This window comes from Schistocerca nitens, chromosome 2 (assembly GCF_023898315.1).
Source record: "Schistocerca nitens isolate TAMUIC-IGC-003100 chromosome 2, iqSchNite1.1, whole genome shotgun sequence".
Classification (NCBI taxonomy): domain Eukaryota; kingdom Metazoa; phylum Arthropoda; class Insecta; order Orthoptera; family Acrididae; genus Schistocerca; species Schistocerca nitens.
The window spans coordinates 952,092,013-952,380,370 of record NC_064615.1 but is presented as its reverse complement, the minus strand read 5'-3'; the positions used below and the strand labels follow the sequence as shown (position 1 = coordinate 952,380,370).

Sequence of the window (288,358 nt, the reverse complement as noted above, 5' to 3'; positions counted from 1 at the left end):
ATTTTCTTTTGTCAATTGTATTCGATGGGAATGTAAAGGTGCATTGTCCACTGAATTGCATTTACACATTAAGTGTGTTATCCAGCACATGAATATTAATCATTATGTTACGTGTGACTAAAGATCTTGCGAATTCATCCACCTCCTTAATGAGTCTTTCTATGTGTTCCGTACTCCCACATGTGTTCACTCCAGAATAATGTTCTCGAAACGTATCCTTTCATTCTGAGGGTATTTAAAGTTAGGGTGAAGTAGCTTGCCTTTAGCAATGCTTACAAATATATTAAGTAAGAATTTAAAGCATAAACTTAAGTCTGTGCGGCTGTGGAACTTCGAGACAAGTGCAGGTGGAGATGGAATTATCGAGATAATTTCTTCTACCACACAACCTCACGGTTTTTCAGCTTCACGTAGGACATAGATGGAAAATTTGCACAGCACAGATTGTGTCTATAACATACAATTTACTTATATATACAGTCAGTAGATGCATGACGGCTACAGTGAGAATTCGAATTTCAATTTTCTCTTGGTTTAGACTGGTTGCACCCCTTTTTATTCCGTTGCGCTTTGCGAAACTCCTTGGCACTCTGAAACTTTAATCAGATTATTCAGATTGCACTTATTTACATGTGCGTCAGACTTGCTGTAAAAAGGGGCTACAATTCAGGCCATATAGCCATAGTCATAATTTCTTATGAACTCCCAGATTTCCATATGTGAGTCTCAGTATTCAGCCCTGTGACTTTAAACACAATAAAATTTCCTCATTTGAGGAATTCACCACAATTAAGACACTTCTTTTACGAACCGCATAGTCTGTTTTATGCCACAGTCCACTGTGACATTATGAGTAACTGCCAGTACTTCGACAGGTGAACACCCCGCTATATTCAAGGGACAAAACGAGAGAACTCTGTGCAAGGAAGTTCGAATCTTCGTCAGGAGGGGCTATGATGCCGAAGAATCATAGTACGGCATATGCAGAAAGACAACCACACACCGCACAACCAACGTCAAAAGCTATCGATTGTGAATATTAACTATCTATCAACCAGCAAGTAACGTTTAACTATGTGTCTCTGTTGTTTGATCAGGAAGAGAGAACAGGATTCCGAACGAAATTTCAGCAGAAACCGCTCTCTCTATGTATAAGGTCACTTGTTAATTTAATCTCAATTGCTTCCTTAATAGCCTTTTCCAGTCACTGTAAGAGCATACCAGAATCTTCATATTGTTATATTCCATAGGAAGGACTAGTGCCAAGGCAATTTTCTGAAATATCCGATTTACTCAGCTACAGTATGGGAGTCGCCTATGCGCTGTAAAATGGTCCTCTACGGTTCTGATGTTCTGACTAGTGCAAGGCAGGACACGGCTGTAAGAGATACGGTAGACACCCGCCTTATGCAGACTGAGAGTACTCTCTGTCGACACTAAAACAGAGGTTCCCAATCGGTGGTTAATTACACCCAGAGGCGTAAAACGAAAAGCTCTTAACGATGAAAACATAACAGGCTGAATGAAGAATTAGTGACTACTCGAAGTGCCGGCCGAAGTGGCCGCGCGGTTCTGGCGCTGCAGTCTGGAACCGCGAGACCGCTACGGTCGCGGGTTCGAATCCTGCCTCGGGCATGGATGTGTGTGATGTCCCTAGGTTCGTTAGGTTTAACTAGTTCTAAGTTCTAGGGGACTAATGACCTCAGCAGTTGAGTCCCATAGTGCTCAGAGCCATTTTTTTGACTACTCGAAATTAATTCGTTGAAAATAATCTCTATTATCAAAATTTCTGTAGACCGTAACATATAACACAACACCATTATCATCATTCGTTTGATATTCAATGCTGGAAAAAAGCCTTTTCCAGTTATTTCCATGCACTGCGATATTCAGCAATATGAATCAGTATAGCTAGTGCTGTTCCTCAGATGTCACTTACCTGCCTTCCGTAAGCTTCTCTTCTCAAGCTTGTCTTTTTTCTTGGAACCCAGAAGAAACTTCATTTGGCCATCAGTCTTCCTGAGTACTGCCCAGCCCAACTCTACTTTTTTCATCACTCTTATAGCTACGTCTCCCATTTTAATCTGTTCTAATCCATTTATTTGATTTCCCGTCACTCCCAGTAATTTGCAACATGCATCTCTCCCCTAGCCGACAAGTCACTCTTAAAAATTTTGAATAGCAGTCGACCTAAAAGATCATGTCTCACTATCACGAATAGAAACTGTGGTACGTACTGTTAGTTAACGTTCAGTTTCATGCATTAAAAGCTTCAGTTTGTAAATTCATTCAGATTATTGGCAACATTAAGGTACAGTTTTACTCTTCTGTTTATTGCTTTCGCTGCCCGCCCAGTGGTAGTAGTTATGTCGACATGAGGAATAAATTCTAGTAGCAACTATTTCTTCAACTTTTGCAAAATGATCTGGGTTCCAAGGCCAATTTCACTGGATGAAGGAATATTTTCAGGTAATGAAATTTGAGCCAAAGTACAATTTTTTGGCCTTGTAAAGGCAACACACAATGAACAGATTCTCATTCAACATAATCAGCACTTGATTAACTTCTCATGGTTGGGATTCACAGTCATATAATATTTCTTAAAAGACATAATAGTCGCCGTTGACTGTATGAAATATTTGTTATTACGATTGCAATTTTGACCTTGGGGCCATTTTCAAATAATACTGCAAAAGTTACATACTCTCAGAATATAAGACTAACTGACATCAGCAGTTGTCGTCAAATGTACTCATGTCAGTTAGTCTTATATTCTGAGAGTATGTAACTTTTGCAGTATTATTTGAAAATGGCCCCAAGGTCAAAATTGCAATCGTAATAACAAATATTTCATACAGTCAACGGCGACTATGATATCTTTTAAGAAATAATCAGCATTATTTTAGCGCTCTGTCGTCAGTAGCTATTATTATTGGAAGTTCTCTTAAGAATACCGATTCCTCTCGCCAAAACTTTCAGGGAAATGAAAGCAAAGGTGAAGAAGTGAAAGAACTTGGTACGCAACTTCTGATGGGCAGTTGCGGACACCAAACCAATCATAAAATAATTTTTTTTTTTTTTTTGTTTAATGAAATACGTAGAAAACATCTGACCTGCAGTTTTCGAACATTAACTGTTATAAATAATTTGTCACTTCAAAAATAGGAGTGTTAATTTCTTTACAGTCTTATGTTTAGCTAGCTTTGTTTGGTCTATTGGATATCATCTGATCTCGCCCATGTATAATGGTTTTTGGAAATTAGTGTTAAAGAGCCTATGGGACAAACAGCTGAGATCATCGGTCCCTAAGCTTACACACTACGCCCCTCACTAACTAAGGACAACAGACACACCCATGCCCAAGGGAGGACTCGAACCTTCGACGGGGAGAGCCGCGGGGACCAAGCAAGGCGCCCTAGGCTGTACGGCTACCCCGCGTGGCGGTATAATTGTCTCGCAAGGGTTGGGAAGCACAGCACTAAAAGGACTCTAATCTTAGATGGTGGTCGAAAATCGCACTTTTCGGCGTGTTTCCGCAGAATCTGTTCGATCATGTTGGTCATACTACCTGAATAAGGCAAAAGCGCCACAGACTTAAGTGCCACTTTTCATTCACTCAGTTTACACGGACACCTGGTCAGAAAAACAAGGGATATATTAAAGTTACTTGTTCAGATCTGTAACTCATGATGTTGTCACGTTTGGTTGTGTACTGGCCCTAGTTGTTCATGCTGTGTGTTATCTTCCTGCATGCGCTGTGTTATAGTTATTGACTGCAGTAGTATTGCCTACTGAGAATTTAAATTTCCTTGCACAACACGTTACGTTTATGCCTTGAAACTGACAGGGTGTTCACTTGCAGGGATATCAGCGGTTGTCGAGTGTTCTACCCTGCTGTATTCCCATAAGTTACTTGAAAATTTTATATGCCAGAAGAAACTAAATTTCTTGCAATTATGTCTCTATATATAAAGCACAGTATTTGTATGTCCGGGATCTCCTCCCAAACCCCAGGACCTACTTCAGCTAAATTTGGTACACTAAGAACGCACCATCCGAGTGTCAGCGCTGTGGGGTTTGTAACTTCCTAGCTCCAACAGGTGCTCCAATAAGAGGAAAATCATATTTTGCCAGCCACCAGCATATAGGCTGCCTTGCATGACAGGCTTATGTTGTAGGAATGGTATCGGTCGCATGATCGAGCCGCTTTTCTGGGCAGCCTACATATCAGAGGCAAGAAAAGGTTTTCCAGCCTCCCATATGTGTGCTACCAAGCCTGACAGGCGTATTGTGTTGGTGTAGCATCAGCCTAGAAGGAGGAACTGATAAAGAGAAAGGGACACAGGAAAGGATGGACAGAGAGGAGAAGCATAGGGACAGTAACAGGGGCAGGAGGAGGAGGACGACGACAGAGAGTGAGGGAGGAGAAGACAGAGTAAGGAAGAGGAGAAGAAGAGAAAGAGAGAATTGTGAGGAGGGATAGATAGAATAACAGACGAAGAGGTGGAAACAGAGAGATGGGAATAAATGTATGCAGTATTGTATGAAACCCATATATGGGCGAAGCCACAGGGAAAAGGCTAATTATCAATATGACAAGATTTTGCTGAAATTATACACGGATAAAAGATACAGACAGAAAGTAATAGAAAAAACGTTGATTCTGGAAGGGGAACAAAATAATCGGAGCGATCAAATAGTAAATGCCGCATCTACACTTTACAACTAGCTGCAACATCGTTCGCCGGCGAAAATTCCTTCGGTCACCGCAAGGGCAACTCCGCATAGCGAACTGCAGTGCACTTGGCAAGCCCTCATGTGTTTCAGACCACAGAGAATGAATGACCGCCTACAAAGAAACAGCTTCGCTGCACCTCTAAACAAACGTCTCCTAATGACCATCGTAAATACATTCACATATGGGAAAACAATGGTCACGAACAGTAACAGCTTCAGCTGCGGGGAAGTTTATTGCCGCCTGCTGCAGTCTTGTAGATCGTCCGGGTGAGAATTTTGTTGCAATTCAATGACCACCATTCGTCTATATCTGCATCGCGGCCAACAAGCTCCATGAACAAACTGCGCCTCATGTTTTTGTCATAGGTAACAAATAATATTGTCCAGCCTGACATGGTTCGTGTAAAAACCAGGAATTTCGTTTCATGACTCAAAAGAAATCTCTCAGGTATTTCTACTGTAACGCAGGTAAAGACATGATCGCCTGCGCGAAACTGCAATAGTGCTGCAAACAGTAGGACGGCTCTATCATCGCTTTCACCCATTTAGCTCGGGCGTGTCAATGCTGTTCTCTTCCCTCATGGCTCGTGACATGAATATTAACAAACCAATAGTGTATATTATGTACATTATGAGGGGCGTTTGAAAAGTCCCTGCAAAAATAAAAACTAATTACGTGTTTGGCGTAAACCTTTTTTATTTTTCGACATAGTCTCCTTTTAGACTTATACACTTCGTCCAATGCTGTTCTAATTTGTTGATGCCTTCCGAATAATAGGAATTGTCCAAGTCTGCAAAATAGCTATTAGTTGCTGCAGTCACCTCCTCATTTGAATAAAATCTTTGACCCGCCGGCCATTTTTTCAAATTGGGGAACAAATACTAGTCCGAGGGAGCCACGTCTGGAGAATAGGAGGGATGTGAAATGAGTTGGAAACCTATTTCCATTAATTTTGCGACCACAGCTGCTGAGGTGTGTGCTGGTGCATTGTCGTGAGAGAAAATGACTTTTAGCGGTCCAATCGCCGGGGTTTTTCTTGCAACTTGGTTTTCAAACGCTCCAATAACGATGAATAATATTCACCTGTAATAGTTTTACCCTTTTCCAGATAGTTGATGAGGACTATCCTTTGCGAATCCCAAAAGACAGTCGCCATAACCTTTACGGCCGAAGGGTCTTCGCCTTTTCTGGTGCAGATTCTCCCTTGGTAACCCATTGTTTAGATTGTTGTTTGGTCTCAGGAGTATAGTAATGTATCCATGTTTCATCCACAGTGGCGAAACGACGCTTAAAGTCCTGCGGATTCTTCTTGAACAGCTGCAAACCATCCTTGCAACACTTCACACGATTCCGTTTTTGGCCAAGCGTGAGCAATCGCGGGACCCATCTTGCGGATAGCTTTCTCATGTCCAAATTTTTATGTAAAATATTATGTACCTATTCATTAGAGATGCCCACAGCAATAGCAATTTCACGCACCTTCTTTCATCCATCACCATATCATGGATTTTATCAACGATTTCTGGAGTCGTAACCTCCACAGGGCGTCCAGAACGTTCAGCATCACTTGTGCCCATATGGCCACTCCGAAAATTTTTAAACCACTTATAAACTGTTCTAATCGAAGGTGCAGAGTCACCGTGATGTTTATTAAGCTTCTCTTTAATCTCCTGAGGTGTTGTGCCTTTCATAAAGTAATGTTTCATCACTACACGAAATTATTTTTCGTCCATTTTTTGACAACCACTCGACTTCCTTTATTCACATGAATGTCAAATACAAAGAAATAGACGAATATGGCTGAAACTTGGTGTGCGTTCTTTCCAAAGGTGCTACTAACTACACATGACCTCGATACGCGCCTGTGGTACCATCTCTCGGACTTTGCACGGACTTTTCAAACACCCCTCATATAACTTTACTGTTAACTGCTGTAAGGTCACCACTACGTGTTTCTGTACGGAATTTAGCCCCTATAAAAAGTCTACAAACTACCAAAACTATGTACCCGCAATCTGATATCCAACTTAAACTCGTATGCTAACCTCTGAGTAAACAGAACCTAATTTGAACTGAACTGTAACTGGTCTGCATACAGCTTGTCTTTATGTTAAATGCGCAACTGAAGCAAAACAATTATCTGGCGCTAATCAAAATTTCCAGCAACCTCTCGTCTTGATAATATTGTTGCAGATCTCTCGAAAGCACAACAGCAGGCAGCAGCTAAGACGGACTTTTATTTCCAAACAAAACTTCCAGACAATATTCAAACTATTGCATACCATATGGTACAGTGTGGTAATGCTTAATGATACACCTTCTTTAAACAATGGGACGGGGAGAAATGAGGAAATGATGTTCCAAGACAACGATTTTAGAATGAAGCATGTATTCAACAAGGGAGAGTAAAACTTCGCGTGGTCTTCACACCTGACTTTGGTCTGAACAATACTGAAAACAAAAATAAATTGAGCAATGATTTAAAAGGGTACAATATTAATAAATCACTTCCACAAAAACCAAACAGCTTAATTAGTTGATATTTTAATGCATAACTTAGGGAAGTGGGGTGGTCTTTCTCTAAGCTGGCCGGCCGCTGTGGCTGAGGGGTTCTATGCGCTTCAGTCCGGAACCTCGCGGCTGCTACGGTCGCAGGTTCGAATCCTGCTTCGGGCATGGGTGTGTGTGATGTCCTTAGGTTAGTTAGGTTTACATAGTTCTAAGTCTAGGTGACTGATGACCTCAGATGTCAAGTCCCATAGTGCTTAGACCCATTTTTTTCTCTCAGCTCCGAGCAAGTGAAAAAAGGTAACTAATTGGCAATAATCATTCCGACAAACTAGTTGCTCAGTGCTGTAGTCCTACCTCAAATTTCTTCCCTTCAAAAAATAACAACATTATTCAACATTCATATTCTTTTCGCCTTGCTGTCCTTTACAACAAATCTTTGTACATCTAACAGATACAATCACAAGGCAACACAGCACTACTGAATACGTCCACCACCTACCAAACTTCAACTAAGAATGTACCAGAGTGCGCAGAGGCAAAGACAGTGACACAACAAGACTAGATATTGTTTATCAATATCATAACTTGCTCCCTGACGTCAAAGAATTCGCAGTCAGCGAATTAATTTCGCAAATATTTCGTACATTTGAGGATCGCCAGTAGTCTCTGTTCTTTCAGACATGCAAGTAAGTTTTCAGAATCTGTCAGCAGAACAGGACCTTAATATGAACCTCGGCAGCGATGGAAGAACGAACCGAATAGGGGCAAGTGCAAGTTTCAATCACATCTCCGCATTAGCTTCCAGTGACGGTCGCCTGATTGGTGGGTGAGACTGCAGCCAAGCCTGGCCGTTCATTAGTGGAGACGTCGCTGTGTAATTCCAGCTCTCCTCCTTTCTCCACGCGCCTGTAATTAAAACGTTACCCCACAGAGACAAGGGGTGCAAACCGCAACGGCGCCAGTCCCCGCTCTGGTCCGCCTTCTACCCGCTCCCTAGACTGTCAATAATACTGGACAATAATAATATGCAATATATTGATGGTTGGCTCCGGAGAGCAAACTTAATGTCAGACCTCGACGGCGCAAACATGGCGAATACGGAGATCAACTGTTATTCGACTCTAGGGAGCTCGCAGAAAGAAAGACATGGAGAATAAATAGATGAAGGAATGGTGTAAGAAGAGAAAAAACTGCGGCCTGAAAATTTACTAAGGAACTATTGCGAATGTTTACATCTATAATTAATGAAAAGGAAACCCATTTGCGAGACGCTATTCCTGAAACTCAGCACCCCTCAATTGCATTACATTATTTGGATACAAGAAATACTTTTGAAGGCCTGAACTCTGTAAGTGCCATACCACCACCGTGATGGAAATATACGCAACTATTACAGAAATCTGGAAACATTTCATAAAGACAACGAAAGATGTATATACACATTTAACGCTGAAGCGGTGGTTACATTTGAATTACAAGAGATTTTTTTGCTCCTGAAAAACGTTCATGATACCGAAAGTATAAGGTTGTTGGTTCTAGGGTCGCCACCTTTGGCAACTCAAAAATCGACACACTTCCAACAACATGTAGCACGTTATAAATTAAATGTGCAATTCTTAGTAACGTTCATCTCACACCAAAACTAAACTGCAAATACGATACTTGAAGCTTCAAATATATAAACGTTAGCAACGTTCACCTTATAAATTGGTGAAAATCAATTGGCCTGGTGCTGGAACGTATAGGTGTACTTGTTATCGGATACAGCTGCCACTGGAAGTTTCCTCTCATGTAGAACATCAGATAAAACTCTGAGCAGCTCAATTCTTCCACAGACTTCACCCTACGTTCGTTCTGTTCATCAGTCTACAAGTTTCCTATCAGAGAAAATACTCGTTCTACGTGTGCGTTGCTCACAGGAATAGGAAAAACCGAGTTCACTATCTTTAATAAGTTTGGGGCTGCAGTTTTACTAGTGAAGTGAACCTAACATTGACCTGTTGATAAATCTGATGTTTTCAGTTTCAATAACACTTATTAACAATGTGACTTCATTGTACAATTCGTCACCGTTTACTTTATTATTACTACCATTTACAACATCCAGATGGCTATCAAAGGTCATATCATCTTTTATGTTTATGACAGTGAATTTCTCAAAAGGCGACATTTCGAAATTAAACCAATTTTTAGATAGTTGAAGCTTCACTGATAAACGTTAGCAGCATCTCTCCTAAATTTATCTTGGTCTGATTTGGTCAGTCTCTTATAATTTTGATTCACTTTAAAACGAAAAAGAAAAACAAATAACCTTTTAATCTACATTCAAGGTTTTTCTTAATGAATTATGAAATGCCATAAAGATACGTTGCGTTCTGAGCACAAGGGAATCAAGTTGGGATAGGATATCCTATGGGGAACCTTATATGAAGTATATGGTACCATGATTCTCTGTATTAGACGATAAACATATCACAGTATAGCAAATATTAAAATACAAATTCTGGTTCTCTGTATTGTATCAAGTAGCACTGTACAAGAGATATATATAGTCTAACACACCCGTCTAGTCAACTATGGCTCATTTGAATGCAACTAACAGGAATTTTTCATTAGTGGAAAAGTGTCTTATTGTAATCATTGCGAAACTAATTATTTCATTTGTGTCACTGTCAGACAATAATTGTGGAGAAATGTTAGTGTTAAAATCAGTTCAATGATTAAATGGAAAATTAATTGTAAAAATTCGATTATTTCATAAAACGTGATAATTAATGATTTGGGTTGATTTCTGGCTAACTGATTCATTGAAAGTTACGTTCGCTCTCAAGAGATTATGTCTGTATAAAAACTCAAAGTAAGATTCATTGCATTTAATTCTGTAATTAGCATAGCAGTAGAACTTTCCGTCCTAAACAAATTATTATTTCGATCATTTGTCAAACCGAGGTTATTATGTAAATTTTAAACCTCAGACTTTATTTCCACATTATGCAAAGTATTCCAAAATATGTTAACAGCAAAATTTCTGTTGTAATTAATGAGGTATTAATTATTTTGTGTCAAGTATTGTTAGTCACATATTTGAAGCAGAATTTCGATACTAAATTTTGAAATCAATTTTAGAAACCACATTTGTTGTAATCACTCATTTATTACCTTCAAAACTGTAACTGTAATTTCTTATGAAACATCCGAGTTTACTTGTAACTCAGGTAATCTGACTTTTGAACAGTACTTTTAAAGAACTTTTGTTGTTAAGAAATTGTATAAGCAGTGAGGCTAAGCGCAGTACAGTGGCAGTTGTTTTAGGTCAGCTTGAGTACATGATCTGTAAAATCAGTTTCTTTGAACTGTCCATTGTACGAATCTTCTGGAACAATATAGACTTTAACACAAAATGCATGTTGGTGTAAATTGCTCAATATCATTGGCTTTTCACATGGACTCCTGGGATTTCTACATTGAAGCAGTTAATGTTATTCAACCCCATTACCTTAAATTGGTGAAGAAAAGTCGTCGAAAGCAACACGATAAGTACATGCTCCAAGCCTTTCATTGAACTTAACACAGACACGTAATCTACCTCGTTAGCTAGAACCTGGTGATAAGAGTGTGTTAGAAAGTAAATTTCTGGTCGTTTTGCACTTCCGCTTTTATGAAGATTCATCTCCAGATACTGTAAATTACTGTTACGGGATTGGAAACACTGTTGAGCATGGAGAGAGACAGTCATTTGTTCGGAGCACAGTGGAAACATGTCCGTTATAACAGTTTGCACAGTTTGTTTCGTCGGCTTGTTAGCCCTGATTAAAGCAGATTTATGTTCATGAGTGATTCGTCTGGAGCTATGGAAGCTAACGCATAAGAATATCAGCCTTGTAGCTCAGGTTATCTAATAAGTACTTTCGAAATTTGATAAGTGAGAATAAACTAACGAGTTAAAAGCCAGAGTGATCATTTGAGGTTCAATATATAATACTATTTTTATATATTACTGTGTTTCATGACTAAAATAGAAAATGCATAGAATACTACATAGTACTTTCACAGTCTTTGTGTGATATATTTACACATTTTTCTTTTAATGCTGGTGCTGAGGAAGATGGTGGTACTGCAACAGCTGACAATGTCTGCGATCAAAATGGAGCAGAGAGTAGAGGAACAAGACGTTCTCGGCATCCTGACAAGTGGAAGAAGAGTATTAGGCAACGGCATTGAAACTGTGGGCAGGAGTAAATTACAAGGACGTGCGTAAGAATTCCAGCTTGAAGCCTTCCTGCTAACGCCCACTGGCCCCATGCTGCAAGCTGCTGCACTGTAATCAACTTAAAAACTTTGCTTCTGGAAACATAGTGATTATAGTAGATAAATGTGTACCCTCAGGGACTTATTCAGTCAGGTCCGATTATGTGGCCAGGGAACAGAGATTGTTCTGAAAATCCTAAAGGCGTTAGCTTCAAATATTTCATTCAGTACTGGAGTGAGATCTGTAAGGATGTGTAATAAGTATTTTTGAATGTCTTTCAAATTAGAGCCAAAGACTGGATACATGTGTGGGGACATCAGCGTTAGCAACACCACTGCCCAGAGAGGCTCTGCAGCAGAGTGGAGTATCTGCGAGGGACACGACAAAGGCATTTCAGTCTAAGACTGTAAGTAGGCTGTTTAGGTTTTTATGTTGGTAACATCAACTAGCGCTCTGTATGAAAATCATTGGCTGTGCTGTGTACAGTCTGTGGCTGGTGGGTATTGTTGAAATAGTCGCTATTGTAGTGTTGGGCAGTTGGATGTGAACAGCGCGTAGCGTTGCGCAGTGGAGGTGAGCCGCCAACAGTGGTGGATGTGGGGAAAGAGATGGCAGAGTTTTGAGAGCGGACGATCTGGACGTGTGTCCGTCAGAAAAACTAAATTTGTAAGACTGGATATCATGAACTGATATATATATATATATATATATATATATATATATATATATATATGATGACTTTTGAACACTATTAAGGTAAATACATTGTTTGTTCTTTGTCAAAATCTTTCATTTGCTAACTATGCCTATCAGTAGTTAGTGCCCTCAGTAGTTAAAATCCTTTATTTAGCTGGCAGTATTGGCGCTCGCTGTATTGCAGTAGTTCGAGTAATGAAGATTTTTGTGAGGTAAGTGATTCATGAAAGGTATAGGTTATTGTTAGTCAGGGCCATTCTTTTGTAGGGATTATTAAAAGTCAGATTGCGTTGCGCTAAAAATACTGTGTGTCAGTTTAGTGATGGTCAGAATAAGTAAAGAGAGAAATGTATGAGTACGTTCAGTTTTGCTGAGCTGTTTGAAAATCAAATAACGTAAGGGGTTTACCAGCACAGTAGTTCACTAATTTTTCTAAGGGGACGCTTCAAGACCTCACGTAATGTGGATGTACTGTGTTGCGCTCTGTCGTATCTACGTTCTTGGTAGTTCTCCCTATAACTAGCAGGGGAATCTACGATACATGCATATATAAAGATGAAGTTTTTAGTGTACTGTAAGGCTGGTGTAGGGCAAAGGTAGCCAACAAAATTGATGATGCTAAATTTGTTGAACATATAGGCCTTTCCCATCTTTACGAAGACATTACATTCGAGAGAAGAATTCAGAAAGTAATTACCTCCATCCTGATTCAACAATATAGAAGCGGTTGATGATTATGGAATTAATGGCTGACTTTAAGACGGTTACATTATGAAATAAGATCTCCTCTTACCGCTTGATGTTTAAGCAAACTTTGAACTTAATGTATCATTTGGCAATGTTGGCTTAAGAAAGAAACCTGGTCATTCCATGACACACATTTGTAACATCCAGCAGGGCCCTCTTTATACCAAACGTTGACTAATAGCAAAAGTGAAGAGAAAGGACATGGAAGATTTACTGCTGTATATTCCACCCGTCATCATTCTTTTCAAGAAAGTATTGTCTGACACTGCCACAACAGCTTCTCCGGCTTTGCAGGAGCAAGCAGACAAAAGGGCGTACTTTTTTCAATGTGGATTGCATAACTTCCTGTCTGGAAATACTCGTCTTTGTTAATCAGCGGAGATAGAAAATAAATGTATAATTATTTATATTCCAGAAATATATTTTATTTACTGTACTTTAATAAAACCTGAAAACTAGAATAAAGAGAAAGAGGCAAGTACAATACTTTCAGTACACCAATGAAGTCCCAAATTTTACTTTCCTATACAAGGTAAACTGTAATAGCACTTAAATTTAGATTTCTTTAATATGAGAATACATTATAAAGAATATCTATCATTCAAACATTTTAATATGGTGTAAACTTTTTCCTGTAATTAATTATTCAGCAAAACCTTTACGCCTATTTTTCTCAAAACTTTCTTATTATGACTTGATTCCCTTGTGCTCAGAAGGCCCTTATATACGGGATGTGTTTTCCGATTTTCTATTTCTAAAACGTATAATTATGTATGAACGACATATAGTTAAGTATGAACTGCAAATAAAGAAAGGGAAATGACCATTTATCTTACTCGTCCACGGCCTTTACGAAAGTCCATACTAAAAGGTTAATCCCTTTTTCTCCTTGAGAGAGACAGTCCAGTCGAATAGCTTTCCGGTGTCCTAGTAAACGCTTAAGAGCCGGCAGCAAGGACAGCCACTGTACAGGAGAATTCCATAAAACTGTTGAATATTCTTCTTAAACAAAGTGGAACATTTTTTTGAGTTCATGAGTTTTTTACTAGAAGATGAGGACTCGTTGTATACTTTCAATACTAGTCTCTAGACATCGAATTTAATCGTTTGGCATGCATTTTTGGCCATATTATGAATAACATGGCAATTTCATTTAGTTTTAGTTATATGAAGATTTAAAAAAAAGAAAAAAACTGAGTGATGTTTTCCAAAGTTTACTGCTGCATTGTCTGCACCGAAAATTGATATATTAGAACTTCCTCCCTGTTTTCATTTAAAATAAATTTAATTTTTCCGAAAATACCACCAGCTATTTCATTATTATCGTCGCAGTAGCTTATTACTTTCTCCTTCGCCCCACATGCAACTGAAAAATATTTTATCGACGCTGGAAAGCATTTAATATTACCTTTGGTAGAGATATCTATCGAAACTGAGAAAAACGTGCCATTTTTAAATTCATTTTCAGCTTCTACCGAAGCGGAGCCAACACATTTTGTACCAGCGTCTCACATTCTGTGATCCCACAATGAAGTTTCGGCCTTAGCTTGGATTTGTTTTGAAAATTGTACACCCCAACTCAATACCACAATCAGTAGAAATATAACTATGGTTATGCATAGCTCCATGCTAGGCAAGTGACAATTCGGTTGCTGAAACTTCATTGCCAACCGAAGTATGTTTAACACTAAAAAAAACTGCAATAAATTTACTTTTGGAAGTAAATGCAAGAGAAAGTTGATGTTTCTATCTCGATAAATGCTTTTTTTACGGGCCCAGTACCCTTATTTTTTACTGGTAAGGAAGCAAGATGCACTGTACACATTGCCGTTACGTAAGCAAGTTTTGAACTGTTTATCCTCCAACCATTCATTAAGCAATGAACATATTTTTTTTCAGTTTTTTCTTTCCGGTTTCATTCTGACTGCCATAACTGTTATCACTACACTGCTGTTTATATTTCCAAATGCTTTTTATTCCAGTCTCTGATCACAAATGAATTCTTTAGACGATTACCAGTTTCAGTGTGTAATGACCATCTTCAGATCTTTTTTACACCATGTCCTAAGGTGATACTGCCATACTGGCATCGTCAAAACATATAAATATACTCAGCATAGCATCGTCACATAGATTTATTATATTTATATGTTTTGACGATACCATTATGGCCGTATCACTTTAGGACATGGTGTAAAAAAGATCTGAAGATGATCATTACAGACTGAAACCGGTAATCGTCTAAAGAATTCATTTGTGATCAGAGACTGGAATAAAAAAGCATTTTACAGTATTAGATCACTGTTTGCATACGCGATTATGTCGTAGTTGGTGTTTATATCTCCACCTGATCAACTGAACATTTTAAATGTAGGTCTGACCTCGGAAAACCCTAAAATAACTATAATATTTATAACGTATTGTTCCTACGGAACACGTCAGTATTCCTTCAGTCGGTCACTCCATAAATACAACTCCTCTTCAACACCATTAAGAAAATGAGGTGGCGAAACTGCCGACTTTTAAATCCATCGTTTTGTTGCTCCGTCGTGTATTTTACACATACTGGTTTTGGTTAACAAATACAAGACGGTAAATTTAAGAATATGAAAATAAAAATTATGTAACACGATATAAAAAAGTAAAACTGTAGAAGTAAACCAAAAACGTAGAGACTTCAGGGTATCCCGCCATAGGGACACGGGACAACTACAGAAAAGTAGGGATGGCCCCCACAGAATGGGAACTTGTGGCATCCCTAATTGGCTCCAGCTATGATTTCCGTTGCGCTTCCCATAATCAGTCCCAGTGAATTTAACTCCTTTACTAACTGAAGCTTATCTGTTGTATTGTTCAGTTTCTTTTGATGACTTATACACTAGTATGATTTTCACGCCATAAGGCTGGCAAAACCACTATAGACTTCCAGTAATTCTAAAATGACCGTGCGTTCAACATGTTCCGAAGCTGTTTCCACTATACAACAAATCTCGCAAAATAAACACTCTGGCATACTGGACTGAGCTGACAAAGATGTAGAAAATTACCCAGAGACTGTGCTATACAGCCAGTCTACTCAATAAAAATCCACTTCAGTAGGTCCCTCCCGTAAAATATATTGAGCGACCTTCAATATTATTCATAAGCGATCAACAATATTGTGCAATACGAAATAGCGCACGTTCTACCGACAGTCTAGAGGCCGCTTTAGCAAGAAGATCGAGGGCACTAGGGGTAGATGGACGGGCAGACACTCAGCAGCAGGTTCTGCCGCCATGTGGAGAGGTGATGATGGGAGAGAAGTGCTTTCTCCGGGCAGCAAACACTGTGTTCCTGACAGCTGCCTGTCAGCTAATGCAAATATAGTGGCGCTTCATGCGGTCCCTCATCCGTCTCCTCTGCACCTCGCTGGACAAGCAAATTACGCTCTTACGCAAACGGCGTTGGCACAGCACCCTCACTCTTGCAGTTCCAGCTCAGCGCCACTAAACTCTCACAAGACTCTCCACGTTTTTATCTACGTCTACATATACGTGTATACTGTCTGGTGACGTAACAGGGCCTCCTCTTCTTAAATTTATATGACATAAAATTTTCAGTGAACGCCTTTCTTCATCGGCCACGCTGTCTTTTGCCTCCAAGGTAGAACAGGTCCTTCACTTCGAATACCAAGTGGTCCGAAACTGATACGATAAGTCTTTAACGAATCTCATTTCTGCTGCTCCCTATTACTTTCGCCTTCCTTTATGTTACTCTTAGTCCATATTCCGAGCTTAGTTGACTGCTCAGCGATTTATGCTATAAGCCCTGTCTATATACCTTCATTTAAATGGAGAATAGCTATTTCAATAGCGAAACATATTCTTTCACCCTGAATTTCAATCTCACGTTAGATGCTTGAGAGCATACTGTCATCCCACCTTGCGCAATATTTGAATATTTAATGGAATGTGATGCAGAAAGCTGTTTGTCTTCGGCTGAAAGCTATGAGAAAGGTGCAGAAAGTCGAAAAATGCTTTCCGCATGAACTGAATGAAAGGCAGCAAGCAAATCGAAAGACCACTTGTGAAATGCTGCTCCCCAGGTCCTAAAGAAAGTCGTTTCTCCATCGAATAGTGACAGGTGATGAAAATGGATGTATTTTGAGAATCCAAAGCGCCGTAAATCATGGGTGAATCCAGACAAACCATCGACATCCACTGCAAGGCCGCTTTGAAAAGAAAACAGTGCTCTGTGGCTCTGAGCACTATGGGACTCAACATCTTAGGTCATAAGTCCCCTAGAACTTAGAACTACTTAAACCTAACTAACCTAAGGACAGCACACAACACCCAGCCATCACGAGGCAGAGAAAATCCCTGACCCCGCCGGAAACAGTGCTCTGTGTTTGGTGGGATGAGAAGGGTGTCATCTGTTATGTGTTGCTAAAACCTGGTGAAAGCGCTAACACTGATCGCTACCAACAGCAAATGATCGACTTAAATCGGACATTACGTGAAAAACCACCGGAATATGAAAAAAGGCAATACAAAGTCATACTGATTCGTGATACTGCCCCATTACACACAGCAAAACTGGTCGGGGAAACGATCGACTCATGTAGTTGGGAAATACTAGGGCATGCGGCTTATGCTGCATGCTAGGCTTCGTCCGATTATCATCTGTTTGCATCACTGGGACACGCTCTCGCTGATCAACGCTTTAATTCGCATGAAAATATCTCGCTGACTGGTTTGCTTCGAAAGAAGAACTGTTTTTTTGGCGTGGCATTCGTAGCCTGCCGGAGAGGTACGAGAAATGTATAAATAGCAATTGAGATTATTTTGTATAAAATACTGCTCATCAGTTTCAAACAACAGACGTGTAATTATTGCAACCAAATTCCAGTTTCATACTTCTACATCTGCTACAGCGCCTCAAACATTTCATTTCGTAACACATCATATATAAGTGTGGACAACATAGTCAAACATCATAATAACAGCAGTGCCATTATGCTGATGAAGTATGAGAGGGGCTATGGCCTTTATATGTCCTTCATTGCTTATGCGACATACAGGTTGAGCAGCTGCTGAGAGAGACTGCATTACAGCCATATCTTGTTTTTAATCAAAGAACTTCTCTACTGAGCTTCCATTCACAAGGTTCAATTGTGCTTCTTGTTCAGCTATACTACAACTCAAAGACATGACGTCGTTTAAGGCTGTATACTACAAAACTCTGCAGAATTTCTTGACTTATTTACTTCAAATTTACACACACACACACACACACACACATACGCACACACAAAGAAATATGCAGCCGATATCTGTCTGGTCGTTTATTAGACTACTTGACTATTACGTAAAAACAAATGAAATGATCGTGTGGTATTGACGGCCGGGAGGTTGCATCCGGGGAAGTTCGGCCGCCGAGTTGCAAGTCTTATTTCAGGTGACGCCACATTGGGCGACTAGGACAACACATCACCCAGTTCCAACCCGGCCGGGAATCGAACCTGGGCCCGTGCATGATACGCAAACACGTTACCACTCAGCTAGGCAGGTGGACACCAAGTAAAAATATGAAGTAAATAGGTCAAGAATTTTTCGAGATTTTAGTAAACAACTTTAAACCACGTCATTATATATTCTGTATTAGTAATTTAATCATAGCTGATAAGCTAGAAATATAACTTTCCTATTTTCTATTTAAACTGGAAAAAATGAGAAAAAACAAAACATCTGAATGTCATGTATACAGTTTTTGTTTAAAATTGTATACAAGGAGAAGGAATGTATACACGAGAAACACTCTGTTAAATGGTTTACCGACTGCGTAACGAAAGCGAAACCACACATTTTCGCAGCACACTGCAGCATTTTCTTTCTCGCAGTATACACACTCTTCTATACAAGGACTGTAGTTTGCCACTATCCCACCAACGAATCGCTGCCTTTTACAATGAAGTGTATGTTATCGTTCCACTTTTATGTTTCTACAACTGTTAATTATGAATGAAATTACAATGAAATCCAGATCATTAGTTGCTTACAGGCGTTGAGAAATATCAACGGGGACTGTTGAAAATGTGTGCACCGACCGGGACTCGAACCCGGGATCTCCTGCTTACATGGCAGACGCACTATCCGACTGAGCCATCGAGAACACAGAGAATAGTGCGACTGCAGGGACTTATCTCTGGCGCGCTCCCCGTGAGTCCCACACTTCCAACTTACTGTCCACACACTACATTTGTAGTGCCCCTGCCCACTACACTCATTACTCGCGGCAGTCTTTCTACCGATTCCCGTAAGAGTTTGAGCAATGTAAGTGCACAGCGTATGAAGAGAACGACAGCTATTTCTTTTGGTCCAGAACAGAAGGGACCCAATGAACTATAGCGACTGGAGACGATACAAAAGAAAGTGAATGGTTGGCGATCTTTTCTGTTATCGAAACAAATTGGAACAGTGTATTAGTCTATATATTACAGAGGCATTTGCTGTGAGAGCCAAACATTGACTTAGTTTGAAAGTGAAAATTTGAATAAATTGAAACCACGCCACTTAAATCAATTATTAAGTGAGGATCTATTGTTGAAACCGAAAAACTGTCTGTCTGTGAACAAACCAGCAAAACCCATTCTGACATCCCTTTTAAATAGTTTTAATGAAATTTTAGCAGCAGCAAAGTGTGGAGAAGCCATAGTCTTGAGTCACTATAATTGCTCGACTAATTTTTTCACTCACGAAATTGTTCATCGCCATTTGTCAGCTTCCGAGGACAGCGAAGACGTCTGCAGTACGAGAAATCAGCAGTTACCTTTATCTGCCGCCATTGCTACAGTCGCAGGTGAGAGAGAAAAACGTACTGCATGTCTCTGGTGAATCTATTTTCATAGAAACACCACAGTAAGTGTGTATGTGATTGCAATAAGACACCACTGACAGCGTTCCAAAGAGTAATAGGTAGAATACATTAGAACAGTGTTAATCATTCCGAAAGTCAATATGAAAACTCAGTACTTTCCCTTAAGTGCGTCACAGGAGAATTTAAGATATTTCTCTAAATTGGATATATGGCATTACTACACAACTGAAATAGGAGGGTCTTGTATCCTTGAATAAGACGTATATGGCTCTGAGCACTATGGGACTTAACATCTGCGGTCATCAGTCCCCTAGAACTTAGAACTACTTAAACCTAACTAACCTAAGGATATCACACACATCCATGCCCGAGGCAGGATTCGAACCTGCGACCGTAGCGGTCACGCGGTTCCAGACAAACACCTAGAACCGCACGGCCACACCGGCCGGCAAGACGTATAATATCGGTCGTTATTGAGTACAATGTCCTTATAACATTGTTAGCTTTAGAGATTGGTTTATGTGAGACATAACTTTAATATATTTATGAAAGTTCACGCTTAGCATAGATGATTACGTGTACAGAAATAAAACCCTGGTAGGCATTTCACATGCAGTTTAAGTTGTAATTGATTACATACAGATTGTTTAATTGAGTTTCAATAAACATTACTGTAATTACATAATTGTGTCTGTCTCAGTTGCGCGTTGTGTGTGTGTGTGTGTGTGTGTGTGTGTGTGTTTCTGTGTGCGTGTGTGTGTGTGTGTGTGTGTGTGTGTGTGTGTGTGTGTGTGTGTGTGTGTGTGTATGAACTTAGATTTATTTTTATTTGCAAGCATAGACGTGAGACTCTACTCCGCATCAGTTCAGTGTACGCGTTTGTTCAGTTCTGATTTATTTCGGTAAAACTGTGGCAAGTGTGGAGATAGTCATTCGAGTCTTAGTTTATGAATTACAGCAGAGGAATCACGATACCGTAGTTGAGAACGTTGATAATTAGTCCATTAACCACATATTCATAGTGAAATAATAGTATTTCAGAGTAAGTCAGGCACCATCGCACTGGCGCAGTTAACGGTTTTAACTCCTCTCACTGGACTAATATTTTGTTGAGGTCTAACTGAATATAGCTGCAATTTGTAACAGATAGAATTTCTTCATAGGCAATCACATCTGCGAAAATCCTGAAATCACAGCTAATAATATGCGCTACTTCATTAAAGTACAACACGAGTGGCATTGGTTTTGTAACACTCCAAAGATACGACTGCTGTTGGTATCATATGGTATTATATTTTCAGATTTCTGAGTTCACAAAACATTTTCAGTAACACGAGGATCTAACGTAATCATAGGTACCTATGTTCTGATCTTGCTTTAAACAATAATTTGAAATTATTTTTTGAAACAGAAATTTAATTATTATTTTTAGTATAGATGAACTGAGTAACAGTGGTTGAGTCTCAAGCCCCCCCCCCCCCCCCCCCAGGACCACAGTCCACTGGTGGTAAGTACAGACCCCAGTGGAAACTGATGATTTAGCATTTCATTGAATACTGTTTTGTGTTAAAAAGGAAATATCAGTCGGAAACGGTCCTTTAACACGACACACGAAATACTGGTATTTAATGGTCATTAAAATACTCCTTTCATTTTGATGCAGCAGGTGGTGAAATTCGGCAGTTAATATTTAGAAAACAGTTAACAAACAGACAATGTTTCCACCACTGACGACCTCTAATTTTTATTGGACAATGGATGCTACTCTCGAAACGTTTCAAGAGAAGCGATTTATACAGTTAATAATTTAAGAAACATATAATGTACATGCAAGCCGTTACAGCTAAACTCCATACGAAACTTTATTCTGTAAACTTTGCCCGTTAAATATAATAATCAAGCATTTGCAGCACACACGGTACGTCTGTGTCCGTGTTGCCGTCCTGCTGGCACCGGAAAGCTGGAAATGAAAACAAACAGCAGACTGTGGAAGTTAATTCGGCTGCACTCTCAGCCGCCCCGTTTTAATCGCTTGGGCCAACTCACTGGCGTCCACCAGTGATCAATAATTATAAACGACTTGTGGAGGATAAGAGACACTCACAACAGCAGAGCCAATAGTTTCATTTTCTGACTGACACACGCTTCATTGTACTCGTAGATAGTAATAGAAAAATAAATGACGGCGGATTTCGCTTTCTCTGTTCCGTTCCCCTATGTACATAGCTTCCTCACTGTGTGAGCTAAATGTTCGAGGTCTTGATGAATTATGTTACGTTTGGCTCCTAAGTTGTTACTCTTATCAAAAACTAAGCGATATCCTACGTTTAGGAAATTTTACGATGTGTACTATTGAGAATCCAGTCATAACTGCCCTTACGCCATAATGATGCATTGTACTGCCGCAGAATGAAATTATCTTTGGTGGTAGATCACAGTCTAACATGTTCTGTTTCTATAATTATGTTAATATCTTGATGTAATAAAATACTATATAAACATTTATAAGCTCGCATACTTCCGTTTGACACTATGACAGTTGTTAAAAAATGTGCTCTTTATTTATCTCATCTTTTTGAAAAATCATGACTTGGCGCAATAGTTTCATGCCACATCTTTATCAAAACAAGCGTTTCCGGTCAAACATCATACCATCCTTACGAATTAAAAAGATCTTAATTACAGGTCATGAGATCAAACTTGGTCATTTGCATCTGGACCATCGCTATACACTAATTACATCAGTTTTATTAAATGCAGTAGGTATCAGACTTATTGATGAGACAATATGTTGTCAGGACGGAGCACAAGGCCAACTCAATTGGCATGTTGTCTCGTATCCAACCTTTGCATTCAAGAGATACAAGAGAATATGCTACATCAGCGTCCAAGAATTCCAAGACAATAAGCCACTTCAGCACACGCGAGATACAAGAGAATTTGCCACTTCAGTACCCAACACATATAAGAGAATACGCACCTTCAGTATACAAGAGAACATGCCACTTAAGTATCCAAATACAAATCCACATACAAATCGGGTACTTTCAAGTGTTCTGTAAGTTTAGATGCCTTTAAAGAACAATGGTGGTCTACATACAAACGATTATGTTTGGACGCAAGACCTGTAATTATAGTCGTTGCTGATAACTGGGAGTTGCCTGTTGCTTGAGCCAAACTGGTAATTTTGATAAAGTAGTAACATGAAGTTATTGTGCCAAATGACGACTTTCAAAAATATTTAAAAGCTCTAAATCATGGTCCTCTCAACATAATTTGTCATCTCTCCGTTGAGAGGACTCATCTGTCCCTTTTATCATGTCTTGTGACATTAAGAATATTTATCCCATAGCATCAGACATTATCTGCAATTGCCTCTTTTAGGTTCGATGAAAGTTTTTGTCTGGGATAAGCAATTTGCAAAAATTAATCTGTAACATAAGCTAATCAGCTTCATTCATGTGGAATCGTTGCTTCAATGCGTTTGTTTTGCATTGTAGACTAATGTAATAGAAGAAATTGCATAGCGTGGATAATTTGAAAGGTAGAAGGTTGAGTAATTGTGTGGGAGCGCAGTATGTAGGGAATAAGTAAATATAACTTGAGAAGTAAGTAATTAGGGAAAAACTAGTTGGGAATTCGTGTACTTCGATGGAAGTACACGAAGAGGACATTGTGTTGGTAGGAGAAGGGTGGGGTATGGAGGTGTCGAGTAGGTGTAACTAGCTAGAAGAAGGCACAGAAAAATACCAAGGCTAGAAATGCCGAGAGAAACTATTATGTTTTGAGTGTGCAACTTACTGAAGCTATGTAGAGTAGGTATGCGTTTGAAGTGTGGGTGGACTTATTTACGGCATGATTCCTTGCTTAGAAAAAAGTCTGGATATATGACTATTTGTCCGACAGTTTTTACAACATGTTTGGGCAAACCTAGAGTTGGATACGAGTTTCCATATGAGACACACGGTATCAAATCGTATGCCACATAGAAATGTAAGAACCGAGATTATTACTTTCCGTTACAGGCCAGTGAATCAAAGAGCAAACGCCATTACGTTTAGAGACTGCTAAGAAATGATGTGTGTTGAAGGAAATAAAGGAAGAAAAGGTAGAACTGGAATAAAAAACAAAGAATTTGCTGTATTTAGCTACTAACACTTGTATGGACGTATGATTTTATTACTTACTGTTATTTGTCTCAGAGAATTGTACTTGCTCATTGTAACCAACATGGAGCTTGATACTCACCTGCAAAGAAACAAAAACAATTCGTTACAACCATATAAAAACTTAATTATTCATATTAGTTAAATTCTCTGTTTTTGCACTGTAGCAGCCCAATAATGAATGTTAAGTCAGTGTTGAATTTCAAGGCTGGCGAAACAGCTTTCATAAGAGGACGAAAAGTTTTTTCCAGGTTAAAGGGCGAAGTCTATATAGAGTGTCATTGTCGGATATTCTGCCTTTGTCTGCGAAGGTGATGACACGTTCTTTAAAGTTTCAGTAGTAATGTTATCAAATTTACAATACACACATTAAATTGTTAACGAGTTCAATAAATACGTAGCTGTCTAGAGAAGTAAAGCAAAGAGATCAAGGCGGAGTTTGAGTTGGTGAAGCGCCTCCGAAGAAGCTATTGTATTGGCTACTGAACACATCTGGTTTAAGAGGTAGCAGTTTTTCAATTTTTGCACGTCGCTTAGCGTTACTTGTTCCCACGTTAATAACACATGGATAAACTTCTCCCTGACGCCACACAAATTGTGCAAGTCACCAAAATTTGAGTTCGTGGTGTGCCCTCGCCCTCCTGCAAAAACTGATTAACAAAACTGGTGTTCACCTGCTCTTTCTAAACTTCAATATTCGCGCAGGATTCGATATCCATAAAAGTCGTCTGAATAGATATTTGTGTTTCAAATACTGAAATTTATTCCTTAAATTTAACTTAACTGCAATAAATGTAGATGTATTACCTAAAGCGACATATGAAAATTTTTACGGGCTGAGACTTGGACCCGGATTTCTCTCTTATCACGAATGGCCACCCTGTCACTTACGCTATCCGAGAAAGCTCTCTGGATCGACTCAAACTTCCATATGTTATATTCCTATGTATTTTTTCTTCTCACAGCTTGTTAATTCATTTACTCACACTCACACCTCTTCATTCGCTGGCAGGTTTTAGATTGAAGACTACCATTGTCATTTTTGTCATAGGCTCTTCTTCATCTTATATGTATTTGATGACGAACTACAATTCCAAATATTGAAATTTATTCCGGAAATTCTACTTAACTATAACAGGTGTGGATGTATATTGTGTATTTAAACCTTGGACCTAGAAACGACGGAGAGACTTCGTCCCGCCATAGGCCTCAGTGGTCCACAACCCCACAACAACAAGCCACAACAGTCCACACCCACCCCGCCACCGTCCCACACCGAACCCAGGGTTGTTCTGCGGTTCGGCCCCCAGTGGACCCCCCCCCCCCCCCCACATCCCGCCGGGAACGTCTCATACCAGACGACTGTAACCCCAAATGTGTTTGTGTGGTAGAGTAATTATGGTGTACGCGTACGTGGAGACAGTGTTTGCACAGCAAACGAGGTGGAAAAAGGGGGACCATTCAAATATGGTTCAAATAGCTCTGAGCACTATGGGACTCAACTTCTGAGGTCATCAGTTCCCTAAAACTTAGAACTACGTGAACCTAACTAACCTAAGGTCATCACACACATCCATGCCCGAAGCAGGATTCGAACTTGCGACTGTAGCGGTCACGCGGTTCCAGACTGTAGCGCCTAGAACCGCTCGGCCACACTGGCCGGCTAAGGGGGCCACTCCGCATTCGCCTAGACAGATGGAAAACCGCCTTAAAAACCATCTACAGGCTGGCCGGCACACCGGACCTCGACTCTAATCCGCCGGGCTGATTCGTGCCGGGGACCGGCACGCCTTCCCGCTCGGGAAGCAGCGCGCTAGACCGCGCGGCTAGCCGGGCGGGAGGTTTGGATGTACTCCCTAAAGTGACATGTGAAAATTCGTGCCGGAAGTTTGAGTCGGTCTGGAGAGGCGTGCTCGGATAGCCTAAGTGGCAAGATGACCACTTGCGATAAGCGGGGAATCGAGCTTCTAGTCCGTTCCGACACAAATTTTCGTATGACGCTTTGTGTAGTATATCTATACCTGCTACAGTTCACCTGAATCATTTGAATAGATCAGACGTGTGAAACATTATCCATCTTTTGTTCTGTACAACATCCAGAGGGGAAAAAATTTAGTTTGCTATGCAAAACAATAGTGTGGCAAGTACACTCACAGTATGAAACTTCAGTTACCTCCTTCAAACAACACACTGTTCGCTATCTAGCGTGCATGGTCGTGTGACCCTCCACCGCTAAAGTTAAATTATGGCAGTGAAGAGAGGATATCCTAGTGCGTTGTATTGAATCAGCGCGGTACGATGTCTTCGTATAGAGACGTAAGAAAGAGGCAGAAAAGAGCTACTCGGCTTGGAATTGTCCATGATCGCGCCGTGAATGAAGCTGCGCGGTCTGCTGGGGTATCAACACGAACTATCCAATGTGTCCACGAGAAATGGTGTACCAGTCGCACCGTGTAATACGGCGTAACAACACGCATCGTAAGAAAGTGCTAAGCGACTGGGATCGGAGACGAGTGAAACACCTTGTTAATGACAGTCGGTTTCAGACTCGACAGGAACTGCTTCTGTCAGTGAACGTCGGTTCATCTCAACAGGCTTCCGAGCGAATATACTGAAGGGAACTTCATCGAGTGGGCATTTAGTCTGTCTTATGAAAAATTCTGAATTCCCCTAACTGGCGGATAACATTTGTCTGTGAGCGTTTGCTTTTTTAGTAAGGCTGCCAGAAAGGCAAAAAGAGGATAATCAGTTCTAAAGTATATTTCAGGCATAGTTTTCTCTTAGTTTGGCTTGGTTTGGTGGAACATTTTGTTAATACTTGCAGCATGAAATGATGTAGAAGCATCTGCGAATGTTGATTGGAGTAAAGCAGTTTGAGCGCGAATATGATCATGGAAGATTAATCTGATTGGCTGTTCGTTTTGATCAACCAATGAGAGTAAAGTCTTTCTCACGCTTTAGGTTAGGTTGGTTGGGTTGTTTGGGGGAGGAGACCAGACAGCGAGGTCATCGGTCTCATCGGATTAGGGAAGGACGTGGAAGGAAGTCGACCGTGCCCTTTCAAAGGAACCATCCCGGCATTTGCCTGGAGCGATTCAGGGAAATCATGGAAAACCTAAATCACAATGGCCTGATGCGGGATTGAACCGTCGTCCTCCCGAATGCGAGTCCAGTGTGCTAACCACTGCGCCACCTCGGTCGGTCCCCACATTTTGGAATGAGTTATATGCCCTGAAAGCTACGGCATTCAGGCAGTCCTGGACTAGCTGCCGGATGAGGTCGTGTTACACGTGTCCGAAAAAATTATTTGTAAAATGAAGAAAAGACATATCGCGTTCGGTGTGTATCACCGTGCAAGCAGATGCAGTTACAAACAGTTCTGTGAAGTTTGGGAGATTTTGGAGTGTCTGTTGTAGAGAAAACCGCGTGTGAAACTATTGGCCTTTGTAAATAATTCTGCGTGGCGTGTTCAGGATGCATTAACAGAACATTTTTGGCGAGCATCTTCTTTTGAAGAATCCACTGAAAAGGACCGAGTGTGAAACTCATTTCGTAGTAGAGTATTGACTGTATTACTCTCGTAATATATCGGTTTTGACTTAGTGCTTTTCTTGCTGTCTAGCGTGTGACATAAGCTGCATGAACTAGTGGTGGATGTGCTATCGACGTAAATGTGGGCTTGTTGACACCACAACTAAAAGACAATAAAAACATTAGTATCGACAAGCGGACAGTTTCAATGAAAGAATGAAGCATCCATTTTTACCCATTAGTACTAGAGATTTACAGGTTTATTTTGTTACCTGAGTTACTCGGACCTTGCAATCGTAAGTATGAACAATGGTTTTCTTTTACGCTGCTTTTAACATCGTCTACATAGTACCATCGAATGCAGAGCAACGGGTTGTGAACGAACGCTATACTGAGGTAGGTGGACATTATTTTTGCAGCTTGCTTCACATAGTAATATCGAACATTGTCAACCCGCCCTGCCGCAGCATGATACTACAGAAATATTATACGGTATATATTTTCACTCGTCGCCGCTAATTCTGCCGGGATGTCCCGATGCAGCTGAGACCAGGAAACCCTTTCCTTTCCTTTCATTCCTCCCCCCCCCCCCCCAACTTCAGTTTAAATGCAAAGTAATATTTTATTGTTGGTACAAATGGTTCAAATGGCTCTGATCACTATGGGACCTAACATCTGAGGTCATCAGTCCCATAGAACTTGCACTACTTGCCACTAAAATTGTTACATCAACAAGGAATGCAGATGATAAACGGGCATTCACAGGACAAATATATTATACTAGAGCTGACATGTGATTACATTTTCACACAATTGGGGTGCATAGATCCTGAGAACCCGGAACAATCACCTCTGGTCGTAATAATGGCCTTGATACACCTGGGCATTGTGTCAAACAGAGTTTGGATAGCGTGTACAGGTACAGCTGCCCATGCAGCTTCAACACGATACCACAGTTCATCAAGAGTAGTGACTGGCGTATTGTGACGAGCCAGTTGCTCGGCCACCATTGACCAGGCGTTTTCAATTGGTGAGAGATCAGGAGAATTTGCTGGCCAGGGCAGCAGTCGAACATTTTCTGTATCCAGAAAGGCCCGTACAGGACATGCAACATGTGGTCGTCCATTATCCTGCTGAAATGTAGGGTTTCGCAGGGATCGAATGAAGGGTAGAGCCACGGGTCGTAACACATCTGAAATGTAACGTCCACAGTTCAAAGTGCCGTCGATGCGAACAAGAGGTGAGCGAGACGTGTAACCAATGGCACCCCATACCATCACGCCGGGTAATACGCCAGTATGGCGATGACGAATACACGCTTCCAATGTGTGTTCACCGCGATGTCGCCAAACACGGATGCGACCATCATGATGCTGTAAACAGAACCTGGATTCATCCGAAAAAATGACGTTTTGCCATTGGTGTGCACCCAGGTTCGTCGTTGAGTACACCATTGCAGGCGCTCCTGTCTGTGAGGCAGCGTCAAGGGTAACCGCAGCCAAGCTCTCCGAGCTGATAGTCCACGCTGCTGCAGATGATTGTTGTCTTACAAACGTCCCCATCTGTTGACTCTGTGATCGAGACGTGGCTGCACGGTCCGTTACAGCCATGCGGATAAGATGCCTGTCATCTCGACTGCTAGTGATACGAGGCCGTTGGGATCCAGCACGGCGTTCCGTATTACCGTCCTGAACCCACCGATTCCATATTCTGCTAACAGTCATTGGATCCCGACCAACGCGAGCAGCAATGTCGCGATACGGAAAACCGCAATCGCGATAGGCTACAATCAGACATTTATCAAAATCGGAAACGTGATGGTACGCATGTCTCCTCCTTACACGAGGCATCACAACAACGTTTCACCAGGCAACGCCGGTCAACTGCTGTTTGTGTATGAGAAATCGGTTGGAAACTTTCCTCATGTTGGCACGTTGTAGGTGTCGCCTTGGCGCCAAGCTTGTGTGAATGCTCTGAAAAGGTAATCATTTGCATATCATAGCATCTTCTTCCTGTCGGTTAAATTTCGCGTCTGTAGCACGTCATCTTCGTGGTGTAGCAATGTTAATGGCCAGTAGTGTAGACGTACTTAAACCTAACTAACCTAAGGACAATGCCCGAGGCAGGATTCGAACCTGCGACCGTAGCGGTCGTGCGGTTCCAGACTGAAGCGCCTAGGATCGCTCGGCCACTCCGGCCGGCTTATTGTTGTACATGTTAATGAGGGATTCGTTGCAACTTACTTAATTTAGTGACCACCGTCTATATCGAAGACGTTAAGGATTTAAGATTCTGTCAAAGTATCCGACAGACATCTGCAACGAAGCTTAAGCCCGTCCTATGAAAAAGTGTTCCTACCTTGTGAAGTACGTGTTTTTGGAGTCATCTCTCGTTGGACTTGCTTCCTTGCTTTGACGAGCGTTACCACCTCTCAAAAGATTCAGCACATTTTTTACACCCTGTGTGCGTCACGACTACGACGCAACGTAACTGCAGGCCCGTTCCTGCCCGTGGAATTCCTTCCAGCTGGCTGCGGGCGCCGTCTCGGTGTAAACAACAACAACAACAACAACACGGCCAGCGGGGAACCGGACGGCGGCGCCGGCAGAGGCGGCCCGGTATGGCGATCACACGAGCGCCAGGACGGCGGCCTTGCTGCGCGCGTCGTAAATCAAGAGGCGGCGAGTGTGCGGCTGGAAGCCGTGACCTTGCGCCGCCTGTGGCGCCAGCGCGCCCTGCCGTGCCGTAACGCAGCGGTCACCTGCCGCAGCCGCTGCCATTGACGCGCCAAGGTCACCGGCGGCCGCAGCGGCACCACGTATCCGCTGCGCCTGCCAGCCACGACGTCGCGGCGCTCTTCGTACACACACTATTCGACTGAAGCTCAGCGGCCGAAGCATGCGGCTCACACCGTCTCTGCAACTTTTAAGTGATCTAGTCGAAAACTGCCGTCTTGCCCAAAACTGCTCTTTAGGCCAGTACCCGAACTGAAGCGGAAGACTCGACTGTTTCCTTCAAGGATTGGTGGCGGAGAACGCAACCAGCCCCAGATACCTTTAAAGAGATTTATAGTAACGCCATGACAGGTTTCGGGTTATCGTCTGACTGCTCCGCGAACCTTTTCATCTCAGTGTAGTACTCATCCTCAATTATATATATATATATATATGAAGACAGTAACAGTTCTCGAAAAAACAGAATACTGTTGATGACCGTGCAGTTTTTCCCTGGAATAAATGATGACTAACTGAAACCCTCAGCTGCCGACAGGTGTTGTTGATATACCTCGATGTGGACAGTTGAAAATGTGTGCCCCGACCGGGACTCGAACCCGGGATCTCCTGCTTACATGGCAGACGCTCTATCCATCTGAACCACCGAGGACACAGATGAATAGCGCGACTGCAGGGACTTACCCCTTGCACGCTTCCCGTGAGACTCACATTCCCAACTCTCCACAATTCTACATATGTAATGTACCGTATAGACATTTGTCCATCCACTCATTACTCATTACTCACAGGACTCGTGCAAGGGATAAGTCCCTGTAGTCGCGCTATTCATCTGTGTCCTCGGTGGCTCAGATGGATAGAGCGTCTGCCATGTAAGCAGGAGATCCCGGGTTCGAGTCCCGATCGGGGCACACATTTTCAGCTGTCCACATCGAGGTATATCAACAACACCTGTCGGCAGCTGAGGATTTCAGTTAGTCATCATTCATCCTCAATTCTTTGTTGGATGTTTCCCAGTCTCCGTCTTCCCGTGCAGTTTTGACCCTTCAGCCACTCTAGCACCGTGTAAGTTACCCTGATGTTTTAAAAAGTTTTCTATCATCATATCCCTTCTTCTTCTAATTGTCTTCCTTGTATTCCTTTTGTTATGACCAGACGAAGCTACCGGGTGATTCTAATTAAACTATCCCTACTTAACACGTTATAACACGGAAACTAATTACCGTACGAGGACCAAACATTAATGTCAAGGACATGGAGAAGAGAAATAATGCAGAATCACTTCAACTGAAACAACTGCTACTCTACATTATACCATTACATACCGGTACCATTACTGCTACAGAAGAGGGTCACAATAACGCCCATCACTGCCAGGAGAGTCTGAAAGCGCAGGATTGTATTCTACACAGCGGAACGAAGCATGTCCGTAGGTATGCTGGCTCCCTCTCTTGATATGCTGCGCTTCAGATCAGCACATGTGTGAATGTTCCCCTAAGCCCTGTCCTTCAGGTAGCCCCACAACCAGAAATCACAGGGAGTGATATCAGGTGATCGTGTCGGACAAGTATTTGGAAACGACCGGCTGATAATACGATCGTGTGTTTCGGAGAAGCGGGTGAACTTCACGAGAGGTGTGCGGTGGGGCCCCATCCTGCATGAAAACTGTTGAATTCAATGCGTGTCGCTCCTTTAGGGCGGGTATGACATCCTGGCGAAACATATTGCAGTAACGCTGGCCAGTCACACTGCACGTCTTTGGTCCTCGAGCGGCAGCCTGTTAAAAAAAGAATGGACCTATGATGAACGTAATCGTGAAGCCACACCATACGGTGACACGTTCAGCATACAGAGGAACCTCATGCACAGTGACCGGAGGAGAAGATCCCCACACTCGGCAATTATGTGTGCTCACCCCACCTGCAAGAGAAAAATGAGCTTCGTCTGTCTATGGGATAGTCCAGGGCCAGCCCCCGTCAACTTCAGTCCTTGCGAGAAAGTGGAGAGCGAAGTGAACACGTCGATCTGCATCCTGTGTTGCAAGCTGCTGTACGATACGGGTCTTGTACGGATACCGTTTGAGAACGGTTCGAAGTACCTTCCGTACAGTGGAGCACGGGATGATCAATTGTCGTGACAGCACGCGCACCGCCTGACGATCGAGAATTGCGCGCAGTGTTGTCTGCCACAGCAACAGCGATTTCATGAGTCACCTTTGGTGCAACCGGTCATCAGCCTCTTCCGGGAGCGATGCCCGGTTCTCCAGGTATTCGAACTTCTTCATAATGCTCCGCATAGCAAGTAGAGAACCTTTCGTAATCCTTTCAGCCACCCATATCCTCGAAGAGCAGCTGCAGCGTTACTGTTGTTTTGATAATAGAGCTTCACCAATAGTGCCCTGAACTTTTGTCCAAGCTCATGCTGACACTTCAACAAGCGCACTGCGACTGGTCAGGTGTGTGAGGCTATCAATCACGGTGACGGATCACGGCACCTGGTGGCCATAGTTTGAACTGGTCGGTGGCGCAGTGACACATGGAAATCATGCATCCCATACTCTGGACGTTAATGCTACCAAGTTTGGTACCGGTACAGTAAGTAATTTCCCTGCTATGTTGTTGTTGTGGTCTTCAGACTGGTTTGATGCAGCTCTCTATGCTACTCTATCCTGTGCAAGCTACTTCATCTCCCAGTACATACTTCAACCTACATCCTTCTGAATCTGTTTAGTGTATTCATCTCTTGGTCTCCCTCTACGATTTTTACCCTCCACGCTGCCCTCCAATGCTGAACTGGTGATCCCTTGATGCCTCAGAATATGTCTTACCAAGCGATCCCTTCTTCTAGTCAAGTTGTGCCACAAATTTCTCTTCTATCCAATTCTATTCAATACCTCACTAGTTATGTGATCTACCCATTTAATCTTCAGCATTCTTCTGGAGCACCACATTTCGAAACCTACAATTCTCTTCCTGTCCCAACTATTTATCATCCACGTTTCACTTCCATACATGGCTACACTCCATACAAATACTTTCAGAAACGACTTCCTGGACTTAGTACTATAGGTCTCTTTAATTTTCCTGTAGGTAGTATCTATCTTACCCTTGGTGATATACGCCTCTACATCCTTACATTTGTCCTCTAGCCATCCCTCTAGCCATCCCTGCTTAGCCATTTTGCACTTCCTGTCGATCTCATTTTTGAGACGTTTGTATTCCTTTTTGCCTGCTTCATTTACTGTACTTTTGTATTTTCCACTTTCATCAATTAAATTCAATATCTCTTATGTTCCCCAAGGATTTCTGTTAGCCCTCGTCTTTTTACCTACTTGATCCTCTGCTACCTTCACTATCTCTCAAAGCTACACATTCGTCTTCCATTTCTTTAGCCACTCTTGTCAATTTTTCCCTAATGCTCTCCCTCAAGCTCTCTACAATCTCTGGTTTAGTCAGTTTATCCAGATCCCATCTCCTCAAATTCCCACCTTTTTGCAGTTTCTTCAGTTTTAATCTACAGTTCATAACCATTAGATTGTGGTCAGAGTCTACATCTGCCACTGGAAGTGTCTTACAATTTAAAACCTGGTTCCTGAATCTCTGTCTTACCATTATATAATCCTGTGGTTCCCAACAGGTGGTCCGCGGACCCCCAGGGGTCTGCGAGTTATGCCAGAAGGGTCCGCTAGGTGCTATATTAAACCTATTCCTGCCTTACCCCTATTTGATTTTGTATTTATAGCCCTGTATTCACCTGACCAGAAATCTTGTTCCTCCAGCCACCGTGCCGGCCGCTGTGGCCGAGCGGTTCTCGGCGTTACAGTCTGGAACCGCGCGACCGCTACGGTCGCAGGTTCGAATCCTGCCCCGGGCATGGATGTGTGTGATGTCTTAGGTTAGTTAGGTTTAAGTAGTTCTAAGTTCTAGGGGACTGATGACCTCAGAAGTTACGTCCCGTAGTGCTCAGAGGCATTTGAGCCCCAGCCAACGAACTTCACTAATTCCCACTACATCTAACTTTAACCTATCCACTTCCCTTTTTAAATTTTCTAACCTGCCTGCCCGATTAAGGGGTCTGACATTCCACTCTCCGACCCGTAGAACGCCAGGTTTCTTTTTCCTGGTAACAACGTCCTCCTGAGTAGTCCCCGCCCGGAGATCCGAATCGGGGACTATTTTACCTCCAGGATATTTTACCCAAGAGGACGCCATCATTATTTAACCATACAGTAAAGCTGCATGGCCTCGGGAAAAATTACGGCTGTAGTTTCCCCTTGCTTTCAGCCATTCGCAGTACCAGCACAGCAAGGCCGTTTTGGTTATTGTTACAAGGCCAGATCAGTCAATCATCCAGACCGTTGCCCCTGCAACTACTGAAAAGGCTGCTGGCCCTCTTCAGGAACCACACGTTTGTCTGGCCTCTCAACAGATACCCCTCCGTTGTGGTTGCACCTACGGGTACGGCTATCTGTATCGCTGAGGCACGCAAGCCTCCCCACCAATGGCAAGGTCCATGGTTCATTCCCTGCCTGCCATAACGTGTTAAATAGGTAAAGTTTAATTATAACCAACCAGTACAATCCTCTGGCCACAACTGTGGGAGATGAGTCATAGCAACTGTAACGGATGAAATATTAGTTTACTTTGTTCCATGAACGAATAAAAACATTTACTAAACCTTAGAAACATCTTAGTCACAGGAGAGTGTAGAACATTTACAACTGTCATTGGCTATGAAAGTATCCCTTGATGTATACTCTTCTCTTTAAGTACAGCATTCAACCAAGTACATGTCCCACTGAGAGTTGGAGTAACACTACACTGGTAAATGATGTTGACTGCTGAACCTGAGGTAACAAACTGAGGCAAAGATTTTCCAAGCTCAGCTCTATATTGACCTCAGTACAATGGCGCTGCAAGGCTCAGATGTGAGGTGTGGTCTTCTGGGGCACCTCGCATACATCGTTGTGGACTGCAGCGAGACATCGCTAACATATGTGATATTGACGTCTGTTGTCGACTTTCGTGTAGCATCGTGGTCTCCGGATGACACCACACCTTTCCTCGCCGATTCTGCTGAGAACTTCCTCATACGTTATCAGTCAACATAATTTTCGACGCCGTTCGTTAGCAACACATCTCGAACGCTTCGATTCTCTTCTTTTCCGGTTTTCTGAGAGTCCATGATTCATTACCTTGCAATGCTGTGCCCCAGACGTACATTCTCATAAATTTCTCTCTCACATTAAGGCCACTGCTTGATACCAGTAGACTTATCTTGGCCATTTTCACTCCATTCAACAGGGCCTACAATTCTTCTGCACTTTCGCTGAGGACAGCAATGTGTGCAGCGAAACTTATCACTCATATGCTCACAAACATGAACGTTTTCTTTATTAGAGTCATTGCTTCTTCAATATACAGGGTGAGTCACCTAACGTTACCGCTGGATATATTTCGTAAATCACATCAAATACTGACGAATTGGTTAATACAAACCATAAAAAAATGCACGGAAGTATGATTTTTAACACAAACCTACGTTTTTTAAATGGAACCCCGTTAGTTTTGTTAGCAAATCTGAACATATAAACAAATACGTAATCAGTGCCGTTTGTTGCATTGTAAAATGTTAATTAAATCCGGAGATATTGTAACCTAAAGTTGACGCTTGAGTACCACTCCTCCGCTGTTCGATCGTGTGTATCGGAGAGCACCGAATTACGTAGGGATCCAAAGGGAACGGTGATGGACCTTAGGTACAGAAGAGACTGGAACAGCACATTACGTCCACATGCTAACACCTTTTTATTGGTCTTTTTCACTGACGCACATGTACATTATCATGAGGGGTGAGGTACACGTTCGACGGGCGTTTCATAGGACGTGGAGGACGCATAAATTGGCCAGCCCGTTCTCCTGATTTTACACCTCTGGACTTCTTTCTGTGGGGTACGTTAAAGGAGAATGTGTACCGTGATGTGCCTACAACCCCAGAGGATATGAAACAACGTATTGTGGCAGCCTGCGGCGACATTACACCAGATGCACTGCGACGTGTACGACATTCATTACGCCAGAGATTGCAATTGTGTGCAGCAAATGATGGCCACCACATTGAACATCTATTGGCTTGACATGTCGGGACACACTCTATTCCACTCCGTAATTGAAAACGGAAACCACGTGTGTACGTGTACCTCACCCCTCATGGTAATGTACATGTGCGTCAGTGAAAAAGACCAATAAAAAGGTGTTAGCATGTGGACGTAATGTGCTGTTCCAGTCTCTTCTGTACCTAAGGTCCATCACCGTTCCCATTGGATCCCTACGTTATTCGGTGCTCTCCGATACACACGATCGAACAGCGGAGGAGTGGTACTCAAGCGTCAACTTTAGGCTACAATATCTCCGGATGTAATTAACATTTTACAATGCAACAAACGGCACTGATTACGTATTTGTTTATATGTTCAGCTGTGCTAACAAACCTAACGGGGTTCCATTTAAAAAAACGTAGGTTTTGTTAAAAATCATACTTCCGTGCATTTTTTTATGGTTTGTATTAACCAATTACGCTAGCCCCTCTCCTCACGTTCGGTCTGTGGAATCGATTCGTCAGTATTTGATGTGGTTTACGAAATATATCCAGCGGTAACGTTAGGTGACTCACCCTGTATAGGGTGTATTGTTATTAATGGCGTAAACGCGTACAGTTGAAAGTACACGATACTAGAAGCAAAGAAGTCTAGAAGTCTCAGTAAACATGGGCACCAAAAAGCATACCTTAAGAACTATGAGCACTTGTTCAGTAGAAAAGATGTGTATCACCGTCAAGGAGATGAAGAAGTGCTCATAGCTCTTAAGCTACGCGTTTTATAGTCCGTGTTTGCTGATGCTCTTTTGCTTCTAGTGTCGTGGACTCTGAGCTGTATGTGTTTATGCCATTAATTATGAGATAACCGCTACAGACTGAACAGTAGGGGCAAAAGACTACATCCCTGTCTTAAATATTTTTTAGTCCGAGCAGTTCGTTGTTGGACTTGTAGCCTTATTGTTCTCTCTTGGTTCATGGACATACTTAAAGTTACCCGTCTTTCTCTATACATTACAACATTCTTTCTCAGAATTTTGAACACCTTATATGATTTTACATTACTGAACGTTTCTTCTAGGTCGATAAATCCTGAGTTTTCTTATCTTGCTTCCATTATACGAGGTGCATTCAAGTTCTAAGGCCTCCGATTTTTTTTCTCCGCACTGGAAAGAGATAGAAACATGCGCATTGTTTTAAAATGAGGCCGCGTTCATTGTCAATACATCCCAGAGGTGGCAGCACCGTACGGCAGATGGAATTTTACCGCCAGCGGCAAGAATGAGAACTGTTTTAAATACTTAAAATGGCGACGTTTTCCTTACTTGAACAGCGTGCAATCATTCGTTTTCTGAATTTGCGTGGTGTGAAACCAATTGAAACCAATTGAAATTCATCGACAGTTGAAGGAGACATGTGGTGATGGAGTTATGGATGTGTCGAAAGTGCGTTCGTGGGTGCGACAGTTTAATGAAGGCAGAACATCGTGTGACAACAAACCGAAACAACCTCGGGCTCGCACAAGCCGGTCTGACGACATGATCGAGAAAGTGGAGAGAATTGTTTTGGGGGATCGCCGAATGACTGTTGAACAGATCGCCTCCAGAGTTGGCATTTCTGTGGTTCTGTGCACACAATCCTGCATGACGACCTGAAAATGCGAAAAGTGTCATCCACGAATGCTGACGGACGACCACACGGCTGCCCGTTTGGCATGTTGCCAAGCAATGTTGACGCGCAACGACAGCATGAATGGGACTTTCTTTTCGTCGCTTGTGACAATGGATGAGATGTGGATGCCATTTTTCAATCCAGAAACAAAGCGCCAGTCAGCTCAATGGAAGCACACAGATTCACCACCACCAAAAAAATTTCGGGTAACTGCCAGTGCTGAAAAAATGATGGTGTCCATGTTCTGGGACAGTGAGGGCGTAATCCTTACCCATTGCGTTCCAAAGGGCACTATGATAACAGGTGCATCCTACGAAAATGTTTTGAAGAACAAATTCCTTCCTGTACTGCAACAAAAACGTCCGGGAAGGGCTGCGCGTGTGCTGTTTCACCAAGACAACGCACCCGCACATCGAGCTAACGTTACGCAACAGTTTCTTCGTGATAACAACTTTGAAGTGATTCCTCATGTTCCCTACTCACCTGACCTGGCTCCTAGTGACTTTTGGCTTTTTCCAACAATGAAAGACACTCTCCGTGGCCGCACATTCACCAGCCGTGCTGCTATTGCCTCAGCGATTTTCCAGTGGTCAAAACAGACTCCTAAAGAAGCCTTTGCCGCTGCCATGGAATCATGGCGTCCGCGTTGTGAAAAATGTGTACGTCTGCAGGGCGATTACGTCGAGAAGTAACGCCAGTTTCATCGATTTCGGGTGAGTAGTTAATTAGAAAAAAAAAATCGGAGGCCTTAGAACTTGAATGCACCTCGTAAACAGCGTTTCGTCTGATTGAGAGTTTACACGGTATGTACTGGGTCTGACAAAATGTTTAAGAGTAAACAGACCACTAAAGGACGTGCAATACACAAAAATTTCATAATATTCTTCACGTTAGTTCAAATGGCTCAAATGGCTCTGAGCACTATGCGACTCAACATCTGAGGTCATCAGTCGCCTAGAACTTAGAACTAATTAAACCTAACTAACCTAAGGACATCACACACATCCATGCCCGAGGCAGGATTCGAACCTGCGACCGTAGCGGTCACGCGGTTCCAGACTGAAGCGCCTTTAACCGCACGGCCACACCGGCCGGCTTTCACGTTAGTTGCAGCCTCAGACATGTGTTTTACGTGCGGTGTTATTGGTTACAATGCAAAGATATTTGCTAAGCAAAAAAATCACTCATTTCCCAATAAGTGAAGCTATCATCTATCTTGCGCCGAGTAAATAATGCTTGTGGAAGGTGCACTACGTTTTTAACATAAAGAATATTTTATCTATAAAAGTGAACTTTTTATTCAAGGACTACAAGGATAATTGTTTTACAGTTTTTTCTTCTTTCCGTTGAGTAACTGACAGTGGAATTATGACAAAACATAATTAATGAAGTAAATAACTTACGACTGACGTCATAAACACGTTACTTCCAGTACAAGTTTATGTGAATACAAATTTATATAACTACAAATTTATGGAAGTAGAATTACAGCTAATCATAAGAATGTTACCAAATGTCACACCTAGCGTACGCACAATAAGTAAAGAGCTCACCATGGCAAAAATTCGATGGGACTTATTACATGAAGCGCTACGTTCTTTGACGTAGACGGCGAGGAACTCTGTAGACACGAAGATGATGTACTATTTTTTAGTCTTCGTCTGATTGCGTAAATAATTCTTTACTTTCGATGACCAATTTCGACAGACTTTGCTGCCAACTTCTGGCCTTCAGACATTTTTGTTACCAAACGTGTTCCTTGTGAGTTGGAACCTCATGCTAAGCTGTCATGTTAGTAGATAAAATGTAACACACTGTACAGAGATATGTCAGTAAACTTTTACAATCAAAAAGCACCTTGTCCAATTGCCCAAGTCCGTATATGTAGCAATTAGCCGACCAGGGTGGCCGAGCGGTTCTAGGCGCTACAGTCTGGAACCCCGCGACCTCTACGGTCGCAGGTTCGAATCCTGCCTCGGGCATGGGTGTGTGTGATGTCCTTAGGTTAATTAGGTTTAAGTAGTTCGAAGTTCTAGGGAACTGATGACCTCAGAAGTTAAGTCCCATACTGCTCAGAGCCATTTTAACCATTTTTTGTAGCAATTACAGATGATTGTTAAGTCTTAAACATCGCAATACACAGTCAGTGCACATTAACACATCTATTTACGTTTGACTGACATGTTCTATTCATTGCTGACATGGTTATAAATCTACATCTACATCTACATCTACATTCACCTTTAAGTGCTTGGCAGAGGGTTCCTCGAACCACAATCATACTATCTCTCTACAATTCCACTCCCGAACAGCGCGTGGGAAAAACGAACACCTAAACCTTTCTGTTCGAGCTCTGATTTCTCTTATTTTATTTTGATGAACATTCCTACCTATGTAGGTTTGGCTCAACAAAATATTTTCGCATTCGGAAGAGAAAGTTGGTGACTGAAATTTCGTAAATAGATCTCGCCGAGACGAATAACGTCTTTGCTGTAATGACTTCCATCCTAATTCGCGTATCATATCTGCCACACTCTCTCCCCTACTACGTGATAATACAAAACGAGCTGCCCTTTTTTGCACCCTTTCCATATCCTCCACCTGGTAAGGATCCCACACCGCGCAGCAATATTCTAACACAGGACGAACGAGTGTAGTGCAAGCTGTCTCTTTAGTGGACTTGTTGCATCTTCTAAGTGTCCTGCCAATGAAACGCAACCTATGGCTCGCCTTCCCCACAATATTATCTATGTGGTCTTTCCAACTGAAGTTGTTCGTACTTTTAATACCCAGGTACTTAGTTGAATTGACAGCCTTGAGAATTTTACTATTTATCGAGTAATCGAATCCAACGGATTTCTTTTGGAACTCATGTGGATCACCTCACACTTTTCGTTATTTAGCGTCAACTGCCACCTGCCACACCATACAGCAATCTTTTCTAAATCGCTTTGCAACTGATACTGGTCTTCAGATGACCTTACTAGATGGTAAATTACAGCATCATCTGCGAACAACCTAAGAGAACTGCTCAGATTGTCACCCAGGTCATTTATATAGACCAGGAACAGCAGAGGTCCCAGGACGCTTCCCTGGGGAACACCTGATATCACTTCAGTTTTACTCGATGATTTGCCGTCTATTACTACGAACTGCGACCTTCCTGACAGGAAATCACGAATCCAGTCGCACAACTGGGACGATACCCCATAGGCCCGCAGCTTGATTAGAAGTCGCTTGTGAGGAACGGTGTCAAAAGCTTTCCGGAAATCTAGAAATATGGAATCAACTTGAGATCCCCTGTCGATAGCGGCCATTACTTCGTGCGGATAAAGAGCTATCTGCGTTGCACAAGAACGATGTTTTCTGAAACCATGCTGATTACGTATCAATAGATCGTTCCCTTCGAGGTGATTCATAATGTTTGAATACAGTATATGCTCCAAAACCCTACTGCAAACCGACGTCAATGATATAGGTCTGTAGTTAGGTGGATTACTCCTACTACCCTTCTTAAACACTGGTGCGACCTGCGCAATTTTCCAATCTGTAGGTACAGATCTATCGGTGAGCGAGCGGTTGTATAAGAGTGCTAAGTAGGGAGCTATTGTATCAGCGTAATCTGAAAGGAACCTAATCGGTATACAATCTGGACCTGAAGACTTGCCCGTATCAAGCGATTTGAGTTGCTTCGCAACCCCTAAGGTATCTACTTCTAAGAAACTCGTGCTAGCAGCTGTTCGTGTTTCAAATTCTGGAATATTCCATTCATCTTCCCTGGTGAAGGAATTTCGGAAAACTGCGTTCAATAACTCCGCTTTAGCGGCACAGTCGTCGGTAACAGTACCATCGGCACTGCGCAGCGAAGGTATTGACTGCGTCTTGCGCTTGTGTACTTTGCATACGACCAGAATTTCTTCGGATTTTCTACCAAATTTCGAGACAATGTTTCGTTGTGGAACCTATTAAAGGCATCTCGCATTGAAGTCCGTGCCAAATTTCGCGCGTCTGTAAATTTTAGCCAATCTTCGGGATTTCGCGTCTTCTAAACTTCGCATGCTTTTTCCGTTGCCTATGCAACAGAGTTCGGACCTGTTTTATGTACCACGGTGGATCAGTTCCATCTCTTACCAATTTATGAGGTATGAATCTCTCAATTGCTGTTGCTACTATATCTTTGAATTTGAGCCACATCTCGTCTACATTTGCATAGTCAGTTCGGAAGGAATGGAGATTGTCTCTTAGGAAGGCTTCTAGTGACACTTTATCCACTTTTTTAAGTAAAATTATTTTGCGTTTGTTTCTGGTGGATTTGGAAGAAACGGTATTGAGCCTAGCTGCAACGACCTTGTGATCACTAATCCCTGTATCAGTCATGATCATCTCTATCAGCTCTGGATTGTTTGTGGCTAAGAGGTCAAGTGTGTTTTCGCAACCATTTACAATTCGCGTGGGTTCGTGGACTAACTGCTCGAAATAATTTTCGGAGAAAGCATTTAGGACAATCTCGGAAGATGTTTTCTGCCTACCACTGGTTTTGAACAAGTATTTTTGCCAACATATCGAGGGAAGGTTGAAGTCCCCACCAACTATAACCGTATGAGTGGGGTATTTATTTGTTACGAGACTCAAATTTTCTCTGAAGTGTTCCGCAACCTTATCATCGGAGTCTGGGGGTCGGTAGAAGGAGCCAATCATTAACTTAGTTCGGCTGTTAAGTATAACCTCCACCCATACCAATTCGCACGGAGTATCTAATTCGACTTCACTACAAGATAAACCACTACTGACAGACACCCAACACTCCACCACCAATTCTGCCTAATCTTTCTTTCCTGAACACCGTCTGAGACTTCGTAAAAATTTCTGCAGAACTTATTTCAGGCTTTAGTCAGCTTTCTGTACCTATAACGATTTCAGCTTCTGTGCTCTCTATTAGCGCTTGAAGCTCAGGGACTTTCCCAGCACAACTACAACAATTTACAACTACAATTCCGACTGTTCCTTGATCCAAGCACGTCCTGTATTTGCCATGCACCCTTTGAGATTGCAGCCCACCCCGTACTTTCCCGAGGCCTTCTAACCTAAAAGACCGCCCAGTCCACGCCACACAGCCTCCGCTACCCGTGTAGCCGCCAGCTGAGTGTAATTATTCGATCTTGGTCATAGAAAGTTTTTTCTGCAAGCACGTCCAAACTTCTGACATTCCACGGCCCGACTCGTGGAATGTTACCCTTTCGTTGGTTACTGAATATTTTTCTCGTGGTTACTCACTCCTGGCAGTCTCACCATGCAGATGCGAAAGGGGAATCAATCCGGAATCGTTTACCAGGGGAGATATTTTGACGACAATTTTTCAGTTACGGAGGAAATGTCCTGTGGATACACATCATGTATCATTACAAGATTTCCATTGCCTTCTTCGGTCCTTATACTGTTGATTCTTTCGCCTTATAATGGCAGTTTCTCAGTCTCCCGCCCCTCACGGCAAGACGATAAATGGCAGTATCTCTCTCTCTCTCCCCCCCCCCCCTTTCAGGGAAAGAGGTTGCACTGAAATTCCCCCCTCTTAGACAAGGCTGCTGGTAGAACGAAGGTGACTAGTTATACCAGAAGTGTTCTGTAGCCATTGCTGATGATTCTCATTCGAAATTTAAGCAGTTATCGGGACGACAGTTGCTGGGATCGAATATGGGACCCATACCGGTTTTATTATTAATCAAGTAGACTACTTCGAGACCTCTTAACAGCAACTGATAAAACACTGATACACTTCATACGAGCTCTTAGTTGAGAATGGCGCATAAATCGTAATCGCGAACGCGAGATTGAAATACATCTGACAACAGACCAGGCAGAAGACCTCATTCCCAAAATACTGCAGAACTGTGGGCGCAGGTAAAAAGAGCACAAGTGGTTTGTTGGCTAAATGTCTTTTCCTAGTGTCGATGTTCAAAAAAGTTATAGTTGTTAGCTATTTTGATACTGAGACAGGTACAAGCTGAAATTAATGAGGAAAGAAAATTGACGATAGTGAGTTCAAGATTACGAATGAACACTGGAACGGATGTGTTATTCACGCTTTATAATGATTTGAGGTTAGCGTTCGAATGAAACTTTTTTTTTTTTAATTTGAAGCGTTTTGTTAATGAGTACCACTTTTCATTACGATTTAAGTTTCCAAGCACGGATTGTAAGAATAGCGCCGTTTTAATAGGACAGGGACAATGATCAATGTTAAAATAAATGTCCAAATATAAACTGATTTATTTCTTTTTATTTAAATTGTCTTTTTATATATATATCACCGGTTATCGTAAGATGAGTACTAAAAGATTATAATTAATATTAGTCTGGTTGGGAATTTGGTAAGCTAGACTGGATACCTGGTGAAACAGTTGCGCAGTAATGCAAGGTTAACTTCCTCAGATAGCTCACAGCTTTTAACCCACTTTTATGGTCTTGAATATCAGCATCGCTTTCAGAGCAAATTAATGCACAACATTACAGCGTAAGTTAGTGTAAGTTAGATTAAGTAGTGTGTAAGCCTAGGGACCGATGACCTCAGCAGTTTGGTCCCATAGTCTTTACCACAAATTTCCAATTTTTTTTCCACTTTACTGGAATTTCCTGCCAGAGGTTCATCCCGCAGGCGTTTGTTGTAATACACGTGCGTTTCTACAGCGAACAAACATAACTCTTCCCTATTTTCATTAATAGGAGCAATATTGGTCTCTTCAACACAGAGCCAAATGGTTAAGTTCAAATGAAACGTTTTTCGCAGTCTCTGTGCTTTATGGTTATGCCGACAGGTGTTGGCCGGCGCAGGTGACATTCAAAGAAGCTTATGAGGAAAACTGCGCAACAGATACACCTACGACACAAATAATACACGGAGTGGAAGACCGACATTGTACTCGGAGGCAGGCAGCAGGCAGCATGCGAGTTCCCCCCCTACCCCCACAGCCACCCCCGCAGCAGCGGTCCCTATCGCATGCCTGTAGTATTGTGCTCGGTTGGGAGACAGCCGATTCTGTTGCTGGTGGTGAAGAAATTGTCGCTGCCAGTGTTCGGCCGCTACTGAAGGAGAAGTGGTGGCGTACCGTTCCTGACCACCAGACGTTGTCCCGTTGCCCTCAATTAAATTTCAAGCCTCTCTGCTGTGTCTCTAGGAGTGTGGGCATGTGAAAATGTTAATGATGGTCCGTCCGTCGGATGGGGTCCTCGAACTTGGCAGCTCCCTTGGTGCTACTCGAGAGGGGTATGTTCCATCCTCTTCCTTCTCGCATCACCGTACGACACAAACGTGACACGACAAACACACACACACACACACACACACACATCCATTTTAGTCACTTATAACAAACGGACACACTTAAGACCTCCCAGCCGAAATAGCCGTAAGAGTTTTCCTTCATTCAGGTAAGGCTACCTTTATGCAAACTGCTTAGTAATGAGCGGTTCCTGCTTGCAAGCCCTGAACCAATCTTGGAGGAGAACGTACTCCTGGGGCGCGGGCTTGAAACCGTTTTTCTACGCGCAATTATTTGACGTCACTAGAGTGGCGTCACGAAGGTTCCTTAGAGGAAATTCCCAGATTCCTGCCGCGTCACTCTCAGGCGATGCTGCTTTTTGTCATGTGACGCTACTGAAAGCCGAAACCGTTCTAGCTTTGTGACGCCACTGGCCTTCCCCAACCACTGATTAGCGTTCTTCGACTGACACCTTGCGGCTGCATTTTAAACATGATAATTTCATTTCCGTCTCCGCTTGGTACCACAGCAAACATGTGAAAAAGCAATGTACACTGAGGTGACAAAAGTCATGGGATAGCGATATAATGTATACAGATGGTGGTGGTATCGCGTACATGAGGTATATAAGGACAGTGCACTGGCGGAGCTGTCGTTTGTACTAAGGTTGAAAGTAGGCTGTGTAGGTTTTTATGTTGGTAACGCCACGCTCTGTATGAAAATCACTGGCTGTGCTGTGTGCAGTCTGTGGCTGGTTGGCATTGCTGGAATAGTCGCTATTGTAGTGTTGGGCAGTTGGGTGTGAGCAGCGCATAGCGTTGCGCAGTTGGAGGTGAGCCGCCAGCAGTGGTGGATGTGGGGAGAGAGATGGCAGAATTTTGAGAACGGACGATCTGGACGTGTGTCCGTCAGAAAAACGAAATTTGTAAGACTGGATGTCATGAACTAATATATATATGATGACTTTTGAACATTATTTAGATCCATTAAATAATAATTATATGATATACTTTCTTATAAAAAATGGGAGGAGCACAGACAGACATTTCCCTTCACAGGAACTGCATACATAATCTTTCAACGATTTGGTAACTTTTTTGACAGAGTAAGATTTTGTGCTGCATCACTCTTGTGTTAAGATCTGACTTAGGTATCAGACATTTCCTATCTTTACTGTAATATTCTTTCTGCTTGAGCTTTACCATGTTTAGGTATAAGTTACTGCATTTGCTGCTGCTGTTTGCCAGGCATAGTTCTACTGAATTTTACTTTGTATTAACCCAGTTCTACTACTCATTTATTTTTCTTGTTGCCGCACATTGGCTCATATTAGTTATAATGTTGCATTTGTTTTGCTAATTGAGATAAACTACTGCTTGCTTTGCCAATTTGCATTTTTTTTGTCATTGCTGTTTATGTTAATTGTTTTGTACTGCTCCATTGCCTCGTCCCATAGTTTATGTATCTGAGCTCAGTAGATTTAAGTTAACTTAAGAGGGGGGGGGGGGATACCATATAAGAAACTAACTATAGAGAATAGGGAAAGAATGCATTGAGAAGTTATATGAAAAAGATTTGGGCCAAAATGAGTGGTGTACAATGAAGAATAATTATTTTGAAAGAGGATATGAACAAAACAGTAGGGTTTAGGGACAACAGGTATAGATAAGACTTTTTGGGAATAATGAAGAACTAAGGGAGATCTCCAAGAAGTAAAGAAAGTTTTGTTTGCAAATAAAATACTAAAAATACTGCAGTAAAACAAACCCTGTCCTTTCCTTTTGTGTTATCCCGCTATGTGTTTGTGTACCCTTGTGTATTTGTGTTTTTCCTGTCTTTATGTGTTTATCTGATGAGTCATGTTGTAGAATTTTTCTAATAATATGGTATTTGCTTTGTAAAGATGTTTAGACATTATTTATTCTGTTTTGTTTTAATCCTTATGTGTGAAGTTGATGTTTCGAAAGTTATTCTGATCTTCTATGTATTTACTTCTGTCATAATTCCTGTAAAACTGATGTATATGTTATTTCGATTCTTCTGTAAAGCCAGTATTACTACAAATGTTATCTGTATTGTTATGTTCTTTAATGATGTATTTTGTATCTTTGTAATTGTATTCTCATGTCGTAAATTTATAATTGTATAGACACCAGTTCTTCAAATTAAGTTTCATTTCACTGCACGCATTTCTGTTGGTCATAGTATATGCACAATATGTGAAAAAAAGGGGACTGTTAGTGCTCGCACATGTGTTGATAATTCATCATGGGACTGGTTAACAGAATTTCTGGTTCTAAGGACATACCAAAAAGTTTGTGACTGCACAAATGGTGGTTCATGGACTTGCTATATTGTCCACAAGACTCTTCGATGGTGTTTGTGCAACTGCACAGTCGCAACAGATGGCTGCTGGCCGTCTCTACAAGGACTGCAGTGGGTCTGCACCTTTGATGGCGCACCAATACCATACTCTCTACCAGGACAACAGTGGGTCTGCTCTGTGATGACCTACCTACCAATATTCTTCAAAACTTCGACTGACTCTGCTGTAGGTTTGCTCTGTTGTGGCCCATTACCTGTCTGCATGTGAAGAGTCAGCACTGTCTTTCCGTTGGAAGGACAGCACTGCTTCTTCAAGACTGCATGGAAATCCACTACTTCCGTGTGCATTTTCTCTTACTGGTCAGACTTTGAGAAAAAAACTGCAATTGCTACTGTGATGAATGATCAGGACTGTCTTTATGGACTGTGAGAAAATCTTTGCTTTTGACCAACAGTGTATCAATAAGTGTGTGCACTTGATATCTTTGTTATTGTAATTATGAAAATTTTTTTTTCAAATCAGTATTGGCCACTGCCCAAAACAATCTGCAAAATTTTTGTGGGGAGCATGGGGGCTATGTAAGTAGGCTGTTTAGGTTTTTATGCTGGTAACGTCACGTAACGCTCTGTATGAAAATCACTGGCTGTGCTGTGTGCAGTCTGTGGCTGGTTGGCATTGTTGGAATATTCGCTATTGTAGGGTTGTGCAGTTGGTGAGCTGCCAGCAGTGGTGGATGTGGGGAGAGAGATGGCAGAATTTTGAGAGCGGACGATCTGGACGTGTGTGCATCAGAAAAAGTAAATTTGTAAGACTGGATATCATGAACTGATATATATATATATATATATATATATATATATATATATATATATATATATATATATATATATATATATGATGACTTTTGAACACTATTAAGGTAAATACATTGTTCGAATTTCAAAATCTTTCATTTGCTAACTATGCCTATCAGTAGTTAGTGCCTTCAGTAGTTTGAATCTTTTATTTAGCTGAGAGTATAGGCGCTCGCTTTATTGCAGTAGTTCGAGTAACGAACATTTTTGTCAGGCAAGTGATCCACGAAATGTATAGGTTATTGTTAATCAGGGCCATTCTTTTGTAGAGATTATTGAAAGTCAGGTTGCGTTGCGCTAAAAATACTATGTGTCAGTTTAGTGATGATCAGAATAAGTAAAGAGAGATGTGTCCGAGTACGTTCAGTTTTGCTCAGCTGTTTGAAAATCAAACAACGAAAGAGGCTTACCAGCACAGTAACTCATAAATTTTTCTAAGGGGATGTTTCAACACCTCCAGTCGTCATCAATACACCAAGTAAGAGTCTTCGGCTCTTCTACTCAGCCTGCTGCAGAATTCGGACAGGGAGGATTAGTGTACCTTTTCTCCACCTTTTCTGGGCGCAGATTTCACTGGACGCAACATACAGGACACTACCGCTGCAGGTAGCACACGGGATAGTCAGTAAAAACAAAAGCCATTGTATATCTGTAAACAAACACACCGGGTGCGCATGGTCTTATTCAGGTTGATGTCGCGCTTGAGACCAGCTGTAGCTACCTTCCGGAGACGCGGTGCCTGCACTCCTGCGGCTCTCCCTGGCGGCCTCCGGAGCGCATAGCGCGGCGCCAGCTGGTCGCAGGATCCACCTCGCGGACGCGCGAAAGTTTACGTCACACGCGGCGCCTGCCTCCCCCCACCCCTCTCCCCCTCCCGCCAAGCAGCCACGGCGCCGGCGCCAAGCGATTGCCTTTCCTTCCTGCGGTAAGACAAGTCGGAGCACGCCACGCCGATGATCCGCCCCAGTCACTGGCTCACTCACTCCTCGTCCTCCGCTCCCGTCAGCATCGGCCGCCCAGGAAAACAAGTTTTTGCTGCCGGCGCTACGCGGCGCCGCTGGGCAGTCCCAACCTGTCGCCCGTCAAGGCGCCGCATCCGCTGTTGTCCCTGCAACTGTGTACGTGACGTCCGCCACGATATGCCCTTTAATTTCTCTTTACTGCGTCTGAAGCCTGTTTCACAGGAGTGACTCTCTGGTCAAAGTCCACAACTCGCTGTGGGTGCGCGTCACGTGCTTGCGTGTAAACAATTTGCCAGCCAACTCGCTAGTGGGAGAGCGCTGTCAGTGATCAGCTGACTGTGTCGAGTGCTGAGTTCTAAATACTCGAGGGTGTTGTAGAATGCGCATGCGCAGAAACAGTACACTGTATCGCCTTTTCGTAACATCGGAAGTTAACCCATTTCCCAATCACCCCAATCTAATCACAGTAATGGATTTAGGGCGTTTGTAATTTTCGAATGTGTGAATTCCTAAGGGACAAAACTGCATAGGTCATCGGTCCCTAGACTTACACACTACTTAAACTAACTTATGCTGTGAGCAACACATAAACCCATGCCCGAGGGAGGACTCGAACCACCGGTGGGAGGGGCCTCGCAATCCGTGACATGGCGCCTCAAACCGCTGGGCCACTCCGCGCGGCTTTGTAATTTTCATTTTGTTATTTGCACACTAAACGGTTGCACCAGGACCTGATATTTTGCTACTAGTGTTCTCTCACAAGACAGACGAAATATCAGAAAGCCAAAAGGTACCAGCATTTACACTACTGGCCATTAAAATAGCTACACCACGAAGATGACGTGCTACAGACGCGAAATTTCACCAACACGAAGAAGATGCTGTGATATGCAAATGGTTAGCTTTTCACAGCATTCACACAAGGTTGGTGCCGGTGGCGACACCTACAACGTGCTGACATGAGGAATATTTCCAACCGATTTCTCATACACAAACAGCAGTTGACGGGCGTTGCCTGGTGAAACGTTGTTCTGACGCCTCTTGTAAGGAGGAGAAATGCGTACCATCACGTTTCCGACTTTGATAAAGGTCGGATTGTAGCGTATAGCAATTGCGGTTTATCGTATCGCGACACTGCTGCTCGCGTTGGTCGGGATCCAATGACTGTCAGCAGAATATGGAATCGGACGGTTTACGTGGGTAATACGGAACGCCGTGCTGGATCCCAACAGCCTCATATCACTAGCAGTCGAGATGAAAGACATCTTATCCGCATGGCTGTAACGGATCGTGCAGCCACGTCTCGATCCCTGAGTCAACAGATGGGGACGTTTGCAAGACACAGCCATCTGCACGAACAGTTCTACGACGTTTGCAGCAGCATGGACTATCAGCTCGGAGACCATGGCTGCGGTTACCCTTGACGCTGCATCACAGAGAGGAGCGCCTGCAATGGTGTACTCAACGACGAACCTGGGTGCACCAATGGCAAAACGTAATTTTTTCCGATCAACCCAGGTTCTGTTTACAGCATCATGATGGTCGCATCCGTGTTTGGCGACATCGCGGTGAACGCACATTGGAAAAGTGTATTCCTCATCGCCATACTGGCTTATCACCCGGCGTGATGGTATGGGTTGCCATTGGTTACACGTCACGGTCACCTCTTGTTCGCATTGACAGCACACTGAACAGTGGACGTTACATTTCTGATGTGTTACGACGCGTGGCTCTACACTCCATTCGATCCCTGCGAAACCCTACATTTCAGCAGGATAATGTACGACCGCATGTTGCAGGTACTGTACAGGCCTTTCTGGATACAGAAAATGTTCGACTACTGCCCTGGACAGCACATTCTCCAGATCTCTCACCAATTGAAAACGTCTGGTCAATGGTGGCCGAGCAACTGGCTCGCCACTATACGCCAGTCACTACTCTTGATGTACTGTGGTATCGTGTTGAAGGTGCATGGGCAGCTGTACTTATACACGCCATCCCAGCTCTGTTTGACTCAATGCCCAGACGTATCAAGGCCGTTATTATGGCCAGAGGTGGTTGTTCTGGATACTGATTTCTCAGGATCTATGCACCCAAATTGGGTGAAAATGTAATCACATGTCAGTTCAAGTATAATATATTTGTCCAATGAATACCCGTTTATCATCTGCATTTCTTCGTGGTGTAGCAATTTTAATGGCCAATAGTGTATTATAAACATTGTGTGTAATTAATCTTTACACAAAATACTGAATATTCTTTTTCAAAAACTTTCTCCTCGTGTAACGTATCCTTCACAAATAGTATTAAACAGTTGAATAATACTGATTATTGGTTGGCTCGGTATTGCGCTTGTGAGCAGTGTCGTGAAACAAGCCTTAATTGTTGGTCCAATGCTTAATTTGAAATAATGAAAATGAATCTAAACCGCAAAAGACGCTAATTATTTATTCAGTGAAAAATATTGCCGACCGTGGGTGGCCGAGCGGTTCTAGGCGCTTCAGTCTGGAACCACGCGACTGCTTCGGTCGCAGGTTCGAATCATGCCTCGGGTATGGATGTGTGTGATGTCCTTAGGTTAGTTAGGTATAAGTAGTTCTAAGTTCTAGGGGACTGATACCTCAGATGTTAAGTCCCATAGTGCTCAGAGCCATTTGAACCATTTTTCTGAAAACTATTTAACTGGAAGTCAACACTAAAGTAAGTTATGAAAGTTACGTAACATGAATTGCAATTTCTGAGTTGAAATATCCTCAAAATAAAATACTGCTGAACTCGAAAGAAAATAAATGCTTAACGTTACCTTCGCTGTTTACTGTAAATTAATCTGCTTATTTAGCACAACACCTGAAAATTTTGACAACGTACTGATTGCCCATAAGTGAGCTCTACCCTGAAGTAACTTCCTCTTGCCGAGCATGCTATTTTGTGACTGGTGTGGTGACGTTCTTGAAAGAAAACTGAAATCAGCAAATGCAGCAGCTAAAGAAAAATAATCTACTCACTTCTATACTTTTCTCCGACTGGCAGCGTGGGAGGCAAGGTGCAATGCTCTCATAACAAAATATTTATAACTTCACTGTGGATGATGGAGGGGGGTTTTATTTTAAAGTAAAGCATTCACGAAAAACTAAATTCTGATTACTGTCGGAAAAAAGACTGTACAACACAAGAAGGTTTTAAAAATTACGAAATACAATCATTACAAAAATTAGAGAGATTTAAACCAGTAGCGCTACTCGTGACATAAGGAAAACAAAGAGATGGAATTGACACTAATCATGAATATTATTTGTTATTTAAGGGACAAAGATTCCCTTCAATTAATAGTTCTGACAAACATATTTCATACTTGCACGTGCATTGGTTACCTTAAAATATTCCTCCAAAAGCCTTCTCCATCCACACAACTTGTGTGTAAAGATATTTTGTCTTCTAGATAATTACTCCCAGATTCACAAATGTCAGACCTCCTCCTCTAAAACTCAACTGTTCGCTATTATGCCTTTAATAATAAAGCCCCAGCGCTGCATGGCTGTCTAGTGACCAAACGCACCACAGGTTAAACTGAACACAGAGTAAAGGACCGTAACCACTAATCGAGCAGTGCCCTCATGCATTTTCGTCCCAGTGTAGTACAGGTGAAATATACACATCAAAAAAAGTTTTGCGTCACCCCGGTTCTCAGAACTCCTGAAGCTAGACGTTGACCGTGGATATCGTATCACAGAAACAGTCCCTTTGACTGTTTAGAGATGTCACTGAACCCTCCCAAAGATGTAAACAACCATGCACGAGCAGCGCCTATTAGACGGAGGGGGTCCGACAGCAGATCAGTTCCAGTCATTCCGCCAGGATGGAGGTACACGGCTCGTGTTGTCTGTAACTCAACAGTTGCCTAGACGGTCAATGCCGCGGTTCGATCGCGTCCGCATTGTTACTTTGTGCCAGGAATTCCTCTCAACAAGGGAAGTGTACAGGCGTCTCGGAGTGAACCAAAGCGATGTTGTTCGGACATGGAGGAGACACAGAGGGACAGGAACTGTCGATGACACGCCTTGCTCAGGCCACCCAAGGGCTACTACTGCAGTGGATGACCTCTACCTACGGATTATGGCTCGGAGGAACCCTGACAGCAACGCTAGCATGCTGAGTAATGGTTTTCGTGCAGTCACAGGATGTTATGTTAAGACTGAAACTGCATGCAACAGGCTGTGCGCAATAGGTTGCATGATGCGCAACTTCATTCCCGACGTCCATGACGAGGTCCATCTTTGAAACCACGACACCATACAACGCGGTACATATCGGCCCAACAGCAAGCCGAATTGACCGCTCAGGTTTGCCATCAAGTTCTCGTCACCGATGAGTGTCGGAAATGCCTTCAACTAGACAATCGTCGGAGACGTGTTTGGAGTCAACCCGGTCAGGCTGAACGACTTAGACACACTGTCCAGCGAGTGCAGCAAGGTGGAGGTTCCGTGCTGTTTTGGGGTGGCATTATGTGGGGCCGACGTACGCCGTTGGTGGTCATGGAAGGCGTCGTAACAGCTTTACGATACGTCAATGCTATCGTCCGACCGATAGAGCAACCATATAGGTAGCCTATTGGCGACGCATTCGTCTTCATGGATGACAATTCGTTCCCCTTCGTGCAATTTTGTGAATGACTTCCTTCAGGATAACGACATCGCTCGACTGGAGTGGCCGGCGTGTTCTCCAAACATGAATCCTATCGAACATGCCTGGGATAGATTGAAAAGGGCTGTTGATGGACGATGTGACCCACCAACCCCTCTGATGGATCTACGCCGAATCGCCGTTGAGGAATGGGACAATCTGGACCAACTGTGCCTTGATGAACTCGTGGATATATGCCACGACGAATACTGGCATGCATCAATGCAAGAGGACGTGCTACTGGGTATCAGAGTACAGTTGTGTACAGCAATCTGGACCACCACCTCTAAAAGTCTCGCTGTATAGTGGTACAACATGCGATGTGGGGTTTTCATGAGCAATAAAAAGGGCGGAAGTGATGTTTATGTTGATCTCTATTCCAATTTTCTGTACAGGTTACGGAACCCTCGGAACCGAGGTGATGCAAAACTTTTTTTGATGTGTATATTCACAAAGGTTGTAAACATGTGAAAACTTTACATTGTCTCCACCAGTGTTCAAGCCGTCATAAATGCGAAGGGTAGACACACGCCATATCAATATCCACAAATACATGTTTGGATACTTTTAAGCATATAGTGTATCCGGGAACTGAAGCAGTATAGTTGACATTTGTCACACACTACAGCAGTGACAACTTCAGTAAGTGCAATTGTATTGGTCACAAATATAGCACATTTCCTGTTAATGGCGGTCTTTTAATCGCTGCCATTTGAGTTGTGTGAACTTGCAACAGTTGCAGGTTTGCCTTAAGCATGTGTCACCAACACCTATCACTCTACACCCGTCGTCGTTGTTCGTGTTACTGTAGGAATATATATGATATTCTGAGAGAATATACATACCAGACCTCCAATTTCTACAGTTCTAGTTATTTCACTGTTGCATGTGGCCATCCATACGAGAATTGATGTTGACTTAAATCATGCAGTAGGTGAACGTGTTACTGCCCGGTTGCGTAATACAAAACAGGGAAGCGTAATTGTCTACCGTCTATGCACTGTTGTGGCAGACAAATTTGCACATCGCTGTCGGCTACCGAACGCCAGTCAATAATAACCCCAAATATTTACGCTTCCAAAGCTCAAACTTGCGGTCCAACGGCTAATATTTGGTTGAGTCAATTTAATGTTCTGCATGTTGGTAGACGAGATCCTTTGATAACGCTGCCAGCTGGCTTATGAGCCATTTAAACGTTACTTACGTGAGTACTTTTCTTCCTTTCTTATTGCGACAATGATCTAGACGAACACGTCAGGCTTGATCTAACACACGCACAAGCTATGGCGATATCACGCCTCTACGAGTATTTAAGAATCAAGTAAAACGAGTAGAAAAGGTGAAATAAGCTCAAAATTCATATCAAAAAGTTCAGGATGTTCAATAAAGACTCGCACCAACTCCCTCAATCGCGTGCAGTGAGTACGACAGCCATCCATCGCCGTCTAGGAAACAACATGCTGGATTCCGCATGTATCTGCATGTCATTCTTCCCGGTCTCTCAGCTGAGTTTCAGCAGATGAATGGAACTGGGTGTGCATTTTTTGCATCTCTAAAAATACAGCTTGTCTGAGTTTCGGGAGATGCGTTACACGATGAAATTTTGTAATCGTCTAAACAAAAACACCTCTGTGACCCAAGGCGAATTGAAGACAGTTTTTTGTAGTGTGCTATGTCCCATCGATACCGTTTTCGTTGCCAGAAGGCCTTACAGAATAGCCACGACAGTAGCGAATTGCAAGAAGGAGAAAGCGACGGCAGTGACAGAGACAACGACGAATACGTGAACCGATATTATTAGCAATTAATCGATTCTCACAATCACACTACTTCCACGCATTCTGGAAATATCAGTTGGAAAAGTTGAAGCTCCTTTAAGGAGCTTTCGTACGTGTCCACAGTGAGCACACGCGGGACAGTGCACCTGCTTCCTTCGGAGCAAAAATAAGCGCTGTAGGAAACAGTGTGTTGAAGAAGAGGGTGGCATAGCATTAACACTGCAAGTGAAGCGTGGGTGTATTGCTATGACCCATAAATGGTACGGAGTAGTGAAGGAGTCGTACAAATGGGACCAACATGGCCAAATCCCCCTCTCCAAAAAGTGTTCGCACAGAAGAAGTCTGTGAATGAGGCCATGGTCATTACATTCTTCGATTATAAAGGCATGGTGTTAACGCACATTGTGACAAGAGTTAATACAATATGTGCAGCATGCTAGAGAGTTCCTGATCCAATTGATGAGTAATCACACTCCAGAGAAGCGAAAATAACTTATTGGGATATAGAAACTTTATCTGGATCATGTCATCCCTCGCGTTGCCCAAAGTGTGATAGAGGGTTTGACCGAAAAGTATTTCTATGGTACCCCACTCACCTTGCGGTCTAGACCTGGAACCATGTGGCTATTCCTCAACCACAGTGTCAGAATGGACCTTAAGGGGTGTCGTTTCGACGATGAAATTTTGACCGTGAAAGCTTAAAAGGTGATTCTGAAGTGCACGATAGAGAGTTGCTTTCACCTTTTGTTTCGAGAGCGAAAAAACAGGTGGGATAAGAGCAGCGCATTTGATGCGTAGCATATCGAAATTAACCAAGTTTGAATTTGTAAACGTCTGTAACCAAGATTTTAGAAAATATTTGCCTATCTTTACTAAATATCCATTATTAAGTACTTAAATTTGAATATTAATTTTATGAGTACTCTCGAGGCGACTGAGAGTTCAAAAATAATGTAACCATATACCTTAGGTATTCTCGATTTTTGTTGCTCAGTATTCTTGGTCAGCAGTCTTCTGATTACTTTGATACGGCCTGTCACGAATTCCTGTGTTGTGCCTCTGTCTTCGTATCAGAGTAGCACTTGCACGTCAGGTCTGCAATTATTTGCTGGATTTATTCCAATCTCTGTCTTCCCTTGTAATGTTCACGCCCCAGCTCCCTCTAGCACCATGGAAGTCATTCACTGATGATTTAACAGGTGTTCTATCATCGTATCCTTTCTTCTTGTCACTGTCTTCCGTATGTTACCCTCGTCGTCGATTCTGCTGAGAACTTTATTCCTTATCTTACCAGTCACCCTAATGTTCAACATCCTTCTATAGCACCACCTCTCAAACGCTTCGATCCTTTCGTGTTGCAGTTTTCCTACAGGCCACGATTTACTACCACACAATGCTGTGCTCCGAACCTAGATTCTCAGAAATTTCCATCTCATATTAAGAGCTGTGTTTAATACTAGTAGATCTTTTGGCAAGAAGTGTCCACTTTGCCTGTGCTAATCTGCATTTGTTGTCCTTGATTTGTATAGCACGTGTTATTTTGCTTCCAGTATAGCAAAATTCCTTGATTTTGTCTACTTCGTGCCCCTAATTTTGATGTTAAATTTATCGCTTATCTCATTTCTACCACACATCTTTGCTTTCGCCTTTCTTCGGTTTACTTTCAATTCATATTCTATAATTATTGTACTGTTCTTTCCATTCAATTTGTGCTCCAATTTTTCTTCACTTTCACAGAGTATAACAATGTCATCAACGAATCTTATCATTGGTATCTCTTCACTTTTGCAGCTTTATTTCCGTCATTGCTTCTTCACTCTATAGATTTTCTAGGGCCGAAAGACTACATCCCTGTCTTACACTTCGTTCTTGGTCTTTCATTCGTTCTTTTCCCTCTTGCTTCTTTCGTACATTGTCGTCTTTCCCTATATCTTATTCCTATTTTTCTCAGAATTTCGTACATCAAGCACCATTTTACACTGTCGCAAAACCTAGAAATCTGTCTTGATTTTCCTTGTCCTCCTTCCATTACCAATTCAACGGCAGAACTGCCTCTCTGGTGCCTTTACTTTTACGAAAGCGAAACTGATAGTCATCTGACAAATCCTCAGTTTTCTTTACCATAGGTGGTGAAGATTATTACTGTTATCAAGAGGGTATTACATTGAAAAATGGTTCAAATGGCTCATGTGGCTCTGAGCACTATGGGACTTAACATCTGAAGTCATCCTAAGGACATCACACACATCCACGCCCGAGGCAGGATTCGAACCTGCGACCGTAGCGGTCGCGCGGTTCCAGACTGAAGTGCCTAGAACCGTTCGGCCACATCGGCCGGCCTACTACTGTGAAGTTCACGGCTTTTATTTACAATAAACACGCCATGATGTCATTCCGATTTCTTATTGGTGGATATCCGCTACCCTATCAGAAACCACACCTTTTTTTGTTCATAACATGATAGCGCTAGCAACTGCAAAGAGGATTATTGGAGGGGACAGCAACAAGCTGCCTACTTGCTTGCTCACGAAAGCAAGGACGGATTAACCTCATCTTGCCATCCTGAGGGACGGAAACTGCAGTAGCCTCTTCATAATAATTTTCTCTGTTTATGTTTTCTAAAATACCTTCCACTGACGAAAAAATTCTCTAATGATCAACACATTCCTCGTACGAAATTACTTCTTTGTCTAGGTGAGCTTCAAACGCAGAAATTAATGGTTCAGAGTTTTTATGACCTGACCAAGAAGTTACAAGCAGAAGGGATTTGTTCTCACACAACGGAAGAGAAGCGTGACGCATGGAAAGTATGTCTTTTTCATTTCGGATTTTTCTAGACTGCGATGAATCTACTACAAGATTGTCTGTATAAAACATTGGTATATTCACATGTGGCCAACATTTCTGGTTGTTTCTTGAAAACAAATGTGCTGCTCAGACTGACTGCGATGTCTATTACTTGTGAATGCAATCGTCTCAGTATATTTTTCCCCTTTGAGTTAAAGCGTCCTTCTAGATCGCATTTCTTTTTCAAAATAGGACTGATCTGTGTCGTAAACGAAAGATTCACTAAAATTAGCGATCTTATGCTTTGCTTTTGAAATGAAATCACCCATCATTAATTATAACCAACCTGTATACTGATCTTGAGAAAAGCCGAGAAGCGTATGCATATGAGTAGGCATATCTTTGCTATATATTTTATCTAAGAAAGTAACTGACCTTTCTTACCTTCAGTTCTATCTGAGCCATGCTGGATCTGTTGTGTATGTGCCACGTGTACAAAGCAACGATGTGGAAGGTGCGAGGGTGGGTGGGTGGGTGAATTTTTTGTAGGGGTTAAAATAGCCTCCAAATCCATCCGAAGTTCGCCAGAAACTCCTTTATCGATTTACAAGGCGATTTCTGAAGAAGTGTCTCCAACAATCGTTCACAGCGGGGAAAAACAGTCGACATCGCGAACATTGTGGCAGCATGTAATTTCAGCGGCGGCCTAACAGGCATTATGGAAATTACGAACGTGCTCGAACTTGAGATCAGACCAGCCTGTTACAACTTCTGCACAAAAGCTCGCGAAAAGCGTATCGATCGAGCAGAGCAGTGGGTGACAAAAACTATCAAAGAGGCCCGCAGGGCCACAATGGCCACGAAGAAGCTGGAGGAGGACCTCCTTTTGGATCTGAAAGGATTGCTATATGGTCCAGGGATTGCTGATTGGAGGTGTGCTTAATTACACTACAAAACAAAGTAACCCAAAATTTTAAACGCGTTTTTCTCGAAACCGTGTTTCTTTTCAATTTGGAGAGGCAACGTAACTTCAGATAATTACGTACGATTTTGGTAGGAATTTGATGCTGCCATTATAAATTGAATTCTCTGTCAGCGTACACAGTCGTTTTGCGGTATCTTCAAAAGTCTATTCTCGGTGCACACTTTGTCTCGATCTTGTGGGCGAAGAAAATATTTGCTGTAACATTTACTTACATGGATATGGTGTCTGTTCTTTCGGACATGTCCTAACTCTTACGGGACTTGGTAAGAATGTGTTCCACGAGTAATGAGTGTGTTGGGTTGGGACACTACGAACGTAGTGTGTGGACATACAAGGTGAGAATGTGGGTCTCGCGGGAGGTGTGCGCGAGATACTCCCTGCAGTCGCACTATCCTCTGTGCTCTCGGTGGCTCAGATGGATGCCGGGCCGCGTGGAATTAGCCGAGCGGTCTGAGGTGCTGCAGTCACAGACTGTGTGGCTGGTCCCGGCGGAGGTTCGAGTCCTCCCTCGGGCATGGGTGTGTGTGTTTGTCTCTAAGATAATTTAGGTTAAGTAGTGTGTAAGCTTAGGGACTGATCTTAGCAGTTAAGTCCCATAAGATTTCAGACACATTTGAACATTTTTGAACATGGATGCCGGCACGGTAGCTCAGCGTGTTCGATCAGAGGGTTAGCTGCTCTCTGTAATAAAAAAACTGAGTTAATGGATAAACAACGAACTTAAACGGGTGTCTTACGACAGCCCCGAGCAGATGCAACGAACGAAATCGAAAAAAAAGATTAATAGAGCGTCTTCCATGCAAGCAGGAGATCCCGGGTTCGAGTCCCGGTCGGGGCATACATTTTCACCTGTCCTCGTTCATATATATAAACGCCCGTCAGCAGCTGCTGAAGGTATTAATATAATTCTAATTTTGCTGTAAGACGTCACCATTTTGTTGGAAAATAATATTTTTCAAATATCCTGTGTATACTGACACACAATATATTGAAAATGACTTACACAAAATTAGTTAGTTACAGATAAAAGTGGGAGAGCTTCGGGAATTTCCGCAGATGACGAATGTTCCGGCTGCAAGGGATCCTTCCACGTGGTGCAGCGGTTACCCGGAATGTCCGATGTGAACACAAAAATGATTTCTTAAAGACAAAAATGGAAGGACTATGTTATTGGATTTAGCATTACTTTTTATTTTATTTGAACAAAAATTACGAAAATCACCTAGTTTTCATGAGGTTAAAGACGTTTACCACCTTAGCGTAAGCGAGGACTCTGTATCCCTTAGCTGTAGCCTATACTACGTGACGCAGTACACGTATTCATGTGTGACGAAATACACGTACCCGTAGAGAGCAGGGACGCATTTGCGTAGCCGGCCGGAACGAAACCCACACGCCGCGTTCCTCGGCAGCTGGAATCACTGCAGAGAATAGCTGGCTGGCATCCGCTTACCTCACGGGCGCCGGTAAGTCACACCACTCCACGCCACGGCGCGACGGCCGTCCAAATGCCTGAAGCAGATAGCCTCGGCGTGGGCGAGCCGCTGGCAGCGCCACCGCTGGCCCTGCTAAAGCCGAACCTCGGACCCACCTGCCGCCGCTGGCCGGTCCACAGCTTCCATCGCCATACGCTGGTCAACAACGTCGTGAGGAGGGTTTCCTGTCGCCAATACGCCTATCCGTTTTTTTTCTTTATTGTCATTTTGCACCTCATGCAAGGTGGGCTGGCAGCGGAAAATTTTACTCCGCTCTTCGGCCACAAGCAGTACGATAAGACAGGAAACCAATGAAGACAGAAAAGTGACATAATGGTGGTTAAAAAACAGTAGATACAGTAATTAAGCCGGCCGTGGTGGCCGAGTGGTTCTAGGCGCTTCAGTCCGGAACCGCGCGACTGCTACGGTCGCAGGTTCGAATCCTGCCTCGGATATGGATGTGTGTGGTGTCCTGAGGTTAGTTAGTCTCAAATAGTTCTAAGTTGTAGGGGACTGATGACCTCAGATGTTAAGCCCCATAGTGCTCAGAGCCATCTGAAGCATTTTTTTGAACAATTATTAAAAAACAAAAACATGAAGCCGTTCACACTCGACGAAAAACAAGAAAACTGGCGGCACTGTGCACAAACACTGATGATTTGGACGACACACGTGAACGAAGGAGTGTGGGCAGCGAAAAATACTGAATCACAAACACGACGGCACACACACTAACCGATGGCGATGGTCTCCGGCGCGCGAATGTCCACTTAACGTGTGCGAGTCCGGGGACATGCCAAGACAGGAAGAAGGTGGTGGAGGAGGGAAAGGGGAGAGTAGAGATGCCAATGGCAGAGGAGATGGGGGAGGAATGAGGGTATGGGGGGTAGGGAAAGCCCAGGGGAGGAGGGGGGAGGAAGAGAGGAGGGAGGGAAGAGAGAGAGAAGGGAGAGAGGGTACCCAGAGGAAAAAAACACAGGATGTGGGGGGGGGGGAGGATCAAAGTTGATAGGATGGGTAGATGGAGGATGGCATCATCAGGGAGGGGGAGCTGTCGGAAGCCACCATGGGAAAGGGTAAGGAGAGTGAAGAGATGGAGAGCAGGTGGGATGTGGAAATTCAGGCGCGGCAGTGGACGGGGGTGGGAGAGGATGTGAGAGACAAGCGGGTGAGGGGGATCTAGTTTACGGGAGGTGTAGAGGATCCGTATCCGTTCGAGGAAAAGGAGGAGGTGGGGGAACGGAATAAGGTCGTACAGGATCCACGTGGGGGAGGGGAGATGGATGCGGTAGGCGAGGCGAAGAGCACGGCGTTCGAGGAATAGAAGGGATTTGTAAAAGGTAGGGGGGGGGGCGGAGATCCAGGCAGGATGGGCGTAACAGGGGATAGGGCGGATGAGGGATTTATAGGTGTGGAGTATGGTGGAGGGGTCCAGACCCCACGTACGGCCGGAAAGGAGCTTGAGGAGACGGAGTCGCGAGCGTGCCTTGGCTTGAATTGTCCGGGGAGATTGGGGGGGGGGGGGGTCCAGGAGAAGCGACGGTCAAGGGTGACGCCAGGGTACTTAAGGGTGGGGGTGGGGGTGGGGGTGAGGGAGATAGGGCGGCCATAGATGGTGACATAGAAGTCGAGGAGGTGGAAGGAAGGGGTGGTTTTGCCTACAATGATCGCCTGGGGTTTGGAAGGATTGACCTTAAGCAAGCACTGGTTGCACCAAGATGGGATTGGAGAAGGTGTTGAGGGCGCGGCCGAGGGCAAGGAAGGTGGTGTCATCGGTGTACTGGAGAAGGTGGATGCCTATCCGTTTAGCATATTCCCTTAAGTACTCGTTTTTCAACATCTTCGTAATAACTTTTGTACTCGTATTTACGCTTCTTTATATACAGGATTATCATTAAGGCGATTTCATAAACTCGCTGTAGCTACATTAATTGACATGCTGTCTCAAAACTCAACACTCGTACAGAAAAGCTCAAAAAGTTTTGTACTGTTGCAGCCTCGCTTCAGGTTTCTGCCACGAGAGCGCAGCAGTGAGCAGTTAGACAATATAGTGACGGGCGCCAAGGAACACCACCGCCTAGATAAGTGGTTCTCAACCTTTCTTAGCCCATCACCCCTGAGTGCAATTAGAAATTACGTCGTACCCTCCTTCTCTCCCCTCCCCCTGCTGTTACCTGCCCTCTCTCCCCACACACTAACTTTAGCATCTAACTAAACTGTAGAATGAAATACTTATCTTGAACACTTTCTTTTCAGTATTATGGAAAATGATTAACATTTACACTACTGGCCTTTAAAATTGCTACACCACGAAGATGACGTGCTACAGACGATAAATTTAACCAACAGGAAGAAGATGCTGTGATATGCAAATGATTAGCTTTTCAGAGCATTCACACAAGGTTGGCACCGGTTGCGACACCTACAACGTGCTGACATGAGGAAAGTTTCCGACCGATTTCTCATACACAAACAGCAGTTGACCGGCGTTGCCTGGTGAAACGTCTTTGTGATGCCTCGTGTAAGGAGGAGAAATGCGTACCATCACGTTTCCGACTTTGATAAAATTGTAACCTATCGCGACTGCAGTTTATCGTATCGCGACATTGCTGCTCGCGTTGGTCGAGATCCAATGACTGTTAGCAGAATATAAACGGTGGGTTCAGGAGGGTAATACGGAACGCCGTGCTGGATCCCAACGGCCTCGTATCACCAGCAGTCGAGATGACAGGCATCTTATCCGCATGGGTGCAACGGATCGTGCAACCACGTCTCGATCCCTGAGTCAACACATGGGGACGTTTACAAGACAACCATCTGCACGAACAGTTCGACGACGTTTGCAGCAGCGTGGACCATCAGCTCGGAGACCATGGCTGCGGTTACCCTTGACGCTGCATCACAGACTGGAGCGCTTGCGATGGTGTACTCAACGACGAAACTGGGTGCACGAATGGCAAAACGTAATTTTTTCGGATTAATCCAGGTTCTGTTTACAGCATCATGATGGTCGTATCCGTGTTTGGCGACATCGCGGTGAACGCACACTGTAAGCGTGCATTCGCCGGCCGCGGTGGCTAGCGGTTCTAGGCGCTCAGTCCGGAACCGCGCGACTGCTACGGTCGCAGGTTCGAATCCTGGCTCGGGCATGGATGTGTGTGATGTCCTTAGGTTAGTTAGGTTTAAGTAGTTCTAAGTTCTAGGGGACTGATGACCACAGATGGTTCAAATGGCTCTGAGCACTATGGGACTCAACTGCTGAGGTCATTAGTCCCCTAGAACTTAGAACTAGTTAAACCTAATTAACCTAAGGACATCACAAACATCCATGCCCGAGGCAGGATTCGAACCTGCGACCGTAGCGGTCTTGCGGGTCCAGACTGCAGCGCCTTTAACCGCACGGCCACTTCGGCCGGCGATGACCACAGATGTTAAGTCCCATAGTGCTCAGAGCCATTTTTGAAGCGTGCATTCGTCATCGCCATACTGGCGTATCACCCAGCGTGATGGTCACCTCTTGTTCGCATTGTCGCATTGGCGGCTCTACCATTCATTCGATCCCTGCGAAACCCTACATTTCAGCAGGATAATGCACGACCGCAAATTTCAGGTCTTGTACGGGTCTTTCTGGATACAGAAAATGTTCGACTGCTGCCCTGGACAGCACATTCTCCAGATCTCTCACGAATTGAAAACGTCTGGTCAATGGTGGCCGAGCACCTGGCTCGTCACAATACGCCAGTCACCACTCTTGATGAACTGTGGTATCGTGTTGAAGCTGCATGGGCGCTGTACCTGTTACACGCCATCGAAGCTCTGTGGACTTAATGCCCAGGCGTATCAAGGCCGTTATTACGGCGACAGGTGGTTTTTCCGTGTACTGGTTCCTCAGGATCTATGCACCCAAATTGCGTGAAAATGTAATCACATGTCATTTCTAGTATAATATATATGTCCAATGAATACCCGTTTATCATCTGCATTTCTTCTTGGTGTAGCAATTTTAATGGCCAGTAGTGTAGTTTTTGTGTGTGTGTGTGTGTGTGTGTGTGTGTGTGTGTGTGTGTGAGTTAGAATGAATTACGAAGGAATTAATGGTACATCGGAAGGGCTACTCACAACTTCTTCTCAAGTAGGAAAGCTAACTATTCACACTGAGGATAGACCTCTCCACTGCGGCACTTGCTTGATCGCACACTGGAACCCCATTTAAAACCAATCAAGTTAAAAAGTGTGCCCTGTACGTTCGTAAATCACTTGTGTGCTGCGCTCCTTACCTCCGAAATGGTAGAAACTGGAAGACTTCAGGCTGTTTTGTGACTGATCCCAGCCAGCTAATAGTAATAGAAAATGGCTCTGAGCACTATGCGAGTTAACTTCTGAGGTCATCAGTCGCCTAGAACTTAGAACTAATTAAACCTAAGGACATCACACACATCCATGCCCGAGGCAGGATTCGAACCTGCGACCGTAGCGGTCACGCGGTTCCAGACTGTAGCGCCTTTAACCGCACGGCCACACCGGCCGGCTAATAGTAATAGAAATAACAGTAATAATAATAATAATAATAATAACGTTCTATGTACAGCTCTGTAGTAGCCCCTAAGGAGTTCCTGCTATGTCGTGCTGTCAGTTAATTCACTTGTCTGTTTCGAAGCTAGTAATGAAGCAATTCCTGCACTACTGCAGGTACTGTCTAAGACTTGGAGAAGACGGTTTCTTGAGATATTTAGCATTTGTTACGTACATGTCTCACTTTTACCATCAGCGATGTACGGGAAAAATCACAACATGTGTGAGTGGTGGACGGGCCATGTTAGAAACTAGTAACCTCCACTGCATTAATGCTACTAATTGAGAAAAAGTAATTGTTGATAACGTAAAGTAATGAATATAGAGTCTTACAAAATTATGATAGTAGTAATGATTTTTTGAAAATAATTTAGTTTCGTGACTGAAACAGAATCGAATCGTTTAGTTTTTAGCCCATAGCAAACTTCATTTTACCCCTCAATGGGTAATTATCCCCAGATTGGGAGCCACTGACCTCGATGGAAAGACCGAACAGCTGCAGGAATTCGAAGTTGTGACGTCAGTGAGAAGAGGCGAAAGACAACAGCTATCTTGTGTTGTACCAACAACGTTTTGCAAACAAAAACTCGTTGTACTACGTGATTGTTATTTAAGTACACAGAAGTCACACAGTGGGTTACTAAGTTGTCTTTGTGTGAGTCACTAAACTTGTTCTTGATTTTCTACTGGTAACAGCAGACTGTGTGCATACAGCCAACCGTGTTGTGCACGCCCCAGCGTTATGTATCGAATGAAAATATTATTTGGGAATGTGTGAACGTTTTGCTAAACATCGACTGTAGGCTACATTTAAATATGCCACAGATGTCCCTGACAGTTCATACGCACGAAAATATTTGTCAGAGACGTCAGCAGCTTTGTTTACAGATTTCCTAGTCATGTTGCACATGCTACACATGAAATTAATCGTAATTATACGTTCTTAAATTCCACATAAACAGTTATACGTCTTTTCTCTGTTAAATAACTATACGTGTTTTCTCTGTTAACCAATGATTCAAGTATCACTTCAAAAATTGCTAATTTTAGGGAGCCACTTAAATCTTTTGGTGTTGCCTGCTTTATAGTACGATAGCCGCTTGTGTGGAGATATATCTCCATGGCCGTTGGCTATAACGTCACGATACTGTTCTTTGGTCTTCTATGTATCTGGTGTTGCAAGAAAGCGTACATTGTGCTTGATATGAATCCACATCAATCTGCAGTAACAATTCAACTACACTTCAGAACGAAGTACAACAATGATCCACCAACTGCCAACTCCTTTCTGCAATGGTATGCACGCTTCTAAGCATCAGAATGTCTCTTTAAGGGGAAATCAACGGGTCAGCCTGCAGTGAGTGATGAAACTGCTGACCGTACAAGGTCGAGTTTTGCACGTAATCCACAGAAGTCTATGAACAAAGCAAGCAGAGTTCAGAACATATCACAACCGATAGTTTCGAAAACGATAAGGAAAGGACCGAAACTGAATTCTTACCGCATGCAATTGCTGCAAGCCCTGACTCCCGATGACAAAGTCAGGCACTCGCGTAAATTAACGTGTGCTTCCCAATTACAAAGTGCTGCTCAGTTCTCCTGACATACCTATGTTCCTTTGTGAAATCCAGTTTTAACCCCCAGGGTACCTGTAAGTATAGGCACCAGGCCAGTTCTACCCCAAAGTACCGTCATCCAAAATGGCGGCGATGACGTCATCCAAGATGACGGCCATGACGTCATTCAAGATGGTGGCTTTTTGCGGGAAGTTTGACTTTTGGCGGGAACATAGGTCAATTGGGTAATCTTCACCAACCTAACCCCCCCCCCTCCCCTCCGCCAGAAAATGGCGAGATGTTCAAATTCCATCAGGATAATGCAACACACCACGGTTACCTCTACTAACCTAAGAAAATCGCGGGAAGATAGGTCACTTGGGCTACCTCCATTAAAAGTCACCCGACCGCCACCTCTTCCTAGGGATTGGTGGGAAAAGGACTCAGCCTGCACTAGGCTGGTGGAGATAGGAAGGAGTGCACTTTATTTATTTTGGAACAATTTATTTAGGGATGGCCTATATTTATCACAGTGATACAGAACACACGCTCTGACATGCAACACGGCATACAGACCTGCAAACTACTCCTAAATAACTCATGTATAATGCTCTACACACGCACTTGCTAATTGTAAACTGTCAAAATAACGCATTGCACAGCCTACATACATGCAAACCACTCGTAAATAATGCAATACGTTTACATCCAGAGAGCCAGACGACTCGTAAATTGTCAAAACAATAATCCATGAAAGAGACTGCAATCATGCTTGCTAAACGTCAACTGTTGAAATCATGCACCAGTCTTTATTTAAACAATTGAGACAGCACCACCATGCAGTGTGTGTGCCAGGAGGTCCGCACTCCAACTGACCTAGTACACACAACCACCAGCAGAGGGCTCTGTCGTCCAAGATGGCAGCCATGACGTCAGCTGATGACGCAAGTACCGTTATCCAAGATGATGGCAAACAGTGTGTTCACCATGAGGTCTACACCTAGAACACAGTACCACCACTCTAGACCTGGTACACAGCACCACCAGCAGAGAGCGCTGTCGTCTATCCATGGTGTAATCCAAGATGGTGGGGGGGGGGGGGAATGGCGGGAAACGACTCTGCCTGTGATGGACATAAATTTTTATTTTGCAGGCAATGTCTCCATCATGACATCTAGACTCCATCTGACCTAGGACACAATACTGCAACCAGAGGGTACTGTCATCCCTCCTGTGATGTAATCCCAGATGGTGGTCTGGAGGGTGAAAATAGCGTGAAAATGACTCAGCCTGCACTGGGCTGCTGGGAAAAGTAAGGAAGGTGTGAACTTTATTTATTTTGGAACAAGTTATTTATGGATGGAGTATATTTATCACACTGGTACAAAACACATGCAAAGTCAAGCTTACAGTGTTCTGTGATGGATTTGAAATTCGTGCGTAAATGCACCACCATAAACTCTGCCTCAGAAAATTGAAAGCACGAACTCTAATAGTTCTTCCACACATGGAACACCCTCTCCTTCAGCACAACAATGCCATACTACACACGAGCGCTATGACATTTACATCAATCCGACGCCTTGAATTCATTCCATAAAGTCTCTACTTGGACCCATCCGATTTTCTGCCATTTCCAAAACTTACAGAACACATTCAAGAACTTCTCTTTGATAGTGACGAAGCAGTGCGAGCAGAGGTGAGGTGGTGGTGCTGTCAAGCAGGTCAGGCTTTCTACAGTGACGGTATCAACCAACTGGTCTCTCACTGGAAGAAATGTGTTCATCACCAGGGTGACTATGTTGAGAAACAAATATGTACACATGAAGAATAAAGATGTACAATGTTAATCAACTCCATTTAATTTAAGAAGTTATAAGAATTTTCACATAAACCCTCATATAACATCTGGTTAATATAAGTAGAAAAACTTGCTCCTCATACGTGTTAATTCAAATTCCAAATCAGTTTCTCCACGTAACACCGCATCCACTGCTTTAGCCAGCTGTCAAAACATTACCTGGCTGCTGTTGGCAGTACGGTGGACACTCGGCAGTTTGAAATGCCTGCGTTACGAGCGCCGAGTGAAGTCAGCAGCGGAACCTATAAAACCCGTGTCCTTGGATCGCCGGTGCTGGCTGTCACCGTGACGGGGACGACATAAGCAATGATATGGCATCCCGCTCATGATTCCATCTACATGCCTTTATGGGAGCGACAGCAGCGGAATACCAATAGACCAGACCTTCTCGTGCCCCTCTAAAGAATTTGACATGTGGCAAACAACGCAAACTTTGTTAAAAAATTTCAGGCCTTAGATAACATGCGCCGAATGAAATCAGAATGGGAGACGGAGTAGAAAAGAGTGTAACAGCAATAACTGTTTGAGGTTGGAGGAGGACGGCAAACACGCAGGGGTGAGCGTCGGCAGAAATCTGTCCATATGAGAGCAATATTTTAAAACTGCCATTTTCAATACAGCTGGTCAGGTGAGTTTGAGACCGTATACTGCGCCAAGAATTAAATCTGGTAGGAAATCCACGAATTGTTAGCATCTGAAACGACTGATAAGCTACTTGTCAATGTTTTAAGGTACCTTGCTCACCTAAATTGTATACATAGTTTACTGTTGTAAGCAAAACATACCGGCCGCTGTGGCCGAGCGGTTCTAGGCGCTTTCGTCTGGAACCGCGCGACCGCTACGGTCGCAGGTTCGAATCCTGCCTCGGGCTTGCATGTGTGTGATGTCCTTATGTTTGTTAGGTTTAAGTAGTTCTAAGTTCTAGGGGACTGATGACCTCAGATGCTAAGTCCCATAGTGCTTAGAGCCATTTGAACCACTTGAAGCAAAACACACCTTTTTGTATCATCCGTATGAATATAAATTTCACCATTTTATTTCATTGATGAAAAGTTATCTTCTTCTTATGATTAATTCCAAGTAATCCAACACCTTATTCACAATGATTTGTTCGTGCACAAACAACATTAATGTAGCACTAAAAATTTAAAATCTGAAATTTAAAGAAATCTGCTTGATGTAGAAAACACTGTTCGATAGCGACAATAAGAAGCAATAAAAGAAAAAGATATAAATACTTCTCGTAGAGTAGAAACAAAAAATGGACTTAAAAACACTTATTCAACTTAGACGCCATCATAAAAGACATCAAAAACACTTTGCCTACAAAACTATACGTCTGGAAATGTTAAGATTTATTGCATTTTTTCCATACTTTCCATTATGTAATGTTGACTCACATGGTCAAAATGGCAAAAGATGTATTCTGAAAGCTACTATACCGTTCGTTGTTCAGGTAAAATGAAAAGCAGGGTTAGTATTCGACTAGATGAATGTAGGAAATATCCTAAAACCATCTGCATACTATATGGTAAACTCGCCTATTAACAGACAAGGACTGAACCAAGGATCACTTCCTGGAGACATCTACCTTATTTTGAAATTTTTCTCTTTCATTCTGCTCTTATGAAGTGATAAACCTAGCTCAATATACAGTTTGTAACTGGTATAAGTGCAGATATTTCTATTGGTGACCGAGGAAGCTGTACTGAGAAACATTACATCAGTATTTACGCCATTTACAGATTAACGGTTATAGTTATTTCAAACTGTATGTTTTAGGTTAGTTGGTACCTCCAAATACATGTTGCAAGAGCAAGCCATTAATGTTTATTTTCCCCTGGGCAGCAGGTCAGATGGTGAAGTTGTTAATGTGTGGACATGGAGCGTTTAGTCTATCCTGACAGGCGTAGTCAACTTAGTGGTGCAGCTGAGTCCACGTAGAAAACATCAGCTAGAAAACTATATGAGGCATTTGTGGAAAGATTGTTCAATACAGAGAAAAAACAACCAACACACTGACTTGTGTACACATTAAGGTACCACATATAAAATTATGTGCACTTTTACCCATTATACCCTGTAGGTGTAGATGTACAGACCTACAGTACAGCATGACCATGCCATTCGAAGTCCACTACAATAACTATGCTGTGTGAGAGTGAAGAAATTAGTCATTCATCTTTTTTGACGTCAGACAAATGGTAAACTACCGTTGTGCAATAGGGGCATCCTTCTGCACTGCAGCTGTACTTGGTGCGCTGGGAATTGTCGCTAGAGTCTGTGAGCCACTGTGTTGGAGAGGTCCTTTCTTGTAGCTACACAAAGCCTGTGCGGGTAAACTACAAAGAAAATACCCTTCTTCGGTTCTGTTCCGTAAAGGTGAGCATTCACCGTGGGTGCTACATATCACGGAAAACGCCCCCACCGCGCAATTTCCCATGAGGAACAAGATAATAATAATAGTAATAATAATAATAATAAAAGCAAGTTATGACTGCCAAGGCCGTAGTAATTCACATCGTGCTCTGCAGTATTAGAACTGTGGTTTAGTAGAATAGCACACAGTCATTGCCAGAACAAAGTGAGAATTTTGTAAAAGTAATAAGAAGTCCGTATCTCCATATTTCAGGAGGGGTCAAGTGTCCCCACATACCTCCCTTGCTTATAGCTATCCATGCAGGCTGTAACTTCTCTTTCATGTGGCTAGAGGTGTGTCTATTATGATAATCATAGTGAAAGGCGCCACACGACATGGAAGTAAAAGCAAATTCCAACCTGGCTTGTCGACGTCAGTAGTTCAATGTGTGAGTCCCAATAGCGGCAGAATATCCTAGTTTCCGAAATGGGAATTTCATCCCCTATGGGACACATTATGCCGAGAGGGGTGCGTATGTGGAACTACTGGTACTGGAAGTGATAATCTGGCACAGAATGCAACAGACAGCCATCTTGCCCGCATGGTCGTAATTATCACCGAAAGTAGGATCGTATATACACTGAAGAGCTAAAGACACTTGTACACCTGCTTAATATAGTGTAGGGCCCCAGCGAGCATGCAGAAGTGTCGCAACACGACGTGGCATGGACTGGACTAATGTCTGAAATGATGCTGGAGGGAACTGACACAATGAATCCTGCAGGACTGTCCAAAAATCCGGAGATTTCTTCTTAACAGCACGTTGCAAAGCTCATAGATATGCTCAATAATGTTCATGTCTGGGGAGTTTGGTGCCCAGCGGAAATGTTTAAACTCAGAAGAGTGTTCCTGGAGCCACTCTGTAGCAATTCTGGGAGTGTGGGGTGTCTCATTGTCCCACTGGAACTGCTCAAGTCCGTCGGAATGCACAATGGACATGGATGGATGCAGGTGGTCGGACAGGATGCTTACATACGTGTCATCTGTCAGAGTCGTATCTAGACGTATCAGGAGTACCATATAACTCCAACTGCACACGCACACACCATTACAGAGCCTTCACCAGCTTGAAAATTCCCCTGCTGACATGCAAGGACCATGGATTCATGAGGTTGTCTCCATATCCGTACACACCCATTCGCTCGATACAATTTGAAACGAGACTCGTCCGACCAGGTAACATGTTTCCAGTTATCCACAGTCCGTTGTTGGTATTGAAGGTCCCAGGTGAGGCGTAAAGCTTTGTGTTGTGCAGTCATCAACTGTACACGAGTGGGCATTCGGCTCCGAAAGCCCATTTCAAGGCAGCAATTTGTGGAAGGATTGCAACTCTGTCAGTTGAACGATTCTCTTCAATCGTCGTTGGTCCCGTTCTTGCAGGATCTTTTTCCGGCCGCAGCGATGTCGAAGATTTGATGTTTTACCGGATTCCTTTTATTCACGGTACACTCGTGAAACGGTCGCACGGGTAAATCCCCACTTCATCGTTATCTAAGAGATGCCTTGTCCCATCGCACATACGCCTACTATAACACCAGTTCAAACTCACTCACATCTTGATAACCTGCCATTGCAGGAGTAACCGTTCTGACAACTGCGCCAAACAGGGGACTAATGACCATAGATGTTAAGTCCCATAGTGCTCAGAGCCGTTTTTTTTGCGCCAGACACTTGTGTTATATAGGCGTTGCCGACCGCATGGCCGTATTCTGCCTGTTTACGTATCCGTGCATTTGAATATGCGTGCCGGCCGTTGTGGCCGAGTGGTTCTAGGCGCTTCAGTCTGGAACCACGCGACCGCTACTGTCGCAGGTTCGAATCCTGCCTCGGGCATGGATTTGTGTGATGTCCTTAGGTTAGTTAGGTTTAAGTAGTTCTCAGTTCTAGGGGACTGATGACATCAGATGTCGAGTCCCATAGTGCTCAGAGCAATTTGAATATGTGTGCCTATACCAGTTTCTTTGGCGCTTCAGAGAAGCTTCAAATGCCGATTATGATTTGGATGAGCATTTCTTTGTAGGGAGGAAGGAGCATGCTATCTTGGTTCCAGAGTCATCTTCAGGAAGTCTTGCTGTTCATGTTTTATTATTAGGTTGTTGCATAAGTTGGTTGGGTTTCTCTATAAGTTTAATAAACACAACAGATACACATAACTGAGACTTTAGACAACAATAATATACTCTAATTCACTGTTTAAAAAATACTGCCGACATTGGAGTAACTTTTAAGATTCTGTGACTGTAGAAATCACGTGGTTCAGAGGCGAAGAAGAATTTGTCGTGCCATCTTCGGAGCACATGTTCATCCGGAAAGTAAGTTCTTGAAGGTTGTTCGATAGAGAGCGGAAAAGGTGAAAACCTGAGTGGGCAAGATCAGGTGAATAAGGGAGTGCGGGATAACTTCGAGCCCAACTCCTGTTGTAGTGTTTTTTGTCACTCTAATAGAATGCGGGCAGGCGTTATCGTGGTGCAGCATCTCTTCACAAAGTCTTCCAGATCGTTGTTCTTGGACTGCGTCATGAAGACGTCTCAATTGTCGACATTAAATTTTAGCTGTGATTGTGGCACCTTGAGGGAGCAATTATTAGTACACCAAACCGTCATTGTTCCACCTGATGCATGACATTACCTTTTGCGGATGCGCACAGGTCTTTATACGGGAGTTGCTGCATTGTTTGGGCTCAACCATTCATTTAATTTCCTTTCGTTTGGATGAAGACAGTATTTCTTGTCACCAGTGACGACAGAGTGTAGGAATTGTCGATGTTGTTCACGAGCCAATTGATGACGAGCAAGCGGAAAGGGACATATGGCCACCATCTCATTTTTCTGTTTTTGGCTTACAAGGGGAGGCCGCCAATTGTGAAATTCAGATTCGATTCATACTGCGCATAATAAAAGCTCATGGCCAGAGGTGTAATGTGGCAAAGCATCAAGATGCATTTCTCAGCCGTTGTCGAGAAAATCGACAGTTAGAAGAAACCGTTGCGGTGAAATACTCTCTACGATTAGCAATGTCCTACAGCGTCGTGGCGCAGCGGTAAGCGCTCGGGTTCGTAATCCGAAGGTCGCCGGATCGAATCTCACGCCATGCGACATTTATTATTATTATTATTTTTTTGTAATTCATATATATATATATATATATATATATATATATATATATATATATATATATATATATATATAAATGAATTGCTTATGCATGTTGGTGAAGGCGGATCGCTCTCCAATTGTACCCCGCCTCCATTTTACCGTTTGTTTAACAGGGTGTACCAAAGCTCTCACGTCCGCACTGATTTTCGACGGTGTTATAAGTTGTGCTAGGGACCGCATCTACCTTCTTTCGAAGTTAGCAGGCAACTACGCTGTTATGCGGCGGCTCGTTTCGGCCCATTCAACCATCTGTCCTTCAAGTGTAACGAGCGATTAACGGAGTTTATATTTCATACCTGCCACAGCAAATTTGTGTTCGTGGGGTTTCTATTCTAACTCGAACGTTTGACTTACGCTATACGTATTCGTTTCGGAATATCGTTTCTACGTCTTCCGTTAACTATACGTGGTTAACATTATGAAGACAATTAATAACATTTGTGAAATACAACTTTGTCTGCGGAAAACATAATGATGTTCGAAGTCGCCAGTTTTTCCACGACAAACGACTTTCAACAACTTATTATATGCATAATTGTTGCAACCTGTTGCCGGGAATTTTTATATATATATATATATATATATATATATATATATATATATATGTGTGTGTGTGTGTGTGTGTGTGTGTGTGTTTATACACACATTTGAATTACAAAAAACAAATACAAAAAAAAAGTTGCATGGCGCGAGATTCGATCCACCGACCTTCGGATTACGAACCCGAGCGCTTACCGCTGCGCCACGACTCTGCAGAAAATTGTTAATCGTAGAGAGTATTTCACCGCAACGGTTTATTGTAACTGTCGATTTTCTCGACAACGGCTGAGAAGTGCATCTTGGTGCTTTGCCACATTACACCTCCGGCCATGAGCTTTTGTTATGCGCAGTATGAATCGAATCTAAATTTCACAATTGGCGGCCTCCCCTTGTTAGAGTATTCGGTACCCGGACACCACATTTCTGAACTTTCCCCATTGTATGTAAATGGAGCACGATGGTGGAATGATCACAGTTAAGCAGATCTGCCAGTCCTCGAGTACAGTGACGTGGATCATTATGGATTAATGCGTTTAAACGATCTCCATAAAACCGCGAAGGTCCTCCTGAACGTGGAGAGTCACTAATGTCAAAACGACCCTCCTTAAAACGAGGAAACCATTTCCTTCCCGTGCTCTGTCCAATGGCATTATCCCCATACACGGCGCAAATGTTTCTATCCGCCTCGGCTGCTGTCACACTCCACTGAACTGAAATCAGAAGAGTATGTCGGAAATGTTACGATTTCTCCACTTGGACCTCGACTTTCTAGCGCCCACTGCTCCACTCGCTGTCTCCAAATGGCAAAATTACTGTATGTAAACTCAAATAGCATCAGGATAGTACAAATAAGAAACGGCAATCGATAAATTAACCCATAGTTATCGGATTACCGACGTGCAAAACAAAAACGCTACGAACTCACGCACCAACCTAATATATACGAATCTGCTACTTGATGGAATAAGGACGGCAAATGGCGGACAATGCTGTTTTTAATTGGTCTGGAAAAGCTATTACCCACTGAGTTTACGAGCCGCCACGCAATATTTCAAACTGGGGGACGGAGTACTCGGACGGATAATGAGCGAGCGGTGGAAGCGAGGAAACAATGGGTCGGTCGGGACGGAGTCTACAGATCCTGTTGCCGAGCTAACACAAGACTTCAACCAAACTTTGTAAACGCCAGTTTTTGTCTTGTATTCGTTCTTAACACATGCAAATTATTTACTGCCTCATACCAAACTAAATGATAATATCTGAAGTTATCTCCGATCCCGAATGAAATTCCTTAAAGGTTAGTTAGATATTAAGAGAGCATTTTTTTTTATTTTGTTCTGGAAGAATATTTGCAACTTGTTGAGTTCAACAATAGGACTTATTTTCACTGAGAGATATGAGTAATACTGTGATGACTGTTTTCTGTTAATCAGAGTGTTCTGTACGTTCACTTTTTGTTGGTGGCTGCTACATGTGGTGGGGAGAACTGTTTATTCCTTAGGAATTACTTACACACGGAGCAGCGTACGAAGCTGGACATTCAACGCAGTCAGATCTCATACTTTTAGAACTGAATAATAATTTGTGTCTACTGACGCGCAAAACTTAAGGATGAACATAAGTTTCACAAGATGTGTCACTGCGGAGTAAGATAGCTCGATGAAACTTGGACATACATATATAGAACTGTTTCTTTATAGTACAGAAGATAACTGAAAGAAATGTGCAATGTGACGAACAGAAATTAGACTTTTATTCAACGGTAATAATTACACTGAACTCACAGCGATTCATGATGGTCACCTGGACATTACAAAAGGCGGGACATTGTACTTAATAGGTTGCGTGATCACCACGGTCGGCGATGCATGCTCTGCAATGTGCTCCATATGGGCCACAACGTTGGTAAATTCTTGTGGCAGGGCGTTCCGTTACTCCACCAGCGCGGTTAACAAAGCTGGATGGCCTTTGGTACATGTGGATGTGCTACAATATGTCGCCCCAACGGATCCCAGAAGTGCACTCTGGAATTTAAGTCGGGGGAACTGGTAAGCAAGTCCCTGCTAGTTCTGATCCGTACTACCTCTTCCCAAAATACAGATTTCTTTCACAGTATCGAAGATGAAGTAGTCCTCATAGGTCTTAAATAATGCATTTGAGAGCCAACATCTACCAGAGATTTGCTTAGAATGATGGTGCCTGTCGTATCCCTGAATATTGACCTTTCCTTCTGGGACACGCTATATATCCATGTATATAAAGGATGATTCAGCTGCGCCTACCGATGCTGTTTTATGCAACCCACGTTACATTTGTGTCAGGAATGATATCCTGACAGGCTACAGCCACATAATCCAAGTTCCCTCTCAGAGCTTTAGGTGACTGCTGGAAATGCAATCACACTTTGAAATATATCAGTGAAGATTGGCCACGAGTTACGAGAGTTATTAGGAAAGTAAGGAACGATCGCTCGCGAAATGGAAAATACAGTGAAAATCTGATGACGCTTTGCGCAGATGCGTTGGGCACTGTGTCTATTACGCCTGTCGATCGCATCATGTCGCTCTTTTCAGTTCTGAGCTCACAGTCAGAACGTAAAGATGGCTATAAATCAGCGCCTCCCGCCAAGCAACATTTCGCCTGAAGCTATGCAATCCACATTACATAACTGTCATGCAGTTCGTTCTACACGACAATTCTCGGCCGCATTCTGCAGGGGCAATGAAGATGCTCCTGCAGCGTTTTCGATGGGAAGTGTTTGATCATCCACAATACAGCCCGTAATTGGCCACCCCTGAGGTTATTCTCTGTTGGACTGAACCGCTGCCTAAGAAGATAATATTTTGACACAGACAACGAGCTGCAGTCCAGAGTAGAAAATTGTCGAAAAGCACAGTCCGCTGTCTTCTATAACGAGAGAATTGAAAAGCTGGTACTACGCTACGACAAATGTCTAGGTCTGAGCGGCGACTGTGTAGAGAAGTAGCTGGAAGGTGTAGCTAAAGTTGCAAATAAAACAGTTTTGATTTTCACTGTGGTTTCCATTTCGCGACCTATCTTTCCTTACTTTCCGAATAGCCCTCGTATACGGAATCTTTGGACCCAGATAACTTATTTCTGCCCCACTTGTTCAAGTGTCTCTAGACTTCCTTTGCGTAATTAGCGATACAGTCATACAAGTTTTGGATGTCTCTTTAAATTTATTCCTTTTATAGTGCTTAATCTTTCGTACGTGGTTCAGAAAGGTTGCCATATAAAGTGTATTTCACCATCATAAACAACGAAATTAACACGAGGTATCAAAATGGGAAGCATGGAAGCAACAACTTTCCGGTTATACGGCAACGAGAAGGTTAACATATGACTGGCTGCGTTAGCGTGCTAAAAAAGTTTCATAAATAAAATTTGTACAACAGGTGTAAGATATCTTAGTATAATTTGCCAGTTACTCTGCGACATTATGACAGTGTGCTTTACATCTCCAGAGCAAACTGGCCAACAACATTCTTCTGCCATGTAGGGTAGCCCAAAACGAAATCGGTAGAGTCAACTAAACCACCCTGTATGTTTATCTTTTCATTGGGTTATAAAACACGATAGTGCTTCTGCTGTCATACGAAATCGCATCCCACACCGTAACTCCAGGTGTAGTTTCATTGTGTCTAGCACGAAGACAGGTTGGTTGTAGGCTCTCGACGGGCTCCTTCTAACCAACACACGGCCATTACTGGGACCGAGGCAGAACCAGGTTCCATCAGCAAACACAACAGACTTCCACCCTGCCACCCAATGAACCCTCCCTTGACGCCACTGAATTCGCAAATAGTGGCAGTTGGGGATCAATGGAATGCACACACGCTGGCGGACGGGGCGGTCGATCGGTTCTAGGCGCTAGTCTGGAATCGCGCGACCGCTACGGTCGCAGGTTCGAATCCTGCCTCGGGCATGGGTGTGTGTGATGTACTTAGGTTAGTTATGTAGTGTCGGCAGACTTGCCAACACTACGTACACTAATTGAAAGAGGCGGTCAAGATGCACGCGCTAACTCACGAAGGATGGAGTGAGGTCTGAAACAGGATACGTAATGAATGTTATAAAGAAAAGTACGTAGCTCCTTGAATACTTAACTTTTAATCCCTCATTGTATACATCGTTCTTGATGAGACATCTGGAGATTGTGGCGATACAAGTGAGACTCTTTAGATACATACAATGTGACAAATGGCGCCTTGCTAGGTCGTAGCCATGGACTTAGCTGAAGGCTATTCTAACTGTCTCTCGGCAAATGAGAGAAAGGCTTCGTCAGTGTAGTCGCTAGCAAAGTCGTCGTACAACTGGGGCGAGTGCTAGTCCGTCTCTCGAGACCTGCCTTGTGGTGGCGCTCGGTCTGCGATCCTGACAGTGGCGACACGCGGGTCCGACATGTACTAATGGACCGCGGCCGATTTAAGCTGCCACCTAGCAAGTGTGGTGTCTGGCGGTGACACCACAAGTTAGGTTTAAGTAGTTCTAAGTTCTAGGGGACCAATGACCTCAGCAGTTAAGTCTCATAGTGCTCAGAGCCATTTGAGCCATTTTTTTGAATGCACGCTGCAGGGAGTCTGGCTCGGAGCTGTCGCTGAAGTAACCGAATTGTAAAATTTCGTTGTGCCACTATGGTGCCAGCTGCTGCTCATATTGTTGCAGCAGATGCAGTACGATGCGCCAGAATCGTAAACTGAATACTATGGTCTTCCCTCTCGGTAATGCCATGTGGCCTTCCGGAGCCTGGTCTTCTTGCGTCCGTACATTGTCGTGACCACCGCTGCCAGCAATCTTGTGCAGTGGCTACATTCCTGTTAAATCTTTCTGCAGTATCGCAGAAGGAACGTCCAGGTTCTTGTAGCCCTATTACACGACCTCATTAGAACTCTGAAGTGCCGATAATGGTGTGTTTGTCCCCTTAAAGGCATTCCCAGTCTCAAAGGTTACTAGTGCTCATGACTGTTACAGCGTGTATTCAAAGCAAACGCGATTTGTATACTCATACAGGCGTTACTCTTATGCAACTGACGCGAAATATGAACGCAAATCATATGTCGGATGTAGAGACACAACTTCCGTTTATGCCGCACAACTCATTATTGGTGTGTGATTTTTTTTTTCATGCTGCCACCGCCAAGGAGAGAGAAAGTTCTTTAGGCTTGCTATAATTTTCTGCATATAGTGGAAGTAGTTGCAGCTTGGTCAGCATGACTGATGCTCACAAAAGCTGATGCAGTACCTGTTTATACACGGAGGAAAATTATTCCCGCTTTACACAAAGAACAATTTTAGTTCTATATTGATAACTCCATTCTGTATACGAGGGTTGGACCTTTAATAGTGGCAGCACTGCCATAGAAACGCAACGCAATAGTGGCAGCACTTCCACAGAAACGCAAGGCAACGGAATGAAATAATATCGCTTATAGGACTTGTTGCTCATACACGACTGCCTTACTTCAGCTCAGACGAACTTTCCCTTCACACACCACTCGCATGCGCATTTGCGAGAACACAGCCCCGCGTAGCGGACTTAATAATGTAGTGCTCTCGCGTTTTTATAGAAACCAGAACAATTTTGTTGGATTAAAATTGAAAGTGCCACAGGACTTGCAGAACGACAGTATCATCAGGATTTTAAAGAGGCTTGCGGGATAGCTACATTGCTTGCAGATAAATGGCAAGATAGCTGGAAGTTTTAAAAGCGGGACATCAAAAAGTGAGAGAAATTCGTGAGCCAGGTCGTCCCTGTGTCGATGAAGTGTCCACTATTATCACGTTACGGACAGTGTCCGATGTCAAATGGTTTGTAAGCTGACCCGAGAGACAGGATTAGAGCACAAGATCGTGTTCCACATTCTGAACAAACATATGGGCGTGAGGAACATTGCATCACGATGGGTTCCTCATTATTTGACCGAGATGCGGAAATGGCTACCATACGACGTTGTTCTTTCCCACTCGCAACGTTAAGATCGTCAATGAGACGCTTTCTTATGCCGTATCATTACCCCGTATGAGACATGGGTCAAATCATATGGGCCAATCAAACAAATTCGTCACTGTCCCAGGTATTGCATTTCTCACGCACAACCGTAACAGGGTCATCGAACACACACTGTTCCACCAACGGCAGACCGTCAGTGCACACTATTGGTGATCAGTTTTAGAACGCTCTGAGGAAGAAGCGGTGATACTTTCTGGAGAGCCAACCCCCAGTTTTGTAAAGACAATACGCGGGTGCGTACAGCGCGAGTTGCGAATGTGTTCTTCGGTCGATGGCACTGGGAAGCGCTCTACCATCCACCACACTCGCATCATGTCTTCGACTTGATTTCCAAGATAAAGAAAGCACTTCGTGGCATACGCTTCAGAACTGTTCTATAGATTCATCGGACCATAGACCGCTCCATTCGAGCTATTCTGTTCAAAGTTTTCTACGAGTTCAACACTGCTGGCAAAAAAAAAGAGTCAGTTTCAATAGGTGATATACTGATTTCGTTATTTTGTGAGGCCGTAAGAGAGAAAAGGACTAGAAAGGATTTCTAATTACACTTAAAGTGCTCTCATTCTCAAAAAAACTATATGAATATAGTCTGGGTAATCTGCGCGCCGCGATTTACGCTGCCTCAAGACATAAACATAGTTCCCAACTTTAGTAACTGACTTATTATGTTAGTCTCTTAACGTAAAATAATACCTCATAATGAGTAGGTAATGACAGCACCTTTAATTTCTACATTTTGCCAATACACTACTGGACATTAAAATTGCTATACCAAGAACAAATGCAGATGATAAACGGGTATTCATTGGACAAATATATTATACTAGAACTGACATGTGATTACATTTTCACGCAATTTGGGTGCATAGATCCTGAGAAATCAGTACCCAGAACAATCACCTCTAGCCGTGATAACTGCCTTGATACGCCTGGGCGTTGAGACAAACAGATGTTTGGATGACGTGTAGAGGTACAGCTGCCCATGCAGCTTCAACACGATACCACAGATCATCAAGAGTAGTGACTGGCGTATTGTGACGAGCCAGTTGCTCGGCCACCGTTGACCAGACGCTTCCAATTGGAGAGAGATCTGGAGAATGTGCTGGCCAGGGCAGCAGTCGAACATTTTCTGTATTCAGAAAGGCCCGTACAGGACCTGCAACATGCGGTCGTGAATTATCCTGCTGAAATGTAGGGTTTCGCAGGGATCGAATGAAGGGTAGAGGCACGGGTCGTAACATATCTGAAATGTAACGTCCACTGTTCAAAGTGACGTCAATGCGAAAAAGAAGCGACCGAGACGTGTAACCAATGGCACCCCATACCATCACTCCGGGTGATACGCCAGTATGGCGATGACGAATACACGCTTCCAATGTGCGTTCACCGCGATGTCGCCAAACACGGATACGACCATCATGATGCTGTAAACAGAACCTGGATTCATCCGAAAATATGACGTTTTGCCATTCGTGCATCCAGGTTCGTCATTGAGTACACATTTGAAGGCGCTCCTGTCTGTGATGCAGCGTCAAGGGTAACCGCAGCCATGGTCTCCGAGCTGATGGTCCACGCTACTGCAAACGTCGTCGAACTGTTCGTGCAGATGGTTGTCTTGCAAACGTCCCCGTCTGTTGACTCAAGGGATCGAGACGTGGCTGCACGATCCGTTACAGCCATTCGGATAAGATGCCTGTCATCTCGACTGTTAGTGATACGAGGCCGTTGTGATCCAGCACAGCGTTCCGTATTACCCTCCTGAACCCACCGATTGCATATTCTGCTAACAGTCATTGGATCTCGACCAACGCGAGCAGCAATGTAGCGATACGATGAACCGCAATCGCGATAGGCTACAATCCAACCTCTATCAAAGTCGGAAACGTGATGGTACGCATTTCTCCTCCTTACACGAGGCATCACAACAACGTTTAACCAGGCAACGCCTGTCAACTGCTGTTTGTGTATGAGAAATCGGTTGGAAACTTTCCTCATGTCAGCACGTTGTAGGTGTCGCCACCGGCGCCAATCTTGTGTGGATGCTCTGAAAAGCTGATCATTTGCATATCACAACATCTTCTTCCTGTCGGTTAAATTTCGCGTCTGTAGCACGTCATCTTCGTGGTGTAGCAATTTTTATGGCCAGTAGTGTAACTACGCAAACATCGAAAATAAAATTTTTATTGCCTCCGGAAGCCGTTAAATAGGCAACCTGCACCTCAGACTGTGTGATCGTTTTTATCCATTTAGTAATATACGAAGGGCGTTTAATAAGTAATGGAACATATTTCTTTTCTGAAAGCAGGTTGGTTTTATTCAGTGTACCATATTATTCCCCATTCTTTTAGCTACAAAACCCTGTTTTTCAACCTAATCTCCGTTCAATGTGACGGCTTTACGCCACGACACTGGGAGGGCTGGTAGGCCAGCGTGGTATCGTTCTTCTGGTCGATATCGGAGCCAACGTCTTGTTGCATCAATAATCTACCCATCATCTACGTAACGATTCCAGCGAGTACCTCCTTCGTTGAGTCAAGCGGACGGAAGTCGGAAGGTGCAAGATCTCGGCTGTAGAATGCGTATAAGGAACAGTCCAATTACGTTTTGTGAGATTCTCTCGGGTGCGCTGACTTGTGTGAGTCTTTGCATTGTCATGGAGAAGGAGAAGATTGTTTGCAATTTTGTGGCGACCAGCACGCTCTCAAGTCGTTTCTTCAATTTCCTGATGGATCACAATACATTTCAGAGTTGATTGCTGCATCGTGAGGGTGGACATCGAACAGAATAACCCCTTCAGAGTTACAGAATACAGTCGCCATGACTTTACCGGCTGAGGGTGTGGTTTTGAACTTTCCCTTCGGAGGAGAGGTGGTGTGGCGCCACTACATGGATTGCTGTTGTTATTCCCGGTTCGAAATGTCCCATCGCCCGTGATGATGTTCGACAAAACATTTTCACGGTAACGCGCAAGCAGTTCTGCACAGATGATCCTCCGTTGCTCTTTATGGTTTTCTGTTAGGTTGTGAGGAACCAGCGGGCATTCGTCTTCGAGTACCCCAACTGGTGGACAGGTGTGTCGGCACTACCAACATAGACGTCCAGTTCGCAGCAAAATGTATGATTGTGATCCGTCAATCACCTGGAATGAGAGTGTCCGCACGTTCCAACATTGCAGCAATCACATCTGTGTGCGGAAGAACGGCAAGAGCGAACTTGTTGCGATGATGACAGACGCCTCGCCCAAAGATTCACCGTGCTTTTTTCACTGTCAGGTCTCCACAGACTACCTGCAAGCCCCCATGAATGCCGTTTTGTTGGCTACGTTTAGCGCCGTCACCTATCGGAACTTCATGAACCTATAAGAACTGAAACGGGAATATTGCACAATGTTCCACAGTAAATTCCGCACCCGCCAGGATTGCCGAGAGCGCTAACGCGCTGCTTCCTGGACCCGGGTAGGCGCGCCGGCCCCGGATCGAATCCGCCTGGCGGATAACGTCGAGGACCGGTGTGCCGGCCAGCCTGGATGCGGTTTTTAGGCAGTTTTCCACATCCCGCTAGTTGAATACCGGGCTGCTCCCCACGTTCCGCCTCAGTTACACGACTCGCCGATATCTGAACAAGTTCGCACTATTTCATGAATTACACTAGACACAGACAGCTGGGATACACTAATTCCATCCCGGGGGGTACGGGGTGGCGGCAGGAAGGGCATCCGGCCACCCCTTCATCCTAACCTTGCCAAATCCGTTCCTAACAATGGCGACCCTGCGTTAGTGCGGGACATGGCACCAGTGAAAGAAAGAAAGAAAGTTCCACAGTAAATTCCGCATTTTTACAACCGAAAATGGCTGAGAAAAAAATTTGTTGCGGTAGTTGCTGAACGCCCTGCGTAGGTTGTATCAGTTGCAAATACGAGTAAGTAGTGGCCAGCATTAAAGATCCAGCCCTCGTATTAGTCGGTTCACTTATCACAATGACAGTGGAATGTAAATCAGTGTACGGAACGGTGCTAGTCTGTTCGAACAGTAGTTTAGCAAGTACGTCAGAGCAGATTAGACATAAATTTTCGGCGCTATGTGCAAACGGCGCGGTTAATTTACTGCTGGAGAGGCAGAGCCTTGCTAATTAGCCGTCCTGTCGCCTTGCGTTCCGCTTCATTGGGTCCGTGCTGGCAGGTAGTCGTTGGACGTAATTTACCCGAGCGAGGCCTGCGCGAGAAGTAACACGCGTCTAGCGACTAAGAAACTCGGGTGCGCGCCTCGTCAAGGGCGCCACTCCGCTTTTTGCTGCACCAGCTGAGGAACGCCGAAATAGGAGGTACTTCATATTCTCGCACCCTGTACACGTTTTACTGCCTCACAGTATAACCTTCAAGAAATCAACAACATTTGTTCTTGTTAAGTATTCGACAATGTCGAGGTTGCCAGGGGCCAAACCTACATGATCTGCTCTGTTACAACTACAAATATTAGAACGAGCGAAGTCTAAAATTTAAGTGATAAGTGAACGAATTCGAAGACAGACCGTCTCTCTAGGTAGCACCAGCGAAGGCTGAAAAAAAAAAAGGATAGTGATTGTATATCATTCGGCAAAAGTCATCTGGCAGCAAGTATTTTTATCCAGAATTTGAACAGACACTACAACCAAGTAAGTCAGGTGACACCAGAAATCATCAGCTTTTATATTGTTCTTCAAAACTAGTGATGTATGTAAATAATGTTTTTACATGAATATTGTAAAACTTGATCATGAAATTTAAGTTATGCTGTGTTCTGAATGTGTAAAGCGTGGAAGTATGTTTATAGACTGGACGTCGCCATGACACAGAATTCGAAAGTAATGCTAACAGGTTTAGGCAGTCTAGCAAAGGACCTTCGCAGTACAACAAAAAGACTATGAGAGATGTCTTCCAACGTTCTTCCATTGACCGAGAGGGAAACGGCCGAGGGGAGAAGAAATAGGCCTGAGACAGCTAGCAAGTGCCCCTCGCTGTTGGAAGCGATGTGTGCTGGAGTAACTGCGAACCAGCCAGTGATCAGGATACACTCTCACGAACTGGAACATTAACACCACTGGAATGAGATTTTCACTCTGCAGCGGAGTGTGCGCTCATATGTAACTTCCTGACAGGAAGTTTCATAGCCGGCCAGTGTGGCCGAGCGGTTCTAGGCGCTTCAGTTTGGAACCGCGCGACCGCTGCGGTCGCAGGTTCGAATCCTGCCTAGGGCATGGATTCGTGTGATGTCCTTAGGTTTAAGTAGTTCTACGTTCTAGGGGACTGATGACCTCAGATGTTGAGTCCCATAGTGCTCAGAGCCATTTGGACCATTTTTGAAGTTTCATATCAGCGCACACTCCGCTACAGAGTGAAAATCTCATTCTGGAAACATCCCCCAGGCTGTGGCTAAGCCATGTCTCCGCAATATCCTTTCTTTCAGGAGTGCTAGTTCTGCAAGGTTCGCAGGAGAGCTTCTGTAAAGTTTGGAAGGTAGGAGACGAGGTACTGGCTGAAGGAAAGCTGTGAGGACGGGGCGTGAGTCGTCCTTGGGTAGCTCAGATGGTAGAGCACTTGTCCGCGACAGGCAAAGGTCCCGAGTTCGAGTCTCGGTCCGGCACAAAGTTTTAAATGGTTCAAATGGCTCTGAGCACTATGGGACTTAACTACTGAGGTCATCAGTCCCCTAGAACTTAGAACTACTTAAACCTAACTAACCTAAGGGCATCACACACATCCATGCCCGAGGCAGGATTCGAACCTGCGACCGTAGCGGTCACGCGGTTCCAAACTGACGCGCTTAGAACCGCACGGCCACACCAGCCGGCCACAAAGTTTTAATCTGCCAGGAAGTTTCATATCAGCGCACACTCCGCTGCAGAGTGAAAATCTCAAAAAATGGTTCAAATGGCTCTGAGCACTATGGGACTTAACTTCTGAGGTCATCGGTCCCCTAGAACTTAGAACTACTTAAACCTAACTAACCTAAGGACATCACACACAGCCATGCCCGAGGCAGGATTTGAACCTGCCACCGTATCGGTCGCGCGGTTACCAGACTGTAACGCCTAGAACCGCTCGGCCACTCCGGCCGGCTGAAAAATCTCATTCTGGAAACATCCCCCAGGCTGTGGCTAAGCCATGTCTCCGCAATATCCTTTCTTTCAGGAGCGCTACTTCCACAAGATTCGCAGGAGAGCTTCTGTAAAGTCTGGAAGGTAGGAGACGAGGTACTGGCAGAAGTAAAGCTGTGACGACGGGGCGTGAGTCGTGCTTGGGTAGCTCAGATGGTAGAGCAGTTGCCCGCGAAAGGCGAAGGTCTCGAGTTCGAGTCTCGGTCCGGCTCACAGTCTTAATCTGCCAGGAAGTTTCATTAACACCACTGCCACCGCTCACATCGACTGACTTCCACCTGATGGCGCTGCGGGCACATAACATGGTAAGGAAAGTATGGATACACTGATCAACCATAACATTATGACCACTGATCTACTGTCGATGTAAACCGGTCCTGACGATAGCAGCGTCACCTGGCGAGGAATGACTGCTAGTCAGACACACGCACGGTGCATGTACTATCAATGAGAGTGCTGGCCGTGTGCAGAATAGGGAAGGCGTGCGTTGTATCTGAGTTTGACCGAGGGAAGATTGTGCTGGCCAGGACGCTCGGCACAAACATTTCGGAGACTGCCCAACTTGTCGGGTGTTCGAGAAGTGCTGTGGTCTCTTCAACACGTGGCGAAACCAAGGTGACCCCACGTCCAGGCGTCGTGGGGTTGGGTGGTGACGCCTCATCACAGGTGTCGGACGTCATAGGCTGGGCAGACCGGTAAAATAGAACAGGCGGCGAACTGTAGCGAAACTGACATCAGACTTTAATGCAGGGCAGAGTAAAAGCTTGTGCGCTGAATACTCCTAAGGATGCATTAAACGTCTGGGGATGATAGAAAACATCATGGGGAACATACTTGTCAGGCATAAAATGTTGCTCACGCTTCCTGGTGTCCTGAGAGACGGTGCAAGGCGTCAGCACTCTGCAGCGCTCATGTGCAATGTGTGTTGCCTGTAAGCGTCATCTGCTCCAGGTGAAAGTGAGCAGGGTGAGCAAAAGATTCGGTTCTAAAATGTCTTACTCTTCCCAAAAATAACTCTTAGCAATTTTCTGGGTTAGGTAGAATGCAAATACAACAGACGCATTAGTAGACCCTGGAAGTTCGGTGAAAGCTCGTCGTCTTAGGGCCAGCGAATTCAATAAAAAGAAATCTTGCTTCGCTGGGAATCGACAGCGAGTACTTTGTCCCTCACGAAAGTTGTCCCCCATGATATGTTCTATCACTTCTAGACAGCTGATGTAAAGACTCTGAAACACCCTGCGGCTGTACCAGTCATAGCAGGCGAATGACAATTATATAACAGCAGATCAAAGTTATCACTGCAGTAAGGCGCTATTTACGTTTCTCTGTGTAATATACTACTATGGACCACGTTAAAATACAGACCAGTCGTCATAAAAGAAAGAGGAATTTGGAAGTGGAAACGAAAACGAATATTCTTTTTCTTTTTAATCTTATCACTTGATTAAGTCAAAAACTATACAGTGAAACGTTAAACAATTAAATACTAAACTTTAAATGCTACATTATGGGCACGTAATTCGAAAATTGGTCTGAATTGCTGTTTATGTTGATTACTTGTCATGAAATTTCCCCTGGTCGGTCTGCACCTAGAGGTCTGCTCATCCTAAACACTGGCCTTGGTAGACGTACATTTCCCCATAGATTTGGGACTTAATTCGGAACCGATCGCCGTATTTTCGAACTGCTACGCTTACGATAACTCAGTCATCCACCGTGGTATAACCGATCTGGCTGTGGGAGAGGGTGGTGGAAGGTAAAAACCAACGTATCAATGCGGCAGAACTCCAGAGAAGAAATAAATACGTGCGCATTGTCATCCAGATTATGTATGGACAAGAACTGTACACTGATCTTCGCTTCACAGTTAGGAGACGTCCATTAATTACGTGAGATTTTTTTTTTAATTTGAACCCCCTCTCTCCTCTTGGTGAAATGTAGTAGGGCAATCCTCCCCCTCCGCCCCCCCACCCCCACCGCCACCAGTGGGGTTTGCGCTGTAGACGGGTAAAAATACGCACAAAAGCATTTTTTTCATATGTTTTAACCATTGCTAAAACATTTTAATAAAACTTGGTTTGTTTACAAAGTGTATTAAACAGCGTTTTTAAAACCCTATTAAAACTACTTAATTTTAAGCATGCCAACCCTGAGAAGTATTCGGACGGACAGACAGACAGAGAAAGACGGACAAAATGGCTCCACGAAAACAGTATTAACTATTTTGACGGATCTCTAAAAAATTGACCTTTTGTTAATGCGTTATATATGTTATCGGCATTCCCCGAAATCTCGCATTACATAGAATGCCTAATTATAATGTTAATGTATGAAGAGACTGATGTTTTATACAATGGCTTGGCATTGTATACTTTGCCGGATTGTCTGCTGGCGAAGTATACTGTACGCCTACACTTAATCCCGCGATTTTTTTCCTGCCATCACTGTTGGCGGTGGCGTTCGGGTCTTTGTTTAATGGTTTTAAGGACAGAGAATTGTTGTACGACGTTCAACTATCACGCTACGCAAATCATCATAATAGCTCTCCAGTGTATAGCATCCGCCCGAAGTTCCACAGACGCTCTCCCATCATCCTTTCCAGTTTTTCTTGCATCATAAGAACGAATGCTGCTGAAAACTATGTTTACCTAACCGAAACCAGTTACCGAAAGTTAACCAACGATGTGAAAAACGCTATGACAACCATGAAGAAGGAACCAGGGGACTACTGGCTACTGAAACACTATGATGTAATGATGGTCGATAGTTATACTAGGTTGATCTATCCTGTTAAAGAAGGTACAAGTGGTATTCAGTTGTACGCCACGGACTCCCATATACTCCATAAGGCCCATTTCACTATTGGTCATGGAGGGGGTGACAGGATGCTGAAAGAACTGTCACCCAAGTATAAGAACATTGCCCTTCGTGATATCGAGCAGTAAATTCACCTTTGTGAGCCTTGCCAGAAGAAGCAAAAATGTGTCGTAGTCAAGCGAATGTTTTTTTTTTTTCGGAATTCAGTTCCTGTTGTCAGTTGATCTCATCGAGTTTTAGTCCCATTCTAATAGAGAGTACATGTTTATAATAGTCTACCAAGATCATCTCACAGTTCTCAGGGCACTGAAATCAAAGAGAGGGGAACTAGTAGCCTACAACCTCATCAACAAATATACGTAGCTTGGTACTCCAACGATTCTACAGTTCGATAACAACAGGAAATCTGCGAACAATGTGGTAAGGAGCCTAAAGGAGTACTGATCCACCTTGAAGATCGTCCATGGTAGGCCACGTCACGAAGTCAGAGTCGTATCTAAGGAGCAAATGAGGAAAATAAACTGCGTGCTTGGATGCAAGATGAAAAAATTAGCTGTTGGAGTGATAGACTGTGGTTCGTCCAACTTACGAAAATCAGAGCTATTCATTCTTGGATTTCCGGTTGCCTTACGAAGCTGTGTTCAGCTGGAAAGCTAGAGTAGGTCTCTCGATGTCGTCCCTGCCTAACGACATTTTACAGTAAGTAGAGATTGAGGAAGAGCTGGGAAAAATAATAGAGAGCGTACAAACAACACAATAGCAGAACACAAACGAAATGAATCAATGCAAGAGCCACAGCTCGCCGCAGAAGACACAGATGAAAAAGCAATCCATGGAGGAAACCCAGACAGTGATGAAGCCATGGTTGTCGAACAGCCTTCCATTTTTGTGGTTAACAAAAATCCTCCTTTTTCTGATGTCTGTTGGGTCTGCTCAAAAGAAACCAGCAGTGCTCATACATATTGAAAGTGTGGCCGAAATTTTCATGCCATCTGTGGACATTCTCCTAAAGACGATGACGGCGACGAAGTAGAGTGTTATAGATATACCATTTTGTGCAGTGTTTGCTTCATACTGAGAAATGTATCCAAAATAAAACGGAATCGAAATTGAGCCTTGAGATTCAGGCAAAAAAAGAGATCGTGGCAAAAAAATTTCTCCTGTGCCTTTGGATGCCACCGTGCGAGCTCCGATTCGCGACGTTGACAGAGCACGGGCAGTCTCACGCAATCTGTTGACAGTTGTTATAAACATGACGGAAGATGGCTTCTGCGAACTGGAGAAGGAATCTTGCCGTATGTCCAAAGAACTTAATGGGAATTGAAGACGTTCCTGACCACTAAATACCCCTTCTATCTGCAGCGCAGTTACTTCTTAGTTCACAGGAAGCGGCCAAAGATTCATCAGGTGTGTGTGCAACACGAAATTTCAAAATATGGGGTGCCCTAGTGTCAAAAAGAAAATTAAGTGCAACTCAAAATGTTAATGTAGCCTTCCCTGCTACAAGTAGATCATGACTGTTCGCCCGCATCTCGTGGTCGTGCGGTAGCGTTCTCGCTTCCCACGCCCGGGTTCCCGGGTTCGATTCCCGGCGTGGTCAGGGATTTTTTCTGCCTCGTGATGGCTGGGTGTTGTGTGATGTCCTTAGGTTAGTTAGGTTTAAGTAGTTCTAAGTTCTAGGGGACTGATGACCATAGCTGTTAAGTCCCATAGTGCTCAGAGCCATTTGAACCATGACTGTTCTGCTTTGCGTTTTACCGGTAAAAATATTCTGTTCGATTTCTTGTTTAAGTTGTGAAATGTTTGTCCTGATCAAACTGCCGAAATGTATTCTTTTTCTGTGAAGAAGAAAAGTGAGTACTTACTGTAAGACATACTTCAATCTCAGTTCCACTTTCATTGTTTTCCGCTAAGAATATCATGTGATTTATTTTCTAGTTTCGTTCTTTCACGTTCACTTGCGTATTAATTAATAATCTCTTCTCATTTTTGTGCCGTTTTAACACTTTCCGTGCCGGCCGCGGTGGTCTCGTGGTTTTAGGCGCGCAGTCCGGAACCGTGCGACTGCTACGGTCGCAGGTTGGAATCCTGCCTCGGGCATAGATGTGTGTGTTGTCCTTAGGTTAGTTAGGTTTAAGTAGTTCTAAGTTCTAGGGGACTGATGACCACAGCAGTTGAGTTCCATAGTGCTCAGAGCCATTTGAACCATTTTTTGAACACTTTCCGTAAAATGCCTAGGAATCGTATACAATGCCTAGGAAAAGGATGTAACATTTTCACAAAAAACCTATAAATTTTATAGTTTGTCTAAAACCATCAGCCATTCCATACAATACCCAGGTATTCTATGGAATATCGGAATTTCACACAACGTCGGTAACATAAACAGTAAATGTAAGTGAAGCTTTACTTACTTTGCAGTGAAAAATGATTCAAATGGCTCTGAGCACTATTGGACTTAACATCTGAGGTCATCAGTCCCCTAGAACTTAGAATTACTTTAACTAACCTAAGGACATCACACACATCCATGCCCGAGGCAGGATTCGAACCTGCGACCGTAGCGGTCGCGCGGCTCCAGACTGAAGCGCCTAGAACCGCTCGCCCACACCGGCCGGCTTGCAGTGAAAGATAACACTGTTTGTACCTTCCTTTGAAGCGTACAATTACGAAGCTTTCCAGTCTCTTGATTTATATGATCACTCAGAGTATTCTTGTTGGTGCAGTTCACCTTAGCTTCATTCCACAAGCGATTAAGAGCAAGAGCTCTCATGTGTTTTTCGACTTGTCCGCATGCGGCTGACATACGCTTTGCACTAAAGGTTTGGTACAAATTCATGTCGAACACTGTAACATCGGCTTTATATGCGTTGCAGAGTATTACGACCGACGTACTGACTGATACGCAGTGTTTTCGACCGGCACGGGAGGGAACTCCCAGAACGAAATCTGACACGTGTGCCGTTCTTGTGTCAAGTCGAGGAATCCAGGGCATACTTACGTGCAAAGCATTCAGTTCAATTAAAGGCCATAAAGGTTCGCGGGCACTGTAATACTGTCTAAGCTCGGGATTAACAGCTGTATAAAAGAAAATGTTATCCCTTATAACAACGTGCACTGTAGTGACAGAAGTCATGTGATACCTCCTTTTGCCCAGTGTAGTGAGGCATCTCGGCGTGGCATGGGCTCAATAAGTTGTTAGAAGTCCCCTGTAGAAATACTGACCCACGTTGTCTCTACAGCCGTCCAAAATTACGAAAGTGTTGTCGGTACAGGATTTTATCCACGGACGTTCGATGGGATTTATGTCGGGCGATCTGGGTGGCCGAATCATTAGCTCGAAGTGTCCAGAATGTTCTTCAAACCAACTGCAAACAACTGTGGCCCGGTGACATGGCGCATTTTTATCGATAAAAATTCCTTCGATGTTTGAGAACATGAACCCATGAACGGCTGCAAATGGTCTTCAATATCCGAACATAACCATTTCTAGTCAATGACCAGTTCAGTTGGACTATAGGACCCAATCCACTCCGTGTAAACACAGCCCACACACTTATGGAGCCAGCCAGCTGCTAGCACAGTGCCTTGTTGACAAGTTGGCTCCACGGCTTCATGGAGTCTGCGCCACACTCAAACCCTGCCATCAGCTCTTACCAACTGAAATCGGGACTCATCTGACCAGGATGTCGTCTAGAGTCCAACAAATACGGTCACGAGCCCAGGAGAGGCGCTGCAGGTTATGTCGTGCTGTTAGTAAAGGCAGACGCGTCGGTCGTCTGCTGCCATAGCCCATTAACGCCCGATTTCGCCGTAACGCCCCAACGGATACGTTCGTCGTACGTCCCACATTGATTTACGCTGTTATTTCACGCAGCGTTGCTTGTCTGTTAGCACCGACAACTCCACATAAACACCGGTGCTTTCGGTTGTTAAGTGAAGGCCATAGGCCACTGCATTGTCCGTAGTGAGAGGAAATGCCTGGAATTTGGTATTCTCGGCATATTCTAGACACTGTAGATCTCAGAATACTGAATTGCATAACGATTTCCGAAATGGAATATCCCATCCGTCTAGCTCCAGCTACCACTCCGCGTTCACCGTCTGTTAAATCCAGTTGTGTGGCCATAAACAGGTCGGAAACCTCGAGCACGAATGACAGCTCCGCTAATGCACGGTCCTTTCATACCTTATGTACGCGATACTGCACTTGCGGTCTAGATGTAGCGTCTTTGATTAGTAATCAAAGTGGGCTTGGTCCCGGTTTCGAAAGCCGCCACCGCTTAAATTTTGATTAATAATCTCCGTTGGCGGCCGACGATTTCCAGCTTAAGAAGTCACACACTCATTCTGCCAATAGCCTTGTCAAAGAGGGCGGAGGAACGGACAGAGATTCAGGGTACCCTCTTGTCCCTGGGGTGGGAAACTGCCGCTGAAGGCGGAAGATTAAGCAATGATCAACGGCATGAGGACGCAGAAGGCAATGGAAACCACTGAATTAAAGACACATAACGCGCATCCACAAGACGGTAACTGAAAAAGTGTCTTGATGATCCTTCCATTGACAAAAGATTCCGGAATAGTCACCCCTTCGGATCTCTGGGAGGGGACTGCCAAGGGGAGTTGACTACGAGAAAAAGGCTGGATAACTAATGAAAGGATAACGTTCTACGAGTGGGGAATGGAATGTCAGAAGCTTGAATGTGATAGGGACGCTTTAAAACCTGAACAGGAAGATTCAAAGGCTCAAGCTAGATATACACACATCAAAAAAGTTTTGCGTCACTCCAGTTCCCAGAACTGCTGAAGATAGACGTTGACTGTGGATATTGTACCAAAGACACGAACACTATGACTGTTAAGAGATGTCACTAAAATCGCCCAACCATGCATGAGCAGCGCCTATTAGACGGAGGGGGTCCGACAGTCAATCAGTTCCAGTCATTCCACCAGGAAAGAGGTACACAGCTCGTGTTGTCTGTAGTTCAATCATGCTTAGACGGTCAATACCGTGGTGCGATCGCGTCCGTATTGTTACTTTGTGCCAGGAAGGGCTCTGAACAAGTGTCCAGGCGTCTCGGAGTGAACCAAAGCAAAGTTGTTCGGACATGGAGGAGATACAGACAGGTAGGAACCGTCGACATGCCTCGCTTAGACTGCCCAATGGGTACTACTGCAGTGAATGACAGCTACCTACGGATTATGGCTCGGAGGAACCCTGGCAGCGACTCCACCATGTTGAATAATGCTTTTCATACAGCAACAACGCACGATGCACAGCTTCACTCCCGATGTCCATGGTGAGGTCCATCTTTGCAACCATGACATCATGCAGCGCGGTACAGATGGGCCCAACAACATGTCGAATCGACAGCTCAGATACAGGGTGTTTCAAAAATGACCGGTATATTTGAAACGGAAATAAAAACTAAACGAGCAGCGATAGAAATACACCGTTTGTTGCAATATGCTTGGGACAACAGTACATTTTCAGGCAGACAAACTTTCGAAATTACAGTAGTTACAATTTTCAACAACAGACGGCGCTGCGGTCTGGGAAACTCTATAGTACGATATTTTCCACATATCCACCATGCGTAGCAATAATATGGCGTAGTCTCTGAATGAAATTACCCGAAACCTTTGACAACGTGTCTGGCGGAATGGCTTCACATGCAGATGAGATGTACTGCTTCAGCTGTTCAATTGTTTCTGGATTCTGGCGGTACACCTGGTCTTTCAAGTGTCCCCACAGAAAGAAGTCACAGGGGTTCATGTCTGGCGAATAGGGAGGCCAATCCACGCCGCCTCCTGTATGTTTCGGATAGCCCAAAGCAATCACACGATCATCGAAATATTCATTCAGGAAATTAAAGTCGGCCGTGCGATGTGGCCGGGCACCATCTTGCATAAACCACGACGTGTTCGCAGTGTCGTCTAAGGCAGTTTGTACCGCCACAAATTCACGAAGAATGTCCAGATAGCGTGATGCAGTAATCGTTTCCGATCTGAAAAATGGGCCAATGATTCCTTTGGAAGAAATGGCGGCCCAGACCAGTACTTTTTGAGGATGCAGGGACGATGGGACTGCAACATGGGGCTTTTCGGTTCCCCATATGCGCCAGTTCTGTTTATTGACGAAGCCGTCCAGGTAAAAATAAGCTTCGTCAGTAAACCAAATGCTGCCCACATGCATATCGCCGTCATCAATCCTGTGCACTATATCGTTAGCGAATGTCTCTCGTGCAGCAATGGTAGCGGCGCTGAGGGGTTGCCGCGTTTGAATTTTGTATGGATAGAGGTGTAAACTCTGGCGCATGAGACGATGCGTGGACGTTGGCGTCATTTGGACCGCAGCTGCAACACGGCGAACGGAAACCCGAGGCCGCTGTTGGATCACCTGCTGCACTAGCTGCGCGTTGCCCTCTGTGGTTGCCGTACGCGGTCGCCCTACCTTTCCAGCACGTTCATCCGTCACGTTCCCAGTCCGTTGAAATTTTTCAAACAGATCCTTTATTGTATCGCTTTTCGGTCCTTTGGTTACATTAAACCTCCGTTGAAAACTTCGTCTTGTTGCAACAACACTGTGTTCTAGGCGGTGGAATTCCAACACCAGAAAAATCCTCTGTTCTAAGGAATAAACCATGTTGTCTACAGCACACTTGCACGTTGTGAACAGCACACGCTTACAGCAGAAAGACGACGTACAGAATGGCGCACCCACAGACTGCGTTGTCTTCTATATCTTTCACATCACTTGCAGCGCCATCTGTTGTTGAAAATCGTAGCTACTGTCATTTCGAAAGTTTCTCCGCCTGAAAATGTACTGTTGTCCCAAGCATATTGCAACAAACGGTGTATTTCTATCGCTGCTCGTTTAGTTTTTATTGCCGTTTCAAATATACCGGTAATTTTTGAAACACCCTGTAGGTATCACGTTCTCTTCACCGATGAGCGTCGCATATCCCTTCAACCAGACAATCGCCGAAGACTTGTTTGGAGGCTACTTGGTCAGAATGAACGCCTTAGACACACTGTCCAGCTAGTGCAGCAAGGAGCAGGTTACCTGCTGTTTTTTGGGTGGCATTATGTGGGGCCGACGTACGCCGCTGGTGGTCATGGAAGGCGCCGTATCGGCTGTACGATACGTGAATGCCATCCTCCAACCGATAACGCAACCATATCGGTAGCATATAAGCGAGGAATTCGTCTTCATGGACGACAATTCGCGCCCCCTTCGTGAACATCTTGTGAATGACTTCCTTCAGGATAACGACATCGCTCGACTAGTGGTTCAATAGGCTCTGAGCACTATGGGACTCAACTGCTGTGGTCATAAGTCCCCTAGAACTTAGAACTACTTAAACCTAACTAACCTAAGGACAGCACACAACACCCAGCCATCACGAGGCAGAGAAAATCCCTGACCCCGCCGGGAATCGAACCCGGGCGTGGGAAGCGAGAACGCTACCGCACGACCACGAGATGCGGGCTCTCGACTAGTGTGGCCAGCATGTTCTCCAGACACGAATCCTATCGGACATGGCTGGGATAGACTGAAAAGGGCTGTTTATGGCCGACGTGGCTCGCCAACCACTCCGAGGAATCTAGGCCGAATCGCCGTTGAGAAGTGAGACAATCTAAACCAACAGTGCTTGATGAACTTGTGGGGTGCTACGATGAATATAGGCAGGCATTAATGTAAGAGAACGTGCTACTGGGTATTAGAGGTACCGGTGTGTTCAGCAATCTGGACCGCCACCTCTGATGGTCTAAAAAATGGTTCAAATGGCCCTAAGCACTATGGGACTTAACATCTGAGGTCATCAGTCCCCTAGACTTAGAACTACCTAAAACTAAAACTAACCTAAGGACATCACACACCTCCATGCCCGAGCCAGGATTCGATCCTGCTACCGTAGCAGCAGCGTGGTTCCGGACTTAAGAGCCTAGAACCGCTCGGTCACAGTGGCCGGCTCTGAAGGTCTGGCTGTATAATGGTATAACATGCAAGGTGTGGTTTTTATGGGCAATAAAAAGAGCAGAAATGATGTTTATGTTGATCTCTATTCCAGTTTTTTGTACTGGTTTCGGAACTCTCGGAATCGACATGATGAAAAACTTTTTTCGATGTTTGTATTAGGGGTTACTGAAGTTAAATGGAAAGAAGACAAGGATCTCTGGTCAGTTGTGTATGGGTAATATCAACAGCAGCTGGAAATGGTACAAAGAGAGTACGATTTATTATTAAACGAGAGGTAGGGTGAAGACTGCGTTATTGTAAACAATTCAGTGATAGCGTTGTTCTTATCAGAATATGACAGCAAACCATCACCGACAATGATAGTTCAGGTATACATGCCGACGTCGCAAGATGGAAATGAAGGGACAGAGAAAGTATATGAGGAAAGGGTAGTACAGTACATAAAGGGAGATGAAAATCTAATAGTCATGGGCGACTGGAATGCAGTGTAGGGGAAAGAGTAGAAGAAAAGGTTACAGGAGAATATGGACTTGCGACAAGGAATGAGCGAGGAGAAAGACTAATCGAGTTCTGTAATAAAATTCGGCTAGTAACAGCGAATACTCTGTTCAAGATTCACAAGAGGAGGAGGTATACTCGGAAAAGATTTCAGTTATATTACATCATGGTCAGACAGAGATTCCGAAATCATGTATTGGATTGTAAGGCGTACCCAGGAGCAGATACAGACTCAGATCACAATTTAGTAGCGAGGAAGAGTAGGCTGAATTTTTAGAGATTAGTCAGAATAATCAATAAGCAAAGAAGTGCGATACGGAAGTACTAAGGAATGACGAGGTACGCTTGAATTTCTGTGAGGTTATAGAAACAGCAATAAGGAATAGCTCAGAAGGGAGTACAGCAGAAGAGGAATGGACATCTCTAAAAAGGGCAGTTACAGATTTGGAAAAGAGAACATACGCACAAAGAAGGTAAATGCTAAGAAACCATGGGTAGCAGAAGAAATACTTCAGCTGATCGATGAAAGAAGGAAGTACAAAAATGTTCAGGGAAATTCAGGAATACAGAAATACAAGCACCTGAGAAACGAAATGAATAGCAAGTAGAGGGAATCTAAGACGAAATGGCTACATGAAAAATGTGAAGAAATCGAAAAAGAAATGACTGTCGGAAGAACTGACTCAGCATAAAAGAAAGTCACAATAACCTTCGGCGCAACGGAAATTCCACTGCTAAATGCTGAGGAGAGAGCGGGTAGCTTGAGAGAGTACACTGAAGGCCTCTATGAGGGGGAAGATTTGTCTAATGTGATAGAAGAAGAAACAGGAGTCGATTTAGAAGATATGGGGGATCCAGAACTACAATCAGAATTTAAGCGAGCTTTGGAGTACTTGAGATCAAATAAGGCATTCCATCAGAATTTCTAAAATAATTGGGCGAAGTGGCAACAAAACGGCTATTCACGTTGGTGTGTAAAATGTATGAGTCTGCGTGACAAACCATCTGACTTTCGGAAAAATATCATCTACACAATTCCGAAGACTGCAAGAGCTGACAAGTGCGAGAATCATCGCACAATTAGCTTAACAGCTGATGCATTCAAATTGCTGACAAAAATAGCATACAGAGGAATGGAAAAGAAAACTGAGGATGTGCTAGATGACGATCAGTTTGCCTTCAGGAAAGGTGAAGGCACCATACAGACAGTTCTGACTTTGCGGTTGATAATGGAAGCAAGGCAAAAGCATAGGATTTGTCGACCTGGAAAACGCGTTCGAAAACAGAAGTGGTCCAAGATGTTCGAAATTCTGAGAAAAATTGGTGTTAGCTACAGGGATAGACGGGCAATATACAATATGTACAATTGCCAAGAGGGAATAATAAGAGTGGACGACCAAGAACGAATTTCTCGGATTAAAAAGGGTGTAACACAGGGATGTAGACTTTCACTCATACCGTTCAGTCTATACATCGACGAAAGAATTGAGGAAATAAAAGAAAGGTTCAAGAGTGGGAATAAAATTCAAGGTGAAAGGATATCAATGGTAAGATTCGCAACTGACATTGCTATCCCGAGTGAAAGTGAGCAAGAAGTACATGATCTGCTGAATGGAATGAACAGTATAATGAGTACAAAATACGGATTGAGAGTATATCGAAGAAATACGAAAGTAATGAGAACTAGCAGAAATTAGTACAGCGAGAAACTTAATATTACAACTGATGGCCACAAAGTAATGAAGTTAAGGAATTCTTCTATCTAGGGAGCAAAACAACCTATGACGGATGGAGCAAGGAGAACATTAAAAGCAGACTAGCACTGGCAAAAAGGGCATTCCTGGCCAGGAGAAGTCTACTAATTTCAAACTCAGACCTTAACTTGGGGAAGAAATTTTCTGAAATGGTACGTTTGTGTGGGAAAACCGAACAAAGGAGAACCAAAGCATTTGAGATGTGGTGCTACCGACGAATGTTGAAAATTAGGTGGACTGATGTGGTAAGGAATGAGAAGGTTCTGCGCAGAATCTAAGATGAAAGGAATATGTGGAAAACACTGACAAGGAGAAGAGACAGGATGATAGGACATTTGTTAAGACATGGGGGAATCACTTCCATGTTACCAGAGGGAGTTGTAGAGAGCAAAAACGGTAGAGGAAGACAGATATTGGAATACATGCAGCAAATAATTGTGGACGTAGGTTGCAAGTGTTACTCCGAGATGAAGAGGTCGGCATAGGAGAGGAATTCGTGGCGAGCTGCGTCAAATCAGTCAGTAGGCTGATGACAAAAAGAAAACCGCGATACTACTGTATATGGGCATATCACTATTCCAAGATATTTGTCTTTTCGGTGGACATTCCTTGAAATGAAATTTGTTGGTATTTTGCCGGACCCCTTCCCCGTTCTGAATTTGAGCTCACGTAATTAATGGACGTCCTCTCACAAAAAAAGGTGGCCCTCCGCATACGATGGTGTTTGTTCGCGCCCATATGAATCGCAACACCAGGCCGGGCTTACGCCAAGCCAACTGACGCACTTCTCGCACGGATGGAGAGAAAGTTCGGCAGGTCTGGGCAGTGACGAAACGGCAGGTGCGCGCCCGCCTGCTGCACAGTACCTTGCTGTGTGTGTGTGTGTGTGTGTGTGTGAAGCTTTATTCAGCAGACGGCCGGTGGACGCGAGTAGAGTCACGTGCCACGCAGGTGCGAACAGGGCGACCACGAACATGCGTGGCATGCGTCGCGCTGCGCAGCTACGCAACAGCAGGGCCAACGGGCAACTCTGTCCTGCCCTGCGAAATGAAATTTTTTGTCGCATACGGACTTCAGCCCACTCGTTCGCGAAAAAATCTGCTTTGATGTGTTGTCCACTTTTGTGAACGTCATCGCCTATGGACGAAATGGCATTTTCAAACGTAAAATTGATATCTCGTGCTATGTGCGTGGAGGAACTGTTTTGCACTTGCTACATGTAAGTGGTAGGATTCTAGTTTACGGCTACGAAAACAAACCCATGCAGTGACCACGCTTCCAAACATGAAACACGGCTTCTACCACAGATAGCACTGCTCAACCGCAGAACGCCAACGTCACAGCTCCCACAGAATTGTGTGCGTAAGCTTTGTTTTTAGGTGTAGTTGCTCCAATGCGACTCGTTTTCGGCCAGTCACGAATATTTTCTGAGGTGGCGTCTCGCACTGACATCTGTTGGCAGCGCCCAGCAACACTGAAGTATTCAAGCGCTGCTTATTTTACTTTACAAGTTCAGCAGGAAAAATATCGAGTAAGAAACAATTTCGTAGTTATATGAAGTATTTATTTCTATGCTGCTAATAAAATAGCAATAACCACCCTCGCCCTCGGTTTGTCTGTGAAGAATATATTTCATACCCACAAAATTTCTTGGTAAGGGATTATTTAGATATGGTAACTTCAATACTTAACTTTACTCCAATTTATTTAAGGTACAGATTGTATATTCCGTCCCTACATAAGAGGCCCAAATTGTGTAGTGGTATCTCTTCAGTGCTTCACTATACGTGAAATATATCTTCTCCTTCCAACATTTCTCTTATCAACTGCAATATGGTTTGCTAGTGCGTTATGGGGCTTGACGTGTCTGTATATATCCCTGTCTCCCCCAGTAATTCCCAACAAGCAACTCCTCAAGCTAAGGGTCAAATCGGGTAGACTGGTAGTATTTCCAAACTTCGACTTTCGAAGAAGTCGGAAACTTAGTTTTAAACCTACATCGAGTTTACAGTAAAGCAACCACCTTTCTTTTATTTTCGTGTTTATCTTCCTTGTCCGCCCAATCTGTAACTTTCATCGATTTAATGATTGCATGATAGTTTAGTTTTTTGTATGAAATTCCAAGCGTACTTTCGCCTTCCCTCGCTCCAGTATTGAAATGACAGTAAGCTTTTCTTTCGTCGCCGGCGCTCAGCTTTGGAAATCTAGGCAAGTAGATTCTAGTTAGTAATGGGCTTTGTGGTATTGTGAGTTCTAAGAAACGAAAAGCGGAACACAAAATTGTTGGAGAGAAAACAGGAAATGTAATGTACATTCGGATTCTGGGATGCAAACAGGCTGATCGGTTAAAATGATTGTGGCTAGAATATCGTATTTCCCCATAGAATATAAATGTTTAGGATCTATTTGGACTGTATGTACTAAAGCTGCACGTGTAGTGTTGTACTCGTGAACGTTATAAACGGCAGATTTAGTTTCATAGCTGTGTTGTATGCAACTTACTACTGTTGTAGTCGCATCCGTCATATCCATTCCTGAACAAAAAACAACAACCGATTAATTTTACTAAAATTACCACACGATCTACAATGAACAACACCAAATTAAGCTTCACACTCACTGAAACGAATTCCACTACAAACACAGCCGACACTCGAACAATTCTGGACGTGACTGAAAAACGAGAACCACGAGATTCATCTATTATTCAACAAAAACTAATCAAATGTTGTTTTTTTTCGTTAATCTGTGTTTTCCTGTATTGAAAATACTGTGATGATTCTATTTTATTTTCTATGCTGCAATAATTCTTTCGAATTCACCCTTGTGTTTCTGTACTAAACACAGAGGAGATATTTAGCTTTTATGAACTTCCAAACCAAAATACGCACTATTAATCTCTTACGCATTCATTGTAAACGATATGCCTTCTTATTAATGGCTGCAATGGAATGAGAGGTAGCTGAAGCTTGTGAAGAATTTCATGAGCGTAGTATTCTCCCATCGTCGAGATCGAAAAATAACTTCAGATTTGTTGTTTGGTACACGCATTGGAGTGTTCCTTTTTCCAATTTAATTACCTACCACGTATTTTTGAAAAATGTCATTTCCCCTCATGAAGCTCTAATTATTGAAACCAACACACTATTTCGCTGTCGATTAGCTAATTTCAATCTGTTCGGTGATTATCAGGCAATATTAGACAAATAATCACGCCATATACAATCATGATCATTAATTAAGGATAATTGCAGAATGTGGTGCCACACCACGTTGCCCTACAACAAAACTGGCGCTAATTGCATAGGCACATAGGGAACACACACGACACAGATCTGAAAGTCCACAGTATTGGTGATAAGTTGAGAAAACCGTCCCGAAACACATGTGCTACAAAACGCCACGGTTTCGTGCGCATGTACCCCGACATCAATATGGGATATGATCACCATGCACACGTACACAGGCCGCACAACGGGTTGGCATACTGTGGATCAGTTGGTCGAGCAGCTGCTGGGATACAGCCTCTTATTCTTGCACCAGTGCCTGTCGGAGCTCCTGAAGTGTCGTAGGGGTCTGAAGACGTGCAGTGATACGTCGAGCGAGAGCATCCCAGACGTGCTCGATGGGGTTTAGGTCTGGACAACAGGCAGGCCACTCCATTCGCCTGATATCTTCTGTTTCAAGGTACTCCTCCACGATAGCAGCTCTGTGAGGCCGTGCGTTATTATCCATCAGGAGGAAGGTGGGACCCACTGCACCCCTGAAAAGGCGGACATACTGGGGCAAAATGACGTCCCGATACCCCTGACCTGTTACAGTTCCTCTGTCAAAGACATGCAGGGGTGTACGTGCACCAATCACAATCCCAACCCACACCATCAAACTACGACCTCCATACAGGTCCCTTTGAAGGACATTAAGGTATGGTATCTGGTTCCTGGTTCACGCCAGATAAAAACTCGGCGAGAATCACTGTTCAGACTATACCTGGACTCGTCCGTGAACATAACCTGGGACCACTGTTCCAATGACATGTACTGTGTTCTTGACACCAGGATTTAGGGCTCTCCTGTGACCATGGGTCAGTGGAATGCACCTTGCAGGTCTCCAGACGAATAAACAATGTCAGTTCAGTCGTCTGGAGACTGTCTGGAGACAACTGTTCCAGTGGCTGCGGTAAGGTCCTGAGCAAGGCTACCTGCAGAACTCTGTGGCCGTCTGCGTGCACTGATGGTGAGATATCGGTCTTCTGTGGTGTTGTACACTGTGGACGTCCCGTACTATAGCGCCTGGACACGTTTCCTGTCTGCTGGAATCGTTGCCATAATCTTGTGATCACACTTTTTGGCACACGGAGGGCCCGTCCTACGACCTGCTGTGTTTGACCAGCCTCCAGTCGCCCTAGTATTCTACCCCTCATAACGTCATCAATATGTGTTCTCTGAGCCATTTTCAACACACAGCCACCATTAGCACATCTGAAAACGTCTGCACACTTACTCGCTGCACCGTACTCTGACATGCACCATGCACCAACACACCTCTGCGTATGTGGACTGCTACCAGCGCCACCGTGCGACGACCGCAGGTCAAATGCACCGCATGGTCATACCCCGAGGTGATTTAAACCCACAAACCGCCCACCAGAGCGTTGTTTCACCATTTGTCAGCATTATCCTTAATTCATGAGCATGAGTGTACTTTAAATATTCAATATGCAAAGGTTCACTGCACTGTGGGAAGATCAACGCGTGATAGGATTCCATATTCCCGTACAATCACATATAAGGTGAAACAGAACCCCAAGACAAATTTTCAAAAGTTGTTGAAACATATCTATTGAGTTCTCTGGCATAAGGGAGCCGACGGTCTCCGGCAGCTGATTACAGAGTTGTTGCATTTCCTTCGGTTGCTTGCCGCAATTAGTTACGTACCTTTTGTATCTGTATTGCACTGGAAATAGTTTACAACAGTGGAAATGTCGAAGGAATGCGATGTGTGTCTTGTTTATGTTCGTTCACGGCACCTGCTGTTGAGAAAACTACCCATTCTACTCTTCGCCTTCAAGCATGTCTTCAGTACTGCTGGGTTCTGTCTTGGGGTTATTTTTCCGGGAGCATTAGTTTTACGTTTCCAATAATACACAGCTGCATGGATAGGTTTACTGATGAGAAGTTGTCCGATATGCACCTCGTACATGGGGGTTCACTGAATTCTATGGGAGAGAGGCACAACGCCGGTGTGCTGGGCGGTTCCCGCACCGACGGCAACCATGTCGTGGTACGATGTTTTGTTGGGTTGTGTGGGATAGGAGACCAAACAGCGAGGTCATCGATCTCATCAGGTTAGGAAAGGATGGGGAAGGAGGTCGGCCGTGCCCTTTCAAAGGAAACATCCCGGTATTTGCCTGGAGCGATTTAGGGAAATCATGTGTTGTTGTTGTGGTCTTCAGTCCTGAGACTGGTTTGATGCAGCTCTCCATGCTACTCTATCCTGTGCAAGCTTCTTCATCTCCCAGTACCTACTGCAACCTACATCCTTCTGAATCTGCTTAGTGTATTGATCTCTTGGTCTCCCTCTACGATTTTTACCCTCCACGCTGCCCTCCAATGCTAAATTTGTGATCCCTTGATGCCTCAAAACATGTCCTACCAACCGATCCCTTCTTCTAGTCAAGTTGTGCCACAAACTTCTCTTCTCCCCAATCCTATTCAATACCTCCTCATTAGTTACGTGATCTACCCACCTTATCTTCAGCATTCTTCTGTAGCACCACATTTCGAAAGCTTCTATTCTCTTCTTGTCCAAACTGGTTATCGTCCATGTTTCACTTCCATACATGGCTACACTCCATACAAATACTTTCAGAAACGACTTCCTGACACTTAAATCTATACTCGATGTTAACAAATTTCTCTTCTTCAGAAACGATTTCCTTGCCATTGCCAGTCTACATTTTATATCCTCTCTACTTCCACCATCATCAGTTATTTTACTCCCTAAATAGCAAAAATCCTTTACTACTTTGTCTCATTTCCTAATCTAATCCCCTCAGCATCACCCGATTTAATTTGACTATATTCCATTATCCTCGTTTTGCTTTTGTTGATGTTCATCTTATATCCTCCTTTCAAGACACTGTCCATTCCGTTCAACTGCTCTTCCAAGTCCTTTGCTGTCTCTGACAGAATTACAATGTCATCGGCGAACCTCAAAGTTTTTACTTCTTCTCCATGAATTTTAATACCTACTCCGAATTTTTCTTTTGTTTCCTTTACTGCTTGCTCAATATACAGATTGAATAACATCGGGGAGAGGCTACAACCCTGTCTCACTCCTTTTCCAACCACTGCTTCCCTTTCATGCCCCTCGACTCTTATAACTGCCATCTGGTTTCTGTACAAATTGTAAATAGCCTTTCGCTCCCTGTATTTTACCCCTGCCACCTTCAGAATTTGAAAGAGAGTATTCCAGTTAACGTTGTCAAAAGCTTTCTCGAAGTCTACAAATGCTAGAAACGTAGGTTTGCCTTTTCTTAATCTTTCTTCTAAGATAAGTCGTAAGGTTAGTATTGCCTCACGTGTTCCAACATTTCTACGGAATCCAAACTGATCTTCCCCGAGGTCCGCTTCTACCAGTTTTTCCATTAGTCTGTAAAGAATTCGCGTTAGTATTTTGCAGCTGTGACTTATTAAACTGATAGTTCGGTAATTTTCACATCTGTCAACACCTGCTTTCTTTGGTATTGGAATTATTATATTCTTCTTGAAGTCTGTGGGTATTTCGCCTGTCTCATACATCTTGCTCACCAGATGGTAGAGTTTTGTCAGGACTGGCTCTCCCAAGGTCATCAGTAGTTCTAATGGAATGTTGTCTACTCCCGGGGCCTTGTTTCGACTCAGGTCTTTCAGTGCTCTTGTCGAACTCTTCACGCAGTATCTTATCTCCCATTTCATCTTCATCTACATCCTCTTCAATTTCCATAATACTGTCCTCAAGTACATCGCCCTTGTATAAACCCTCTATATACTCCTTCCACCTTTCTGCCTTCCCTTCTTTGCTTAGAACTGGGTTGCCATCTGAGCTCTTGATATTCATACAAGTGGTTCTGTTCTCTCCAAAGGTCTCTTTAATTTTCTTGTAGGCAGTATCTATCTTACCGCTAGTGAGACAAGCCTCTACATCCTTACATTTGTCCTCTAGCCATCCCTGCTTAGCCATTTTGCACTTACTGTCGATCTCATTTTTGAGACGTTTGTATTCCCTTTTGCCTGCTTCATTTACTGCATTTTTATATTTTCTCCTTTCATCAATTAAATTCAATATTTCTTCTGGTACCCAAGGATTTCTATTAGCCCTCGTCTTTTTACCTACTTGATCCTCTGCTGCCTTCACTACTTCATCCCTCAGAGCTACCCATTCTTCTTCTACTGTATTTCTTTCCCCCATTCCTGTCAATTGTTCCCTTATGCTCTCCCTGAAACTCTCTACAACCTCTGGTTCTTTCAGTTTATCCAGGTCCCATCACCTTAAATTCCCACCTTTTTGCAGTTTCTTCAGTTTCAATCTGCAGTTCATAACCAATAGATTGTGGTCAGAATCCATATCTGCCCCTGGAAATGTCTTACAATTTAAAACCTGGTTCCTAAATCTCTGTCTTACCATTATATAATCTATCTGATACCTATTAGTATCTCCAGGATTCTTCCAGGTATACAACCTAAATCAGGATGGCCGGGCGCTGGATTGAACCGTCGTCCTCTCGAATGCGAGTCCACTGTGCTACCCACTGTGCCATCTTGTTCGGTACGATGTTTTGTCTAAGGGTTGTTGCATTACTCTGTGTTGCTTGCTGTACAGTTGGTTATTGCATATCACAAGCTTCTTCAGTGCTGTGAAGATAAATTCACTGTAAAAAGGGAGAGCGCGCTAACAAACCGAAGAATAAATCATAATTACATCATTACTCTGTAACGAGATGCTGGAGACCGTGCGTCCCTTGTGCCAAAATACGAGATGTTTTAAATTGAATATAAGGGTTTTAAGGCTTTGTAGCACTTATTACATGCAACTTACAATTAAAAATTATACGTCAAATGAAAGAGCGACTTAAACAGTTTTTCTTATAAGCATTCATTGTGAGTGCCATTCGTCACGCATCGAGTCGACAGCCGTGTTCTTTTCAAACCTTGACCATGGAGCATGGAATAATTGTTTCAACAATGATGTTTCTAAAGTCGAGTAGATCAGTTGGTAACATACGCACTATCGTCTATGAACCCTCAATGGTAAAAATTGTTGTAGCCTCATTGCCACTGTAGAGTCTTGTACCACAGGAATCAAGAGAGAGGATGTTGTTTGGTGGCCAGTATCCCCTTTCTACAACACAGATGCACACATGTATTATCAACGTTCTTTATTTACTTAAACAGAGAGCTGCTACGTAACTTTAACAGCGTGTGTAGTGGTACAAGCTCTTCATTATTAGTCCATGTTAGCCTCACTGCTGGTGAAGTACAAGTCCCGCTATGCGATGAATGTCAGACGCCGACTTGGAGTGCCGGTTAGTATACCAGTAACTGATACTGACGTAGTGACTGAGACTGCGCTAGTAACTGAGACTGAGCCCTCCGGTTCGCGGTGGTGATCTAAATGTTTGCGGCCGAGAGGGTGTTGGCAACGCGTGCTTGCAAGTGTATCTTTGGTCTCTCTCCCGACAGGCGAGCTTGACCCATCGCCTACTATCGATCTTCTTACTACATCTTTGCCGACCGGTGTGCTGGCGACAGCTTACGCCAGTACAAAATTTGCAAGGCGTCAGATCGTGTGTGAATGTGGAGGTCAAACAAAACAAGCTCCGTCATCCGATCTCTTGCAGCCAATCCAGCAGTGAAGTACAACGTCGGTTAACCAGTCACGTACTGAGTTATACCAGGGAGGCGGCGCACCATGTTCCTTCCAAATAAAGGATTGTGGTTCAGCTGGGGAAAGAGCCATAGTTCTAACGCATCAAGATAAGAAACACCAGTTACAGTTGCTGCGCAGGATTAGCCGAGCGGTCTCAGGCGCTGCAGTCATGGACTGTGCGGCTGGTCCCGGTGGAGGTTCGAGTCCTCCCTCGGGCATGGGTGTGTGTGTGTTTGTCCTTAGGATAATTTAGGTTAAGTAGTGTGTAAGCTTAGGGACTGATGACCTTAGCAGTTAAGTCCCATAAGATTTCACACACCTTTTTGAACCAGTTACAGTTATTTCAACGAAAAAGAAAGGCGCACAAATTTTTCTCTGGCATATGACAAAAAAAAAAAAACATTCAGTTTAGCGGAGTCTCGTTGCAACCGTACCATCTAGTGTGGATTTGCTTACACCCAGAAGTGCACATTATGTTTGCTGACATTTACGCTTAGGAGAAATGTCGAGTCATCACTGAAGATGACACGATCCTTCGTCGTCATGCAGCAACATTTAGTCTGCAAAGTCGACACGTAAAGCGTAGTCTGTAGGCTTTAGAGCTTGTAAAAACTGCGAGCGATAACAAAAGACGATGACATTTGGTTTGTAGGACGCTCAACTGCACGGCTACCAGAGCCCGAACAAATTCCCAATATTTACACAGTCCAGTCTCGCCACTTTTACGAACAACGATGATATGATGAAGACAACACAAACACTCAGCCCCCGGGCGGAGAAAATCCCTTACCCGGCCGGGAATCGAACCTGATACCCCGTGAGCCAGAGGCAGCAAGTCTAGCCACTTGACCACGAGCTGCGAACACTGATAAGAAAGTAGTTGTGTCTCCTCCTTAAAAATCTCCACACATATTTGACTGGAATTGCTAATTCACGACTAACCTTACGAACTGATTTCTTGAGGCTACGTGTGAGAGACTCTTTCACTCACACATTCTTCAGTCACTCTTGATAATTCCATACTCTTCCCTTTACACGCAGGTATAAAAACAAAACTGCTCGAGTTCCTATTTCATTTCACGTATTATTTATAATTCTAAGTTGAATGTAACAAACGCTATAAACCACTAAAATCCATATATTCATTTGAAAATCGTTTACTCCTCAGTTATCACTAATATTGAAGGTTTGTCAGTGGAGCTCTGGTTAACCGTGTATATAGGTACCATATTAGCAAAGAAACAAGTGCAGCCCATGCGTGTTTAGTCACTGTACCGGCACATTAAAATATTTCATTCATCATACTCGTATATCTTGAAATGAAAACTCAGATGACGTGGTAAATGTTTTGAAATCAAGTAGGTATTTTATTCTAAGCCCACGCTTCGTGTGTATACATATTATTTTTAATTTTATTATTGAAGTAAAAAGTCTGTTTATTTAATGTGAGGACAGGAGATAAAAAAACTACTAATTATTTAAAAAAGCAATGACATTTTCTTGTATGCAAAGTAACTATGATATCTGCTCTAAATGCGCTGCTAAAGAAAAGCATCAAATAGTGTTCGGTGTGTTTTGTCGACAAACAGTTCGGGGAAAACTATTTCGTAACGGCAGAAGTGCAGTAGAGTCGAAAGAAACGCTTCAACCTACAGTCCGATAGCAGGAGCATCTCATCGCGTAACAGAGGGGCTACCCTTGGCAGGTCCAAGTTTGTAGCGTGATATAACAAAGTTCAAGATATAGCGGATCGTCCGCAACTTGTACTAATATTTACAAAACACGACTCTGTTACACCAGATAACGGAAAGAGCGGCTGTTGAAACACTATTATCTTTCTCAGTCTAGATAAGGCCGTACCGGTCTCCTTGCGACGCGGAGTGCGATATTTCAGTTACGTAACAAAGGCGGTTACCTCGCAGTACCTCCCCGAACTGCGCTGAGTAGCGATAACACCTTACCTCGATGTCGTTACGCGAAGGCCAGAGAATACCGAAAACCGAGACGATGCTGCATACACGGTGTTTTCGTGATGATGATAAGCTCTCAGGGACGATATACATGTGTTATTGTGTGAATCTGAAATGAGAAGTCTTGGTCCATAAAAGTCTGAACCGCAAGTTAAAAGGCGAAACGTAAGATACGAAAACCTACCAAGTCGTTGTTTGTACAATGTAACAAATTGATTCATTATGTTTGTAGTTTATACGCACTTCGAAATACTGAAGTTCTCAGGGATACAATATAGCGAGCGAAAGGCTATCTGCAACTTTTACACCAGACTCGAGTTTTAAGATGTGTTGAAGAACATGAAAGAGAAGCATTCGTTGAGGAGTAGTGAGACAAATGGTAACCTCTCCCTTACATTATTCAATCAGTTCAAAAAGCAAACTGTAAGAGAAATTTGGGAGAAAATTAACGTTTGGAGAGAAGAAATGGAAATTTTAAGAACTGCCAATGACAGTGTAACTTTGTCAGCGACGTCAAGGTCCTTGTAAGAACATCTGAACAGAATGGACAGTGTCTTTAAATGAGGTTATAACATGAATATAAAAAAGTAAAACGATGGTAATAGAATGTAATCGTATTAAGTAGGGCAATGCTGAGGGCATTAGATTAGGAAATGAGGCACTAAACGGAGTAGATGAGTTTGCTATTTAGGTAGCAAAGTAACTGATGATGGTCGAAGTAGAGAGACTATAAAAGAATGAAAAGCGTTTCAGAGAAAGAGAAATCTGTTAACACTGAATATAGATTTAAGTGTTAGGGTGTCTTTTCCGAAAGTATTTATTTGGAATGCAACCACATGTGGATGTTAAACGTTGTCGATAAATAGTTCAGATAGGGAGACAACAGGAGTTTCTGGAATGTGGTGTTGCAAACGAATGTTGAAATTTAGATTGGTGGACCGAATAGCTACTGAGGAGGTACTAAATCGTATTAGGGAAAGAAAGAAATTTTTTGCGCAACTTGAATAAAAGAAGGGATCAGCTGATGCAAGATTAGCTTGAGGCGTCACAGAATCTTGAATACAGCAATCAAGTTCGTATTTGTGGAAGTCGCAGTAGTTGTGCAGAGAACAAGAGGCTAGCTCAGGAAAGATCAGCCTGGAGAACCACATCAAACCAATCTTCGGGATACAACACAATACCGGAGCAGGACATCGAACTGTATAGACTCTCGATTTGGCTGAACCAGTGCTTACTTGCGTAAATGAAGAACAATCAGCACGCCATCAATTGCGCAGAAAATAAGTTTTGTGTCGGAAGTAATATAGCAACATCAGCTACATCGATAGTTCACAGCTTTCACTCACGCCTTAGGATCTGACATTTGTGTAGCCAGTGAGATTTGCAATGATTTATGCTTGATCCCCAGCGTGTTGCGTACGTACTCTGCTTAGATGAAGCCCTGAAGAAGGGATGCCCAATTCTTACAATTATTAGTCAGGTATGGGCCGTTGAGTGTGTGTACGCTACAGTCGCGAAGAGCAATCAACACACACATGCTGTCAGTTTGTGGCTGGGGACAGTCAATGATTGGTTAATAAATTCGTATTTGTCTAATCCCCAGTTACCTACACCGGTATACGCTGTGTTTCAGAGAGACTTAATTACGTGTTGTTGAATGATGTTTCAATTTATCTTCGCTTCAAATTTCGAATTAAACCTCAGCTCACTTATCACATCCAGCTCGTGAACACCAAAGCCCGATGTTCTCTTAAACATGTAAAGGAAGGTGAGTTTTTTGTGACTTACTCGATCACCTCATCTGATCTGAAGTAATTTCTCCTTCTGTCATCGCCTGAAAAGCCTTCAGTAAAAGACACGTGCTCTGAGTGAAGAGGGTCACCTGGTAATAATTTTTGTGGATGTGACTGTTTCGTGTGTGTGTGTGTGTGTGTGTGTGTGTGTGTGTGTGTGTGTGATTTATGAGCGCACAACAACAAGGTTGCCCGCACCCTGAGATACTGTTCCAACAACATCTGCGTTGTTGGAACGGGTACAACAGAAGATGCTGCGACGATGTCATGCTTAAGAGATGGGGCAAACCATTTTGAACAGCAGCTACGAATTCACTCTGTTCAGGTTTCATGGTTAAGTAAAACTGTTGTGACAAGGCATTTACTTGGATTTTCATCGCCGTAAGCAGACTAACGGCAAATACTGTAGTCAAATTTCTTATTTTCGTTACCAATTTTTAACTGAGTCTCTGGGATTACTATGTCAGATTTATGCACTTTCAGTTTTCCATCATCGCTTTAACTTTAATCATCATCGCGAAAACACACTGCAGAGAGTGGCGCCAAGAATATCGCTGAATTTTTACGCCCCAATATGATGGGTGGGCCGAACTAGGTAGAGTCACATGTTCTTATGCAATGAGAGATAACTAGCATTTTGGAGCAGAACCCTAAATATTGGTTTACGCTCAGGTGGTTGTAAACTGACGGTTGCACCTCTTTTCTTTACTCGCTCAACTCTCTTGATGACAGTTCACCTTTACGCCTGCTAATGGAAGGAAGACTTCAGAAAAATCAAGACACTATCATAAGGGTTTCTCGATTAAGAAAGAAAAAGATACACAGTTAAAGCGATACGATGTTTACCCCTTATAAAGACGGATGTAGAGTCTTGACAAAAAGACTTATCGCCAGTCGGCCGCCGCAGATGCTAAGTCTTGAGTCGTTCACTTAAGGTGGCCAATAATGTCGATCGCCCCTCAGAATTCTAAGTCCGGCGATATGCACGATCTGGCAGCACTGTAGACTGCAGAAATGTCTGCAGGAAGTATTGTCCTTTCCTCGAGTGGCCGTAAGGCTGTAACGGCTCGTGGCCTACTGGAAAACGACGCGCAATGTGGGCACGAAGTCGCGAGACCAGATGCATTCCATTCCCTTTTTCTTTTTTTTCTTTTTTAATCGCATTTAGGTTGACTGCGAAAGTAGTCCGTCTGATGGAGAAAAAAATACTTCCCTTCACTTTCTAACCCCCCTGTAATACCAGAAATCTCCACAGCAATTCCATCACACAGGTCGCGGCCGTGTAAAGACCCAAGTTTACGCGCGGCAGCTTCCTCGCCCCACAGCGGCCCCCGGCAGCCGGCTACCGGCAACACACCACTCGCCAGCTTTCGTCAGGCGTCGTGCGACCAGGTGAATGCGGCGCTATGATTGTGTTCACCAACTGTCATTTTCTAATCTGAAGTTCTTTTATTTTGCAGTTACATATTGGATTCTGCATGCTCGAATCCTCTGAACATTGTTCAAGAGTTGTAAAATAGAGCTGCAGGTGGAAAAAAGTTTAACATCTGTAACATATTGTTTTCTCTGGGTTCAACAGAGGTGTGAAGGCAGCAAGGCAGCCCAGAACACTTGCCCTGTGTGTGGAACGAGTGCTTTTGTTCAAAACACTTCAGCAAAGGATATTACCATTTCAAGAACCGTCGTTCGTTCTGTCATGACTCATTTTCTACATGATGCACCACGACGATTTAACCGCAGTACGCCATTTGCATTCACTAACAAGGTTCAGAAGTCGGATGCAGAAGTACAACAGGCTCTAACTAAAAGCAACAAAAATCAAAGGGGCGACTATTACGGCATTTTACCTTCAACGTCATCATTTCGCTCATTGAGAATTCTATGCAATATTGTAACTGGTGTCTGGTTATGACGTCTTTATGTTAATTCCTTAAGATGAAATTGATAGAAAAGACATCTCCTCTAGCAAAGGGCAGTGAGAACATAATATTTTGCTGCTGGTGACTCAATAAGGGTTCTGTGCACTACGAAGGCCTCCCCAGGCCGTGTCTACTGCAGCTGGTATTTGTTGCCAACAACTAAGAACTTTAATTAAGCTTACCATGGTAACCTCGCGACGAAAGTCTTTTTTAATAAAACAGAAAGTACTGTAACACAAACGTGCCCATAACAGCGTGAATGAATAAGATATTACTCAATCTGGTCTTCGAAATGGTCTGTGTTTATCTGCTGTCCTATGTCAAACTGAAACAGTATGCAAATTTAGTTTTCATAGTTATAATTTATTTATTTATTGATTTCGGATCTGATTGCCTGTAGCTCTCTGTCTGGAACGGGTTTAAAAAATCTGGACTTCAGCGAAACTGGAAATGTGACCCACTGCAGACCGCGCTTCGGAAGCAAACATGTTGTCTCAGTGCCACTGAAGTGCCGTTGTGATTCTCTCTTCCTTATCGTGCCAGTGGTGGCTAGAACTGATAAACTGCAACGTAAAACACGAGATTAGTTGCAATTTCCGCGTGGAATAACCTCCCTGCACGCAAAAGAATAAGGTGATAAGCCGTGGTCATAGCTTTAAAGTAAATAACTCAGATTATTCAATCAAACTGACAGGGATATATCATGTGAATTTGTCAGTATGTTTATGTGTCATCCAGAAAGTAACTCGGCAGTCACACCATAATACCAAAAGTATATTTCAATGAATTTCAATAATTCACCAAACGCCACACACAGGTCTGGAACGTCTCGAGTGGTTATAGTGCATACGTAATGAGAAGGTAACACGCCTTTTGATCATTACAGACTTCGAAAATGGTTTTCTTAAGAATTCTGTCATTGACACCGTCCCCGAAAGAGAAGAACACAAATGAAAAGGGCAGCTCAGCTTTCATTGCAAAACGTGAACATCCAAGGAGAGTCTTCATAAGCTACGAATGACATTCGGTTCCAAACCAAGAATTAGTTGAAAAGCGAGCTCAACAAACTGCGTAGAAATTGACGTCAGCGAATATGCGCAGTGTTAGTTCGATTCGAGCTGCTGCTAACATGAAAGGAGAAGCAGTTGTCATCAGGACAAGGAATAAGGAAAATGTCTGGACTAAGTCATCCTTAAGCAAAACTGTCATTAAACCTATAAATACTGAAAGAATGACAAGTATCTACTCACAATGACTACAGATTAACTACTGCTCATGTTTTGTCGGTGAAGGGGAAGAGCCTTCAAGTTGAAGAGGTTTTCAGCTTGCATTATGGTTGTGACAGAGAGATACTGAGAAAACAACACGTTGACCATGCTGAGCGTAGTGCCAATTTTCTGTGCAGCGCTTCACAGTCGGTGCGTCGTGCTATTAACTGAGTCACTGATTGTATCATTTACGAACGACGCCTCTATCCTGCCACAGTACTCAGATGAGAATTATCAGGTTGTAAAGCGACGGCACAGATTGGTAGGCAATTCTAGCACTTTCACAGAATAACTATATGTTGCTAATTCATGACGTTAAACTACCACTTCATATCATCGTAGTTCAGACTTGTTTTCTGCTCGTGAAAGAGCTGCTCAGCAGTGGATGAATCGCATCCACACCCTGGTACCCCACACATAACACAGACCCATAACACGCCAGTTAATCGCAGTGAAACGCCATATACTCGCATCTTTCCGGCTGCGTATTTTTTTTTTCTTTTCTCTTCTTTTGCAGTAGTCACCTCGTTTTATAAGCAATAAAAAGTTGTTACAGCTACTACAACATAATGCACACCAATCCCTCCCCGCCAAACCACAACAAAAACCGTGGATGTTTCTTAAAATATGACACTGTATGTAGTTTCATACGTAGATTATCGGATTCTTGTTGTCAGCTTTTTTGGGTGGTTATTCTTTAGTTTGATTTCGTAACGATCGTTTTTAATGAAAACCGAGGAGTAGGAAAAACATCTGACTTTAAACTTACGTTTGTAGTGGGATCTGAATGCATGGCTACAGTTGCAGCAGAACAGAGCTAGTGAGACATCGTCGAGAATGTGACCACTCTCTCATTGTTTTAGTACAGGCTAAGGCAGAAATTAGCTGTCATATTTATTTTATGTTTAGTTTAACAAATTACAACCTTTTTCAGGCATGTTTTGCTCATCATCAGGCGTTTATGCGTACTGATGATTGTTAGTTGAAGATAAATTGTCTAAGCATAGAAATATTTTGTTCACTGTTCGCCGCTGGAGTGGCGGGACTTCTACCTGTTGGTACCGGTATAGTGGGAGGCGGCTACACACCATGACAGAGAATGGCAGTCGCCACAGATATGTTTTGTGAGTCGGAGCAATAATCGGCTGTTTCTCGTTGTGGTACGCAACAGCTTAGAACAGATTATTTTACTGGATGAAACAATACTTACAGGAAACATAGTTTAGGACATAATGCTGTATAGGATTTTCACGATAATTCAGCGATGTGAAAACATTTTTTTCCTCAGTTACTACGAATATGGGGCGGTGGTCAGTTCACAAGACCGGCTCGTGACATTTTGCAAACAGCATTTCCCTCAGCGTTCAGGAATGTCTTTGTTGCCAGAACACTAACGGCTTGCGAGATGTTCTGCACAGGAATTTTCTTTATGACGAACTGGTTTCGACAGGTTTTACCTCTCTCTGCTGCACATGTTGAGAAAGCTTTTAGCGTTAATGGCACCATACTCTGGAAACAGGAGTATTATTGGAGGGTGCTACTGAAAGTTTTGACAATGGGGAGGTTAGAGAGCAGTATCTCAGGAAGGGCTTTGTCTGTGAAAATGGTTGACAGTCCATTATTTATGAATGGGGAGGACCACTGCCCCCCCCCCCATATACGAGGGCGGTTCAGAAAGTAACCTCCGATTGGTCATAGTGCGGGTTGTGGGGGGAGTAGCGACGCCATCTGTGCGTTCACGCACTCAACAGGTCAGTCGGCATCAAGCCGTGGTCGAGTGAACGTCGTACCTGCGCTAGTTTAGTTTTTGTGGCAGTTTGAAATGTGTGCTGCAATAGAAAACCCCGCCAAATGTGAAGTGCGTGCTGTCATAAGGTTTTTTACAGCCAAAGGATATTCTGCAGCAGCTATTCATCGTGAGCTTTGTGCCGTGTACGGACCAAGAGTTATGAGTGAAGGAGTTGTCCGTGAATGGGTACGTTTATTTAAAAGTGGACGAGAAAACGTTCATGATGAAGAGAGGAGTGGTAGACCATCATTGGTGACTGACGAACTCGTTCAGACAGTTGATGCAAAAGTTCGTGAAAATCGACGTTTCTCAATGTCGGAGTTGTCTACTGGTTTTCCACAGATTTCTAAGACTCTCTTGTACGAGATAGTGACAGCAAGATTGGGTTACCGTAAGTTCTGTGCACGATGGGTGCCCAAAATTCTTACCGACCACCACAAAACTCAAAGCATGGCCTCTGCATTAGACTTTCTGTCACGTTATGAGGACGAAGGAGAACCATTGTTAAACAGAATCGTGACCGGTGACGAAACCTGGATTAAGTACGTGAACCCTGAGACAAAAGAACAATCAAAGATGTGGGCACATTCAAATTCGCCTACCAAACCAAGAAAAGCCTCGCAAGATTTTTCTGCCAGAAAACTGATGGCAACGGTGTTGTGGGATGCCAAAGGGGTGTTGTTGGTTGAATTCATGGAACGTGGTACGACCATTAATCAAGACGTGTACTGTGAAACAATAAAAAAGTTACGACGGGCTATACAGAACAAACGCCGTGGTATGCTGACTTCCGGTATCGTTTTTTTGCACGATAACGCCCGTCCTCACTCTGCTCGCAGAACAACGGCCCTTCTTGAGTCCTTCAAGTGGGACGTTATCAACCATCCACCTTACAGCCCAGACCTGGCGCCAAGTGATTATCACCTCTTCATGCATTTGAAGAAATGCCTCGCGTCACAGCGGTTTGATGACAACGAAGAGCTCAAAGATGCGGTCACAGGCTGGCTCCAGGCACAAGCGGGTGATTTTTATGCAGAAGGAATTTCAAAGCTTGTGAAGAGATACGATAAGTGCCTCAATCGCTATGGAGACTATGTAGAAAAATAGTGCAAAGATGTAGTTGTAAGATGTATATATTAAAATATTTTTATTTAACTTGGTGTATTTTTTTAAATCAACCGGAGGTTACTTTCTGAACGGCCCTCGTATATATTTCAAAATTATGCTATTATTCTAGACCAGTGACAGTTTCTGTTTGGTCTCGTCCATCTGTACACATGAGGCCTTGTGCATATTTTTGTTTGGATCCTGCAAAATAGTCCATGTCACTCTTGTAAAATTAAAATCATAACAGGACTCTGCATGCTGTCTCAGGCGGCAGGTGCTTGGAATGGTACTCCAAGTGCCTTGTTATAGTTCCACCGGCGGCCCTCAGATGCCACGAGAGTCGGCAGCGCGTGCTGCAGCCCTGGGAGAAGCGGCAGTCATCAGCAGAGTGCCGAGTGCGCCGCACCACCACACCAGCATGTTGTCTCAGCCCCCTCCCCCCAAACTGTGTGTTAAATATACGATTACAAGTGTTGTGAATAGTAGTTTTTAACCTCCGCTGTGCTAGCACCCGGTAATTTACCAAGCATTTTTTGTGTTTTTTTATTTCCGACATATACGGCTGTAATTTACAGCTGAAGTGGTGTTACTCACTGCGTAATAGTTCTTAGAACACTGTTATTATCAGTAGCAGGTATGTGTAGTCTGATTTTTTAGATCACTACAGTTATTGTTTTAAAGTTTAAGGAGCTGTCTTGGCTATCGTGTTAGACTGAGTCACTTTCCTCCCAATTCACAAATGCATCCTACATAGAGTTACTATTTATTTTGAGTCCGCCTGCTACTAGTTTCAAGTCGTATTATAAATTTTTTCCCAGCAGAATAACACCATCTGTGTGACATCGTCAATTTTGAACAGTTTTGCGATTTTAGGCACTCATTGTGTAGCACTATGCATATGAATGTGTAATTGGGAGCAATCTCTACTTCAAGTTTCCACCAAAAATTAAGTACACTAACCTAACCTTTCACTCTGGCAGCTGCCATGGACTGTCTCCCACATTTCCTGGGTGATGGTGGTAGCGGATGGGTGATGGATAGGAATGGGGGGATAGTGTGGGGGAAGGTGTTTGTGTGTGTGTGTGTGGGGGGGGGAGAGAGTCAGGTTAGTGGAGGTGTCCCAGCTGCCTTATTTTCCACCAAAATTTTAATTTCCTGCTGTGACGTCAGTGCAACATTGCCACATCTATGGGCACCATCTCGGATCCACGATGTTGAATAAATTTGGCAACAATGCCAGCTGTCCCAGAAACCACCTAGCTCAAAAATGGTTCAAATGGCTCTGAGCACTATGGGACTTAACTTCTGAGGTCATCAGTCGCCTAGAACTTAGAACTAATTAAACCTAACTAACCTCAGGACATCACACACATCCATGCCCGAGGCAGAATTTGAACCTGCCACTGTAGCGGTCGCTCGGTTCCAGACTGCACCGCCTAGAACCAAACCACCAAGATCAATACTCTTAACATGTCTCGTACCAGTCTCACTGCAATTGCAAACCGATTTCGTTGTTGTTTTCTATGCGGTTTTTGGTCACAGGACAATTAACATCTAATTTCATTGTTGTTTTTATGTGGTTTTTGGCCTCAGGACAATTAAATCCCACTTTTCATTGTTTCTTTTTACGCGGTTTTCGGCCTCAGGGAATTAAAAACCTATTTTTCCAATCCAATGTGATACTACCCGCCTGTGGTGGGCTTACCTAAATAACAGTGCCACAACCGTTGAATGCCAAACTTGTGCGGTCACGCACATTTGCCAGTAAAGTAGGTTCAATGCCTAATGCACACCATATCTATTACACTGCTATTCATCTGCCATTTGTAGCCGAGCCCATTTACGTTATGACTCCCACTGTGCCATCTAGTGTGAAAATTTCCATTCAAATTTGATGACATTCTGAACAGCGGATCATCTTCTTTTTCAGCGTTTTGAAAGCAGAACTTTGATTATAATCACCCTCTATATCTCTTTTGCGTTCTAAATATTGAGCAGTGTGTTGACGCGAACGTATAGTTCTGTACAGTAAGCGTTACAGACGTACACACTGACATATATGACAAAAGACATGATACCTTCACTACATGTCCATGTCCCGATATATGAGACGGCAGGCCAAGTCTCCATGGATCTACATAGAGAGTATCACGCTGACAGACGATAAGAACAATGTATAATACTGTGGCATAACTTACACAGGGTGAACATTAATGAAACCAACAAATTGCAGCGACGGATTCCTAAATGGAAATGGAGGAAGAAAGGTCCTATGAACATGTGTCCGGAAATGCGTCACTGCCAATGGGAGATGGTGCTGACCAATGACAGTTCCTCTGACCGTGTGCCGCGTGTTCCTTGTGTCTTGGGACCGATGACCGTCGCAGTCTGGTCCCTTGAATCCCCCAAACCAACCAACCAACCTTGAGTGTTGAAGGCTGTGTGACTGATGGACAATAATGTATGTAGCAGAATGGTCCGGTACTCGTGTCGGGAACAAGCCGAGATGGTGTTTCTGTGCGGAGAAGCAGATGGAAACGGTCGAGAGAGAGCACGGCTAAACGAAAACAAGTACCGTTGCAGACACCAATCACATCAGAGAAATTTTAACTCCCACACGTTCGTCAGTCTGAAAGGACGCACGAGCACACAAACACCCAAAAAGTGCTTGAAATGTTGTGTAAAGTTGTTGGTGTCTGTGAGGGTACTTGTTTTGGCATAGCCGTGCTGCCCCTCTACCTTTTCCACCCGCTTGACCGTACACTAACACCATCTCAGCTTGTTCCTAAGATAAACACCAGACCATTCTGCTGCTTGCAGTACGCTGCGCCAATCACACAGCCTGCAACACACAAGGAGCTCTGACGTGCTCAGAGAAACTATCATTCGACAGCGCGTGATATGTGGCAACAATGCATTTCTGGACACATTGGACATGTGACATTTTTCTCCATTTCCAGTCGGGAATCCACCCTTACTGTTTCTCGGTTTTATTAATGTTTAACCTGTATAGACACTAGCATACTGACAATTCTGGTGAACCAAGTGAAAGTGGTAGTAAAGTCATTGTCGATATACACTTTCTCATAAAAAGCATCCTGACGTGTATTGTGGACACTGACATGGCGTGCGTCCATCCTTCACCATTATGACGGTTTGAACTCTGCTGGGGACTCTTTCAATGAGATGGAAGAATGGCATACCACTTTTTCTTAAGAGCCGAAACTGGAATAGCTTGTGACATTCGACGCTGAGGTCAGGTGGGAAGTCTACATTTTTAGCTCATCCCAAAGATGTTCTATCGGGTGCATGTCGTGTCCCTTGGCAGGCCAGTCAATTTAATGGACGTTATTGTCCACAAACCTTTGTCTCAGAGATGGTGTTTTGTGATAAGGTGCATTTTCTACGGTAGGCAGTACATAGTGCTATAAAATTTGTTCATATTCTTCTGAATATGTTAAGCGCAGTAAGAAAACCACGAAAAACAGCACCATAAAGTAATACGACCTCCTCAATTCACTGTTGGCACTGCACATGGTAACAGGTGACACCAAATCCAAACCTTCTAGTCGAAATGCCACAGGATATAGCGTCATTAATCACTCCAAATCACTAATTTCCATTCATCCATTGTTCAGTTACGTCGCTCTTTGCACTGCCTCCAGCGGCGCTTAACTTCGACTACAGAAACGTGTGGCTTATGAGGAGCCGCCCAACTCTTGTACCTCAGTCATTTCAATTCCCTATGCACTGGGGCTGTGGTAGAAGGACTGCTAGTAGTACTCTGAAAGCCACGAGTGATTCCTCCCTCTGAATTTACACAATTTTTTTTTCAAACAGCGTCCATAGCGCTCGACAGTCACTATTGATCTTGGTATAACAGTGGTTGTTCCTTCACATTTCCGTTTCATAGTCACATCCAAACAGTCGATTTGGGGAGCTATAAGAGGGGTGAAATGTCCCTGATGATTCTCTCACTGGATGACATCCAGTGACTAGTCTACGTTGGAAGTCACTGAGCTCTCTTGACCGACCCACTTTGCTGTTACTGCTTCTCTGCTAACAACGTAATACTCTCCTCCTATACTGACGGATCTACCTCTCACGACATCTAGTGGTCAATTCTACATTGGATAGAGCTGTCCAGATACTTTTGATCAGGTACTAACGGTGGTACTTAGTTTACGTTAACGACAGTGTGCTACAAGTGGATACTACCATACCCTGAATAACGACTAAAATAACCCAACACACATTATGGGAGGCATATATATCATGAAAATAGATACATACAGAGAATAAAGACACAAATCTAACGTATCAATACAGGCTCTCACACAATAGCACACAGATACTGCGAGATGAACAATGATTAAATCTCTCTCAGCTATTGCACCCATAAGGACCAGTTAAAAGTGTTAGAAAGGAATAAATTATAGAATAAATCTTGTCAGTTTGGAAAAAACTGCCGTGCTGCCCCTTTACCTTTTCCACCCGCTTGACCGTGCACTAACACCATCTCGGCTTGTTCCTAACATAAATACCAGACGATTCTACTGTTTGCAGTACGCTGCAACAATCACACAGCGTGCAACACCCAAGGAGCTCACAGCACGTGGTCTGAGAAAATTTCCAATTAATCTAGGTCATAGACATACTACATCAGGCACGGCGATACTTTCCTCACTAACACCAACAGAAAAAGGAAGAAGATTTTGGTTTAAGTTCTTGGGCAACGAAAAAGATCCACCCTACATTTATGTTATAGCCAATATACTGGAACAGTTCAAGAAGTTAGACTGTTTAACGAACTTCAAGATGCATTTTGTGAACAGTTACCTTGTTTTTTTTTTTTTTTTTTTTTTCATTGAAACAGTGGACGATGCCCGTGGGGCACTAGGTGAGCGCTTTCTCCGAGATAACTAAGTGGTTGAAAGACGGTACCAACACCGATCAACTATAAATATGGCTGGACTAGTATAGGTCACCTTACAGACACACACAACACGCATTTCACTGGAGGTGATGGTATGTTAGATGCTTTAAGGAGGAGGGAGAGAAGAAATATTAGGATACAAAATACCTGTGTAATAAACTGGTGATTTGGTGGTTGCTGCTGTGGTCTTCAGTACTTAGACTGGTTTGATTCAGCGCTCCTGCCAGTCTACGCTGTGCACGCCTCGTCATCTGTGACTAAGTATTGCAACCAGCAGTCATGTAGCCCTGCTTGCTGTATTCAGTCCTGGTCTCCCTATATTATTTTTTCCTTCCTCACCTCCTTCCACTACTAAACTGATAATTCTTTCACGTCTCAGAAGGTGTCCTATCAAATGACCCTTTATTTTAGGCAACTTATGCCATCTGTTTCTTTTTTCCCAAATTCGATTCAGTGCCTTCTTATTAGCTACTCCGTTTTGTGTTGGCTGCTTGTCGTCCAAGTTTCACAACCAAATACCTACAAAAAGTCTTCCTAGCACTTAAATTTATTGTACGAATGCGTGTGATGGAAGGACAGACATCATGCGGGATCTGCAGCTATAATACAGTATATGTAAATTGAAAGTGGGGGGAGTGGGGGGGGGGCGAGGTGGAGGGGGAGAAACGAAGGGTAAGGGAATAAATTACTGATGTCAACTGCATCGGGACGTTACGCGAAATTAGCGGCGACAAGTGGAAATGTATACCAAACCGGGATTCGAGCCCAGGGTCTCCTGCTCACTAGGCAGATGCGTAAGCTACTGCGTCATCCAGGACACTGTATTATCGTAACTACGCGGACTATCTCGGCATGACCGACCCACTGTCCCACCCAGCAGCACCTACCCGCAGATACTGTCCATTTCCTCCAGCGGGAATCTCAGAGTAGCAAGCCTGGAGGAATTGGACAGAGACTGCTCGTTAAGAATGTGAGTCGGCCGTGAGATGTTCGCCACTGATTGCACGTAATGTCCCGACGTAGCTGCCATCAGTAATCTCTTCCCTTTCCTCCCCCCTCCACTCCACCACCATCAATTTACATATAACTTAAATCTGTATTAGATGTTCCCAAATTCTTTTTTCTCAGAAATGCTTTTCTTGCTATCGCTAATCTACATTTTTATGTCCTCTCTACTTCTGCCATTATCGCTTATTTTGCTGCTCAAATAGCATAATGCATCAACTTTTTTAAAATCCTATTACATGAAGTTTCGTAACTGCTGCCGAATGACGTCGACTACTTGCCCGCATTGCGACAGAGAGCGTGCATGTAGTGTCACCATTAAGCACGCGTCTGCACACTATAGATGAGCAACATTCGATGAGGGCGTGAAAGTCGACAGACATAGCTGTCTTTGAGCATGCGCCTCCATGCCAGTTTTTTGGTATAAGTTAGCCACGTGAACAATCTCCAGTGCTAGATACTCACCTGAAAATGACAATGGTTGTCAGCCGGGTATCATTTGGCCGCAGTCCCGAAACTTCATGGAAAATTTTACACGCCGGGAAAACTTCAACAGTTCCTTTAATCCCAATTTCATAGAATAATTCCTTCAACATAATTCAATAAAATGTTTGTCATATCGATAAATTAAATTACTGTTTATGTTTTGCTAATTTTCGAGTTTGTGTCCAAGTGAGACACAAGTGACAAGTGTATATGAGTTACGTGATAAAACTCTACACTGATAAGATTTCCATGAATATCACGACACGGTTTGAAAATGTATTCTCATTATGAAATGCAAATACTCAATTTCTACTTTATGTGATGTTTGCAGATGTGTTGTTGTGCCTCTCCTGCACTGCAGTCATCTGTTTGTCTCTTTACTGTAAATGAAACAAACCACAGAAAGACGACCACAGGGCAGGATAAGCGGTACTACACACACGCAGACAAGAAATAAAATACCAATGTAAATATTTTCATTTGACAATGAGAATAGATTTTCTAAACGCGTTGTGCTATCCATGGAAAACGTAACTGGTGGAGTATTTTATTTTGTAAATCACGCTGCACGGAGTGGCCATGCGGTTAGAGGTGCCATGTCACTGACTGCGCGGTCCCTCCCGCCAGAGGTCTGAGTCCTCCCTCGGGCATGTGTGTGTGTGTGTGTGTGTGTGTGTGTGTGTGTGTGTGTGTGTTGTTCTTAGCATAGGTTAGTTTAAGTAGTGTGTAAGCCCTAGAGACCGATGACCTCTGCAGTTTGGTCCCTTAAGAACTCACACACATTTGAACATTTTTGTAAATCGTGAGTGACACAGTGTGAGGTAATGGGCGAGTTGTGGCACCCTGAAAATATTATAAGTTCGGAGTTGGCGTGGTCGCACTGGGGCCTCTCGGCGGACCGCGGCTCGTCGGTGGCAACGTGGTGCCGAACGTTAGCCGGGGTCCAGGCTGACCACGTGGCTGGGAATTCCTTGGTGATGCTGTGTCGATGACAGAGACTTGTATGCCGAGACTGTCAAAGGTGGCGGAATTTCGCAGACATTTCACAGTTCGTTTAGAAATTAATAGTACCCAGATGAATCATGATACTTCAAAAAGAAACTTGTACGTTGTCATTATTTGCACGACGATTCTGATGTTATGATCGGGTTTTCAATATCTTTATTAGTTTAAAGTTTAGTATCTGACGACAAATTATACAAGTAACACCCAGCAACGAATTTCCAAAATCTAAACGGTTCATCCGATTTTGTCGATCGATGTGTCCTTAGAAAGCTATTAGTGTAAACCTAAATTGGTATAAATTACAGGCACTTAACTTGAATAGTACATGTGTTAATGGAAGTCAAAGTGGCTGATTACTATCGATCGCGTCAGGCCATACGTACTCCATAGTTACACGACAAAGCGGTAACAGCATGCTTAGAAATATATTTATTCGTCTATGTCTTTGTTTATATCCAATATATACCATTCATGAAGAAATTGGTTAAATATTTACTGTGTTTTAGAAAGCAAAGAGACATTAGGCTACTGGCCTACCTTTTGTTGCTATTCCTTTGATATATGTTTACTTAACTTGTTTATGTATTTAATAATGTGTGTTAGAGCGTGTTTATGGTCCAGCTGTAGGAATATTTATTTAATTTAAAGTTATTTAAATGTAAATTCAGTATTTCGAATGTGTTTCAAAATGTTTGTGAGGGTGCATTGGCTTGGAGACAAGATGGGAGAGCCGGTCGGAGTGGCCGTGCGGTTCTAGGCGCTTCAGTCTGGAGCCGAGCGACCGCTCCGTTCGCAGGTTCGAATCCTGCCTCGGGCATGGATGTGTGTGATGTCCTTAGGTTAGTTAGGTTTAATTAGTTCTAAGTTATAGGTGACTGATGACCTCAGAAGTTGAGTCGCATAGTGTTCAGAGCCATTTGAACAAGATGGGAGCGCTATCGCCAATCGCAGCCCTCATTACTAAGGAAGGCGACTACTGAAGTGAATGGAGGGGCAGGTCTGAACAGTGCAGCGTGACGGACAGTCGCAGAGGACACGGGAGAGTTCTGGACAGTACGGGAGAGGACAGGAAAGAGTCCTGGACAGTACGGTGCGACGGACGCACGGTCGCCGGGAAGACTTGGAGAGTGGAGTAGTCTGCGTGTGGTGGCGGGAGATAGAAATATGTCGTAGTGCCGATTTATGCACTTGCGAGATTTCCATGGCTTCTGTAGTGAAGACGTAGTATGCGCTTAGAAGTGAAAATCTCGCGAGCTATGTTGTTGCCCATAACTAATTACATGAAGTACGAATCTCAGGTTTCCCTGTTATTCAACTTATATTTTATTTAATTGCTGGACCATCGACACCTATAAGTGTTTTACAGTAATAAAGGGCATTCTTAAAGGTACTTCTGCTTTAGTATCCATCATTTAAAGTCGTTAAAATAGTACCTACAGAATTTATTTAGTTGCAATCTTTCATTTATAAATTTCTACATAACATTCAAAATTCGCAATTGCCGAGTGATAGGAACCTTCGACCATTCGATTACTGTGTATATTCACATTGTATAAATAGACTCAGCAGTATTTGGCTTGTAATGCTGCAACTACGTATCCCAGCCCCTAGACAATGAAACCGGCCAAAACTTTTAATATTTCAACTTTGAGTCAGAGGGTACGTAGTTGAGGGCCACCACACTACATCATTTACTTTTGTGAAAGCCCATACACAGTTACAGATTTTCCAAAAGCATCGATTACGATGAATGAAATTAAGAGAAATCTGTACGTGGTAGAAGAAAATCCGATACTGAGATAAGAGTTCAGAGTCCCAAGAACGATAATATTAAGCTATTATTTACGAAAAAATTGGCCAAGTGTGTGCAGGACTCGCACACTGAGGGTTCTGTGCAAACGTCATTGATGATACTGGCACAGTATCTGTCTAGGGAATTCCAAGACCGTATCAAGATCTCTAAAGTAGTTCCTCAGATTAGCACATATATATAAAAAAGAGTTAGTAGGGGACTTCACTTCATACGTCTGGATATAGAATATTTCATAATATATTTTTCATTCATTTGCTAAAATATGACTACAGCTTACGTTTTAAGTTTTCATACAATAATGTTCATCTATTATGCTTTTGAAAGACGATGAATGCATTGTATGCAATGTACAAAAGAGCAACGCATCGGCGGAGCTGTCATTTGTACTCAGATGATTCACGTGAAAGGGTTTCCGAAGTGATTATGGCCGCAAGTTGCGAACTAACAGACTGAACACGGTAGTTGGAGCTACACGTATGGGACATTCCATTTCGGAAATAGTTAAGGAATTCAATATCCCGGAAGCCACAGCGTCAAGAATGTGTCGAGCATTACCTCTCACCACCGACTACATAGTCGCCGACGGCCTTCTCTTAAAGACCGTGAGCTATGGCGTTTGCGTAGAGTTTTCAGTGCTAACAGATAAGCAACACTGTGTGAAATAACCACAGAAACCAATGTGGAACGTATGACGAACGTATCCATTAGGACAGGTCTGAGGAATCTGGCGTTAATGGGCTGTGGCAGCAGATGACGGACAAGAGTGCCATTGCTAACAGCACGACATCGCATGCAGCACTTTTCCTGGCATCATGACCAAATTGGTTGGACCGTAGACGACTGGAAAACCGTGGCCTGGTCAGGTGAGCCCCTATTGCAGTTGGTAAGAGCTGATGGTAGTGTTCGAGTGAGGCGAAGACCCCCGAAGCCATGGACCAAAGTTGTCAACAAAGCACTATGCAAGCTGATGGTGGTCCCATAATTGCGTGGACTGTGTTTACATGGAATGGACCGGATACTCTGGTACAACTGAACTCATCATTGACTGTACATGACAATGTTCGGCTACCTGGATGCCATTTGCAGTCATTCGTGGACTTCATGTTCCTAAATAACGATTGAAATTTTGTGGATGCAATGCGCGATCTCTCACTGGGCCACAGTTGTTCTAATTGGTTTGACGAACATTCTGGAGCATTCGAGCGAATGATTTTGCCACCCAGACACCACAACATGAATACCATCGAACGTTTATGGGAAATAATCGAGAGATCAGTTCGTGCACAAAATCTTACAACACCTGAGAGGCACCCACATGCCTTGCTCATACTGTGGCATCAAGCAGTCAGGCCTGCAAGATGAGTGGTCTGCCAAGCGAGTGGATTCATTCTTATTTATCAAGTAACATGAACTCTCGTACTCACAATTAAGTTACAAATTATCCTCCTGTATGAATAATACGCAACGGAAACGCACATCTGACTATCAGTGATTTACAGAACTCTGACTGTTCACTACGCACTGGCAATACCAGATTTTGTTTTTGTCTTTTATTTAACGGCTTTTATCAACACGTGGCCACCGCACTGAATATGAATGGCGCACACATTATAAATTCGGGACATCATGACAACATACAATTCGAAGGAAAAGTCCACCAATCTTTTTCTTTTCACTATCTTATTTATTCCGATAAATTCTATAACCTAAACACACAAATTCTATAACCTACAACAATAACACATGAGAAATTCCGCCCAGTGGGCATGGCTTTACATTGGTGAGTCTCTATATTATGGTCTCGTACTTATTTAACGCTACAGTGCACTTTCTGGATAGGATGGTGGATCTTTTATTATATCTCACACTTCGACTCTCACAATCATCATCACGAAACTTTCCTCCAGATCGAGCGGTATAGAAGGAACAAGCATAACCCACTAATCTTTTGAAACTACCTTGCTACTCCCCCATGCAAACCACACATACCCAAATTACATGGCATACACCACAGTACAATATGAAATACTACACAGGGAATAGTCACAACATTATCACTTTCAGCTTTCCCACTTCAATTAATATTTATCCCAGTTTCACACGACACTGCCCCACTTTGTAATTCTACTTACCTACTATGAGCTCTGGAGATATATGCACGTCTTCCTGTGCAATGCAAGCCAAGTGGCGTTGCTGGATAGACGGTCGACTCACCTTGTTTCTCTCTCAGAGTTTGAATCTAGCGTCACACGGAATCATATCACGCAAAGTAATATTAAGAACGTATTCATCACACACGCGAGTCCTCAACTGATACCATGGACGAGTACTTCTATTTATCTTTTGTCTCATACACAGTTTGAGACTCACACAGTACTCACCACGTGGAAGTACTCGTCTCTAATTTCAAGTCCTGCACACGCCATTTCTTAAATATTTCAACTTACGGTACACACGCTATTTCTTAAATATTTCAACTTATTGTACACACGCTAGTACTTCAGCTTAACTTAAGCACACGGAAGTATTTCAACTTATTGCTACACGTGGTTTCATTGTGACCGTTGGTCACTTCCGAAGATTACTACAATCCCATTAATATTACCTGCCTGACATTTAATTCTCCCCACAAAAGTTCCTGAAATAGAGAAATTATTATTTCAAACTACTTTTAAATATTCCACATGCATACCATGTCTCCACTCTTATGTCTTTACAGAGCACAACTAAAACAGGTCTTAACAGCACAAGATCCAGCGGCAGAGTGCTGAAACATGGCCATTCTTGAGGTCCTCTCGCACCTCTGCTGAAGTGGGGGAGCACATTGCTACCGTATTGGTCAGCCACATTTCAGGCACTCAAAGCTCAGGTAAATTTCATGTCTTTGGTCCCACCAAAGGTGGCCAAAGGATCGTCTCAAAGATGATCATATATTCACATTCACTATCTGTGGTTAGCAGACGACCATACATTCATTCATTTCACAGATCTCACCAAACTAGATGTAGGGATTTATTTTGTGGGAGTGCACATGTGATCAATTAAATAAATAAATTGTCATTCTTTCCCACACTGGTATCCGGCTTCGCTGTATTAATTGAAATTGAGTTATTATTAGAAAAAAATGTGTTGTTCTGACAAAAATAATGAAGTATGTTGTACCTATTTTCAATGTTGGGCGGTACTGTACCCTTTCACACCAACTAACGTACTCTATAGCTTTCCACGAGTGGGTTTTCCAGTATCAAAATATGTGACGCAAATGGCTGACTGAACTGACTTAGAAGCTTAAAATTTTTACGCTGCCAAGGGACCAAAGACCTTAGAAGGGAAACTCTACACATCTCACCCCCCTCCCTCCCCCCCTAGACTTAGTGGTAAGATGGCTCAGTGGACACCCCGTCAAAAACTGAACACAAATCAAGCATGAAAATAGGAAGAGGGTGCGCTGAACTGTTAAAAAAGATGGAAAATAGAAATAATGAACGGCCCAAGCTCAATATGAGCAACATCAAACGAACTTGAAAAACTACGCCGTCGTGGTTATATGGTCACGTTGCTGGACTGTCACGGGGAAGATCTGTGTTGGAATCTCCTTCGTGCCTCACTTTTTCCTCAGAAAATTATGAACTGTGTGTCCGGTCATTGGTGCGTCTGTTCGCTGTATTCACATTTGTGTCCGCGTCATGGTTTAACGTCAGTCTGCAACAGCTAAGTGTAAGGAAGGGACTTCCAGAAGTCCGTAGCTCCTTTCTTGCTACACAAGTACCATATGACTCTTGCATTCAGTGATCGAAGTTCTGACTCTTGAATTCCTTTGTTGTAACATAGTCCACATCCGTTCATATGCTGTTTTCTTTTCTGTGAGAGGTCTATACGACATCTCGCCTGCCCTCCCTAGTCATCACATTTACTTACGACGGTAATATATTCTTACCACATCACTCATATTCTATAACCAATGTATAGTATGACAACTGCGAAGACTACAGAAGGAGAACAGACACGTTAGTCACCGGATGGACAGTTCATAATTTCGTGGAAAAAAAATAGGGGGGGGGGACACGAGTGTCCGTTCACTGTTTCTATTTTGCTTCTTTCTTCAGAGTTCAGTACAACTCCTTCCTGTTTTCATGCCTGATCTGTGTTCAGGTTTTGACGGGCAACCCACTGGACCATCTTACCACTAAATCGGAAAGGGGTGCGAGGGAGACTTTCGCTTGTTAGTATGTGACATGAATTTGAAGTTGATACGCCGATCTTTTCAACACAACAGCACACGAAGAGAGAAACGGACACACTGATGAAAAACGACAAAAATATTTTTCCTATTATACAATTATAAATTAACAACTTTCGAAATTTTTCCGTTAGTTGTACCGTGAAACCTTAACTCTTACCAAATTTCATGATTCCAGGTCAACGCAAAGGACCATACAGGTTTTAATGATTGAGTTTTCGAATATAAAAATATGTGACGTAAACGGCAGTATCTTTTGATTAAACTGACTTAGAAGCTTAAACGCTTTACGCTGGTAAGGGACAACAGACATTAATTTGTGACACAATTGGGAACTTGGTATATCAACCCATTTCTGAGAAAAAGTTGGACAGAGGGACAAACAGACAACAAAGCGATACTATAAGGGTTCCATTTTTACAGACTGAGGTACGGAACCCTAAAAGTAATTTTTCTTTGGCCTGTATCGTTATTATTTACTTCGTTTTATTCTCCATGGGTCTTAGAAGCACCCTCCCCCCACTCCAATCCCATCCAGCGCCATTCGTGATACCAAGGAAAGGTTTCGGGCAGTTGAAACTTAGGTTTTAAATATTTAAAATGATACGAACTTTACCATTGTTGTCTTCAGAAACATTTTTATGAAGTTGACAACGTTTACGTGATAGTTGTATTGAAAGAGTGCTTGAAGAAGTCGTGAGCGAATAAGATATAGATGAACGTGAAGTGGATGATGATGTGGAAGAAACTGGAAGTGATTCACCGCCTGAGAATGAAGATGAGCTCCAGCCCAACCTACAAGATACTAATGACACCAAATGTGATAAATTCATTGTCAAAAGGGGATTAGAGTAAGTTACGGAACCATCTCGAGAATATCGGCGTTCTGTACAAAATATACTACGGAAACGAACGGGGCTAAAACAATGAGGAAAGCCTGAGACTACGAAAGTGGCTATGCATCTCTTTTTTACATCTCATGCTATGAATCTAATAAAACTACATTCAAATGAAGATGCTTCAACACCGATGAAGATGAGTTGATATATAGGGCTCTTACGAGTCTAATAATGAGTTAAAATCGTGACATTACCATACTTGTCTAATATTTATGGTCTATGCTTCAAGGTCGACAATTTTTTGAACTGACTTAAATATTGAGGTTAATGATAAGAACACAAGAGAAATTCGTCATCAGACTGAGAAGTTTCCTCCAGTGACAGAAATCTTCGAAAGGTTGAATGCTTCATCTCCATTGTATTTCGTTCCCGGTCTACACAACACAGTGGATGAGATGTTTGTTGTCTTTGTTCCGTGTTGGCTGCCCATTCGAGGTATTTATAAAAGAAAAACCTGAAAAATACGGCATTCTAATTAGAATGCTGTCTGATTCTGAGACTAGGTATCTGATCAGCATAGACGTCTATATAGGAAAGTCTGGTATTAAACAGCATCTAAATGGACCAATGGATATTTTAAAGAGACTAATAAAACCCACTGACAAATCAGATCACGATGTTACCACGGATCAGTACTACAATTCAGTTGAGCTTGCAGAGACTCCATGGAATGATTTTCACCTCACACTTGTTGGCACCCTGCGTCGAACAGACAACACATACCTGAAGAGCTGAAGACTACAACTGGCCGCAGTGTACGCCCATCAGACTTTGCATATAATGACCCTCAGACACAGAAGCCACCAACTATTCTCGCATCAACTCTAGTCCGTGAGAAACCAAAGCGACTGCTGTTGATGCTTCCGACTTATCACTCAGAAAGGGTGACTAGTAAAAAAAAAAAGTTTTTTTGATAATTCTACAAAGGGAGGCGTGGCTCCATAGACCAGATGTCAAGACATTATAGCACGAGGAGAGGAACAAGAAGATGACCTATGTCCCTCTTCTAGACACCCATCGATATAGCAGCAATAAACACGTATTCAGTCTTCCTTTTCAGCTATTCGCCGGCCGGTGTGGCCGAGCGGTTCTAGGCGCTTCGGGTCTGGAACCGCGGGACCGCTCCTGTCGCAGGTTCGAATCCTGCCCCGGCATGGATGTCTGTGATGTCCTTAGGTTAGTTAGGTTTAAGTAGTTATAAGTTCTGGGGGACTGATGACCTCAGATGTTAAGTTCAAAAATGGTTCAAATGGCTCTGAGCACTATGCGGCTTAACTTCTGAGGTCATCAGTCGCCTAGAACTTAGAACTAATTAAACCTAACTAACCTAAGGACATCACACACATCCATGCCCGAGGCAGGAGTCGAACCTGCGACCGTAGCGGTCGCTCGGTTCCAGACTGTAGCGCCGATGACCGCACGGCCACTCCGGCCGGCAGATGTTAAGTCCCACAGTGCTCAGAGCTATGTTTCAGCTATTCAAATTGGAAAAATAATTTGCTAATTCGCAAAAGAATTTTCCTCACTAACTTAGGTCTTGCACTAATGGGGCCTCATGTAGACAAACAGACCCGAAATTTGTAAGGGGTTCAGAAGCCAGTAATAATGGCAATGAAAAGCACCACACAATGGAGACTTAGCTGCACTATGGAACCTTCACCATCAACAGCAGAACCAGGAACACGTGGGCGGTGCCACCTACGCTGCAAAGAAACTGCATCTAAAAAGATCAAGTACAACAAGATGGGAAAATAATCTTGTACCTGCTGTCAGTGCCGCAAACCCGTCATTGGAAAACACAGCAAGAAGACTGTGTTGTGTGAAAAATGTGTTTCAGAATGAGTCAGTAAATTCTGGTTGCTTCATGTAGTGGACTAAAATTAAATTTTTTTTTTTATTTTTATTTTTTTATAAGAGAACAAAATTGTGAACGTCACCGGAAAAATTACAGAAAGTGAATTTTATGATTTGTTAATTTTGAGCCTACTACAGTTCAACTTGTTATTATCCAGTATACAAAAATAATGTCTAAACAGTTCTAAGTGTTCTCAGTGGTAGCGAAGTAAATAAATTTTCATTATGACCGATTAAATTGCCACTTTCGTCCTGTCTGAACCCCCCACCCTCGTGCCCCCGTTGGTATTACAAGTAACAGAAGTTACCTTGGTAATGTTAGGGTCAAATAAATGGAGCTTCCCATTACGAATAGCCGACCTGGTTGAGACCCAGTGCGCAGCCCTGTTAGTTATATAAGGTGTTTGTCCCTCGGCACTGGCGCTCGTGGCCCAGTTGGGCGGCCAATTACGGCGCCGACGGCACCCCTGCCGCTCGGGCTCTCAATTAGCTGCTCCACTGTGCGGCCTGCACCAGCTGCCGCGCCCTAATGAAGGGCACTCTTCGCAGCGTGGCGCCTGTTTACCAACAGCAGGTCAGCCGGCGAGGTGCGGCGGCGCTGCCCGCTCTTCCTGGAAACTGCGAAATTGCCGGCGCGTTGCGGTGGCCGCCGCAAGGCCGGTGACGAATGACTGACTGCCTTCCCCCGTCCACTGTTCAGGGACGAGAGACGAACTAGCCTACATTCAGGACGTCTCTGACGAGGACTCCAAAACAAAAATATCGGTGTGCACTTGGAAGGCGTACAGCCCGGGATCTAGGATATTTCCAAACCGCGGCAAAGACTTGATAGTGGCGACCCGTCTCCCCCTCGAGCGTTTGAACAGGACGTCAAAAATTAGAAAAATCAATTTTTCAAAAACATGTTCATTTTGTAGCTCACATGTTTCTGAAGAGTTTGACACATAAAATATATACACTACTGGCCATTAAAATTGCTACAATAAGAAGAAATGCAGATGACAAACGGGTATTCATTGGACAAATTAGAAAAATCGATTTTTCAAAAACATGTTCATTTTGTAGCTCACATGTTTCTGAAGAGTTTGACACATAAAATATATACACTACTGGCCATTAAAATTGCTACAATAAGAAGAAATGCAGATGATAAACGGGTATTCATTGGACAAATACATTATACTAGAACTGACATGTGATTACATTTTCACGCAATTTGGGTGCATAGATTCTGAGAAATCGGTACACAGAACAACCAACTCTGGCCGTAATAACGGCCTTGATACGCCTGGGCATTGAGTCAAACAGAGCTTGGATGGCGTGTACAGGTACAACTGCCCACGCAGCTTCAACACGATACCACAGTTCGTCAAGAGTAGTGACTGGCGTATTGTGAGGAGTCAGTTGCTCGGCCACCATTGGACCAAGCGTTTCGAATTGGTGAGAGATCTGGAGAATGTGCTGGCCAGGGCAGCAGTCGAACATTTTCTGTATCCAGAAAGCCCCGTACAGGACCTACAACATGCGGTCGTGCATTATCCTGCTGAAATGTAGGGTTTCGCAGGGATCGAATGAAGGGTAGAGACACGGGTCGTAACACATCTGAAATGTAACGTCCACTGTTCAAAGTGCCGTCAATTCGAACAAGAGGTCACCGAGACATGTAACCAATGGCACCCTATACCATCACGCCGGGTGATACGCCAATATGGCGATGACGAATATGCGTTCACCGCGATGTCGCCAAACACGGATGCGACCATCATGATGCTGTAAACAGAACCTGGATTCATCCGAAAAAATGACGTTTTGCCATTCGTGCACCCAGGTTCGTCGTTGGGTACACCATCGCAGGCGTCAAGGGTAACCGCAGACATAAGGTGTGTGGCGGAGGGTACTTATTGTACCACTATCTGATCCCCCCTTCCCTGTTCCATTCACGAATTGTGCGTGGGAAGAACGACTGCTTGTAAGTCTCCGTATTTGCTCTAATTTCTCGGATCTTTTCGTTGTGGTCATTACGCGAGATATATGTGGGCGGTAGTAATATGTTGCCCATCTCTTCCCGGAATGTGCTCTCTCGTAATTTCGATAATAAACCTCTCCGTATTGCGTAACGCCTTTCTTGAAGTGTCCGCCACTGGAGCTTGTTCAGCATCTCCGTAACGCTCTCGCGCTGACTAAATGTCCCCATGACGAATCGCGCTGCTTTTCGCTGGATCATGTCTATCTCTTCTATTAATCCAACCTGGTAAGGGTCCCATACTGATGAGCAATACTCAAGAATCGGACGAACAAGCGTTTTGTAAGCTACTTCTTTCGTCGATGAGTCACATTTTCTTAGAATTCTTCCTATGAATCTCAACCTGGCGCCTGCTTTCCCCACTATTTGTTTTATGTGATCATTCCACTTCAGATCGCTCCGGATAGTAACTCCTAAGTATTTTACGGTCGTTACCGCTTCCAATGATTTACCACCTATGGCATAATCGTACTGGAATGGATTTCTGCCCCTATGTATGCGCATTATATTACATTTATCTACGTTTAGGGAAAGCTGCCAGCTGTCGCACCATTCATTAATCCTCTGCAGGTCTTCCTGGAGTACGTACGAGTCTTCTGATGTTGCTACTTTCTTGTAGACAACCGTGTCATCTGCAAACAGCCTCACGGAGCTACCGATGTTGTCAACTAAGTCATTTATGTATATTGTAAACAATAAAGGTCCTATCACGCTTCCTTGCGGTACTCCCGAAATTACCTCTACATCTGCAGATTTTGAACCGTTAAGAATGACATGTTGTGTTCTTTCTTCTAGGAAATCCTGAATCCAATCACAAACCTGGTCCGATATTCCGTAAGCTCGTATTTTTTTCACTAAACGTAAGTGCGGAACCGTATCAAATGCCTTCCTGAAGTCCAGGAATACGGCATCAATCTGCTCGCCAGTGTCTACGGCACTGTGAATTTCTTGGACAAATAGGGCGAGCTGAGTTTCACATGATCTCTGTTTGCGGAATCCATGTTGGTTATGATGAAGGAGATTTGTATTATCTAAGAACGTCATAATACGAGAACACAAAACATGTTCCATTATTCTACAACAGATTGACGTAAGCGAAATAGGCCTATAATTATTCGCATCTGATTTATGACCCTTCTTGAAAATGGGAACGACCTGCGCTTTCTTCCAGTCGCTAGGTACTTTACGTTCTTCCAGAGATCTACGATAAATTGCTGATAGAAAGGGGGCAAGTTCTTTAGCATAATCACTGTAGAATCTTAAGGGTATCTCGTCTGGTCCGGATGCTTTTCCGCTACTAAGTGATAGCAGTTGTTTTTCAATTCCGATATCGTTTATTTCAATATTTTCCATTTTGGCGTCCGTGCGACGGCTGAAGTCAGGGACCGTGTTACGATTTTCCGCAGTGAAACAGTTTCGGAAGACTGAATTCAGTATTTCTGCCTTTCTTCGGTCGTCCTCTGTTTCGGTGCCATCGTGGTCAACGAGTGACTGAATAGGGGATTTAGATCCGCTTACCGATTTTACATATGACCAAAACTTTTTAGGGTTCTTGTTTAGATTGTTTGCCAATGTTTTATGTTCGAATTCGTTGAATGCTTCTCTCATTGCTCTCTTTACGCTCTTTTTCGCTTCGTTCAGCTTTTCCTTATCAGCTATGATTCGACTACTCTTAAACCTATGATGAAGCTTTCTTTGTTTCCGCAGTACCTTTCGTACATGATTGTTATACCACGGTGGATCTTTCCCCTCGCTTTGGACCTTAGTCGGTACGAACTTATCTAAGGCGTACTGGACGATGTTTCTGAATTTTTTCCATTTTGTTCCACATCCTCTTCCTCAGAAATGAACGTTTGATGGTGGTCACTCAGATATTCTGCGATTTGTGCCCTATCACTCTTGTTAAGCAAATATATTTTCCTTCCTTTCTTGGCATTTCTTATTACACTTGTAGTCATTGATGCGACCACTGACTTATGATCACTGATACCCTCTTCTACATTCACGGAGTCGAAAAGTTCCGGTCTATTTGTTGCTATGAGGTCTAAAACGTTAGCTTCACGAGTTGGTTCTCTAACTATCTGCTCGAAGTAATTCTCGGACAAGGCAGTCAGGATAATGTCACAAGAGTCTCTGTCCCTGGCTCCAGTTCTGATTGTGTGACTATCCCATTCTATACCTGGTAGATTGAAGTCTCCCCCTATTACAATAGTATGATCACGAAACTTCTTCACGACGTTCTGCAGGTTCTCTCTGAGGCGCTCAACTACTACGGTTGCTGATGCAGGTGGTCTATAGAAGCATCCGACTATCATATCTGACCCACCTTTGATACTTAACTTAACCCAGATTATTTCACATTCGCATTCGCTAATAACTTCACTGGATATTATTGAATTCTTTACTGCTATAAATACTCCTCCACCATTGGCGTTTATCCTATCCTTGCGGTATATATTCCATTCTGTGTCTAGGATTTCGTTACTGTTCACTTCCGGTTTTAACCAACTTTCCGTTCCTAATACTATATGCGCACTATTTCCTTCAATAAGAGATACTAATTCAGGAACCTTGCCCTGGATACTCCTGCAGTTTACCAATATTACGTTAACTTTTCCTGTTTTTGGTCTCTGAGGACGGACGTTCTTTATCAACGATGATAATGTTCTCTCTGGTAAGCCGTCAGGTATTTTATCGTTTCGCCCAAGGGGGGGGGGGGTCCCTCTAACCTAAAAAAAACCCCGTGTGCACGCCACACGTACTCTGCTACCCTAGTAGCTGCTTCCGGTGTGTAGTGCACGCCTGACCTGTCTAGGGGGGCCCTACTGTTCTCCACCCAATAACGGAGGTCGATGAATTTGCAACCATTATAGTCGCAGAGTCGTCTGAGCCTCTGGTTTAGACCCTCCACACTGCTCCAAACAAGAGGACCGCGATCGACTCTGGGCACTATGCTGCAGATATTAAGCTCAGCTTGCACTCCGTGTGCGATGCTGGTTGTCTTCACCAAATCAGCCAGCCGCCGGAAGGAACCAAGGATGGCCTCAGAACCCAAGCGGCAGGCGTCATTCGTTCCGACATGTGCTACTATCTGCAGCCGGTCACACCCAGTGCGTTCAATAGCTGCCGGAAGGGCCTCCTCCACATTACGGACGAGACCCCCCGGCAAGCACACCGAGTGCACACTGGCATTCTTCCCCGACCTACCCGCTATTTTCCTGAGGGGCTCCATAACCCGCCTAACGTTGGAGCTCCCTATAACTAATAGGCCCGCCCTCTGTGACTGTCGGGACCTTGCCGGAGAATCGGCCACTGGCCCAACAGGCGAGGCATCCTGTGGTGGCTCGGAAACGATGTCATCACCACTAGGAAGCACCCCGTACCTGTTGGAAAGGGGTAAGGCAGCTGCCACGCGGCCAGATCCCACCTTCGCCTTTCGGCCAGGCACGCGCGAGCCCACCACTGTCCGCCATTCACCCTGGAGTGATGGCTGACCGGTAAGATGCTCACTGCCGGAAGACGCAGCGACATCAGGGGTTCCATGTGATTCCAAGGCCACCGAAGTAGGCATAGGTCTCACCACAGTTGCCCCAACGCCACTACGAGCCGACGCCTGCGCCTCGAGCTCGATGAGCCTAACAGACAAAGCCTCCACCTGCCCCCGAAGAGTGGCCAATTCTCCTTGCGTCCGCTCACAACAACCACAGTCCCTACACATGACTATGTTTACCCTACTCTATACGGTGACAAATTCCCAAGATAATCTTCTGATGAGCTACTCTGATAATCAAGAAACACTCACTGAAATACGAGACGCGAAAACTACGCTAGGTTTTCCCAGAAAAACTATATAAAGGCTAAGCGCAGCAAATAAGTACAAAAACGCTTTATACAAACAGTACTCGCTGCTGCTGGTGCTGCTGGTGCTGTTGCAAACGTCGTCGAACTGTTCGTGCAGATGGTTGTTGTCTTGCAAACGTCCCCATCTGTTGACTTAGGGATCGAGACGTGGCTGCACGATCCGTTACAGCTATGCGGATAAGATGCCAGTCATCTCGACTGCTAGTGATACGAGGGCGTTGGGGTCCAGCACGGCGTTCCGTATTACCGCCCTGAACCCACCGATTCCATATTCTGCTAACAGTCATTGGATCTCGACCAACGCGAGCATCAGTGTCGCGATACGATAAACCGCAATCGCGATAGGCTACAATCCGACCTTTATCAACGTCAGAAACGTGATGTTTCGCATTTCTCCTCCTTACGCGAGGCATCACAACAACGTTTCACCAGGCAACGCCGGTCAACTGCTGTTTTGTGTATGGGAAATCGGTTGGAAACTTTCCTTATGTCAGCACGTTGTAGGTGTCGCCACCGGTGCCAACCTTGTGTGAATGCTCTGAAAAGCTAATCATTTGCGTATCACAGCATCTTCTTCCTGTCGGTTACAATTCGTGTCTCTAGCACGTCATCTTCGTGGTGTAGCAATTTTAATGGCCATTAGTATATGTTCGAGGAGATGTAAGGCATGTTATTTGGTCTTAAAGTGCCAAAGTGCAGTGTCACCCATCCTCACACAGCATTCCTTTATCGCACCTCACTGTATTTCGCTCTGTGGAATTCAAACGTATATATTTTGTAATTGAAGCCATCAAAACTATGTTCGGGTCAATGGAAATTAAAACGTCCTACGGTGCCTCTCCTAATCCCAGTAGGCCGGTTTGACATCCTAACCTAAAAAAAAAAAAAAAAAATTACTTCTTCTGGGTGGGATTATTTGTGACCAGGAGAATAAGAAATCGGCAGAAAATTTGCACACTTTATTGACTATTAGCTAATAACTTTCTCTTTTGTATGACGTAAAATTAAATATAGGAAACATAAAACGAGTAAAGTCAAGAGACAAGCAAGGCAGTACACATTAGTTCAATCCTTAGGTCCCAGCATTTTTTCCTCTCTAATCTTGTTGCAGCTTTACACGACGTGCTTTCCTTTCTGCGAAAGAATCTATCACCTCATCAAAATTCGTCAAATGTTTTGCTATAAGAAAAATCAAAATGACGTTGCTTATTACTGAGAAAGCCATTAATACGAATAGTACCCAAGAGTGGTGTGGATTGTCGACGTGATTACGTCTTTTTTGTCACTGCCAGACAAAACGAAATAGGCCTTTCTAATATTGCAGCAATTATAACACACGCCAAATAAGCGAGACTGTTTTGGTTCAAATGGTCATTTTTATGTACTTCATTTACATAAATAACACGATAGAATATAATTCATGAAGTACCAGTATCAAATGCCTATTAGGGCTACTAAAAGCAAAAAGTTTGGTTCAAATGGTTCAAATGGCTCCAAGCACGATGGGACTTAACATCTGAGGCCATCAGTCCCCCAGACATAGAACTACTTAAACCTAACTAACCTAAGGACATCACACACATCCATGTCCAAGGCATGGTTCGAACCTGCGACTGTAGCAACAGCGCAGTTCCAGACTGAAGCGCCTAGAACCGCTCAGCCACAGTGGCCGGCGCAAAAAGTTTCATATTAGGAAATAGTTTCACATTTCATTCATATGCTCCTGTTTCTCAAGCATGAGATCGAAAAGTAGTAGTAGTACAAAATTTTTATACAGATTTGGAATCGTCATGTTCCTCCATATAATTTGTGTGATGTCCCTATTTCTTCTCCTGCCTCGTTCTAACTATTTTGCGATCACTAATTCTGCAGCTATTCCAACCAAAAAAACTATTGTCAAAACTTATTCTAAGGTTAACTTCGCTAATCCTGTCAGAATCACCAGTTCAGTTATCCCGCATTTATTCTCCGGTTAGGCATTCTTACGTGTTTGTGCAACTCGTTTTCTGCACTACTCCGAGAACAGAACCTAAGTGACTGGTAACTGGGGGCTGTAAAACTGGCCTTTATTAGTGTAGCTATTTGGCAAAAATTCTGTCAAAATTTCATTTTCTTAGATACACCGAGAAGACAATATGTAATCTTTCCTCCCTGTTATTCCTGTTAGTCATTTATTTCCATTCTGGTAATCTGTATTTATGAATTTTGTGCCGTGGTCGGCTCGCGCTGATGCCCTTTTACTTTTTTTTGGCATTTTATCACCATCGAGTGGCGTCTTATTGCTCCCTACCTGAACGAGTTGCTCACTTGCCTGTCAGTGGCAGCAGCAGCGTTTATCGATACTGGTACCGCTGTACCTTCTTTGGTGCGGCAGTTATACAGGGTGAGTCACGTAACATTACCGCTGGATATATTTCGTAAACCACATCAAATACTGACGAAACGATTCCACAGACCGAACGTGAGGAGAGGGGCTAGTGTAATTGTTTAATACAAACCATACAAAAATGCACGAAAGTATGTTTTTTAACACAAACCTACGTTTTTTAAAATGGAACCCCGTTAGTTTTGTTAGCACATCAGAACATACAAACAAATACGTAATCAGTGCCATTTGTTGCATTGTAAAATGTTAATTACATCCGGAGATATTGTAACCTAAAGTTGACGCTTGAGTACCACTCCTCCGCTGTTCGATCGTGTGTATCGGAGAGTACCGAATTACGTAGGGATCCAAAGGGAACGGTGATGGACCTTAGGTACGGAAGAGACTGGAACACCTTTTTATTGGTCTTTTTCACTGACGCACATGTACATTACCATGAGGGGTGAGGTACACGTACACACGTGGTTTCCGTTTTCAATTACGGAGTGGAATAGAGTGTGTCCCGACATGTCAGGCCAATAGATGTTAAATGTGGTGGCCATCATTTGCTGCACACAATTGCAATCTCTGGCGTAACGAATGTCGTACACGTCGCAGTACATCTGGTGTAATGTCGCCGCGGGCTGCCACAATACGTTGTTTCATATCCTCTGGGGTTGTAGGCACATCACGGTACACATTCTCCTTTAACATGCCCCACAGAAAGAAGTACGGAGGTGTAAGATCAGGAGAACGGGCTGGCCAATTTATGCGTCCTCCACGTCCTATGAAACGCCCGTCGAACATCCTGACAAGGGTCAGCCTAGTGTTAATTGCGGAATGTGCAGCTGCACCATCATGCTGATACCACATACGTCGACGCGTTTCCAGTGGGACATTTTCGAGCAACGTTGGCAGATCATTCTGTAGAAACGCGATGTATGTTGCAGTGCTCTTCGATTCACACGATCGAACAGCGGAGGAGTGGTAATCAAGCGTCAACTTTAGGTTACAATATATCCGGATGTAATTAACATTTTACAATGCAACAAACTGCACTGATTACGTATTTGCTTATATGTTCAGATGTGCTAACAAAACCAAAGGGGTTCCATTTAAAAAAAAACGTAGGTTTGTGTTAAAAAACATACTTCCGTGCATTTTTGTATGGTTTGTATTAAACAATTACACTAGCCCCTCTCCTCACGTTCGGTCTGTGGAATCGGTTCGTCAGTATTTGATGTGGTTTACGAAATATATCCAGCGGTAACGTTAGGTGACTCACCCTGTATTTCCGTGTCGTGGTGTTTGTGAGGCAGTTGGTTGGTTGCGACGGAGCAGTGAGGAAGTCTCCATGGCATGCGGTCAGGCTGGCGCAGCTGGCGGCGTGCACGCATGTTCAGAGTTGTGTGGCACTAGATGCGAGAGCTGCAAATTTCGTCGCCCACCGAACCTGCATACTGGACTTGAGTAATCAGCTAACCTGTTATGAAACCTCAACTGCTGTGACATCTCTTCGTTGATTGCTGGTTGTTGCTTCCTGCACTGTTCCCACAAGCAGCAACATGGTGGTGTGCTGGAGTTGGAAAAATTTTGCAGCCGTCTTCCTATATTGTGTTTAACTTCTGTAATGATTATAATTGATCAGTGAAGTGCACCAGCGGTATCCTCTGCCTTGTGGCTGTTAACGTTCCAGTTACCTGTCCTGGGCGTTAGCGTAGTTTTACGGCAGTGTGTTTTCCTCAACGTGTTGATGCTGTCCGGCACGGCATGTAGTTGGACAGCCTAATGTTGTTCTCTCTTTTTCTTTGAGTGGTTATTCTGCTTTGACTGTGTTTAGGTGCCAGTTTTTAAGACATAGTCCTGCTGAGATCCTCGTCAATGCTGATATTTTTGGTTGTCATGCCGTTGTTCAGGTGGAAGGGAATTGATTAGGTTGTTGGTTGGTTCTTCAGCCGTCCCTAGGTCATACTGCCACCTGATTATTTATGGTTACGCTTGGCTGCCTGTCTCACCTAAACGGCTGTTAGAGTTTCCTCCCTAGGCCGAACCTTGGAGCACTTCTGACCACCACTGTTCTGTTATTCATGATTATGATTTTCTTTTGTCACAAGTACTGTGCCAGGGCTTCAACCATGTATTAATTTTATCTGTTCTATGTTCAGTATATGGCCTTCAGCCAAATCTCATGTGAAGTACGAGGGCAGTTCAATAAGTAATGCAACACATTTTTTTCTGAAACAGGGGTTGTTTTATTCAGCATTGAAATACACCAGGTTATTCCCCAATCTTTTAGCTACACAACACTATTTTTCAACGTAATCTCCATTCAATGCTACAGCCTTACGCCACCTTGAAATGAGGGCCTGTATGCCTGCACGGTACCATTCCACTGGTCGATGTCGGAGCCAACGTCGTACTGCATCAATAACTTCTTCATCATCCGCGTAGTGCCTCCCACGGATTGCGTCCTTCATTGGGCCAAACATATGGAAATCCGACGGTGCGCGATCGGGGCTGTAGGGTGCATGAGGAAGAACAGTCCACTGAAGTTTTGTGAGCTCCTCTCGGGTGCGAAGACTTGTGTGAGGTCTTGCGTTGTAATGAAGAAGGAGAAGTTCGTTCAGATTTTTGTGCCTACGAACATGCTGAAGACGTTTCTTCAGTTTCTGAAGAGTAGCACAATACACTTCAGAGTTGATCGTTTGACCATGGGGAAGGACATCGAACAGAATAACCCCTTCAGCGTCCCAGAAGACTGTAACCATGACTTTACCGGCTGAGGGTATGGCTTTAAACTTTTTCTTGGTAGGGGAGTGGGTGTGGCGCCACTCCATTGATTGCCGTTTTGTTTCAGGTTCGAAGTGATGAACCCATGTTTCATCGCCTGTAACAATCTTTGACAAGAAATTGTCACCCTCAGCCACATGACGAGCAAGCAATTCCGCACAGATGGTTCTCCTTTGCTCTTTATGGTGTTCGGTTAGACAACGAGGGACCTTTGAATATCCCAACTGGTGAACAATTGTGACAGCACTACCAACAGAGATGTCGAGTTGAGCACTGAGTTGTTTGATGGTGATCCGTCGATCATCTCGAACGAGTGTGTTCGCACGCTCCGCCATTGCAGGAGTCACAGCTGTGCACGGCCGGCCCGCACGCGGGAGATCAGACAGTCTTGCTTGACCTTGCGGCGATGATGACACACGCTTTGCCCAACGACTCACCGTGCTTTTGTCCACTGCCAGATCACCGTAGACATTCTGCAAGCGCCTATGAATATCTGAGATGCCCTGGTTTTCCGCCAAAAGAACCTCGATCACTGCCCGTTGTTTGCAACGCACATCCGTTACAGACGCCATTTTAACAGCTCCGTACAGCGCTGCCACCTGTCGGAAGTCAATGAAACTATACGAGACGAAGTGGGAATGTTTGAAAATATTCCACAAGAAATTTCCGGTTTTTTCAACCAAAATTGGCCGAGAAAAAAAATGGGTTGCATTACTTATTGAACTGCCCTCGTATTATCAGATTAGGCCTTCAGCCATGTATTATTGAAAATTCTTGCTTGCTCTGTATTTAGGCCTCCAGCAGTGTTTGTTTTAAAATTTGTCTCTTTCAGCTGTAATGTGTAAATTCCTGTCCGAAAGGTTTCTCTTTAATTATCTTGAATTCTTAAAATGGCCTTCAGCTGTACAGTGTAAAAGCATATCTTAGGGTTTCTCAGGATGCTGAGAAAATGACCCACTAAATGAGTTCTGTTACTCGGGCAGCAAAATAGCTGACGATAGCCTATGTAAAGGGGATATAAAATGTCGACTAGTAATAGTAAAACAAGCATTTCCGAGAAAGAAGAATTTTTCACAACGTAATATACGAGGAGCGTTCAAGAAGTAATGCAACATATTTTTTTCTGGAAGCAGGTTGGTTTTATTCAGGATTCTAATACACATGTGATTCCCCATTCTTTGGACAACAGAGCTCTATTTTTCAACATAATCTCCGTTTAATGGGGTGGCCTTACACCACTTAGATGGAAGGGCCTGTATTCCCGCGTGGTACCACTCTACTGGTCGACGTCGGAGCCAACTTCTTGCTACGTCAGTAACCTCCCCATCATCCACATACTGCTTCCCACTGAGTGTATTCTTTGTTGGGCCAAACAGATGGTAGCAGCAGGTGCGAGATCCGGGTAGTAGAGTGGATGAAGAACAACAATCCAATGAAGTTTTGTGGGCTCCTCTCGGGTGCGCAGACTCGTATGAGGCCTTGCATTGTCATGGAGAAGTAGAAGTGTCTTTGCATTTTTGTCGCGATGACACGTTGAAGTCAAAAACAGCAGGAGTCAGAGGTGTATTCCGGTGACCAGAACGTGGAAGATCGGACAGGTTTGCTCGACCTCGTTGAGATGATGACAGACCCCTTGCCCAACGACTCAGCGTGCTTTTGTTCACTGCCAGCTCGGCGTAGCCACTCTGCAAGAGCATATGAATATCTGCTATGCCCTGGTTTTTCTCTAAAAGGAACTCAGTGAGATCTCTCTTCTTGGTACGCACCTCTCTTACAGACGCCACATATCGCAACTTAATGAAACTACAGAGGCTGAGGAGCGAATATTCCACGATGCCCCACAACAAGTTCTGCATTTTTTCAACCGAAATCGCCCGAGAAAATAAATGTGTCACGTCACTTATTGAACGTCCCTTGTAAATTAAAGTGTTAGGAAGTTTTTTCTGGAGGTATTTGCTAGAGTGTAGCCTTGTACGGAAGCGAAGCGTGGAAAATAAATAGAGTCAAGGAGAGTATGCAGGCTTTCGAAATGTAGTGCTACAGAAAAATGCTGAAGATTCGATGAGTAGCTCAAATAACTAATGAGGAGGCACTTATGGTGCAAGTTAACTAAAAGATGGAACCGATTTACGGGACACATACTGAGGCACGAAAGTATAATTAATTTGGTAATGGAGAGAAGTGTGTGTGTGGATGGGGTGATGGGGAGACGGGATTGTAAAGGGAGACATAGGCATGAATACAGTAAGCAGATTCAAATGGATGTAAGTTGTAGTACTTATTCACAGATAAATAGGCTTGCACAGGATAGAATAAGGTGCAGAACTGCGTCAAACCAGTCTTCAGACTGAAGACCACAATATAAATACGGGATGATTGTGCTAAACGGGATCAAATTGCAAGATAAGATTGCTGAGTGGGTATGGAGCAAAGAAGGTCGTATGGGCACATCATACCCGGCACCTCAAAAAGTAATACTTGGAGAAAGCTCGATTTAATGAAAATTCATACTTGAATAGTTCATACTTAAATAGGATAAGCTCCTTAGGTTGTCGGGTGATCTGCCGGATATCAGCGACGTATTTGCACGATATTTCAGTAACGTATATCGTAACCTTCATCGGGTCGCACCTGATAAAGGTTACGTGCTACGTTACCGAAATATCGCGCAAGCACGACGCAGATATCCGGCAGAACACCCGACAAGCTGTCATTAGATCGCCGCAAAAGCCTGAAGAGTTACAGTATAAGTTCCATTTAAATTTAAAGTAAGTACTGTTGGCTAGTAAATTTCATTACATTTTTCGTGCATGTTGGGGCACTTAACATACATTTTTCGATGACATAAACTAAAGATACCGTTTCTAATTCATCATGCCTGTACAGTATAATGCAGTACACGAAATGCTGTGGTGAAACCACTATCAGACAAGATGTTCAAAGCAGACCCCACGGGCCCCTAAGCAAGCGGGAACAGGACATAGCAGCGACTGATGTACACGTTCAGATATACCATCCTGCAACCGAATGGCGTCAATCAGAGTGAATGTGTTTTTCGCAGAGTCCGGGATGGACATCCATTACACGACTTCTTTCAGATGACCACAAAGGAAGAAGTTCAGAGAGTTTAGATCTGACGCCTGTGCGAACCATGCAGCTGGACCACATCGTCTGATCAATCGGCCTGGGTAAATGTTGTCGAGATGCCTTTGCATGGAAATGCAGAAGTAAGCAGGAGCACTGTCAAGTGATAGCCACATTCCCGTTTGTATCACAAAGGCAGCGTTTCCAACAGGGGAGGCAGATACGACTCGGCGGTGGGGCGTTGAGGGAAGATGACTGGTCCCATGAGATGGTAGCTAGTAATTTCCGCCTACACATTGAATTTGAAGCTGTGCTAATGCTACACTAGTAGACACGACAGTGTAGCTTGCCTGATGTGTTCTCTTATGTACTCTCAATCAGTGAAAGGAACAGCACCAAAGTTCTTTTGTCTTCCTTGTAATGCATTTCTGACGATATGTCCACCAGCGGAAAAATGCTCCTATCGGATCACAAAAAAGACGAATATGCTCCGTTTAAATTGAAAGCCTCTGAAAAGTGGGATATCGGATTCCTCATTCTACCTTCCTCAGCATCTTTAGAAATTTTCCCAAAACTTTTGGCATATGAGCGTAATCGAGCTATTTTTAACATGCAACTCACAACTCTCTCACACACACTCCCTTACTGTAAGTCGCTCGCACCCACAAGTCATCACTGCAAGTCGCATACCCACTCGTTCCCACTTGCCCAGTCCCACTCAGTCATTCAGTCAAAGTCACTGGCATTATCTCTAACTTTCACTGCCTCCTGTATCGCAGCCAAAGTCTCCGTTGTTTTTTCTTACTACCATTCTCTCCTCGCACTGTCACTGTATCCCTCTTACTATCTCCCTCTTACTGCAGCTATCTCACTGATTCCTTCCCACTGCTGCTGTCTCTTCTCTCTCTCTCCTAATCCCTCTCTCCCTCGTTGTCACTATCATAGACTGTCTCTCATTATCACTGGCTCTCACCCACTCCACTTCCTGATTTTCTTTATTCCTCTCTCACTGACACTCCTTCACGGTTTTCCTAACACTGTTATGTCACTGTCAAGTAATGTTGCCAACTTAGTGGATTTTCCACTAAAACTGGTGTTTTCTACCATCCTCTTACGGTCGAAATATTGTTTTCTAGTGGTTGGTGGATTTTGTAGTGGTTTAGTAAATACAGTTTCAGTTACTGAAAATGCGATCTCTCAAACACTAAGCTATTTATACAGGGTGTTACAAAAAGGTACGGCCAAACTTGCAGGAAACATTCCTCACACACAAATAAAGAAAAGATGTTATGTGGACCTGTGTCCGGAAACGCTTAACTTCCATGTTAGAGCTCATTTTAGTTTCGTCAGTATGTACGCTCAATGGAGCACATTATCATGATTTCATACGGGATACTCTACCTGTGCTGCTAGAACATGTGCCTTTACAAGTACTACACAACATGTGGTTCATGCACGATGGAGCTCCTGCACATTTCAGTCGAAGTGGTCGTACGCTTCTCAACAACAGATTCGGTGACTGATGGATTGGTAGAGGCGGACCAATTCCATGGCCTCCACGCTCTCCTGACCTCAACCCTCTTCACTTCCGTTTATGGGGGCATCTGAAAGCTCTTGTCTACGCAACCCCGGTACCAAATGTAGAGACTCTTCGTGCTCGTATTGTGGACGGCTGTGATACAATACGCCATTCTCCCGGGCTGCATCAGCGCATCAGGGATTCCATGCGACGGAGGGTGGATGCATGTATCCTCGCTAACAGAGGACATTTTGAACATTTCCTGTAACAAAGTCTTTGAAGTCACGCTGGTACGTTCTGTTGCTGTGTGTTTCCATTCCATGATTAATGTGATTTGAAGATAAGTAATAAAATGAGCTCTAACATGGAAAGTAAGCGTTTCCGGACACATGTCCACATAACATATTTTCTTTCTTTGTGTGTGAGGAATGTTTCCTGCAAGTTTGGCCGTACCTTTTTGTAACACCCTGTATGTTTCCATATATGTTATTTCTATTTTATTTTATTTCAGGAGTATTTAACTTTTACTGCGAAGACAACACTGACACATTACAGTGTGGCATCAAACGATATATCACACTCGATAGAATACATGCGGGGATTCCCTGTAGAATGAGCACTATTTGGTAGCTACCACCGAGTTACAGCTTATTTCACGAGCGAAGGCGATTTGGGCAGGTGCAGGGAGTCCAGCAGCCGGTTTCAAACCATGGCTGCTCATTTATTTCATTGTCGCTTCGAATAACCACTGAGCGCTTGTTGGCTGACGCAGGGTGCATCACGTCAGACGCGCAGAAAAGGTAACGCGACCTGTGTCGTTCGTTGTGTGCACAATACAAATGTGATTCTTAGTGTATGGTATTATTTCACGACTTCATACATGTACAACTATTCCGAAGCCATAATATGTGCAAAAGTTTCGGGATACTTGGCTTCAAGACCCACATTTAGAAGATTGGCTTCAAGTTACTGAAAGTACTACGGGTCAGGTAGCGAAGCGCAAATTTTGTGGTATAGTTTTAAGGAGTCACTATGGAGATATGAGGTCTCTTGGGACGTCAAAGAAGCATCTACAAAATAAGAAGGTGTGCAAACTTTATTTAATTTGATTTGTCATTCATTGATCGGTTTTACATGTTTGACCACGCTTTGACTAAGTACATTGTTGCAGGTTGTAACTATGCAGCCTAAAATTGCTATTAAGTCAGAGCCCATTGGGAATAAAGAAAGGAATTAGCAAGACTTGCATTGTTCACAGCCATGCATACTAGTATACGTGTAGTCGACCGTTTGGGAGAGCTAATTAATCATAGTCGTGAAAAAGATATCGAAAAAGTTCAGCTGCACCGAACTAAGTGCACCGCAGTTACAAAAAACGTGTTAGCACCGCATTTCACTCACGTTCTAAAACAAGATCATAAAGATCAACCATTTAGCTTATTAACTGATGAATCTACTGACATTGATGTACATAAATGCTTGGGATTGATTATAGTTCATTACAGTAAATTACACCAAAACATAGTACCCACATAACTTGACCTTGCTGAACTGCACGAGTGTAACGCTGAAGCTATTGTCTCTGTTAGAAAGAAGACACTTCAACGATTCGATTTGCGACTTGAAAATTTAATGGGCATTGGTACACATAATGCCTCTGTCATGGTTGGAGTAAATAACGAAATTGAAAGAAGAGGTACCACACCTGATTTTAGTACGTTGCTTGTGCCATTCCTTGCGACTGGATGGTTCAGCTGCTGCAAAAGAATTTCTACCGAGAAATTTGGAGTTTTTAGCTAAAGAGACATATCATTGGTTTAGTCGCTCCTCTTCCAGACAATCTCTCTATATGGAGCAATACAAAACCATTAACGAAGAACAGAAACCGTTAAAAATAGTTCAAGTGCGTGGACCAAGTTGGTTACCCAAAGAATCCGCTGTATCAAGGATATACACGCAATGGTCAGAGCTAAAAATACATTTTTCAGTAGCTAAAGTGCGCGAAAGGTGTCACATGGCAGAGTTATTGCACGCTATGTATGCAAACGAGATTAATTACGCATATTTTTCTATTTTTATATCCAATATTAATTGAAATAAACAGAGTCAATAAAAGGTTCGAATCGAAAGATACAGATACACCACACTCTTTGATGAGTTGACCAACCTGATTGATATGCTTGTCAGCAAAGTTACGTTACATGCAAATAAAGTTAATATTTTTAGTCAAAATATTCGTGATTACTTCGATCGAAGTTGTTATCTGGTATTCCGCTTTAAAAAGCAGTTACTTGAAATGAGAGGAAAAGGATTACCACTGGAAGACGAAGAAATGTTCCGTAATCGGTGCATAACATTTTTAGTAAGTCTGATTGAAGAAATAAAAAACAGGTTACCAGAAAATTTGACGTAGACGAAAAAAATTTCCGAAGTAAGTGTTGAACAAGCACTTAATCACAACAAAGAAAATCCAATTGATATAATGGCTCAGTTCAATAAAGGTGTAGAATTTATAGCAAGAGTGGATGATCAGTAGTGACAGATTCATGTGCCGAACTGGAACGGGACCAAAGATACAACAAAATCTTGCTATAAAGTATTGAATTTAAAAAATGCTCAAGGGGAATCCAGATTTGAGGAATTAGCGACTTTTGCGTTTACTCTCCTAATACTGCCTCATTCCAATGGCCGATGTTGAGAGACTATTTAGCAGTATGAATGTAATAAAAAACAAGCAGAGGAACAGAATGAAGTTTAATCTTTTAATTGCTATATTAAGAATACTCTCTGGTTTGAGGTTGGAAGGAAAATGGTGCAAGGAATACGAAATTCCGATAAACGTTGTAAAACAAATCGGTACCAAAGAATCATATCAATCTGAATCTGACACTGATGAAGATGATGATGATGTTGATGATGATGATGTAGACAAAAATGGTTCATCTGAAGAAGACGAATTCATTTAAATAATTAGCTGTTGTTATAGACCTTTCTGCATGTTTCTGACCTTGACTTGCTCATTTATTTATTGTACGTTGATTTAATGATTATGATTATTTTATCACTTAATAATAAAGGAAGCTAATTACTAATATACTTACCGTTTTCTTTCATAATAATTAAAAACCTTAGAGGAAATTTTAGCGATTATGAGGGTAGGGGCATTTTAGTTAGTGGTTTTATGATGTTTTTTTTTTTTTACTTGAAACTGGTGGGGAGCTCACTTTAACTCTTTGCAACACTGCTGTGAAGTATGTTTCACTGCTACTGTCTCTCTCTCTCTCTCTCTCTCTCTCTCTCTCTCTCTCTCTCTCTCTCTCTCTCTCAGACTGCCACTGTCTCCTTCGCTCATTCTGTATCACAACCACTGTCTACTATCTTTCAGTATTTATTACTTTTCCAAAAATGGTTCAAATGGCTCTGAGCACTATGGGACTTAACATCTATGGTCATCAGTCCCCTAGAACTTAGAACTACATAAACCTAACTAACCGAAGGACATCACACAACACCCAGCCATCACGAGGCAGAGAAAATCCCTGACCCCGCCGGGAATCGAACCCGGGAACCAGGGTGTGGGAAGCGAGGACGCTACCGCACGACCACGAGATGCGGGCATTACTTTTCCATCTGTTTCACATTGCCACCAACTCCTTCTTTCTCAGCATAAAAAAGCGCGAATATATTCGCATGGCAACATTTTCTGGAAAATTTTTAAAGGCTGAGGAACGTAGAAAGAGGCAGCTGGTGTCCCATTTCTCTGTCTGTGTCTTTTAAACAGGAGCATATTTATCTTTCCTACGCTCCGATAGGAGCGTTCTTCCGCTGGTTCCCTTGTTTACCCTGCGACAGAGGACTTGTCAGTCATACAAAAAGAACTTAATGTTAAAAAAAAGTGTGTGAATTCCTAAGGGACCAAAATGCTGAGGTCATCGGTCCCTAGGATTACACACTACTTAAACTAACTTATGCTAAGAACAACAACAACAACAACAACAACAACAACAACACACACACACACACACACACACTCACGCACACCCATGCCCGAGGGAGGACTCGAACTTCCGGCGGGGAAAGCCGCGCGGACCGTGACAAGGCGTCTACAACCGCGCGGCTAACTCGCGTGGCTACCCCGCGCGGCAGAACTTTATGCCTGACTAAAATTTTGATAGCTTACTTATGTGAAATTGCAATAACCCAAAATTGATTTTACGCCGCAGACATGATTTTATGTGCTTCACTACAGCAAAATGGGGTTCGCAGATCCCTTCTGATAATAGCGGACACACTTTACGGCATTTCTCTGCGCTACTTCGTTTACGCCTTACACCGGATTTTACGTGTAAAAGAAGGGTACCTTTGAACATATGTATTTCGGGAGGGCATAAAGACATCAAGAAAATGTTCAAAGTTGTTCGAGATTGGGATTTCAGGAATATATCGTACAAAATTGCGGCCATTTGATGTGCTTAGTCAACTTGAAATCCGTGACTCTGTTTTGGTACCCAAAAACCACGTTTATTGGGTGCTTCTGTGTAACGGACAATGTTTTTTGAAAACGGGAAGACGTACAGTACAATTATTGAACTACACTCCTGGAAATGGAAAAAAGAACACATTGACACCGGTGTGTCAGACCCACCATACTTGCTCCGGACACTGCGAGAGGGCTGTACAAGCAATGATCACACGCACGGCACAGCGGACACACCAGGAACCGCGGTGTTGGCCGTCGAATGGCGCTAGCTGCGCAGCATTTGTGCACCGCTGCCGTCAGTGTCAGCCAGTTTGCCGTGGCATACGGAGCTCCATCGCAGTCTTCAACACTGGTAGCATGCCGCGACAGCGTGGACGTGAACCTTATGTGCAGTTGACGGACTTTGAGCGAGGGCGTATAGTGGGCATGCGGGAGGCCGGGTGGACGTACCGCCGAATTGCTCAACACGTGGGGCGTGAGGTCTCCACAGTACATCGATGTTGTCGCCAGTGGTCGGCGGAAGGTGCACGTGCCCGTCGACCTGGGACCGGACCGCAGCGACGCACGGATGCACGCCAAGACCGTAGGATCATACGCAGTGCCGTAGGGGACCGCACCGCCACTTCCCAGCAAATTAGGGACACTGTTGCTCCTGGGGTATCGGCGAGGACCATTCGCAACCGTCTCCATGAAGCTGGGCTACGGTCCCGCACACCGTTAGGCCGTCTTCCGCTCACGCCCCAACATCGTGCAGCCCGCCTCCAGTGGTGTCGCGACAGGCGTGAATGGAGGGACGAATGGAGACGTGTCGTCTTCAGCGATGAGAGTCGCTTCTGCCTTGGTGCCAATGATGGTCGTATGCGTGTTTGGCGCCGTGCAGGTGAGCGCCACAATCAGGACTGCATACGACCGAGGCACACAGGGCCAACACCCGGCATCATGGTGTGGGGAGCGATCTCCTACACTGGCCGTACACCACTGGTGATCGTCGAGGGGACACTGAATAGTGCACGGTACATCCAAACCGTCATCGAACCCATCGTTCTACCATTTCTAGACCGGCAAGGGAACTTGCTGTTCCAACAGGACAATGCACGTCCGCATGTATCCCGTGCCACCCAACGTGCTCTAGAAGGTGTAAGTCAACTACCCTGGCCAGCAAGATCTCCGGATCTGTCCCCCATCGAGCATGTTTGGGACTGGATGAAGCGTCGTCTCACGCGGTCTGCACGTCCAGCACGAACGCTGGTCCAACTGAGGCGCCAGGTGGAAATGGCATGGCAAGCCGTTCCACAGGACTACATCCAGCATCTCTACGATCGTCTCCATGGGAGAATAGCAGCCTGCATTGCTGCGAAAGGTGGATATACACTGTACTAGTGCCGACATTGTGCATGCTCTGTTGCCTGTGTCTATGTGCCTGTGGTTCTGTCAGTGTGATCATGTGATGTATCTGACCCCAGGAATGTGTCAATAAAGTTTCCCCTTCCTGGGACAATGAATTCACGGTGTTCTTATTTCAATTTCCAGGAGTGTGTAATAGTAGTGGGCGGTAGTGTTATATACTGATCGACCAAGTGCAACAGGCATCCCACAAACTGACATCTGGCACGTGTACAATACAATGTGTGTACTATGCACGCTTGCGTTCTGGCGATTACACCAGTTGTTAACGTGCCAGCATTTCACGTCTGTAATGACTTATCTCGCGCTTACATTACCTGTGATCTCGCACTGTTAGTCATTTACATGTGTCACCTAGAGTTAGACAAATGTCTTCCTTAAATTTCATTACTTTACATTAATTATCATTTGGTGTTGCGATTTTTTTCTGTCAGTGTAGGTAGGGGCGATTTGTATTCGGTGCATTTAAATATTTTCGCGACTGCTGCGGCGTTATCTGTCAGTCTCGTACGCGGGCGCCTGTCTCGAAAGAGAGCGACATGGGCGTCGGCTGCGGCGTCGGCGCCGGCCGGCGCTAGGCGGAGCTGGACCCAGAGGCGCCAGTGGCTGAGAAACAATGCTATGCGGCGCTGCGCGGCGCGTTCCCATAAGAGGAGTCCGGGTGAGTCAGCGCCGGCCGCGCCAAACACGGCGCCCGCCTTGACCCTGCCCCGCGCGGTGCGGTGCGGCGCTGAGCGGCCAGGCGCCTATACATGGGCACGCCACTGCCACGCCGCCCCGCACCTGAAAATTCCACTCTCTGCAAGGGTCGAAACGCTGACAGGCCGTTCCGTGTGAAACCTGGCTGTGCGAACAACGGGATTCAATTCTCAGTGCCGATTGGTAACCGTGCCGACACCTATACTATCTGAAACTTCCCGGCAGATTAAAACTGTGTGCCGGACCGAGACTCGAACTCGGGACCTTTGCCTTTCGCGGGCAAGTGCTCTACCATCTGAGCTACCCAAGCACGACTCACGCCCCGTCCTCACAGCTTTACTTCTGCTAGTACCTCGTCTTCTACCTTCCAAACTTTACACTCTGCCGCGGAGTGAAAATCTCATTCTGGAAACATCCCCCTGGCTGTGGCTGAGCCATGTCTCCGCAATATCCTTTCTTTCAGGAGTGCTAGTTTTGCTAGGTCAACAGGAGAGCTTCTGCAAAGTTTGAAAGGTAGGAGGCGAGGTACTGGCAGAAGTAAAGCTGTGAGGACGGGGCGTGAGTCGTGCTTGGGTAGCTCAGATGGTAGAGCACTTGCCCGCGAAAGGCAAAGGTCCCGAGTTCGAGTCTCGGTACGGCACACAATTTCAATCTGCCAGGAAGTTTCATATCAGCGCACACTCCGCTGCAGAGTGATAATCTCATTCTATCGACACTATCTGATCAAATACATCCACGCACCCCACTGCAACGCGGAACTGACAACTACTTGTCACGCCAATATACACTGAGGAGACAAAGCTCATGGGATAGTGATATGCACATATATATGGCGGTAGTTCAAAAATGGTTCAAATGGCTCTGAGCGCTATGGGACTCAACTTCTGAGGTCTTCAGTCCCCTAGAACTTAGAACTAATTAAACATAACTAACCTAAGGACATCACACACATCCATGCCCGAGGCAGGATTCGAATCTGCGACCGTAGCGGTCACGCGGTTCCAGACTGTAGCTCCTAAATCGCTCGGCCAACCCGGCCGACTATGGCGGTAGTACTGCTTACACAGGGTGTAAGAGAACAGTGCACTTGCAGAGCTCACATCCACTGTTGTAATACACTACGGCCGCAAGACGGGAATTAACAGACTCGGAACGCGGAGTGGTATTTGGAGCCAGATGCATGGGACATACCATCTCGGAAATCGGTTGGGAACTCAATATTCTGTGATGTCAAGAGAGTGCTGAGAACACCAAAGTTCAGGCATTCCCTCCCAACACGGATAACGCGGCCGACAGAGTCCATTTAGCGACCGAGAGCAGCAGCGTTTGCATCGAGTTCTCAGCGCTAACAGATAAGGAACACTGCATGAAATAACCGGAGAAATCAATGTGGGACGTACGACGAACGTATCCGTTAGGACAGCGCGGCGTAATTTGGCTTTAACGGGCTATGGCAGCAGACGATCGACGTTGAGTGCCTTTGCTAACAGCACTACATCGCCTGCAGCGCCTCTCTTGGCCTCGTGACCACATTGGTTGGACCCTAGACGACTGGAAAACCTTGACCTGGTAAGATGAATTCCGATTTAAGTTGGTAAGAGCTGATGAGTGAGGCGCAGACCTCACGAAGCTATTGACCCATGTTTTCGACAAGGCACTGTGCAAACTGTTGGCGGCTCCATAATGGTGTGTGGTCTGTGTTTGTACGAAATGGACTGGGTCTTCTGGTCCAACTGGACCGACCACTCACTGGGAATGGTTACGTTCGGCTGCTTGCAAACGATTTGTAGCCATTCGTCGACTTCATGTTTCCAAAAACCGATGCGGCGTGTCACCGTACCACAGTTGTTCGCGTTTGGTTTCAAGAACATTCTGGACAATTTGAGCGAATGATTTGGACATCCAAATCACCCGACATGAATCCCATCGAACATTTATGGGACATAATCGAGAGGTGGGTTCGTGCACAAAATCCTGCAACGACAACACTTTCTCAATAGGGACGACTACAGCGACAGCATAGCTCAGTGTTTCTGCAGGGGACTTCAGCCGACGTGTTGAGTGTATGACACGTTGAGTTGCTGCTCTACGCAGCTCAAAACGATGTCCGACACGATATTAGAAGGTATCACGACATTTGTAACCTCAGTGTAAAAGGAGACGTGAGGTAGAACTGATCGGTCAGGAGGGCTCACAAGGGTTCTACGCCTACTCGTTGTCACCTGTTTCGTCGAAATTTATACTAAATGCAGGGATTAGCCAGAAAGTGACAAAAGTAGGCGCTCCAGATGGCAGAGCGTTTAAAAATGCAGCATATTTGGTGGGTGTCGGTCAAGGTATTAGCTATTTATGTTAAGAGTAGTTTCACGGCAGCGGTTGGCGCTGCAGGAAAAGAACACAACGGTAGTCCGAGGGTCTTGGGTTCGAGGCCCATGTACAACCCTTTTTGTAACTTTTATTTCCAGTTTTTATGTTCCATACTCTGCAAATAAACCGAAATAACGCTCAAAATATGATATTCATTAATATTTTCATAAAAGGCGCGAAAAGGATGGTAAAGGAAAATTTCAGGTTGCAAATAAATTTCCAGGAACTGGAAGGCGTAAACGACTATTTTGTATACTAAATTAGATACTTTTTCTTCAATTTCAAGATTTTGTTGACGGGGAACCAGCAACTTTATTAAATGTCCTAAAGCCTTTATTAACGACTCTCTCAATAGCTTCAGTATTTATATTAGTCGACTAGTTTCGAACCTTACAGGTTCAGTTTCAAACCTAGTTTAATGGGGATACAATAAAACAAGTACGTAGTTGACAGTGAATACCGAAGTGGAATTACAATACCAAGTTCAAAGGTAACAGAAATTAATTATCTGAATACAAACATACCTCCATTAAAAGTGACTGATCTTAAATAATGAACGTCAAAGCGGCAACACAAGCTTTATAAATGTTTGCAGAATGAGTGCCATAATCGACACATGCCTCTTACGAAGTCAAAATCGAACTGGAGGCTGACATAGGCAACAGCACCAGGAAACTTTCGATGGCGCTGGCTTCGCGCCTCACGTACAAGCGCACGTCCGCAGCCAATGGGTGTTTCGCGTTTTAAATATGTGTGCACCTAAGCACCTTTATTAAACTCGTGATGAATACAGTGATCGTCAACAACAAATGCAAAAAATTACACAAATACAAATACTAATGTCACGTGTACCTGTTACATATTGGAATATAAGAGAAGCATTTTATATTCAAGTATGCCTTCACGGCCGGTGGGCGTATGGAATTAAGGATAGGGGTCATCGCAGCGCCGCTATTATCCAGTCACATTTAACATAAAGCACAATGAAACAAATAAAAATACATTAAATGTAAGTTGGTAAGAGGCATGTCTGGATTGTGGCATTCGTTCTGGAAACATTTGTAAACCGTATGTTGCCACTTTGATGTTCATTATTAAGATCAGGCACTGTCAGTGCAGGTCTGTTTGTAATCAGATACGTTACATTTGTCATCTATGAACATTGTGTTGTAATTCTACATTTGAATTCACTGTTCACTGACAACTATGTATTGCTTTTTCTGTAGCCTCAGTAGGCCACGCTTGAAAATGAACCTGTAAGGTTCGAAACTAGTCGGCTAATAGAAATATTGCACCTGTTGACAGAATCGTTCACAAACGCTTTAAGAAATTAGATACATCTATTATTCTACAGTTGAGGATTTACACGTGCTGGGATGATATTCAGCGTAAAAATAAGAGGAGCAATAATTTTCTCGGCATCTTACAGGTGGTACATGAGCTGCATTTTTACAGTTACATGGCTGTTTTAAAATTTCTCTAGAAAATCCAAATTCTCGAAAAATTCACGTTACTCGGTCGAGAGCTAGCAAGCGGATGATCCCCATTACCGTTGCCAGCGTGTTCCCAACTGCTGATGGGCTGGTTTCACCTGCACTGTTAACCTATTATTCGCGTGCTGCTGCTGAGTGCTGCTCGAAGGTCAAAATGACAATAACGAAATACGAAGTCCTATGCGCATTACTTACAACCCCTTCTGGGAAAGTTATTTATGAGTCCTCGTGGACGGTGCAAATACTATCGTTATTTATTTGTTAGCAATCCCAAATTTTCTTTCCATCTCATGTCTTTTATAAAAATACTAATAAATACAATATATTGAGCGTTATTTTGATCCGCCAGGTTAGCCGAGAGCGCTAATGCGCTGCCTTCCGGACTCAGATAATCGCGGCAGCCCCGGATCGAATCCGCCCAGCGGATTAACGACGACGGCCGGTGTGCCGGCCAGCGTGGATGTGTGGTTTTTAGGCGGTTTTCCACATCCGGTTAGGTGAATACGAGGCTGGTCTCCACGTTTCGCCTAAGTTACACAGTTTGCAGATATCTGAACACATTCCCACTTTTCCATGGATTACGCTGGTCCCAAAGAGTTAAGGTACACTATTTCCGTCCCGGGGACGGGGGGTGGGGTATGGGGTGGCTGCAGGAAGGGCATCCGGCCATCCCTTAAACTAACCTTGCCAAATCCGATTAACCATGCCGACCCTGCGTAACCACGGAAAAAGGCACAAGCGACAGATAGATAGCGATAGAATTGAACGTTATTTCGGTTATTTGCAGTATAAGTAATGTAAAAATTCGAAATAAAAGATTAAAAATGTTTACCGCATATGGATTCGACCCAGCGATCCTCAGACTACCGTTCTGTACTCTTTCCGCTACGCCAACCACTGCCTGCAAACTGCGCTAATAAAACTGGTTAATGTCTCGCCCGACCCACGCTATAAATGGTATATTTTCTAAACGCTTAGCCATCTGGAGCTCCCACTTCTATCACTTTCATTTCCGGTCAAGCCCTGCATCTACCATAAATTTGGTCGGATTCAGTGACTGCGAATAGGCGCGCTTCCCCTTGTCAGTAATTTCGAACCGACTAGTCACTGGATGTCATCTGAACAACAAATCCACCATGGACGTTTCAGTCCTTCTGAGGGTGCCCTAGTCGACTACTGGAAATGTGTCTGTGAAACAGAAACGCGAAGGAACAACTACAGCCAAAAAGTAAGACCACGCAGACCTCATGGCTGACGGACAGGGACCTTCGGCCATGGAAGAGTGTGATTGTCAAAAATCGCCTTGAAATCAAAGGAAGCGACAACTCGTCAGTTGCTACCAGCAGACCAGCTAGCGCAGTCACTGTGCATAAAGAGATAAAGAGAATGAGGTACAACGGTTGGAGAAGCTCCTCATAAGCCACACATATCAGTACTCGCTGCTAAGTGGTGCGAAGAGCGAGGCCAGTGGACAGCTGACAGCCGGGAACGAGTGTTCTGGAGTGGTGAATGACGCTATAGCATGCGGCCATCCGATGGAAGGCTATGGATCTGGCTGATACCTGGAGAACGTTACCTGCCATTATGTGTAGTGCCAACGTGAAGCATAGAGGAGATGGTGATGCAAGGTATTAGGGTGTTTTTCGTTGTTAAGGTGGTGTTAGAAGAACGGAAAATACGGAAAGATATGGACATTTTACAGCATTGCGTGCTGCGTACAATAGAGCAACAGTTGGGATACGTACATTGTGTTATCAGCATGACCATTGCACCTTGTCATAAAGTAGCATCTTTGAGGCACTGGTTTTGGACAGTAACAATACTGAGATGGACTAAGGCAACGGAAAGCTTCGCTCCGGAGCCCTGCTTCAACCATCGCTACCTTCTCTAGTTTCGGCTTTTGAGGACGAGTGGGCTGCCATTTCTCCACACACACCTCAATGAAAGTATCCACAGCAGAGTTCAAGATGCTATCAAGGCGACAGATGGTTATACCCCCTATTTAATGTCCAGTAACAGGTCTTGGATACTTTTGATCTGTAGTAGGTCAGATGACGGGTGATATACACCACACATGACATATTGCGACCAACATCTAGATCAGCTGTCTAAGGGCGGCATCCATTAGTAGGCGACTTCTGGAGTAGCATCCAAGTGATCTCGTAGAAACTGTATTCAGTAAATATTTCTTTATTACAATGGTGAAATCTTGTGCAGCGTTTACTTGCAACAAAAATATGTGAAAGAAAGTAGCACTTTCTCCAACAGCCAAAGTTCTTTAATAACACAAAAAAAATTACAAAAAGATTTTTCCAGTCAGCGATTTTACAGGCTGGAGTTGTGGAAGGGACAATTTCTGACAAACACAGTCCAGTTTCCTAAGCTCACTGTCGTTGAATAAAATGCGAGGTTTGAAGAATTCATTGTGGCCTCGAAATAGGGCCTGTCAGTCTTAACTATATGAAGATGGTATCCGTTCTTTCGGACACGTCCGAAAGAACAGATACCATCGGTGACCATGCAGCTCTCTTGGAATGAAATGATAATAAAATCAAGACCCTAAGCTGTCGACAGGCGTTGACATACATCAACGGGGACAGCTGAAAATGTTTGCCCCGGCCATTGATCTCCTCCTTCTGTGCTGGATGCACACGCATTGCCCGAACTCTTACGGGACTCGGTAAAATTATTTGCCACGAGTAATGAGTGTAATGGGCAGGGGCACTACGAATGTAGTGTGTGGACATTAAGTTGAGAATGTGGGTCTCACGGGGAGCGTGCAAAGGATAAATCCCTGCAGTCGCACTATCCTCTGTGCCCACAGTGGCTCAGATGGATAGAGCGTCTGCCATGTAAGCAGGCGACCCCGGGTTCGAGTCCCGGTCGGGATAGACATTTTCAACTGTCTCCGTTGATGTATGTCAACGCCTGTCGACAGCTTAGGGTCTTGATTTAATTATCATTTAATTCTCTAAACGTTTTGAGGACACTGCCAATCATCTGTCTGTTTTCGAGACCGTTTATCACTTCAGTTGAACGCACCCCTGTACATATGCAGATCTAACTGATTGGTCTGCAGTGTAATTCCCGTTTCAAAGACAAATCCCATTATGTTATAAATGTCCAAGATTTCCACATTCTTTTACATAGGTCTCCATAGTGAGAATGAATATTTCGATCAGCATATGTGTGTGAAAGAACGTTTTCCGATTACAAAAAACTAAATAAGTCACGATTTCGTGGCAAACTGAGTGCGAAAATCTGTGAAATTGTCTGTCTGTGTGCGAACAGTTTGCTCCAGATAAAAATTATACCATGTCTTCAGCGTGCCAAAATTAATTAAATAATACAGCATATATGTTTTTTGTGAAATGTGTTATTGAGAAATTTGAAATATAAAGCCGAGTCGTATAGAATGCGACTGTATTGCCATTTAAATCTGGCACGTTTTTGAGGAATATGAAATATAAAAGCACGTCGTATGCAGTACGAGTGTACTGAAGTTAGAATCAGGCGTATTCGCAGCCTCCCCTTCTTATCCCTCCTCACTCTCCGACAGCGTGCCATCGCCGTGCGGGAAATGTGCAGCCAGGCTGAGTGCTACGGCACTCGTATCAGGGAACAGCTCGCGAGCCGAATTCTTGGCCGTGCCACCAATTCACATTGCCAGATGGTTTGTCTGCATCGAAAAATACGTTTACTATTTATCTTTCTGTTAAAGATCTTCCTAGGGCCCATTAGAAACTACCAAGTAACAGCCAAATGCAGACAGAGAACATTCTCCATACAATCAGTAGGAAGAAGAAACTCGGGATTGTGCTTTCCTCCATTTGTAAGGAAACTTGGCTGTATTAAAACTACGATCGATGTAACTGTGGCAAGAGGGCGAACTCTCCTGTCTTCTCCACCAGTCCTACTGGCTGCTGAGTGCAAGTGAATTGGAATACTCATGCCGGGTGACACTTCTGAGAGGAAGTCCTGCAGAGCCTTGGACTCTTGCTGGAATAAGTGGCTTTTAGCAGGGAGTATATACACACACCAAAAATTTTATCCTGTCTAGCAGAGTAATACCACGTGCTGTAGTCTGCGATACGCCGAGAAGTTCCTAAGTTGCTGTGACTGGCCATGTTGCACGTATGCATTATATGCAAACATGCGTTACTCTACCATCCACTGCTCTACATCTAGTGTTCTGAAAGTGTAAAGCGAGGAATATGACCAGAGGTTTCCCCAGTGTGTCTACCTAGGAGCTGTATAACAGCAATTTCAAAACGTTTGGCACTGGTCTGTCATCTTGTACGGGAGGGGGGAGTAAATGATAGGTAACGCCAGTGTCTCCTACTGTCCACTGCTTCATTCCGCGTGACCTGATATTTTATAGATCATTGAAAGGCCACTGATTTTTCACTTGTCTACCTACACGCCGCATAATATCTGTTTCAAGACGTTCAGTTTCTGCCGGTCACACTGTGCAACTGATAACGTGAGTGCATTGCAGTACCCACTGCTCGACCTCTAGTTTTCTGGCGCTACATAGCGTTGCCAATGACTGTTGACTGTCTCCACCATGTCTGCCTGCGCACCATACAATAGATATTTCAAAAAACATCTGGTTCCCCCTCTGTCGTCGTACACAAGACGGTGAACATGGATAACGCCAGTGTGGTGCACCGTTCACTGCTGCATCTTCCCTGGCCTGGAACTTTATAGTAAGATCAATGACTGCTGATTCCTAGACAGTGCCTACCTATGTACAAACTAACAGCTCTTTCTAAAACGTCCTATACCATTTTGTCACCCTGTGCAACATGGGGAAATAACAGATAAAATCAGTTCAAACACCATCCAGTGCTCTATATCTACTGTTGTGGCACTGCATAGTGATGGCAATGACAGTTTGTTACCCCTCCATGCCTTCCTATGTACGATATAATAGTTATTTCAAAAACATCTGGTTTAAGTCTGTCACCCTATAGAAGGGGTTATTAATTAGTACCAGAACACTGCACTGTCCACTGCTTCAGATCTGCTGACCCAGCACTGCATAGCGAGGCCATGATTGTTCCTTGTCCCACGTAGCCTATGCACCACATACATATTTCACCAACATTAGGTTCCACCCTGTGGAAGGGGGTAAACAAGAGATAATATGTGTTCGTTGCATCATCCACTGCTTCATCGCAACTGCCCTGGCACTGTATATTGAGGCCGTAACTGCTGGATCTCCCATCCTGGCTATCAACACACCACAACCTATGCACCACATACACATTTCTAAAACATGTGGTTCCCATCTGTCAGCCTGTAGAAGGTGTAAACAATAGAAAATGAGTGTTTGTCGCACTATCCACTGCTTCATTGATACTGACCTGGCACTGTGTATCCATGCCGATGACTGTTGGTTCTCCCACTATGCCCACGTACATACACACAGTCTATGCACCACATTCCCATTTCACAAACATGTGGTTCCCATCTGTCACCCTGCAGAAGGCGCTAAACAACAGATATGTGTGTTTGTCGCACCATCCACCGCTTCATTGCTACTGCCCTGGCGCTGTATATTGAGGCTGTAACTGCTCGTTCTCCTACCCTGCCTACCTATGTACCACATAGTCCATGCATCACAGACCTATTTCAAAAACATGTCTCAAACATCATACAGCCAGCCGATTGGCTGTATGAAACCTATGTTTGAGACTTTTATAGAGTTGCTGAGAAACAGCCATGGTTAAAACTGTCAAAAACATGTGGTTTCCATCTGTCATCCTGCAGAAGAGGTAAGCAATAGATAATGCGGGTTCGATGCACCATCCACTCCTTCATTGCTACTGACCTCGCACTATATATCGAGTCCAACAACTGCTGGTACTCACACTTTGACTACCTACACTATATGATCAAAAGTATCCGGACACCTGGCTGAAAATGATTTACAAGTTCGTGGAGCCCTTCATCGATAATGCTGGAATTCAGTATACTGCTGGCCCACCCTTAGCCTTGATGACAGCTTCCACTCTCGCAGGCATACGTTCAATAAGGTGCTGGAAGGTTTCTTGGGCGATTGCAGCCCATTTTTGTCGTTAAGGCCTTACACGAAGTCGGCGTTCCAAAATATCCCAAACGTGTCAGGACTCTGTGCAGGCCAGGGATGTTATTGCCGTGTAACCACTCCGCCACAGGCCGTGCATTATGAACAGGTGTTCGATCCTGTGGAAATATGCAATCGCCATCCCCGAATCCCCTTGAACAGTGGGAAGCAACTAGGTGCTTAGAACATCATTGTAGGCCTGTGCTGTGATAGTGCCACGCAAAAATAAAAAAAAAAAAACGGGGGGCAAGCCTCCTCCATAAAAAACACAACGTCATAACACAACCGCCACCGAATTTTACTGTTGGCACTATACAAGGTGACAGATGACGTTCACCGGGCATTAGTCATACCTACACCGTGCCATCGGATCGCCACACATTATCACTCTACACAACGTTTTTCCACTATTCGTTCAATCATCCAATGTTTACGCTCCTTACACCAAGCGAGGCGTCATTTGGCATTTAGTGGCGTGATGTGTGGCTTATGAACAGCCGCTCGACCATGAAATCCAAGTTTTCTCACCTCCCGCGAAACTGTCATAGTACTTGCAGTGGATCCTGATGCAGTTTGAATAGGTTCAACTGTCGGCGGTCTCTGTCAGTCAACACACGAGGTCGGCCTATGCTTTTTTGTGCTGTACTTGTCCCTTTACGTACCCACTTCACTATCTCATCGGAAACAGTGGACCTAGGGATGTTTACGAGTGTGGAAATCTCGAGTACAGACGTATGACGCAAGTGATTCACCTGACCACGTTCAAAGTCCGTGAGTTCCGCGGAGCGCTCCATTCTGCTCTCTCACAATGTCTAATGCCTACTGAGGTCGCTGATATGGAGTACCTGGCAGTAGGTGGCAGCACAGTGCACCAAATATGAGAAACGTATGTTTTTTGGGGGTGTCCGGATACTTTTGTTCACATAGTGTTGTTCTACATAATAGCTAATTTAAAAAGCATTTTTTTCCTATCACCAGTGTGTTACACGTAATTTCGAAAACAAATTTCAAGAATGAAACGTCTGTAACCAGTTTTACATTTTATCGTGGCAACTCTGACGTCATGGTAGCACCACGCCAGTACACAGTTCCCTGCCCGTTCTGGTCGTTAAAGGCAGTTTGGAGACACGGTGAGCTCCTGTCGCAGCCTGGTGTCACCTTCTTGCAGCGGCAGGTTCCGGCGGCGCACTTCCAATGCCGGCGCTGCCAGCGGACTGGGACAGACCGGTGGCCGCTTCCGTCGCCAGGAATGCAGCGATGTAACCCGTCCGGCAGGTGGACGGGCGACGGACAGGTGCGCAAGCGGCCCGACTCTGGGCAGACCCTCGTAAAATTTTATTCGCCAATCTGGCGACAGTTAGCTGCGGCAGGAAGGCGGCCGTTTGCATCGAAAAACCGCGCGTCCGCCGCCAGAGTGGCCTGCGCAATGCATGCAAACGTCTCTCATTACCCCGGGACGGAGTACGACGCCGTGGATCCAACTAGGGCTGCCAGGTCTCCCGTATTTCCCGGGTTTTTCACGTATTTTGACGTTGTTTTCAGTCGCTCATATTTAACTTAACAACATTCGTCGGGCAATTTATTACACCGTGCATCACTCTTTCGTTTACAATTCAATTCCAATTGCAACGTTGCCACTCCGATTCTGTGTAATCTTATGACCTGCTGTGCTTTTGCATTGTGCAGGCGCGTGCTAACCAGCGACCACCATTTCCGTGGTAATGTACTAGCTGCAATCGAAATGTTCCTCACAGAGATATAAACGTTAAGCCGGCCGGAGTGGCCGTGCGGTTCTAGGCGCTACAGTCTTGAACCGTGTGACCGCTACGGTCGCAGGTTCGAATCCTGCCTCGGGCATGGATGTGTGTGATGTCCTTAGGTTAGTTAGGTTTAAGTAGTTCTAAGTTCTGGGGGACTGATGACCTCAGATGTTACGTCCAATAGTGCTCAGAGCCATTTGAACCAGCCATACAAACGTTACTTTTCCTATTTTCTATCACAAATTGTTTTTAACTGTTTTAAATAGAATGGAACGAAGTTTTAACGATGATCAAATTTTGGAGATACTGTTTGTTAGTGAAGACTATTGATGCATTGGATACACCAGATACTTTTTTAAGATGCAGCCGAGCTTAGAGAAAATCAAACAGAAATGTCTGATCATGATACTAACACGGAAATAGAGGCAGGAGAAGACAGTGTTCGCGAAGAAAACCAGGAAACAGAAAGACAACTGGGCTATTTTTATGGAAAAAATGTTGTAAATAAGAATAGCAAGATGGAGCATCGAGGGTTTATAAAACAACTCGGCATGGTATTGGTAAAAGCAAGTATCAAAGGGTGGGAAATGAATTCCAGGAATTTGTCTAAGGACTCGCAGACTTCAATGGGAAAAGTTCTTTGCAAAAATTTTCAAAATGATAGGACTGGCGAATGTGCAGTGCTAGTCCAAGCGGGATCGATTCACGATGGCTCGTATGTCCACGCCTTAACGACACAAAAACTACCAAATTATGTTCTACACGTCAAAAAGACGTGAACAAAATGAGTTCCACTGACAAAAAGTTATGTCTTGACTGTGATGAACAATAATAACTCCTTACTTGATTCGTTCATGTATCTGCTGCCATTTTTATTGAAAGTGTTTGTTTATTTTTTCGTTATAATTTAGTTAATTACCATAACTATATCTCGAAACATGTTTCTGGACATTAACGAAGTAGATTTTCTCTGTTTTTTTTTTTTTTTAAAGTTAATTCCACACCGTTTGTGTAAGAGGCCCATATTAATGTAAGAGTTTCATATGTTACTGAGATCATATTTTCTTTTTTAATAAAGACTGATTTTTTAATAGACGCTTCAGTAAAACAGCAGTTTAGAGAAACACAGGAGTAAATAAATTTCGGATGCTTTTTGTTTTTGGGATCGAAAACTAACCCACGAAGTTACTAACATCAGTCTAAGTAGCGAGTGTAGATACGGGTTAAGAACATTTCTTCTGTATTTCATTGTAATATAATATTTTGTCATTGAGGCTCTTTTAAAGATTATCGAAATGTTCTGAGCGATAGTTCGAACCGTAATACACTGGCATCATAGCCTTGTTCCCAAGCAGTAATAAACCTACTAAGCGGCGCATTAGCGTCGCTGGCGACATTAAATTAGTTTTACAAGCATACAGTCAAATGCTTGTGTATGTAAGTGTTAGGTTCTAGAACTGCGACATGGAACAAAATTATTAAGTTGGTTAAGCTAGAGACCGGAACTTGAAGATACGGATTCGCCTCTAAATCTCTTTTGCTTCTATGTTTTTGCGGCGACTGGGTCGCTGGGTGTTCGTCTCTTCTCTCTTGTACGGTTATGGTACGTGTATTATAACTACACTAATGGCTATTAAAATTGCTGCTACAGACGCGAAATTTAACCGACAGGAAGAAAATGCTGTGATATGCAAATGATTAGCTTTTCAGAGCTTTCACACAAGGTTGGCGCCGGTGGCGACACCTACAACGTACTGACATGAGGACAGTTTCCAACCGATTTCCCATACACAAACAGCAGTTGACCGGCGTTGCCTGATGAAACGTTGTTGTGATGCCTCGTGTAAGGAGGAGAAATGCGTACCATCACGTTTCCGACTTTGATAAAGGTCGGATTGTCGCCTATCGCGATTGCGGTTTATCGTATCGCGACAGTGCTACTCGCGTTGGTCGAGATCCAATGACTGTTAGCAAAATATGGAATCGGTGGGTTCAGGAGGGTAATACGGAACGCCGTGCTGGATCCCAACGGCCTCGTATCTCTAGCAGTCGAGATGACAGGCATCTTATCCGCATGGCTGTAAGGGATCGTGCAGCCACGTCTCGATCCCTGAGTGAACAGAAGGGGACGTTTGAAAGACAACAACTATCTGCACGAACAGTTCGACGACGTTTGCAGCAGCATGGACTATCAGCTTGGAGACCATGGCTACGGTTACCCTTGACGCGCCTGCGATGGTGTACAGGAGCGCCTGCGATGGTGTACTCAACGACGAACCTGGGTGCACGAATGGCAAAACGTCATTTTTTCGGATGAATCCACGTCCTGTTTAGCCGGCCGAAGTGGCCGTGCGGTTAAAGGCGCTGCAGTCTGGAACCGCAAGACCGCTACGGTCGCAGGTTCGAATCCTGCCTCGGGCATGGATGTTTGTGATGTCCTTAGGTTAGTTAGGTTTAACTAGTTCTAAGTTCTAGGGGACTAATGACCTCAGCAGTTGAGTCCCATAGTGCTCAGAGCCATTTGAGCCAGGTCCTGTTTACAGAATCAAGATGGTCGCATCCGTGTTTGGCGACATCGCGGTGAACGCACATTGGAAGCGTGTATTCGTCATCGCCATATTGGCGTATCACCCGGCGTGATGGTATGGGGTGCCATTGGTTACACGTCTTGGTCATCTCTTGATCGCATTGACGGCACTTTGAGCAGTGGACGGTACATTTCAGATGTGTTACGACCCGTGGCTGTACCCTTCATTCGATTCCTGCGAAACCCTACATTTCTGCAGGATAATGCACGACTGCATGTTGCAGGTCCTGTACGGGTCTTCTGGATACAGAAAATGTTCGACTGCTGCCCTGGCCAGCACATTCTCCAGATCTCTCACCAACTGAAAACGTCTGGTCAATGGTGGCCGAGCAACTGGCTCGTCACAATACACCAGTCACTACTCTTGATGAACTGTGGTATCGTGCTGAAGCTGCATGGGCATCTGTACCTATAAACGCCATCCAAGCTCTATTTCACTCAATGCCCAGGCGTATCAAGGCCATTATTACGGCCAGAGGTGGTTGTTCTAGGTACTGATTTCTCAGGATCTATGCACCCAAACTGCATGAAAATGTAATCACATGTCAGTTCTAGTATAATATATTTGTCCAATGAATACCCGTTTATCATCTGCATTTCTTCTTGGTGTAGCAATTTTAATGGCCGGTAGTGTACAACGCTATTGGGCGGCGAAAGTGATGAGGTGTACCATAAAACCTAAGATTAGATTAATACTAGTTCCATGGATATTTCCATACGATATTTCGTAATGATGTGGAACGAGTCAAATTTTCCAATACATGACAATTAAGTTAATTTCACAACATAATTAAGTTAATATAACAACTTTTTTAATTTTTTTGTTTTTTTTACAAGTTTTTAATAATTGTTTTGTTTTTTTTATTTTTTTCTTCATTTATATCTAAACATTCCTCTATGGAGTAGAAGGAGTTGTCATTCAGAAATTCTTTTAATTTCTTCTTAAATACTTGTTGGTTATCTGTCAGACTTTTGATACTATTCGGTAAGTGACCAAAGACATAATTCACCCCTTTCCGTGCCAAAGTTAGATTTAATCTTGAATAGTGATGATCATCCTTTCTCCTAGTATTCTAGTTATGCACACTGCTATTACTTTTGAACTGGGTTTGGTTGTTAATAACAAATTTCATAAGAGAGTATATATACTGAGAAGCTACTGTGAATATCCCTAGATCCTTAAATAAATGTCTGCAGGATGATCTTGGGTGGAGTCCAGCTATCATTCTGATTACACGGTTTTGTGCAATAAATACTTTATTCTGCAGTGAGGAATTGCCCCAAAATATGATGCCATATGCAAGCAATGAGTGAAAATAGGCGTAGTAAGCTAATTTACTAAGATGTTTATAACCAAAATTTGCAATGACCCTTATTGCATAAGTAGCTGAACTAAAACGTTTCAGCAGATCATCAATGTATTTCTTCCAATTTTATCTCTCATCAATGGACATACCTAAAAATTTTGAATATTCTACCTTAGCTATATGCTTCTGATTAAGGTCTATATTTATTAAAGGCGTCATACCATTTACTGTACGGAACTGTATGTACTGTGTCTTATGAAAATTCAGTGAGTGTCTGTTTACAAGGAACCACTTAGTAATTTTCTGAAAGACATTATTGACAATTTCATCGGTTAATTCTTGCTTGTCAGGTGTGATTATTATATCTATCAGCAAAGAGAGAGAACTTTGCCTCTTCATGAATATAGAATGGCAAGTCATGAATATATATTAAGAACAACAAAGGACCCCCATTCTTGATAGTTCCCCAGTTTGAGGAATGCGCTGATCTTTGCATATTATGAGAACTGCTTATTTCAACTTTCTGCTCTCTTCCAGTTAGGTACGAATTAAACCATTTGTGCACTGTTCCACTCATGCCACAATACTTGAGCTTGTCTAGCAGAATTTCGTGATTTACACAATCAAAAGCCTTTGAGAGATCACAAAAAATCCCAATGGGTGGTGTTCGGTTATTCAGATCATTCAAAATTTGATTTGTGAAAGCATATATGGCATTTTCTGTTGCCGGCCGAAGTGGCCGTGCGGTTAAAGGCGCTGCAGTCTGGAACCGCAAGACCGCTACGGTCGCAGGTTCGAATCCTGCCTCGGGCATGGATGTTTGTGATGTCCTTAGGTTAGTTAGGTTTAACTAGTTCTAAGTTCTAGGGGACTAATATCCTCAGCAGTTGAGTCCCATAGTGCTCAGAGCCATTTGAACCATTTTCTGTTGGAAAACCTTTCTGGAAACCAAACTGACATTTTGTTAGTACTTCATTTTTACAGATATGTGAAGCTACTCTTGAATACATTACTTTCTCAAAAATTTGGATAAAGCTGTTAGAAGGGAGATTGGACGGTAATTGTTAACATCAGATCTATCCCCTTTTTTATGCAAAGGTATAACAATAGCATATTTCAGTCTATCAGGGAAAATGCCCTGTTCCAGAGAGCTATTACACAGGTGGCTGAGAATCTTACTTATCTGTTGAGAACAAGCTTTTAGTATTTTGCTGGAAATGCTATCAATTCCATGTGAGTTTTTGCTTTTAAGCAAGTTTATTATTTTCCTAATTTCAGAGGGAGAAGTGGGTGAGATTTCAATTGTATCAAATTGCATAGGTATGGCCTCTTCCATTAACTGCCTAGCATCTTCTAATGAAGACCTGGATCCAACTATACCCACAACATTTAGAAAATGATTAAAAATATTTTCAACTTCTGGCTTTTTGTTCGTAAAGTTTTCATTCATTTTGATGGTAATACTGTCTTCTTGTGCTCTTGGTTGACCTGTTTCTCTTTTAATAATATTCCGAATTGTTTTAATTTTATTATCAGAGTTGCTGATTTCAGACATGATACACATACTTCTGGATTTTTTAATAACTTTTCTTAATATAGCACAGTAGTTTTTATAATGTTTGATAGTTTCTGGGTCACTACTCTTTCTTGCTGTCAGATACATTCCCCTTTTCCGGTTACAAGATATTTTTATACCCTTAGTAAGCCATGGTTTGTTACATGGTTTCTTACGAGTATATTTAACTATTTTCTTGGGGAAGCAGTTTTCAAATGCATTTACAAAAGTGTCATGAAATAAATTATATTTTAAATTGGCATCAGGTTCACGGTACACCTCATCCCAGTCTAACTGCTGTAGGCTTTCCCTGAAATTTGCTATTGTTAAATCGTTGGAGGACTGTTTAGTACTGTTGAATGGAGCTATGTCATATATTGTAACTAGCTGTGCACCATGATCAGAAAGACCATTCTCAACAGGCTGAGCATTTATCTGGTTAAACTTATCTTGGTCTATAAAGAAGTTATCTATCAGTGAGCTGCTATCCTTTACCACCCGAGTAGGAAAATCAATAACTGGTGTCAAATTGAAAGAACCGAATACTTCAAGGTCATTTTTCCTATTAATCTCTTTCAGAGAATCTACATTGAAGTTCCCACAAATAATAATTTGCTTCCCCCTTTCTGACAGATAGCACAACAAGGAGTCCAAATTTTTCAGAAATAGATGAAAATTTCCCGATGGGGACCTATATACAGTTACAATTATAAATGTGGTTTTATTTAATTGAAGCTCACAGGCACATGGTTCTATTTGTTTCTCTACGCAAAACTTTTTTGTTTCTATACTTTTTACACACGGTCTAGTCACATGAGTGCAACCACTGCCTATATTCGACGTCAATGTGCAATAACCACTCACAGACGCCACGTAGCAGCACAGACTGTGGAGGGTATAGGCCAAAACCGGTGCCGAAGCAACTGTAATGCAGTTATGACAGGAGTGATCGACGGCTCCGGGGACGTGTACGGGTGATCAGATGTGCAACTGCTGAGCAAATGACCGACATGATGACTCAAGAGGCTACCAACAGTGTCTGCTCAACTACCGCTCAACGAACGTTGCTCTGCCTGGGCCTCTGCAGCAGGCGCCTGGTTCATGCGCCCACGCTGACTGCTCTTCATCGGCGATGAAGGCTGGGATTTGCATGCCAATGCTGCAAATGGGCGTCCACCGACTGGCGACAGGTGGTCTTTTCAGATGCATAACATTTTACCCTCTGTCGGGCAGATGGCTGCGGGCGTGTGCGACTTGTCTCCAACAGTCGTCGGAAGGACCCAGGACGGAGGAGGGAGCGCTATGATCTGGGAAATGTTTTCGTGGCATTCCCTGGATGGTCTCGTTATTCTGGAAGGCACAATGCAACACAAGTGTCCATCTATCTTTTGAGACAATATCCACAACTACATGCCGTTTGTTTTTCCTCAGCATAATGGCATCTACCAGTAGTACAATGCAACGTGTCACACAGCTCGCAGTCTACGTACGTCGTTCGAAGAGCAACTGGATGAGCTTACCATACTCCCCCGGCCACCAAACTCCCCGGCTTTAAAACCGATTTGGTAGTTGTAGACCACCTTCATCGGGCTGTTCGCTTCATGGATTCTTAACCGAGAAGCTAGCGCATCAAACCACGGCACTGGAGTCGGCTTGTCTCCACATCCCTGTCGGTACCTTCCAGGACTTAACTGACACTCTTCCTGCGTCTCTCGCAGCGTTCGGCGTGGCAAAAGGTGGTTATTCAGGCTTCTGTTCAAATGGTTCAAATGGCTCTAAGCACTATGGGACTTAACATCTGAGGTCATCAGTCCCCTAGACTTAGAACTACTTAAACCTAAGGACATCATGTTATACGGTGTAGGGTATAACACTACACTGTTGACGTTTTCTATAGAATTACCATTTTTACCTTTGATGAGTCCAGTGGAACTTTTATTTTGAAGCAATTAAAATTTATAAAAGACTTGAATGCTCAAGCAGGGTTACAAACATTTAGAGTTTAATTTACATTCAGAAAGAAACCTGACATCATCTTTCGGAATTTGAAAAATTCTTTACAGTGTAATTGAAATTTGTTACATTTTGCAGTTCAGATATAAAGACTTCAACAGAACCTCTGTTTGTCACATCAGTCTGCTTATTATTCATCACTGAAATAACTCTTTCTGTGTCGGCATTAGAACCAGAGATACTCAAAACATAACAGAGGATTCTTTCTTTCTTTTTTTTTTTAATTTTGTGTACTAAATCCTCGCTTGTTCAATAAAGTGTAAAAGTTTGTTTTGAATATCCGCAACGGGATCGAAATACCCAACAATTTTAGGGAACATTTTTCGAATTTTGAAATTCGAAGCATCTGTGGCAACTGAAAACATTTATGACTTACTTGCGTCTTTAAGAACGTTTACACCATCATCAACATTTTTTTTGTGGTAAAACATAGTGTGCTTCACTGTATGCAGTGTTATACCTACTTCTGCACCCAAAAACTTGTCACTAGTTGTTGTTGCTAAGCTTGTCTGTCAGTTGAAGAAGGTGGAGATTATGCATTTTTATTTCGCCTCCGGCTCTTTACTTTTACGAGCAAAAAAATTATAAATGTATAATTGCTACACTGTTTCAAAATCTGGTATCACGTTTTATTTCAGTTTAATATGGAAGCAGCCTGGATGAAATGAGTCAACAAAATATAACTTTATACAACGCTCTACCAAATAAATTACTAGTTAGCTGTGTGTTGTAGACGTTGTTCGCTCCATGTGCACTGGTGTATTCTTTCCCTCACAAGGTTGTGGTTTGGTTGTGGGGATGAAGGGACCAGACTACAAAGGCCATCAGTCCCCTCACAAGCAACAGTAGCCTTTATGTGTTATTGTTTTCATTGGACCAACCCGAAAATAGTTTCACTCTCATTTTGAGAGAAAAGCACGCACACACTATCCAGTCACATTAATTTGAACCCGTGACAGAAGCCTGCCGGTCGCTGTGTCCGAGCTGTTCAAGGCGCTTCAGTCCGGAACCGCGCTGCTGCTACGGTCGCAGGTTCGAATCCTGCCTCGGACATGGATGTGTGTGATGTCCTTAGGTTAGTTAGGTTTAAGTAGTTCTAAGTTCTAGGGGACTGATGACCATAGATGTTAAGTCCCATAGTGCTCAGAGCCATTTCAACTTAACTGTTAAGGTCATCAGTCGCTAAGCTTACACACTACTTAAATTATCCTAAGGACAAACTCACACACCCATGCCCGAGGGAAGACTCGAACCTCCGCCGGGACCAGCTGCACAGTCCCATGACTGCAGCGCCTGAGACCGCTCGGCTAATCCCACGCGGCTCAGGACACGCTGTGCGCGCGTAAGCAACATGGGATGAGGATGGTTCTGAGCACTATGCGACTTAACTTCTGAGGTCATCAGTCGCCTAGAACTTAGTACTAATTAAACCTAACTAACCTAAGGACATCACACACATCCATGCCCGAGGCAGAATTCGAACCTGCGACCGTAGCGGTCGCGCGGTTCCAGACTGTAGCGCCTAGAACCGCTCGGCCACTTCGGCCGGTTGGGATGAGTATTTGTTTCTCTTCTTCGTCAATCTGTTCATCTCACAGAAATACCTACAGTCAGCTTTCTCAACTGTTTGTTTTATGTTGTCCAACCACAGCGTCTCTACATTTTTTGGCCATACGTCTCCTTCTGCTACACGGATCTCAATATGTGAGCTGTTACCTTAACACTTCTTCTAGTGGTTTTACACACATCCCTTTCTCGCCGATTTTCTGGAGGATCCCCTCAGTTCTTACCGTATCTGCTCAGTCAATTTTCAGCTTCCTATTCTAACGCCGCGTCTGAAACGCTTCGATTCCGTTCCTCTCAGGTTTTCCCATCGTCCATGCTTCACTTCCGCACAATGCCGTGCTCCAGACATACACTTCCAGATATTCATTAATCCTCATGTTGGATTATCTTACCGTACTTTTCATGTGGGAGAAGCAGATATTCATTAATTATTCATTGAGTATTCTTTTTGGTAGTATAACCTGTTCAAAATTACTTTGCGACTGAAAGATGCGGAGGAAGTTGTGTGCTGAAACTCACGAGGTAGTTATGATATTAGAAATAAATAGGACATTTGATCAGAAAACGCAATAACAGGTTAATTAATAAACCTAGCTCTCTGTTTCTTCCAGTTAAACCAAACAAGCAACCGCTGAAGTTTTGACTCGCGAGTGCAACTTCATTCGTAACTCAAATCACCTCGTGTTGTAGTACTCCGACAGAGCTCCGCTTTGCAGCAGATGGAAATATGATCACATCTTAAGACTTCATTTCATAATGTATTCACTTCAATATAATAGCAAAAAAGTTTCCCGCATCTCGAAAATCCTGTGACATCGTCAGGAAAAGCGTTTTAGTAAATGTTTCGTATATCGTTGTAAAAATTTGCTTTCGCAGATAAAACATAAAAGGAAACGAAGTACAGCTCTTCCAGAAGACATAGATGACAGTTACCTGAATGAAACTTAAGACCGTGCGTGTGTTCTGTGCGTAATGTAGCAACAGCTCTCCTTGTCCTCACTAGTTCCTTACGAAATGTCAGTAATAATGTAATTCTGAACAGACTAGAGCAGACTTCTTGTAGCGCAAAGTGCTCGTTTATATCCTTCTTCCTTCGTCCGTCATGCTGTATTGTGCTTCCTAGGTAGATGAACTGCTTCGCTTCTTCTACTACTTATTCCCAAATTTAGCGTTAAATTTGTCGCTAATCTCATTTCAACCGCTACTCAATACCTTCACCTTTCTTTCCTTTACTTATATCTTTCACTCGATTCACTATATTTTTTGCTCGATGGAGTGGTAATCTATTAATCAGATCCTGTGATATCTTCAACACTGTCGCAGAGGATAGCAATCTCCTTAGCGAATCTGATCGCTAGTAATCGTTCACCGTGAGTTTTAATCTCAGCTCTGACCCTGCCTTGTACCTTCTTCGTTGCCTCTCCGATATGCAGGTTGAACAGTGGAAGAGGAAGACTTCAGCCTGTTAGCAAACTGCTCACCTTAGCCATGGGCAATGTTTCCTTTCTTCCAGCGTTGGTCTTCGTGAACTACAGCAGTGGTAGTATGGCGGTAGGCGTTATTTGAATCAGTGATGTGGATTCTATCACGTCTGGGGCCGAAGAATGGACAGGAGGCACTTGGTCGCTTTACGAATATAAAGGTGGATGTAAAACAGTTAACAGAGTAGAGACGGAACGACAACGGAACGTTCACGTAGAATGGATCTTACACTAATCATCTCATCGAACTAGAATAATTAATTCTGGTAATGCTCTTATGTGTATGAGAGGTAGAATTGTGAATTCAACACTGTGCGCACAAAAGCTAGGAGTATTGTAATGATTTATACTTGCTAATAAGTTTCAGAAGTGTACTGAAACTTGAACTTTTATTATTGAACACTTTCCCAGTCGGTAATAGCACATATTCGTAATAATGACTTTAAGTGCTGTTCTATTGGCTAGGGCACACAGCTGCTGTTAGAAGCGAATACGAACAACGGATGTTAGTTTTGCTACTAACTTAGCATTCCAAATGCCGACAATAGTGATCCTGTAATAATAATAGTTGTACTCTTACAATTGGACACAACTTCAGCGATACTGATGCCCCTAACCTATCCCAGTTATCCCACCGAGGAGAGGTGTTCTACAGTTTAACGTGGAACCCGAGCCATGTACTGTTTTTGGAGGTTCCTCACGCCGTTGATAAGTGAAGATTAGATTAAAGACACGCTGAAGTTTTCCGTGGTCCGAACAGGATTCAATCACGCGACTTCCTGGTCTCCATGCACGCACTTTGCTATCAGATAAACAAGCCGCACTAATTAAACTATCATAACATGCCTGGCTTACACTCATTTAATTCGAATCACTTGTCTCTGCATCATGCATTGTTATGTTTCTTTCTTGGTTCTTTTACATATATTAAAGTAGGCATACTTCCCTATACAAATTTACGCCGTTTTACGAGGATTTCAAACATCACGTACTCACCTTCTACCGCAGAACAATCTTGCGATGGTTGAATATTGTATTTTCATTGCCAAATGATGGATTGTGGTAATATCGAGCTACTGGCCACAATTTCGTCCTGTTGAGATACCGTGGCCAAAGAAATGGTGGAAATACGATAAACGGAGCATCTGATGAAGCGACATCGTCCGCGAAGTACTTTTCTTACTCCTTTTTAGTTTTAAGAGATTTCATTCGCACAGGTCGTGGTGAATCTCGTTTTGCTTTGGTCGAACCTTTGTTTCTGCGGTTATATCCTTTTCGATACTCAACTGAGAAACTATTGACTATGAACATCTATATTTGTCGAGTTCGTATGGTACTGAAATAATCCGCTAATACGATCGTTCGCTGACCCACCAGTTGTAGCTTACAAGTTGTACGAGATACACGTTTGTGCATAGGCTTGAACTGTTGAATTATACCTCCCCTACAAAGCAGTGGCCATTCATGACCAAAGCCGCCGCCCCCCCCCCACCCCACCCCATCCTCTGAACCCCGAGTACCGTCGTCCCCTCCGCTAAGACGCCATCTACGCAGCTAGAGGCCACAATACTTCGTGTTCAAGCTACCTGTGGCGCATACGAATTGAACTCTGCAGTATAGGAAAATAGCTGATCCTGATAATTTGTTCTTCGCACGCTCTGAAGCGCCCTTTCAGGTTAAGAGTAAAATTTGCAAGGAGGCACAGTGGTTCCATTAGCCGCCGATGAGCGCCATGTATCTCAACATTCGTTTACGACAGCAAGCATGTGTAACTGTTAACAGACTGGTCCCACTCAGGGTGAATGGGCTGCACAACAAGAATTAATGGCGCACACAAGGCGATGTCTCTACTGTCAGGGTTTCGGTGGTGTTGCCAAGTACGTAATGGACACAAGTGTGCTGCTATATGGTATAAATAAATTTTTGTTTTTGCTCAAATGGTTCTGAGCACTATCGGACTTAACATCTGAGGTCATCAGTCCCCTAGAACTTAGAACTACTTAAACCTAACTAACCTAAGGACATCACACACATCCATGCCCGAGGCAGGATTTGAACCTGCTACAGCAAGAGCAGCGCGGCTCCGGACTGAAGCGCCTAGAGCCGCTCGGCGACAGAGGCCGGCAATGTATTTTTTTTTTTTTTAGGATGCAAAGACAACTAAGGTCATAGCCGCCCATGTCAGGACCTTACAACACTAATATGAAAAAGGAGTTAAAAGCAATTACATGTTAAGTCCAGTCGATGGAAGGAAAGAGAGGTAAGAACAAGGAGTTCCTTTTGGAGAAAGGTCCACGAAATACGCCGTTGAGACAACGTAGGCCCCGAACTAAAGATTAAATTGCTATATTGCTATTACTGGTAAAAAGTAGAACGCGGTCGACAGCCCACGCGTTGTTCACTGAAAACACTGGTAACTGAGACGCCAAACATACATTGGAACGTAAGTGGTTAAAAAGTGGACATTCGGTCAGGAAATGGCAAACCGTCAAAGACTGGTAACACCTGAACACAAAGTGGTGAGGGATCACACCTTAACAACTGGCGACGGATAAAATGACAGTGCCCAATACGCAACATATCTACGAGATATGATCTCCTTGGGGCGAGAGGTCCGAGAGGAGGTCGGACAAGCCGCTGGGAGAGGTTTAATTGTCAGGAGCTCGTTCTCATGAAGGGAAGACCAGTGCTGATGCCAAAGTGACACCACCTGCTGACAGACTGCAACACGGAGATAATCGGAAGGAATGGAAGAACTGTAAGTAGGCTGTTTATGTTTTCTTATTGGCAACGTTACGTAGCGGTCTGTGTGAGAATCACTGGCTGTGCTGTGTGCAGTCTGTGGCTGGTTTGCATTGTTGTCTGCCATTGTAGTGTTGGGCAGCGGCAGCTGGATGTGAACAGCGCGTAGCGTTGCGCAGTTGGAGGTGAGCCGCCAGCAGTGGTGGATGTGGGGAGAGAGATGGCGGAGTTTGGAAATTTGTAAGATATACAATGATCTGTTATGTATATTATGAGTTTTCAACATTATTAAGGTAAATACATTGTTTGTTCTCTATTAAAATCTTTCATTTGCTATGCCTATCAGTAGTTAGTGCCTTCAGTAGTTTGAATCTTTTATTTAGCTGCCAGTAGTGGCGCTCGCTGTATTGCAGTAGCTTGAGTAGCGAAGATTTTTATGAGGTAAGTGAATTGTGAAAGGTATAGTTTAATGTTAGTCAGGGCCATTCTTTTGTAGGGAATTTTGAAAGTCAGATTGCGTTGCGCTAAAAAAATATTGTGTGTCAGTTTAAGCACAGTCATGTACAATTTTTCAAAAGGGGACGTTTCAGAACTAGCGGGCCGAGGTAGGAGGACTGCAGGCTTGGCAGCAGCGTCAGCAGCCTCGTTTCCCGTCAGACGTGACCAGGGACCCTCATAAACTCGACAATAGCTCCCTCAGGAGTGAGTAAGGGGAAGCTTTCTTGGACCAGTTGCACTAAGGGATGGACTGTGTACACCACACAGAGGCTCTGAAGGGCACTGAATCAGAGCAGATGACACAACTGAGAAGCCTGTGTCTTCTGATGTATTGCGTGGCCCGATATATGGCGGACAGGTCGGTTGTAAATACTGAGCAGTTTTGCGGATGCAGATGCCGAAAAGTCGGTGCCAGTGACGAGCACACGTAACACCACGACCAGTCCGAGAGCCGTCAACGTGTACAAAAGTTGGTTTTTTAGCAGAGTCATTTGGAGTCCAACAGTACCACCAGGACGCAAGGGCTACGCCAGATGAGGAACGCCATGGAGCCACCAGCCACAGCTGCGAGTTCAAGTCCCTGCCAGCGCACCTGCTTCCTACTCTAAGCCCGACCTTCCGACTTGGCGAGCAACCAAATTTAACAGGACTTCACGGCACGCAGTCTCAAGCACCATAGTGGCACTGCGACTGTATGGGCGGGTGGCTGGGGTAGGGGTCTTTTTGCCCGACGGCCAGCACCGTACGTTGTGTTCCATTGACACCCGCACATCGGCAGCATCGTTCACGATGATTCCAAAAGCGCAAGGGCGCGGCTAACGAAAAGTGGGAATGCGTGATCTGCTCTGAAGAGAGTAGATGCAATCTCAGTAGTGATTCTGGACTTAACGCCATATGGCGAGAGGTGGTACCACGTAATGCAACCAGGAAAATTGTCGACCATGATCGTTTTCGTGGTCCAAGTGCTGTTGGCGTACTGATCTCCAAATCTTGAACACGGTACACTCAGTGGTCAATGTTATTGTGACACTGTACTCCTTCCCAATGTTCGTCTTCTTATGGCTGCATTAGACCCTGAGTTTTATATGCGGATAACAATACACGAAAGCCATCGAACAGAGCAGATGGAGGAGCTCTTGTAACGAAAGGATATTTAGCGAATGGACTGTCCTGCACGTTTTCCTGACTTGAAATCCTTCGAGCACGTGTGTGGGTTGCGTTTGGGAGACGTACGGCAGCACATCCACATGTACCATGGCATCTAAAAGTTGGCAACCATACGGATGGAGGAATGTAACGCTCTACCACAAGAACTCCTCATCATCCTTATGTTGGGTTGTTTTTTGGAGAAGAGACCAAACAGCGAAGTCATCGGTCTCATCGGGTTAGGGAAGGACGGGGAAGGAAGTCGGCCGTGCCCTGTCAAAGGGACCATCGCGGCATTTGCCTGGAGCGATTTAGGGAAATCATGGAAAACCTAAATCAGGATGGCCCGACGCGGGAGTGAACCGTCGTCCTCCCGAATGCGAGTCCAGTGCATCACCCTTATGGCCAGCACGTTTCAGAGCAGGTACGGCCGTCCGTGATGATCATACACCCTATTAAAACCATGTCCTGTCTTTTGTCATGTACAGGGGTCCATCATTAGTCGCAGTGACTTTTATGTAATTAACATCTCTGAATAAAAGTGTATTTTCTGTTTGTCTCATTGCACATTTCTTTCAGTTACCATCTATGTACTGTAGCCATTCCTTCTATGTACAGCCCAAGTTTCATAGAGCTATGATACTTAGTAGTCACACGTCATGCGAAAATTACTTTAGTCCTTCAGTTTTGCACATGTCTGATACTACGGGAGGAGCGAGTTCCTCCACGTTTTCAGTGTAGAATGTAATGTTGCTATCGTATTTCTTTTTTTTTCGCCGCGCGGTCTGAGGCGCCTTGTCACGGTCCGTGCTGCTCACCCCGTCGGAGATTCGAGTCCTCCCTCGGGCATGGGTATGTGTGTTGTCCCTAGCGTAAGTTAGTTTAAATTGGAGTAAGTAGTGTGTAGGCTTAGGGACCGATGACCTCAGCAGTTTGGTCCCATAAGACCTTACCACAAATTTCCAAATTTCTTTTTTTTCCAGTTCTCTTCGGCTTATGTTGCGTCCTCCGGAAGATATGGAACACAGCTATACACGGAAGAGTGGCAAGCTACCTACAACTCAGGTGTACCATAGTTACGGTTATCCGCTTTCGAAGGCGCAGCAGGGCAAGGCTTACTTTATGCCTTCGTCATATGCCACTAAACTTGTTCCCAAGACGACGTCCAGTCGTCAAACGTGGATATAAGCAGACCCACGGCTCCACTCAGATAGTATCAGTGACGTTATCACAAAACTGTCACAAGGTATCATCACGAGTCAACCATAGGCGCCTTTAAGAAGAGCCCTAGTGGACATTGCACAAGTGATCACAGTTATCGTTCACTGGATTCAGGTTTAGACCAAAGTTAAAGACAGATCAGTGCAAGCGAACAATGAGTTATCTTTAAACATCATCTTCATATTACCCCGGTAGCTGAGTGGTCAGCGTGACGGATACCGTCCTACGGGCCCGGGTTTGATTCTCCGCTGGGTCGGAGATTTTCTCTGCTCAGGGACTTGGTGTTGTGTTGTCTTCATCATCATTTCATCCCCATCCGGCGCGCAGGTCTCCCAATGTGGAGTCTAATGTAATAAGACCTGCACCAAGGTGGCAGACCTGCCCCGCAAGGGGCCTCCCGGCCAATGACGCCAAAGGCTCATCTCATTTCCAAATTACAATGAGTTACCGTTACACATCATCTTCATATTACAGCTATGTATCTGTAAAATTTATATTTATAAATCATTATGAACCTGTCTTGCCGTCATTTTGCCATAATTGTTGCTTAACCCAAATTACCATAGGAAGATGCTGTATCGCTGTATGCAAGCAAGCCACCTCGTAACAGCAACCACTTTCCACGGTAAGGGCTTCTCCTCCTACCACATTTATTCGTCTGACGCCAAGTATGTTTGGTGAGTACAACAGCGTTGTTCACTAGACACACAGAATTATGAAAGGAAGGAAAATGGCAATTTAACGTTCTGTCGACTACTTCGTCCTTCACTTGCACGAGCCTTGTCATAGTGACCTCTCGCAGTTAGTTTTCCAAATACGACCGCCAAAATAAGGCACTGTGAAAAGGCAATTCCAATGTGCAGGTATACTGGGTGTTCCAAAATTCTCATTACGAACTTCCAGAAGGTAAAGTCGAATTGGAACCCATGTCATCATTTGAAAACATGTGGGTAACGCTACCACTTTTAGAAGCAATTGATTAAGCTTGACCCAGTACGTCACTGCTTTCCAGCATGAATTCAGTAATCGAGAGGTGAGTTCGTGCACTACATCCTGCACTGGCTACGCTTCCGCAATTATACGCAATTATGGACGGCTCAATATTTCTGCAGGGGACTTCCAACGACCTGTTGAGTCTATACCATGTCGAGTTGCTGCAATATACTGGGCAAAAGGAGGTTCGACACGGTATTAGCATGTATCCCACGACTTATGACCGCAGTGTATTATTGTTGCATGCCTGCACAATTCCACGTAGCCACAAAAGGCAGCAGCAGTAGCGCTGGATGCTGGGCTCCTCGAACTGTTGACGTCACAGCAGTCGTATGCATTTGAGCTTCCGTATCTGCTGGTGTTCGATCGGCACCAGCCAGAAGCAGCATCGAACCTGCAAATCGAGTGCTGCTACTGCTAGCAGAATGGTGTTGCCACTGCTTTTCGCTAATATGTACAATTTCACGGCAAGTGGTTCAAAGCATATGATTGTGGGGCTATTGCCAGACAGGAACTTTGACCAGAATTTGCAATGAAGTGGTACTGAAGTGCGCTACACGTGGCTGCAATTAGACTACTTGTTGATATGATAGAATACACTGAAAGAAAAATGACTGGCGAGTGTAGCCCAATGCACACGACAATTAACGTTGCAATGTTAAAACATGGAGCAGCAGTTCTGGACATGTATGGAGAGGTAATGCTCGAGTTAAGGGCTTCTAATGTGGCCATAAACATCATACATTCAAGCGTAGTGAATTTACGAGACCTGTATTGCGCATTAATGACTGAGTGGGGCAAATTATGTCGCCGGCGGCAGTGTGTTAGACTGGCATTCCGTGACTTTATTGCGGTTTTGCGCACCAACAAAATGAAGTTCGACTAGTCAGATTTGTGTATTAGGCTAATATGCGTATTCAACAGGTACCGTCGTCTATAAAAGCTGAAGCCGCACGTGTGAACACTGTAGCTGCTGAATACACTGAGGGGACGCCAACATATGTAGCCCGATAGGACTAAATACAATGCAATCCGAATTCGAGGCACATAGACATGCATAGACATGAACTGATTGGGCAGTACTATATATATATATATATATATATATATACTCCTGGAAATGGAAAAAAGAACACATTGACACCGGTGTGTCAGACCCACCATACTTGCTCCGGACACTGCGAGAGGGCTGTACAAGCAATGATCACACGCACGGCACAGCGGACACACCAGGAACCGCGGTGTTGGCCGTCGAATGGCGCTAGCTGCGCAGCATTTGTGCACCGCCGCCGTCAGTGTCAGCCAGTTTGCCGTGGCATACGGAGCTCCATCGCAGTCTTTAACACTGGTAGCATGCCGCGACAGCGTGGACGTGAACCGTATGTGCAGTTGACGGACTTTGAGCGAGGGCGTATAGTGGGCATGCGGGAGGCCGGGTGGACGTACCGCCGAATTGCTCAAGACGTGGGGCGTGAGGTCTCCACAGTACATCCATGTTGTCGCCAGTGGTCGGCGGAAGGTGCACGTGCCCGTCGACCTGGGACCGGACCGCAGCGACGCACGGATGCACGTCAAGACCGTAGGATCCTACGCAGTGCCGTAGGGGACCGCACCGCCACTTCCCAGCAAATTAGGGACACTGTTGCTCCTGGGGTATCGGCGAGGACCATTCGCAACCGTCTCCATGAAGCTGGGCTACGGTCCCGCACACCGTTAGGCCGTCTTCCGCTCACGCCCCAACATCGTGCAGCCCGCCTCCAGTGGTGTCGCGACAGGCGTGAATGGAGGGACGAATGGAGACGTGTCGTCTTCAGCGATGAGAGTCGCTTCTGCCTTGGTGCCAATGATGGTCGTATGCGTGTTTGGCGCCGTGCAGGTGAGCGCCACAATCAGGACTGCATACGACCGAGGCACACAGGGCCAACACCCGGCATCATGGTGTGGGGAGCGATCTCCTACACTGGCCGTACACCACTGGTGATCGTCGAGGGGACACTGAATAGTGCACGGTACATCCAAACCGTCATCGAACCCATCGTTCTACCATTCCTAGACCGGCAAGGGAACTTGCTGTTCCAACAGGACAATGCACGTCCGCATGTATCCCGTGCCACCCAACGTGCTCTAGAAGGTGTAAGTCAACTACCCTGGCCAGCAAGATCTCCGGATCTGTCCCCCATTGAGCATGTTTGGGACTGGATGAAGCGTCGTCTCACGCGGTCTGCACGTCCAGCACGAACTCTGGTCCAACTGAGGCGCCAGGTGGAAATGGCATGGCAAGCCGTTCCACAGGACTACATCCAGCATCTCTACGATCGTCTCCATGGGAGAATAGCAGCCTGCATTGCTGCGAAAGGTGGATATACACTGTACTAGTGCCGACATTGTGCATGCTCTGTTGCCTGTGTCTATGTGCCTGTGGTTCTGTCAGTGTGATGATGTGATGTATCTGACCCCAGGAATGTGTCAATAAAGTTTCCCCTTCCTGGGACAATTAATTCACGGTGTTCTTATTTCAATTGCCAGGAGTATATATATATATATATATATATATATATATATATATATATATATATATATGTGTGTGTGTGTGTGTGTTGTAAGTAGGCTGTTTAGGTTTTTTTATTGGTAACGCCACCTCAGTATGAAAATCACCAGCTGTGCCGTGTGCAGTCTGTGGCTGCTTTGCATTGTTGTAATACTCAACCATTGTAGTGTTAGGCAGCTGGCTGTGAACAGCGCGTAGCGTTGGGCAGTTGGAGGTGAGCCGCCAGCAGTGGTGGATGTGGGGAGAGAGATGGCGGAGCTTTGTAATTTGTCATGAACTGCTACATTTATAAATGATGATATAAAGGTAAATACATTGTTTGTTCTCTATTAAAATCTTTCATTTGCTAACTATGCCTATCAGTAGTTAGTGCCTTCAGTAGTTTGAATTTTTTATTTAGCTGCCAGTAGTGGCGCTCTCTGTATTGCAGTAGTTCGAGTAACCAAGATTTTTGTGAGGTAAGTGATTTGTGAAAGGTATAGTTTAATGTTAGTCAGGGCCATTCTCTTGTAGAGAATTTTGAAAGTCAGATTGCGTTGCGCTAACAAAAATATTGTGTGTTGAAAGTCAGATTGCGTTGCGCTAACAAAAATATTGTGTGTTGAAAGTCAGATTGCGTTGCGCTATAAATATTGTGTGTTAGGTTAAGCACAGTCTTGCAAAATGTTTGAAAGGGGACGTTTCAGTGTGTGTGTGTGTGTGTGTGTACACATGTGCAAAAATAATATATTATGTTCTTTTCTGCCGGCCGCGGTGGCCGAACGGTTCTAGGCGCTCAGTCCGGAACCGCGCGACTGCTACGGTCGCAGGTTCGAATCCTGCCTCGGGCATGGGTGTGTGTGATGTCCTTAGGTTAGTTAGGTTTGAGTAGTTCTAAGTTCTAGGGGACTGATGACCTCCGATGTTAAGTCCCATAGTGCTCAGAGCCATTTGAACCATGTTCTTCTCTGTCCTTTATCGTTATCATCAATACATATAAAATCTTATGGGTTTAGAGGAGGTACTTCATAAATGAAGATGAACAGCAGTATTTTGAAAAACATAAAAGAAGATACAGAACTCACAGTTTTATTGCTATCCATATTTACAACGTTTTTTTGCAAGAACAAAAATCATAACCAATTCCCAGTTTTTTAATTATTATCCATATTTGCAATATATTATGTGCAACATTTTTATTTCAACTTGTTTAAAAAATTTTCTTGGGGTAATTTTGTTTCTACAATAGGTATACCAGGATATATACAAAAAATAACGTTTGTACACACACACACACACACGAAGTGTGTTGATAAAAAAAGTATTTACACACATGTACATAGACAAATACCTACGACAAATGATTCATACGTCTACTATTCAGCATGCACTCATGCATATACCTCCGTCTCTATTTACGAACAATTAAATAAATACTTCGTCCACACACACACACACACACACACACACAGGCATTCAATCACATTCAGTTGAATAGAGTGAGAATGATAGGGTTCCAGTCCCATCATTGTCAGATGAATTGCTTGTCGTCATGACGTGACAATGCGACTTTCAGTTGCGATGTAGACTGTGCCACATGTTCTCAAGATCGAAAGACTATTTGACGCACCATATGCGGTTGATTAGGTGGTGCACCACATACGCCATCTAATAGACACACTTCCTAGTCCTCGATCGTTAGAGATACTCATGCCGCACGCTACACACCCCTAGCCCGCCTCTGGGTTACGCTTGTATCTGTACAATATGTGTATGTCTTAGGTCGTAGCCCTAAAAACTCCACAATCTGCGAACAATTTGCCTTGTCTTTCATCAGGCCGACAACTTTATTGTTTTGTGCAGTTATGCTATAAGGATTGTTGGTCGCATATCCAGATGTGTCGAATCCCTCGGGACTGTAAGTAAGTTCTTTATATGGATTGTTGCCATGCATTCAGTAGATAAAAACGTCTGTATCTGCATAAAATAAATTTGGATTATCAAAGCACTGATTAATGAACTTGTAACGAAAGAGGTACATATGGAGTTTGGAGAGTTCCAGCACACACGTATCATCATTGACAGGCTTCGTAGACCACATAGAAACTTTTGCCATCTCCAGAGTAACTAATACTTTATTGAATATTGTGGCCTGCATATTATAGGGGCCAGAAATATAATTTTGTGCACTATAATGCCTGTCTCAATGGTAAAGTAAAAGGATATTGCACTATTCTCTAACATTTCCACAGTTTTCCGAAAATTAAGTTGTTCATTAACTTAAAAAAAACCTTTTTCAAAATCACATGTCACGAGAGCCCTATTTTCGGTATTTAAATCATCATATTCCCTCAACCATGGGGTCTAGTAGGGGGGGGGGGGGGGGGGGGGGAAGACGGCACGGGTGAATTCTAACAAGTTTCATTCCCGAAGTGAGGCACTGCTGGATGTTACGGTAGTGAATAGTGTACCTATGCTTGTTGGACAGAGCGGTCATCAGCTTGGGAATGGAACCATTAAGTGGGGTTAAGTGCTCTGGACATAATGGCAAATCACTGTGTGCATCATGCAAGTCACTAGGATATTCGATGTCTGCCTCGGCAGCATATCGCATGTCAGAGTTTGCAATCACAACTTTAATCTCTTTCTCTAATCTGGTGAATTCTCATCACTCGATATCCATTGGCACCCTCCAGTCGGTAGAGTATGCTGCATGGCGTATTCGTATAACCTATTCACATCCAAGTGAAGGATATAACTCGGATCTTCATCAGAAGGCTTGTGTTCTCCCTTATTCGGTTGCGAGTTATTTGCCTTAGTGTACCTGTTCGTGCACTGACAATGTGGCCCGCGAATTCCGTGTTAAAAAAAAACAGCATCATGTCAACAACGATCAAAAGCTTGATGCGAACACACCTGTGTCATAACATTGTGTCCTACGAAAGCCCAGGAGTGGTGTAACGAAAAGCACAATGCAGAGAGTATGTGTCCTAGCATACACTTTGGAACTTCTCAAAAATGTCCACGAACGGCTGTACGTCAGTGTTCATAAATAATCTTGAATACTCCCCTAATTTAGGAATACTGAACTCCTGCCAAACATTCACTGTGTGCTCACACACTGCATCTATTATCGCAGTGCCTGTAAGTCTACTAGAGAATACATCTATGTCGGTAAATGTGATTTTGCTGAGACTCTCCAACAAATCCAGGTATTCATAAGGAGGGACCCTCTTCTTTGTCACAAATCTGCAACCTCGGGATACGCATGGACATGCATCTCTGGTCTTACGCATATCCTTCTGATGCATCGGTTCAGTTTCTGAATGGACACAAGCACGAAACGAAGAGAATCCAGGAAGTGTAGCTCAGTTTTAAATGTGACCCAAATGGAGAATGAATGGTACCAATCATTGGTGTCAAATATGACACTAACTTCATCATCTCTCGAGCCGAAATCACCTAAGTACCCAACTAGAATGTGAGCATCATACCCACTCAAATAACGGAAGAAAACCGGTAATGGTAATTGGCACTTCAAGTTGCAGGCATTGTGAGCTACACCACAGAACGTCCCCGTTACATGACAGTGGTCACGACAAGGAGTTTCTGAAACTTTATCCAATGGCAGCCCACACACATGGCAGTCAACGGCTCCCTTGTACAATTCCTTATTCTTCTGCAAGTTGTTCATTGAATGATGTTGCTATAATAACGATCAACTTCCCACGTGAGTTTCTCGAGCTCAGTGAGCGGCCATCTAACAGGATTATCCCCTACATATGATCTGAAACGAGTGAGATTTGAATCGTACAGGTACACAAATTGGAACACTGTCGCATACGGTATCATTAGTCCTAAAGCGATTTTTCATTCAGTAAACCGTTCAGGTTAATCTTTGATGTGGAAACATGTGTTTAAGGGCTGTGGTGATACCAACATTCCTAGAGCAAACAGTTTCGATTCCACTGCGTTCATAATGTCTCTCCTGAAAAAAAGTAGGCGAACACATTTCGTGTAAGCTGTGATGATGCCGTAGTGTTCCATCTTTCTTCAAAAGTCTTCCTTCCAGGTACAGGAAACTGTTGCTTGGAAGTGATATAGCGTTCTTGTGGTGAATGAGAACCGGTATTTCGTGATTATTATTATATACAGCCGAAGCAAACGGTTTTAGGCAACATATTCCAGTCGAGTTCCTCGTTCGAATCACACTGAACTAGTAACGATAGATTGAATGATGATGTCATTGTGAGGTTTGAGTCCTATCGATTTAAGGAACCTGTAATTATCTGGCTTTATCATGTTGTGCTTCCATTGTGAAAAGCTGTATTGATGGCTGGGTGGTGTGCTTTTGTGTGTCACACGCATGATGATGTTTGCTTCAAATGGAGATTTGCCACAATTTCCTCATTTCGAAAATCAACTAGATTTCCATCGTGGTCCACAATATACAGCTAGAGAAGATCTAATGTCTGAGCGGGTTCTGGCAGATATGAGAGACTACACGACACTTCGGTAATTTCATATCCTGGATCCACTGTAGGACAAAATACATAAATCATGTAGATCAGTGTGCTATTGACATACAAATCCGTTGCTGTATTATAGCCAATACAAAATGTTCTTCATGACAATATATCCACTGTTTGTTACGACAGGTAAATTTTATTGAGTTTCTTCTCCAAAACACGACTGAAACCTAATGGTTCTCCTACTGAATCTTGCTGACTAAAGTCTATTGTCTGTTTACTCGTTTTTATTAACGCTTAAATACACTCCTGGAAATTGAAATAAGAACACCGTGAATTCATTGTCCCAGGAAGGGGAAACTTTATTGACACATTCCTGGGGTCAGATACATCACATGATCACACTGACAGAACCACAGGCACATAGACACAGGCAACAGAGCATGCACAATGTTGGCACTAGTACAGTGTATATCCACCTTTCGCAGCAATGCAGGCTGCTATTCTCCCATGGAGACGATCGTAGAGATGCTGGATGTAGTCCTGTGGAACGGCTTGCCATGCCATTTCCACCTGGCGCCTCAGTTGGACCAGCGTTCGTGCTGGACGTGCAGACCGCGTGAGACGACGCTTCATCCAGTCCCAAACATGCTCAATGGGGGACAGATCCGGAGATCTTGCTGGCCAGGGTAATTGACTTACACCTTCTAGAGCACGTTGGGTGGCACGGGATACATGCGGACGTGCATTGTCCTGTTGGAACAGCAAGTTCCCTTGCCGGTCTAGGAATGGTAGAACGATGGGTTCGATGACGGTTTGGATGTACCGTGCACTATTCAGTGTCCCCTCGACGATCACCAGTGGTGTACGGCCAGTGTAGGAGATCGCTCCCCACACCATGATGCCGGGTGTTGGCCCTGTGTGCCTCGGTCGTATGCAGTCCTGATTGTGGCGCTCACCTGCACGGCGCCAAACACGCATACGACCATCATTGGCACCAAGGCAGAAGCGACTCTCATCGCTGAAGACGACACGTCTCCATTCGTCCCTCCATTCACGCCTGTCGCGACACCACTGGAGGCGGGCTGCACGATGTTGGGGCGTGAGCGGAAGACGGCCTAACGGTGTGCGGGACCGTAGCCCAGCTTCATAGAGACGGTTGCGAATGGTCCTCGCCGATACCCCAGGAGCAACAGCGTCCCTAATTTGCTGGGAAGTGGCGGTGCGGTCCCCTACGGCACTGCGTAGGATCCTACGGTCTTGGCGTGCATCCGTGCGTCGCTGCGGTCCGGTCCCAGGTCGACGGGCACGTGCACCTTCCGCCGACCACTGGCGACAACATCGATGTACTGTGGAGACCTCACGCCCCACGTGTTGAGCAATTCGGCGGTACGTCCACCCGGCCTCCCGCATGCCCACTATACGCCCTCGCTCAAAGTCCGTCAACTGCACATAAGGTTCACGTCCACGCTGTCGCGGCATGCTACCAGTGTTGAAGACTGCGATGGAGCTCCGTATGCCACGGCAAACTGGCTGACACTGACGGCGGCGGTGCACAAATGCTGCGCAGCTAGCGCCATTCGACGGCCAACACCGCGGTTCCTGGTGTGTCCGCTGTGCCGTGCGTGTGATCATTGCTTGTACAGCCCTCTCGCAGTGTCCGGAGCAAGTATGGTGGGTCTGACACACCGGTGTCAATGTGTTCTTTTTTCCATTTCCAGGAGTGTATATTAACGTTTATTCGTAGCAACAGCCCCTTTACATACTGACTTATAAGTGAACTTGGATCGTCAGCTTAGATCGTAAGTGCCTGGTGGTATTTCCGCAACTATTCTACCTCCTAAATGAGGTTGGTGCTATTAGGAATGCTGTTATGTGTTTCCAATCCAGTCAATGCAATACTCCATTCACAACTGCTTACATCTGTCACTGGAAAGTAATCCGCATTTAGTACTGACAAATGTCCTCTCATAGTCAGAGTGTACGACATTGCATCTTAATCATGATTGATGCTGTGATATGTATGGCATTCGTTTTTATGAATTTGTCTGGATAAAGATGAGGCACAGCTTATCAAAGAGAGACGAATTAAAGTCTTGGTACCGTTGACAATTGTACAACACATGGTTGCCAGCGAAGTAGTGTTGTAATTCTCGTAGTCGCTGTAAATCATCGTATACTATGTAATCAAAAGTATCCGGCCACCTGGCTGAAAATGCCTTACAAGATCGTGGCGACCTCCATCGGTAATACTGGAATTCAACATGGTGTTGGCCCACCCTTAGCCTTGATGACAGCTTCCACTCTTGCAGGCATACGTTCAATCATGTGCTGGAAGGTTTCTTGGGAAATGGTAGCCCATTCTTCAAGGAGTGCTGCACTGAGGAGAGGTATCGATGTCGGTCGGTGAGGCCGGGAGCGAAGTAGGCATTCCAAAACATTCCATAGGTGTTCTATAGGACTCAGAACAGGACTCTGTGCAGGCCAATCCATTACAGGGATGTTATTATCGTGTAACCAATCCGCCACAGGCCGTGCGTTATGAACAGGTTCTAGATCGTATATCGCTCTTCAACAGCGGAAAACAAGAAGGTGTTTAAAACATCAATTTAGGCCTGTGCTGTGATAGTGCCACGCAAAACAACAAGGGATGTAAGCCCTTTTCATGAATAACGCGACCACACCGTAACGCCTCCGAATTTTACTGTTGGCACTACACACACTGGCAGATGACGTCCGCCGGGCATTCGCCATATCCGCACCCTGCAGTTTGAACATGTTCAACTGTCGGCGGTCTCTGTCAGTCAATAGACGAGGTCAGCCTGCACGCTTTTGTGCTGTACGTGTCCCTTCAGTTTCCACTCCACTATTAAATCGGAAACAGTGGACCTGGGGATGTTTAGGAGTGTGGAATTCTCGCGTACAGACGTATGACACAAGTGACACCCAATCACATGACCACGTTCGAAGTCCGTGAGTTCCGCGGAGCGCACTATTCTGCTCTCTCACGATGTCTAATGACTACTGAGGTCGCTGATATGGCGTACCTGGTAGTAGGCGGCAGCACAGTGCACCTAATATGAAAAACGTATGTTTTTGGGGGTGTCCGGATACTTTTGATCACATAGTGTATTAAATGCAGAAGAGTTACAATAATACCATCATGATCATTTTTCTCCTTAATATTTATCGGAGAATTTTGTTTTATATCTTCCAATGTATCTTATATTTCATGAACCATCGCAGTTACAGCTTGCATTGCACTACCCAACGTCTAAATTTCTGTAGTGTGGTGAATAAGACTTTCGTTGGTAACTTCCAGTGTGTCTTCTATTTCGTGAACCTTTACGATTATAGTTTGCATGATGTTGCCCAATTCCTGTATTTCCATAGTACGATGATTCAGAATATTGTTGATAGCTTCAGTTTTCGCCTCCACGAACAGACGAATAGTCTGTCTACGCATAACCTTCTACTGGCCTGAATGCTTGACGTATGTCCAAATATATCCATTGCATACCATATTCTGGCACTATTTTTTGATAACAAGGACCTCCTGAAGGTTTCTTCTATACTGACCATCATTAATTTTGTAGTTTTGTCAATTACCAGAAACCCATACTGCATGCTCTTCCAGCAACCTGCACACATGTTTATAAATTCATTGCACGTCATTTCAGTACCTCCTTTCACCTGGTATATATGCTTTAAATTCATACTGTCTTGTTTGAAAGCGATGATGAGCTTAGCAATATCATGACGGGACTGTTTTAGAATCTCGGAATAGTTCTGGCTCAAATAAAAAACATCCACTTTCGTATGTTGGCCAGAGCAGAAATATGTGCTGCTTCTGCACGTTGACATCATCAAATATGAATAGGGTTTTACCTCTTTGGGTGATGGGATATCACTACTTTTGCTGAACAGCTAGTATGTAACTCCAACAAAATCAAGAAAATCTCCTGTAATCGCCGGCATACTAGTTGTAAAAGTGTTTTTGAAAATATATACACATTGTCGAATCAAACCCCTTAGGATGTTTTACCAGTGACAGAATTAGATTAGTTTTTCTGAACCTCGAAGCTCCCACAATTAGATGTCGTCGGTAAGTAACAGTCCATTCTTCTTCTTCCTCAGGTTTCCAGTATCACTGCAGAACCACCATCCTGTTCCTACAAACTCCTTATGTGGCAGTGCTTCGTCCATTGAGCCACATTGACAACTATGCATTTATATTAATGCACTGGGATTGTTATAGATATAAACGTGAATTACTTGCTATTTTTGTATTGTAAACTCCTGTACCTTACTGGATGTATAAATGCACTTAAATATGAATGTAACTCCTTGCCAATAACTGGCACAGTTGCATCATATATAGTTCCATCGATTGCTAGTAGAGGGTGTTGTACAGTTGAGTATGCAATTCCTCCAAAGGGGGATAGATTGTTTGCCACACGAGTCTTAGTAAAATGATCAATAATTTCCCGTAGAAACTGTAGACAGCTAGTATCCAGCTGAGTTTGAGGTCTAGATCTGGCTAGATCGCATAACTAGCACACATGAAGGTGTGAAAGTAGATTTCTGCAAGTATGTACCCTCGTTCTCATTGTAGATTTTTATTGCCTGGAAGGGTTCTGTTGTAACAGTGTAAGTAGGCTGTTTAGGTTTTCTTTTCGGTAACGCCACGTAGCGCTCTGTATGAAAATCACTGGCTGTGCTGTGTGCAGTCTGAGGCTGGACGGCATTGTTGCAATAGTCGCTATTGTAGTGTTTGGCAGTTGGCTGTTAACAGTGCGTAGCGTTGCGCAGTTCGAGGTGAGCCGCCTGCAGTGGTGGATGTGGGGAATTGAGATGGCGGATTTTTGAGAGCGGATGATCTGGACGTGTGTCCATCAGAAACAGTACATTTGTAAGACTGGATGTCACGAACTGATATATATAATATGACTTTTGAACAATATTAAGGTAAATACATTGTTTGTTCTCTACCAGAATCTTTCTTTTACTAACTGTGCCTATCAGTAGTTAGTGCTTGCAGTAGTTTGAAACTTTTATTTAGCTGGCAGTAGTGGCGCTCGCTGTATTGCAGTAGTTCGAGTAACGAAGATTTTTGTGAGGTAAGTGATTTGTGAAACGTATAGGTTAATGTTAGCCAGGCCATTCTTTTAAAGGGATTTTTAAAAGTCAGATTGCGCTGCGCTAAAAATATTGTGTCAGTTTAAGCACAGTTATGTATAATTGTTCAAAGGGGACGTTTCATATGTCGACCCTTAGCCGGGGATACCTCACTGGAATCTTCTGATTTTTTCCTGTAGTTTGTGTAATAAGTGTAGCTTTTGTTTATTGCTAGCGCGTAATTGTAGAGAGAATCTCCTTTGTAGTTGCAGTCTTTCATTGTTGTACAGTAAAACAGTTGTGGCATGCATGTAGATTTGCACTAAGCATTTCGCAGCTGCGCTTGCGATTAACTAGATATTATTTTCAGTGCTATGTTAATGTGTTTTCTTATTTTTGCTCTTCAGATTGTGCTTTTCTGTGTTGTCGTGTGAAATATTGTGACAATTATGGCGTGTGAAAAACTTAATACTATGCTCCAAAGTAAACTGAGAAAGGACAGTGAAGACGAAAGCAGTGTGTTAGCGCCACCGTGTAATGAATTAACTAATGTTCAACATAGTAATTTGGTAATTGTGCATAGGGAAATGGAGCGCGCGGCAAACAATGGTGTAGACAGTGAAACAATTAGTGAACAGGGAAGCATTATCGATCGATCGGTCGGCAACAGCCCGCCTCAGGAATCGGGAATGGCAGGACACAATCTTGCAAATACTGCAGATTCAGGTTTTGAGTCCTCACCGTTTTCTCAAATAAGTCAAGACACATTTTCTGCTTGTCAAAATGTGAATGTTGCCAGTGCAAATTCACTGCCGAAAAGCACTGAGGAACATGTTTCAGACACAAGTGCATTGTTATTACAGTTAATGCAACAAATGGGACAAAGGCTACAAATGTTAGACACAACGCTTGAACAAAATCAGAAACAAATGGGACAAAATCTTCAAAAGTTAGACACAATGGAACAACACCAGAGACAAACACAGCAACAGTTAGACGCAATGGAACAAGAGCTTCAAAAGTTAGACTCAGTGGAATATACGCTTGAACACATACGTGAAGATTTAACTACTGAGTTACATAACATTGAATCGAAATGTCAAAAAGTCTGTAATGACGTAAAAACACAAATTTGTGAGCATTTCCAACCTATTTTTTCGTGGCATGAAAATACATTACAGAATCACGAAGCAGCCATAAAAGAACTGCAAACTATTGTTCATGAAAATCATGAGACCTTGCAAGCTAAAATTGACTCAGTTGCATCTACCGATTCGGTTACGCAACTTGCAAAAACTCAGGAAAACTTAAAGGACACAGTAGATACGATTTCAACACAAATGAACACTCTGAAACTTGGTTCAGAAAAACACACTGAGGAAATAAGTACACTATCGGAGAAAGTAGCCGAACTTTCGGATCTGTTCACTAACTTATCTGCAAAGGTAGATGATGATCTGTATGACACAAGACCTGTAGCCAACACTGACACAGAAGATTATGAACAAATTAAGAAATTCAAACAAAATCAGAATCAAATTAATACGCAACACAAAAGAGAAATCCGGGAAGTACGAGATCAGTTGGCACAAGTAATACAAAAATTACATATTTCAGAGGACACTCGCGCTCCAACACGGGAAGAGGGACTTAGAAATACGGAAAAGCCACAAAATGACACAGGGCATTTCGGAAATTATGAAATAAATTGGCAAGGTGCACCGAATTTTGAAATGGAACCGCCGACACGACGTAACAATGACCGATATGCTACTCGCCGACACGATGATTTTGACTATAAGCTGTTCATTACTACACGTAAATTCAAAACATTTAAGAATTCTGGCAACGACATTCATCCACAAGCGTGGCTCCATCAATTCTCTCATTGTTTTCCTCCCAACTGGTCATTAGAGCACAGATGAAAAATTATGTGTGGCTACGTAGAGAATGAACCAGCTGTAAGAATGCGATCGGTCATTCACGATTGTCACAGTGAAGGAGAATTTTATCATGCCTTGCTCTTAGCATATTGGTCTCAAGCTACACAAGACCGAGTAAAACATAGCATCATAATGATGAAACATTTCGAACAATCTGAATTTTCCAGTCTTGTGAAATATTTTGAAGACATGTTGCACAAGAATCAGTACCTGTCAAACCCATACAGCCCTTCAGAACTCATCCGCATTTGCTTAATCAAATTGCCTGAACATTTACGACATATTATTTTTGCAGGACGTTGCAAAGACGACATTGAAGCTTTTCAGGGACTCTTACAAGAATTGGAAATTGACACTGACAATCGCGGGACGCGAAAACAGGAATACAACAATTACAGGTCACATGCGTTACAATTCGGCGATGACAGAAATAATAACTGGACGCGACAAGGCTATTCTTACGACGCAAATCGTGAACAAAACAGACACCACCCATATAACAACCACTGGCAGGGTAATAGTTACAGAGAAAGATCGCATTTCCGTAGTAATGAATATGACAAAAACAATCATAGCAACAGACAATATGGCAACCAGAACTAATATTATCACGGGAGACAGAATAACTTCAGACGCAACGGTCCACCATGCAGTGATAATTAAGGGAGAAATTCTTCACCACTTAACCAACAAGAAAGAAACTACAGGAACTACCGACATGACGACAGACGATATAATCGTAACGACAGACTTGAATTGCATCAGAATGGCGAGATTCAAACAGGGCAGGGCCCTCTCGATAAGGTGAATTTGTAGAAGTTAGGTCTCCAAATCACAATAACGACACGCGCAACAAAGAGACAGACAATGACTCGCACTACAGGCAGCCACGTGCCCCGGCTGGCTCAGAGAAAAATAACATAGACGCTAACCTTGAGAAAAATTCCAGTTTTCTTTACCGACGTATACCGCATGATAATTGCACTCAAGTTCAAACTCTGAGTACTATGAAGAGTAAAGGATTGCACCACATTTCACATGTAAAACCATTTATTGAGAGATAATCTGTTTTTTTAACTTAGTCGTTGCTATAAAATTTTTCACTTTACGTTACTAGTATGCTTTGTCAGACTTAGAAACTGTTAACATGCAACAATGTTTGAAGTTAACTATCCAGTCTAGAACATAGGGAACATTTTTAAACAGAAATTACGAATGCATTGTTATAGTGAACAGACGACACAGTGTTGTTATTTGTACATTCTTGCTTGTTAGTTGCACGATTACGTAACGACTATCAGGCTTACATACTTAGAACATATACTGGTACTGCTAATGAGCTTTTAATGCAACATTTTGGTTTACTTGAAAACACATTCTGGATTTAAAGTACTTTCTGCGAGATACCAGATGACACAGTGGTTAGTTTATGTGACAGCTACACGACTTTATCACGACGCTACTAATGAGTGACAATTTACAATGTAGCTTTTGCGGTGTTTCTGTTTTATATCTGCACAGTTTTTCTGTGTTCTTCTGGAAAGGAAAACATGTTTTAGTAGTAACTTTTGTGGTATAGCTACAACGAGACAGCCTTTTCTGTAGCACAACAATACGTTACAGCACAGTACTTTCTTCATCACGGCAATAAGTGTAATAAGTAAGATATCTATACGCAAAGCCTTTCACTTTTGTTTATCATGAGGTAAGTACATTGACTTCTGCAGAACTTAGCTTTCGGAGGACGATAACTACGACACTTCCACAGAGATTATCTTAAAACAAGAAGCACAGTTTAGCGCTACAGTACAAGTAATTGAGTGATTAATTTTGTACTTAAAACATTTATTTTTAAAGATTTTTGAATTACAATGATACAAAGGTTTTCCGTGATACATTTCATTCCATTGCTGTAATCTTAACACCTGAGGGTATAATTACATTAATCCTCAGGGGGGTACACGCTTACTTTGTGTACCATGTGTTTGGCAAGCACAAGGAGCCCTAGCTAATATGGTATTTGCTTATACAACTTTACACATCGGTACCATATTTCTCTAACACATAAATTACACAGCTATCTGATCATTTAATTGAGAGAGACAAACATTTATTTTACTACATCAGTGACAGATGTTTACGTAATTACACTGCTGGATAACTTCACACTTACGAAATTGTATTTTGTCTGTACTTTGTGAACTAATCATATTTTTTTGGAACCATTGTGATATTATGAGAGCTTTGAATGACATATTTGGTATGGGATCACGATTTTTAAAGTATGATTGAGGTAGATGACACTATTGATATGAGCAGAGAATTTTTTTTAGGGTTTGAAATTATTGCAGAAAGCTTCGACGTTTTTCAGATTTGGCTGAGTTTTTATGATATTATGATGATGAAAATGTGTATTATGCTGTTGAGGTATGTTTATGATCAATAAGCTGATGCTATATGAGGAATTTGATTATGCTACGTATTTATTATGTTGAAATATTGAAGAAGTGTTGACGAATATTTATATGTGTAACAAGGTAAGGTATAATGAGTAGTGGTTAGGGACTCTGGTTTGTGAAGAAGGATGTTGGAAACCAAGAATCGTACTTTAAGAGTTATGAAATGTGTGTAAATGTGTGAATGTATCACAATGCCGACGAAAATTTTTTGGACACTGTTGTATTTACAGGATTTTGTTTCTACACGTTTGTAATGCAAATTCTCGACCTGTGAAATTTTTATATGAGACAGTTAGTTAGTTGGTTTCGGGGAAGGAGACCAGACAGCGAGGTCATCGGTCTCATCGGATTAGGGAAGGATGGGGAAGGAATTCGGCCGTGCCGTTTCAGAGGAACCATCCCGGCATTTGCCTGGAGTGATTTAGGGAAATCACGGAAAACCTAAATCAGGATGGCCGGACGCAGGATTGAACCGTCATCCTCCTGAATGCGAGTCCAGTGTCTAACCACTGTGCCACCTCGCTCTGTCATATGAGACTGTCACTGTAGCTCAAACTGATATCGTAAATATTTTGGTAGGAAGGTAGGTCACCTTGACGTAAAGCGTTTTGGGCGCCCAGCTGAGAGATAGTCTGACAAAAAAAAGCCATTAGGTGGAGAGAAAAAAGAAAAAAAAAAGGCCATTATCCTCGCTATTGAGATTTCTTTTTCGAAAGCACCGCAAATACGACACGCTCGAACTTGAAAACATATGATTACACTGTGGAGCTCTTAATTTATGATATTTACTAAAATGCCTAATTAAATGATGAGAAACATTTTACATGTATTGTCTTTCTAGTTGAGAAATTGCTTATTTTGTTTAATATCTGGTTTCCAGCTGTGTTGCTGCATTGGTTTTATAAAATAAAATTAAGTGCATTTGCTAATGTGAACACTTTCTGCCAACAGATCTATTAAATAATAATTTTATGATCCATATTCTTCGAAAAAGGAGCACTTGGAATGGAAAGAACAATAAGAAGGGATTAATAACAGTAACTGCATACATAATTTTCTTTTCAACTACTTGGTAATTTTTTTGGTAGAGTAAGTTATCGTGATGCATCACTCTAGTGTTAAGATGTGACATAGGTATTACACATGGCCATTTTTACTGTAATATTTTTTCTGCTTGAGCTTTGCCATGTTTAGATATAAGTTATTGCATTTGCTGCTGCTGTTTGCCAGGCATAGTACTACTAAATTTCACTTTGTATTACTCTGTTAAGCTAGTTTTACTAATGATCTATTTTTCTTGTTGCTGCACATTGGCTCATATTAGTTGTAATGTAGGGTTTGCTTGGTAATTTAGATTTACTGTAGCTTGCTTTGCCAATTTCCATTTTTTTGTCATTGCTATTTGTGTTAATTTGTTATGTGCTGCTGCATTGCCTCGTCCCTTGGTATATATATATCTGAGCTCAGTAGATTTAATTTAGCTTAAGAGGGGGTAGACTATATAAGAGAATGAGTTGTGATGAATTGGAAGAAATGCATTGAGAAGCTATAAGAAAATGGTTTGGCCAAAAAAGAATTTTGAAAGAGGATGTGAACAGAATACAGAAAGCATGCTTGGATAGGATTTTTTTGGTGGAAACAAATGTTGAAATAATAGGAAAGATCTACAGAATGAAGTTTTGGGTTGGACTGCAGTACCAAATGTCACACTGAAAACAAACCTTGTCCTGTACTTTTGTGTTACTACGCTATGTGAATTTGTCTTTTTCCTGTCTTTAAGTGTTTAGCTAATAAGATTTATGTTGTAGAATTTTTCAAATACTATGTTATTTACTTTGTAAAGATGTTTATAGACATTATTAATTCTGTTCTGTTTCAATGCTCATGTGTGAAATTAATGTTTCGAAAACTGTTCTCATTATTTTATATATTTACTTATGTCATAATTCCTGTAACACTGACGTATATGTTTATTTCTATTCTTTTGTAAAGCCTGTATTACTACAAATGATATCTGTATTATTATGTTATAATGATGTTTTCTGTATCTTTGTAATTGTATCCTCATGTTATAAAATTGTAATGGACACCAGTTCAGCAAATTAAGTAACTTGTAAGCATTCATTTCAGTGCACACGTTTCTGTTGGTCATAGTATATGCACAATATGGGAGAAGTTGGGACCGTTAGTGTTTGCACGTGTGTTGACAATTCAGCAAGGGACTGGTTAACAGCATTGCTGGTTCTAAGGACAATTCCGAAAACTTTGTGAGTGCACAAGTGGTGGTTCATGGACTTGCTATATTGTCCGCAAGACTCTTCGATGGTGATTGTGCACCTGCACAGTCGCAACAGATGGCTGCTGGCCGTCTCTACAAGAACAACAGTGGGTCTGCATCTTTGATGGCCCACTAATACCATTATTTCTACAGGGACTGCAGTGGGTCTGCACCTCTGGTGGCCAACCAATACCATACTCTCTACCAGGACTACAGTGGGTCTGCTCTGTGATGACCTACCTACCAATATTCTTCAAAACTTCGACTGACTCTGCGGTGGGTTTGCTCTGTTGTGGCCCATTACCTGTCTGCATGTCAAGAGTCAGCACTGTCTTTCTGTTGGAAGGACAACACTACCAAGACTGCATTGAAATCCACTAATTCCGTGTGCATTGTCTTTTACTGCTCAGACTTTGAGGGAAAAAAAACACTGCAATTTTACTGTGATGAATGATCAGGACTGTCTTTATGGACTGCGAGAAAAATTTAGCTTTTGACCAACATTGTATCAATAAGTGTGTGCATTTGAATTCTTTGTTATTGTAATTGTGAAAAAATTTTAACAAATCTGTATTGGCCAGTGCCCAAAACAATTTGTAAAATTTTTTGTGGGGAGCATGGGGGCTATGTAAGTAGGCTGTTTAGGTTTTCTTATTGGTAACGCCACGTAGCGCTCTGTATGAAAATCACTGGCTGTGCTGTGTGCAGTCTGAGGCTGGACGGCACTGTTGCAATAGTCGCTATTGTAGTGTTTGGCAGTTGACTGTTAACAGTGCGTAGCGTTGCGCAGTTGGAGGTGAGCCGCCTGCAGTGGTGGACGTGGGGAAGTGAGATGGCGGATTTTTGAGAGCGGATGATCTGGACGTGTGTCCATCAGAGACAGTACATTTGTAAGACTGGATGTCATGAACTGATATATATAATATGACTTTTGAACAATATTAAGGTAAATACATTGTTTGTTCTCTACCAAAATCTTTCTTTTACTAACTGTGCCTATCAGTAGTTAGTGCTTTCAGTAGTTTGAATCTTTTATTTAGCTGGCAGTACTGGCGCTCGCTGTAGTGCAGTAGTTCGAGTAACGAAGATTTTTGTGAGGTAAGTGATTTGTGAAACGTATAGGTTACTGTTAGTCAGGGCCATTCTTTTGTAGGGATTTTTAAAAGTCAGATTGCGTTGCGCTAAAAATATTGTGTGTCAGTTTAAGCACAGTCATGTATAATTGTTCAAAGGGGACGTTTCATAACAGTACGGTTTCCCAACTGCAGTAAGGGCGGCTGTGCACTTCCACAGAAACACAGTCAATTCCACTCATCTCAGGAATGTATTACCTTGAAGTCACTATATTGGGGTTTTCGAATACCAGTGCTGGAAAGAACTCAAAATCTGAACACATGACGACATTGGTGTTCTTACATATACTGATATTTGGACTGTTTGTAAGGATGAACAGCAGTTTTTTTTTCAGGTACTTATTTCACCACAGCTGTACAGAAAAAAGAAATACAAATCTGTGTGTCATATTTTCCGACTATATTCAGCGTCAGTGCTTATACTTACATGACTGCTTTGTTGCAGCTCAGTGGATTTATTGCAGTTCACCCACTGATACTACTGAGCAATCAAAGTGTTGGTAACTGGTTACATATATTTTTTTCACTAGCAGTGTCGCAACATATGAAGTATATAAATATAAGTAAGCAAAAAGCACAGTGCTCAGTTTATCGCAGCAGAAGCAATGAGCAACGTCGTCGTGTTTCTTCAAACTAAGACTAGGGCATTCGCATACATCTCACAGTGGATTGAAATAGCTGCTGCTGCTGCTGCTGCTGCTGCGTGGTGAATGCAGGACTCTTGTTATATTTACTAAACCATCTTAGTTGCAACATGTTAGCTATTCTATAGCAAATTATTAGTTGGGAAGGTACACTCTGATTCCATCTGCAGATTACGGATTTACTGCTCAAGAGAACAGCTTCAGTGTGTTTTATATGTGCATTGGGTTTTAAAAAATTTTAAAAGTATGGAAGGTGCTCACTGATGGAAAACTTGCAAAAAGACGACAGTGTGTGATTTCTGTTGGTTATAACCTATTTACAGCGCTATTTATACCATGATTGTGTAGTATGTCACACTGATTTGATCTGATACCCCAGCTGTTTAAAAAGGATCTGTTCATTCTTAATATGAACAATGTGATGTGAACAGGCGATGTCAAATTGCTAGGCCACTGCCCAGAAGGATGAATTGTGTTGGCTGTAGAAAAGGAGATGAACATTAAGAAATACTTCTTATTACACGTGTTTTTTATTCATTATTATCGGTACGAAGCGAGATGGGGCGGCAGTTAGCACACTGGACTCGGATTTGGGAGGATGACTGTACAAAAACCCCCTACGACCACCCTCATTTAGGTTTTCTGTGATTTCCCAAAATCGCTTCAGGCAAATTCCACGATGATTCCTCTGAAAGGGCACTTCCCTAATCCAATGGGACCAATGACCTCGCTATTTGGTCCCCTCCCCCAAATGAACCAAGCAATCAAATCCGTCTTAGCAACTGCATTTGAGTCTGACATTATATCAATTGAGCTACAACGAAGACTTGCAAGCATGTACTTCCAGGGCATATATAGATGCAAGAGCATTACGGAGTTTTTCGAAGAAGTCTGCTGTTCCCATATCTCCAGGCAGCTACAGACGAGAGCCATCTGGGGGGATCTCATATCACGATGGAGAAGACAGTTCTCTCTCTCCCTCCCTCTCCCCCCCCCCCCCCCCCCCCCCCTCTCTCTCTCTCTCTCTCTCTCTCTCTCTCTCTCTCTACAACTCCGGTTCAAAGTCTGTCCATTAAATTAAGGCTTGTCAGCTATTACTATTAGGGGACATGTGGCATGTAGTTATCTCTGTAACAGATAGGTAAACCATGGTGATGTTCCCGTGTGATCGTAAACAGTGTCGCAACACTATGGTATATAGAGACTGAGCATTAAATTAAGGCTTAATTGCCTGACAGTTATTATGATGACCTTAACCCATCTTGGAGCGCTTACAACAGCACCTACTTACATGGAGAGCGCCATAACACATACAGACACTGTAATAACTGGATTTCCACGTTAAGAAAGACAATGCTGTTCTTTACAGAACTTTATATTTTTTTGACGCAGATAACACACACACACACACACACACACACACACACACACACACGCACGAACGCACGCACGCACGCACGCACGAACGCACGCACGCACGCACGCACGCGCACACATGCACGCACTGGTTCACTTAGACGTGTCCACATGCAACTCAATCATTTCCAGCAGTCTCACAAGCACACTCAGTGCATTTTTTATAACATTATAATTGCGGAAAACATTCTCATCACAATTTTCAGGATACTGCAGCAGCAACAAGTTTCTTCAGTCGCATCCTCAGCACTGCATGCCATCATCATTACATTGTGCTGTGGGATAAATGAAAAGTACATACAAACATAATAATAATTACTATATATGAATACTTACTGAAATTGCTTACGTTTCTTGCATGGTGGGCCACTGGACAGAAGGGCATAGACGTTATTTGCTGAACAATATTCCACGTGTCTACAGTCTTCTGTTTCTCAACTGTCACAGCCTTCCAGTTTCGAAGTAGAATACTGTGATTACAATTCTCTACTAGATATTTACAACAAGTAGACTCCTCAAATTCCTCTTTACTCAACACAAGTGTCTCATTAACTGAAAACATGATGTTACAGGTGCTGAAGAACTTGTTTCAAATGGCTCTGAGCATTATGGGACTTAACTTCTGAGGTCATCAGTCCCCTAGAACTTAGAACTACTTAAACCTAAGTAACATAAGGACAGCACAAGCATTCATGCCCGAGGCAGGATTCGAACCTGCGAGTGTAGCGGTCGCGCGGTTCCAGATTGTAGCGCATACAACCGCTCGGCCACCCCGGCCGGCACTGAAGAACAAAACAGTTATAACAGCAACAGTTTATTTTGACATTATCAATGTTCGGCAAATACTTTTTTTTTTTTTTGCAAATACTTACTGGCTGCTTATTGCTTTTGCTGCTGGATAATGACTGATGCTGGTGATGCTAATGCCGTCGACAATATGAAATAAAATTCCACGCAGAGTCCTAGGCTCAGCAGCGTCATTGGCTGAAAGGCACCGGTACTCAGTTGCTATTATACCCCCCAAAACACTAGGCGATGGGGAGGAAGGGAGGAAGCGATTGAGAGGTTTGAGACAGAAAGCGCAATTGCGTAAGAGACCAATTAATTAAGTTGCAGTCTTATGAGCGGTCAGAGGTCAGGTCACAAATAAATATGCGCCAGAAAGAAAACTGTCCTTCTCTAAATCCTCGCACAAACGAAAAAATGGCTGACATCGAAATAAGTGTCCAAGGAATAGAAAAGCAACTGGAATCACTCAACAGAGGAAAGTCCACTGGACCTGACGGGATACCAATTCGATTCTACACAGAGTACGCGAAAGAATTTGCCCCCCTTCTAACAGCCGTGTACCGCAAGTCTCTAGAGGAACGGAGGGTTCCAAATGATTGGAAAAGAGCACAGGTAGTCCCAGTCTTCAAGAAGGGTCGTCGAGCAGATGCGCAAAACTGTAGACCTATATCTCTGACGTCGATCTGTTGTAGAATTTTAGAACATGTTTTTTGCTCGAGTATCATGTCGTTTTTGGAAACCCAGAATCTACTATGTAGGAATCAACATGGATTCCGGAAACAGCGATCGTGTGAGACCCAACTCGCGTTATTTGTTCATGAGACCCAGAAAATATTAGATACAGGCTCCCAGGTAGATGCTATTTTTCTTGACTTCCGGAAGGCGTTCGATACAGTTCCGCACTGTCGCCTGATAAACAAAGTAAGAGCCTACGGAATATCAGACCAGCTGTGTGGCTGGATTGAAGATTTTTTAGCAAACAGAACACAGCATGTTGTTATCAATGGAGAGACGTCTACAGACGTTAAGGTAACCTCTGGCGTGCCGCAGGGGAGTGTTATGGGACCATTGCTTTTCACAATATGTATAAATGACCTAGTAGATAGTGTCGTAAGTTCCATGCGGCTTTTCGCGGATGATGCTGTAGTATACAGAGAAGTTGCAGCATTAGAAAATTGTAGCGAAATGCAGGAAGATCTGCAGCGGATAGGCACTTGGTGCAGGGAGTGGCAACTGTCCCTTAACATAGACAAATGTAATGTATTGCGAATACATAGAAAGAAGGATCCTTTATTGTATGATTATATGATAGCGGAACAAACACTGGTAGCAGTTACTTCTGTAAAATATCTGGGAGTATGCGTGCGGAACGATTTGAAGTGGAATGATCATATAAAATTAATTGTTGGTAAGGCTGGTACCAGGTTGAGATTCATTGGGAGAGTGCTTAGAAAATGTAGTCCAGCAACAAAGGAGGTGGCTTACAAAACAATCGTTCCACCTATACTTGAGTATTGCTCATCAGTGTGGGATCCGTACCAGATCGGGTTGACGGAGGAGATAGAGAAGATCCAAAGAAGAGCGGCGCGTTTCGTCACAGGATTATTTGGTAACCGTGATAGCGTTACGGAGATGTTTAATAAACTCAAGTGGCAGACTCTGCAAGAGAGGCGCTCTGCATCGCGGTGTAGCTTGCTCGCCAGGTTTCGAGAGGGTGCGTTTCTGGATGAGGTATCGAGTATATTGCTTCCCCCTACTTATACCTCCCGAGGAGATCACGAATGTAAAATTAGAGAGATTAGAGCGCGCACGGAGGCTTTCAGACAGTCGTTCTTCCCGCGAACCGTACGCGACTGGAACAGGAAAGGGAGGTAATGACAGTGGCACGTAAAGTGCCCTCCGCCACACACCGTTGGGTGGCTTGCGGAGTATGAATGTAGATGTAGATGTAGATGTAGATGCTGACAGCCACTTTAAACCAAAACTCCGCTCCAGCGTGTCCTCGAATTGCCACCTCAATTACGCGACGGCTACCGGCCGACTCTACGATGTCACCGAGCTCCCTACTGAATCGAGAGTAGAATGTTGGACTTTTCATTGACCATTTCCTGCTCCTCCTAAATGAGTTTCTGTTAAGTACAACTTCCTGGAAGGACTTTTAGTATCTTTTCAACGGTGGATGTCGGAAAGTAAGGTCGTAATGGCAAGTTTACTCACCATTAAGGTCCGTGTAGTCGATTCCGACCGTTACCGATTTAGGAAGACTAGCTTCTTCAGGTCAGACAAAAACTCTCTTTCCCCTGTCCGCGGAATCTGACTGAGGCGACATCATTAGTGAAAATGGCTATCCCAGACGGTGGTCAGCAAGTGATAAATTACATAATCGGCATTCCTGAGGCAGTTCTGTTGGACATTCCCCGCATACAACGACCTCAACTACTTTTCCAAAAAAACACCTACAACCAGCTAATTGTGCAGTCTTTGAACGACCGCTGATGCAACTCGCGGAGCATCTCTGTCCTCTTCAACTGTTAAGCCGGGTGTAATCTGCGAAGAAAACACAGACCAGTGCCGACTATCGACCCAATGCGGTCATCTACTTGCACGTAACGTTTCTCGTAAAACGGCAAATGCAGGCGCTGAAACGAGCAAAATGCGAGACTGTGTTATATGCAGCTTTTTCATTTACTGCGAAAAACTCGCACAGTATGTGTAATTACCGGTCTTTAGAACCCCAGGACATTAAACTGGACGTTTACGGCGATGTCCAGTGACGCTTCACGATGTCCTCAAGAGGGCGTAACTCTGTAATCTTCAGCTATACAACTTTTCCGATGCACGATAAGTACTGTGCTCCCGGAAACAAAAATATCGCCTTAAAACTGTTACTGAGCCATTCCGAACTTTTTGTATCGATGTGACTCTAAATGATCTTGTACCAGGTCGTAATCTTGAATCTACCACGACATTAACTTAGTACATCTCTGCAACTTTCTCTTTATATCATGCTGACTATCAAACAATAACAGTGCAAAGTGTTGTTCCACACTCCTAATCAACAGAACCACTTTTGTACTTGAAAGTAGGCCTCTACCCAACGTTGCTTCGTTACTCAGTTATCCCAATGTACAATGATGAGCCAAAATATTACAACCGCCGCTCACTGCGACACTTCAATGCCGTCTGTTGCGGTTATAGCCACGTGGCGCGATAATAAGCAAAAAATTTCAACCATTGTGGCTACGATACAAATAGAAAATGGGGAGACATGACATAACGGACTTTGAGAAAGAGAACATTGTTGTGTCGGGAACATAGCAACGAGCATATCGAAAACGACAAAGCTGGTCGGCTCTTCGCTTGAAAAGTTTATCGGGTGGTGAAACGACGCTTAGGTGACAAAGTGTTGGACGTCCATTATCACAGAACGTGGATGTTGGGGGCACGTCCGCCCTGTAGAGCAGGGTAGGTGACGTTGTTGTTGTTGTTGTTGTTGTTGTTGTTGTGGTCTTCAATTCCAAGACTGGTTTAATGCAGCTCTTCTTGCTACTCTATCCTGTGCAGGCCTCTTCATCACAGAATGATTACTGCAACCTACATCCTTCTGAATCTGTTTAGTGTATTCATCTCTTGGCCTCCCTTTATGATTTTTATCCCCCACGCTTGCCTCCAGTATTAAATTGGTTATCCCTTGATGTCTCAGAATGTGTCCTGTCAACCGATCACTTCTTCGAGTCAGGTTGTTCTACAATATTTTTTTCTGCCCAATTCTATTTAGTACTTCCTCGTTAGTAACATCATCTACACATCTAATCTTTATTATTTTCTTCTAGCACCACATTTCAAAAGCTTCTATTCATTTCTTGTCTAAACTGTTTATCGTCCATGGTTCAAATGGCTCAGAGCACTATGGGACTTAACTGCTGTGGTCATCAGTCCCCTAGAACTTAGAACTACTTAAACCTAAGGACATCACACACATCCATGCCCGAGGGATGATTCGAACCTGCGACAGTGGCGGTCGAGCGGTTCCAGACTGTAGCGCCTAGAACCGCTCGGCCATACCTGCCGCCTTTATCATCCATGTTTCACTTCCATACATGGCTATTCTCCATGCGCATACGAATAGAAAAGAGTTCCTGACACGTAAATCTACACTCCTGGAAATGGAAAAAAGAACACATTGACACCGGTGTGTCAGACCCACCATACTTGCTCCGGACACTGCGAGAGGGCTGTACAAGCAATGATCACACGCACGGCACAGCGGACACACCAGGAACCGCGGTGTTGGCCGTCGAATGGCGCTAGCTGCGCAGCATTTGTGCACCGCCGCCGTCAGTGTCAGCCAGTTTGCCGTGGCATACGGAGCTCCATCGCAGTCTTTAACACTGGTAGCATGCCGCGACAGCGTGGACGTGAACCGTATGTGCAGTTGACGGACTTTGAGCGAGGGCGTATAGTGGGCATGCGGGAGGCCGGGTGGACGTACCGCCGAATTGCTCAACACGTGGGGCGTGAGGTCTCCACAGTACATCGATGTTGTCGCCAGTGGTCGGCGGAAGGTGCACGTGCCCGTCGACCTGGGACCGGACCGCAGCGACGCACGGATGCACGCCAAGACCGTAGGATCCTACGCAGTGCCGTAGGGGACCGCACCGCCACTTCCCAGCAAATTAGGGACACTGTTGCTCCTGGGGTATCGGCGAGGACCATTCGCAACCGTCTCCATGAAGCTGGGCTACGGTCCCGCACACCGTTAGGCCGTCTTCCGCTCACGCCCCAACATCGTGCAGCCCGCCTCCAGTGGTGTCGCGACAGGCGTGAATGGAGGGACGAATGGAGACGTATCGTCTTCAGCGATGAGAGTCGCTTCTGCCTTGGTGCCAATGATGGTCGTATGCGTGTTTGGCACCGTGCAGGTGAGCGCCACAATCAGGACTGCATACGACCGAGGCACACAGGGCTAACACCCGGCATCATGGTGTGGGGAGCGATCTCCTACACTGGCCGTACACCACTGGTGATCGTCGAGGGGACACTGAATAGTGCACGGTACATCCAAACCGTCATCGAACCCATCGTTCTACCATTCCTAGACCGGCAAGGGAACTTGCTGTTCCAACAGGACAATGCACGTCCGCATGTACCCCGTGCCACCCAACGTGCTCTAGAAGGTGTAAGTCAACTACCCTGGCCAGCAAGATCTCCGGATCTGTCCCCCATTGAGCATGTTTGGGACTGGATGAAGCGTCGTCTCACGCGGTCTGCACGTCCAGCACGAACGCTGGTCCAACTGAGGCGCCAGGTGGAAATGGCATGGCAAGCCGTTCCACAGGACTACATCCAGCATCTCAACGATCGTCTCCATGGGAGAATAGCAGCCTGCATTGCTGCGAAAGGTGGATATACACTGTACTAGTGCCGACATTGTGGATGCTCTGTTGCCTGTGTCTATGTGCCTGTGGTTCTGTCAGAGTGATCATGTGATGTATCTGACCCCAGGAATGTGTCAATAAAGTTTCCCCTTCCTGGGACAATGAATTCACGGTGTTCTTATTTCAATTTCCAGGAGTGTATCTGAAGGTAATGACGAAGTACGAAATAATTTTCCTAAAAAACAAGAAGTCTATAGAAATATTAATAAAATAAATAATAATAAAATTTCTGGCCGACGCTTCTTTGAAATTTATTTCCACAATGCGAATAGCTGAAAGCGACGCTCAGTTTCTGAAGGTCTCATATTACCTGCAGGCAAAAACATGCTTTTGAAACAGTTGAACGATAACTTTGTTGAACATACTTTTTTATCGAAGAAATCTCTAAACAAACGTCCATTAAACAATGGGGAACACGTAATATCACTAATTTCTCTCTTTTACGCCTTGCACTTTAATGGGCTTGTGACACATATAAACCATAGATTTTGTGCCACGTTAGATATCAGCAGCAGACAAACGAACAGAGACCTTTCTCATTTATGGCTGACGTCATAAACACTACAGTAGAAAATATCTTGAACATTGACTGCTTTTATTATTTATCATTAATTGATTTGTTAAATATGTATGCATCATAACAGACTGGGGTCAAATAACATCAGGCAGACGTACGAAAAAGAGCAAACAGAAAGCGTGTCATCATTCACTTGAAATTTCTGAAATCACAGATGGACCCTCCTAGCTAAGACAGTACAAGAAAATATAAGGGAATGAATTATTAAACCTGGTACAACGAATAAGAATTTGACATTTAAATCCAATTTGAGATTTTGAAAGACATGGGAAGCACTTATCAACATTGATAATAGCATTACGAATTTCATTGTCTATTAAAGGCGCTAGTTTTCGCCAGCATGTTCTTTGTATTACTTCACGTGGCTCCCAAATCTCACTAACATACAGGACTGTTTTCACATTTAAACACGTTAATCCCGCATCCACAAGGAGACGTTATGGTAACTGAAAGTACGATAAAAAGAAACCTTGAACCATAGTATCGATGTTGCTAAAGCAGCTACTACGGTTCATTTTACAGTTACCAGAAATTTACTTGTATCTGCGAAAGCAAGAATGTTAATATAAACGTACGTTATTAGACATATTGCACAGATTTTACTTTATTTATCATGAAATCTTTGTGAATGCTGTCCAGTACTTGATTGATTTAGGATTGGAATTAGCGAAAGTTTTTCTTCGAAGTGATGAAGTTCCAAAATTTATTTCTGCACAGCAGCAGAATTTTTATGGAATTACCTATAGACGTATCTGTGAAACGAATGTTTGTGGAACGAAATATGGTGAATGTTTCGCCATTGCCTTCGTGATGATTATTCTGATTCACGGAAGAAATAATTTAACGTTATGATTTCATTTACAGATACCCACTTGTGTGAATAGCGTTTTCTGAGTTAGTTTACACGTAACATAGGGTAATACAGGAAAATTGTCAAATATAATCCAAGGGTGCTTCTTACAGGATTTAAAACTGAAGTAGTAGTTGTGTCTTCAGTCGCAATACCGCATCGATGTAGCTTTCTATCCTAATCTATCACGTGTAAGCCTTTTCATCACTGCAAAATTACTACGACCTATAACCATTTCAACATACTTGATGTATTCATTACTTGGTCTTCCCTCTACAATTTTTATCCCTCACACTTGCTTCCATTACGAATCTCGCAAATCCTTGATGTTCAGGAAATGTAATCGCAGTTGCGTATACGAACCACCTTCGGCTGTATCTTGGAGTGACGACAATGTAACTCTGTGCCGGACCGGGCCTCGAACCCCGACTTCTCGCTTTACGCGAGCGCTCGCCTTAACCGCTTCGGCCATCCGAGCACTAATCACGGCCAGACACAAAACTCTGTACGTCGTTCTACATGTGTCGCAACCTGACATGCATGTATGTCAGAAGGAACACTGCTTTGTACTTCTTCCACTTCCAATGGCTCTAGGCACTATGGGACTTAACATCTGATGTCATCAGTCCCCTAGACTTGGAACTACTTAAACCTAACCAACCTAAGGACATCACACACATCCATGCCCGAGGCAGGATTCGAACCTGCGACCGTAGCGGTCGCGCGGTTCCAGACTGAAGCGCCTAGAACCGCTCGACCACAGCGGGCGGCTTTGTACTTCTTAATAGCACAGGCACTGCTATTTCGTAATTTCTTGATGTCTCAGAATGAGTACTATAACCAATCGCTTCTAATAGTCAAATTGTGACATACATTTTTGTGTCCAATTCGATTTCAGTACCTCCTGATTTGTTGTCGATGTATCAATCTAATCTTCACCATTCTTCTGTAGCACGACATTTCAAAAGCACCTATTCTCTTCTGGTGAATTGCTTATCCTTCACGTTTCACTTTCACGCAGGGCTACACTCCAGACAAATACCTTCATGAAAGATTTGCTAACACTTATGTGTATGTTAAATGTCAACAAATTTTTACAGAAATACTTTACACGGTATAGCCAGTCTGCATTTGATACCCTCTCTGCTTCGGCCGTCATCAATATTTTGCTACCCAAATAGCAAAACTCGTCTACTGCTTTTGATGTCTCATTTCCTAATCTAATTCTCTAAACATCACCAGATTAAATTCAGCTACGTTCAATTACCATTGTTTTACTTATGTTGACTTCATCCTACAATATTTCTTCAAGACACTATCCATTCCGTTCCACTACCCTTGTACTGCCTTTGCAGTCTTCGACAGAATTATAGCCTCATCGGCATATCTAAAAGTTTTTATTTCTTCTCTCGGAAACTTTAGATCCCTGTCTGAATATCTCCTTTGTCTCCTCGCCGATTATACAAATTGAATAACATCGGGGAGAGGCTACAGCCCTGTCTCACTCGTTTGTATACAACTGCTCTCCATCCGTGTACTACTACTCTTACACTTGCAGTCTGATTTCTGCACAATTTGTGAATAACCTTTCACTCTTTTTATTTGATACCTGCTACCTTCAGAATCTGAAAGAGTGTCGTTTATTCAGCATTGTCAAAAACGATCCATAAATCTACAAATGCTATAAATGTAGATTTGTTTTTCTTCAACCTATCTTCTAGGCTAACTCGTAGACTGAATACTGCCTTCAGTGTCTCTAAATTCGTACGGAACCGAAACTGATCTACACGAGGACGGCTTCTAACAGCATTCCCTTTCTTCTGTAAATAATTCGTGCCAATATTTTGCAAACATGATTTGTTAAACTGATGATTCGGCAGTATTCATACCTATGAGAGCCGGCAGCTGTGGCCGAGCGTTTCTAGGCGCTTCAGTCCGGAACCGCGCTGCTGCTAAGGTCGCGGGCTCGAATCCTGCCTCGGGCATGGATGCGTGCGATGTCCTTACGTTAGTTGGGTTTAAGTAGTTCTAAGTTTAGGGGACTGATGACCTCAGAAGTTAAGTCCCACAGTGGTTAGAGCCATTTGAACGTATGAGCACCTGCCTCCTTTGCAATTGTAGTTATTACATTCCTCCTATAATCCGAGGATATATCGCTTGTCTCATATACCCGGCGCAGCAGGTGGAATGATTTTGTGATGGCTGGCTCTCCAACGGATCACAGTTAATTCTGATGGAAATTCGTCTACTCGTTTACTCAACTTAGGTCTTTCTGTAGTCTGTGAAGTTCTCCTCGTAGTATCATATCTCCCATCACATTTTCATCTATTTCCTCTTCTCTCTCAATAATATTGTCTCCAAGTTCATTTTCATTATACAGGGTGTTTCAAAAATGACCGGTATATTTGAAACGGCAATAAAAACTAAACGAGCAGCGATAGAAATACACCGTTTGTTGCAATATGCTTGGGACAACAGTACATTTTCAGGCAGACAAACTTTCGAAATTACAGTAGTTACAATTTTCAACAACAGATGGCGCTGCGGTCTGGCAAACTCTATAGTACGATATTTTCCACATATCCACCATGCGTAGCAATAATATGGCGTAGTCTCTGAATGAAATTACCCGAAACCTTTGACAACGTGTCTGGCGGAATGGCTTCACATGCAGATGAGATGTACTGCTTCAGCTGTTCAATTGTTCCTGGATTCTGGCGGTACACCTGGTCTTTCAAGTGTCCCCACAGAAAGAAGTCACAGGGGTTCATGCCTGGCGAATAGGGAGGCCAATCCACGCCGCCTCCTGTATGTTTCGGATAGCCCAAAGCAATCACACGATCATCGAAATATTCATTCAGGAAATTAAAGACGTCGGCTGTGCGATGTGGCCGGGCACCATCTTGCATAAACCACGAGGTGTTCGCAGTGTCGTCTAAGGCAGTTTGTACCGCCACAAATTCACGAAGAATGTCCAGATAGCGTGATGCAGTAATCGTTTCGGATCTGAAAAATGGGCCAATGATTCCTTTGGAAGAAATGGCGGCCCAGACCAGTACTTTTTGAGGATGCAGGGACGATGGGACTGCAACATGGGGCTTTTCGGTTCCCCATATGCGCCAGTTCTGTTTATTGACGAAGCCGTCCAGGTAAAAATAAGCTTCGTCAGTAAACCAAATGCTGCCCACATGCATATCGCCGTCATCAATCCTGTGCACTATATCGTTAGCGAATGTCTCTCGTGCAGCAATGGTAGCGGCGCTGAGGGGTTGCCGCGTTTGAATTTTGTATGGATAGATGTGTAAACTCTGGCGCATGAGACGATACGTGGACGTTGGCATCATTTGGACCGCAGCTGCAACAACTGCGAACGGAAACCCGAGGCCGCTGTTGGATCACCTGCTGCACTTGCTGCGCGTTGCCCTCTGTGGTTGCCGTACGCGGTCGCCCTACCTTTCCAGCACGTTCATCCGTCACGTTCCCAGTCCGTTGAAATTTTTCAAACAGATCCTTCATTGTATCGCTTTTCGGTCCTTTGGTTACATTAAACCTCCGTTGAAAACTTCGTCGTGTTGCAACAACACGGTGTTCTAGGCGGTGGAATTCCAACACCTGAAAAATCCTCTGTTGTAAGGAATAAACCATGTTGTCTACAGCACACTTGCACGTTGTGAACAGCACACGCTTACAGCAGAAAGACGACGTACAGAATGGCGCACCCACAGACTGCGTTGTCTTCTATATCTTTCACATCACTTGCAGCGCCATCTGTTATTGAAAATTGTAACTACTGTAATTTCGAAAGTTTGTCTGCCTGAAAATGTACTGTTGTCCCAAGCATATTGCAACAAACGGTGTATTTCTATCGCTGCTCGTTTAGTTTTTATTGCCGTTTCAAATATACCGGTCATTTTTGAAACACCCTGTATATCTCGTCTATACACAAGAGCCGATCAAACAGTTCCCAGCTGAGGGTGTTGCTGAAACATATGTGCAACGTTGTGCGACTCCAATGCGGGTATATTAAGCACCGACGTGTAGGCATGGGAGTAATGTGGCATCTATGTCTTTCCTACGTGCGTGCGACAAATGCGGCAAAATGAACTACGGTGATGTTATTACCAAATGCGTCCAAACAGGACCAACGGGCTGTTATTGTTTTCTTGGCTGCCGTAAGACAAATACCGGCAGACGTCCATCAGAGAATAAAAAAATTAAAAAAAAATTGTACGCCGCGCGGGATTAGTCGAACGGTCTACGGCGCTGCAGTCATGGACTGTGCAGCTGGCCCCGGCGGAGGTTCGAGTCCTCCCTCGGGCATGGGTGTGTGCGTTTGTCCTTAGGATAATTTAGGTTAAGTAGTGTGTAAGCTTAGGGAATGATTACCTTATCAGTTAAGTCCCATAGGATTTCACACACATTTGAACATTTTTTGAATAAAAAATTGTATGAGGCAGCACGTCCGTCGAAAACCACCGTCATGCAATGGTGCGACAAGGGGCACTGCTGCTGTTTCATGATAACCTTCTAAAGCAAATGTCGTAACGCAGAAGTTACGCCAACTCAAGTAGAAGACATTCGAGCACTAGCCCTGTAGTCCTGAACTCTCAGAATGCGACCGTCACGCCCTTGGCCCCCAGGAAAAGGCCTTAAAGAGTCGATGATTCGTGTCGGACGAGGATGTGCAGCAGGCACCTATGATTTCTTCACGCACTACGTTGCACATATGCTTCAGAATTTGTCGCACGCACGTAGGAAAGACATGGATGCCACATTACTCCCTTGCTTACACGTCGGTACTTACTATACCGCCGGCCGAAGTGGACGTGCGGTTAAAGGCGCTGCAGTCTGGAACCGCAAGACCGCTACGGTCGCAGGTTCGAATCCTGCCTCGGGCATGGATGTTTGTAATGTCCTTAGGTTAGTTAGGTTTAACTAGTTCTAAGTTCTAGGGGACTAATGACCTCAGAAGTTGAGTCCCATAGTGCTCAGAGCCATTTGAACCATTTGAACTTACTATACCCGGGTTATTCAACCTGGCGTGCCCATGGGATGATTGCCTCTATGTACACGGCGATTTTGCCAGAGAGGCATACAGATTCTGGACTGTACAGCGTTCCAAAGAAAACCGATCACCCCTGTTATTACTACCAGCTTTAAGCTCTCCTTTCCTTCGTTAGTAATGGCTTACCGTCCAAGCTCTTCACATTCATACAGCTGCTTCTCTTTTCTCCAGAGGAGTATTTTCATTTCCTATAGGCATCACCTGTCTTTTCCCTAACAATTCATGCTTCTACATCCTTGTATTTGTCCTCTTGCCGTTGGAGTTTGGCCATTTTGCAGTTTCTGTTAGTCTTATTTTTAGACGTTTGTATTCCATTTCACAAGCTTCATTTTCTGCATTTTTTATTTTCATCAGTTTGATAAGTCATAGTTGCAAGCCGGCCACTGTGGCCGCACGGTTCTAGGCGGTTCAGTCCGGAACCGCGCGACCGCTACGGACGCAGGTTCGAATCCTGCCTGGGGCATGGATGTGTTTGATGCCCTTAGATTAGTTAGGTTTAAGTAGTTCTAAGTTCTAGGGGACTGATGACCTCAGATGTTAAGTCCCATAGTGATTAGAGCCATTTGAACCATAGTTGCAAGATATTTACACGAATTAGTTTCAGAAGATGTTTCAAATGGCTCTGAGCACTATGCGACTTAACTTCTGAGGTCATCAATCGCGTAGAACTACTTAAACCTAATTAACCTAAGGACATCACACACATCCACGCCCGAGGCAGGATTCGAACCTGCGACCGTAGCGGTCGCTCGGTTCCAGACTGTAACGCCTAGAACCACACGGCCTCTCCGGCCGGCAGTTTCAGAAGAATGCACACGCTAATAGAAGTTGATCTCGGGGAAGGTCACTTTGGATTCCACTAAACGCAGGAACACGGGAGTCCATACTGACCTTACGACTTATCTGACTGGTTAATGAAAGGGAAATCTACGTTTGTGGTATCTGTAAATTCACTTAAAGCTTTCTACAACGCTGAGTGGAATATGTTCTTTGAAATTCTGAAAGTAGCAGTAGTAAAACACAGGGAGCGAGAACTCGTTTCGCAACCATACCGTTTAAAAGAATAAACGGCACGAAAAGTAAGCAATAGCTGAAACGTGAGACAGAATTGTAACCTATCCCCGATGTTATTCAGTCAATATATCGAGAAAGCAGTAAAGAAATCGATGCAGAAATTTGGACTGGGAGTTAAACTTCACGGAGAAGAAATGAAAACTCTTGGCATTTAACGATGACATTGTAATTCTGTCAGAGACTGCCAAGACTTGGAAGAGCAGGTGAACGGAATGGCCGGTATCTTGAAACAAGGTTATTAGATTACGTGATCAAAAGTAAAACAAGGGAATTGAAATGTAGCGGAATTAAATCAGATGATGCTGAGGGAACTGATTTAGGAAATGCTACGCTACAAGTATCAGATGAGTTTTGCAGTTTGACCAGCAAAATAATTGACAATGGATGAAGTATAGATAATATAAAAAGGAGCGTTCAAATGGCTCTGAGCACTATGGGTCTTAACTGCTGCGGTCGTCAGTCCCCTAGAATTTAGAACTACTTAAACCTAACTAACCTAAGGACATCACACACATCCATGCCCGAGGCAGGATTCGAACCTGCGACCGTTGTTGCAAGAGCCATTTGAACCATTTTTAAAAGGCGAAGGACGAACCAAAAGTTGTTCCTCGTTTAGGAACAAAAAGGTCAGAGCCTAGCACCACATACCAGGACCACTACACTAACATTAATAACCACAAGTGTAAAGATATTACAGTAATGCTGCGTAGTTGGTATTACTTGATCAACACGAAGGGAACACCAAAGAATGAAAGGAGGATTAAAAGAAATAAGAATTACGAAGAGCATTTTTTCCAACCAATGATAGCTCTTCGAAATACGAAGTAAATGCTGAGCCTTTATGTGTGGCAAAGTATTTATCGGTTTTAAGAAACTGGGACACTAATCCAATACACTAGTTGCGCTGTACATAGTATGACGGTACTACTGTTTGTATTTTCATACGAAACAGAGTAGTAACAGTCGCGCCAGAGAAGTATGTTTCATGTTCCTTGTTGTCCGACAAGCGATACTCGTCGCTCCGCAAAAGGAGAACGGAATTAAAATTCAGGTCACGGTCATGTATACACCAGCAGGAAATAAATAAGCCAGTCGTAAAAAGCTGTATCTTTGCTGTGTGTTGTAGTTGTGATAGCGTGTTTGCTCTCTCGCGTTTTTCATTCCCTGTTGCTTCAGAAAACCTTCTCGTCGTGTGGCAATGAAAAGTTTCATATCGCTCTATAACGCAGTGCGGTTTTACAGCAAGGAGCGGGGGTGGAGTCCCCTTTCTACACGACCTCATCTCCGTCTTCTTTCATCAAACCCACTCCCGCCCTTCTACTACCCCTCACTCCCCCACCCCCAACCATTTTCGCTACACACACACACACACACAGAAAACACACACACCTGCACACGAGCGCACACATACATACATACATACATACATGCAAGCGCGTGCATGCATCAGTTTCTGGTTATTGCTCTAGCTATGAAGAACGAAATCTTATTGTTGCATGCAAGACTGCCTTAGCGAATGGTAGAACCGTAGTTGTTATTAGGAGCTGACTGTCTACAAATTCCTTCACTCATTACACATGACTGACACACTGACAGAAAAAAAATAAAAATGAAATTAAGCGCCCAGAAAACATGGTCGGATAACAATGTAAATTCGAACATGCGCACACACTACTGGTGAGTAAGTAAATGATTAGAGCTGTAATTCTCTGCGACAGTTAAGTAGGCCACCAGAGAGTGTTAGTGTTGTGTTAAGTCTCGTTAACAGTCTTTGTAGGATATATAAGGGGAGTCACCCGCGTCAGATGTAGAGTGATTACTATGAAGGACACGTAGATCCCTTGTATGAGGCAGCGTTATCAGCACTTGACAGAGTTTAAAAGGATGTAATAGTGGGCCTCCATTTGACCGACTGGTCGAAGCGTGCAATCTCCAAACTTGTGGTGCATTCGAAAGGACAGTGGCCAATTTCTGAATAAAGTGAGTGCAGGCACACTTTTCATCACGTTTGCGATCGACTCCTCCTGATCAACACAACGGAGGAACGCCGTATTGTGAACCAGGCACATCGTAAACCCTTCATCTTTGCACCTGCCATCTGAGAACTGGTAATGGACTCCCTGCAATATATCATGTCATCCAGACAAGCAGCGGCCGGAATACTAAATTACCGTTCCATGCGGAGGCTGTTGTTAACATCAACGGCTACGTTTGGAGTGATGTGACCGAGAACCATGGATTGTTTATAAATGTGTTCAGTGATGAATCGTGGTTCTCCATTACCCTGGATAAGTATAACCTGGGGAGAGATCCTACTCTTCCAATGTTTTGGAGGGGCACATTGGTGTTATTCCCGGCTTCATGACATGGGGAGCCACTGAGACCTGAAGTTATAGGACTTCTGTTCTCGGCTGGTAGTGAGAGAGGAACTGTGGCGACTTAGTAGTGCGTCGCGGATGTCCTGTGTCCTCGCATGTTACCTCAAGCAACAGTATCCTCTTCTTCTTCTCCATCTTACTGCGAGTTTTCTGCTCCATGCGGCGTCTCTCGCATCCATCTTGCTTCTATCTTGCCAATCATCTTCTTGCATATCTCTCTCCACTGTATTCCATGCTTCACTCAGTCATTCCTATGTAGCTGGGGTCTTCCGCTTTTTGTGTCGGTGGATGTCTCCAGTGCCATATTTTCGGAAACCAACTTTCCTCTGGAATTCTTCAAAGATGTTCGTACCATGTTAGGCGTTTTTTTAAATGTATCTAAAATGTTACAGTTTTAAACATGACTGTTTCTCAGCAACCGTATATAAGTTTCAACATAGGAATCACACAGCCAACCGGTTGCAGATAACTGTTTGGTACATTGACCTAGGTTTCGACACCTCTAAGGACATCGTTAGAATGAGATTTTAAGAAACCATAAAATTACATTCCGAGAAGCAATGGTCAGAGCTTAAAGCAGATATGCTCAAGTAAAAAAATAAAAAAAAATTACGCTTTCTTAAAATCTCATTCTGATGAAAACATCCGTATAGGTATCGAAACCTACGTCAGTGTACCAAACAGTTATTTGCAACCGGTTGGCTGTGTGATTCGTATGTTGTATCTACAATACAGTTGGTAATTACCACCTGTTCGTAGTACTTCATATCTTATTTTGTCTAATCTTGTTGCTTCACAACTGCGTCTCCTAAACTTCATTTCCACTGCATTTAATTTCTTCTCATTGCCCCTGCAAATTTCCCACATTTTTTAGCATCCATACAGAGCAATGCTTTCAATTATAGTTTTTATTCAAGATAATAGAGTGTAGCTGCTTCAGTGCCACCTTTGCCTTTCCATTTCCTGTTCTGCGCTTTCTTTCTTCGTTGCTTCCAATTTATCTGTTATCATTGTACCTAAATATTTATTTGGTCGACTGCACATTACTATACATCCATCACCCGTATATCACTGTTCACAGTATTCCTCAAGTTCTCTTTTTCTTCCTCGTCGGCGAAAATGACCTCATCGTCGGCGAAATTTAGGGAGAACAGGGCGTCCATCTATTCTAATTCCCGTGTTTGGCACTACTTTTGCCAATTTTTCAGTGCTTCGTTTAGTATCAGTTTAAAGAAGTTAGGCGATAAGCACCATTCTTCCCTTAGTCATTTCTGAACTTTTAACGTAAGTATTATTGAAATACAGATTGTGCAAGACGTTTGTGTATGTTCTGGTTATTTATAGCTTCCCACGTTCTAGAACGCGGTACACTGTCATATGCCTTATGCAAGTCGGTATAAATCATGGGTGTCTGTAAGTTACGTGCCGCTGGCTTGTCAGTCAGCAGTATAACGCTGGAGATATTGTCAATACACGATCTGCCTGCTAGAAAGCCACTCTGTTCTTCTACTGCCTCAATTTCTCTCTCAGTTCTAGTTTTAATGATCATACCGTGTAGTCTCGATATAGAACTGAGAACTGTGATGCCTCGATAATTTGCGCAATTATCCTTGGTTCAAATGGCTCTGAGCACTATGGGACTCAACTGCTGTGGTCATCAGTCCCCTAGAACTTAGAACTACTTAAACCTAAATAACCTAAGGACATCACACACAGCCATGCCCGAGGCAGGATTCGAACCTGCGACCGTAGCAGTCGCACGGTTCCGGACTGCGCGCCTAGAACCGCGAGACCACCGCGGCCGGCGCAATTATCCTTGCTTCCCCTTTTAAATACGTTTGTGAAGAACCCTTCTTTAAACTCTACAGGGATTTCTCCTCCACTAAGAAGATAGTAAGTAGCTTAGTGAGATGTTCAGAAAATAAATTTGGTTCGGCCATCAAAAACTCTGTACACACAGCTCCAGGTTGCATTGCTTTGCCGGTGTTGAACTGTCTTTTTGCTATACCTCCGATGCTGTTGTCTCCTGGGTTTCTGTGTCATGTTCGTTGCCTGTAGAGGAGCTTTTGTCTTAAACTTCTGGTCGATTCTTTAATATGTTCCTTGTAGTACATCTTCCGCCTATCTAAGCTTATCATCTGTAAGTTTACCCAACTGTTGTCATTTATTCTTAGCTGTTCAAATGGCTCTGAGCACTATGGGACTTAACATCTTTGGTCATGAGTCCCCTAGAACTTAGAACTACTTAAACCTAACTAACCTAAGGACAGCACACAACACCCAGCCATCACGAGGCAGAGAAAATCCCTGACCCCGCCTTTAGCTGCCTTACCACCATCAATGTTACTCTGGACTTTGAATTCTTCACACTTAAGTTCCCACATAGCTTTTTATGCTCAGGTTACTGGATTCTGTACCTCTCCCATTACTCTTACATACCTACTCCTATTATTAGCTTTTGTAGACTTAGGGAAGACTTCTGACAATATTGTCTGGAATACTCTCTTTCAACCCTGAAGGTGCCAGGGGTCAAATACAGGGAGCGAAAGGCTATTTACAATTTGTACAGAAACCAGATGGCAGTTATAGGAGTCGAGGTGCATGAAAGTGATGTAGTGGTTCGGAAGGGACTGAGACAGGGTTGTAGCCTACTCCGATCTTACTCAATCTGTATATTGAGCAAGCAGTAAAGGAAACAAAAGAAAAATTATGAGTAGGAATTAAAATCCATGAAGAAGAAATAAAAACTTTGAGGTTTGCCAGTGACATTGTAATTCTGTCAGAGACAGCAAAGCCGGCCGGTGTGGCCGAGCGGTTCTAGGCGTTTCAGTCTGGAACCGCGCGACCGCTACGGTCGCAAGTTCGAATCCTGTCTCGGGCATGGGTGTGGCTGATGTCCTTAGGTTAGTTAGGTATAAGTAGTTCTAAGTTCTAGGGGACTGATGACCTCAGATGTTAAGTCCCATAGTGCTCAGAGCCATTTGAACCATTTTTAGAGACAGCAAAGGACCTGGAAGAGCAGTTGAACGGAATGGACAGTGTCTTGAAAGGAGGATATAACATGAACATCAACAAAAACAGAACGAGGATAATGGAATGCAGTTTAATTAAATCGGGCAATGTTGAGGGAATCACATTAGGAAATGAGACACTTAAAGTAGTAGATGAGTTTTGCTATTTGGGGAGCAAAATAACTGATGATGGTCGAAGTAGAGAGGATATAAAATGTAGACTGGCAATGGCAAGGAAAGTGTTTCTGAAGAAGAGAAATTTGTTAACATCGAGTATAGATTTAAACGTCAGGAAGTCGTTTCTGAAAGTATTTGTGTGGAGTGTAGCCATGCATGGAAGTGAAACACAGACGATAAATAGTTTGGACAAGAAGAGAATAGAAGTTTCCAAAATGTGCTGCTACAGAGAATGCTGAAGATTAGATGGGTAGACACATAACTAATGAGTAGGTACTTAATAGAATTGTGAAGAAGAGGAATTTGTGGCACAACTTGACTAGAAGAAGGGATCGGATGGTAGAACATGTTCTGAGGCATCAAGGGATAACAATTTAGTTTTGGAGGGCAGCTGGAGGGTAAAAATCGTAGATGGGGACCAAGATATGAATACACTAAGCAGATTCAGAAGGATGCAGGTTGCAGTAGGTACTGGGAGGTGAAGAAGCTTGCATCAAAACAGTCTCTGGACTGAAGACCACAACAAGAACACTGTAGTAGGTACGCTGTGTCTGGTGCTTCTCCTCGTTCCACAAACATGAAATTGTTTATCCTTCTTGTCTGTTCTGTGTGGAAGGTAGTCGACGCAGACTGCAGCCTGTAATACACACGAACATACTACTGCATCGCCCGTCAACCTGCTGTCGTAGGTGGCGCACTCTAGTGGCCACTCTGTTATATTTCTCACACTAATGTCCTTAAATGCCTTTTTAATTTATAGTATTTGCAAAAGACTACAGTTATTTTTGTAACTGCATTTCCCTCTTCTCCCGTTTTTTTAAATCTTACAGTAATGGCCCTCAGTATATTTGTATTCTTACTCAATAAAGTAAGATCAATTCTAAATGTTGTGTTTTAACAGATCGAAGACTTAAAGTATGACGATTAGATATGTATGTTTCTTTTTCCTTGTCTTTTAAAGTATAAAAATGAGAACCAAAAATGTAAAATGCACACTGTGCTCTGAGGCTGTTTTTTACATATGTTTATTTGTTTTACTTATGGCGCATCGTACATAGGGCAACCTATTTCATGGTCATGTCTTTTGGTCGTTGATTTCATCATTTATTTTAGTTTATTTTAGGATAGAAGGATCTCTTTCTCTCTACTTTAATATACTAGCCGAGGACATATGCATACGTCGCTTGACTATACAAAAAAATTTTAACTCACGAATATTTGTATTTTACGTTAACTGACCAACAGCACTTTGCGGCGCCAGGTATGTGTGGGTTCTCATAATATTTTGATAGTAGCTGTGCAGTCTCTGATGGTAATATTTCTAATGTCAGACTTTCGTAATTTTTATATTTTTATTGTTGTTCCCTTTTTTTATACCTGTTGCAATTAGACCTGAGGATATATGCAGCGCAGGTTCAAACTGGTAGCCGGTAATCAAAGAAGTGGTTAAGATGGCATTTGTTTATTTATACGGAACAGTTAGTTGTATTAATCTGATGTACCCAATTTGTGAAGTAATAAAATTTTAGTAATAAAAGTAGACACTTTGGAAAAAGTCACCACTTTACCAACGCAAAGCAGCTAGTCTGTGTGATGAATCTCGTATTGCTCACTGTCCGGCGAGAATAGTACCAAGTGCTGCCGCATGGAGCAGCACTGTACAGAGACCACGTGCATCCACTTGTCCAGGCGACATGTAAAGGGAGGGCGTACTCCGACTTCATACACTTCAACTGTGCACCACGCCTCATGCCTGGCTCGACGACGAGTGGGTAATTAATGAGCGTCTGAATATTTTTTTCAGCCTCAGAAAGCTATAATTTAATAATTAATTTGAATTTATGAAACCTGTGTATGAAAAAATTATTGGCGACCTGCAGAAGGTGATTGAGGGAGGGATCAACGATGCCGAATTCGATTGCATGTAAATTCATAAACCTTCAAAGATCACGGAAGTATGGGCAAAAGGCCTGAATAAACGTATTTTTTTAGTCGTAAAATGCTCCCTTTCCGTCTTGCCATAGATTTTAATTTAATACTTGGTTACTTGAAGATGAGAGAGAAAGCACAAACTTCCAAAGGAATTTGCCATTTCCTTGTGTCATAGCAGCAACAGGCCTAAATACACAATTAGTTTTTGCAGCCACTGGAGAGAATTTGTCTCGACATAAACGGCCGTTCTTTTACGGGGGTAGACGAGGGTGACGCTCGATTTTGGAACCTATATTAATGATTTTTTTAAATAAAATTACAAAGAAATTACAAAACTGGCGTTAGGCCTTTATTGTACACCCTTAAGTTTGTGTTACATGTTTCTCTTAAGTGAAAAACTTGCACCTAGAGGACACTACACGACATCGACGAAAAGGCCTTAGCCGAGTGCGTGGGCGGTTGGTGGGAGCTCTGAACGCCACGATTTTCTGCCTAGAACAAAATTTCAACAACTGCTTTGAAACTGATGATACTGTCTAAAGTGGTACCTAGGGATATTTAAGAAAATGGTTTTTAACAAAATGGCGGCTCTCTGAAATAATGGCAATTTTTTCGACAAAAAAGTCGTTATAAAAACGTGCACCAAAAATCTTAATTAAAAGATACCGCAAAAAATCCTACATACTTCAGCAGAAAAAACGACGACTCACAAGTAGCAAAAAAGTGTAATGTAATTGCTTGTGTATTTCATGAGTTATAGCTCCCACCAACTTGAAAAACTGTGTTTTGAAAAAACACGAGTTTAATGTTTCAATTTGTGTTTTGTAATGTTATTGAACAAACTTTTAATCGACAATCCACCGTACAGTTCGCCTCTTTTTCGCCTATGTCGAAACCTCTGATTTTGATGAAATTATATCGATTAACTGGCTTCTGCTTACCAGTCGAAGTTTTTTTTGTTTGCCTGATAGGGACTACTTTTCGAACCTTTTCTATCCGTTGTTTGTCATTTTCAAGCATTTACGTTTTACTTCGTATAAAAAACAAGCGAAATGACAAGCTAAACAGGCGCGAGACAAGCACGTGCTTTCAGTCTGTTTACCATAAGCGAATCATGTTACAAGGACAAATCGTGTTGAAAATACTATTTTAATTGATACTAATGCCCTCTGTGATACAATCCGTAGCTAACAAGGCTCCTACTCCGTTGGTAACTATTATAATACAGCATTACGTCGATTGCATTCGAGCGTTCGGATGCGGCAGACCTACATGCAGTAAATCGCGATTTTAACGTATTTTAACATATATCGCACACGTTACATGAATAAATCTAAAAATATACTCTCTAAGAAACCTTTTAAGCCAATAGAAAATGAGGCTAAAAAAATTTTCTACCTCTTTTTACCCCCGTAATATAGGTGAGAAACAGTCGAAGAATACGCGGTCTGAGCATACCAGTTATCAAGTTCCCCTTGTGAGGAAATAAACAGACAGCTGTACTTAGTGTGCTGTTATCTCTAAAATATACCCCGCTTTCTCATCAAGAGCTCTTTTTGTTTCCCGATGAAAAGAAAATGACCTGTGTAGTATCAGCTTTAAATTCAAGCAGCTGTTAACCAAGTGCCTTAATGAGCTCTGAACGAGCGTTTGCATATTATAATAATTAAGTCGTAATCAGAAATATAGCCGTTCCTCTCATGTATAGCAAACTTTCTCGAACAAAGCATAATGAGAGAGGGAGATACCAGCAGCGGTTGAGATCTGCTGTTGTTCCTTATCTTTTTCTTTTGATAGAATTCTTCTCAGCAACAGGGTAACCAAAAAATCATTTCTTCATTATTATTCATACTTTTAGTACCATCCGTTTCATTATTACTTTTTTTCAGTCATCATTTTTCTGACCGATTTGTTACAGACCGGCCAGGACTCTCTTTTCATCCGAGGGTAGTGCTCACATCAAACGTCCTCAATTATTTGTTGGATGTACTCCAATCCTGTTTTTGCCCTGTAGTGCCACAGAAGTTACTTCCTGACGTCTTAACACATATCCCGTCATCCTATCCCTTCTTATAGTCAATATTTCCGACGCATGACTTTCCTCATCGATTCTGCGGAGAACCTTGTCATTTCTTATACTATCATTCCACTTAGTTTTCCTCTAACGTCAAATTTCACCTTCCCTTCTTTCTCACAATCAATGATCCACTTTTATAAACGCTGTGCTCTTAAAAATTTGTTCGTAAAGTTTATTAATAAAATCTGATACTGACAGATTTCTTTTAGCGTGGAATTCCCTCTTTGGGTGTGCTAGTCTGGTTCCCCTGTCCTCCTTGCTTCTATGGTCTTGCGTTATTGTGCTTTACAGACTTGGTCAACCACCAGTATGTGTTACCCACTTTTAAATCTATATCTAAATGACTGCAATTCACAATTAAGTGCATGGCAGCGGGTTGATCGAACCATCGTAAAGCTATTTCGCTATTTCTTGACCGTCCCACTCGCGTATAACTCGCGGGAAAAACGAACACTTAACCTTTCCGAGCGAGCTCTTCTCATTTCCCCCCATGTAGGTGGGCGCCGAAATAATATTTTCGCATTCGAAGGATAAAGTTGGTGACTGAAAATTCCTGAAAAGATCCGGCCGCAACAAAACATGCTTTTGTTTTTGTGATTGTTGTACTGTTATGTCTGTCGCTAACGTCATTTCTGGCACCCTCTACACTTACTTTTTTTCTTTACTTTGAGTCAGTATTCTGCGCTCAGTAGGCTGTTCATTACAACAAACAATTTCGGTATTTTTTCTTCACTTTCTCCGAATACAAAAAGATCGTCAGCAAATTTTGTCACTGACATCCTTTTATCTTGAATTTTCATCCTACTTCTGAGTCTACTTTTAAGTGTTTCGCTGAATTTTCGATACATATGCTGAGTAACAGTGGGTAAGGCGGTAGTGTAGAACACACCAAGCCTGGAGTTCCCACGCTGGCTGAAGGAGAAAAGATTGCATTTGTACGTCACGCCCCTTTTAATCTGAGCATTTCTCTCTTGCTCTTACATTTTTATCGCTCGCTCTTAGTTCTTCTTTGTGTATACGTAAAAAAAAAATGGTTCAAATGGCTCTGAGCACTATGGGACTTGACTTCTGAGGTCATCAGTCCCCTAGACTTCGAACTACTTAAACATAACTAAAGGACATCACACACATCCATGCCCGAGGCAGGATTCGAACCTGCGACCTTAGTGGTCGCGCGGTTTCAGACTGAAGCACCTAGAACCGCTCGGCCACCAGCGGCCGGCTGTGTATACGTAGCCGGCCGAAGTGGCCGTGCGGTTAAAGGCGCTGCAGTCTGGAACCGCCAGACCGCTACGGTCGCAGGTTCGAATCCTGCCTCGGGCATGGATGTTTGAGATGTCCTTAGGTTAGTTAGGTTTAACTAGTTCTAAGTTCTAGGGGACTAATGACCTCAGCAGTTGAGTCCCATAGTGCTCAGAGCCATTTGTGTATACGTATTATAAATTACGGTCCCCTGCAACATTTTTCTCTCTGTATGTTTGGACTAATTTCAGGAGCTACAGTGGGGAGTTTCATACGGTTTAGATTAACAGAGAATTTGATTCATGAGGAACGTGTTTTTACATAAATCATAATTATAGTAACGATGAGTGTATAATATATGTATTGTTATCTGTTCCCTATTTAATTGTAGTTTGATGCGAAATTTAGAGGCACTGATGCGATCTATGACCTCTCAGCTACAGAGAAATGCAATGTCTCAACCACCCCTCTGGCGCCTTAATCTTTCTCAATGATCGACGTCTAAGAGATCCTCTGCTTCATTCTCCACTTTGCTGTATATTATTCTTGTCCGAAACTTGGATAGAAGAGTTGTTTTGCTGATTGCGCGATAGTTCCTGCATGTATGTATTGCTGGATAAATCCCTCCTGAAAGCTTTTTAGACCTTGCATTCTCAACGGCCCACCTCCATGCGGCTACTTTGCTTTTTGCAATCTCATCTACACACCTTCGTTTTGGTCTTCCCGTATCCACTGGAACTCAAGAGGTAAACTCCTTGGTCCTTATATCATCAACTACACTAGCTCCAGGTCCAGTACAGACTTGTGTCTCAGTTTCGGTACCGCCATAAACAAAATTTCCACTTGTTCGTGTTCCCGTCTCTTCTAGCCGTTCTCTAAATGCATTTCTCAATTGTTTGCTGAACAACCACCAGTTTTTGAATGATTTTCCCAACGAAAGTCCGTGTCCAACTGCTGTAAGAAAAAATTGCTAATTTCCACTGATATTAAAGTTTCCAATTCGAACACATTTGAACCTTTATTTTGAAAATTATTTCGCGCTTCAGTCCGGAACCACGCGGCTGCTATGGTCACAGGTTCGAATCCTACCTCGGGCATGCATGTGTGTGGTGTCTTGTTTAAGTAGTTCTACGTCTAGGGGACTGATGACCTCAGATGTTAAGTCCCATAGTGCTTAGAGCCATTTGAACCATTTTTTGGAAACTATTTCGCTTATCAAGCTATAGTCATTTCGCAGTTCATGCACTTGTGTTCTCAATTGCCCTGAATACTCCATTATTCATGTGACCCATACACATTACTACACACAGTCTGATGACCAGTATCCGGACTTCTTCTGATGGACATTAATATAGGACGCGTCCACCATTCACTTTTGTGGCGGTTTGAACTCTGCTGGGGACATTTTCAGTGAGGTGTCTGAACGTCTGCGGCATTATTCCTCAAGAGCCGAAACCGGAGAACGTAGAGCTTTTGGATGCTGGGGTCTGGGGGGAAGTCGCCGTTCTAACTCGTCCCAAAGGTGTTCCACTGGCTTTAGGTCAGGACTCCAAGAAGGCCAGCTCATTTCAGAAATGTTACTGCCCACAAACCATTTCTCACAGATGCTGCTTTATGACAGGATGAATTGCCATGGTGATACAATCATCTCCGAACTGTTCCTCTATTGTAAGCTATACACAATGCTGTAAAGTGTGTTCATATCCTTCCGCATTCGGTGTTTACATAAGCGCAATAAGGAGACCACAACCTAATCACAAATAACACCTCCACACAGTAACACCAACTACTCTGTACTTCACTGTTAGTACTGCACACAGTGCAACGTAGCGTTCTCGAGGCATTTGCCAAAACCTCAATCTCTCATTGGACTGCCACAGGGTATAGCGTGGTTCACCGCTCCAAATCACTCGATTCCAATCATCCACTGTGCTGTATCGCCGCTCTTTATACCACTACAAGCATTGCTTTGTACTGACTACAAAAATGTGTGGATTATTAATATCAGCCTGACATGGCATCCCATTTTTTCCAACTCCCTACACAGAGTCACGGCTGGACTTCTGGTAGCACTTGGAAGTCACGAGTGAGTCCCTTCCGCTGATTTTCTACGATTTTTACAACTACTTTCCCGAATGTTCGATGGTCCCTGACCGTCATCACATAAGGTCTTACTGGTCTTCGTTTAACTGCGGTTGTTTCCACTTCATAGCACATGAACTACAGTGACTTTGGAAGCTTTAGAAGGTTTATCATTTTACTAACACTGAGTACGAAGGGGCGATCTGTAGTTACTTTCTTAGAAGAAGAAATCCTTCTTAGCCATTAAAACACTGTGTACCGGATATTCGATTTCGCTGAACTATGTTACTATCATCAGATTTGTAATAACATTACAAGAGGTGCTACAAACTGTTTAACAAATAATACCAGATGAACCCAAAGAGGAATCAATGACAACATTACTTCGTACAGGTTATTATAAAAATTTTGCGGCAGATGCGCACAAAATCTATCCGTTAAATCTCCAAATGCACAGCATATGAAATGAGTGATGTGTTGGCAAGTCAAAAGTAAAATCACTACAACATTGCGTCCATATGATCACACGTCATGCCTACAGGGCGTCACAAGACTGATTGTCAACAGTCAATGCATGAGATGAACTGAGAACAATACGACAGGCGACGCTGCAGTGCATAGTTTCCAACATTAAATGTCAAATACGTAATTTAAAACCAATCACGATTCCAAATATAAAACTTCTAAAATACATGCCGCGTAGTAATTACGGCCTTGATTTAGGCAATCACATCGCCTAATCTTTCTGTGCTCCAAGCATGGTGTGTTGCACTATAGTAGTGTAATTAGTTGCGCTAGCTCCAGAATTTGTGTTGAACACCGCTGTATTTTAATAATTTCTTAAAAGTTTTTTTGGCATTCAGTCTATCTTCTTTTTATAAAGGTGAAGAAATTTTATGTTGGCGCTTTCTTAGCTATACTGTCACAAAGATATTTGCAGTTTTTTGATGTTACAATGCATTCATCGTTAATATGATGTACAGGACGTCATAACTATGTTTTGTCAGGAAGAAATCATCAAGAAGTTTTGTTAGCATTTTAGAACTTTTGTATTTGGTTTTAAATTACATATTTGACTTTTAATGTTAGAAACTATGCACTGCAGCGTCGCCTGTCGTATTGTTGTTTGTTCATATCATGCACTGACTGTTGACAATCAGTCTTGTGGTGCCCTACTAGGCATGACGTGTGATCATATGGATGCAATGTTGTGGCGATTTGTGTACATAGCAATTTTAACTTTTACTTTTGACATGCCAACACATCATTCATTTCATATGCTGTGCATCTGGAGATTCAACGGAAAGATTTTGTGTGCATCTGCCACAAGATTTTTATGATAACCTGTACGAAGATATGTTGTCATTGATTCCTCTTTGGGTTAATCTGACATTATTTATTAAACAGTTTGCAGCACCTTTGTAATGTTGTTACAAATCTGATTATGGTAACACAGATTACCGGAACCGGTTATCCACACTACGGTGTTTTATTGCGATCTTAGCTATGAAGTTTTCCTTCTCCTAAGAAAGCTTTAGGAAGATTTAAATGTCCCTGGTGAATATGTTACTCAGGTGACATCCAGTGACTATTTCACGTTCCACGTCACTGAGCTCTCCTGACGGACCCATTCTGCTGTTACTGCTTGTGTACTGACAACACAATACTCTGCGCCGCATGTTATACTGGCGTTGCGCCTCCTGTGACATCTATTAGTTAATTACGCATTACTTTGGGGTGACCGGACACTTTAGACCAGACAGTCTATCTGTTCGTATGAGTCTAAATACGATTCTCATGGGGGGCACTAAAATGAAAACCGAACAGCGCCACAACGAATCCATAGAATGATTCAATCCGAAAGGAATGGCGACAGGTGTTTAGACATTTATCTCACTAGGAGACGAGGCTATCAGTCCCTGTTTCGTAGAACGCAAGTCCGCCTCTGACGGATCCACAGCCACACCCGCTCTTTTACTTCCTCATCCGACTGAAACCGACGTCCACGCGTCTTTCTTCAGGTCGCCAAAGATGTGAAAATCACACGGTGAAAGATGCGGGCTGTACGGAGAATATCGTAGTGTTTCCCCATCAAATCACTAAAGCATAACCTTTGACCGATGGGCAATGTAGGGTCGTGAGTTATCGAGCAACAGGATGATTCCGTATAACAGTATTTCTGGGCGTTTTCACTTTACAGCGAGTCGCAGTTTCTACAACATGTCTCCATAGCACTGCGCATTGATTTTGGTCCCAGGCCCGATGATTGGGGTTCCACACTCGGGGAACTCGAAGAGAAGAGGAAACGTACTCTTGCACTATAACACGCAACCCCACGTTGCCAATCGGACGGAGGCAAAGCTTCGGAGATTTTGTTAGGAAACGCTGCAACATCATCCGTACAGCCCGGATCTTTCACCTTGTGGTTTTCACATCTTTGGCGACCTGAAGACAGACACGTTAGGACGTCAGTTTCAGTCGGACTAGGAATGACGAGAGTGTATGTCGTTGTGGATCCGTCAGCGGCCGACAGTCTTCTACGAAATAGGAATTGATTATCTCGTCTTCCAACAGGATAAATGTGTTAACGTGCGGGGTGATTACTTTTAAGTGGAATCATTCCATGGACCCGTTGTGGCGGGTGTTCAGTTTTCATTTGACCGCCTGTTATATTTGCGTAGTGTTGGAAGCTCCTTGTCTATCCTTATTTTCTAATAGTAGCTTTAGTTAAAATGCTCTGTATCAGTGAACTGCAGGGCACTAAATCAAACGTTTCTTTGTAGAAGAATGTTATGAATGAAGTAGGAAAAAAATTGTGAGTAATCATAGCAATTTCATACAGTTTAATATTAGTCATTTAAAACACGAAAACTGTTTAATATCTTCACAGATTTGTAAGAAGAAACATTTGTTAGAGTGACCACTGAAGATGTTTTGAAATAAAGCGAAACGCATATGGTCTGAATAAGACTTTTATTATTACAGTCGAAAAAGACACTATACAACCTACATTATTTCACACCATTATTTACAGAGAAAACATATTAACCAATATCACCTCTTGAAATCGTCGAATCATAGTTGTAGTTGATTCTGTGATTCTGAAGAAGCTTCCTCTCTATGAACTTCTTGTAATAGTTCACTTACTACGTAGCATGCAGAAGGGTCACCTAATCAGAGACACTGTTAAATCACATTGTTATTTAAATAACAAAAAAGACATGAAATTAGAGAAGTGACGAGTCACACATTAACACCAAAGATATCGCCTAGCCCTACAGCATAGTGACGCTTTGAGAGAGAAAGTGGTGCCTTGTGTGCACAAAGGAAGTGTGATAAGACTGTCGCCATTCACTACACATACAAATGACACAGAACATAATGGTTGTAAGTTTCTGAGACTGCTACTACACAAAAGGGTTCACCCAGACGCGTAATTTCCCCTGTGTACCATTTATCCATTTATTAAATTGGAGGCACTCAACTGAATATGATTGCATTGCAGGTAAGTAGTGCTGGAACTCTTATTGATGGACCAATATAATTTCGTGGCGAAAAAGTGCTGTAAATTTTGGAAATGTCTCTAATTGTCCGAAATTTCTGGTGGACATTCATACGTCTGATAAACCTGTATCTTTTTAGGATCAAACTCTCGTGACGGTAAATGCCAGTCGGAAAAAACATCAAAGTTCTGTGAAATGGGTGAATACGAGACAAATGAAAAACGCAGCAACTGACACAGTGTCATGTTACCATCTGTTTACTATCAGTAACTGCGTTTTTTATTTACGGACTGTTAATCATTACAAAATAATCGCACTACTGTGATTATCCTACATCAGTCGATGGAACATTCACACGTCTTCTTTTATTGTAATTAACAGCCTCGGTTCATGAAGGATTTCGACTACTTAGCAAGTCAGCTTCAGATGATCTGTTTAAAACAAAAGGGGATAGTAAAATAATCTGTGCACATTATTAAAGTTAAGTCCACCACCGCATTCTTGTCTCTACGTTGGAGGAAGGAACAAAACTCAAGGTGTAACGTCCCGTCGACGTCAAGGTCATTAGAGGCAGAGCACAAACGCGGGTTGCTTGGAGGACGAGGAAGAAAATCGGCCGTGTCCTTCCAAACGCATTTGCCTGGGCCGATTTAGAAAAATTACAGAAAACCTAAATCTGGGTGGCCGGACGTCGACAGTGTTGTGGATTGGCCAGAGCGCCAACCCGCAATGAGAGGAAGCCGAAAGGCACGCGTTAAAGCTCACGCAGGATGGCGTGAGGTCTGGAACAGGACAAGTAATGAAGACTAGCAAATAAAGTACGTAGCTTCTGGAATACTTAACTTTAATCCATAATTGGTGAACATCGCTCTTTACGGTACATGCATCACAAGATAAATAGCAAATGATAATGGCGCCTTGCTAGGTCGTAGCAAATGACGTAGCTGAAGGCTATGCTAACTATCGTCTCGGCAAATGAGAGCGTAATTTGTCAGTGAACCATCGCTAGCAAAGTCGGCTTTAGAACTGGGGACGAGTGCTAGGAAGTCTCTCTAGACCTGCCGTGTGGCGGCGCTCGGTCTGCAATCACTGATAGTGGCGACACGCGGGTCCGACGTATACTAGCGGACCGCGGCCGATTTAAAGGCTACCACGTAGCAAGTGTGGTGTCTGGCGGTAACACCACAGACAGTATGTGACGATTAATCTCAGGAACTAGTGAAGGGATTTTGATACGGTTTTTACTAACAGATAGACTGATCTGCGATGAAGCTTGCTTTGTCTAAGTTCTAATCGTTTCGCCGGCCAAGTCGTCTGGAAATTGGAAATTTGTGGTAAGGTCTTATGGGACAGAACTGCTGAGGTTATCGGTCCCTAAGCTTATACACTACTTAATCTAACTTAAACTAACTTAAACTAACTTACGCTAAGGACGACACACACACCCATGCCCGAGGCAGGACTCGAACCTCCGACGGGGGCAGCCACGCGGGGCGTGACAAGACGCCCTGTACCGCACGGCCACCCCGCGCGGCAAGTCGTCTGTAAGTAGATACTTGCACAGAGATGGCAAAATGTGTCGGACCTGCTTTTGCCCGGGTTAGTGCAGCAAATTGATGTAGCATCGATTTAATAAGTCGTTGGAACTCCTCTGCAGAAATATTCAGCGATGCTGCCTCTAAAGTCGTCCATAACTGCGAAAGTATTGTGGGTGCAGGATTTTGTACACGAAGTGAGCTCTCGATTACGTCCTATAAATGTTCAAAAATGGTTCAAATGGCTCTGAGCACTATGCGACTCAACTTCTGAGGTCATTAGTCGCCTAGAACTTAGAACTAATTAAACCTAACTAACCTAAGGACATCACACACATCCATGCCCGAGGCAGGATTCGAACCTGCGACCGTAGCGGTCGCTCGGTTCCAGACTGTAGCGCCCAGAACCGCACGGCCACTCCGACCGGCCCTTATAAATGTTCGATGGGTTTGATATCGGGCGATCTGGGTGGTCAAACCATTCGCTCGAACTGTCCAGAATGTTCTTCAAACCAATCGCAAACAACTGTGGCTTGGCGATAAGGCCCATTGTCATCCATAAAAATTCTACTGTTGTTTGGGTATATGCCAACCATCAATGGCTGCAAATGGTCTCAAAGTAGCCGAACACCCAGAGACCTAGTCTATTGCAAATAAGCCGGCAGGAGTGGCCGTGCGGTTCTAGGCGCTATAGTCTGGAACCGCGCGACCGCTACGGTCGCAGGTTCGAATCCTGCCTCGGACATGGATGTGTGTGATGTCCTTAGGTTAGTTAGGTTTAAGTAGTTCTAAGTTCTAAGGGACTGATGACCTTAGACGTTAAGTCCCATAGTGCTCAGAGCCATTTTATTCCATGTAAACACAGCCCACACTATTATGGAGCCACCACCAGATTGCACAGTGGCTTGCTGACAGCTTTGGTCCATGGCTTCGCGGGGTCTGCCCCATACTGGAGCCCTTACCAAATGATATCAGACTCCATCTGACCAGTCACGATTTTCCAGTCGTCTAGGGTCCAACCAATGTGGTCACTAGCCCGGGAGAGGCGCTGCAGGCGATAACGCGTTGTTAGCGAAGGCGCTCGTGTCGGTCGTATACTGCCATAACCCATCAACGTCAAAGTTCGCCTCACTGTCCTAACGGATATATTAGTCGTATGTACTACATTGATTTCTGGGGTTATTTCACGCAGTTTTGCTTGTCTGTTAGCACTGACTGCTCTCGGACGTTAAGTGACAGCCGTCGGCCACTGCGTTATCCGTGGTGAGAGGTAATGCCTGAAATGTGGTATTCTCGGCAAACTCTTTACACTGATTATATTGAATTCCGTAACGTTTTCCGAAACTGAATGTTTCATTCATCTAGCTCCAACTACTGTTACGCCCTTCGAGTTTTAATTCCCGTCGTGCGGCCATAATCACTCCGAAATCTTTTCACATGAATCGCCTGAGTACAAATGACCTTGTGTCTGCAATACTACCGCTGTCTCTATATATGCATACCACTATCCCACGGCTTTGGTCACCTCAGTGTAGCGTTACCCGTGCGAAGCCGGCGCTGGTTGCAATACTCGAGAGGTCCAGGAGTCGCTGTTTGGTATAGCTTGTGCATTGTCGAACAGAAGCGGTCGTATTTCTTTGAATTAGACTCCAGAGTTGGAGACGTTCCCACACTGTATTTGCAGATGTGCGTGGAGACTATTGGGCAGTGTGTTTTAAGGAAATTTGGAAATTTGTCGTAAGTTCTATGGGACCAAATTGCTGAGGTCATCGGTCCCTAGCCTTACACGCTACTTACTCTACCTTAAACTAACTAACGCTAAGGACAACACATACACCCATACCCGAGGGAGGACTCCAACCTCCGACGGAGGGAGCCGCGTAAACCGTGACAAAATGCCTTAGACCACGCGGCTATGTTTTAAGGCATCTCGTTTCAGTAGCATGGCACAGCCTGCATGAGAGAATGCATTTATGTCCGGTTGATTTTTATTGATCATCGGTCTCGTGAGACAGCGTGGCCCTCTTCTATTGGAGTGTATTAAATCTCTTCTACGTACCCTACACCCACAATGAGCTCTCAAGTTTAATGCCACGATTCTACAGGTATGTTTAATTTCGGAGATGGACTCAAAATCATGCACAACTGCTAAGGAAATTTTCGACAGGAGAAAGAGTGTGTTGTAACTGTGTTATGGGAGTCATACGAGCATTAGCGTAATTTGCGGTTAGTTGCACAGAATAAACTTTAAGAAAAGGTACAACTACCTTTTTTGCAGTGTATTCTTATACTATAACTAAAAAAAGCTTTCGTTCTGTGACATTCTTACCCAGGGACTTCGTATCGGTAGAAACTTTGGCAAGTGGTGCAGAAGTTCTATCACATTGCTTACATCTTTTTTACAAGTAACATCCAATCCTCATTGTTTGAAGGGAATACTTCATTGACGAGCTTCTTGTTTTGTACTGCTAATAACTCATTCAAATGAATGTATGTATAAATTCCGTCTTCAGCTACACAATATAACTTTATTTTAAATTCAGCACTATGATATTTATACGCTTTAGGTACGTCTTAGCGTTATTTGGCTATTACTGTGTTTACGAGGGTCTTTTTATGTGTTTCTTTGAATTTGGTGTTAACAAAAGAGATATTATGTAAAATATGTACAAAGAATATTACGACAAAACTAAATTGTAGTAATGGATATATCTTACCAGTGTAGCAGTATGAAAGACTTCATAAACGGTGAAACCGTAACCAAGTTAATATCTTACTCGGCATCGATACAGAAATGCGATTAAATAAACAGTGTGTGTACATTCATTAACAACAGCCCTGAGTGCATTTGTACTATGATATAAATACGAAGCAGTGAAGTGCCTAACAACGTAGCAACAGCAAAGAATAGGTGCTTAAATTAGTTGCATTCTAGCTTTACGATTTGCGACCGTTAATTACCTGAAAGAAGCTAGCAAAATGAGGGAAACAGTATAATTTGTGAAAAACTATCGGAAAATGAAGTACGGATAAAATAACGAGTAACTACTGAAATTCATCGAAAATACAAAAAAGTCCAAAAATAATAAAAACCACAAAAATTACCAGTGTTGCGGAATTAACTCATGACATGGAATGAAATCTCGCAGGGTATAAGAAATGAGACAGTTGTGCAGTACCGAAAGCTGCACAAATAGTGAGAAAACCTAAAATTTTGGAAATTGCGGAATTAACAGAAAGAAAATCATGACTCGAAACCAGGACTAAGCAGCTGTGACCCCAGTCTGAGTGGCGTGTCTGAATTATTCCTCCATTTTAACTTAGCAAACTATACTTCTTCCCCACAATATCTACTTCATGCAAAATTTTGATTTCGCATTAGTTGCACAAGGTACCCTTTGAATACTTCCTCGCCAGAAGTTTGCTTTTCCCCACGTAACGCATTTTTCCCTGGTAAAATATTAATTTATCGCCATGTTTGTATAGGGAAAATAACTAACTTCTGACATTTTGTATTTATTCCTGGCACTGGGGATGGGATAGTGAAATTTGGCAATTCTGTAGCCTTAGTCAGAACCCTTCTTAACGTACCAGTCCTATTCACCGGAAATAAAATTATGTCCACATTTACATACATACTCCACAAGTGACTGTACACTATACAATGGAGAGTACTTCATTCTCTGTACAAAATACCTGCTTTTCAAGTAGGGGCGTACACTTGAATGTCACCTTAAAAACGTTTCGTGCAAGGTTGGCGATTGTCTACAACTATCTCCGAAGCTCTTAAGTGAAGCAACAGTTCTCATCCGTTTCGCGTCAGCAGCAGCAAATATTTGAATCAGAATGCAGGCCACGAAACTGAGGAAGTTACGCAAGGAGACTCGCACAACCAGACACTGATATGTGGAAGGCATACAAGGCAGTACATAGGCGTTGTTCTTAGAAATGTTGGTGTAACGCGTAAACAGTGAGTATTCCGCCGTCCACTTGCTGCGGTTAGGTGCACTAAAAAGTTTTCGCTAAGGCCTGCGGGGGACAGTGCTAAATACAATAATTGTAGGTATCTGGTACTTACGGCGCTGCATCACTAATGAATTGTTATCGTTCAGCCGCAGTACTCACCTGCAAAGGAAATGAATGAACATTATTATATACAAGCTAATATTTATGTTGTTGTGTAAGTAGGCTGTTTAGGTTTTTATGTTGGTAACGCCACGTAGCGCTCTGTATGAAAATCACTGACTGTACTGTGTGCAGTCTGTGGCTGGTTTGCATTGTTGGAATATTTGCTTTATAGTGGTGGGCAGTTGGATGTGAACAGCGCGTAGCGTTGCGCAGTTGGAGGTGAGCCGCCAGCAGTGGTGGATGTGGAGAGAGAGATGGCAGAATTTTGAGAGCGGACGACCTGGACGTGTGTCCATCAGAAAGTGTAAATTTGTAATTCTGGATATCATGAACTGATATGATGACTTTTGAACATTACGAAGGTAAATACATTGTTTGTTCTCTATCAAAATCTTTCATTTACTAACTATGCCTATCAGTAGTCAGTGCCTTCAGTAGTTAGAATCTTTTATTTAGCTGGCAGTATTGGCGCTCGCAGTATTACACTAGTTCGAGTAACGAACATTCTTATGAGGTAAGTGATTCATGAAAGGTATAGGTTATTGTTAGTCAGCGTCATTCTTTTGTAGGAATTATTGAAAGTCAGATTGCGTTGCGATAAAAATACTGTGTCTCAGTTTAGTGTTGATCAGAATAAGTAAAGAGAGAAATGTCTAAGTACGTTCAGTTCTGCTCAGCGGTTTGAAAATCAAATAACGTAAGAGGTTTATCAGCACAGTAATTCATTAATTTTTCAAAGGGGATGTTTCAGTTGTTCTCACTTACTGAAAATTACGTAAATAATTGTTATAATACAGCTTCTAGAGCTAGAATTCAACAAGCCAGGACTTCTGTGTGAAGTTCTTCTTCTTCTATAACTGCACCTGCAGTCCGTAAACCACAGTGAAGTGCATGGCAGAGGGTACTTCCAATCTGTTGCAACATGCGACAGTGATCCCTTTCCACTAGCGCAGGGCTTCCCAACCTTTTCAGCAGGCGGACCCCTTCTTCAGTCGAAAATCCATGGCGGACCCCTAGTCAGTCAAGAGCACAGTAACTTTAAATTTCAGAGCGAAACCCATGGGAACTGAAAGCTTCTTAATGCAAGTTCCATGTTCCCAATGCCCCCCCCCCCCCCCCGAAGTATCAATAGTCTTTGGTTTAGAGATGAATGAAAACAACTTGAAGGTCAAAAATCGACTTATGAAATAGGTAGTGTACTGAAAAAGCAAGTTTAACATTTAATGATGCCTGGGACCGCATACTTGCCAGCGAGCGCTGTGATTGGTCGACAAAGCTCGCTCCGCGTAATAGGCTTCAGTGCATCTACCGCCGTGAGCCGGCGCACAAACGACCCCCGTATTGTTGCGAAACGGTCGATCAGAGAAGCCGCATTCTCCGGCCCTAAACTGTGTATGCTTAGGAACCGCAAAGGCTGCTTGAAATACGACCTGAAGTAAAAGTACACATGTTTTTCACACACAAAAAAGTGATGAATTTGATTTTCACATTTTTATTCAATAATTTTACTCATTATTTTAGACGATTTGGTGAAAGGTGGCCGCGGACCCCCTAGAAAGAGCCGGCGGACCCCTATGCGGTCCGCGGACCACACGTTGGGAAGCCCTGCACTAGCGTATGAAACACGGGGAGAGTGCTTAATGCCCGGATATCACTTAAAATGGTCGAAAATTCTTTTTCTTCCTTGCAGTTGTTGATAGGTATTTGTCTCTATAATGTTGGGACGAAAAGGTTTTTAATCCGTGCGTTGCAACAGTTTATGCAGTCCACTATTCCGAGAAGTGTCTTGGCCGTCGTGGGACGCTCTCAGCCTGATAAGCCAGGCTCAGGTAGAAAACATGACGCACGTTCGCTAATTGATTTATACTGCAGTATGCATGCAAACATATATGCCGAAAAAGCTGGCGAACAGTGTGTGCAGGTTGCCCAACACGGCGTGTCAAGCTCAGCCGGATCGACTTTTCTCGCCAAGAATAACGACGGAATTGCTCTCCAGGAACCACTCGAATTAGATGAGGGGTTGATATACAGCCCTGGAGTTGCAGATTAAACGTAATCGAAAACACATTTTTTGGTCAAATCTTGATCAAAATTGGCCAAAAAGTAATTTTTTGTCTGCCATATTGGATGAGCCATTTTGAATTTCAAAATCTAACTTCAGATTTGTGTTCAGCGACATCAATAATATACAGGGTGATTCAAAAAGAATACCACAACTTTAGGAATTTAAAACTCTGCAACGACAAAAGGCAGAGCTAAGCACTATCTGTCGGCGAATTAAGGGAGCTATAAAGTTTCATTTAGTTGTACATTTGTTCGCTTGAGGCGCTGTTGACTAGGCGTCAGCGTCAGTTGATGCTAAGATGGCGACCGCTCAACAGAAAGCTTTTTGTGTTATTGAGTATGGCAGAAGTGAATCGACGACAGTTGTTCAGCGTGCATTTCGAACGAAGTATGGTGTTAAACCTCCTGATAGATGGTGTATTAAACGTTGGTATAAACAGTTTACAGAGAATGGGTGTTTGTGCAAAGGGAAAAGTTCTGGACGGCCGAGAACGAGTGATGAAAATGTAGCACGCATCCAGCAAGCATTTGTTCGCAGCCCAGGAAAATCGACTCGCAGAGCTAGCAGAGAGCTGCAAATTCCACAATCAACTGTATGGAGAGTCCTACGAAAAAGGTTAGTTATGAAACCTGAACGTCAACTACCCGACGCGATGGATCGGCCGCCAGGCAGCCCGTGACAGAGCACATCACCACTGGCCTCCAAGAAGCCCTGATCTTACCCCCTGCGATTTTTTCTTATGGGGGTATGTTAAGGATATGGTGTTTCGGCCACCTCTCCCAGCCACCATTGATGATTTGAAACGAGAAATAACAGCAGCTATCCAAACTGTTACGCCTGATATGCTACAGAGAGTGTGGAACGAGTTGGAGTATCGGGTTGATATTGCTCGTGTGTCTGGAGGGGGCCATATTGAACATCTCTGAACTTGTTTTTTAGTGAAAAAAAACCTTTTTAAATACTCTTTGTAATGATGTATAACAGAAGGTTATATTATGTTTCTTTCATTAAATACACATTTTTAAAGTTGTGGTATTCTTTTTGAATCACCCTGTATAATAACATGTAGTTTTTATGCAAATGGAACTAGTAACACATATAAACGTTTTCCCTGACGTTTAAACAGGTTTTTCTCGAGAAATAATTTTTCAGATCTGCGTGAAGCATAAAATAAAAACCGTTCAAGCTATTAACTTCAACCTCTGATCCGCGAAAAGTAAACACTTTTCTTGGAAGCTTATACCTATAACACACGAAATCCGTTAATATTAGCTATTTTTTACAAAGCCATAAAGAGTGAAACTAACCTCCAAAAATTTAACTCAGTGTTCGAGTTAACACCATATCTTTATTGTGGTTAGGTATAAGTGCCCATAAATTTAATGCAATATCGACTGATGTTATCCATTTTTGATTCCAGATAACCCCTAAGGGACTACACTACACGTAGTCTGCGTACATCCAACTCGCAGGTCGTTGATCAAACCATAATTATGGGCACCATTTCCTTTTTTTTATTGAAAATCTGAAATAAATTCAAAGTATGATAAATCAAAATCCCCAAACATATCGTTTGTATAGCTTTTCATTGTCTCGAAGAAAATAATTTCCAAACTTTGCGTATTTTTTCCTCACTTGATTGATAATCTGGCCTAAAAGGTCTCTGTGTGCAGTGAAACTAAAGTAATTTTGTCAAAAAAATGGTTCAAATGGCTCTGAGCACTATGGGACTTAACTTCTGAGCTCATCATTCCCCTAAAACTTAGAACTACTTAAACCTAACTAACCTAAGGACATCACACACACATCCATGCCCGAGGCAGGATTCGAACCTGCGACCGTAGCGGTCGTGCGGTTCCAAACTGAAGCGCCTAGAACCGCTCGGCCACAGCGGCCGGCTGTAGAGTTTCCAATGATGTCATGTTACGACAAACTGGCTCGGCAGCATCGGGAATTCACTACTAAAATATCGGTGGCAATGACTCAGTCTCTAATCCAGTATTCTGCAGTACCGTGGCGTGTGGTTATAGAAAATCTTTTCTTGTCTTCGTTTACTCATCACTTATGTTCAGGTGCAGCTACATTTCAACAGGGCTGTTTTAATTTGAGATATTATTTTCTCTGTGGCTGTTTAGTGTTGTCTTTACAAGGTGATTCGCAAAATTTCGACTTGTATCGTGTCCTGAAAAAACTTTCTAAAACCGTAGTTCAAAATGGTTCAAATGGCTCTGAGCACTATGGGACTTAACACCGAGAGAGGTGGCGCAGTGGTTAGCATACTGGACTCGCATTCGGAAGGACGACGGTTCAATCCCGCGTCCGGCCATCCTGATTTAGGTTTCCCGTGATTTCCCTAAATCGCTCCAGGAAAATCCCGGAATGGTTCCTTTGAAAGGGCACGGCCGACTTCCTTCCCCGTCCTTCCCTAATCCGATGAGACCGATGACCTCGCTGTTTGGTCTCTTTCCCCAAACAATCCAAACTATGGGATTTAACATCTGTGGTCATCAGTCCCCTAGATCTACTTAAACCTAACTAACCTACGGACATCACACACAGCCATGCCAGAGGCAGGATTCGAACCTGCGACCGTAGCGGTCGTGCGGTTCCAGACTGTAGCGTCTAGAACAGCTCGGCCACACCGCCCGGCTAAAACCGTAGTAAATTGTTACTATAACCACAAGTGAACTATGATAATAACAAACACAACTATGGGTGCTTATCTATGTAAATGTGCTATCAATGATGGATTATTATTTTTGATTGAAAAAAACCTTCCGCCTTGATGTGTTTTGAACATAAAACTATTAATAATAAATATATTTCTGTGTAACAGATATTAATACTTACAAAGACTGTGACTATATCTTGTCCTGGAATTTCCATATAACTGTATGATAAAGACTTGGATGAAAATAATGATCACTGTGATGTCAACTCTCGAACCTGCTGGACGGTTTTGTACGAGGTTGCTTCTGAACGCACATTTTTGTAAACTGTACGTAAGTGTTTTCGGAATAAATGTGTAAAAAGTATTTGTCCTCATAATCTCATTTCATACCTCTCCCTCCGTGTGAATATAATTAACCGGAAATAATTAACTATCGCAAGAATTCAAGTTTTATTATTGCTCATCTGTCATTCTTTTGTGGCGCATTGGCAGCCATTACGTGAAATATAATTAATCACGTGGTTTTCGGGCTCACCCACAAAACAACAGAAAAATTGGTTTAAATATTTTTGGTATCAGGATAAGAAAATATTTTATGCAGAAAAGTTTTCATTAAAAATACATGACGAACCCGAATATAATAATTAATAATACGAGGCTCAGGTTTGCTTATGAGTTAATCGCTGACAGGTAAAAAACTTGTTTTGTTGCCGCAAATATTATTCAGCTCATAATTAACAATATAAAGGTTAACAAAGAACTTACATAATATTTATAATAATAGTGAAGCTACATAGGTGATTATATTCTCTCTCTCTCTCTCTCTCTCTCTCTGCAGCATATTTATTGATCGGGCATTAACTCCTACAGTTTTAAACAAACAACGCGTAGTTGTGTGCTAGCCGTGTGTGTTGACAACGTAAGTAAATTGGTATAACCCAACCTAGTATCTTAACTCAGCATTATTTGCCTACGTGGCATCGTTGATGATCCTTACCGTATATTTTAGCCGCGCGACGTCACGAGTTATAAATATTTTCATCCACGAATCCAAATGTAACAAAGCGACACCTTCTCTCTCTCTCTCTGGCTGTTTTTTTATTTTTTTTATTTGCGCCTCTCCTCATAGTACACCAACCTGTAACAACAACTGGAGGGAGTGGCGAAATTCTGTCCCATGATCACAGATCGCTCCTCCTCCCATGCTGCCTTGTATAGAGCAGCCGACCAGTTGGCACAGGCGTAAGGCCTAGTCTGTGAGCGGTCTTTACGTTTGTGTTGCCGCATGAGATGTAACAAACCTAATGCATCAGGTGCTTTTTAAAATCTTTTCATTGAAAATTATGTACATTTTTTCCATAGTGCTAAATTAATAAAATTTCCATTCTATGGGGTATCAAACAAAATTTGGGACTGAGTCCAGGATTTCTCGGTAGGAAGAACGCTGCACACTATCTTTAATGGAGAGTACTCTACAGAAGTTGAAGCAACTTGAGGGAGTGTGTTGGCACCATTGCTGTTCATGTTGTACACTAATCGCCTGCCATACAATTTTAATGGTAACCACATGACGCAGTTATCTATAATGAAGTACAGATTAAAAAAAAAAGACGCACCAAGAAGGAATTACCGGAATGGGGCAGAAATCGATAGATGCGCTGTACATATATGGACAAACAAATGATACAAATTCAGAAAAACTGGATGATGTAGTCAACAGAATTCAGTCAATGACGTCTTGGTCCACCTCTGGCCCTTACGCAAGTTATGCAAGCAGCTGTTCGGCTTGGCAGTGATTGGCAGAGGTGTTGGATGTCCTTCTGAAGGTATCGTGCAAAATTCTGTCAACTGGCGAGTTAGATCGTGAAAATGCCGAGCTGGCTGGAGAGTGCTCGAAACCGTCTCAATTGGGAAGGGATCCGGCGACCTCGGGTAGCCATCTACATCTACATCTACATCTACGTACATACTCCGCAATCCACTATACGGTGCGTGGCGGAGGGTACCTCGTACCACAACTAGTATCTTCTCTCCCTATTCCACTACCAAGCAGAACGAGGGAAAAATGACTGCCTATATGCCTCTGTACGAGCCCTAATCTCTCTTATCTTATCTTTGTGGTCTTTCCGCGAAATGTAAGTTGGCGGCAGTAAAATTGTACTGCAGTCAGCCTCAAATGCTGATTCTCTAAATTTCCTCAGTAGCGATTCACGAAAAGAACGCCTCCTTTCCTCTAGAGACTCCCACCCGAGTTCTTGAAGCATTTCCGTAACACTCGCGTGATGATCAAACCTACCAGTAACAAATCTAGCAGCCCGCCTCTGAATTGCTTTTCTGTCCTCCCTCAATCCGACCTGATAGGGATCCCAAACGCTCGAGCAGTACTCAAGAATAGGTCGTATTAGTGTTTTATAAGCGGTCTACTTTACTTACAGATGAACCGCATTCCCAAAATTCTACCAATGAACCGAAGACGACTATCCGCCTTCCCCACAACTGCCATTACATGCTTGTCACACTTCATATCGCTCTGCAGTGTTACGCCCAAATATTTAATCGACATGACTGTGTAAAACGCTACACTACTAATGGAGTATTCAAACATTACGGGATTCTTTTTCCTATTCATCGGCATTAATTTACATTTATCTATATTTAGAGCTAGCTGCCATTCTGTACACCAATCAGAAATGTGTCTAAGTCATCTTGTATCCTCCTACAGTCAGTCAACGACGACACCTTCCCATACACCACAGCGTCATCAGCAAACAGTCGCACATTGCTATCCACCCTATCCAAAAGATCATTTATGTAGATAGAAAACAACAGCGGACCTACCACACTTCCCTGGAGCACTCCAGATGATACCCTCACCTCCGATGAACACTCACCATCGAGGATAACGTACTGGGTTCTATTACTTAAGAAGTCTTCGAGCCACTCACATATTTGGGAACCAATCCCATATGCTCGTACCTTGGTTAGGAGTCTGCAGTGGGGCACCGAGTCAAACGCTTTCCGGAAGTCAAGGAATATGGCATCCGTCTGATACCCTTCATCGATGGTTCGCAAGGTATCATGTGAAAAAAGGGTGAGTTACGTTTCGCAGGAGCGATGCTTTCTAAAGCCGTGCTGATGCATGGACAGCAACTTCTCTGTCTCAAGGAAATTCATTATATTCGAACTGAGAATATGTTCGAGAATCCTGCAACAAACCGATGTTAAGGATATTGGTCTGTAATTTTGAGGATCCGTCCTTCTACCCTTCTTATATACAGGCGTCACCTGCTCTTTTTTCCAGTCGCTCGGGACTTTACGTTGGGCAAGAGATTCGCGATAAATGCAAGCTAAGTAATGAGCCAATGCAGTACTCTCTGTAAAACCGAATTGGAATCCCACCAGGCCCTGGCGATTTATTTATTTACAACCCATTCAACTGCTTCACAACCCCAGGTATGTCTATCACTATGTCCTCCATACGGGAATCTGTACGAGACTCAAACGATCCTCCTAAAGCCAAGGTAGGTTTCGGCCAGCAAGAAGACAAGCAGTAGAATAGATACGTCTTCGGTAGCCATCGGGACTCAATTCGAAGTGGGACTCATGAATTCTAGTAGATGGGTATGTTGAGCGCTGTTGCCTTGTTTTGATGCACATTATCTTTTTAGGAATTAATTAAATTTATTATATTATATTGTAAGGTGGCGTCATTTTACAAACCGTGCTACATCCAATGCGACAAGTAAGCCCCTTCAACGATAGAGAAGACAGGTTTGTGACCATTCAGTAAAATTATGTATGTGACTGACTTCGCGTCGAGCGGTTGTAGGCGCTACAGTCTGGAACCGCGCGACCGCTACGGTCGCAGGTTCGAATCCTGCCTCGGGCATGGGTGTGTGTGTTGTCCTTAGGTTAGTTAGGTTTAAGTAGTTCTAATTTCTAGTAGACTGATGACCTCAGAAGTTAAGTCCCATAGTGCTCAGAGCCATTTTGAACTGACATCGCCTAGTAAACTTTATTTATTGTAGAATGTCTGCATGTTGGGTGACTGGCGAACGAACACAGCTGTGAAAGTCGTGGTAGAACAGAAGGACACAGGGAGCTCACTCGTTCCTTCGCACAATAGGACGGTGCAGCCGCTTCCGGTGCTAACCTCGGGATGCCCGGGAGCTGGACCACCTGCTAAACGGGAACACGTGTCCGGCGGGCAGGCGTGAGAAGACAGCGGGTCGTCCAAAACCACGTGGCAGCAAGTATACGCGGACTTTCCTACGGTCGTAGAAAGAACTTCCAGGAACTTCGCCACGCGGGATAGCCCGCGGTCTAAGGCGCCTTGTCGTGCTCCGTGCGGCTCCCCCTGGCCATGGGTGTATGTGCCGTCCACAGCGTAAATTAGATTAAGTAGTGTCTAGGCTTAGGGACCGATGACCTCTGCAGTTTGGTCCCATAAGACCTTACCACAAATTTCCAATTTTCCAGAAACTTCGGTCTGGATTCTAAACTGAGATTGGTTGGCGTTCGGAAACAAGTGCCTTCCCCAAATTTAAGGGGGGAGAAAAGACTTTGAGCTGGAAAAAAGAGGAAGAAAATTAACTGTCGTTCCTGGGGCGTGGAGCTGGGAGGTGGTTCTTGGGCGTGGAGCTAGAGAGTCGTTGCCGGGTCGTGGAGCAGGATGGTCGTCTTGGGTCCACAGCAGTCGACGAACGTCTTCGGCTGTAATTTTGGTGAAGCACAATTTTACTATTATCTCACTGAAGCAAGAAGTTCTGCAGCTATAGCTTATGCACCGGCGTGTAGGAAAGTAAATTTACATTGCTGAATCACGTGTTCTACTCCGATGTGCGCTGAGCTTTCACACTGCTTATTGAGACAGTAGTTCCTTCTTGCTATTTAGTACAACGGTGGGTGTCAGTTACTCCGCGCCTAATCACAGATCGCGAGTGCATTATAGGGCAGAACCAGACAGTTTAAGGGCCAATACTAATTCAGGGAGAACCTGAAAGTTGGAACTATTGTCTAGTGTCTTTTAATTGTGTTCATGATGAATAAATATCTGAAAATCACGGCATTTATCCTTTAGTACATACTAATTTCCTGTGCTAATTAATCTTGTCACTAGTGTACATTTTATAAGTGTTTTAACTTATTCATTAAAAGAGAACTGGATTTTGTCGGCTTATCCTGACATTCGATCGCATCTACAGGATACGATTAGGAAAGAGTTAGGCTATCACACGACAAATGACTTAACTAATGAGAAGAACGTACTTCTACTGGGGAACGTATAAGTGTCAGGGCGACTCCAGTCGCGTTAAAATATCCGTTGCGCATATTATCACTTGTACGTTCTCGTGGCAAGTCTCCGTCATCAACAGCCACAGCAGAAGAATATTATATCTATAAAGACTTTCAGTAATAAGATATTTTTATAAGATAAAGAAGTTTATATTACATAACAATAAATTTAATTATTTCGTAAAAATGTTGTGCATTATAAACGTGCCAAGTGAGGATTACTGTACTCCAGTCAATGTGATTCCTGGCCGATGACATGTCTGGAGACGTCCCGGATGTCAACCCGACTGTCGCCTGCCATACGGCCTGATAACCAGGAGTGATGGTCTGGTGCGCCGATTCATGTCATAGCAGGATCACTTTGGTTGTCATCCGATGCACACTTCCAGCACAGCGATACGTCGACGATATTCTACGCCCAGCCTTTTAGCCCTTCATGGCAAACCGTCCTGGGCTTACATTTCAACAACATAAAGCCCGCTTGCACAAGGAGAAAGTTTCTACGGTCTGTCTTCATGCTTACCAACCTAGGTCAACAAGGTCGCCGGATCTGTCCCAATTGAGAAAGTTTGGAGTATTATGAGCAGGGCCCTCCAACCAACTCGAAATGTTGACGATCTAAGAGCCAGTAGGACAGAATATGGCACGTTACCACTCAGGAGGACATCAACATGTCTGTCAATGTTTTGACGTATTTTCTTTAATTTCGTATCCTAGAGTACGGTGGCTTCGTGCCAGGTCAGTCAGATTAGTGAGTGCATGTTACAAAACTTGTCACAGGTCTAACTCACATTCGTGTGTTGCACTGTAATATATGTGCCTATTATAATCATGTTTTCTGCCTATCATGTTCTGTAACTTTGCCACTGTCCCTTTTTCATTAAATAAAGCTATCAATTAGGCTTCGAAACACCTGCAGAGAGAATAAATCCTACTCCATTACCGTCCGTGGACCGTAGATCAACAGGTGAGTGTAACTTCCTTGCTGCGAGGGAAAGGCGATAGGCCGGAGAACACGATTACGTATCAGTCACCCCTGTTCAGACAACAGGCCAGCATTTACAGCCCGAAGAATATAGAGATCCTTTACAAACCCCATAATTATCACACCCATAAGGACAGCGAAGACAAGAATAGACTATTTAACGAGAAAGGTGGTGCAGTGGTTAGCACACTGGACTCGCAGTCGGGAGGACGACAGTTCAAGCCGCCGTCCGGCCATCCTGCTTTAGGTTTTCCGTGAGTCCCCTAAATCGCTTGAAGCAAATGCTGCGATGGTTCCTTTGAAAGGGCACAGTCGATTTCCTTCCCCCAATCTCAGCTTGTGCTCCATTTCTAATCACCTCGTTGTCGACGGGACGTTAAACACTAATTTCCTCCTACATCTCCATTATACTAATTATATCAACTACAAATAATTAAATTTAAAAATCGAGAACAAACTGTCCAGTCATTTACTTCATGTGAGTGGACAGGTCCGCAACGAAACTGATGTGATTCGTAAATTGCGGGAAAGTTGCGATCGCATCGGAGCCTATGGAAGGCTTTCCAATTATGCTGTCTGAGCAACAGAAACACCACATGATGATGCTCTTCGTATCCTTAACAAAAATTACACCATCACGGTGACACCCAGTACAACTTTAAACTCAGAGTCTCTTCAATTACTTTCAGTCACATGCATACTTCTTATCTAGAGGACACCTTCACCACTCAGAAAATCCCACATTTACGCGAAACATAAATCAAGCTCAACACTTTAGTTCAGTACTAAATACGGGAAAGTACTAAATGTGTTATTCCTAACATGGTGTTCCCAGTGACGCTGTTGCCTCTAGCTCATTTTAATGACTGTTCTCTAACTACAAGACTCTCGTCGTTCTACTGCATAATTAGAAAGCAAAGTTGTTTCACGTCTTTGATACAAGTGTCTGACAGAACTTATATAGCAAAATCGCTGTATAGTATCCCTTAATAGCTCCGAACAAAATAATGAGAGTGTTTATAATTTTAATGCAATGGTATGACGTAGGAAAGAATACAAACAGTTTTGTTAATTTATTTATTTGCGATGTGTTAAGACAACGTACTTCTTACAATGTCAAAGACTGCATGATCGCTATCATGGGGGAGTTCTAATTGTGTATTAGTGTATTATGCTTGTCGTATTCAGGATATAACAATATGGAAAGCCAAATTTTCAGGATACATGCAGAAAAAAACGCTTCATTTTTCACGTCAGAATTTATTTTCTATAACTCTTTTTATTACATCCATCGTGCATTTTCTCTTCGTCTTTTCTTCCTAAAGTGTGTTCGCAGTGTTTCGTGTTGCGTTCTGTAATTTTTCATTTAGTCTCCTTGCCAATCATTTGTTTGTAAACTCGAAGTCTGAATTCCTTTATATCCTGAAGGATTTATTTATGACTACCAATATCTTTTAGCTCTTCACTGATTTCTGTTAGCCTATTGTTACGATTATTCATGCATAAGCAGATTTGGAACGTTATTTGTCTCATTAATTGTGTACAAGTGACCATTTGCAGACTGAATCTCGTCTTTCCACATTAGTGCAACTATGGAGGTATTTTTTGTTCTCTCTTCGCCAGAATTCCATTTTCTCATTTTTGGCATAATTTTTTCTGAGTATTTCGTCATTTTGTTTTCCGACGTGTTTTATTCGAGTTATGATACAGTTTCAGTAATTTTAGACGCAGACAATATTTATTTTTAGAAAGTTACGTAACGATATCGTATCTTTGCTTTTTGTGACATCCTTCTGTTTGTAACATCAAACACAGGTCAATTTGTATGCTATTTGTAATTCTCTCTCTGTTAGCTTGCTAATTTAGCCCTGTCGGTTCAATATGATCTCTTGGCTAGTTCCAACATTAAGTTCTTAAACATATATTAATGAATACTGGCGTGAAATTCCGAGACCGGTCCGCGGATATTGTTTACATACCGTTGTATGAATATCAAGAGCTCAGATGGAAACCCAGTTCTAAGCCAAGAAGGAAAAGCAGAAAGGTGGAAGGAGTATATAGAGGGTCTATACAAGGGCGATGTACTTGAGGACAATATTATGGAAATGGAAGTGGATGTAGATGAAGATGAAATGGGAGGTACGACACTGCGTGAAGAGTTTGACAGAGCACTGAAAGACCTGAGTCAAAACAAGGCCCCGGGAGCAGACACCATTCCATTGGAACTACTGACGGCCTTGGGAGAGCCAGTCATGACAAAACTCTACCATCTGGTGAGCAAGATGTATGAGACAGGCGAAATATCCTCAGACTTCAAGAAGAATATAATAATTCCAATCCCAAAGAAAGCAGGTGTTGACAGATGTGAAAATTACCGAACTATCAGTTTAGTAAGTCACAGCTGCAAAATACTAACGCGAATTCTTTACAGACGAATGGAAAAACTGGTAGAAGCCGACCTCGGGGAAGATCAGTTTGGATTCTGCAGAAATGTTGGAGCACGTGAGGCAATACTGACGCTACGACTCATCTTAGAAAATAGATTAAGGAAAGGCAAACCGACGTTTCTAGCATTTGTAGACTTAGAGAAAGCTTTTGACAATGTTGACTGGAATACTCTCTTTCAAATTATAAAGGTGTCAGGGGTAAAATACAGGGAGCGAAAGGCTGTTTACAATTTGTACAGAAACCAGACAGCAGTTATGAGTCGAGGGGCATGAAAGGGAAGCAGCGGTTGGGAAGAGAGTGAGACAAGGTTGTAGCCTGTCCCCGATGTTATTCAATCTGTATATTGAGCAAGCAGTAAAGGAAACAAAAGAAAAATTCGGAGTAGGTATTAAAGTCCATGGAGAAGAAATAAAAACGCTGAGGTTCGGCGATGACATTGCAATTCTGTCAGAGACAGCAAAGGACTTGGAAGAGCAGTTGAACCTAATGGACAGTGTCTTGAAAGGAGGATATAACATGAACATCAACAAAAGCAAAACGAGGATAATGGAATGTAGTCGAATTAAGTCGGGTGATGCTGAGGGAATTAGATTAGGAAATGAGACACTTAAAGTAGTAAAGGAGTTTTGCTATTTGGGGAGCAAAAGAACTGATGATGGTCGAAGGATATAAAATGTAGACTGGCAATGGCGAGGAAAGCGTTTCTGAAGAAGAGAGATTTGTTAACATCGAGTATAGATTTAAGTGTCAGGAAGTCGTTTCTGAAAGTATTTGTATGGAGTGTAGTCATGTACGGAAGTGACAAATGGCTCTGAGCACTATAGGACTTAACATCTGTGGTCATCAGTCCCCTAGAACTTAGAACTACTTAAACCTAACTTACCTAAGGACATCACACACATCCATGCCCGAGGCAGGATTCGAACCTGCGACCGTAGCAGTCGCGCGGTTCCGGACTGAGCGCCTAGAACCGCTAGACCACCGCGGCCGGCGTACGGAAGTGAAACGTGGACGATAAATAGTACATACAAGAAGAGAATAGAAGCTTTCGAAATGTGGTGCTACAGAAGAATGCTGAAGATTAGATGGGTAGATCACATAACTAATGAGGAGGTGTTGAATAGAATTGGGGAGAAGAGGAGCTTGTGGTACAACTTGACAAGAAGAAGGGACCGGTTGGTAGGAAATGTTCTGAGGCATCAAGGGATCACAAATTTAGCATTGGAGGGCAGCGTGGAGCGTAAAAATCGTAAAGGGAGACCAAGAGATGAATGCACTAAGTACATTCAGAAGGATGTAGGTTGTAGTAAGTACTGGGAGATGATGGAGCTTGCACAGGATAGAGTAGCATGGAGAGCTGCATCAAACCAGTCTCAGGACTGAAGACAACAACAACAACAACAACAACAACCGTTTTCTTAGCTGCTGGTAATACAAGTAACATAACTGTGCCGAAAATAATTATGCTGTCGGCAGTCATTCTGCTCTGGAACCGTGTTAGATTTCATTTACCTGGTTCAAGGACCTAATACATAAGCCAACTGAAGTTTTGACCTTATTTCACAAATTTTTATTCGCACTCCCACAAAGGCGAAAAACCTGTCGTCTAGGCTTTGGCAGGGTGTAACGCAAATGTAGGGCACAAACTGCAGAACACTGTCCTCAAAAAAATGGTTCAAATGGCTCTGAGCACTATGGGACTCAACATCTTAGGTCATAAGTCCCCTAGAACTTAGAACTGCTTAAACCTAACTAACCTAAGGACATCACACAGACCCATGCCCGAGGTAGGATTCGAACCTGCGACCGTAGCAGTCCCACGGTTCCGGACTGCAGCGCCAGAACCGCTAGACCACCGCAGCCGGCCACTGTCCTCACACGTAGACGAAGGTGTTACGTGTTGCCATACGACGTACGTCGTTGCTTCTTAACAGATAGCATCAACTGTTCCAGCGATCAGTACGACCGTTCCAAGCACACGGGTTATTACGTAGAGTTAATCTCAGACTTGGTTCGTGCAATGGCAGCGTGCGCAGATGCAGAGGTGTCAGATGTCCATTTGATGTATAGGTTAGCTGATGGCAACGGCGCTCGCGCACAACTTTTTTTACCGGGAGAGATTTCCAGGACGAAGGTGCCCCGACAGGAAAATGTTTGAAGCCATTGATTGTCGACTTAGGGAACATGGGGCATTTAAGCCTGATACTTGCAACCGGGGGAGGCCTAGAAGGACGAGGACACAGCAACAGGAGACGGCAATTCTTCATGCAGTTGACGACGACTCTAGCGTCAGTACAAGACGTGTAATTGCAATACTGAATGTTACCCGAGGACCAGCTGTATCCATACCGCTTACAGTGTGTGCAGGCACCATTAGCAGCTGATTTCCCTGTCGGGGCACCTCCGTCCTGGAAGCCTTTCCCGGTACAAATGTTTGAGCGCGCGCGCCATTGTCGTCAGCTAATCTACACATCAAATGGGCATATGCCAACTCTGCGTTTGTGTACACCGCCATTGCACGAGCCAAGTCTGATTAAGGCTCGGTTCACACGGTGGGCAACGTCACGTCAACGTCAACGCGGTTCACGTGACGTCAAAATATTCGTCCAATGCTTTCAAACGGCGAGGTTCACACGGTGGGCAACGTCACGTCAACGTCAGTTTGCCTGCCGGCCGGTATACTTCGAAAGAATAGTTTGACGTTGACGGTGGGGGTCACGTGGTTGGCGAACTGCTTACGATTGGCTTTTACTTTTCTGTCTGTTCTGCGGCTGCTCGCATGGCACGAATTTGCTTCTGCTAGCAGTGTTCTCGACATCGAAAATATCTACTGAGTTTTTAGTTATAAAATGTTTTTATATAAACATGAACGACGAGAAGTTAATCGAACTTGTTCGCCATAATGTGGAGTTGTATGACATGAGCTGCAAAAAATACAGCGACACTTTGTTTAAAGAAGAAATTGGATTGGTTATCGGTCGACCAGGTAAATAACTGTACGAATATTGTAGGCCTACTGCAGATTATATTTATTTTGTATGTAATGTATTTAGATGTATAACATCGCACCTGCATCTATTTATGAATTTATGTACTCACGATTAGGAGGTGAAAACGCTTAGCAGAGGTTAGAGCCTTCCTGCTTTCCAATTTCTGGGCCGGCCGGAGTGGCCGTGCGGTTCAAGGCGCTACAGTCCGGAACCGAGCGACCGCTACGGTCGCAGGTTCGAATCCTGCCTCGTGCATGGATGTATGCGATGTCCTTAGGTTAGTTAGGTTTAATTAGTTCTAAGTTCTAGGTGACTGATGACCTCAGAAGTTAAGTCGCACAGTGCTCAGAGCCATTTGAACCTTTCCAATTTCACAATTATTTGCGAGTCGTGAAAGTTTATTTCGACCATGTTTATATGTAATACTTATCATTCCGAAGCAAATATGAGTATTCTACGCCACATAGTCATTTTGGCTAGTAGTTTACTTATGTATTGTATTTATTTACATACTTTCTGGTACTGAGTCTCACTCAACATTTCGTATGGATACAGCTTATTTAAGTACAACTGCAGTAAAAAGTTCGATGTTCCACATTCACATAGTGTGCAGTTGGTTCTCTGCAGTGCCAAAGTTTATGCAGGACGAAGTGTAGCAGAGATAGATCTACATAATAAGGGGCCATAAATTGTGAATGTTTAGCCTATAGCTCAATTTGTTCGTAGTGTGCACTATTACAATAAATATTCTGTTCTATAAAACACGTTAAGGTACAGAACAGGAACCCTCAAAGGAATTGGTAAAGCTGAAGCATCAGACTCACCTCAAACAAACCATTAGTTTTTCTCGTGGAGAAATTGCACGGCGCATGTTTGTGTCTGCTTTCTTCATGCTGCTGCTTATCAAAGACAGCAAATTAAAAAATTGCTTTCTCGACATTCGTAAATATTTTAAAATGACGTCTCCTCTTCTTCCAGCTCTCTATACAATGTGTAATATTCGCCTTCACACATTCTCTTCAAAATTATTTTCTTCACCCACGTTCGTTTCGATTGCCTTGCCTATTTCCGCTCTCTTTCCTCATCATGAAAAGCAAATGCAATCGTAGCAAGTTCATCATCCTCTCTCGTGAACACTTCTGCGAGTTTCCAATAACGCGCCAAAACGTGGTTGAAGTTTTGCCATCGCTTGACGTTCCGTCCAGTGTGCATGCAAGTGGATTTTTTACGGTGTGTGGCGTCACTGGCGTTGACGTGACGTTGCACACCGTGTGAATCGAGCCTTACTCTACGTACAGGGTGTTTCAAAAATGACCGGTATATTTGAAACGGCAATAAAAACTAAACGAGCAGCGATAGAAATACACCGTTTGTTGCAATATGCTTGGGACAACAGTACATTTTCAGGCAGACAAACTTTCGAAATTACAGTAGTTACAATTTTCATCAACAGATGGCGCTGCGGTCTGGGAAACTCTATAGTACGATATTTTCCACATATCCACCATGCGTAGCAATAATATGGCGTAGTCTCTGAATGAAATTACCCGAAACATTTGACAACGTGTCTGGCGGAATGGCTTCACATGCTGATGAGATGTACTGCTTCAGCTGTTCAATTGTTTCTGGATTCTGGCGGTACACCTGGTCTTTCAAGTGTCCCCACAGAAAGAAGTCACCGGGGTTCATGTCTGGCGAATAGGGAGGCCAATCCACGCCACCTCCTGTATGTTTCGGATAGCCCAAAGCAATCACACGATCATCGAAATATTCATTCAGGAAATTAAAGACGTCGGCCGTGTGATGTGGCCGGGCACCATCTTGCATAAACCACGAGGTGTTCGCAGTGTCGTCTAAGGCAGTTTGTACCGCCACAAATTCACGAAGAATGTCCAGATAGCGTGATGCAGTAATCGTTTCGGATCTGCAAAATGGGCCAATGATTCCTTTGGAAGACATGGCGGCCCAGACCAGTACTTTTTGAGGATGCAGGGACGATGGGACTGCAACATGGGGCTTTTCGGTTCCCCATATGCGCCAGTTCTGTTTATTGACGAAGCCGTCCAGGTAAAAATAAGCTTCGTCAGTAAACCAAATGCTGCCCACATGCATATCGCCGTCATCAATCCTGTGCACTATATCGTTAGCGAATGTCTCTCGTGCAGCAATGGTAGCGGCGCTGAGGGGTTGCCGCGTTTGAATTTTGTATGGATAGAGGTGTAAACTCTGGCGCATGAGACGATACGTGGACGTTGGCGTCATTTGGACCGCAGCTGCAACACGGCGAACGGAAACCCGAGGCCGCTGTTGGATCACCTGCTGCACTAGCTGCGCGTTGCCCTCTGTGGTTGCCGTACGCGGTCGCCCTACCTTTCCAGCACGTTCATCCGTCACGTTCCCAGTCCGTTGAAATTTTTCAAACAGATCCTTTATTGTATCGCTTTTCGGTCCTTTGGTTACATTAAACCTCCGTTGGAAACTTCGTCTTGTTGCAACAACACTGTGTTCTAGGCGGTGGAATTCCAACACCAGAAAAATCCTCTGTTCTAAGGAATAAACCATGTTGTCTACAGCACACTTGCACGTTGTGAACAGCACACGCTTCCAGCAGAAAGACGACGTACAGAATGGCGCACCCACAGACTGCGTTGTCTTCTATATCTTCCACATCACTTGCAGCGCCATCTGTTGTTGAAAATTGTAACTACTGTAATTTCGAAAGTTTGTCCGCCTGAAAATGTACTGTTGTCCCAAGCATATTGCAACAAACGGTGTATTTCTATCGCTGCTCGTTTAGTTTTTATTGCCGTTTCAAATATACCGGTCATTTTTGAAACACCCTGTAGTAACGTGTGTGATTGCAACGATCGTACTGATCGCTGGAACAGTTGATGTTTTCTGTAAGCAAGCAATGACGTACGTCGCATGGCAACAGGAATATGTAAAACAAAACACTGACGGTGCACAACGTAACCAGGCGTCACCAAGAATGCATTTTCTTCCTTGATTTTAACGTTCTATTCTTGTGTGTTTCCCGTGATTCATGAGATGGCGAAAATCAACTGTAACATGAAAACAAAGCGTTTCCAGCCCCATGTTCGTAGAACGTAATTTCTCCGTCTATGTGTGTGAAATGTGCCCTGCAATTTGTGCCGTAAATTTGCGTTACACCCTGTATGTTAAGGTCCATTTCCATTTCAGAGAATAATGGTTCCTCACAGACAGATCTACATCTACATGGTTACTCTGCAATTCACACTTAAGTGCCTGGCAGAGGGTTCATCGAACCATTTTCATACTACTTCTCTACCATTCCACTCTCGAATGGCGCGTGGGAAAAAGGAACACCTAAATCTTTCCGTTCAAGCTCTTATTTTTCTTATTTTATCATGATGATCATTTCTCCCTACGTAGGTGGGTGTCAACAAAATATTTTCGCATTCAGAAGAGAAAGTTGGTGATTGAATTTTCGTAAATACATCTCGACGCAAATAAAACCGCCTTTGTTTTAGTGACTGCCACCCCAACTCGCGTATCATATCAGTCAAACTCTCACCCCTATTGCGCGATAACACGAAAGAGCTACCCTTCTTTGCACTTTTTCGATGTCCTCCGTCAATCCTACCTGGCAAGGATCCCACACCGCGCAGCAATATCCCAGCAGAGGACGGACAAGTGTAATGTAGGCTGTCTCTTTAGTGGGTTTGTCGCATCTTCTAAGTGTTCTGCTAACAAAGCGCAGTCTTTGTTTCGCCTTCCCCCCAATATTTTTATCTATGTGGTTTTTCCGGTCAGTTGCTCGTAATTGTAATTCCTAGGTATTTAGTGGAATTGACAGCCCTTAGATTTGTGAGATTTATCGTATACACAAAATTTATTGGATTTCTTTTAGTACCTAGTAACCATGTGGATGACCTCGCACTTTTCTTAGTGCCAATTGCCACTTTCTGCACCATACAAAGATTCTCTCTAGATCATTTTGTAATTGGAATTGATCGTATGATGATTTTACTAGACGATAAATTACAGCGTCATCTGCAAACAATCTAAGGGGGCTGCTCAGATTATCACCTAAATCATTTATGTAAATCAGGAACAGCAGACGGCCTATGACACTACCTTGCGGAACGCCAGATATCACTTCTGTTCTACTCGATGATTTACCGTCTATCACTACGAACTGTGGCCTCTCGAATCCAGTTACACAACTGAGACGATACTCCATATGCAAGCAATTTGATTAATAGTCGCTTGTGAGGAACGGCATCAAAAGCCTTCTGGAAATCTAGGAATATGGAATCGATCTGATATCCCTTGTCGAAGGGACTCATTACTTCATGGGAATAAAGAGCTAGCTGTGTTGCTCAAGAAAGATATTTTCTGAATCCGTGTTGGTTATGTATCAGTAAGTCATTTTCTTCAAGGTGATTCATAATGTTCGAGTACGCCGGCCGGGGTCGCCGAGCAGCTCTAGGCGCTTCAAAAAATGGCTCTGAGTACTATGTGACTTAACTTCTGAGGTCATCAGTCGCCTAGAACTTAGAACTAATTAAACCTAACTAACCTAAGGACATCACACACATCCATGCCCGAGACAGGATTCGAACCTGCGACCGTAGCGGTCGCTCGGCTCCACTGTAGCGCCTAGAACCGCACGGCCACTCAGGCCGGCTAGGCGCTTCAGTCTGGAACCGCGCTACCGCTACGGTCGCAGGTTCGAATCCTGCCTCGGGCATGAATGTGTGTGATGTCCTTAGGTTAGCTAGGTTTAAGGGGACTGATGACCTCAGAGGTTAAGTCCCATAGTGCTCAGAGCCATTTGAACCATTTGTTCGAGTACAGTATATGCTGCATAATCCTACTGCAAATTGAGGTCAGTGATGTAGGTCTGTAATTCAATGGGTTACTCCTGTTTCCTTTCTTGAATATTAGTGTGACCTGTGCTACTTTCCAGTCTTTAGGAACAGGTATTTCGTCGAGTGAGCGGTTGTATACGATTGCTAAGATAGGCGCTATTGTGTCTGCATACTCTATGCCTAGCATATATATCAGACAGTCGAAAATTACTTATTGTGGAGTTTTTTGTGATCCGTCATAGTTTACGATCATTTGTATGTATTTTCTCTAAACGACAACGTCCTTCGCAAAACTTGTATGGACGGAACGCGAGTAAAATATTCCTGAACTACCGTGTGTAAAAAAAAAACATAGATGCTGTACTCCATTTGCCCTGAGTTTCAACTGACGTTTTACGAGCGATAAAAAAATTGTACTGAACAATCCTGGAATGAAATCGCCATGTGCTGCGCGTCGGAATGCGCGCAGCGTAAATCGTGGCGCCCGCCGCTTTGAATAGAAGCGAGCCAAGGTCTGCAAAATCTGTTGCAATAACCGTGTCAAGGTTCCCTCGCCCGCCGACCGGCGCTGGGCGAAATCTGGAGCAGAGCGGAGGGCCGTCTCCAGCTGTTTACCACCATTGCGGATGACCCGTTATGTGCTGAAGATGTTCGTTAGCATTCTTGCCGGAAAACGACATAGAGAATGTCCTCGTGCGACATTGTTCCGAGCGGTTTGAGTATCGTAATCTTCATTCCGAAGATTGGTCTACTTCATCTTGTCTGTGTTGTGCAAGTCTTTTTGTATGTGCTTAATACGAGCAGACACATTGCATAGATCAGCAAAATCATTTCGGCACGTTGAATGCTATGTCTATTATGAGAATTTACGGCGGCAGGTATGGCCGAGCGGTTCTAGGCGCTTCAGTCTAGAACCGCGCGACTGCTTCGGTCGCAGGTTCGAATCCTGCCTCGGGCATGGATGTGTGTGAGGTCCTTAGGTTAGTTAGGTTTAAGTAGTTCGAAGTTCTAGGGGAATTATGACCTGAGATATTAAGTCCCATAGTGCTCAGAGCCATTTGAACCATTTGAGTATTTGCGCACCGCCGTAATTATATCGTTCTCTTTAAGTGTAGGTCTGCAGCGTCTTGCTGAAAGTCTCTGAAACTTCAAGAGATGAACACAGTTGAGAAAAAATGAGTTTGGCGATACACTGGACCATCCTATGTTTCCATAAAATTTATTGTGTCAAATTAAAGTCGAACTTAATTATGCTTTCCTTCGTGACAAGGGGGCTTGAACAATATCGAAGGAAATGCGTCGCAAAACGGGCACGAATCATTCTATTGTAGAAGAAACCTGTTGAAGTGTTCGTCTAACTCTGATACTCAACGGAACGCTAACAATTCACCAATGACATTTAATGTCATTGGCGCTGATCCTCCGCCAAGCTACTCTAGAACATATGGTGGTTACCATACTAATGAACCGAGCGAGGTGGCGCAATGATTAGCACTGGACTCGCATTCGAGAGGACGATGGTTCAAACCCGCCTCCGGTTATCCTTATTTAGGTTTCCGTGATTTCCCTAAATCGCTTCAGGCATATGCCGCTACAGTTCTGTTGAAAGAGCACGGCCGACTTCCTTCCCCATCCTTCCCTAATCCGATGAGACCGATGACCTCAGTGTTTAGTCCCCTCCCCCAAAACAACCATCCAAGCAACCATACTAATCCAGAATGAGATTTTCACTCTGCAGCAGAGTGTGCGCTGATATGAAACTTCCTGGCACATTAAAACTGTGTGCCGGACCGAGACTCGAACTCGGGACCTTTGCCTTTCGCGGGCAAGTGCTCTACCAACTGAGCCACCCAAGCACAACTCACGACCCGTCCTCACAGCTTTACTTCTGCCAGTACCTCGCCTCCTACCTTCCAAACTTTATAGAAGCTCCCGTGCGAACCCTGCAGAACTAGCACTCCTGAAAGAAAGAAAATTGCGGAAACATGGATTAGCCACAGCCTGGGGGATGTTTCCAGAATGAGATTTTCATTCTCCATCGGACTGTGCACTGATATGAAACTTAGCAGGAGAGCCTCTTTAAAGTTTGGAAGGTAGGAGGTGAGGTACTGGCAGAAGTAAAACTATGAGGACGGGGCGTGAGTCGTGCTTGGGTGGCTCAGTTGGTGGAGCACTTGCCCGCGGAAGGCAAAGGTCCCGAGTTCGAGTCTCGTGCCAGGAAGTATCAACCATACTAATGTACACCGCCACTCCTGCCATTTCCACCAAACCGAACCACCAACCGTTCCTACCACACGATCGGTTACCACCGTGTTTTCAAGCTAACTACACTTCTGTCCACAGCTACCTGAGCATCTAGCATCCCGTTCTATAGATTCGTCTCCATGGCCTCCGACGTCTAAAATCGACATCAGAAAGTGTCTCACAACTACAATATAAATTATTTTAGTTATTCGTAATTTGTTACAATGGTGTTAGCTGCCGCATGCGCGCCAATGAAACAAGAAAATAAGCGGAAGTGGTAGCTTTTTCGATGACTGGAACCAGAAATACATGCAATTAAAAATTGTTCTTAAACTGCGTAATTTATACTACAAAGGAATGTGTGTAAATGACAAGATAATCCCAAGTCTTCCGTGTTGCTCTGAAAGAAATTGTCTCCTCTTTCTCATAATATGTTCGGATTTGCGTTGTTACTTATCATATTCTCCTAATTTTCCTATTAATCATCAACATATCTACCTAAATATGAGTCAGTTGCACATTCCGATATTCAGTTACACTGCTACTGTGATTCCAGAACGGCAGACTGCTGTGTGTCAGCCTGTATATTAATTCCAAGTGTTTATAAACTAATTAATTCTGCTATTTTATTATCTTGAGACCTGTCCTCACAGTTGCTCGTATAAGCACGATGCTTCCTGGATTCGGAAGGCGCGCCGGCTCCGAATCAGATCCTCCCATCGGCTTATCGAAGGCCTGGATTTGGTATTTAGGCAGTTTTCCACGTGCGACTAGGTGAATACTGAGCGGGCACCCTTGTTCTGCCTCGGTTACACGATTCACAAACATTTCGGAAACATTCTCACACTTTAACATTGGGCAACAGTAGACATAGACTGTTCTGGTACACAATTCCATCCCGCAGGAGGACGGGGGGAGGGGGGGGGGAAGAATAGGCATCGGGCCACTCTCTCTACTACTAACCCAGATTAACATGACGACCCCCTGAATCTACGGGATACGACCAGGAAGAAAGAACAAACTTTCCGACAGAGTAAAACACTGCGCTGGACCGAGACTCGAATGCGGGACCTTTGCCTTTCTCGGTCACCACTGACTGAACTATCCAATCACGACTCACGACCCACCTCACAGCTTTGCTTTCGCCAGCGCCTCAGCTCCTTTCTTCCAGGAGTGCTGGTGCCGCACGTTTCACAGGAGCGCTTCGTGAAGTTTGCTAAGTAGGAGACAGGTACTGGCGGATGCTGTGAGGTGGTGTAATGCGCCAAAATATGTGTTGCGTTAAATCGGCATTACCAGTAGGTGTTGCCTGATCTTATCAAAATTTGCTGTTATGAAAAGAAACTAGAGTGTAATGAATTGCTTGTAAAGTGTTCTTGTACATATTTCTGTAAACATGTTGTAGAGATTGTCGCCAGAAAGTATCTGAGCAGCAGAATCCGGTCAAAGTTGGCGAGCTTACTTCGCAAGGACGACTACAGAATTGCGGCTTGCGACAAAGACAACATCACTGGTGCTGACAGCCACCGCAAGACCCCAACGACAGCCGTAAAGAAAAACCAACTATTGTTAAAAGGGAGAATTAGTGTCCTAAGTTTGTTCATCGTAAGTGGTTCTTGGTTTGTCCAATGAGAAATTCAGTTAATGTTTGTTGGTTGGTAGCCGGACTAGGATCGATTCGAATCGGGGCTAGACTCGGGATTATTTGAGTGAGACGCTACAGCTGTTCGGGAGAATTCCGTGAGATTGTTGTTGGCTTGTCTGAAAGATATTTACGCCGATCTGTGATAATTTTGATCTCACTTTGTGGAGCAAAAAGCGTCAAGCGATTGGTTCGTGTGGAAACTTAGAATTTTGTATGAGATGCCAGTAGTGGCTACGGTATATTGTAGTTTAGAATTGGTTTCTTACGGTTGGTGATTTTACGTCAGAACAGTTACTGAACGAAGTGTACTTTGAAAGCCATTCCTTTGTAGGCGATCCGTATCTCTGCTGAATTGGAGGTTTTCCATTTGAATTTGACGATGGAGGAAGCACGCATTAAGGATATAGTGCCTCTGCGTTGTCGTATTAGTGGATTTAAAGGTGAATGCAAGCACCTCGGAAATGGTGACTTAGCGATATTGTGTTAGGGATTATTTTGCGACCTAGGCGTGGGAGTCTGTGTATTTCAGTTAACGTTTGAAAATCTCTGTATAGGTACATGACTGTGTTATCTTTGTAATTAGGAGAACGGAAGTCTTTTGGTTGTAAGTGGCACAATGAGAACCAGTGTAAGTAGGAGATTCGCACGCGCGGTCTCGAATTTAAAGCTTTCCCTATAAAACCCCAAACGACTAAGCAAGTGCGACTGCTGTGTTTTAAATAATTTCAATAGTAGTGGGTCCGCGGAAAGTCAACGCCTGAAGTGAAATTAATTTTGTGTCTTTTTTAAAGTCCAAGAAGTTTAAAAGTGGTGTTGACATCCAGGTTTTTTTGTTTAATTCCTTTTTGTTTCTTCTTCATTCCCGCTTAGAGGCGTTGGTTTGAGTACGTAGCACTCGTAAAATAAAAGCTGACTTCTTTCTGTACATGAAAGAAGAGAAGCAATAAATGCAGAACTGTTTCTGTTTTAAAAATAAAAATAGTGTCCCGAGTCTCATTTGCCCCATATTTATTATAAAAGTAAAGTTCAGTTTTATAGCAAATGAATAATCTTCAAATACCGTAAAGTGGTAAAAGGAATTCAAAGAAAGATGAAGAAAATTCAGCAACGTTACAAAAAGAAAAAATATTAATTCGCAAAGAAATAGAAATAATATTAGTTCAGATTTCTTAATTTCCAAAGAGAGAATTTATTTCATATTTCTTAAGCTAAAAAGAAGAGAAAATTATCTCCAAAATTTTATTTAAAGGGAAAGAAGATTAATTCTCGAAAGAAGGATAATTTACTCAATTCTGAGAGTGTGAGACTTTTAAAACGAATTAATACGTTGGTATTCAAGTTATGCAACGATATTGTCGTAGTGTGGTTGGTACGTGCAGAAGTTATCTCTGATTAATAACGTCAGTTTGAAGTTACTAGTATATATTGCTGAAATAACGCAGAAGTTCTTGAGAGTGTTACTTGGCTTTTATTGTTTGACTGCATCCACAAAACACAATTAAATTAGCAATTACACAAAAACTCACAAAATAAATCCAGAAAACTACACGAAGTAGTCTAATACAAAAACTAAGAATAATCAAGGAACCAAAAGGGGTTACGTGCGCAGTCATACTCCACTGTGTTGGAACGTCTCTGCTTTTAGCGCGACCACTCGAAATCACTGTGATTAGCCACAAGTTAAACGATAGAGTAAATTATATCTCTAAAAGTGCGACGTAAAAGAAATATTATTTAAAAGTGCAGACAAGCACACAGTCATTAGCTGGTTCTACGTAATTTAGCCACGGTTTTGAACTGGAAAGATATTTAGACGGTATTGTCGAGCACGACAGCTTGCATTTATTTAATAAAATAGTTGAGCATTTCTGTTAGGCCGTTGCTTATCGAGGTGCGTTGTCGTGTAGTAGAGTTGCACACTGGAAGTTTTTATTCTGTTGCTGTGAGTGGTGAGGTCGAGTATCTGATTTTCTATCCAACGTATACTGTATTGCATAGAATTTTCTATTGAAGCTGAGATCGTCTTTGGTGGTAGTTATTCGTACGACCCTGTAGATCTTTTGATAGTCAGATGTGTTATAAATATCATTATTAACATATTCCGGTAGCTACCACTAGCCCGTCAGACCACAAATAGTATCTGTGGCAATTCCTCGGTGCACATGATCTTCGTAGTGTTACGTAGTACGGTCTATACTGAGAGAATTTCAACATCCAAGTGAAAGTGTCTACGTTGTGATCTAAACAGACGATATTTCAAAAAAAAAAAAAAAAAGGTTCAAATGCCTCTGAGCACTATGGGACTTAACTGCTGTGGTCATCAGTCCCCTAGAACTTAGAACTACTTAAACCTAACTAACCTAAGGACATCACACACATCCATGCCCGAGTCAGGATTCGAACCTGCGACCGTAGCAGTCTCACGGTTCCGCGATATTTCCAATACAGATGTTTTCGCCCGCTGGTTATCTTAGACGTAGTCTTACCTGTGAAGTCGAGTGACGTACTTCCATGACAGAGCTAACATAGCACATTCTTGTGTTTGTTGAGTACCACTGATCGAAACTACGGTGCTGATTTCTGGTGTGCGACGTGTGTCGTGAGTCGAGGCTGAGTAACTTGGTAGAGCATTTGCCCGCGAAAGGCAAAGGTTCAGAGTTCGCGTCCGCTCCGGCGCACAGTTTTAATTTGCCAAGAAGTTTCATATCAGCACAACACTCCGCTGCAGAGTGAAAAATTCATTCAAGAATACAGAAGATCGTGAAACCTGGCACTATCGAGCCTGAATCAAATATCGTACGTTAATTCTCTGCAGCTATATAGATTGCCCTTGACAAGAGTTAATCAGTGATGTATTTTTTGCCACAATCAGATTAACGTTTATGAAGACATAAATTTTATAGATGTCAGTGCAGTTCACGTAGCCTAACCTCTAAAGTAACTGTACCAGAGGAATACTGTTGTAGTCCGTAATTCTGCCCTTTCGCCCTCCTGATGTTGGTATATTTGCTCATTACTTATCAGTCACCTACAGTCTGATAGTCCCTCAATATCAATATTCTCCATCAGCCACCGGAGTGTGGCGAACTGAGAATGGAAGCCATTGCCAACCTCCAGAATACTGGTCTCCAAAGTTTCTCCCTGACGTCATTGCTATTGTCTGCGAGAGTTACCTGCTGTCCATAGCCAGCCGCACTCCATCCTACTCTACAGAAACTGCCCACCCCAAAATGTGTCAACTTAACAACAGCTTTGCCTACGTCCATTTGAGCCTACTTACTATATTCACCAATTCGTCTCCCTCCACAGTTGTTACAACCCGCAGGTCTCTGCATCACCAAATTACCTACTAGACACCGCAGGAGCCGGCCAAGGTGGCCGAGCGTTTGTAGGCGCTTCAGTCCGGAACCGCGCGACCGCTACGGTCGCAGGTTCGAATTCTGCCTCGGGTATGGATGTCTGTGATGTCCTTAGATTAGTTAGGTTTAAGTAGTTCTACGTTCTAGGGGCCTGATGACCTCAGACTTTAAGTCCCATAGTGCTCAGAGCCATTTGAACACCGCAGGATGTTACCTGCGAACACATCCTTTATTTTTGTAACACAAGCTCTCTTTTTCTTTTCACTCCCTTTAGTACCTGTTCGTTGGTTATCCGATCTACACAATTAATCATCACCATATTTCAAAAACCTGTTAGGTCTTTTTATCTGCACTGTTTATCGACCACGTTTCAGTTTCGATTAATGCTACTCTCAAGAGAAATATAAGGGGCGATCAAAAGTTTCTGTCTGAGGGAGTTTCTGCAGCGTATATACAACGTACGTGACTCCGATGCAGGTATATAAAGAAAAAGCACTATGTCTCCATGCCACAAGTAGCGCATCGGGACCATCCGACCGCCGTGTCATCCTCAGATAAGGATGTGGACAGGAGGGTCGTGTGGTCAGCACACTGCTCTCCCGGTCGTTACGATGGGTTTCTTTGACCGGAGCCGCTACTATTCGGTCGAGCAGCTCCTCAATTGTCAAATGGTTCAAATGGCTCTGAGCACTATGGGACTCAACATCTTAGGTCATAAGTCCCCTAGAACTTAGAACTACTTAAACCTAACTAACCTAAGGACATCACACACACCCATGCCCGGGGCAGGATTCGAACCTGCGACCGTAGCAGTCCCGCGGTTCCGGACTGCAGCGCCAGAACCGCTAGATCACCGCGGCCGGTCCTCAATTGTCATCACGAGGCTGAGTGCACCCCGAATAACGGCAACAGCGCATGGCCGCCCGGATGGTCACCCATCCAAGTGTCGGCCACGCCCGACAGCGCTTAACTTCGGTGATCTGACGGGAACCGGTGTATCCACTGTGACAAGGCCGTTACCTCAGGTATATAAACACCAACATTAAGCAAGGGATTAGAGGCATCCATCGGAGAATGAAAAATTTGTATGGGGCAGCATGTCTGTCGAAAACTACCATTATGGAATGGTGCGCCGATTTCCGTGCTACACGTTAAATGTATTCACAGTTGCGAGTAAGAACAACCATTAGCCGCGTAATGGAATGACGACAACGAAAATTTGTGCCTGACTGGGACTCGAACCCAGATTTCACACTTCTCGCCAGCAGTCGCCTAACCATTTGACTATCCGAGCAAGACTCATGACCAGACCCAAACGTCAACATGTCGTAAACCATGTGCCTACAACCTGTACTCGTACGTCTATTATGTATATTCCTCTACAGGCGAGATATTTTACTTGAAAGCCTTGTCGGCCGGTAAATATGATTTTGCAGTGCCTGTGTTATTCCGAACTACGACACTATGTTCCTTCGGACGTGCATGCACCGTAATTCGGAATAACCTAGGCACTGCAATAACGTATCGTAATCTCCGCGCTGGTTGCGGTTCGACACAAGACACTGGTCAATCTGGGGGACCAGCCTCATCCATTACGGACATTGCAACTTGAGCGACCTTCCTGTAGTCATGCGATTATCACGCCTTCTGTCCCTTAAAAATACCTTGAAGGACCGATGTCTCCTGTCGGACGAAAATATGCAGCACGAACTTATGGACTTCTTCACGCAGCGAGGCATTTTATTTTACCGAACGGGTTTTTACAACCTGGTACGTAGGTGAGATGATTGTCTCAGTGTTCACGGCGATTCTGTCTGATTGGCATACAGATTCTGTATTGCATGGCCTTCGAACGAAAACTTTTTTATCACCCTCTTATAATTTGAGAAGAAGACTTCTTAGTACCTAAATTTATATTCAACGTTAACAAATTTACTCGCTTCAGAAAAATTTTCTTCTTCTTTACTTCTGCCGTCTTTAACTAATTTCCAGCCGAAATAGTAAAACTCGTACAGCATTTACAGAACCTTATTTCCTAATATAATCTACCAGCCTCATGTAATTTATTCAGTCACAGCCCATTGCCACGATTTACTTTTTTTGAAGTTCATATTATAATACCTTGTCGAGACGCTATCCATGCTCTTCAACAAATTTTTCAGGTCCTTTGCCATCTGACAGATAACAAACAACGTCATCGGCAAACCTCAAAGTTTTTATTTCTTCTCTCTGAAAGATAATTCCCTTTCCATATTTATCTTTGTTTTCCTTTATTGCTTACTCATTGTAAAGACTGAATAACGTTGGAGATTACAGATCTGTCTGGCTCAGTCTCTTCTCACCTACTGCTTTTCTTTCACGCCCTTGTACTCATATAACGGTTGTCTGGTCTCTGTAGAAGTTGTGGATAACCTTTCCTATCCTGTATTTTATTCCTCCTACCTTCCAAATTTCAAATAGTGTATTACAGTTGATATTGCTCGATAAATTCGACAATGCGGTAGTGAGCTGCCAGTCAGTTACTAAGTGCATACACATTTCGAACAACGTTCATCTGGATTCAAGACATATCGAAGTAGAATAATGAAAAATCTTCTGTTGCTTAGTTTTTAGAATCATTTATTTACAAAATTCTACCGGAAAATAGTTTCGGAAAAATATCGTGACATGCTTCATATTACAATTTTTGCAATAATTCTACTTAAGTATAATTGCAAGAGCACATTCATTCATTACGGAAAATTGGAAATCGATGTCTTAAAAACTTTCCAAAATAACGAGTCGAAGCGTGTGGTAATTTAACATTGGCAGCGTACGACACACAATTTCCTCTTAAGTCCTTCTCATACACGACGACGCAGCTATCGTCTACGTGGACACGGAAACTAAAACCAACCGCACGAGACCGAGAATCTGTATCACACTGGACGTGCTGATCAATTTGTTTTGCCTATGTACCTCGGTGATTTGAGTCTGCAGTGCTCTCCAGCGGCAGTTGTCAGCTGTATCTCGCTTGTAAATCACATAGTTCGTCCACGATATAGGCGAAGGTAAAATTGCTAGGTTAGTTATACTAAAACGCGCATGTTCTCCCTTGTCTATATGATAGCAATGTTATTCTGTCTGTAGTACACACAAATAAAAACTTCCACGTCCAGTCGATAAAGAGATGAAAACAGAAGGATTTCATCACCCTAAATATACACTACTGGCCATTAAAATTGCTACACCACGAAGATGACGTGCTACAGACGCGAAATTTAACCGATAGGAAGAAGATGCTGTGATATGCAAATGATTAGCTTTTCCGAGTATTCACACAAGGTTGGCGCCGGTGGCGACGCCTACAACGTGCTGACACGAGGAAAGTTTTCCAACCGATTTCTCATACAGAAACAGCAGTTGACTGCCGTTGCCTGGTGAAATGTTTTTGTGATGCCTCGTGTAAGAAGGAGAAATGCGTCCCATCACGTTTCCGACTTTGATAAAGGTCGGATTGTAACCTATAGCGATTGCGGTTTATCGCATCGCGACACTGCTGCTCGCATTGGTCGAGATCCAAAGACTGTTAGCAGAATATGGAATCGGTGGGTTCAGGAGGGTAATACGGAACGCCGTGCTTGATCCCAACGGGCCTCGTATTACTAGCAGCCGAGATGAGAGGCATCTTATCCGCATGGCTGTAACGGATCGTGCAGCCACGTCTTGATCCCTGAGTCAACAGATGGGGACGTTTGCAAGACAACAACCATCTGCACGAACAGTTCGACGACGTTTGCAGCAGCATGGACTATCAGCTCGGAGCCCATGGCTGCGGTTACCCTTGACGCTGGATCACAGACAGGAGCGCCTGCGATGGTGTACTCAACGACGAACCTAGGTGCACGAATGGCAAAACGTCATTTTTTCGGATGAATCCAGGTTCTGCTTACAGCATCACGATGGTCGCATCATCGCGGTGAATGCACACTGGAAGCGTGTCTTCGTCATCGCCATACTGTCGTATCACCCGGCTTGATGGCATGGGGTGCCATTGGTTACACGTCTCGGTCACCTCTTGTTCGCATTGACGGCACTTTGAACAGTGGTCTTTACATTTCAGATGTGTTACGACCCATGGCTCTACCCTTCGTTCGATCCCTGCGAAACCCTACATTTCAGTAGGATAATGCACGACCGCATGTTGCAGGTACCGTACGGGCCTTTCTGGATAGAGAAAATGTTCGACTGTTGCCCTGGCCAGCACATTCTCCAGATCTCTCACCAATTGAAAACGTCTGGTCAATGGTGGCCGAGCAACTGGCTCGTCACAATACGCCAGTCACTACTCTTGATGAACTGTGGTATCGCGTTGAAGCTGCATGGGAAGCTGTACCTGTACACGCCATCCAAGCTCTGTTTGACTCAATACCCAAGCGTATCAAGACCGTTATTACGGCCAGAGGTTATTGTTCTGGGTACTGATTTCTCAGGATCTATGCACCCAAATTGCGTGAAAATGTAATCACATGTCAGTTCTAGTATAATATAATTGTCCAATTAATACCCGCTTATCATCTGCATTTCTTCTTGGTGTAGCAGTTTTAATGGGCAATAGTGTATCAAAATAGCTAGGAGGTTGCAGGTGTGTGTGTGTGTGTGTGTGTGTGTGTGTGTGTGTGTGTGGACATCTACTACTTTCTGGGTGTCATGGGCGAACAGAGTGAGATAGGTTCCAAGAGGGAACTGCGGAACTCAAGTTGCTTCCTACAGACGAGATCTTCGGTCTCCAGAAATACCAAGCACTTGTTAAAATAGTGCAAAACACTGTTTTCTTTCCGTTTACTGATCTTCACTGCACCGCATGGACATTCACCAGAGCCCGCCTCAAACTAAACTAGCATGTGAGAAAGGCGTGGATAGGCGCCCGTCTGCGCACCATTCTTTTATTTGCTTCCGGTCGCGCCCGCCGTGTACGGGACGGCGGCGCGTGGGCGGCGCTGCTGGGAGCGACTAGAGCACGCAGCCACACGCACGCCGCACGCACGCGTGTGGACACACGCACAGCGCCGCCCAACACCGCGCCGGCGGCCGAGCGCGCGGCGCCCGGCGACCCACTTTCACGTCCGGTGGCGCCCGGCCCGGCCCGCTCTGCCGTGTCGACGGCCGCTGCCTGCCGCCGGCATTTAAATGAGGCGCCGGCCGGCCAGCATTCAGATGAGACCTCCCCCCCGCCCCCCCTCCCCCCTCCCCAACACCCGTCACCGCCTTTGCCTCGGCAACAGCTCGCGCCTCGCCACGTCCTACGGGCGCCCTACTGTTTACCTCGCAGTCTTTGCTCCGACAGCCGCGCTTACTAGCCGAGCGTCAGTAGCACCGCTACTTGCCGCCTCGGCTAAGCCGTCGTCACTCGATCCGTGCATTCGAACGTCAAAATTGAGCTTGCCGAGTTTATGACGTCATACCGTGGAATGAGCGCGTTGCGACAACACCGACTCAAAGGAAGGCCTCGGCGCTTGTTCGTGACGTCACGTCAGCTAGGCACGGCGAACGCCAGGTCTGTTGTAGGCACACTCATAATGGTGGTGTCTCCCTCTCTGACACAGGAAAATGTGAAACTATTGGTGGTAGTTAACCAACACACATTGTTCTCAGAGATTTCAGCAATCAATTAATTGTGCAATTCATTACACTTCTTAACACATAGTGTACTCCTGAACTTAAATTTCCATCTGTTTTAAGGATTGACATACAAAAACAACTTCATGGTCCAACAGCAACAGAATTCGTGCTTCTTTACCTTATTTGCAAATCTGAGGAAGTTACGTTTGTACTGGGTTGCTTTTACAAGAAACTGTGATCATATTGGTGCTCTTCTTTAGGTATCTTGGTTGACTATGGGGTGAGGAGCACTGAACGTTAATGAAATATATTGCGATTGTACACGTTGGGGGAGGGGGTGGGGGACAGAAGAAGAGGTTTTATCAAACAAAATTTTTTTATCTTATTAAGTTTCTCCTTTCAGTTGCAAGAGGGGAACATTTATCTTTTCTAATGTACATGTTTAAGAAAGTTTAAGTTCAGCAATGTTTTCGATGTATGAAGCTATTTTGTTTCCTGTTTAGAATTCCTTTCGTTGAAAACGACTGTAATCTAATAACTGGCAACAGTTGGACATTTACACATGTAAATTAGTTCACATTTCCAGCGAGGATGTCAAACGAAAATAAATAAATAAATAAATAAATAAATAAAAGAAACGAGTTCATTGTAAGGGGGTTGGGGTAAGTTTCGATAGCAAAATGGATCAAGTAAATACAGTTACTTGAATGTAAAATTTCCGAAGCTTGCAATGGGGAAAATCATCTTCTCATACTGATCTACGTTTGTTTCGACAGGATTCAGTAATACAGAACTATGATCTTCATTTGTAGCTTTACGATAGTAAGAAAATCTTTCATTTAAATAAAACTGCAGAATCCAAAGCAATATCAAACATTTTGTCCGAAAATAAGACATTTGTAGTGATAAGCACGCCCAGGCGTTTCTGCCTGCAACAGACCTGGCGTTCGCCGTGCCTAGCTGACATGACGTCACGAACAAGCGCCGAGGCCTTCCTTTGAGTCGGTGTTGGCTGGGGTGGCGTGGCGTTGTGGAGTCTTGTAGTGAGACCTGGGAGTTAGGGAAGATAGGATTCGGTGTGGACGGGGCCGTACTTAGTCACCGTTGGTTGCTCAGTTTTTTTAATCAAGTACAGTTTACTTGGAACAATTGCAAATAAGGATGAAAATCATGGACAATTATCAAATTTGGCTGTGAAGCCACAATGTCTAATTAAAAAAATTCTTAAGCAAGTAACATTCACAGCTGAAGGCCTTATTCACAAGAATTTCAAATTATTTGTCGGCAGAAAGCGCCAATAGTAATAAGTCACAATAATTTTTTTTTTTTTTAAAAGAAACAATCATCACGATCTTACCAAATCAAGAGAGAAGTGGGCCTCAAACAGTGCTCCAAGGATCGACCTGGGAAGGTCGCTCAACTTCCTAAACGATGAGACAGGCAGCCAAGCGTTGCATTCACTTACCCGGATGGAAACTCAAACTAGTGACAGTTTAAACGCAGACCAGCACTCTTGCAAAATGTACCTAATGTCTGATAACCATTACAACGATGCAATAACCCAGGCAAGGCGGAACCGGCGGACACAAATGCGTCTTCAAAATCCGGTGTTTAGAACATCCAGAAGCAAAAGGAACCACTACGACCAAAGTAGTCCAAAAGAAACAAAATATCCGAACCACAATCAAGGAGGCTGTCGAACTACAAGCGTTACCGGACAGCAGCGGCAAGATGAGGAAAGGTACACTGCTGCGAAAATAGGCTAACCTCCATGGCAGGTAACTGGGGCGTTAGATGCCACTAGGCACAAAAATAATGCAGGTTGAACTTCATCAATAAACACAAGGGATTCAATGATTAATAAGAAGAAGTGGAGGACGGCTAATTAATTTCGCCAACTCCAACACTCCACTCGTTGCTCTTCATCCCGGCGACCCTGCGAGCAGCAAATCGCGAACAAACGTGATCTTAAAATAGTGGAGGTTTCACTACTGGGTTAATGTTCACTCAACTCAGACGTCCTGTGTCCAGTGGACAACGAGGTTGTGGCCCTCGCAACTACAGCCCCTCGATCCGGCAGTGCCTGCGTGCCGGCAGTGGTCCCGACATGTCGTCTCGCAGCCGGACCCCACTGCTGCTCTGTCCCAACCGAACTCTCCGACACACTCCGACCCGGAAAACACTTGACGTCCTTCCAAAGATAGCACCACGGTACTACATATAGATAACCGCTGCTGTTGCTACTCGCGGACAGACAACGCTAGCAAAGGTAGTGGCGCCAGTAAACACAAGAAGAAAACAAGACGCCACTACCCCTATTACATGATGCCATCCTACCAACGGCACCATCGCGAGCCGCAACACGGCTCATGTAGAGCAGTATCAAACATGTTAGATGTTCTGAACGCGCGTTTGAGCGTAGATGAAGAACGCCATCTATGTAACATGCAGGCCATCTCTCTTTATTATAGAGTCCCGAAACGCCATCTTGACTGTTGGGTTGGGTTTTACATTGAAACTGAAGTCCTGTGAATATATGCCGTTTAGAAACACCAACAAATATAGGACGTATCGAAGACCCATAGTTATTGGCACGAATTGACATCGATCTGTTGCAGAATTTTAGAACATGTTTTTTGCTCGCGTATCATGTCACATCTGGAAACCCAGAATCTACTCTATATGAATCAACATGGATTCCGGAAACAACGATCGTGTAAGACCCAACTCGCGTTATTTGTTCATGAGACCCAGAAAATATTAGATACAGGCTCTCAGGTAGATGCCATTTTCCTTGACTTCCGGAAGGCGTTCGATACAGTTCCGCACTTTCGCCTGATAAACAAAGTAAGAGCCTACGAAATATCAGACCAGCTGTGTGGCTCGATTGAGGAGTTTTTGGCAAACAGAGTACAGAATGTTGTTCTCAATGGAGAGAAGTTTACAGACGTTAAAGTAACCTCAGGCGTGCCACAGGAGAGTGTTATGGGACCATTGCTTTTCACAGTATATATAAATGACCTCGTAGATAGTATCGGAAGTTCCATGCGGCTTTTCGCGGATGATGCTGTAGTATACAGAGAAGTTGCAGCATTAGAAAATTTGAAGCGAAATGTAGGATATCTGCTGCGGATAGGCACTTGGTGCAGGGAGTGGCTACTGACCCTTAACATAGACAAATGTAATGTATTGTGAATACATAGAAAGAAGGATCCTTTATTGTATGATTATATGATAGCGGAATAAACACAGGTAGCAGTTACTTCAGTAAAATATCTGGGAGTATGCGTGCGGATCGATTTGAAGTGGAATGATCATATAAAAGTGGAATGATCATATAAAATTAATTGTTGGTAAGGCGGGTGTCAGCTTGAGATTCATTGGGAGGGTCCTTAGAAAATGTAGTCCATCAACAAAGGAGGTGGCTTACAAAACACTCGTTCGACCTATACTTGAGAATTGCTCATCAGTGTGGGATCCGTACCAGGTCGGGTTGACAGAGGAGATAGAGAAGATCCAAAGAAGAGCGGCGCGTTTCGTCACAGGGTTATTTGGAAAGCGTGATAGCGTTACGGAGATGTTTAGCAAACTCAAGTGGCAGACGCTGCAAGAGAGGCGCTGTGCATCGAGGTGTAGCTCGCTCGCCAAGTTTCGAGAGGGTGCGTTTCTGGATGAGGTATCGAATATACTGCTTCTCCCTACTTATATCTCCCGAGGAGATCACGAATGTAAAATTAGAGAGATTCGAGCGCGCACGGTGGCTTTCCGGTAGTCGTTCTTCCCGCGAACCATACGCGACTGGAAAAGGAAAGGGAGGTAATGACAGTGGCACGTAAAGTGCCCTCCGCCACACACCGTTGGGTGGGTTGCAGAGTAGATGTAGGATCAGATTTGTTGTACTAAAGTGATGGGAAACAGCACAGTGCTGGTTAAAAAGTTCTCGTATTTGGTTGTTTCCACATTATGCCATTTCAAAGCAATGGTATACAGAAAACCAATCAAAAACTCTTTGTCCTTGGTAGGATTATATATATATATATATATATATATATATATATATAAAATCAGTTAATAACACAACTCCAATCAAAGCTTTCAGGGGATGGTAGCAAACAAGACATGCTCATATGTTGCAGAAGTTCAGTGTAACGTAATGTACTGAGATACAGAGCTACAAACTGTTGTGTGATGAATATCTAGTCCAACCTCACTACATCAAAATGCAGTTTTATTCCCCTTTACATTTGCTAATAGGTTCTGAGACTATCTTAGTAAAGTGATACACTTAGTATTTTAAACATAGCTGCGCAACAGCAACGGTTCCACGTATTAAGATTAAAAAACAGCCGACCAGTTGCAAAGGATAAAGTAATCTTTACCTAGGTTTCGATAGATTTAAATCTATCTTCTTCATAAGGCGGCAGTATTATATTAACATGGAGTGATATGTCATTGTCGTTTTTATAAACATCTGCATAGCTCCATTAGTCCAAATAAAATATAGCCCTGAGAATAGGGTTTGTCTTCCATGTACTTATTTTTATTTGTCTGACAAACCCTATTCTCAGGGATATATTTTATTTGGACTAATGGAGCTATGCATATGTTTATAAAAACGACAATGACATATCGCTCCATGTTAATATAATACTGCCGCCTTCTGAAGAAGATAGATTTAAATCTATCGAAACCTAGGTAAAGATTACTTTATCCTTTGCAACTGGTCGGCTGTTTTTTAATCTTGATACACTTAGATTGGTTATCGACTTGTCTGCCGAGCATTGTTAGCAAGTTGGGTGTACTTAGCTTTTGTGAGGTGAATAGAGAAGCTACTTCATTCAGAAGTTGCGGCTCTGGTCACGAAAACTGACAGAGCTGTGTGCTGACCACGTGCCCCCTCACTTCCGCCTCCAGTGACGCATATCGGCTGTGGATGACATGGCGGTCGGTCGGTACCACTGGGCCTTCCGAGGCCTGTACGCAAAAAGTTTAGTTTTTATATTCTATAATATTGGAAGTTAAGTAAATATAAGGGCCTGCTCTCTGAGGAGTCAGTTTGTTTGATTTGCTGTATCTACAAGAGAGCTTGCACTGCTCAAAGTAAGATATTTTGCAATGTCTAGTTTCAAGTCTTCCATTTCACATGTTCTATACACCTGCTCCTGAACAGAACCGGTGATCAAGTAAGAATGGTCTTAAGGTTTTACTAATAAGTGAGAATGAGGGCCGGCCGAAGTGGCCGTGCGGTTAAAGGCGCTGCAGTCTGGAACCGCAAGACCGCTACGGTCGCAGGTTCGAATCCTGCCTCGGGCATGGATGTTTGTGATGTCCTTAGGTTAGTTAGGTTTAACTAGTTCTAAGTTCTAGGGGACTAATGACCTCAGCAGTCGAGTCCCATAGTGCTCAGAGCCATTTTTGAGAATGAGGAAATATATTTTCTCTTATGTGCAGGACTATCGTAAATTTGGATCACACTCTTTGCGATGGAACTTTTATAAGCCACTGTCCTTACTGACTGGAGGTGGCACTTCTGCTCTTGCCTTGTATTACGTTCATGGATACTGCTACTGGCAGAGCACGTTGAAGCCGGCCGCTGGTGGCCGAGCGGTTCTGGCGCTACAGTCTGGAACCGCGCGACCGCTACGGTCGCAGGTTCGAATCCTGCCTCGGGCATGGATGTGTGTGTTGTCCTTAGCTTAGTTAGGTTTAAGTAGTTCTAAGTTCTAGGGGACTTATGACCTCAGCAGTTGAGTCCCATAGTGCTCAGAGCCATTTGAACCATTTTTTAGAGCACGTTGACTGTCATATGGAAAGGAAGGGAATGTGCTTTCTAACACAGCAAAAATAGGAATCTTACATCCGTCCAGTTCATAAAGAAACTGTGTGATTTTCAGGCCAGATACAGCCGACAACTGCCGCCCGAGAGCGCTGCTGTCGCAGACCACGAAGGTGCACAGGCAAAACACGTTATCAGCACGCTGTGTCTCGTGCGGTTGATTTTAGCATCCGCCTCCACATCAAGGTCAGCTGCCTCGTCCCACGTGAGGATGGCTTAAAGCTAACGCCGCTATATATAAAAAGAAAGTTACGTTTTCGAGTACTCGTGCGTACTGCGTAGTTCCTGCACGTCACCTGTAGTCGCAAATTGCCGCTGGTGCGCGCTGCCCTCGTGTATACTTCGTTGACGCACATGTACAGTATGCATAAGACAGACAGCTTCTGAGCGTTCAGCAATACGGTGGAAAACAAGTCAGCATGTTCCACGCAGAGTGCCTCGGCTCGTGTGACGATGGCTTTACGTAACAACTGCTGTCTTTGCTTTTCCTTGGCGTTTCTCCCGTCCAGTAAGAGGTTCCGCTGTACCCAAGGATCCGGCAAAGTTAGTTCATTTAGCTTTGCAGCTGGATGCTGCTCCTGTCGTCGCAGTTGTCGGCTACCCAAAGCCGACCTCACACGGGACGTGTTTCTCACCGCGAAGAACGCCAGACTTGGTGTCCTCCGTGTTTGATTCAAGCTCTGAACCGACCTGCTGCCTCTCACGGAACAAAACGTGCTGCTCATCGCGATTTGCAAGCGCAGCGGTTTCCAGTGACATTTGTCTGCTGCATCTAGTGCACTGATCACTCACTTTATTTACGAAAATGAATGCGCATAAAATAGTTGCGTTAACTTTGTTAGCGATTGTCGACGAAGGTCGGAGAAAATCGTGAGGAATATTCTGGACATGTCGATGGCTTGAATAGCAAATTGCTGGTAGAGCGACACTATGTGTGCCGCGGAACGGTCTGGGATATATACTTGTGGGGGTTGTTCGTCAACTATATTGTATCTTCATCACATTTTCGTTTAAATCGAGTATAGTTAAAGCATAGTTCGTAATGTCAGTTTGTGCATGCATAAGACCCATATTTTTTATGTTGTATTGACTACCATCACTCTAACGTAACGTAATTAATAATATAGGTTTCAAGATCGAGATTCATTTGGTAATTCCATTCTAATGGTAAAAATCGTTGCGTCCATTAGCTACCGCTGGCAGGCCCTCCAACGTCATAAGCGCCTCCTGTCCCTGGAGAACCTCATTGCCTTCAAGCTGCTCCGTGTGCAGGTCCACCTGCTCATCAAGCGACGGAAGCAAGAGTGTCGGGAACGATACTTCACCACAGGAACACGAACCTCTCCTTCACGGGTTTGGACCAATCTCCGACGACTTTGCAGGTGTACTTGGAATTTCCACACATGGAGTTGTATCTGCCGATCCAGACGTGATCGCAGAGTGTCTTGCCGAGCCTTATGCTCGCACCTCTGCGTCTGAGTATTACTACCCCGCCTTTCGTCTCCTCAAACAGCGGGTGGAACGACCACACCTATCTTTTGCTCCACGCCACCTTGAGCCAGTGAGAGGGAATTTTTTAGTGCCCTTGCTGACTGTCCTGACACATCCCCTGGCCCAGACCGCATCTATTCACAAATGGTTAAACATCTGTCAGTGGATTACCAGCGCCACTTCGTTGCTGTCTTCAACCGCATCTGGAGCGATGGCCGGCCGGTGTGGCCGTGCGGTTCTAGGCGCTTCAGTCTGGTACCGCGTGACCGCTACGGTCGCAGGTTCAAATCCTGCCTCGGGCATGGATGTGTGTGATGTCCTTAGGTTAGTTAGGTGTAAGTAGTTCTAAGTTATAGGGGACTGATGACCATAGATGTTAAGTCCCATATTGCTCAGAGCCATTTGAACCATTTTTTTTTTTTTTTTGAGCGATGGCGAATACCCGTCGCAATGGCGGGAAGGTATCATCGTTCCAGGGCTAAAGCCGGGTAAGAACACGCTAAATGTGGATAGCTATCGTCCCATTAGCCTCACCAACGTTCTGTACAAGCTGCTCGAACGTATAGTAAGTCGCCAGTTGTTTTGGCACGTTGAGTCTCGGGGCCTTCTGGCTCTGCCCAGGGTGGCTTTCGCCAAGGGCTTTCCACCATTGACCACTTGGTCCATTTTGCCATTCGATCGGTCTTTTCCCAGCGACAACATCCTATTGCCATCTTTTTTGACCTGACCATGGCCTACGATACCACTTGGCGACACCACATATTCGCTACTCTGCAGGAGTGGATTCTTCAGGGCTCACTCCCGATTTTTATACGGAACTTCTTGTCACTCCACACTTTCTGAGTTCGCGTCGATGCTTTCCAAAGGCGCCCCACATACAGGAGAATGGGGTCCCGCAGGGGTCTGTCTTGAGTGTCCCAAATTTTTTAATTGCAGTTACTGGTCTGGCACTTTCAGTAGGATCCTCAATATCTTCCCTCCTATATACTGATGATTTTTGTATTTACTTCTGCTCCTATTGTTGTTGAACGCCGGCTGCAAGGAGCCATATGGATAGCGCAGTCGTGGGCCCTCTCTCACGGCTTTCAGTTTTGTCCGCAAAGCACTTCTGTCGTCGTCGTACTGTCCATCCCCATCCAGAACTTTACCTCGATGACCGACTACTTTGTGTAGTGGAAACTTATCACTTTTTGGGAGTGGTCCTCAACGCCTGCTTAAGGGGCTCCGGAAAGGCTCAAAATCATGAAAAGTTCAATTTTTACCTTTTTGCGTTTTCTGAATCTGCAGACTATTACCTTTTAATAGATATATAATTTATTCAATTCCGAAGACTACAACTATTTTTAAATTTTTTTTGAAATGTGTTCTACATGGGCGTGACCCACTGTGGCGCTGTTAAACTGCTGTCAAATGGTGTTATTATTAACGTCCGTGTTCATCAGGTACATTTTAGTGATGTGAGATAAAGTATGTGTTGTGGCTAACCTGTGATGGTTCAATATATATCGCTGGTGTGATTGTCGATTGTTTCATGTTTATTTACTCTGTCGTTATCTCGAAAATATTCGTAATTAATTCTGTTTCTTGAGTCTCTGTTTTGTTGAAGTATAATAATGAGTAAAAGTAAAGTTATTAGAAATCCTCTGAAGGCTTTTAAGAAAAGGAGAAATGTTGGAAAGCCAAAGGTATGTGTTATTACTGTAAACAATAAAGACGATGAAAATCCCCAACATAGCTTGTGTCCCAAAGAAGAAGACAGTTGGTGTAAATATAACAAAGGATTGCTAACTGGTGAAGTGTACACTCATAAGCATAGTCTGCCTCATGCAATAATGGAGGTGATAAAACCTATTTTCAGAGACTTAGCAGCACCTGAACTGTTGAAAAAGTGTATTCACGGAAAAACTCAAAACCCCAATGAAAGTGTAAATAGTGTTATATGGTCGAGAATCCCCAAGACTGTATTTGTTGGAATAGAAACACTTCACTTTGGTGTGTATGATGCTGTTGCGACTTTCAATGATGGCAACATTGTAAGGTGCAAGGTATTTAGAAATATGGGAATGAAGATAGGTTCTAACATGGTACGAGCGATGCTTGCTTTAGACAAGGAACGCCTTCGGGCTGCAGACAGGGCTGTAAAGAGTCTAGAAATACAAGCAAGAGTAAAGAGGAGGAGGAACAAGAGGAAGCTGGAGGAGGAGTTTGCAGAGGATGAAGATAATCCATCCTATGGACCTGGAATGCACTAAAAAGTTAATCCAATCTTTGTCGCTCGATTCCCAAAACTTTTATTTCTCATACTAATTACATGTTTTCTAAGGATCTTCCAAACATATTTGTTTCAAACTTTCAGTAAATGTTACACAGTACCTTCTGCATAATTTAACACAGCCTTTTTCCAAAAAACTGTATATTTTTGAATATATAAATAAAAAATTGCAAAAAAATGTTGTGAATTTTCATTACAATTGAAAAATTCATCTTTAATAACTGAACTAAAATTTTGTAAAATCCCTGTGTTAAGTTGTAGCCCATATTCCAATAAATAATCTGTAAAAAGTTCAACTTCCTACG

At 43.5% G+C, this 288,358-nt stretch overlaps 1 pseudogene; it reads right to left on the bottom strand.

Moving 5' to 3' along the window:
* Positions 1–273,756: 273,756 nt before the first annotated feature.
* On the bottom strand, positions 273,757–273,874 carry LOC126238441 (5S ribosomal RNA; annotated as a pseudogene).
* Between the last annotated feature and the right edge of the window lie 14,484 nt (positions 273,875–288,358).